General features: G+C 37.0%; 3 protein-coding genes across 13 annotated transcripts; 1 reads left to right on the top strand and 2 right to left on the bottom strand.

The window, feature by feature from the left end:
- The first annotated feature begins 15456 nt into the window (after positions 1-15456).
- On the top strand, positions 15457-210033 carry Usp34 (ubiquitin specific peptidase 34). 6 transcript variants are annotated; one of them, XM_074049804.1, is made up of 80 exons: positions 15457-15614; positions 43142-43229; positions 49191-49611; positions 54117-54167; positions 54325-54474; positions 63182-63249; positions 64149-64341; positions 66345-66406; positions 70846-70927; positions 71008-71100; positions 75515-75640; positions 75796-75925; positions 76767-76802; positions 77605-77735; positions 78001-78623; positions 81145-81359; positions 83803-83918; positions 84011-84138; positions 86623-86712; positions 88632-88727; positions 90905-90987; positions 94157-94311; positions 95459-95572; positions 98381-98480; positions 98615-98774; positions 102030-102156; positions 102274-102421; positions 111265-111365; positions 111557-111766; positions 116070-116195; positions 117216-117338; positions 117503-117586; positions 118253-118339; positions 122746-122946; positions 127437-127519; positions 130543-130583; positions 130724-130848; positions 132123-132275; positions 133882-133986; positions 136149-136204; positions 136298-136418; positions 140217-140400; positions 140819-140979; positions 145329-145394; positions 146714-146860; positions 146945-147001; positions 147091-147168; positions 147525-147619; positions 158718-158890; positions 161448-161601; positions 162709-162787; positions 164768-164821; positions 164936-165031; positions 167353-167417; positions 167505-167580; positions 167666-167713; positions 167829-167894; positions 170234-170314; positions 172431-172516; positions 172895-173063; positions 173160-173234; positions 175122-175273; positions 178623-178671; positions 178757-178861; positions 178940-178984; positions 179886-179990; positions 181257-181404; positions 185657-186291; positions 189007-189164; positions 191055-191133; positions 192627-192753; positions 193516-193623; positions 194899-195003; positions 195120-195244; positions 196210-196333; positions 204896-204975; positions 206683-206823; positions 206923-207066; positions 208428-208587; positions 208794-210033. In XM_074049804.1, exons 1-80 carry the CDS (start codon positions 15572-15574, stop codon positions 209399-209401), a joined length of 10653 nt encoding a protein of 3550 aa, XP_073905905.1. In that variant the 5' UTR covers positions 15457-15571; the 3' UTR covers positions 209402-210033. The 6 variants fall into 6 exon arrangements, with proteins under 6 accessions (XP_073905905.1, XP_073905904.1, XP_073905906.1 ...); XM_074049803.1 differs by having other exon boundaries at positions 140816-140979; XM_074049805.1 differs by lacking the exon at positions 193516-193623 and having other exon boundaries at positions 140816-140979.
- Ahsa2 (Putative activator of 90 kDa heat shock protein ATPase homolog 2) lies at positions 209952-220731 on the bottom strand. Of its 5 annotated transcripts, none has more exons than XM_074049811.1 (10): positions 220355-220518; positions 219278-219468; positions 217479-217653; positions 215854-215939; positions 214055-214169; positions 212980-213068; positions 212121-212231; positions 211513-211614; positions 210950-211001; positions 209952-210874 (listed from the first exon to the last, which is right to left on the bottom strand). In XM_074049811.1, the coding sequence occupies exons 2-10, from the start codon at positions 219305-219307 to the stop codon at positions 210681-210683; spliced, it is 954 nt and encodes a 317-aa protein (XP_073905912.1). In that variant the 5' UTR covers positions 219308-219468; positions 220355-220518; the 3' UTR covers positions 209952-210680. The 5 variants fall into 5 exon arrangements, with proteins under 5 accessions (XP_073905912.1, XP_073905913.1, XP_073905910.1 ...); XM_074049812.1 differs by lacking the exon at positions 220355-220518 and adding an exon at positions 219754-220348; XM_074049809.1 differs by lacking the exons at positions 217479-217653; positions 220355-220518 and adding an exon at positions 220545-220731.
- An 11096-nt stretch (positions 220732-231827) lies between these two features.
- Positions 231828-234452, bottom strand: C12H2orf74 (chromosome 12 C2orf74 homolog). 2 transcript variants are annotated; one of them, XM_020185103.2, is made up of 4 exons: positions 233807-234452; positions 233473-233574; positions 232924-233098; positions 231828-232139 (listed from the first exon to the last, which is right to left on the bottom strand). In XM_020185103.2, exons 1-4 carry the CDS (start codon positions 233932-233934, stop codon positions 231966-231968), a joined length of 579 nt encoding a protein of 192 aa, XP_020040692.2. In that variant the 5' UTR covers positions 233935-234452; the 3' UTR covers positions 231828-231965. The 2 variants fall into 2 exon arrangements, with proteins under 2 accessions (XP_020040692.2, XP_073907106.1); XM_074051005.1 differs by lacking the exon at positions 233807-234452 and having other exon boundaries at positions 233473-233795.
- Between the last annotated feature and the right edge of the window lie 11482 nt (positions 234453-245934).

The raw sequence follows: 245934 nt of genomic DNA, 5'->3' as shown, positions 1-245934 counted from the left end.
GTTGGGGGTCTCTATTGCCTGGGCTGACCTTGAACCTCAACCCCACCAAGTAGCAAGGACTTATAGGCATGAGCCACTTGTGCCCAGCTACAGATACATTTTTGGAACTACCTAGTTAGTTTTAGCTTTTACCTTCTTAGATTACTAAAGTTGGCAAAAGTACATACCACCACTCACTGGCAAGCATGACTTCCGAGGCCACTTAACCAATTTTGATCTAAAAATTATGTTCATCCTGAAGGCCTTAGGGAATGCGTTCTTGCAAAGTTAATTGTGTTGGGTATTTTCAATAAGGTCTCGTGAGCTTTTTGCTTATGAGGCCCAGGCAGAAATAAGTGAACATTTTAAGGTGTTTTTATAGCCCCATATAAAAAGCATCAGGCATGGTACATACATGGAATCCCAGCAATTGGGAGGCTGAGGCAGGAGGATTGGTAGATCAATGCCAGACTGGGCTACATAGTGAGACCTTGTCCCCCCCAACCCCCAACAAAAAAAATAAAGGTTTTTTTCTTTTTTTGTGCTTATGTTAATGAGGTACATACTTGGTCCAAAACTTGTGAATGGAGTTTATATCACTGGAGACCCACCCCAATATCAAATATGGCTTGGCTACATGTTTTGATTACTATATGTGCATTCTGGAGAGCAAATGGGAAGAAAGCCCCATTTTAAGACTAAAGTTGCAGAAACTGACAATTCCAAGTAAATCTGAAATACCACCTAACAAGTTGAGAAATAGTCTTGAAGATGGATGTACTGTGCTGTATGTAAAATGGGACTTCTGTTAATGAGGACGAAAGTGAATTGAACTAGCAGTCTCAATCACGTGAAAATAAAGGCAAAAAAGCAGCTGGTTCCAGGGAAGGAGTAAAATAGGTCTTCCCTAAGATTACCAAGATGAATAAAAAACTATTGAGACATTCTAGTTTAACAATTGAAAATTAAAATGGGAGAAATCATAAAGGAGAAGTTACTGTAAGGGGAGGCTCTTAGAGTTGGGCATGTACACATAGAGATTTGTCTCCCTTACAAGGAAAGTCATCTGGAAAGATACCTAAAACTCCACTTGTTTTCCTGATCCAACTGCTCTCACCTGTGTTGGGATACATGCGCATATCATCTTTTCTCCAAACTGCTGGCCAAAGTAGGTAGGCCCACCCACTCCTGCACCCTGCTCCCAATGGGAATATTCAGTCCACTCTCAGTCTTTCATTTGTCCTCTCAAGTCTCTCCTCTTAGCCTATTAGAACAAAACCAGTTTTATGGAAGCTGGGTCACTACTTTTTATATTCCAGTATGGTATACATAAAAGATCATTTGAACATTAATTCTCAGCCCCTACCCAAAATATATTCCTACAAATTACACGTTTGTCTCGGTATATTAATGAGGTCAGATTTACTCGAGATGAGGTCCAACTCACTCATATGTCCAACCAGTTAAGGGCAAACTTTTAAAGCAAATTTGTTAAACCTTGCCCCATTGTATTATTTATCCAGTTCATAGGTGTGATATATTAGGTCCATAGTAAATCCTTTTGTTCTAAGTCCACCTTAAGTCTGGGTCTTCATCTTCTTCAGGGACATTGTAATAGATAGAACTAATATTCTGAGCTTTGAAATTTGCCTACTTGTCCTTTAGGTTGTCTTAAATATTATAGATAACATCTTGTGTTTTGTTTTAAAGACTCAGAGCCTTATTTTGGCACACCTCTGCAATCCCACCACTTGGGAGGCTGAGGTGGAGTATGGTGAGTTTGAGGTCAGCCTAGGTTATATAGCAAGACCTTACCTCAAAAGAAAAGACTCAGCAAAAATATTTAGCCAGATTGTGAACTATTTGCTTGGGCTGGCCTTGCACCTTGATCCTCCAGATCTCAGCTTCCCAAGTAGCTACGATTACAGGGGTGAGCCACTGGTGCCTGGCTGGTAACTTTTTTTTTTTTTTTGCAGTACTGGGGCTTTAACTCAGCCAGCCCTATTTTTGTGGAGGGCTTTTCGAGATAGGGTCTCATGGAACTATTTGCCTGGGCTGACTTCAAACCTCAATCCTCCTGAGTAGCTAGGACTACAGGCGCGAGTCACTGGTGCCCAGCTTCATTCTTAAAAGATCTAATGCCATTACTTTCAAACAATTCTTTCTCTGACATCAAAACACAAGTAGATAACTATTAATTCCTGTTAGGAGTTTACACATCTTTGTCATACTCCATTTGACTGCATTATGGCCACCTAAACACAGTTGAAAGAATAGAGACCAGAGCTGGGCACCAGTGGCTCACAGCTGTAATCCTAGCTACTCTGGAGGCAGAGATCAGGATGATCATGGTTCAAAGCCAGCCTGGCAAATAGTTTGTGAGACCCTATCTTGAAAACCATCATTACAAAAAAGGGCTGGTAGAATGGCTCAGGGTGTAGGTCCTGCCTAAGTTCAAACCTCAGTACAGCAAAAAAAAAAAAAAAAAAAAAAAAAGGAATTGACTAGAGATCAGAAGGTCTAGATTTACATTACTCTATCATTCCTTAATTCCATGACCATGGCAACTAAAAACCTGATCTGCCCTGATTCATCCATTTATAAAACATGGATGATGATATCTATGGAGGTTTCTAGAGGATTAATGTCACAACTGGCTATAAGTCATCTTCATGTTCCCAACAATGACCAATTTACACAGTAGGGTTGCTGATGAGGTGTATCAGTTACTCCTTGCTCTGATCACTTCACTTCTGTGCTCTGTAGACACATTATGCCATTCTAGGCTTCAGGCATTTACTCTGGCTGTTTTCTCTGTCTTGTTTCCCGTTTTTTGCTACCTCAGGAGAATGACTCCTTGGTTCAATAAGTCTGTTCCTAAGAGGGTACCCTGCTTTCCCCAGTTCCTTAATCTGTGAATTTTGGGTTAAATGCTCTTTTACAAGCCATCACAACTTCTGCACCCCCTTCCATAGTACTTGGAGCTTTATTATTTGTCTCCAGTGGAAGATAGGACCCTAGAATTATACTCATTGCTACAACGATTCTTTTTTTTTGGTCATACTGGGGTTTGAACTCAGGACCTCATGCTTGCTAGGCAAGCACTTTACCACTTGAGCCACTCCACCAGTCCTACAACTACAACAAAAAGGAAAAAAAAAAGAGCTAAATTTTAAAAAGTTATAAAAAATTTAGAAGAGAGCCAGAAGCCAGTGATTTACGCTTGTAATCCTAGCTACTACAGAGGCTGAGATTGGGAGGATCGCTGTTCGAGGCCAGCCCAGGTAAACAGTTCAAGAGCAAAATGGATTGGAAGTGTGGCTCAAGCCGTAGAGCACCTGCTTTGCAAGTGTGAAGCCCTGAGATCAAACCCCGGTCCCACCCCACCCCACAATTCATATTATGGGACTGGGGTTTGAACTCCAGGATTCACATTTGCTAGGAAGGCACTCTACAGCTTGAGTTCTTGTTTTTTCGATCTGGTTAATCTAGAAATAGGGTCCAGGATGGCATGACCTGCTGTCTTCCTATTTTATGCTACTCATCACTGGGATTAGAGGCCTGTGTGTCCCATCATGACCAGTTTTTTTTTCCATTAATATAGGGGTCTTGGAAACTTTTTTAGCCCAGGCTCGACTGGAACCACTATCCTCCCAATCTCAGCCTCCTATTGTAGCTAGGATTATGGGTGTGAGCCACTGATGCCTGGTGAGCCGGGAACTCTTGATTTCCTTCCTCTGCCTCCCAAATGCTGGAATTACAGGCGAGTATTACTAATATAGAAGTGATCTATGCAATAAAAAGAAAGATGGAAGGGGTGAATCTAACTAAGATGTATTGTAATTACTTTTGTAAATGTCACGATGTATCCCCAGTACAACTATAGTATGCTAATAAATAATAAAGCAGAGTCAGGTGCTGGTGACTCACTTTTGTACTCTGGAGGAGATCAGGAGAACAGTGGTTTGAGGCCAGCTGGAGTTAAAAAAAAAAAAAAAGAGCTAGTCTAGTCCCTATCTTAAAAATACCCACTACACAAAAAAAGGGCTGGTAGAGTGGCTCAAGTGGTAGAGTGCCTGTCTAGCAAGCATGAGGCCCTGAGTTCAAACCTCCATACCACAATGAATAAATAAAATAAAAATAAAAAATTAAGCACATAATGGGAGTGGTGGTGTACATTTGTAATTCCAGCACTTGGGAGGCTAAAGCAGGAGGATGGCTTCAGCTCTAGGTTGGAAATGCACAAAATCAAATTGAGATTTGGGTGGGAGAAGTGAAGCAGCAGCCATTACTCTCTGAAGGCAAACCTTGGTTAGAAGTGGTGAGAGACAGCAAGTTCCAACTTCTTGTTTTCCACAAATGGATCTCTAGTTCTCACCTGCTGGCCCTGTTGTAACCCCAGGTGTACCACCAGATGCGATGACTTTCCTTACTTTTCCCACAATTATGATCTTGTTCCTATTAACAAATCTATTATTTCATAATATTCAGTGTTTCTGGTCCCTTGAACCCTGATAGAACTATGTACCTTGTGTACTTTATGTATTAACAATAACTTATTGTTTTAAAATGATAATAGCAAGGCATGTTCATTGTAGAAAATGCGCTAAATGAAGATAAGCAAGAAGGAAAACCAGTAATGTAATCCTTCTAGCATAAGTTAACTGTTGGAGGCTGGAGTATTGCTCAACTGGTAGAGCACCTGCCTAGTGACTACAAGGCCTTGAATTTAAACCCCATTAACACATACAAAAAAATAAAAGAAAAGAAAAAAATCCAGGTGCCTACAACTCAGGAGGCAGAGATCAAGAGGATCTCGGTTTGAAGCCAGCCCAGGCAAGTATTTTGGGAGACACTGTCTGGAAAACCCAATAAAAAAAAAGGGCTGGCAGAGTGACTCAAGGTATAGGTCTGGAGTTCAAAAAAAAAAAAGAAGTCCAACTGGTAATCCACAGTTAATATTTCCCTAGTGTTTGTCTATAAAGCGAAACCATATAGTATATGCTCTTTGATTTCTTTTTAAAAGACATATACCGCTGGGCGCCTATGGCTCACACCTGTAATCGTAGCTACTCAGGAGGCAGAGATCAGGAGGATTGCAATTTGAGGCCAGCCTGGGTAAATAGTTCACAAGACCCTATCTTGAAAAAACCCATCACAAAAAAGGCTGGTGGAGTGGCTCAAGGTAAAGGCCCTGAGTTCAAGCTCCAGTATCACAAAAATAAAAAAGATATACCATTACTTATGTTTCCAGATGATTAAATATGCGGCATTACCTATTATAGTGATGACACATTTCTTTGTGTGGCCACATGGATAGTTTACTCACTACTAAACATTTATGTTCATTTTATTTATTTTTTGTTTTGCCGTAGTGAAGTTTGAACTCAGGGCCTCACACTTGCTAGACAGGTACTCTACCACTTAAGCCACTCTGCCAGCCTTGTTTTGCATTGGGTATTTTTGAGATAGGGTCTTGCTTTTTTTTGCCCAGGCTGGCCTTGAACCGTGATCCTCCTGTTCTCTGCCTCTCGAATAGCTAGGATTACAAGTGTGAGTCACTAGTGCCCAGCCTCACTATTAGACATTCAGATTTTTTTGCCATTAAAATAAAACTCTGGTGAGCCTTCTTTTTTGGGGGTAGGGGAAAACTTGAGGTTTATTTCTTTTTTGAGACAGGGTCTCACTATGTAGCCCAGGCTGATGTTGAACTTGTTATCTTCCTGTTTTGACCTCCCAAGAATAGGGATTACAGGCCTGTACCTCCCCTCTGCCCCGTCCAGTGCTGTCTTCTGATCTCATAAGGTGCTCTAAGGTGCTCTGGTTACTTTCTACTCCTTTTCAGAAACTGGCCCTATTTGCAAAGAAGACAAGAGAATTCAGAGTCTGACTTTATAAAATTTTTTTTTTTTTGGTGGGTCTGGTGTTTGAACTCAGGACTTCATTATTGCAAAGCAGGCACTCTAGCCACCCCTCCCTCTGATGAACATCCTAACCCACTAAGTCTTTATATAAAATTGCTAAACATGGAGCTTTCAGATCAAAATATACATAAAAACTAAAGCTCTTAATGCATTTGCAAGGTTTCTCTCCAGAAAAGTTGAACCAATTTTATATTCTCACCAATAGTGTGTTCAGGTTTGTGACTTCTCTCCCCCTTGGCCCAAACTAGGAATTATGAACAATTTCCTTTAACCTGGTATGGTTGTATATGTCTCTAGTCCCAGCTACTTGAGAGGCTAAAGTGGAAATACAGTTTGAGCCCAGGAGTTCAAAACCCACCTGGGCAACATACCAAGACCACGTAAGTATTTTACATGTATATATACATATATACACATCCATATATATATATATATATATATTTTTTTTTTTTTTTTTTGGTGGTGTTGGGGACTGAACCCAGGGCCTAGAATTCTCTTATCCTTGAGCTACATCCCCAGTGCAAGTTTTCTATTTTAATAGTTTCTACGTAAGCAGTCTTCAGTCTGCTGTTGTAAGGATTCAGTAGTCATAATTCCTCTCCCATGACCTCCATGGTACTAAATGTAAAGAATACTTACAATCTAATTTTAGTTGACTTTTCAGCAACATTCAACAGCTGTCATCTGCATCATTTTGAGTTTTTTCCATGGCATAAATGGCATCAAAATCCTCCCATACTCTTTAAGCTATTTGGGGTCTCTTTTATCCAAATATGAAGAGTAGCTAGGTGGCAGGAGGTGAGGATAAAGGAGAACGATGGAGGGGGTGAATTCAAGTATGAGATATATATATATATATACTTTGTAAATACATACTTTTGTAAATGCCACAATGTACCACCAGCACAACAAAAAGAGTTGCCAGGCGATGGTGGCTCACGCCTGTAATCCTAGCTGCTCAGGAGGTAGAGATCAGGAGGACTGTGGTTCGAAGCCAGCCCAGGCTAATAGTTCATGAGACCCTGTCTCTAAAACACCCTTCACACATTAAAAAAAGGGCTGGTGGAGTGGCTCAAGGTGAAAGTCCTGAGTTCAAGACCCAGAACCACCAAAAAAAAAAAAAAATGGCTAGGGATGTAACTTGGTGATAGTGCTCTTGTCTAGCACTGCCAGGCCCTGGGTCCATTCCTCACCATCTTGGAGAGTTGGGAGTGGAAGTACCTCAACTTTGTTTCTTTTCTCTTCATTCTATTCCTTCTCCTTATATAATCTTACAGGTTTGTTTATAACATTTGGCATATCCTGTAACTAAACCCAACACGCTGTTTTCTTCCTTTTCCTTTCTCTACCATAAAGACTAGAAAATGAAGTGCTAGATTTCCAATGTTTTTTTGAGACTAAGGGTGGCCATGTGACAGTGGGCAATGAAATCTAGTTAGCTGCAGGGGTTTCTAGAAAGCCTTTGCTTTCCTGACAGTTGAGGGGCTGGCTAATTATTGCTTCATGCCTAGAACTTGTAAGTAATGCTAAAGGTATAGCAGTTTTCTCCACCCGCACCCCCACCCATGAGACAAAGAGTCAGTACACTAAAGAATGTTTTCATACTTACGTTTTCCCTGAGCTTTAAACTTAACTATTTACTGACTCTTTAGTAATCTCAAAGTCACCACAAACTGAACGCTTCCAAATATGGTACTTGTCATTTTGACCCAATCCCTTTGGTCCTCCTTCCATCTTAGTCAATGGTACTACTTTTGGGCTACACTTACCCAGTGTGCAAATCCCAAATCTGGATACAGCCCCATGTCTTCCTCTCTCCCCATGTTCATCAACCAAGTCTTACTCTTGTTACCTCTAAGATAACCATAATCCTGTCTTTCTCCATTTCTTTCCCATTACCCTATTGCAAGCTGTGCAGTACCAGGCATGGCTCTGGCTTTATTTCTATTCCTAGAAATAGCCAACTATCATCTGTCTTAGGGGGTTTTGCAAATGCTATTCCATTTTACTTTGTGACTTGTACTGTTTTCTATTGCTATTGTAATAAATGACACAAATTTAGTGGCTTAAAACAGTCCACTTATTTTATAGTTCCATTAGTCAGTTGTTCAACATGGCTAAAATCAAAGTGTTGCATTATTGTGTTTCTTTCTGGAAGCTGAAGGGAAGAATGTCTCCTTGTATTTTCCAGCTACTGAAGCCACTCACATTTCTTGGCTTCTTGCTGCCTCCCTCCATCTTCAAAACCAGTAACAGAACCAGTCTTTCTAAACATTCTCGTGTGGTGGTCCTGTTCCCTGTGAACACAGCTGAGAAAGGTTATCAGCTTTTTGGGCCACAGGAAATTAATACAGCCCACCTGAATAACCCAGGATTTTCTCCCATCAAGAGGTCTTTAATTACATCTGTAGTGTCCTTTTTGCCATATGAGCTATCATATTCACAGATTCTGAGGATTAGGGCATGGATATTTGGTGGGAGGAGAGGGTATTCAGCTTTCCACTACTCTTGACTACACTGGGCCACAAAACTTTCAATAGTGGCTTTAGAGTTTTGTTAAGATAGCCAAAAGTTATATATAGAATTAAGCAGACACGAGCCGGGGGTTTGTCAAGTGGTATAGCTCTTGTCTATTAAGCACAAAGCCCTGAATTCAAACCCCAGTACTCTTCCCCCCGAACCAAAAAAAAAAATATATATATATATACATTAGCTGCTCAACAATGCCACCAGGGATCCAGGACTTTTCTTTCCATTCTGCCATCTTCTATGCTTTGGTTTCTGCTCCTTGTCTGTAAGCTTGTTCCAGGATGGCTGCTGCTATTCTAGATATCAACTCTACACTCAAGGCATATAGAAGAGGGGCAGGGGATGAACCAGGCAAGGTCAGTGGTCTGTCCATATTCCCTAGTTATCACTTCAGTGCAGTGTCTTGACTTCTAGTAGCTGAATTCCTATACTAAAGGGTTTTCTCTGGTTGCCTGAGCAAAGAGAAGCCTGTCTTGCTGCTTCCAACTTCCCCCTCTAGCAACACTCACTGACTAAAGAGAATTAATAAAAACACCAAGCTTCTTTGTCCCCTGGATGAGATTTTTTTTTTTTTTTTTTTTTTTGTGGTGCTGGAGCTTAAATTCAGGGCCTACACCTTGAGCCACTCCACCAGCTCCCTTCCCCCGCTTTTTTTTGTGATGGATTTTTTTGAGATAGGGTTTCTGGAACTATTTGCCTGGGCTGGCTTCGTTCGAACCGCAATCATCCTGATCTCTGCCTCCTGAATAGCTAGTATTACAGGCATGAGCCACTGGTGCCCTACGGATGAGATGATTTTGAGGCACAACTTTTATTTTACAACAGGGTTTAGCTATGTAGCTCAAGCTGGCCTCAAACTTGATATCCTCCTGCACCCAGTTTGAGGCACAAGTTTCATACAGGTATATAATTTCCCAGCGGGAATAGGTTCCAGTTACATGCAAGGGTAAAGGGCTTGATAATGAACACTTTCTTGGATACTTCCCTCTCCCATTTCCTGTCTCGCTTCTCTATTATCCTACCAGTCCTTCTTTGGATGAAATCAAGATAATCTGCTGGAGGTGTGGCTCAAGTGGTATAGTGCCTGCCTAGCAAGTGGGAGGTTCTGAGTTCAAACCCCAGTAATGCCAATAAAAAAAGTATACTTTCAGACAAACCACCTTAAAAAAAAAAAGAATCTATTTCTAGGTGACCACCAGTGGCTCATGCTGTAACCCTAGCTACCCAGGAGGCAGAGATCAGAGGATTGCCATTCAAAGCTAGCCTAGGCAACAAAAGTAAGACACTGTATCAATAAAAAAAAAAAAAAAAAAAAGTCAACACACACACACATGGCTGGCAAGGTGGCTCTATTGGTGGAGTAGTAAGGTCCTGAGTTCAAACTGCAGTACCACACACACAATCTATTTCTACTTGTGTCCTTGTTTTAGGCTCTATTGGGGAGAGGAGTTCAAGCCATGGCAGGCCATATTCACGTCTCCTCCTTTTTCTTGTCTTTAAAGCAGACATTTTATTGGTGGTATAGAGGCTATCTTGCAAGTAGAAGGTGACAAATCAATTTGCTAAGGAGGGTAGAGGGGAAAAAAACAAGGTCCTTGACTTCACATCTACCTTTGAGCTACTATACTAGCCTTGAATAGTCTACCATTTTTACATGAGAAAAACAAACTCCCTACTTATTTAGAAATAGGGACCGAACCTAGGGCCTTGCACGCCTGCTAAGCATGTGCTCTACCACTGAGCTACATGTGAAGCCTGTTGAAGCTATTTTTTTTTGTGGCGTGGTGGGGGCTTGTCTCACAGTACTAGGGATGAATCCAGGTCATTGCACATGCTAGGTAACCATTATACCACTGAGCTACATTCTGTCTAGTGATTTTAACCATTCTGTTCTTTCTTTCTTCCCTGCCCGCCCCCCCCCCCACCCCCAGCCCAAGGCCTTGGGAAGGCAAGTACTTTAACACATCCCCCCAGGCTTCAGTTTTTTGTTGACAAAGGACTTTACTATATGTACCTCAGGCTGGTCTCAAACTCTCAACTCTCCTACCTCCAGTCTCCTTAATACTGAGATTACAGGCATTCCCCACCATGCCTGGTAACTCTTAAGCCATTCTTTCTGTATTTATTTTTGCAGTACTAGGGTTTGAACTCAGGGCCTACACCTTGAGTCACTCTACCAGCCCTTTTCTGTGTTGGGGTTTTTTGAGACAGGGTCTTGCAAACTATTTGCTCGGGCTAGTTCTCAACTGCGACCCTCCTAATATCTGCCTCCTGAGTAGCTAGGATTATAGGCGTGAGCCACCTGTACCCAGTGTAAGCCATTCTTAATTGGAAACTTTTTACTTGTAGTTTATCATGTTCCTGATAAAAATATAGACTATAACTCTGATAGAATTATTAGAAGGAAGGTGAGCTATTTTTTTTTTTTTTTTGGTGGTACTGGGGCTTGAATTCAGGGCCTCATGCTTGTTAAGCAGGTGCTCTACTACTTGAGCACTCCACCAACTCTGGGAGTTATGCTTTGAAATGATGTTTACATTGAAATCTTGAGGATGAAGCTATTTCAAAATTAGAGAGGGCTGCAGAATACAGCTCAGTTGTAGAGTCTGTATTTAGCACGGGAGAGGCCTTGGGTTCAATATCCAGCACCACAAACACATACAACAAATTAGAGCAAGTTCTAGCAAGAGTCATCATACACCAAAAATAAAGGAAACGTTTTTATGTTAAAAAACAGGCAAGTGGAGGGCACTGCTGGCTCATGCTTGTAATCCTTGATAACCAGAAGGATCCCGAGATCCAATCTTGAAAAAGTCCTTCACAAAAAAAAATGCTGTTGGAGGGACTCAAGGTGTAGGTCCTGAGTTCAAACCCCAGTACTGCAAAAAAGAAAAAAAAATTGTAGAAAGATAAGCTGGGAAGGCCCAAGGTAAGAAAAAAGTTTATTCAATATGCAGCAGGAAATTATTGAAGGGTGTTAAGCACGGAAGTGATATAAGCCAATTTATGTTTGAAAATAATTATTCTAGCAATTTAAGAACAAAACAGCATACCTACCTAGTAATCATGGCCTTATGTTACACAAAATAGCATCTAGAGTGTGGTATGAGAGAGAAAATTTTGCAGTAACTCTGGCTTCCAATATTAACACCAGGTGTTAACCCAAAATTCCAGAGATAGGCTGGCAGAGTGGCTCAAGTTGTAGAGCACCGTCTAGCAAGTGTGAGGCCCTGAGTTCAAACCCCAGTACCACCAAAAAAAAAAAAAAAATTCTATGTCTAATAATAGCAACCAGTTGGGCTGGAGGTGTGGCTCAAGTGGTTAAAGCACCTACTTAGCAAGCGGGAAGAACTGAGCCCAGTTCCACCAAAAACAAAACAAAACAAAACGAAAAACTAATACACTAAAAAGGCAAATAAATTCCATGAAAATACTAATTTTCAAAAGTAGTTGAAGCAGGCTTTGTTTTCAGATAAATATTTTAGTGCAAATATACTGTAAACTGGAAAACTAGTAATTTCACATAATAGACTACATAATTTTATAAAGCTTAACTCTACCACTAGATGGTGACCTGTAGACAAAATATTAAAGTCATCCTTATTCTTCAAGTTGTCAAAGGCACTATATGATTACTGACTACTGGTTTGAAAATCTGGATTTAAAAGGACTCACGAGTTATTTACCAAAGGTTCTGCTTCATTGTTTTTTTAGAATGCACACTTTTCAAGAAAATAAAACCTGAGTGGTTGAAAACAAATCAACTCAGTGCTTGGTATATGCCACAACATCCTGCTCCCTACTGTCTGTAAATCCCAAAGTATTTATTATCTATTCTTATAAAGTTTGTTAAGCACAGATGTAGATAATTGAAGAAGAATGATCATTTATGACAATAATTGTAGATTCTCAAAGCATTTTTTTTCCTTTTTTTTTTTTTTTTTTAAGAGTGCTAGGGCTCAAACCCAGACCCTTTTGCATGCTAGGTAAGTGCTCTAACACTCAGCTACAGCCTACTCACAAAGCATTTTACTTTAATTTTTTTGGTGGAACTGAGGTTTGAAGTCAGGACTTTGTACCTTGCAAAGCTGGCGCTCTACCACTTGAGCTACACCTCCAGTTCATTTTGCTGTGCTCATCTGGGAAATTGGGTCTCAAGAACTATTTGCCCAGCCTGGCCTCGAACCACGATTCTCCTGATCTCAGCTTCCCAAGTAGCTAGGATTATAGGTTTGAGCCACTGGTACCAGGCTCACAAAAGCATTTTAAACCAAGTATCATACCAAGTTTTTTTGCTTGTTTGTTTTTGGAGACTATATTGTATAGGCTGTTGTGGAACACATTTTGTAGCCTAGACTGGCCTCAAACTTGAGATCCTCCTGATTCAGTCTCCCAAGTGCTGGGATTACAGATGTGCACCACTATGCCCAATCTCCATGTAAATTTTTTCCAATTTTTTTGGACATTACTGGGATTTGAACTTAGGGCCTTGATCACACCTCCAACCCTCCATGTCAGTTTTTTAAAAATAACCACCACCCACACCAAGGAATTAGGAAACAAGCAACTTTTTTTAAAAAATCAGTGTCTTCAACACAATCTAGTATTCCAACATCTACAGTTGTCTACTATCTACCCTAGTCTAAGTACAGCTGACAGAGCCAGGTGTGCTCTGTCACACCCTACCCCCCAAAAAAGAAAAGCATAGTTGACAGATACTTACAAATAATTATTAAAAGAGTATCTGTAGCAGTTAGGAATGTGTTTGGGTATAAGTAATAGAAATCTAATAACAACTTAAGGATAAAATAATTTGTTTACTCTTTGGTGGGACTAAGATTCAAACTCAGAGCTCGCCAAACAGGCACTCTACCCCTTGAATCACACCTCCAGTCCATTTTGGTTTGGTTATTTTTGGAGTTTTGCAAACTAATTGCCTGGGCTGGCCTCGAACTGCAATCCTCCTGATCTCAGCCTCCCAAGTAGCTGGGATTAAAGGCATGTGCCCGACATTTCCTTCTTCTTTTTGTGGTACTGGGGTTTGAATTCAGGGCCTCATGGTTGCTAGGCAGGCATTCTACCACTTCAGCCATTCTGCTAGCCCATTTTCTTTTTGAGACAGGGTCTTGCTATGTAGCCCAGGCTGGCCCTGAAATCTTAATACTTTTGCCTCAGTTTCCCCTGTGCTGGGATCACAGCACCATTGCGCAAGATTTTTTTTTTTCTTAAACCCCAATTGTGGCTTCATTGTTAAGGAAAAAACCCCTACAAAATGGATGTTGTATTTCTTTGTGTACTGAGACGGTTCAGGTAGAAAGAAAGGTTAAAAAGCCTGTTACCTGAATTCTTTTTTTTAATTAGAGAAAAGCAACAAAAGACCCTTCCTACGTATTTCTGCTTACATTTGGTGTGCAAGAACTCAACTGTATGGCCAACCCTAGAGAATCCAGATTTACCAAGATTGTTGATTGTTGAACAAATCACAAATATCCCTTTGGGGCATTCCTTCTTGAGATAGGGTCTCACTGATGCCACCTGTAAAAATGTGGGCTCTGCTGGCATGAAAGAAAGGAGTGATGTTAGCTGGGTAACAGCGGCTAGACTCCAAAGAAACCTGTTTCATGGGAAAACACATGGAAAACGGGAAGATGATAGCCAAACAGCTGTACAGCTCCTAAGGATCACCTGCTCACATGAAATAACGTAACACTGGTTGGGGGAAAGTTCAGAGCACCAACTCCAACCAAGAGAAAAGCAAAGGAAAGCATAGATCAAGGCGGTCTGGATATGGAGGGAAGCGTGTGACCTAACCTCGATAAAACCTACAAAAGCAAGCATTGCTGCAGGACCTTCTTCCATAGCATAAGTGCTCTGGTTACAGTTTTGAGACTATTCCGCGGACGATCTCTTCTACCGAGCAGCCATGTCCCTACGTCACAGGTGGGACACAGGACTGGGTGCAGGTGCTCACTAGTTGCTAGACAATGCCGAACTTCACCTCGTCTTCGTTGCTCGCTGACTTCATCGCTCTCTGCCGAGCAGAGCCACACACTACTTCCGGTGAAGAGTTGTAGGCATAAAATGGGGAGGCCATGGGAACGCTGCACCCCGCCATTTCCAGTCCCGTCAAGGTGTCCTACGGCTCGAGGCCGGCGAGCCTCGAGGGGTAGCTCTAGGCGGATGCAGGTGAAAGCCGGAGCGTTCCAGTGTCCTGGCCTGCCGCGTCGCCCCGGTGAACCCGCACCCAGTTAACACCCCCTCCCCCCACCGTGGGCCGAGAGATAAAATGGGAAGGCCGCCGCGGCTGTTGGTGGGGGGTAGGAACAGAACGACGCGACTGACCCGGGTTCGCTGGGCGGTCTGAGCCCGCGGGGTGGGGCGGGGTGGGCCGCGGTGGGCGACGCCGCATAACCGCGACCTGCTCGGTGCCTCCGCCATCTTCTACTCACCCGGACTCCCCCCGCGGCCGCGCTGGCTTCGCGTCTCCCTTCCGGCCGCTGACAGAGATCCGGGCTGGGCGGGGGCGAGCGCACAGAGGGGGTGGACCGAGGGCGGGGAGGCCGGGCGGAAGAGGAAAGGGAGGGCGGCGAGTCGGCCGCGGCGGGGTGTGGAGCGTGCGGCGTGTGTGCGGAGGGAGAGGAGGGAGGGCGCGAGCAGAAGAGAGAAGGCGGGGGGAAGGCGGAGGAATGAGAGCGCGAGGCGTCTCTCGTCGGCTCCTTCGCCTGGGCGGAAAGAGCCGAGCGCAGCCCGAGCGCTCTATTAAAATGGCGGCGGCGTCGGCGGTGGCCGCGGCGTCTGGTCGGTGGTGAAGTGACTCTGCTGCTTCTCTCCCCACCCGCCCCCTCCCTCTCCCCTCCCCCCGTCCTTCCCCCCCCTTCCCCGCCGCCGGCGTCTCCGCGCCCCTCCGGCCTGCGCACCTCCCCTCGCCCCCCTCCTCTCCCCCGCCCGCTCCGGGGACCGCCGGCCCCCTCCCCCATTCTCCTGCTCCCCGCCCCGTCCCCGCCGCCGCCGCCCGCCCTCGTCGCCTCCCCGCCCCGCCGGCCGGCCGGCCCCCTCCTCCGCCTCTCTCCCCTCCCCCCCGCCGGTCGGGATCAGTCAGTGCGATCCTAAGCGGGGGAGGGGGGGGCGGCGGCCGAACGATGTGCGAGAACTGCGCAGACCTGGTGGAGGTGTTAAATGAAAGTAAGTGGCCGGGGTGGCGGCCTGTCGGGGTGCAAGGTTTGGGGACCCCCGTGCCGCTCTCCGGCCTCTTCCGGCAGCCGCGGCCTGCGGGAGGCAATGGCCGGGCCGGGCGGCGGCGTGCGGGCCTAAGCGCCCCGGGAAGGTGCGCGGCGGTGCGGCTGTCCCAGCGCCTCGGGCCCAGGCCGGCCCAGTTACCTGGGTGCCCGAGAGGCGGCCGCCGCGGAGTTCGGGTCGGCTGGGCCGGGCCTGGGCGCTCGCGGAAAGTTTCCTCATCACAGGTGTCAATTAACGAAGGCACTAATGAACCCTTCGCCCCCTTGGTTCTGCCGGGAAGGGGAGGGGAGGTGCGTTAGAGGATGAGGCTTGGCCCCGTGGCCCGAGCCTCCGGCCGCCCTCTTTGATTGCCAGCGTGCTGCCGAGGCCTCCCTTACCTGCTCGCGTTCATTAAAGTCTCTGGGAGGGGGGTGGAGGTTTTCCCTCCCTTGGGGGTGTGTGGGTGTATTAAACCCATCTGCCAGCCCTTAAATAGCTGAAAATGATCTGTGATAGTGATGATTGAAACCTTCAGACCTTTATTTCAGAAAGTAAATTAGATAATGATATTTCTTTCTAGAGTAGCGTTCGTCGTTTTCATGGTGAATTCTGTTAAGGAAAGCCCTGTACGTACCATAGATACCATCCCGGGATAGGCATGGCCTGTCTGCTGGATAAAAGGCCTTATTCCTTGTACTTTTTGTTACCAAAGAATGTATGTTGATCTTTTCTGGCCATATTCTCCTTGTTTTATTCCTGGCTCTTAGAAGATGGTATTTTTGCTGAAGAAAACAAGTTATATTGCATGTCAACGACTTGTGGGCCCAAAGGCCTAGGGTGGAAGACATGAATTAGATGAGAAGATAATTCACAAAAACTTGATGACAGAATGCTCATTTATGAAGTTTATGTGCGTTTTGAACTTGTATTCTGTGTTATTTCGACAGACTTCCAAACAACCTGTTTTCTAATATGTGAACAACTGATTCATAAAATGTGCTCTCTTGTTTGACTTTTGCTTTATTATGTGTTTGAGTTTCACTTTAATAACCGAAGGTGATAAGAAAAGTGGAACTTTCAGTGTATTTTTGACAGGTGTAAGAAGGCAATTGCTCATATTCAGGCTGTGCTTTCCAACATGTGTCATCTTAGAATGTTAAGGTTTTTATTATTTTGCGCTACTGGGGATCGAACTCAGGGCCTCATGCATGCTTAGGCAAACACTCAACCACTGAAGTACATCCCAGCCCGTTTTTTTTTTTTTTGTTTTTTGTTTTGGTGAGACTGGGGTTTGAATTAGGGCTTCACACTTACAGAGAGTGATTTCTACCGCTTGAACCACACCTCCAGTCCATTTTACTGTGGTTATTTTGGAGATGGGCGCGGGGGGGTGGGGGGGAAGAAGAGTCTCATGAACTGTTTGCTTGGGCTGTTCTCGCACAGCCATCTTCCTGATCGCAGTCTCCCAACTAGTTAGGATTACAGACATGAGCCACCGTCGCCCCGTTTATTTGTATTTTGAGATAATTTTATTTTTGGTGCAGGTGGTTTAATGATACGGTAAACATAGTCCTTATACTTAACGTCAGTAAAATATTTTTTATCTCATATACAAATCGTGTGATTATGACTTTCAGTTGGGAAAAGGAATAGTTTTGCTGTCTATAATTAGGCAAATTAATTTTTTGGTGATTTAAAAATTATTTTAAACTTAGCTGGGAAGATTGTAACCATGGTGTCTAAAGAAAATGTATTCTTTTGCAAAGAGATGACATCCATATCGTAAAACTACTTTTCAAGATTATCTGGGAAATTCCTGGAACTTTGGTATAAGACAGTGGTGTCTTAAAGTACTTAGATAGCTGTTTAATGTTTCCTCTAAAGCTCAGTTTAAAATTTGCCTCCTATACACTAATGTCATAGTTACACTTCCTTTTTTCCCTTTAAAAAATTACTTCTTAAAAAAAAAAAAAACTAATTTTTTTTTTTCTTGGCGGTACTGGGAGTTGCACTTGGTAGTCAGGTGCTCTACCACTTGCACCTCTCTGCTAGCCCCATACTTAAGTAATTTTGTGTGGAGTTTATACCAGGTTATTACTAGTTACTTTTATTTTTTCTTCTTTTTTTTTTTTTTTTTTTTTGGTGGGGCTGGGATTTGAGCTCAGGACCTCACACTTGCTAGGCAGGCACTCTCTACCACTTGAGCCACTCTGCCAGCCCTGATTTGTTTGTTTGTTGTTTTTTTTTGTTTATTTTTTTGTTCGTTTATTCACATGAGCATATCCCTGGTGTGTGTGTGTGTGTGTGTGTGTGTGTGTGTGTGTGTGTGTGTGTGTGTGTGTGTGTGTGTGTGTGTGTGTGTGTGTGTGTTGGGTTTTTTCAAGATAGGTTCTCTTGATCTGTGTGCCTGGACTGGCTTTGAACCGCCATCCTCCCCATCTCTGCCTCTCCAGTAGCTAGAATTACAGGTGTGAGCCACCAGTGCCTGGCTGCTCTGGTTATTTTGGAGTTGAGGTCTTGCCAGAATCCTCCAGATTGCTGCCTCCCAAGTAGCTAGGATTACAGGTGTGAGCCATTGGTGCTTGGCTGCTTTTTTTTTTCCTCCCCCTTTTTTCTTCATGCTGTTCCTGTATCCCAAACATTCAGATTGTTAAATTCTCTGAGAGCAGAGTATTACGATATTTCACCTTAGCAATATTTATCTGTGACTATGTTGGATGGAGTATGCTAATACACATGATGATTGAGATTTGATAAAATTTGTTGAATCAAGCAACTTTTAGATTACGTATGTTTCTTGTAACCTTGCTAAATGATTTTCTATTGTCTGTCCTTTTTCTCTCCTGTAAGTTGTGCAAAGATGAGTGTCAGTTCAATTTTCACTAGAAATTAAGAATTAAAGCCCCAAAATAATGTGTTCACAATTCATCTCGGAATGTAACTTCCTATAACCAAGAGAAGAAATAAAATTGCATGCATAAATATCTTTTGTTTAGTTTTTTTTTTTTTGGTACTGGGGTTTGAACTCATGGCTTCATACTTGTTAGGCAAACACTGTACCGCTTGAGCCATGCCTCTCTAGCCTTTTTTTGTGTCCAGCTGTAGTTTTGCTTTTTTTTTGAGGTAGGGTCTTAGTATGTAGTCCAGGCTGGTCTTTCTTTACTTGTGATCCTCTTGTCTTAGCCTTTAAAGTGCTGGGATTGTGGATATGGGCTACTGTGCCTGGCCTGAATTCTGTGTATTTTTGGGTGATACATTTCAAGTTGATGTTGAAATAGATACTAGAATTATTTTAAAAACAAAACTTGTTTCTTGCTGGGCACTGGTGGCTCACACCTATAATCCTAGATACTCAGGAGGCAGAGATCAGGATAGTTTGTAAGACACTATCTCAAAAAAACCCTTCTCAGAAAAGGGCTGGTGGAGTGGCTCCAGGTGTAGGCCTTGAATTCAAGCCCCAATACCACAAAACAAAAAACCTATTTCTTGTCATATCTGAAAACACTGATCAAACTTAAGGAAGTCTGCTGGGATAGAAAAACTTTGTGTTTTTTAATGTGTTGAAAATATACTGTATATAATACTTTATTTTGGATAGGCACAAGAGTTTTAGTAAGAGTAAGGATTTTGGTTACTTTAAAAAGTCTGGCAGAGGGCAGCAGGCCGGCTCAAGTGGTAGAGTACATGCCAAGCAAGAGCAAAGCTCTGAGTGCAAACCCTAGTACCACTACCACCAAAAAAAAAAAAAAAAGGAAAAAAGTCTGGGAGAGAATGGGGCATGGTGATGCATGGCTTTATCTCAGCTACTTGGGAGGCGGAGGTGGGAAGATCCCAAATTTGAAGCTTGCCTGGGTTGCATGACAGCCTGGAACCATAGTGAGACCCCCTTTTCAAAAAAAAAAGCAAAACCTGACAATATAATTTAGGTGACAAAATAAAAATTGGTAATACTAGTTTGTAAATAGCTTCATTTTGTCAAAAGTTCTTGAATAGAGTGTTAATATTACTAGTTACACCTTTAATCTGGCTGAAAATAAGTTCTAAACTCTCACCATGGGAACATAGGTATATAGACACATTATTTTGTGTGCAGGTGAAGGGCCCAATGAATTCTGTCTGAAACCAGGGTAAGGCTCTAAAATAAGGACTAATCCATTTTTGGTAGGGTCTTGACAAATATCCTAAAAGTGTAAACTGTTAAAATATGTGGCTTTAGTTTGGAATGCCACTTTTAACAATACCAATATATTTGAATTTTCATTTTCCTTATTTTAATGCTTTGTTTTTAATTAGGAAGAAATTTAAAACCTTGGATGTAATGAAAGAAATTTTGCTACTATCCTTTTTTTTTCTTTTTTTGGTGGCACTGGGGTTCACACTTGCTAGGCAGGCATTCTTACCCCTTGAGCCACTCCACCAGCCCCTTAAGCTTCTGTTTTTATGCTCATTTCATCGAGTCCATATTGACCACTTTTTTTTTTTTGGCAGTGCTGGGGATCAAACCCAAGGACTGCTAGGCAGTGCTTTACCCCTGTGCTGTATCTCCAGCCTCTGTTAGCTGCTTTTATACTTACTTTTGTGACAGTTTACTAAGCCCAAAGCATTTTTTGGATGTTGATGAGAAGTTGGAGGCCTTAAGGATAATGTTTGAATCAATACCAGGGGCTTTGTCATTGGTAAGTTGAGGTTATTAATTGTCTTAGTAAGATAAACTTCTGAAAGCAGAGTGAAAGTGGCTTTAATCTACATCAGGCTTTTAAACCATGTATGTATACTGAGGATGTAACTTTGATGGTGTACTCGCCTAGCATGCCAAGGCCTTGGGTTCAATCCCTTGTGCTAAAGAGACAAGCCATTTATGTGTTGTAGCTTTTATTCTGTTTGTGTAGGAAATTATAGTTTACCAAATTGTCCAAAATGAACAATTCATATGAGATGGGCAGGAGCAAGTCCGTATTTGCAGAGTTATTCTGTTGTCTTATAATTGAAACAGAATGCTTTATTTAGCAGTTTGTGTTGGGTACTTTTATGGGCACGTTATAGTTAAATAAGTTATCTTATTTAATTCTTTGAGATAGGTACAGCGCCCATTCCAGATAAGAAAACCAAGGCTGAGATGGAGGCATGGCTCAAGTGATAAGAGTGCCTACCTAGCAAGTGCAAAGCCCTGAGTTCAAACTCAGTAATGCCCCCCCCCCAAAAAAAAAACCTGCCACAAGGCTTAAAGAGTTTACATAACTTGCTGAGGGTCACATGGCTAACTTTTGTGGAGCTAAGATTTGAACAGGACTTAATCCCAGATCATGCTAAAACTGCATAAATTTTACGATGATCTAGTCTGATGGAAGACATTATGAGTATACTGTTCACTTTACAAAGTAAAACACTTACCATAATTCAGGCTTAAGCCTTGTGCTCATGCCTATAATCCTAGTTACTTAGGAGGCTGAGATCGGGAGGATTGCAGTTAGAGGCAAGCCTGGGCAAAAAATTCTTGAGAACCCCATCTTCAAAATTAGCCAGAGAAGCCAGGCACTGGTGGCTCACTGCTGTAATCCTAAATACTCAAAAGGCAGAGATCAGGAGGATTACAGTTTGAAGCTAGTTCACAAATAGTTCACAAGACCCTATATCCAGAGGCACCTGCACATCCATGTTTATTGCGGCACTATTCACAATAGCCAAGTTATGGAAACAGCCAAGATGCCCCACCACTGACGAATGGATTAAGAAAATGTGGTATCTATACACAATGGAATTTTATGCAGCCATGAAGAAGAACGAAATGTTATCATTTGCTGGTAAATGGATGGAATTGGAGAACATCATTCTGAGTGAGGTTAGCCTGGCTCAAAAGACCAAAAATCGTATGTTCTCCCTCATATGTGGACATTAGATCAAGGGCAAACACAACAAGGGGATTGGACTATGAGCACATGATAAAAGCGAGAGCACACAAGGGAGGGGTGAGGATAGGTAAGACACCTAAAAAACTAGCTAGCATTTGTTGCCCTTAATGCAGAGAAACTAAAGCAGATACCTTAAAGCAACTGAGGCCAATAGGAAAAGGGGACCAGGAACTAGAGAAAAGGTTAGATTAAAAAGAATTAACCTAGAAGGTAACACCCATGCACAGGAAATCAATGTGAGTCAATGCCCTGTATAGCTATCCTTATCTCAACCAGCAAAACCCCTTGTTCCTTCCTATTATTGCTTATACTCTCTCTACAACAAAATTAGAGATAAGGGCAAAACAGTTTCTGCTGGGTATTGAGGGGGGGAGCGGGAGGGGGTGGAGTGGGTGGTAAGGGAGGGGGTGGGGGCAGGGGGGAGAAATAAACCAAGCCTTGTATGCACATATGAATAATAAAAGAAAAATGAAAAAAAAAAAAAAAAAGAAAAACCCCATCACAAAAAGGGACTGGTGGAGCTACTCAAGATACAGGCCCTGAGTTCAAAACCCAATACCACAAAAAAAAATAAAAAGCAAAATGGACTGGAGGTGTGGCTCAAGCAGTAGAGTGCCTGCTTTGGAAGTGTGAACCCTTGAGTACAAACCCAAGTTCCACCAAAAGAAAAGAAAATGCAGGCATAATTCCATAGTAATTGTAGTAACAATTTATAATTTATTTGTGATGCTAGGGATTGAACATTCTAGGCAAGTGCTCTACCACTGAGCTACATGCCAGCCCCATGGTAGGGATTTAAAGGCAGTGCTAAACACATCTGATTGAGAAACATTTCTTAATATTGTTTGTCTGCAGTGAACCTTTTAATAAACTGGGATTTTTTTTTTAGATGCTGTAAAAATAGATTTTTTTTCCCCACTAGTGGTGCTGGGGATCAAATCTAAAGTACACATTCTATCACTGAGTTAGATCTCCAGCCCATTATATAGGTATCAAATCGTATAGGCAGCCGGATGCTGGAGGCTCACGCCTGTAATCCTAGCTACTCAGGAGGCAGAGATCAGGAGGATCACGGTTCGAAGCCAGCCTGGGCAAATAGGTCCTTGAGACCTTAGCTTGAAAAACCCTTCACAAAAATAGGGCTGGTGGAGTGGCTCAAGGTGAAGGCCCTGAGTTCAAGCCTCAGTACCACAAAACAAAGCAACAACAAAGAAAACCATGTAAGTATTAAATCATTATATAGGTATTAAACAGCATTTTTGGGGTCTGCATATATATATTTTTTTGGCAATACTGGAGTTTGAACTCAGGGCCTTATGCTTGCAAGGCAGGTGCTCTTACTGCTCGAGCCACTCTGCCAGCCCTTTTTTGCGTTGGGTATTTTCAAGATACGGACTCTCAAACTACTTTCAGGGATTTGGCTTCCCGAAGTACAATCATCCTGATCTTTGCCTCCTATGTAGTAGCTAGGATTATAGGCATGAGCTACTGGTGCCTGGCTTGGGTGTACATTTAATCTAATATTTGATTGATTTTTTTTTTTTGGCAGTACTGGGGTTTGAATTCAGGCTTAGAGCTTGCTAGGCAGGTGCTCTAATACTTGAGCCATACCCTGAGGTCTTGGGCTTGTGTTTAGTAGTGATATAGAAATTGAAGTTTCAGGATGAAGTATGCTAAAGCTGCAGATGTATCATATTTATATAATTTATATCATGTATATATATATTTTTGCAGTGCCAGGGTTTGAACTCAGGGCCTGTACCTTGAGCCATTCCACTGTCCTTATTGTGATGGGTTTTTTTTTTCAAGATAGGGTCTGGTGAACTATTTGCTTGGGCTGGCTTCAAATTTCGATCCTCCTGATCTCTGCCTCCTGAGTAGCTAGGATTACAGACAGCCACTGGTGCCCAGCTATATATATTGTTTTTAAATCATCTTATAAGTCTGTGTGTATATTGTTTAAAAAAAAAAAGTCTACCCTGGTCAACTATGTTCTAAATTAGTTCTTTACATATAGATGGTGAAATTTCAGTCTACAGGATATGATTTGATGAAGTCATTTTTATTTAGGATTTTATAGACCAGAAGATTACTTGGACTTTTTGCCTTTTCATGTGATTAACTCCAGTTAATTTGTATCTTTTTGTCAAATTCCATAGAAATGAAAAGTACTGTTCAGTGTACATAACTCAGTTAATTGAGAATTGATGTAGTATAAACCTGGCCTTCTCTGTTTCTTTCCTTACTGTGGTGGAAAACATTATTTCCCCTCTTTCCTGACCATAGCTTCTAGAGAATCTGTCTTCCTTATATTTCTGCCCCTCCCCTGTCAAAGACTCTACTTATAACTTTTGTTGATTGGATTAGAATAGACTCCTGGCTTGATGGATTGATGGGGCTACTATTGATCAATCGGATTTTTCTTACTGGATTTTTTTGGGTGGGTGGAGAGGTGTATTGGGGTTTAAACTCAGGGCCTCACATTTGCTAGGCAGGTGCTCTACCCCTTGAGCCACTCCACCAGCCCTGTTGTATGTTTTTCAAGATAGTGTCTCTAGGTTATTTGCTCTGGCTGTCTTTGAATCACGATCCTCCTGATCAGCTAGAATCACAGGTCTGAGCCACTGAAGCCACTGGCGCCGGCATATATTAGGTATTTTTGAGATAGGGTCTTTTAAACTATTTGCCTGAGTTAACCTCGAACTGGGATCCTCCTAATCTCTGCCTCCTGAGTAGCTAGGATTAGAGGCGTGAGCCACCTGTGCCTTGCTCCAATATTACAGGTTAATGAGCTGTTTTGTTGGAGATTTGCCGTAATTTTTAGCTGCAAGTGCTTCATTACAATCTTGGTTAGGTTCTTGGAATATGTTGGGCAGGTGTCATCAGTAACGTTTAGTGGTAAGATCATTGATTTTCCTATCAAGGCGATGAAGACATTTAGTCTTTTTTCAAAAGCAAATAGCGTTTTTGTTTCTTATCCTAGAAATGATACCTACTTTTCTGTTTTTTTTGTTTGTTTGTTTGTTTTTTAGAAAAAAATGAATAGTGTAGAAAGTAATAAAGATAAGAATTAGGAGAATCTGAAACTCTACTTACTGAAGAAAATCATGGACTGGAGATTTGGCTAAAGTGGTAGAGCACTGCTTTGCAAGCCCAAGGCCCTGAGTTGAAACCCCAGTCGTACTCCCCAAAAAAAGAAAGAAAATCACGTTTTGGCAAACATCTCTTGAGCCATTCGTCTGTTTTTTCTCATATGTGCTTTTTTAAATGTAAATAAACTAATAACTTTACATGTTATTCTGTACTATTTTTATTTTTGCAGTGCTGGAGTTAAAGTCAGAGCCCCCACTGTACCACTGAGCTATACTTCTGGTTCCTTATGCTTGCTATGCAGGTGCTCTACCACATGAGCCAGTCTGCCAGCCCTGTTTTGTGGTTTGTTTTTTTTTTCCCCCAAGATAGGATTTCTCAAAGTATTTCCCCTGGCTGGCTTTGAGCCACGATCCTCCTGATCTTTGCCTCCTGAGTGGACATACTTTTTTTTTTTTTTTTGGTAGGACTAGAATTTGAACTGGGAGAGACTGAGGCAGGAAGATCATGAACTCAAGGCCAGCTTGGTCTACTTTTGGGGAGAGGCTAACCTGGGTTATGTAGTGAAAACCTGTCTCAAAAAGCAAACACCCAGAAAAGAAAAAAGAACAGACATAGCCATTTTTCCATGTTAACATGTACTTATACGTTATAGTTTTATACATTATAAATTACAGTTTTTCTTGGTCTCAGTGTAATTTTCCTGTTCTTTTTTTTGTCATAACTTAAAATAGTCTTTTGGGGGGGTCAGTCCTTTTTAGGACTGATAATAGGGCTTTTGAAATTATGTTTCAAAATAAGATAAAGGGACAGTGAACCCCCCCCACCATACGCACACACACTACTTGTTAAGCTGATATAATAGAATGTGGTCAACAGAGTGTTGTTTTTGTTCAGTAGTGTTTTGTTTCCATCTTCTCTTTTAAGGGGAGTCTCTAAAATGGCAGGATAAATCATATACTAAGTGTTACTCTGATCTCCAGTTTGGTGAAGAAATATGGGTTGAGAATCCCTAATCTTTCAAAAGCAAGTTTTGAGCCAACATGATGTCTGGAAACCTTCAAATTTTGGATTGTTTAGAGTTTTTGGATAAGGGATGCACAACCAGTAAAGTCTATGTCAGTGCTAAAAAATCTGAAATCAGACTCCGAAATCTGAAACAGTTTTGATCCCAGATATTTCAGATAAGGAATACTGGCCTGAAATGAGAGATTGTTAGTGGTGTTCAAATTCAATTCTGGGCCGATTGCAACCATTAAGGATGTAGAGTTTATGGTTATGTGATAGTGAGGCTTTAATTGATAGGTTTCCAGAACAGCACAAATTGGCAAGCATTGTCTAAGTTTATTTTCCCCCTTCATTTTAGGAAGTATAAGAGAAAATTGCCACTATAAATAATTACTTAGTCAGGAATGGTTAGTAAAGGATCATTACAGTATTAATGAGTGACTTAAGTTAAGCCAATCTCATTGTTTTAATCTGGAGCCTAATGTGATAAAATAAGGAATCTCTATTATAAATGAGACTTTGATCATATCTAGGCACTTGACCATTCTCGTGCTATTGTGAAAAAGATGAAGAAATTTGGGTGCTGGTGGCTCATGCTTATAAACTTAGCTACTTGGGAAGCTGAGATTGGAAGGATCATGATTCGAGGCCAACATGAACAAATATTTTGAGAGAGACCCCCATCTCCAAAATAGACAAAATGGACTGGAGGTATGGTTTTTAAGTAGTAGAGTATCTGCTTCCCCCTCCAAAAAAAAGATGAAAATTTTTTTCACTTTTTTTTTTTTTTGGTGGTACTGGATTTTGAACTCATGGCCTTATGCTTGCCAGGCAGATTGAGCCACACCCCAGCCCTAGGATGAAGAAAATATTTTTTATTAACCTACAGGGATGTGATTGGTAGCAACCACAGGTTATTGTCCTTATTTTTTTCTCTTCAAGACTTTTAGAAATGATCGTAGTTGGGGGGGAGGGTGCAGGGAGAGGGGAGGTGGCCCAAACAATGTTTATACATATGAGTAAATATAAAAATAATAAATGTTTTCATTTAAAAAAAAAATCACAGTTGATAAACTGTATGTTAGAATGAAATTGTCCTTATTTCAAGGGATTGAAGGGTAGACTTGGATACTTGTTCATTGTTACATATTTAAAAGCAAAATAAAATTGATTATCTGGTTTATAATTATAAGATTACTTTTGGGGAGAGAAAAAAATAGTTGCATTGTAAAGACGTTTGTAAACTACTACCAATATTATATGTATACTCAAAGTTAACACAACCTGTATTGGTTGTTGACCCTCATGGTCATTGCAAGAGAGTGTTTTACAGCATTGTGTTAGTCTGAGAAAGATCAAAGTTCAAAATTGGAAGTTTGGTTTCTCCCGAATGTATATTACTTTGGCATCATGACAGTAAAAAATTATCTCAGGGACCATCCATGTAATTCTGTAGATATTTGAACACTGTAATTTCACATTTTCATTGAATCTCATAGGAGTAATAAGATACAGAATGATTTGGCCAAGGTAATAGTAGCAGGGCTAGGACTAGAATTTAATTGTTTCTTTCTATTCAGCATGAAAAATTATTTCATTAATCAGCTTTTTTTTAAAAAAGACTTGCCTGACTATGGAAGTTGGGAAACTCATAAAGTGTTCAGGAGCTAAGCAGAGATTGATTCTGGCTACAATGAATAAGGCCTAGATTTCAATGAAAATAGAAGATTGAGCTGGGCCTGCCTGGTTGGAGTGATTACTGGGAAAATAGAAGATTGAACTGGGCCTGCCTGGTTGGAGTGATTACTGGGAAAATAGAAGATTGAACTGGGCCTGCCTGGTTGGAGTGATTACTGGGAAAATAGAAGATTGAACTGGGCCTGCCTGGTTGGAGTGATTACTGGGACTGAGGAGAGTGAAATGGTTCACCCTGACTTGTGAGGCTCTGCATGAGCCCTCATCCCTTTGCTTGCTTTGCATTCTGTCATTGATGATACTTGCTGCTACTGACCCTTTATGCCTGTCTGTATACCTTCTTAGGCCTTTTAAGTCGTGACTTAATTTTTTCCCCCCCAAAGAGGCCTTTCCTGAATGTCCAACTTAAAGTTGTGTTCTTTTCCTTAATAGTTCAGAATTGTATATTTATTCCTGTGTAAATATACAATTGTAAATACACAGTTTCTTTCTTTTCTTTTTTGAAACTCTTCTAAAACACTCTTTGCCTGCCTTGGCCTCTTAAATGCTGGGATTACAGTTGTGAGCCACCATCCCCAGTGCGTGATTGGCTTTTTCATGTCTTTTTATTCCATGAGATTATCAGTTCTGAGATTATCAGTTCTGTGTTTGCAACTGCTGTTACAAAGTTCACAGTGCCTCCACATACTAGGACCAATATATTTTTTTTATGGTGTTGGGGGTTTGAACTCGGGGCCTTGAACTCACTAGGCAGGTGTTCTGCCACTTGAGCCAGCCCTTCTTTGTGTTGGGTATTTTCTAGATAGGATCTTGCAAACTATTTACCTGGGGTGGCCTTGAACCAAGATCCTGATCTCTGTCTCCCTAGGATTATAGGTGTGAGCACCTTTTTATTTATTTTTTTTCTTTTTAAAAGTTATAAGCATTCCCAAGTGTGTTGCTGTCCTTAAGTGTGTAGTTTCCTTTTTTTTTTTTTTTTTTTCAGTGCTAGGGCTTGAACTCAGGGCCACACTCCACCAGTCTTTTTTTTGTGATGGGTTTTTTTGAGATAGGGTCTTGCAAGCTGTTTGCGTTGGCTGTCTTTGAACTGCGATCCTCCTGATCTTTGCCTCCTAAGTAGCTAGGATTACAGGCGTGAGTCACCGGTGCTCGGCTCTGTAGTTTACTTCTAATTCATGTATTCATAATTATTAATAACATTATCAGGACTTCACCTTCCTACCTCCCCTTTTTAAGGACTTCATTTCTCTATGGTTGTTATGCTGTACTTTCTTAGTTTTGACTTCAGTATGCTACATTCCCATTGTAGCAGAAATTGATACTGTACTTTGTATCACACTGTTTGAATATCATATACTGATATAATGCAGGGGAAAAAAAGAATCTTTTCTGGAACCTGCTATACAAGAACAATAAAGCTGCCTTCCCTACAGCCTCCCTAGAAAATAGTACTTCATATATCTTTGGCCCATATATCATTGGCTCTATTCCTAGCATAGAGTTCAATAAGGGTGGACAGTTAGTGAGAACCCATTCTGGCATGGGTGATTCCCTGAGAGAAATTTGGTGTATAGTTACCATGAAAGGTTAAGTTGCTTTTGTACAGGAAGCACACAAATTCCTAGTACATTGTGCTGTACTGAAAACCATTTCTTAATAATTTACTGAACTGATTGTCTCTCACTTTAAGTCTCTTTTTTTTTTTTTTTTGTGGCACTGGGGTTTGAACTCAGGGCCTCATGCTTGCTAGGCGGGTGGGTGTCTTACCACTTGATTAACTCTTTATATTTATAATGTTTATTTTTTAAGTATATAATAACTATATTGAATGAATATGTGTAAAGCATTCTGTTGGACACTGTGATAGCTGTAGAAAATATATTTAGGTGTTTATCTTCCCTTAAGGAAGGTTAAGAGTCCAGTACAGATGAGGAAGTAGGATGGTAGTTGAGTGATTTTTAGAATCTTATCTGAGTTTACATTCTGCTTCTGTAACTTATAAGAGCTTACACTTTGGTTAAGGCCCCTAACTTTTCAGTGCCTTATCCCTTAGTAAGAAATGGAGATAATACCATGCACATTTTGGAGGGATTTTGTGAGGAATAAGTAAGATAATGCCCATCAACACAACACTGTGCCAGCATAAGAAGTATACAAAAACAACAGTATGAAAAGAAAAGTGGTAAAACCCCTGAAAAGAAATAATAAATAGCCTATCCCATTGGGAGAAATTTAGTTTTTGAAAGATTGAAGAAGGCTTCATGGGATTGATGGGATTTAAGTTTATCTTTAGCTACTTTAAAGAAAAATTGGAATGGGAGAAATGTTTACTTCAGTAAAAATGAAAAAATAGTTTGTCTTTCTTGAAGCTTTACAAAGAATGCTCTCTGGTTTGTATTTTTTTTTTCTTTTGAGATCTGGATTATAGGTGTGCACCACCACACCAGGCTCCTTCCGTTTTCTATATGACCTTGCTCTTCTTTTTTTTCCTCTAGCATCTTAAGTTCTTAAACTTCTGAAATTTGCTTCTGCTTCCTACTGTATTATAAGGGCTGGGGATGTAGTTCAGTATTTGAGTGTTTGCCTAGCATTCACAGGGCCCTGAGTTTGATTCCTAGTACCCTCCCCCCAAAAAAAAACCCAACAAAAAGCAAACACCAAACTTTGGTCACAGGTCACCAGTGGTCTCCTGTTTTGTTTATTAAAGCAAATACGGAAGTTTTCTTTATAACTTCAATGGATCAGTGTTTCCTTTATGAACTCAAGGCCTCATGGTTGCTAGGCAGGCACTCTACCACTGGAGCCCTGCTGCCAGCCCCTCCATTTCTGTTTTATTTAAAAATGGTTTCTGCTTCTTAATTTAATCATTGCAGAAATGTTTATAAATATTTATATGGATGAACAAAACAAATATTAGTAATTCCATGTTAAAATTTTTGTATATGTAATATGCCAAACGTAATATACATTTCATGCTGATGTGCCAATATACACATTTGGTATTGCAGTTCACCTCTTTTTTGTGAATATATATGTGAAAATTTGAGTTCATACTTATTTCCTATTTATTTTTTTCATGAGCATTTTCTTCATACCTGAGAACAGAATTTAATGGCAGTCTATTTTTAATCTTTTGAGTATAATACCTATTTCAGTGGTACTTTTTCTGTAAGAAAAAGTTAAGAAAGTATTCTTGAGTATGGAAAATCTGGGTCATGTTCTGGTTCAAGAGGTATAAACTTCTTAGCCGGGCGCTGGTGGCTCACGTCTGTAAATCCTAGCTACTCAGGAGGATCTCAATTCAAAGCTACCCCGAGCAAATAGTTTGCAAGACTCTTATCTTGAAAAATCTTTCACAAAAATAGGTCTGGTGGAGTGGCTCAAGGTGAAGGCCCTGAATTCAAGCACTAGTACTGCCAAAAAAAAAAAAAATTCAACTTCTTTAAGGCTTCTGATTGCCAATTGTCCTCAAGAAGTGTTGTATTATATCCCAGCAGTATATAATACATTAGAATGTCTTTTTTTTTTTTAAAGGATTAAATACTCTAATTTTCACAATCTATATTAGGGAAAAAAGGATGTAGTTCCTAACTTCCACTGTTTATTTCCTGAAAGGAGTATTGCATTATTTGTATTGACATATTTGGTTCTTGAATTTCAGTAGTGAATAGTCTTGTTACTTTGAAAAGCTTTCTCATCTGGAGATAAGGCATTCAATTAATTATTATTATTATTTTTTTTTGTGAGACTGGGGTTTGAATTCAGGGCTTTGTGCTTGCAAAACCTTGTAAGCCACACCTCCAGTCCATTTTGCTCTGATTATTTTGGAGATGGAGTCTCATGAACTATTTGCCTGGACTGACCTCAAACTGCCATGCTTCCCATCTCAGCCTCCCAAGTAGCTAGAATTACAGGTGTGAGCCACCAGTGTCTGGCAAGTTTTCAATTCTTTAGAGCATTTGTCTAGGACTATACTTAGTAGGTCAACTGGTAACTTAGTTAACTGTCAGACTGTTTTCCAAAGTGCTAAACCATTTTATATATCTGTTAGCAGTGTATGAGGGTTCCAATTTCTGTACATCCTTTTTTTTTTAATTGAGATAGGATCGTACTATTTTAGCCCATGTATCCTCCTGCCTCAGATTCCCTAGTGTTGGGAGTACAGGCTTATGCTACCATGCTTGGCACCTAACTTTATTCTTGTATCTGTTTTAGTGGGTTATATGTTACAGAGTTTCATTATGTAGCCCAGTCTGGCTGGAACTCTAGATCCTCTCATTTCAGCCCCCTGAGTGCTGAGATTACAGGAGTGTGTCAGTATACCTGACTGTAACCGTGTTTTTTGTTTTTGTTTTTTGAGGTAGCATTTTACAGTGTGTATAGCTTAGGCTTGCCTGAAATGAGATCATCTTGTCTTTTTTTTTTTTTTTTTGGTGGTGTGAGGTTTGAACTCGGCCTCGCACTTGCTAAGCAGGCGCTCTACCGCTTGAGCCACTCAACCAGCCCTTCTTTCTGTTTGGTATTTTCGAGATAGGGTCTCAGGAACTATTTGCCCAAGGCTGGCTTTAAACCACAATTTCTCCTGATCTCTGCTTCCTGAGTAGCTAAGGTTACATGGGTAAGCCACTGGCTCAAGGCTTGATAGTGTCCTTTGAAGCACCAAAGTTTTTATTTTTTTGCAGTGTTGGTGATTGAACCCAGGGCCTCTGGCACATGCTAGGCAAATACTTTACCACCAAGCTACATCTCCAGCTCAGGCTTCTAATTTGATGTTCAGTTTATTTATATGTTTTGTCATTTGAGCTTTTGGTGTCATATGAGAAGCTATTGTAAAATCCACAGTCATGCAGACGTCCCCCTATGTTTTCTTCTAAGTTTTTTTTTTTTTTTTTTTTTTTTTTTTGGTGCGACTGGGGTTTGAGCTCAGGGTTTTATGCTTGCAAAGCAGGCAGTCTATTACTTGAACCACACTGCCAGTCCTTTTTTACAGGAGTGGATTACAGGTGTGAGCCACCAGCACCCAGCAGTGATCTTTTGGATTAGGCTATTCAGTGTTCTCAGCACCATTTGTAACAAAGACTGTTCTTCGTTGAATGGTTTTGGTACCCTTTTGAAAAGCGAAAAGATATATATCTATATGACTATAGATAGGTGGGTTTATTACTGGAGTCTGAATTCTGTTCCCTTTATCTATATGTCTGTTCTTAATGACAATAGTACATTGTCTTGATTGCTGTAGCTTTGTAGTAAGAATAAAAATTGGAAAATGTAAGTCCTCTTTGTTTTTTTCCAGGATTGTTCTGGCTACTCTGGATTGTTGGGTCTCCATATGAGTTTTAGAATTAGCTTGTCAACTTGTACTAAGATGCCAGTTGGGATTCTGGTAGGGATTGTAGTAAATTTGTATATCAAATTGAGGTGTATTATCATCTTACTATTTATCTAGTGTTAAGATCCATGAACAGAAGCTGTCTTTCTATTTAGGTTGTTTTTAATTCTTTGACCAATATTTGGTAGTTTACAGAGTATAAATTTTATACTGTTTATTATTGAGTAGCAAAATTCTTAGGAATTATAATTGTCTTTAAATTCCACTTCTGGATTATTCATGCCTAGTGTGTAGAAACACAATTGATTTTGTATATTCTGTGTATTCAACAAGACTGTATACATCAGCCTTGTTGAACGCACATATTATTAGCACTATGCTTTTTTAGTGAAATCCTTTGGGTTTTTCTATGTTTTTCTTGTCCTCTGAATAGAAACAGATTTACTTTCTTTCTGATTGAAATACCTTTTTATATACCCCTTTTATTTATTTATTTTCTTTTTTAAAGTATTTTATTTTTGTAGTACTACGGTTTGAACTTAGATCCTCAAGCTTGCTAGGCAGGCATTTGAGCTATTCCCTTATTTTAATCTTTAAAGTAAATGATAGTTTTTTTCAAAGCCATAACTATCTACCTACTCCTCCCTCCCTCCTTCTCTCTCTCCCTTTCTTTCTGTAGGGTATTGGTTTGTGACCCAGGCTGGCCTCACTTGTGATCCTCCTGCCTAGTGTGTCATTTTACTCTTTCTGTGGTTCTCAAAGTATATGATCCATGGGCTTTTGGAGTTAAAGAGAGCTTTGTCAAGTAGTCTGCAAGGTACATTATTTGCCTCTTTCATTGTGTTGAATTGACTCATAATACAAAGTCATGATGGATAACATTGCTGGCCACCTTGCATGAAACCAGTGGCAATAAGGAGTTATTGTATTCTTCCCTGCCAAATTAAAAAAAAAGTCATGGTGGCCTTGAAGAGTCAGTGAAAACTACTAATTTTATTAATTTGTGTACATGTCTTTTTAATACTCTGTGTGATGAAATTAGACATACATATAAAGCATTTTCCCGGATATTGTTGTACATCCATTGCCTGGAGAAATGCCCATATAACTTGAGTTGTGAACATAACTAGAAGTTTTTTTATGTGGAACATCGTTTCTGTTTGAAAGGGTGGTTATCCAGATTTGGATATTTGAGACACACACAAGCTTTTTTTTTCTCTTGTCGGGGAGGTAGACATATTGTTAAATGAAAAAGGAAACATGTCCTATATACTGACAAGTTACCAATGATAAAATTAAGCTTTTAAGCAAAAATGAGAATTTTGGAAACTTATACCTGGCACTGTGAATTTAGCAGTTGCCTAGTGCTTAGATTTTTCTGATGATGTTGGTAGGGTTACTGATAGTATTATTTTTCTATATTGTGTAATGAGATGTGTCAACACTGGAAAGATGTGTGTAATGTAATGAACCAATATGTTCCAAATCACCCATGCATGTTATGAAAGCATGGAGATAGACTGGGTGCATGGCTCAAGTGGTAGAGCGCTATTACAGCAAGTGCAAGGCCCTGAGTTCGAACCCCAGTACTGTTAAGATAAAAATTGGAGGCAAAAGTTCTGTTTAAAAGGTAAGGTAGATCGATGGATTTAATGTAATGGAATACCAATATGATTTCAGTTTTCACACTGCAACTGGCCTTTAAGAAATTAGCACTCACTGAGTTTCGGTGTACTATCAAAGGAAGGTATCTAGAATTACCTGTCAAGGTTATTAAAATACTCCTATTTCCAACTTCAGACTTTTTTTTTTTGGCAGCACTGGTCTTTGAATCTCAGGACCTCATGCCTGCTAGGCAGGCGCTCTTACCACTTGAGACACTCTGCCAGCCCTTTTTTGTGATTTGCTTTTTTTTCTTTTTTGAGGTAGTAGTGAACTATTTGCTGGGGATTGGCTTTGAAACGTGATCCTCCTGATCTCTGCATCCTGAGTAGCTAGGATTACATGTGTGATCCATCAGTGCCCAGCTCCAACTTCAGATTTTCAGATTTTATTTTTGGACAGTACTGGGTTTGAACTTGCTAGGCAGGTGCTCTAGGGCTTGGGCCACCCTGCCAGCCTGAACTTCAGATTTTTTGAGATGAAGTTTCTTCATATTTTCAGTCATGCAATATATGGCAACAGACTGAATGTGGAAGTTAGAAGACTTCATCTTTTGAAAAGCCAGATCCTTGATTTGTAAAAACATAAAATACTTCCACTTGTCTCAGTTGATTTTTATGGAAAACATTTATGTAATGGAATTGGTATTCATTAATTTAGTTTATGTGTATATGTTTGTATTTATTTTAGCATTACGGGCTTTGAACTCATGGCCTCATACTTGCTAGACAGGCTCTCTACCATTTGAGCCATTCCTCCAGTCCTGTTTTTTTTTTTTAACCCCACAGCTATGGCTGTTGAGAGCCTTTGGCCAGGTCACAGCTCCCTTCCCTGCTCCTCCCACTGCAGAAACGCGTGCGTGCGTGCGTGCGTGCGTGCGTGTGTGTGTGTGTGTGTGTGTTGCTGTGAATTGAAGATAGGAGCTCACACATACTAACCTCAGCTTCTTTTAATAGTTTTAACGTTCTTTTCCAATTGCTTATTCAACAGTTACCTGGTACGTTATGTCTCTCTTTCTGAATTCTTTGAACCTTTGCACATGATAATCCTCTGGGTAGGATTCCATCCCATTGAGGCTTCTCTGTCTTTACCCTGCCTTTCTGTTCCTTTACTCCTACCCTCTTCTTCCCTCTTTACTCTTTTTATTTTTTATTTTTTGCGGTACTAAGGATTGAACCCAGGGCCTTGTGCATACTAGGTGAGCTAGCTGAGCCCCTACTCAGCCCAAAAAACTTTTTTTTTTTTGGCTATGCTTTTGAACTCAGGGCTTTGTACTTGTGTTCTCTTTCTTTTAACGCCTATCTTTCAACTTCTTTTAGGAAACTTTCCTTAACCCTTCCCATGCTCTTGCTTTAAAGATTTAAAAAAAAAAAAAAGTTAGAATGAACAGATAATAATGAGCAGTAAAAAAAAAGCCCTCAGATATAAATAAGATAGAAAGATAAAGAGATTGGAAGAAATCTGGAAGCATTTTGTACTTAGATTATTCCACAAGTAGCTAAGTGTCCAAACTATTTTAATAGAAGGCTGAAATGGAAATGATAAACAGTGTACTGCTTTATTTCTTTCTAATTTTTCAAATTATTTATTTATTTTGGTGGGACTGAGGTTTGAATTCAGGACTTTGAGTTTGCAAAGCAGTCACTGTACTGCATGAGCCATACTTCCTGTCCATTTTGCTCTAGTTGTTTTGGCAGTAGGGGTCTCCAGATGTGCCAAGACTGGCCTTGATCCTCCTGATCTCAGCCTCCTATCATGGTCCCTCCTTCTTGCTGATAATCCAAAAGCGTGTTTTTAGTGGTTGCTTTATTTCATCCCCTTACTATATCTTTTTCTGTCCAGGTTTTGAGGTTTTGTTGTGAGGATCTTATTATCTTAGCTTCCTGAGCTTAAATGTGATCTAGGTCCCAAAAGTCTGGTCTTGGGAATATGTATTGTTATCTTGTGACTTTGTTTGGCATATACTTTTGCTTTGTGCCTTTTCTGTCTATTTTTAGCTGAGAGAATATTTTTAACCCATCTTGGGCTTGTCAGTGGTATTAGAAAGGAATCTTTAACTTCCTCCTTGTCCTGCCAGCATTTTTGGAGCTGAGAATAGGAAGAGTATACTAATACATCTCAATATTGAGTTTACCTCTGATCAAGTATAAGGTGTGATATAGTCTGATCAAATACAGGGTGTGTGTTTTTTTTTAAGCATAAATTAATTTCAAATGTAATTGATAAAGACATTGTTATAATGGAACATCTTGTTGGTTTATATAGAATCTCCTCCACCCATTATTGTTTTACAGTGTCGCAAATAAACTCTCTTGGGATTAAAGAGAAGATCTTAATAGTAAATAATGAAATAGTAAGCTGGGTGTGTTGGCCATGCCCAACTTGTTGGGAGAATGATGTGGGAGGATCATTGGAGCTTAGGAGTTCAGCATATAGTGATTGGTTTAGTGACTTAGAACCTATGTTTTCCTCTATGTAAAGCTATTTGGAAAAGGTGAAGGGCATGAATAATGAATTAATGAGACTGGTATATTCAGTTTTAAACATTTTGGCAAATCTTTTTGAAAGAAAATTTTTTTGAGCTGGGATGGTGTTTGAACTCAGGGCTCACATGTGCACACAATCTTTTAATTAAAACTGTGCTCTCATGGGGTGCTGTGGCTCATGCCTGTAGTCCTAGCTACTCAGAAGGCAGAAATCAGGAGTATCGAGTTTTGAAGCCAGCCCGGGCCAATGGTTGCAAGACCCTATCTCAAGAAAACCCAGCACAAAAAGGGCTGATGGAGTGGCAAAAGAGGTAAGAGCACCTCCTAGCAAGCATGAGGCCCTGAGTTCAAAACCAGGTATCACCAACAACACCTTCCCCCCCCCCAAAAAAAAAAAAAAAACCCAAAACAAAGTATGTTCTTCTAGGCACTGGAAGTTCATGCCTGTCATGCTAGCTAGTTGGGAGGCTGAGATTAGGAGGATTGCTGTTTGAGGCCACTTCAGCAAATAGTTTTCTAGATCCTATCTCCATAATAACCAGAGCAAAATGTATTGGAAATACGTCCCTGCTTTGCACGCAGGAAACCATGAGTTCAAACCCCAGTTCTGTTATGGGAGAAAAAAACCCCTTTGTTCTCAAACGTCTTCATATGAAAAGAGGAAGCATGGACCTTGTGGTTTAAAGCTGAAGTGTGTTGATTGATACTGGTATGGTGGAAGGGCCAGTAGAGATTTAACTGTTACTATTACTATTACTATTTTTTTTTTAGTGGTATTGTGGTTTGAACCCAGGACTTCATGCTTGTTAAAGGCAAGCACTCTACCACATGAGCCACACCTCTAGCTCTTTTTTTTTTTTCAATTAGGTTAAGTTTTGTCAGTGCTCTGAGTATTTTCATAGGTTTTGATTATTCTGTTTCTAACCTCGTTTTACTCTTAGCCCCTGTTTTTTTTTTTCCCCCAGGACTGGGGTTTGAATACTCTTAGATTCTTTATTCTTCAGTGTAAGTTTTTATATAACATGAGCCTTGTCCAGTATGCTTATATATTATGGTAGGAAATGCCTGTACAAAGCCATTTACATTGTTTTCAGTATGTTGTGCCTGGCTTTCAACTGCATGATTTTCTAAAGACCACATCTTTGTGGTTGAACATCTCCGGAGAAGAAAGTCTCTTTGTGTGTCTGTGAGTGTGTACAGGGAATTGGAAAGGATTCTAGCCAGATTCTGGTAGCTCACACCTGTAATTCTAGCTATTCAGGAGGCAGAGATCAAGAGGATCGTAGTTTGAGGCCAGCCTGGGCAAATAGTTCTCGAGACCCTACCTTGATAAAACTGGTCACAAAAAAGGGCTGGTGGAATGACTCAAGGTATAAACCCTGAGTTTAAACACCAGTCTGCAAAAAAGAAAAAAAAAGAAAGGGTGTCTAACTGCTTCTCAGTAAGACTTTAATATTTTTTAGACCCATCTATACTTACTTTCAGAAATACAGTGTTTCCATTTCCTGAGCTTCTCTGAGGTTTCATGCACAAAGTTAACTTGCTTCTGTTTCTTACCATAACCTTGGTTTTTCAGCTTGGTGTATATAATTTACTAAGTCAGATATAAATTTCTCCCCAGGTGCGCTTATTTTTACTATTACAGATCAGTGTTTTATTTCTGCAAGGATTTGGAAGGGAGTATTCAAAAGGGAATGTTGACTCAGGCATATCTAATTGGAAAAAATTAATTACTAAGTAGGTCAGCCTATAGAAAAACTCTGAAAGTAAACTACACATGTACCTGCTGGATTTAATGAATGTTAACATTTTATATTGGCCTTTTGAAGGCTTTGTTTTTGTCATGCCAGGGATTAAACCCAGGGCCTCAATTTGCCAACAAATTGAGCTACATCCTTGGTCTCTGGCTTTTTAAAAGAAAGAAAAGTTAGCTGAAGTACATCCCTGTCTTCTAAATCAATCCTTTTTCTATAGAGGTAACCACTATTGATGGTTTGCATCCTTACAGTGTATGTATTTGTACTGTGATTTGTATGAGAGTCCATAACAACAGTGCTTTTTTTGTGTGTATGCATGTGTTAAAAGTTAATATTGCCTTTATTCTTGGGCAACTTGTCTTTTTCATTGATCATTTTGAATTTGCACACCAAGATACTCTTGTACTGATGACAAGGTCAGTTAATAAACCTATCATAAGTTGAAAACATGGTAACTTGAAAGCAAAGCATTTAAACTAGACATGATGTAATTCCAGCACTTGGGAGGATTGCAAATTCGAGGCCAGCCTGAGCTACATAAGGAGTTCCTGTCTCAAAAAAACATTTTTTTAAAAAGCATTCAATACATGTAACCCTAGCAAACATCATAGTACACTTTTTCCTCCCCTCCCCTTCCTTTGAACTATGATCCTCCCATCTGCCTCCCAAGTAGTGGTGATATAGACATGCACGACTATCACTATATCCAAGCCCTGTGTCTTTTATTTTTTTTCCCTCTGTGTTGGTGTTTGAACTTGGAGCTTCACACACTTGCTAGGCAGGCGCTCTGCCACTTGAGCCACTCTTGTTAGCACTTTTTTGTGTTAGGTATTTTCGAGATAGGGTCTTTCGAACTATTTACATGAGCTGGCTGGCCTTGAACCATGATCTTCCTGATCTCTGCCTCCTGAATAACTAGGATTACAGAGGTGAGCCAATGGCACCTGGCTATAAAAGTTACAATCTGAGCCTTTTTTTTTTTTGTGGAACTGGGATTTTACTCAAGGTTCTCAAAACAGGCGCTTTACCAATTGAGCCACGCCTTCTTCATTGTCTGTCTTGATATAATGCTTTTGACTTGATAAATATATGATATCCCCCTATAAAAGATCTGTTGGCTTCTATTGACTTGTTCCTGTGGAAGATTAGCTCTTTTACCTTTGCCATACCCTTCTAGTTTTTTTTTTCCGAATCAGTATTGTGTATTTATGTATTAGGATGATGTAAATACTGTCTACTGTTGAGCCAGGTAGTATACTTGATTGTATTCCTTGGTGTGCATGGTTTTTTAATTACTGCAATTAGTATTTGCAAAGTCTGTGTGTACTTAGTTCTTGCCTGTATCTATTAGAATTCTTGTGAGTTGGAGACATTTAAAACTCTTTGCTATAAAAGAATAAAACTACTTTCATTTAAATCAAATGTAAATTGTAAATTCAGATTCTACTTGGTAACTGTCCTCTTCCTTCTGACCTGATAGTGTTTTTGTGGTCTGTAAACAGTGACCATCCTAGAATTTCTCTTTACATTATCTAGAGGTTTCTCTTGAACCATGAACTTCTTTACCTAGAGTTTTTGCAGTGCTGGGAATCAAACTTAGGGCCTCATGTGTGCTAGGCAAGCATGCACTAGTAAAGCAGGTGCTCTACTGCTAGAGCCATCCCCCCAGACCTTTTTGCTGGTTATTTTGGAGATAGGTTCTTGCCTTTTGTCTGGGCTGGACCGAAATCCTCCTATTTATGCTTCCTTTAGTAGGTGGAACAGGAAGCATAAATGACAGGTGTGTACCTCCATGCTCAACTTCTCCCCATTGAGATGGGGGTCTCAAAATTTTTGACTAGGCTGACTTGGAACCACCATCCTACTAAGTAGCTAGGATTACAGACATGAGCCACTGGTACTGGGCTAAATCCATGACTTCTTAGCCTTTCAGTATTTGCATAAAATATCACCTTTCAGGGTCTTGCTGACTCCCTATTATGAGGTAGTTTATATTGTATTATTTGCTACACAATGTGTCACTTGGTTTCTACAAAATGGGAGAAAAATCTTTGCTAGCTATTCATCTGATACTACAGATAGAACTCAAAAAATTAAACACCATGGCGGGGGGGTTGGTACCAGTGGGAGGGATAAGGAGGTGGGGAAAGGCTGTGGGAGGGAGAATATAGTGCAAATATGGTACACATGTATGTAAATGGAAAAATGATACTTGTTGAAACTATTCCAGGATTTGGGGGAAGGGAGGATAAAGGAGAATGAAGGAGGGAATGAATTCAAGTATGATATATTTGATATATTCTAAAACTTTTTTAAATGCCTCAATGTAGCCTCACCCAGCACAACAATAAAAAAGGCATAAATTTTCCCAGAAGCCTCCATAAAAAAATTAAACACCAAAAGAATAAATAACTCAATAAATGGGCACATGAGCAGATATTTCTCAAAGAAGTATGAATGGCTGATAAATACATGAAGAAATGTTTGATATTCTTAGCCACATTGAGATTCCATTTTACTCCACTCAGAATGGCTCTCCTCAAGGAAAAAAAAAACAAAAAAACAAAACAGTGTTGGTAAGGATGCCAGTAAAATGAACCAGTGCAGCCAGGTGGAATTCCGTATAGCAGATCCTCCAAAAACTAAAACTAGAACTACCATATGATCCTGGCCTATCATTCCTGTGCATATATTCAAAGGAATGCAAGTCAGCATGCATTAGAAATACTTGTTTATTGTGGCACTATTTACAGTAGTCAAGCTATAGGATTAGCTTGGGTGCCTACCATTCTAGTGAATGGATTTTATGAAAAGGTATATATTACAGAATAGAGGAGTATTTGATCATAATGAAGAATGAAATTGGGCTGGGGGAGGGAGCATGGCTCAAGTGGTAGAGTGCTTGCTAGGTTCTGAGTTCAAACTCAGTACTGCCAAAAAAAGTAAAATTTGTGTCATTTTCAGGAAAATTAATGTAATCTGGAGATCATCATGTTGAGCAAAGTGCACCAGAATCAGAAAGACAAATATTGCATGTTCTCTCCCATGTGTAATCTAGATCTGTATGTACACGCACACATATACACATACACAATATGAATGTAAAAGAGGGCCTCTTTAGGGGGTTAACCAGTGGGGTGGAGAAAGAAAGTAGATGGGTGAATATGATCAAAGTACATTATGTGCATATATGAAAATAGCATAATGAAACCACTAAAATTGTAAAATAAAAAGGGGGATAGAGGAATGAAAAAGTAATAGAAGGGATGATATCAAAGTACATTATATGCATATATGGAAATATCAATGAAATTCCTGTAATATATGCCAATTCAAAAAGGTAAGAAATGTTTGAGGTCTCAGTCTTAACATTTTATACTAGAAGTCTTATTTGGGTATATATGAAGACAGCATAATGAAACCCACCAAATGCTGTTTGAAAAAGGAGAGAGACTGCTTGAAAAATGGGGGAAGGGCATTAAGAAATATAGTAGATGGGGTAACCTTGCTCAAAGTACACTGTATTCATCTATGGAGTTACCTTGGTGAAACACCCTTCTACTATAATGTATGCTACTAAAAATAGTTTGCCCTCCCCCTTAAAAAAACTAAGATTTATTTGGACCATTAACCCAACTGCAGTTTTTTATTTTGTTTTTGTTTTGCAATATGGTAATTGAACCCAGGGCCTTGTGCATGCTAAGCAATTGCTCCACCACTGAGCTCCATCTCCAGCAGACTGCATTTTTAGAAATAGAGTTTCTTAATTTAACTTCGTAATCTTTTCATAGTGGTACACATTGTATTTGAAATGCCTGTATGCAGAATCCGATCAGGAAAGAAGGGGGAATTTAATAAAGGGAAGTAATTACACAGATGTTGGATTTCTAAGAGCAAAGAGAGAACCCTGAGGAAACCCAGAGACTGCAGCAAGCAGCTGATTTTTCCTCAGATTGGAAAAACAGGACAAAGGTTGTCAGAAACTAGTAACTTGAGAAAGACCCTGTAAAGAGATCTAGAACATAAGGAAAGGATGCTGCTTTCGCTGCCACTGGTACCTCTGTAGATAGGGGTGCCACAAGTCTGCTTGTTAGAATACCAGGAGAATGCTGGTAGCTGGAATTGGGTCTGCTGTTGGGTGAGGCTTTCAGATACAGCAAACTAACAAGTCCTTTTCTTTCTACCTGCACTTAGTGTTCTAGTGCCCCATAGGCACCAGAGGAAGATCTTAATAGGAAGCCAGATGGAAATGATAAAAGTAGCTCACTCTGGGTCTCAGCCCCCCATCACAAGGCATAGAACAGAAGGGTGGATTTGGAGTTGAGAGATAAAACTAAAATAATTGGCAAATGTTTCCCCTCCCCCTAGTTGCATCTGCTAAAAATCTGTTCTTAAGTTCAAATTAATAATTAAATAAACTTAAGATTTTTTTTTTTTTTGGTGAAAGCAAAACAACTAACTGAAATGTTTGCATTTGTAAATCAGCTTCATTTTTGAAGTATTGGCTTTAATATTGGTTTAGCATTATTCATAATTAAAATTTTTTTTTAAATTTCAGTATCAGATATAGAAGGTGGTGATGGACTGCAACTTAGAAAGGAACATACTCTCAAAATATTTGCTTATATCAATTCCTGGACACAGAGGTATGCATTTTTAAGTATTTTGAAGATTTGTGAGTTATATTTTGATTACCATTGTTTGTCACCAAATTTTCTATAGGACCTTGTATTGGGTTAAATGACAGTTTATCAATATTTGTTAAATCATCTAACCTTTATCTCCACACTAATAATATTTTCACTTGTGTGCTTATTTAATTTAAATTGAGTCTAAAATTTTTTTGGGTAAAAATATTTAAACTAAAGCATGTGTGCTATGATCAATTTACATAAGGAAGTGGTGACAAGTGAGTGAGTATCTTGAGGCACATAGTCTTAACAGGCTAACTGATCAGAAAGTGTCTAGCAGAATAGTTATCTTGTTTCTATTTTCTTTTTTTTTTTAATAGTACTGAGGCTTGAATTCAGGGCATCACACTTGAGCCACACCTCAAGCCCTGGAATAATTTCAAGTATCAGTTGCTCTGTAGTAGTATCCTTTTTAAAAGTTTTTTCTTTGCTCCATCAATAAAATTAGTAGATATATTTGTTTAAGAAAAGTTTATAGGTTTTGATTATTTAAAACTGGTATGCCATCAATATTGACATCTTCTGAATATCAACTAAATGAATTTCTTTTGATTAAGCTTAGCAGTGTTCTCAGTGCTTTCATTCTGAGAGGAATAGTTGAATGGATATTTCATAATACTAATGTTAGTGACTTAACATTAATAACCTAAGGAGTTTGCTGAGGAATGTTCCCTCTGAGTCATAATTTTGAATTTATTTATTATGATAGCTAGGTATCAACATATTATAGTAGGGAAAACTTACACTTCTAATTTAAGAATCTGTCACTGTGCCACCAAATAAAATGAAATCCAGAGAAATAAAAAATAATTTTTCTAAAATCTTAGTAGTTATTGGTGAAGCTGGGGAGTCAATTGTATTTTCCTATTCCACTTTATCCTAGATGCATATTATTAATCCTTATATTAGCAGTTTTAACTTACAGTCTATGGATAGGAATGAAATTATAAAGGAAAGATTTATGTGTGCAGTTATAGGCCCTAGTTCATAGTTTTTATCAGAATACCAAAGAGTTCACCTCCAAACTAATGAGAACCGTTGCTTTATCTCATGCTGCCGAAGACTTTAGTGGTTGGTAATGATGACAAATTAGTGAACTTCTGTAAGCGCTCACTTCGTCATTTTTGAAACTTGAATAATAATACAACTACTACTTTCTTAGGATATGAGGAAACAGAGTACTTTGAGCACTTTACTTGATAAAACAGCTTTTTTTCTTTTTTGCTCTGGGGTCAAACCCAGAGACTCCAAACACTCTACCATTTGGCTGTGACAAAAACAAACACTTATTTTAATTAAAATTATTAAAATTTGCCTTAAAATGAAATAAAAATTGAAGGGTATGTAAACTAAAGCCTGAAAGGCCAAACTGGAAAATAGAGTTTGAAGCATTTCCGATTCTGTTCATATGCAAAGAGTGAACAAGTGTGAATAGTTTCTAGCTGGTAGTAATAAAAATAGAGTGTTATACTCTTTAATTGCTTATGCTGATAGAATGGAGAATGGAGGAAAATAAAGTAACTCAGGGCTTTGTAGCAACAATCTTTACCTACTCACCTCATCCTACCCCACAGCCTACATGTTATTTTCTTGTACTTCAGAAAATACATTAGCTAGATTAGGTTTGTGCTTCTTGTAGGACATAAACAGCTATTAAACTGTTAATGTTTAATAGATTAACTATTAAATAGTTTATGTTTAATAGATTAACTGTATCTACAAAAGAGATTCTTAACTTGATGCCCATAAATTTGCCTGGTATGCTAATGAACCTATGACACTTAATACAAAACACTTAATACGTTTTCTGGGAGAAAAGTGTTCATAGCTGTCATAGATTATCAATAGAATGGGGCTGGTGTTCAGAGTGTTTAACATATATGAAGCCCTGTATTGGATTCCCAGCAACACACACCCACAGTTGATGAATGAATTGGTGGTCAAGATTTCCCATTCTAATGTATTGGCTGGAATATAATGATAAAGGAGGGCATTAACATAAGAAATAGTGTATTGCCAAGTTCCAGTGGCTCACTCCTGTAATCCTAGCTACTTGGGAGGCTGAGCTCAAGAGGATCATGGTTTGAGGTCATCCTGGGCAAATTGTTTCTTTTCATTTAATAAATGATTCATTCATTGTAAAAAAGAAAGTCTTTGAGAAAATACAGAGAATCAAAGTTTAAAAAAAAAAATTGAAATGTGACCTCTCTCTAGAATAACAACTAATGACTTTTTGTCTCCTTGGTGTGAGATTGTGAATAATGCAGTTTAAATTTTACAAAAATGTGCTGCATATGTATTTTGTAATCTGATTTTTCATCTACTGTTAACTGTGATCAGTCTTCCCACGTCTTCCAGTATTACCTGTGTCATCAGTTTTAATTGCTGTATAACATGGATGTCAGTCTTTTGTCTGTAAGATTAGGAAAGTTAGTAATGTATATTGGTTTAGCAGTTATTGTATTTGATATCTCAGGTGGGAAAGCTAATTTAGAGAATGGGCAGTAAAAAGAATAAATTGAAGGGGAATATAAATTAGGTTCTAAAAGGAATAGTGTATATAACAAAAGTATTGGTATCATAGGGTAAACTTCATGGTAGAAGTATTGCTAGTTTAAAAAAATTTTTTAAATTTGTTTTAAGCTTATTTACAAAATACCCTTATGTTTATACCTTATAAATTGCACATTTCTTAACAGGCCTTCAAATCTCTGGTGTCTCCTGTCTACATATGTACTTTTTAACTTTATTTTGGAATTGCTCTTTTACAAGAACTCTGGATGCCAGCTATGGTGAAATTTTGTTGGGTCTTTTGTGCTGGGATTGAACCGGGGGCATTGCATATGCTAGGAAAGTGTTCTATCACTGAGACACCCTCTGCCCCCCATATTTGTGTTTTCAGGCTAAAAATGGTACATTTTAATGTTTATCATTTATGTTTAAAGTTTAGGCCTATTGCTTTTTTATTAATTATTATTATTTTTTTTTTTTGCAGCACTGGGGTTTGAACCCAGGGCCTCACACTTTCTAGGTGGACGCACTTATCGCTTGAGCAACTCTGCCAGTCCTTTTTTGTGATGGGTTTTTTTGTGATAGAGTCTCAAGAACTATTTGGCTAGGGCTGGCTTTGAATTATAATGCTTCTGATCTCTGCCTGCCAAGTAGTTAGGATTATAGGCATGAGCCACCAGTGCCCAGTTTTTATTATTATTATTTTAATAATTTATTTTAAGAACAGTTTTAGAAGCTATTGCTTTTGAATAGGTTAATTCATGTGTTCCATTTTGAGGCTTCACTTTTTTTTTGGCATCAAGAAAATTGTTTGACTGAAACAATTAAGCTCATACATAAAGTAATTTTTGCTCTGGGTGCCAGAGGCTGACTTATAATCCTAGGACCTCACTCTTGTTAGGCAGGTGCTCTACCACTTGAGCCATGCCCTAGGCTTTTTTGCCACCCCAACAGATCTTTTTTTGTTTGAGTGTTTTCGAGGTAGGGTCTTTCCAACTATTTTTGTGGACTGGCCTCAAACCGAGATTCTTTTGATTCTACCTCTTGAGTAGCTAGGAACATGAGCCACCAGTGCTGGACTCTTCACAAAATTTTTATCTTTGAAGATTAGGTTCCCAGTCAGTTACCTAACAGGTTAATGCCCATTTTTCTTTTCTGTCTTTTTTTTTTTTTTTTTGGTTTGGTAGAACTGGGAATTGAACTCAAGGCCTCACACTTGCCTGGCAGATGCTTTACCACCACATAATAAGTCACAGGTGCTGCATTGGTGGTATGTGGTGAACATAGCTGCCTTCCACTTGAGTCACTTGCAAGCACATGCTCTGCTGCTTGAGCCACACATCTAATAAATTTTGCTATGGTTGTTTTGGAGATGGAGTTTCATGAACTATTTGCCTGGGCAATCCTCCCGATCTCAGCCTCCCAAGTAGCTGGGATTACAGGCATGAGCCACTAGTGTCCAGTTCTAATGACCAATTTTTTGGCGGGGGGTTGGGTGAGTCTGGGGTTTGAACTTAAGGTTTTGTGCTTGCAAAGCAGGCACTCTACCCCTTGAGACACACCTCATGCCCCAACAGCTAATTCTTAAAGTAAATTTTGTTTTCCTGTTCCAAGTCTCAACCCAAGATCCTATTCTGGGAACTCAAGATTCCCATTTTTCTACAGAAAAATGCTTAAGTTTATGACCTTTTGTATTAAAGCTAATTTTCCCTAAACATTAAAGAAGCTGCTCATCAGAAAAACTTTAGAAGCAATGTATTTACTTTTCTTCCTGTAGAAATTACAATATTACAGAATTGTAATGCTTGAGAAGGTCTTTGAAGTAAAAACCTTTTAATTTTGCTACTGAGACAATAGGTGTGATGTGTCTTTCTGTATAAATTATTATTTTTTTTAATTAAAAAAAACTCTTCAAGATAAGTTCTCACCCCATATTACCCCAGGTTGATCTCAAGCTTATAATCTTCCAGCCTCAGTCTCCCAAGGGCTAGGGTTACAAACGTGTGCCCCTATGCGCAGCCAAAATTTGTATATTAACAGCAATAAACATTTATTATCCTCAAAGTTTCAGTGGGACAGGAGTTTAGGAGTAGCATAGCTAGTCGGTTTTGGCTTGGGTTTCTCATAAAGTTAAGTGAAGATGTGAAGCTTTGCATGGACTTGGGGATCCAATTTGGCTTGCTATGTGATTGTCAAGTTAATTATTGGTTAATGGGAAGACTTAGTTATTTCTCCTGTGGACTGCTCTGCAGGCAGCTTGAGTGTTGTTACAGCATGATGACATTGTCTTTTGTGACTTAGTCTTAAATGTCACATGTCATTTCCATCACATTCTATTTATTTGAAGTGAGTCCTAGCTACATTCAAGGGGAAGAAAATTAGGGTTCACCTTTTAAATGGAAGATTATCAAAGAATTTGTGGCCACACTTCAAGTTTGCCACACTTGTAGAAATCAAACTACTTTTATATGGTTATACAGGAAATTTATTATCTATTTGTACTACAGTGTAGATAATTTAGTGTATTTTGATAATATTACTAGCTGCACATAGTAGATAATAATTGATTAACTGTCATCTATCATTGGATACTAATACTAGAACCATGTACTTTTGTGTGTATTATTTATTTCATTCACCAGACTCTTAATTATTCAGTATGGTTGGCTTTGAGCTATTAACTGAACATGTCTAAGAGAACAAGTTTTATTTATTAATACTGACTGTTTTGTTGACATTTATACATGACCATGTGCATTTGGTGTTTCTGAACATGTTTGATCTGCCAAATAGGGTGAGAATACCTATTCCAGGTTGTGTTTCAAGCAAATTATTAATTAAAAATATAGCTATTTTATTAGTTGATAGTAAAATCCTTTATATTAAATAGCTAGATAATTCTGCTAATAAGATATTTTGTTGTAACCAGTTTTCTAAAAGTTACAACCATATGTTGAGAACTTAGTAATGGAAAACCAAAGAAATAGGCTGTAATTCTTAGGCTTAAACAGTATGTATGTTTTGAGATAAATACATACTCAATACCAAGGATGATAGCTGTAAACCTAACATGATGACTACTTTTACTAACTTAAATTCCATTTGTTGGTGGATACTTCTTTATAAATTATTACATTGCTACCCCAGCAGAGAGAAAATAAAAACTGGCGTTCAGAAAAAAAAATATTTTAGGGCTGAGGATATAGCTCAGTGGTAGAGTGCTTGTCTAGTATGATGAAGGCCCTGGGTTGAATCCCCAACACTGCAAACAAAACAAATGACCCACAAAAACCACCAAAAAAAGAATTTTAATATTTGCTTACTTGTTTTTTATACTACTTATTTAAAAATATAACTGTTGTGTCTAGGAAGCACTTATTTATTGAATTTTATTTTCTCTTATAGGCAATGTCTATGCTGCTTCAAGGAATATAAGCATTTGGAGATTTTTAACCAAGTAGTGTGTGCACTTATTAACTTAGTGATTGCCCAAGTTCAAGTGCTCCGGGACCAGCTTTGTAAACATTGTACTACTATTAACATAGATTCCACGTGGCAAGACGAGAGTAATCAAGCGGAAGAACCACTGAATATAGATAGAGAGGGTAATGAAGGAAGTACAGAAAGACAAAAATCAATAGAAAAAAAACCAAACTCTACAAGAATTTGTAATCTGACTGAGGAGGAATCTTCAAAGAGTTCTGATCCCTTTAGTTTATGGAGTACAGATGAGAAAGAAAAACTCTTACTATGTGTAGCAAAAATTTTTCAAATTCAGTTTCCCTTATATACTGCTTACAAGCATAATACTCATCCTACTATAGAGGTATGTAAAAATAGCTATTGTGAGTTAATCGTATTAGCAAGCCATAGTTAGCTTAGCAGTCTCTTTGTCACTTACGAATGAATACAGAAAGTTATTTTTGAAGGAAAAATTCATGAAAGTCACTTGTGTTGCCAAAATTATTTCAGTTTTCTTTAGAATATTTTTGTAGCAATTTGTGTTAAAATTTTGCTTAACATTTTTGTAAATTGAACTCATAGAAATTAAATTGTTTCTGTCTTAAAGATTTTGCTGTGGTAGAGCTATGCTCTGCTTATTGTGACTCTTCCAAACAAAAAAAAAATACTTGAGGAAATGAAGCACATAAAATTTTTAATTCATTCTTAGAAACATAGATAACAGATTGGAATTCTCCATTCAGAAAAGTGCTTAATTAACTATAATGGTGGTTTTAAAATAACAGTATTTTTTTGTAAGTTAAGCTTCTTACCTCTATTAGCATTTTTTAGGAACTTAGTAGCTCACCTTAGACTTACTAAGATAATGAGATTTCTTTCTTAAAAGAAGGAATCGAGACAGTTAAGTGTTAATGTATTAGTGGCTTAATTTGTAGTTACTTGTTATTTCTCTGGTTGGGAAGTTCCTTTGCTAGCTTTGTATGGCCTCATTCATGCTGGTCCATTCATTTTGACAGTTGTTTGGATGGGTTGAAAAATCACCTGTTTGTCTGGCATATGGGGCTGACTGCTGTCTGGAGCTTCTTGTATTTTCTCCCATGGCTTCTTATTCTCTACTATAATAGGCTTTCTTACGTGGTAGTTTTAGCAGTGCTCAAGTAAGGCAAAAGTAGAAAAGCTGTAAGGCTTCTTAAAGTGTAGCCTCTGAAATGGCACTGAATGTATTTTGCTGCATTCTGGTGTTTGAAGCAATTCACAAGGGCAGTCTACAAGTAAAGAGGAAGTTAAATAGGCTCCATCTCTAGATGGTAAAGTTTCATTTTATACCTTGGACATTATGTTTCTAGTATATACTGGGATGAGAAAAATTGTGACCACTAGAGAATCTACCATATGCTTTCTTTTTAAGTCTCTGCTTTTTTTTAAAAAATCACCTTTGTACTTCTCTGATCTTTGCTTTCTTAATCTAGAAAATAGTTCTTTTATTGGAATATTCCAATAATTTATTGCTTTTTTTTGTCTTTTAAGAAAAATTTTAGTACTTCCAGTGTATTCTAAAGTCACTGAAGATAAATAAAATAAAACATTCTTTCTCTTACAACTCCCAATGTGAAAAAACCAACCTCTGAAACTATTTGTAGGAAAAAAAATAGTTTTGCGCATGGGATGAAGCAATATAAATTCAAAAGTTATAAATGGGGGTTAGCTCTGTCACTTACCTCTTTAAGAAAATTATAAGAATATCCTGTCAAAACTAACAGTATATCTCTCTTGAATAGATTCCAAGTAGACCACAGGACTGTATATTGTATTGGTTTTTGTTTTGTTTTGGTGGTACTGGCATTTGAACTCAGGGCCTCATGCTTGCGAGGCAAGTGCCTTTACTGCTTGAGCCACTCCACCAGCTGTATACTGTCTAGGAATGTCCTCAGAAGGCTTTGTCATTGAACAGGTCCTATAATTTCTTTTTTCGGGTTGTATTGGGGTTTGAACTCAGGATCTTGCGCTTGTTAGGCAGATGTTCTACCACTTGAGCCTCCTGAATAGATAGAACTATAGGTGTGTGCCATCATGCCTTGCTAAAAGTTTATAATATATTAAAAGATTTAGTGATTGGAGCAGGTTTCTGTTCTGCAGGATGGGGTTTACTAAAGCTGTCAAGAATTTAAGGCTTCCTTTTAAATGATACCAAGAGAAATTTAGAAGAAAACAGAACTGACTACTGTTTGATAGTACTTGGTGACCTAGAATAAAAATAAGTAAAAACACCCAAATATGGGGTGGTAGTTCATTTAACTAGCAAAGATGTCATTTGTCAGATTACTTTTGCTCATATAGAAGGGGATATGAGTTTGTGCACGGCATGTACACAAACTGTCAACATATGGGATGAAAATTGTCCTAGCAAATTTATGCTGCAGCGTGTTATACTGGTCTTCTGTGGGCCTGCAGGCTTCTCAGTAGGTTTGGCATGGACAGAATCTATGAAGCCAACCAGAGATGAAAAAAAATTGGGAAGCACTGATGGTCAACTTGGTGCCTTCACCTGCTATTTAAATGTGGGCCATGCCCACATTACAACTGACAGTAAAAAATTTGGAGGGAAAAAGGGCAGAAGGGAGTTGTGAATGCAGACTTATCTATTCCTTATAGTACCAAACAGTTCCTTGTTTTTGATTCTGAAAGCAAAGAGTTCGTTGTAAAAGTACATTGGAAGATGATGAAGATTCTTGTAAGAAACGATTCTTTCAGTATAAAGAACAATGCTACTCAGACACCATGAAGCAGGTATATGGAAAGCTCATGCTTCTGTAGGAATCATGTCTATGAGAAGAAGCTCGAGAGAGGTTGAAAAGAAGAGGTAGAATCTTCCCAAAATAGCCCTCGATCAGAAGAAAGATTGGGTAGCTCAAAAGAAGGCAAGCTTCCTCAGAACTCAGGAATGGGCTTCCTAGGCAGATGCTCTATCACTTGAGCCAATCTGCTAGCCCTTTTTTTGTGATAGGTGTTTTGGAGATAATGGCTCGATAACTATTTCCCTGGGCTGGCTGTGAATCTTGATCCTCCTGATCTCTGCTTCCTGAGTAGCTAGGATCACAGACATGACCTACCGGTGCCTGGCTCTTTGCTTTTTTTTGATAAGGGTCTTGCTGTGTAGCCCAGGCTGTCCTCATACTCACTCTGCTCCTGTCTCACCTCCTGAGTGCAGGGATTATAGGCATGTAACACCACACCCATCTTTTTTCACCCTTTTCAAAAATTAAAAATGTTTTAAAAAATTCACCTCTTTAAAGCTGAGTGGGTTATTGCATGCCTGTAATTCCAGCTTTCGGGAGGCTGAAACAATAGGATTGCAAGTTCAAGACCAACCTGGGCTACATAGCAAGACCCTTTCTCAAAAAAAAAAAAAAATTACCCCCTTGAAGTTTACAAGTTTGTGGTTTTTAGTATACTTGTAAAGTTATACAACCATCACTACTAATTTGAGCACCATTGACTTTTTAAGCAGAAATTTTATTAATATAGTGACCTTTAACTCCAAAATGGCTAGAAATTCTTACACAGTTCTCTTCCTGAGAGCACTAGAAATCTCTGAAACTTACTATTCCGGTATAGTTCACGTAGTACATGATTCTGTATTTAGTAATACCATAGGAATTCTTAAATTCTGGACTTTTTTTTAATTTCTTGGTGCTGAGAATTGAACCCTGTCTCAAAAAAAAAAATCAGATCCTGATCATAAAATCTATGATATAATTTTTTAAACAGCTTTTAAAAGTGTAATCTGTTTAGCTTAAAGTATTCAGTTATTTGCTTAAAGTGTGCAGTTTATTTTTAGTGAATTTTTAGAGTTGTGCAACCATCAACACATCCCAGTTAGAGTATTTTTGTTTTTAAGGGCTGCATAAGACTGGATAGTTAGGCCACTGTTTATTTAGCTACCTGTTTGATGGATATCAGTTGTTTTTAACGTTAGGGTGTTATAAATACTAGGTGAGCATCATTAAACATAAATTTTCACAGCACTTCTTTGGTGGTTCCTCAGGATAAATACCCAGAAAATAAATTGCTGTTTCAAAGGCAATGTGCATTTTAAATATTAATAAATACTGTGTATTGTCCCTTCCAAAAACCTACCTACTTACACTTTCACCAACAGTGTATGAGTGTGGTTTCAGGCAGTTTAAATGTATATATGGAAAACATGTTGTGGAACTCTTAAGTATACTTCTAGAAAATTCTAGCATACCTTATTAAGTTATATTTTTGTAAGAATTATCCTGATATTTTGGGAAGTTTTACTTATTTCTTTGTGGTGGTAGGGCTCAAAATCAGGGCCTTGCATATGACTGGCAAGTGCTCTACCACTGAGCTACATCTTACCTAGCCTAATACTGTCTTGTTTTTAAAGGAAAGCTTAAATTGTTTTTATTTAAAAGTGAAGTATAAGCTGGATCAGGTGGTGAATGCCTGTAATCCCAGCACTTTGGAGAAGGCAAGAAGATCATGAGCTCTAGGGCAGAGGTGCTTAAGAAAGTCAACTGTGGTGGGGGTTGTATCTTAGTGGTAGAGCAATTACCTGATATACACAACTGCAAAACAAAAATCACAACAAATGCAAGACAGAAACCAAGAAAATGAGGAAAAATAATGTAGAGTATATAGTATAGAAAGATTTCATTCAAGTAAGACTGCTTAAAATATTCCTTAGAGCTGACTCACTAGCTTCACATAGAAATATCACTGTTGATAAGGAATTGCACAGTGTTTGCAATTAGTGTTCTTTTTTTAAAAATCAGTCGTTAGAATATTGTTTTATAGATTGTCAGTAGTTGTGATCTAATTTTATTTACTCTTTTCTTAAATTAGGATATATCAACTCAAGAAAGTAACATATTAGGGGCATTCTGTGATATGAATGTAAGTGTCTTTTTTCATTCTAAGGTTTACAGAAAATTTTTTGTTTTTATAACTTTTTTAGTTTATTTTTATGTCTCTTCAGTATCTTTCTAGTATGCTAACAATATAAATTGTTGCTGATAAGTGTTAATATGACATATTTTCTTTATTTTCACAGGATGTAGAAGTACCATTGCATTTGCTTCGTTATGTCTGTTTGTTCTGTGGGAAAAATGGTCTTTCTCTCATGAAGGATTGCTTTGAATATGGATCTCCTGAAACTTTGCCATTTCTTATAGCACATGCGTTTATTACAGTTGTGTCTAATGTAAGTATTGTTTGGAATTGGTCTTGATCTTGGAAGTGATGTCTAGAATTTCAGTAACATGAAGGTTTTGAATAATTTGCATGTACGATAACATTTTTTGTCTGCATCATATTTTGAAGAAATTGAATACAGAAACCTTTTGAAATATTTTAACAATAAAATTTGAATTTGAGTGAAATCTTTTTTGGTGGTACTGGACTTTGAATTCAGGGCCTTGCCAATTCATGCTAGCCAAGTACTCTACCACTTAAGAAACCATACCTCCAAGCCTAGTGAATAGGTAATGATAGCCACAACCTCCTTTATATAAGTTAGGATATAGGTATTGTCAGTTCTGTGAAGCACAGTAAAAATGGAACCAAAGTTAAAATAATTTTATTACCTGCATATTCAGCCTTATATAACGTACTCTAGTCATTTAAAACATGGATATAAGATCTGGGGATACAGCTCAGTGGTAGAGTGGGTTCAATCCCCGGTACCACAAGAAAACAACATCAGATTTCTTTTACATTCTACAGTATATCTAGAAGTATCCTTTATGTTAGGCTCAGAGGGTGGAGCCCCTTCCCAGCAAGTGCAAGACCCTGAGTTCAAACCCCAATAGCACACAAAAAAAGGAAGGGTATATTGCTGGGCATATGGTGGTCCTGTCTGTAATTCAGGCACTTGGTAGGCAGATGCAGGAGGATTGAGAATTGGGAGACCAACCTGGGCTATGTAGCAAGACTTTGTCTCAAAATAAATAAATAAAATAAAATTGACATAGGAATAGTTAAATGTAACTAACTGTACCAAAGCCTGAATTCTTGTGTAATTACTTAAGTAACTTATTTATATAAAATAAAAATAGTGGATGAAAAGGATTCAATCAAGTAATTTGTTGTATTTTTTTCCAAAGTGTTTTTTTTTTTTTTTTTTTTTTTTTAGTAACTGAGAGGGCACTGGTATTACTAAAATTTATTGACTCTCTGGCCTTACACGTTTGAAGTGAATGATTTATATCAAGGTGGTTTGTAGTTTAAAAATTCCTTCAGAGGTATTACTGTAGGGCTTGGAATTACAGTTACATTTTAGTTGCTATAAGCTTGAACTTATAGAATCTGTAAAATTGGAATTATGGTATCTATGTTAGAGAATTGAAGAGGCTTAAAAGTAAAATTTAAAGTTTATATTGTAGCTCTTGATAAGCGCTTAGTGATTGATAGCTGTTACTCATTTTAGCTATAATTAACTGATTTGTTCAGTAGGAAATTCTATTCACTGTGGCTTCCAATGGAAGAAAAAATAAAATAACTTTTTTTTTTTTTAGAAGAACTGAGGTTTGAATTCAGGGCTTTGTGCTTGGAAGGCAGGTGCTCTACTACTTGAGCCACATCTCTAGCCCTTTTTACTGCGTTTTATTTGGAATAAGTTCTTGCTTTTTGCTTAGGGTAGCCAGGACCACGATCCTCTTATTTGTGCTTCTGGAAATAGCTTGGATGACAGGCATGCACCATCACACCCAGCTTTTTTTTGTTGAGATGAGGATTCGCAAACTTTTTTTTGTCTGCGCTGACCTGGAACCCCACAATTCCTAATCTCAGCCGTCTTTGTAGTTCGGAATAACAGGTGCTACCACCTCACCCAGCTATTGGTTGAGACGGGATCTCCTAAACTATTTGCCCAGGGTGGCCTCTTGATCTCAGCTGCCTAAAGTAGCTAGGATTATAGGCATGAGCACACAGCTAAACCTGAACTTTAAGTAAAGTAGTATGATAATTTATACTGATAATTTTAGAGAAGGCATATGTGTATATATATACACATATATAAACTTTGAAATTAAAAATTTATAAATTTTATAAATTTATGCAAATTATATGACTATATAATTACTATATATAACATATACATAAATTTAAATAATTTATACAATTTTAATTCCTTAAAAAATAAGGAATATTTAGTGAACCTGAATTAAATTATCTTTCTAGAATTTATGTTACTAATTCTTGGATAAAATTCTATTATGCATGGCTTATTAAAAACTTTATTTCTCTAACTTTAAAAGTCATCTTTTCCTAAAGAACTCAGGACTTCATGGTAGCAAAGCAGGCTCTCTATGCCTCCAGTTCATTTTGCTCTGGTGATTTTGGAGATGGGGTCTAAAGAACTATTTGCTCAGGCTGACCTTGAATCTCGATCCTCCTGATCTCAGCCTCCCAAGTAGTTAGTATTATAGATGTGAGCTACTGGTGCCCGGCTGAACACTCCATTTTTATTAAAAGGCCCAGAAGTAATTAATTTATGGCTTTGAAATTTCAATATTTTCTACATACATGATGTTCATCTAGAGCACAGCAACTTTCTCTATAGAGGAATCTTTGTAAAGAACTTGATTTTTTTTTTTAATAGATATGATCTTGCTATGTAGTATAACCTTGAACTGGTGATTGTACTGCTTTGTCTTATAAGTGCTCGAATTACAGGCATGTACCAGCCCATGCCTGGTGAACCTTTTAAATTTTTATATACACTTCTTTCTTGAAAATTAGACAGTAGTTGAGCTATGCTGTCTCATCTTCAACAGAACCAAAGTCCCTGTTTGGTAATCTCTGAATTTACATGGCCTTTCCTACATGAATGAAAACACCTACATTTAACAGGGGAGAGAAAAAAAAAAAGTTGGAGTTTAGAACAACTTTTTCCTTGTAAACAACTCATGAGTTACAAACTTACATTTTGGATAAGACTAACCTTATTGAATAATTTTTTTCCCCCCACAATTTCTTACAGTAAATCACATATTCAAGAGAGAATGTATCATTTCCTGGGAATCAGATCATCCTATTTGTTTTCTAAGGTGGTATATAGTTTCTGAGGAAAGGTAACTTTATCAGGGAGCAAATTTTATCTCTTAGCACCTGAACTTACAATTCTAAGATTGTTATCATAGGAAAATTCACTCTATCATGTCATAGCAACAAAGAAAGAACAGAAAGCTCTATAATGCAGAAAACTCTCCAGTAGAACAGTGGACATTTTTTTCCTAATGATGAGACTTTTAACCTGTAGTTAGGATAGTTGCTAGAATTCCATTAGCACTAAGAAGGGAAAAAAGCTTATATGAGAAGTCAGAAAAGGGACATGATATAGTAGGATTAATAGCATATGACATTTGGTTCGTGTAATGTTTGCATCTTAAGTAATATTAAAGAATTCTGATTTACCTGGGTGGGATGGCACATGCCAGCAATCCCAGCAGTTGGGAGGTTGAGGCAAGAGGATCATCAGTTTCAGGCCAACTGGGTGACATAATGAGACTATCAAAAAACCAAACCAAAATATGAAAAAAACAGGCTGATTTTATAGATAACATTTCTGGGTTTGAATGGTAGCTCTGTTGCATACTATATAATTTTGGTTTTGTTTCTTTAAGTCTCTTCTCAGTTACAAGAAAGGTAATATTAAGAGCATGTTTCCTTCTAATACTGCTACTTTTTCTTTGTCATGTTTCACTTAAATTTTTATTCATTTGTGTCTTTGTTTATCCCCAAAGAAAACCTATAAATGCACCTATTTTCATTTAAATTCTCTCTAATAAAAGAAAGAAAAAATAAATAAATTCTCTCTAATATATCATTGTGTGTTTGTGGTACTGGAATTTGAACTCAGGGCTTCACACTTGTGAGGCACTCTACCATTCCCATCTTCCCTAATATAACTTATATAATACTATCTTTTAACAATTTTTTTTCTTTGTGGTAGTAAGGCCCTTTGAATTTAGGGCCTTATACTTCCTAAGCAAGTGTGGTACCACTTGAGCCAGGCCTCCAGCCCTTTTAACTTTTTTTTTTCCTGGTACTGGGGTTTGAACTCCAGGCCTCATGCTTCCTAGGCAGGTGCTCTGCCACTTGAGCCATCCCACCAGCCCTGTTTTGTGTTGGGTATTTTCAAGATAGGATCTCAAGAACTATTTGCCTGAGGTTGGCTTTGAACTGCCTAATCCTTCTGATCTCTGCTTTCGGAGTAGCTAGGATTAAAGGAATGAGCCATCTATACCCAGCTTTTGTCTTTTTTCTTACTGATGTCCAGAAATTCCTTGTATATTTTGGCTATAAGTCTTGTCTGATACATGTATTGTTAATATGTTTTAGTCTGTGGTTTTTCACTTTCTTTGTTCTTTTTTTTTTTTTTTTTTTTTTTTTTTCATTTTTCTTTTATTAGTCATATGTGCATACAAGGCTTGGTTCATTTCTCCCCCCTGCCCCCACCCCCTCCCTTACCACCCACTCCACCCCCTCCCGCTCCCCCCCTCAATACCCAGCAGAAACTATTTTGCCCTTATCTCTAATTTTGTTGTAGAGAGAGTATAAGCAATAATAGGAAGGAACAAGGGGTTTTGCTGGTTGAGATAAGGATAGGTATACAGGGCATTGACTCACATTGATTTCCTGTGCGTGGGTGTTACCTTCTAGGTTAATTCTTTTTGATCTAACCTTTTCTCTAGTTCCTGGTCCCCTTCTCCTATTGGCCTCAGTTGCTTTAAGGTACCTGCTTTAGTTTCTCTGCATTAAGGGCAAAGAATGCTAGCTAGTTTTTTAGGTGTCTTACCTATCCTCACCCCTCCCTTGTGTGCTCTCGCTTTTATCATGTGCTCATAGTCCAATCCCCTTGTTGTGTTTGCCCTTGATCTAATGTCCACATATGAGGGAGAACATACGATTTTTGGTCTTTTGAGCCAGGCTAACCTCACTCAGAATGATGTTCTCCAATTCCATCCATTTACCAGCGAATGATAACATTTCGTTCTTCTTCATGGCTGCATAAAATTCCATTGTGTATAGATACCACATTTTCTTAATCCATTCGTCAGTGCTGGGGCATCTTGGCTGTTTCCATAACTTGGCTATTGTGAATAGTGCCGCAATAAACATGGATGTGCAGGTGCCTCTGGAGTAACAGTCTTTTGGGTATATCCCCAAGAGTGGTATTGCTGGATCAAATGGTAGATCGATGTCCAGCTTTTTAAGTAGCCTCCAAATTTTTTTCCAGAGTGGTTGTACTAGTCTACATTCCCACCAACAGTGTAAGAGGGTTCCTTTTTCCCCGCATCCTCGCCAACACCTGTTGTTGGTGGTGTTGCTGATGATGGCTATTCTAACAGGGGTGAGGTGGAATCTTAGTGTGGTTTTAATTTGCATTTCCTTTATTGCTAGAGATGGTGAACATTTTTTCATGTGTTTTCTGGCCATTTGAATTTCTTCTTTTGAGAAAGTTCTGTTTAGTTCACATGCCCATTTCTTTATTGGTTCATTAGTTTTGGGAGAATTTAGTTTTTTAAGTTCCCTGTATATTCTGGTTATCAGTCCTTTGTCTGATGTATAATTGGCAAATATTTTCTCCCACTCTGTGGGTGTTCTCTTCAGTTTAGAGAGCATTTCTTTTGATGAACAGAAGCTTTTTAGTTTTATGAGGTCCCATTTATCTATGCTATCTCTTAGTTGCTGTGCTGCTGGGGTTTCATTGAGAAAGTTCTTACCTATACCTACTAACTCCAGAGTATTTCCTACTCTTTCTTGTATCAGCTTAAGTGTTTGGGGTCTGATATTAAGATCCTTGATCCATTTTGAGTTAATCTTGGTATAGGGTGATATACATGGATCTAGTTTCAGTTTTTTGCAGACTGCTAACCAGTTTTCCCAGCAGTTTTTGTTGAAGAGGCTGCTATTTCTCCATCGTATATTTTTAGCTCCTTTGTCAAAGATAAGTTGCTCATAGTTGTGTGGCTTCATATCTGGATCCTCTATTCTGTTCCACTGGTCTTCATGTCTGTTTTTGTGCCAGTACCATGCTGTTTTTATTGTTATTGCTTTGTAATATAGTTTGAAGTCAGGTATTGTGATACCTCCTGCATTGTTCTTTTGACTGAGTATTGCCTTGGCTATTCGTGGCCTCTTGTGTTTCCATATAAATTTCACAGTAGATTTTTCAATCTCTTTAATGAATGTCATTGGAATTTTGATGGGAATTGCATTAAACATGTAGATTACTTTGGGGAGTATCGACATTTTTACTATGTTGATTCTACCAATCCATGAGCATGGGAGATCTCTCCACTTTCTATAGTCTTCCTCAATCTCTTTCTTCAGAAGTGTATAGTTTTCCTTGTAGAGGTCTTTCGCATCTTTTGTTAGGTTTACACCTAGGTATTTGATTTTTTTTGAGGCTATTGTAAATGGAATTGTTTTCATACATTCTTTTTCCGTTTGCTCATTGTTAGTGTATAGAAATGCTAATGATTTTTCTATGTTGATTTTATATCCTGCTACCTTGCTATAGCTATTGATGATGTCTAGACGCTTCTGAGTAGAGTTTTTTGGGTCTTTAAGGTATAGGATCATGTCGTCTGCAAATAGGGATATTTTGACAGTTTCTTTACCTATTTGTATTCCTTTTATTCCTTCTTCTTGCCTAATTGCTCTGGCTAGGAATTCCAGTACTATGTTGAATAGGAGTGGAGATAGTGGGCATCCTTGTCTGGTTCCTGATTTTAGAGGGAACGGTTTTAATTTTTCTCCGTTAAGTATAATGCTGGCTGTAGGTTTGTCATATATAGCTTTTATAATGTTGAGGAACTTTCCTTCTATTCCTAGTTTTCTTAGAGCTTTTATCATGAAATGATGTTGGATCTTATCAAAGGCTTTTTCTGCATCTATTGAGATGATTAAGTGGTTTTTGTCTTTGCTTCTGTTAATGTGGTTTATTACGTTTATTGATTTTCATATGTTGAACCACCCCTGCATCCCTGGGATGAAGCCTACCTGGTCGTGGTGAATAATCTTTTTGATGTGTTGCTGAATTCGATTTGCCATTATTTTGTTGAGGATTTTTGCATCAATGTTCATTAAGGAGATTGGCCTATAGTTCTCCTTTTTGGAGGTGTCTTTGCCTGGTTTTGGGATAAGTGTAATACTGGCTTCATAAAATGTGTTTGGCAGTTTTCCTTCCCTTTCTATTTCATGGAACAGTTTAAGGAGGGTTGGTACACTTTCTTTGTTCTTGAATAAATACTATTTGTCACTAACCTTGGGTAATTTGTCACTGGTTTTCTTTTTTTTAAAGCAGATTTAATTTGGTATCTATTGACAGTAATGGAAAAAACTGAGTTCCAATATTTTAAGTGTAATATTTCCAATTTGCCCAGAGGTGGCTGGGCATTTTAGACAAGAAGGTTTTTTTTGGTTGGTTGGTTTGCTTATTTATTTTTTTATTTATTGGTGGTAGCAGGGTTTTGAACTTGGGGCCAGGCATTTCCTGAGCAGGTGCTCTGCAACTTGAGCCATGCCCCCAGCCCTTTCTGTTTTTAGGTATTTTATAAATACAGTCTGGTGCTTATGCTTTGACTAGCCTGCACCGTAGTCCTCCTATTTATGTTTCCCTAGATTTTTTTTATTGGTTGCAATGGGGAGTGTATGTTTCAAATATTCATCAAGTTGGTCTTGAATCAAAATCTGATTTCTCTCCACTTCCCAAGTATCTAGGATACAGGTGTGAGTCATCTTTCCTGGCTGCTTTATCTTTTTGCACTGCTGGTGAGGGCTTTGTGTGTGCCAAACAAGTAGTACACCCCTGAGCTGCGTCCATAGTTCTGTCATTGTTTTTCTTAATAGTTAAGGTGCTCATTTCTGGTAATTCTTTGCACTAAGGTCATGAAGTTACTTTCCTATATTCTACAAGTTTTATTATTTTACCTTTCATGTTTTCTTCTGTAGTTCAACTTTAATTTTCTGTGAGTGTGTGGTATGGGACTGGGGTTTGAACATAGGACTTCGAGCTTACAAAGCAGGCACTCTACTTCTTGGGCCACACCTCTAATCCGTTTTGCTGTAGTAATTTTGGAGATGGGGTCTCATGAACTATTTCTCCAGATTGACCTTGAACCTCAATCCTCACATTCTTAGCCTCCCAAGTAGCAAGGATTACAGGCGTGAGCCAGCCACCAGCACCCGGCTAAATTTTAAGTGTAATGTTGGGGAGAGCTCTAGATTAATTTTCTTGCTGGCACCAGTGACTCATGCCTGTAACCTCAGCTACTTGGGAGGGTGGGATTGGGAGGGTTGAAGTTCTAGGTGAGCTTGGGCAAATAGTTCATGAGACCTTATCTCCAAAATAAACAGAGCAAAACAGACTGGAGGTGTAACTCAAGTAGTAAAGTGCCTTCTTTGCAAGCATGAAGCTCTGAGTTCAAACCACAATCCCATCCCTGTTGAAAAAAAAAAAAAAAAGCAATTTTGGATTTTTTTTTTTTAAACAGGTAAACTCAAAAGGTTTTTGATGGTCACATCAAATGACTGAATGAATTTTTCTGAGAAACAATAAATGCTTACGAACATTATCTGAAACAACTCTCAGCAACTTCTTACCTACAAATGAATAGTACCAAGGGGAGGGGAATGTGGTTAGCCTTAGACCATCAAAGTAAAGGTTTAGGGACTGGTGGAATGAATGGCTCAAATGGTAGAGTGCTGTCTGGCAAACATGAGGCTCAAATTTCAAACCCCAGTACCACCAAAACCAGCCAAACAAACAAACAAAAACATCCTTCCTTCAAAGTAAAGATTTAATATTGCTGTTTCACAGGCTCCATTTTTAATTAGTTTGGTGAAAAACAGGTGCTTCGTATTTTTTTGCACATTAACATCATTTTTATGTTTCTTTATAGATTAGAATATGGCTACATATTCCTGCTGTAATGCAGCATATTATACCTTTTAGGACCTATGTTATCAGGTAAGTTTATAAAATTTCTTTTTCTGATCATTTATTTAATGCATTTAAATAATTCATAACAGGTTAATATTGAAAGTCCCTTGTAGTCCTCTAGAGAAAATTCTAGTTAACATTTGAGTGTACATTATTTCTTATGTAAGTGTTTATATTTAATGTTTACATTTTAGAATTTATTCAGCCTTTTTTTTTAATGTGAGTATATAAAAAGAATTAACGATTAATACTGGTTTTCCTACTCAAGTGAAGTTTTGTATTGTAGCAACTGGGACTATAACACAAAAAAACTGATTTAAACCCTGTCTATTTAGAAAATAAACGTATAAAATAGTCCATCAGAAAGTGCTATGTATCACAGAATAAATACGAGAAAAGGTGGATTAAGTGTTTGGGAGGTTGTGTTAAAATTTGTGTGTGTGTTATTTTAAATATGGGGATGGGGATGGTTTCCTTGAGGTCACATTTGAGGGTTTTTTGTTATTGTTTGTTTCTTTTTGGCAATACTAGAATTGAACTCTATTCTAGAATAGAAGGTGGAGGAAAGGTTTTGCTGATTAGACTTCATTTGTGTGAATAAAAATCAAAAGTTTTTTATAATTTTTTTCTCTATTCATTTGCAAAATTGTGAGTGCTTGCTATTTTCTGATACTGTTTGAGGTGCTGGAGAAGGTATCAGAATACCCCAGATACTCTGATAAGGCAAGTAAGGTAGTATAATAGACAATATGAAGCTTTTCTAAAAGGTGACATCTAAAAGGACATAGTTTAAATTGGGAATATGTCTCAGAATGCTGTGTTCTACTACTGTATAAACCTGAAGGTATGGAGCAAAGGAATGTTGGTAGATTTAGTAGTGTTTCTTTTAAGAGTTTTTGTGCATTTTCTATTTTTGAATCATTTAGGTATTTATGCAAGCTCTCTGATCAGGAGTTACGACAAAGTGCAGCTCGTAACATGGCTGACTTAATGTGGAGCACAGTGAAAGAACCGTTGGATACAACATTATGCTTTGATAAAGAGAGTCTTGATCTTGCATTTAAGTACTTTATGTCACCTACTTTGACTATGAGGTTGGCTGGATTGAGTCAGATAACAGTAAGCTTTATTTCTGATCATTTTTTAGTTTGCTTTCTAGGCTATTATATTAACACCCACTCTTCATGAAGCACTTTATGCTTGGCATTCTGCTAAGTGTTTCATATGGATTACTTTGTATTGTCTTCACAAATAATTTCTGTCTTTCTTATTTTAAATACGAGTAAAGTCAGGCTTAGATTATAAGGATTTCTACCTTAGTTCTGTTTGATTTCTGACTCTTAACTCTTTCACCATTTTATGTGAGTGTTTTTCTTTTGTTTTCTTTTTTTGAGCTGGGGTCTCCCTGTGCAGCTCAGCTGACCTTTATTTCTGGGACTCAAGCTGCCCTTCTGCCTTAGCCTCCCAAGGAGCTGGCATGCACCACCATACCTAGCCACCATTTTTATTTATTTATTTTTGAGACAGGGTCTTGCCCAGACTGACCTTAAACTTGAAATCCTTCTCAGCCTCTCCATTGTTGGTATTATAGATGCCACTATACCCAGCATGTATCCAGATTATAGCTTTAATTATTATCATTGTTACTATTATTTTGAGATGCGATTTTGCTATGTAGCTAGGGCTAGCCTTGAATTTGAAATTCTCCTAATTTCACCTTTCTGGAGCTGGGATGATAAGCATGTCCCACTATGCCTGGCAACTATTCAGTGTTTAACATTTAGAGAGCAATGTTTTTAGAAAAATAATTGGGAGGGATTATAAATAGTTAATTTGCCAGGCAGAAGCCAAAGGTCATTGAGCCATAGGTCAAATCTGACCAACCACAATATGTTATTTATTTTGCACAGTATTAAATACTGTTTTCAGTGAGAGAAAATAAAAAAATCTATATTCTTAGCTGCTCTTAAGAGAAGTGGGGATGGAAGATGATCTTGATTTTTTTTTTTTTGGTGGTACTGGGATTTGAACACAGAGCCTCATGCTTGCTAGCCAGGCACTTTACCACTTGAGCCACTCTGCTAGCCCTTTTTTGTGTTGGGTATTATTTAGATAGAATCTCACTTTTTTTGTTTGTTTGTTTTTGTTTTGTGTCTGAGCTGGCCTAGAGACATGATCCTCCTGATCTCTGCCTCCCAAGTAGCTAGGAGTACAGTGAGCCACCAGTGCCTGGCAAGATCTTAAATCTTTTATGACAATAACTTGCTAAAGATAAGTTGCTAGCTGAACCCTTAAGAATATATATACTTTTCATGGTTTGCTATAGTCCTCATTATCTTTATTCTATTATACTTTCTGTCTTCTTTTTGTAGTGTAGTTACATTGAAAAATTAAAGTAGCCAAATTTTACTTAGGGATTAAGCTTTCTAATGTAGAAAATACTTCTTGACATTTTCCAAGATAAAACTTTAAAAAAAATTGTATTGATTTTATTTAACCCAATATTTCAAAAATATTATTTTAATATATGATCAATATAAAATTAAGTACACATATTTTTGTTACTGCGCCTTAAAACATCTCTCTCTATGTTAAGCTTCCCAGCATGTCTCAATTCAGAACAGCCACATTTTCAGGTACTCTGGCCCTATGTGCCACAGATTTTTTTTTTTTTTTTTTTTGATGGTACTGAGACTTGGATGCAAGGCTTTTTGCTTATCATTCAGTTGCTCTACTGCTTGAGCCATGCCTCTAGCCCACAAGATGATAAATCTTAAATGGTTTTTATCCAGGATGCTTTTCCTGAAATTTTGTATCTGTAACGACGTAATACTTCTCTGCCTAAATCAGATTTTTGGTTTTATTTTTTTCCTCCTCTGCTTATTTTCTTTAGTGTGTTTAGTATAAGGCATAAGTATTACTTATGGAATGAATTTTAATATTTTATTGTGAGAAAGGAAATAGTCATACTAATTGGGAAGTATGATTATTTGTCTTAACATTTCATCAACTCTCTGCATATATGTATGTGTCTACATATCAGTTCACTATGTTTCTTGCTACTTGCAAATATATACAGGAAAAATTTTGGAAAAAAACTGATTTATTTTCTCTAATCTTAGAATCAACTTCATACCTTCAATGATGTGTGCAATAATGAATCATTAGTATCAGACACAGAAACGTAAGTAGTAGCATTAATTTATACATACAACATTTTAATGTGCAACTACTTATATGGTAAATGTAATTGTGACTTTATTAAATTTGAAGTGTATACTAGAAATTCTTGCCTTATGCCTTTGATTTGTATAGAAAAATATGTTGAAATATTTCTGTTATACTATATACCAACATACGGTATTTGTCACAAAATGCTAAAGGCTACTATTACACAGGAGAATTTTGTGGTGAATATATAGTAATAATTTTCAGAAAGCACACTGTCTTAGTACATGCTTCTACAACAAACTACCATAAATTGGTTGGCTTATAAGCAGTGGAAATTTATTTCCTGTGTTCTGGAGTTTCGAAGTTCATGATAGGTTGACAACGTGATCAGGTTCTAGTGAGGGCTTTTTGATTGCAAACTGGTGTTTTTGTTGTTGTTGCTTACTGTGCCCCATGGCTGAAAGAGAATGAGAAAGCTCTGCTCAGTTTGTACTTTTTCTCCCTCAAATAGAGGCACCAATCCCATTCATGAGGGCTGCACTTTTAAGACCTAATTGTTTCAGTCTACTGCCTTGTACCTTTTCTCCTACCCCCAACCCTGAAAAAAAAGTCTTGAAATTTCCCTTCTGTAATTCCAAGCAAACATAGCTAGGTCTTTATGGTGTGGAAGTAGCAGACAGGGGAATAAGAAGGCATTCCATTCAAAAAGGTATAATGAATAGTCACCCTGAAGGTACAGTTAACAGGATAGAAAGGAGAGTAAATGTTTTGAAGACATTAAGCTAATGACAGTTCAGGTTGGGAAGGAATGATGTGTACAGCATAAGAAAATTGGAGTATAGAGAAAAGTATGTGATAAATATTGTCAGGCACAGTGAATTGGGTCTTTTAAAGCAGTTTTAGCTGGGCGCTGGCAGCTTAGGCCTGTAATCCTAGCTACTTGGGAGGCTGAGATCAGGAAGATCGAGGTTTGAAGCCAACCTGGGTGAATACTTCACGATAACCCCATCTCCAAAATAAGCACATCAAATTGTGCTGGAGATGTATCTCAAGTGGTAGAACGCCTGCATTGCAGAAGTGAAGCTATGAGTTCAAACCTCAGTTCCACCAACCCCTCAAAAAAAAGTTTTAGTAAGGTGTACGTATTGTATACATACATACATTTCACCTATTTAAAATGTACAATTTAGTGAATTTTGTTAAAAATTTTCATAACTTCAGAGAGATCCTGGTTGCCCGTTTGTAGTCAGTCCTATTCCCATTTCATCTTATTAATCTACTCTCTGTCTCTGTAGCCTACGTTTGAATGTTTTATATGAACGGAATCATTTGACAATAAATGATAAATATATATAATAAATTTGATAAAAAGACCACTGTCTTTTTATCTGCCTTTTTTTGGGGAAATCATCCTAGTGATTGAACTCAAGGCTTTGTGCTTGCTGAGTATGTGCTCTACAGCTGAACCACAACTACACCTCTTACTGGCATCTTGCACTTAATATGCTACCTTTTTTGTTGTTGTTCATTTATGTTGTAGTGTATATTACTGCTTCATTCCTTTTTATTGCCAAATACTATTACATTGTATAGTTACAGCACCTTTTGTTTATCTACTTAGCAGTTGATGGATATTTAGATTCTTTCCACTGTTTGATTCATATAAATAATGCTGCTATACATATTTGTGCATAGATTGCTTTTTTTTTTAATTTGTTTTATTCATATGTTCATACAATGCTTGGGTCATTTCTCCCCCCTGCCCCCACCACCTACCTTACCACCCACCCCGCCCCCTTCCTCTCCCCCCCAACCCCTCGTTACCCTGCAGAAACTATTTTGCCCTTATTTCTAATTTTGTTGTAGAGAGAGTATAAGCAATAATAGGAAGGAACAAGGGTTTTTGCTAGTTGAGATAAGGATAGCTATACAGGGAGTTGACTCACATTAATTTCCTGTGCATGTGTGTTACCTTCTAGGTTAATTCTTCTTGATCTAAACTTTTCTCTAGTTCCTGGTCCCCTTCTCCTGTTGGCCTCAGTTGCTTTTAAGGTATCTGCTTTAGTTTCTCTGTGTTGAGGGCAAAAAATGCTAGCCAATTTTTTAGGTGTCTTACCTATCCTCATAGCTCCCTTGTGTGCTCTTGCTTTTATCATGTGCATAGGTTGTCTTGTGGACATATGTTTTCATTTTTGATGGTAGATACTGGGGAATAGGATTCCTGGCTTGTTCACTCAATTTATGTTTTAACTTTTTTGGAAACTGCCAAATTATTTTCCAGTGTGCCTGTATCATTTTCTGTTTCCACTAGTTCCCATTTCTCTCCATTCTCGCCAGCACTTGTTACTATATTTTTTATTGTAGCAAAAATAAAATGGTATTTCGTTGTTTTTAACTTGGATTTCTCTACCTAATTACTAATGATGTTAAACATCTTTTTAGAGTGTATTGTGTGTTGCTGGGCATTGGACTCAGAGCCTCATGCTTGCTAAATAGATCCCTACCACACGGTTACTTTTAGCTACTTCTCCTTGATATTTCACACATGTATGCATCATACTTTAATCAGATTAACCCCCTCTATTGTTTACTCTTTCTCTGTTGCCCTGCTCCCTTATTCAACAGGGTAAACAGTACATTTCATTGTACTATCTTCATTCACAAATGCAGTGTATTTCCTTTTTTTTTTTTTTGCGGTACCAGGGCTTGAACTCAGGGTATACATACACCTTGAGCTACTCCACCAGCCCTTTTTGTGATTGTTCTTTTTGAGATAGGGTCTTGTGAACTATTTGCTTGGGCTGGGTTAGAACCACAATCCTCCTGATCTCTGCTTCCTGAGTAGCTACAGTTATAGGCATGAGCCACTGGAGCCATGCTAAAGTCTGACTTTGGGGGCAGCATGTATTTGGGTCTTAAAAAAAAAAAAATCTAGTCCCACATTCTTTTTGTGGAGTTTTTAATCCATTCACTACTAATGTTATTCATATAGCTGGTTTTACATCTATCATTTTGCTATTGATTTTCGTTGTATATCATGTCTCTATATTTCTCTTTTACTACCTTATTTTGCAGTATGTATGTTCATTCTAGTATTGTAATTCCTTTTTTTGTGGATTTGAACTAGGATTTGAACTCAGGGCTTCATATTTGTAAAGGAGGTTCTTTTCCACTTGAGTCACACCTCTAGTCCATTTGGCTTTGGTTATTTTATAGATAGGGGGTCTAGTGAACAATTTGTCTGGGCTAGCCTCAAGCTGCAATCCTGCTGATCTTAGCTTCCCAGGTAGCTAAGATTATAAGAGTGAGCCACTGGAACCCAGGTGTAATTCCATTTTTTATATTTAAAACTTATTTTCTTACTGGTTTCTTTGTGGGTTACAGTACATATTTAACTTCATCATATTAGTACTAATTTAATTCTAATAAAATATAAAATCTTGCTCGATACAGTTCTATTACTCTGTTCCTGATAACAATTCAACTACTGACCTCATTTACCTAGTTGTAATTCTTTTATTGCTTTTAAGATTTTTCTCTGTAGCTTTCAACAATTTACATATGATGTAGTCTCTTTGTGATTTCTTTGGATCATCTTATTTGGAATTTGTTGGGCTTTGTGGATACGTAGGTGAATATGTTTCATCAAATTTGATGGATTTTAGACATTATTTCTTCAAATAATTTAACTGGCTCACACCTGTTTTCCTCTTTCTGGGACTCTTATCTGTATGTTTCCAGAGGCCTGAGTGGTGGTTATTGATAATATTGTTGTGTTTTTATAGTTTACTTGGCTGTTATAAAACTCCCCACATCTCCTTTTAATGTCTTCCAGGAATCTGAAAGGAGTTTATTTTTTAGAAATTCACTTTATTTGGTGAAATTTTCATATATTGTGTAGAGAGTTGGTTCTTAAGGATTACAACTTCAACAGGGCTACCAAGAAATAGTTAAAATATATCAATAGTTTTATTTTAATATTCTACCCACTTCCTTATAATATGCCTATTACTTCCCTTTTCATTCGTCATTAGAATCTTAATTAGTATCAGGCAAGAAACTTAAAATTTAGTTTGGGGATAATTCTTCCTGGCTTCATCCTTTTGGTAATCTACTTTCCTATTTTACTGATTGCATTATAGAGACCATAGTGAGAAATCTTTTCCTGAATGCTTCAGTGCCTACTATGGAAATTTTAAAGTGGGAATGCAAAATTTAGGAGTTGATATTCTCACCTTGGTACCTTTTGTTAGTTTTTTATCCTATCTTTTCAGTTATTTGTTACTTATTTATAAATTCAGGAAATATTAGCTTTTGTTATAGTTTAGTTTTGCTCTACAATACTGTGACTAATTGTGTGAAGAATAAACGCAGGTTTTTAACTGAGTCTGCCTTTTGGACATGGGATAGGATACTAAAATTTTCTTTTAATGTTTTATCATTTGACTTTAGGTCCATTGCAAAAGAACTTGCAGATTGGCTTATTAGCAACAATGTAGTAGAGCATATATTTGGACCAAATTTACATATTGAGGTTTGTAAACAATTACATCGTTTATGTATTCTATAGAGAGTATTTTTAAGAGATAACTATATTAAGTGTTCCTTTTCCAGATTATCAAACAATGCCAAGTGATTTTGAATTTCTTGGCAGCAGAAGGACGACTGAGTACTCAGCATATTGACTGCATTTGGGCTGCAGCGCAGGTAATATTAAGAGGTTCTGTTTATCAAGTGCTTTCTTAAGTTTTCTAAGTGCTTTACTTCCCTATGATGTAAATTAATATAGAAAAGCTGGGAATGGAACCTGAGGTATGGCTTGAGACCATGTGGTACTGATAGAACTGAGGGAAATCACAGTTAATCAGAACTTCTTCAGGAAATTATTTTGGTTTAAGAGAGACATTTTCCTTTCGTTCTCATTTATAAAGTCTAACCTTATATTCTAAATGTCATATGTTTCTTTTTTGTTGTACTATTTTTTCTTTATCTTTTGAATAGCCATATATATCCATCCATATGATTCAAAATCCAAAAAGTAAATATAAAAGGACATATTAAACATTGCCCCATCCACTTCTGATCTCTGAAGCATGTGGTTTTTAATCATCTCAACTGCATCAGATTTCTCTATAAATAGCTGACTGAATACATTTTTCTTCCCTTTTATCTTTCACAAATGTAGCATACCAGAGAGACTTGGCTTATTTCTTTCTTTCTTTTTTTTTTTTTTGAGATAGGGTCTCACCTTGTGACCTAGGCTGGCCTCAAACTAACAATTCTGCTCAGCTCCTGAGTGCTTAGACTATCAACATGTACCACCATGCCAGGCTTGGCTTTGTTTGACTTAATAATTTATTCTGGAGATTTCACATCAGTATATAAAGTGCTTATTTGTGTGTGTATATGTGTATATTTATTTATTTATTTTGGTGCCAGGATTGGACCGAGGGCTTTGTGCATGCTAAGCATATGTTTTACCACTGAACTACTTCCCCAGCCCGTTAGTTTTTTTTAAAGCCTGAATGGCGTTTCATTATTTGTATGTATAATTTACTTGACTAATCCCCATATCATGTGCATGATTTTTCCCAGTTCTTTAACTCTGAAGAATGCTGTAATAAGTAACTTCAAATACAGTCATTTCCTCCTACAGCAAATTTATGGAGGATGAATTCTTACTTAAGTAGAATGGCTTGTTTAAAGTATATGTATTCTTTAACTGTGCTACTTTTCTCTTAGCCTCCTTAATGTGTCTTCCTTAAACTTTTTGCTTTTTGTTAATTTGGTGGGTGAAAAGAGATCTCTGATGTTTTAAATTTGTGTTTCTTTTACTTTGAGGTTCCATATCTTAGGTTAAAGAGCTATTCTTGGTTTCTTCTCTGGGAATATCTGTTCACATTTTTTTGCCATTTGTCAGTTGCTTTGCTTGTTTTTCTTATTTCTAGCTTTTTTAATTTCAATACAATTGGTATTTTGTTACTAAGATTTATATTGTTTCGTGTTGTCTTAAATGGTGTTTGTTATTGAATTTCAAATTTGATTTCAAATTTGTTGAATTTTTTTATGGCCTATGAATTTTTCATGGTTTGAAATACTTTCTCTACTCTAAACATTATAAAAGAATTCCCCTTTAGAGTCTTTCTATACATTTCCCGTTGAAATTTTATATTTTAATGTTTTATGCAGCTCAAATTTATCTTGGCTTGAGGTATCATATATGTATCCAGATTTTTAGCCAGTTTTTAAATTAATTGTCCGTTTCTTTTGTTCAGTAACTCATCCTGTCTTCACTGACTTGAAGTATCAATTTAGTCATGATCAGTTTTCTGAACTTTCTAGACTAACCTGTTTGTCTAGTTATGATCTCTACTAGGGATTGGTAAACTTAAGACCTATGAGCCGGCTATCTGGTAGCATAAATAGTTTCATTGCAACACTTTCCCATTCTTTTACATATTGTCTATAGCTAGTTCCCCACTACAGAGGGAAAATTCAATGAGTGAACGGAGACCACATGGCCTGACTGGCCTTTGAAGAGACTATTTGCTGAAACCTGTTTCTTTCTTTCTTTCTCCCATCTTTGTAGTTTTGAGAAAATATCCTGTAGGGCTAGTTCTTCCTCATTTATTTTTAGAATGTTTTTGTATTATTTTCCATATGAATTTTAGCTAAGGATCTGCTTCTGGCTAAGTTCAGCCTACTGAAGTTTTCAGAACTTTCCAAAATAGTACCACCAGCTTTAATACATGAGCCTGTTGGGGATGTTTCATATTCATCCATAATACCCTCAGTTAATACTGCTTTTTTAATGCCTGCCAAATAATGAGTGCAACTCTTTAAATCCTATGGTAATAACTTAAGATAGTTTTCTTGAAACAATTGCAGCTAGCCTCAGTACCTGAACTTCACCAGTTGGAACACAGAATTTAAGGTATTAGAGGATATGGTTCTGATTTCTCACTCTGGCTCTAGAAAGGGGCACTGGAAACCTGTGTGTTTATATAGCTATCTACCATAGGGCTGGGATTGGGGTTGAGTTGGGAATGGCTACAGCTGTGGCACCAAAGGCAGAAATTGGCTAATATTTACACAGTTTACCAATCAGATTTTCCTTTGCCAGATGTAAGAGTTCAGCTTAAGACTATAGTTCCTGAATAGATTCTTCATACAATTTCTCCTATTACATTAGTTGTCTAGAGGCAGATATGGATTCTTGGCACTTTTTTTTTTCCTGTCATCTTCTCTAATGTCCTTTCCTCTCTTTTGATAACTAGTTGAGAATATTTTGTGAACCAGCTTCATATTGCTATCATTATGAGGAAAAAGTGTCAGTGTGATCTTAATAAAAATTTTTCCTTTGCTCTTTTGTTTGTTTACTATATTGCCAAGAATGGCCTTGAACTCTGGATCTGCCTGGCTCAGCCTCCTGATTGCTGGGATTATAAGTGTGTACTACCATGCCTGGTTTCTGTAGTTTAATTAATTTTCTTAATGTGTGCATCTAAAAGGGCCTAATATATTTCTTGCTTCAGTTAAAAGATTTCATGATCTTTTTCTCAAGGATCTTTTTAATTAAAGATAGGCAAGATATTTGATATGAAAAGTCTTATGGAAATCCCATTAATGATTAAATTGGCAAAAAAAATCAAGTTTATTATATTCTCTATCACATTTTAACTAGAAAAACTATCTAGAGTAACTCTGCCATAGTCATTTGTTGGCAAAAAGCAAGTATGAACTGTTACTGTAGTTTAATTATGTTAAAATTAACATTCTTAGATAAGACATAAGAAAGAAGTAAACATGATTATTCACTTACCTTTAAAATGAAAGAATATTTGTAGTTTCAAAGTACTGCCATTGTTTTTCTAATGGATTACTAGTAATCCATTAGAAAATACTACAGAACAAAGTAAATAGTTCTTAAGTAGTATAGTTTATAGGAAGTTTCACCAACATAGAATTCCTCTAATATTATTTTATTACTTTTATTTACTGTGATACAGCAGCAGAAGATAATTCATAAGGTTTTTATTTATGAAATATAAAAATCAAAATCAATGCCTTAGATTGAAAAAATAGTCATTTTCATATAGACTTCTTATGTATTAAAAATAATAGGAAATCTTAACCTTTTACATTTAAGAGCCCTCAAATTGATAATTCCTGGTCTATTATTTGGTTCTTTCACTTAATTTAGCAATTAGCAGCTTAAGGTATGAAAGACATTTGCTTTTCATATGTAATATTTAGCCACATCTTCATAAATAATACATTTTCCCTCATGTATTTGCATATTTCTGCTTTTTGTAACAGAATCTTTTTGTTTCTTGGTTTGTTACAACAGACTTTTCTGATAAGAGAAATCTTTTAAACATTTACTGTAAGATGGTAATATACCTGAAATAATATTTTACCTTTTTTTGGGAGGGGGCAGTAGTGGGATTTGAACTCAGGTCCTCATGCTCGCTAGGCAGGTATTCCACCACTTCAGCAGCCCTGTTTTGTGTTGGGTTTTTTTCAAGATAGGGTCTTAAGAACTATTTGCTCAGGCTGGCTTTGAACCACTGTCCTCCTGATCACTGCCTCCCAAGAAGCTAGGATTACAGGTGTGAGCCACTGGTGCTGGACCTGTTTTTTGTGGGTTTTTTTTTCTTAATTGTAATTTGTTTTATTTGTAATTTTATAGTTTACCTTCATTTTAGTCTTTAACTTTTTTTTTTTTTTCCCCTCTCCTCGTGGTGCTATGGATCAAACCCAGGGCCTTTCACATACTATGCTATTCTGGAGCTCTGCCACTGAACTATACACCCAGCCCTTACTTTTTTTTAAAATTAATAATAAGTATGTAAATTTCATTGGAATCCTCATTATACTTGAATTTTTATTTATTGTGGGATTCCCTTTTATGACTAAGAAATTAAGGTTGTAGTTTAAGATAAATGAGTTTAAGTCAGATTTCATTTTCACTATGTTTTTATGCCTTTTATGATATTTAGTAGTTAGTATTTTACTAACATATATTGGTAATTGGCAAATGTCTTGGCTTTGCAAACTGTGTAACTTCTTTCATACCAAGTTATTTACTTCAACTATTGCCTCTACTTTTATTTTGTAGTTGAAACATTGTAGTCGGTATATTCATGACTTGTTTCCTTCGCTCATCAAGAATTTGGATCCAGTACCACTTAGACATCTCCTTAATCTGGTCTCAGCTCTTGAGCCAAGTGTTCATACTGAACAGGTAATTTTTTCTTTCATAAAATAACAATTTATGTTGTTATTAAGATAATTTCACTTGTAGCTTATTTAGTGTTGGCATTTCCGTAGTCAAAAAAAACCCTTTAAACTTGTTCCAATGTTGCCTGAGTGCCTCCAACTTTATTTTCTGTTTTTTAGACATTGTACTTGGCATCCATGTTAATTAAGGCATTGTGGAATAATGCACTGGCAGCTAAGGCTCAACTATCTAAACAGAGTTCTTTTGCATCTTTATTAAACACTAATATTCCCATTGGAAATAAAAAAGGTTAGTAAAGTGTCTTGTATTTTGAAAGTAGTTGTTCAAAAGTTGAGTTTATGACTCAAATTTTAATTATTTTCTGCTAATACAGGTTGGGAATCCCTAATCTGAAAGTTCTAAATTCAAAATGTTGTAAAATCTACAATTTTTTGAAGAAAGACATGATGACAGAAAATGGAAAATTTATTAGTAAAATCAAAGGTGGACCTCAAAATAATGTATAAAATTACTCTTAGGCTATGTGTATAATAAGCTTGATGAGGAAAGTGACATATAAAGCATATATGAATCATAAATGAATCCTGTGTTCTTTCTTGGGTCCTATCCCCAAGATTTGTATTTGCAAGTATTCCAAAATCTGGAAAGATCCAAAATGTGAGACACTTTGGGTCTGAAGCATTTTAGATTAGAGATATTTAGCCTATACTGACGATTCAGTCTTAATTTTTAGATAAGTTTGGGATCGGAGGTAGACTGTACATGAAAGGGTTAATTAAGCATGATTAGTTACTTTAAAAAATAAACAAAAGCCTTCTTTAAAACAATTTTGAGGATAGAACATAATAATAGAGTTGTGTTTTTGTGTTTTCTCCTTGAAAGTTTTTGTTATTGTTTTAGTATGTCAGGTATCTTTCAAGGTCTTTCTAAAACTAAACTTAAATCCAGTTTTTGTCTCCTCACATTACATGCTACTATTTTAGGTTTTTCTGAGTACACCCACAACAACTTGCAGGTTTCTCCATCTACATCTTGTTGATTATGTTATTTATATAAGCATCTGATACACTATCCCAAACAAGGTCAGTGACTTAGAATATTTTCCTCCTGTTTTTTCCTTTTCCTTCAGAGGAAGAAGAGCTCAGAAGAGCAGCTCCATCACCTTGTAAGTTGAGTCTTAGATATGCATGACAGTGTTATATCGTTTGGGTGATATTTGAGTTGATTGGTTTTATATAGTAATATATTTGTATTAGAGTCATACATTTCATTTTAAAAAGAAGACATCAGTCTTAGTTATCCATCTTACCCTTTTTTTTTCTTTTTCTTTTTTTGGTGGTGATGGGGATTGAACCCAGGACCTCAAGCATGCTAGGCAAGGGAAGGTACTTATCATTCCACTGAGCTGTAGCTCTATCCCACGTTTTACCAGTTTTGTTTAAAATTATTAGTATCTTGGCTTTTAATTGAAATCATGTGTATTCTCTTTAGAAAAAAATGAAATGGAGTTGGGTGTAGTGGCACACACCTGTTATCCCTGCTACTTCTGAGGCAGAGATGGTTGTGGTTTGAAGCCAACTGGGGCAGAAGTTAATGAGACCCTGTTTTAAAAAGAAGTTGGGTGTGTCAGTACCACCAGGAAACAAAACCATAAAAACCAGTAGAAAAGATGCTGGGTGTGGTGTTACACACCTGAAATCCCAGCTGCTGTAGAGATCTCTGTACAGACTGGCCTGGGCAAAAGCTTGAGCCACTATCTGAAAAACAAACAGTGGTAGAAACTAACAAGTGCAAGGCCAAGTTCAATTCCTAGTATCACCCAAAAAGAAAAATAGTTGACAAGTGTTGGCAAATTTAAAGATTGTATTTTGACTACTTAACATAGAACTTTGCTAAATAGCTCAAGGAATTAAAAGATAATCTCAATTAGACAAATGTTAATAAAATTAAAAGTGTATTTTGTATAGGGTCACCTGCAGCGAGTCCTCAAAGCAGTGATAACAGTGATACACATCAAAGTGGAGGCAGTGATATTGAAATGGATGAGCAACTTATTAATAGAACCAAACATGTACAGCAGCGACTTTCAGACACGGAGGTAGGTAAATAGTTTTTCCCTTTTTAAAGGGTTTTAAAAGTTTTCTGTCACATTTATCATTTGGACTGGGAATACAAATATAATCCCTGTTGGTTTTTCTAAGTAGTATTTTTGACATCTTTTGAGATTTTGATTCCATTTTGTATTGTTCAAAGAAATAGGGCAGTGCTATAGCAACCTTTAAAAAAAAAAACACAGTGTGTCCATATGAGTTACTTTTTTCTTACTAGTTTGAATTTTTGAATGTATTTGTTTATAAATACAGGAATCCATGCAGGGAAGTTCTGATGAAACTGCCAACAGTGGTGAAGATGGAAGCAGTGGTCCTGGTAGCAGTAGTGGGCATAGTGATGGGTCAAGCAATGAAGTCAACTCTAGCCATGCGAGCCAGTCAGCTGGGAGTCCTGGAAGTGAGGTGCAGTCAGAAGACATTGCAGATATTGAAGCCCTTAAAGAAGAAGATGAAGATGATGATCGTGGTCATAATCCTCCCAAAAGCAGTTGTAGTACAGATCTTCGAAATAGAAAGCTAGAAAGTCAAGCTGGCATTTGCTTGGGGGAATCCCAGGGCCCATCTGAAAGAAATGGGACAAGCAGTGGAACAGGGAAGGACCTGGTTTTTAATACTGAGTCATTGCCATCAGTAGATAATCGAATACGAATGCTGGATGCTTGTGCTCATTCTGAAGACCCAGAACATGGTATTTCAGGGGAAATGAATGCTGCTCACATAGCACAAGGTCCTCAGGAATCTTGTATCACACGAACTGGGGATTTCCTTGGGGAGACTATTGGGAATGAATTATTCAATTGTCGGCAGTTTATTGGTCCTCAGCATCACCACCACCATCACCACCACCACCACCACCACCACCACCACCATGATGGGTAAGCCTACTTAAAAATAAATATTTTGTGTATATTGCCTTTGGGGGGAAGTATCATACCTACCACTTAAGTTGCAGTTTATTTTACATTAGTGCTGTGTAGTAGTAATATGATTTAAAGTATAAATTCAAGCCATAAATACGGTAATGTTAGATTTTATGTAAAAGAAGTATAATGAAGGTGTGAGAATGTGCCTCAGTAGTAGACTGCTTTCCCAGTGTGCCACAATACTCTAGGTTCAGTTCTCAACACTATAGGAAAAAAAATAAGGTGGTAAGATTCATTTTAATTATATATTTTATTTAAACCTGTAATATTTAAGTACCATTTCCATATAAGCCAGGTTAAAATTAAGGTATTTTGTCTTTTTTTTTTCCTTGCTGAGTTTTAAAGTTGTGTGTGTGTGTGTTTATGTTTGTAGAGCTGGAAATAAAACCCAGGGACTCACATGTGATAGGCACGTGCTCTATTACTGAGCTGTATCCCCGAGATCCCATTAATAGGGATGCAGAGTATCTCTATTTAGTCCGGCCACTTTTTATATTTGTAATGGCCACATGTATGCCTAGTAGGTATTATATTAGACAACATAGATTTAGATCTTCATCTTTTTGTAATAATTGCCTAAAAGCAGATGTAAAATTGTTTGTGGAAACTTCCACTAAACTTGAATGATGGAAAGGGAAATTTTATGCCACCATCTAATTTTAGGATATTAGTAAGGGTAAGCTGCAGGATAAAGTTTTTGTGATTATTTGTGAAATATACCCATAGTATTGATAATAAGTGATTCTGTCACTTGCTTGTGGTATCATACTTAGTTTTTCTTACCTTCAATTTTTTGTAACCTATAAAATGGTAATAGGATATCTCTCTTAGGAGTTTATTTTGAGCATTTCTTGGGCTAATGTAATTGTTATATAGTAAGTGGTAACTGCTACTGTTATTGTCATTACAGTAATATTATTTTGAGTTTGGTGAAACATGAATGTATAGTTTATTAGGATAAGTTTTCTAAGACTTGATAATTTGCCAGTCCTTTCAGAATTCAGTTTAGTTGCTTGCTTGAACTATAGGTCTACACATGTCACTTTATTTCCTTTTCAGTTTATTCTCATCAGTAACCCATCCAAACTAAGACAGTATTGTTCTGGATATTTCTTTTATTTGAATTACAGTGATGTGAACGCTGCCTTGGGCATTATAGAATGTTTAGCAGCACATCTATCTGTTATAAATGCCGGTAGCATCCCCTCATTTGTAACTACAAAAAATGTCTTTAGAGACATTGCCAAATGTCCTAAAGCCAAAATCACCTCTGATTAAGAAACTCATATTTTATGTCTGAGATTATAAATAGGCACATTCAAAATTGACACCAGCACTGCTCCTGATGAAGACAAAAGTTACTTCATTATAAAACTGAGGTTCTGTATATTTAGATGAGACCATTGCACATCTTTTAGTCTTGACACTTACCCCATAAGACATTTTTTAAAAAATCAATCCATTAAAATCTTACAGGTTTACCCCTACAAGATATAATGATAATTTTTGTTGAATCCTTTTCTATATTGTCTGTATGATACTATTTGTGAGTCTCTAAATCAACCCTGAACAAATTTTCTTTGTTACTTTTCATCCTTTTGTCCTCATATTCTTTTAGAATACCAACTACAGTATTCTGTAGAGGTGTGTGCTGCTTAATATGCCTTTGTTGAGCTAAAGGAAATGAATTGGGAGAATTCTCATTTTTAAATTTTTTTGGTGTTGCTGGGAATTGAACCTAGGGCTTTGTACATGCTAAGTTTGCCATGTATCACTAATTCCACCTCCAGTCGCTCCAAATTAGTATTAACTCTACCTAGATTATAGTCTTAAATTGTAATATATTCCTTTAATTATCTCAATTTGATTCTATAGTTGTATGAATAAATGTAAATAATTGTTTATGGTTTCATATTGTAGCTTTAACTTCATAAAATTTATAACAGTATTTTTGAGCTTTCCCAAAGTGGTTCTCTTTTAAATTGTTCTAGTGATGTGTATTAATCTGTATATATTGTAAAATATATGTGTATATTGTTTAATTTTCAAGAAGTTTAACACTGGGGTCTTTGTAGCTGTTTTGAGGGGGGCAGTACTGGGGATTGAACTAAGCGCCTTGAGTTTGCCAGGGAAGTTCTGTACCACTTGAGCAATGCCCTCAGTTAGTTTGCTGTTTTAGATAGGATTTTGTGCTTTTGTCCAAGGTGGCAAAAGCCTCCCAAAGAGGTGATTCTGCCTGCCAAATAGCTGGAACCACAGGCATATGCCAAAATACCTGGCCCTCTTTGTAGCTTTTTAAAAGTTTTCCATATTTCATTTTGTTAACCATATTTTGGATCCTCAGCACCCTTCCACAAATAAAATAATGAGTCTTTATTTCTGATTATATTATAATATTTGCCAAATATTTTAAGGGAGATTTTTTTTCATGATCCACAAAATTACTAAGTTTGTGCTTTTCTCTGTATTATAGGCATATGGTTGATGATATGCTAAGTGCAGATGATGTAAGTTGCAGTAGCTCTCAGGTCAGTGCAAAATCAGAAAAAAATATGGCTGATTTTGATGGTGAAGAATCTGGATGTGAAGAAGAACTAGTTCAAATTAATTCACATGCAGAACTAACATCTCATCTCCAACAACATCTTCCCAATTTAGCATCTATTTACCATGAACATCTTAGTCAAGGTAAGATTCTGTAGTAAGTAAAAATACTGCTTTTTTTAAAAGCAGGAATAATTTATCACATTGTTAAAAATAATCAACAGTTAACATTAAATGTTTTTTGCCTCACACTTACTAGGTCAACATTCTACCCCTGAGATACTCACAGCCCAATAAGTACATTCTTAATGTTTAGTTATCTGGGAAATGCAAGTTGAAACCACAATGAGGTACTACTACACACCTATCAGAATGGGTAAAACATTAAGAATGTGCAACAGCTCGAACTCTCATACATTGTTCTCGAGGACTATAAAATACAGATACTTTGGAGAACTTTGCAGTGCCAGGAACCAATTTCTTAGAAAGTTAAATGTACACCTATCATTTCACCCAGCAATTCCTGATACAGATTTTATTCAAGAGAAATGTGTACATATTTGCAAAATGATTTGTACGTGAGTGTTTATACCTGATTTATTCATAAGAGCCTGTTTGGAATTAATTGATTTATTGAATTAAGAGGAAAGAGTACCACAGATGAATGTCAGAAAACAAACATTCTGAGTAAGAGAAACTAGAAACAGAAGAGTATGCTGTATATTATATATGTATAGTTTTAAAGCAGAAATAATCTGTCCTGACAGAAATGTACTCAGTGCCTGCTTAGTTTAGTTACAAATACATTGTTTGGGGAGAGAGGTAGGGATTGATTGTGAAAGGAACTTTGTGGGTGGTAGAAATGTACTCTACCATATTATGTACATTATATTTTAATAAATTAATGTTAAAAGGTAAATACTAAAGCATTTCAACCCACAAAAAATTAAACATAAAAAAAAGACAGTCCAAGGACAAGAGAAGTACTAAATTATGTGTCTAATAAAGGGCTCATATCCAGAATATAAAAGAACTTTTATAACTCAATAGTAAGACAGCCTAATTACAAAATGGTAAAGATTGATCTCACCAAAGAATGCATAGGAAACAGCTGTGTGCCGGTGGCTTAAACCTGTAATCCTAGCTACTTGGGATGCTAAGATTGGCAGGATTGCAGTTCAAGGCCTGCCCAGGCAAATAATTCTAGAAACCCCATCTTCAAAATAAAGACAGCTAAATGGACTAGAGGTGTGGTTCAAGTGGCAGAGTGCCTGCTTTGCAAGGGTGAAGCCCTGTGCTCAAACCCCAGTCCCCTCCCCCACATAAGAAGGTATAGGAATGGCTAATAAGTACATAAAAATATACTCAGAGATTCTGCTAAGTACTTGTTCAAATGGCTAAAATTAAAAAGTTGTTGAGTAGTTACAAGATTAGGCACTGGGATTGTCATAAGCTGCCTATGGGAAAATGGTGCAATCATTTGGCAATTTCTTAGTGTTATACATATGCCATGACACAGCAATTCTACTCTTAGGTATTTACCCAAGACAAAGTAAAGCTTATGCCTATCCAAAGACTTACTGCACAGATGTTTATGGCAGCATAATTCATAATAGCCCCAAACCAGGAACTATCCAAATATCCTTTAACTGGTAGACATAAAATAAAATGCAGTTCTTTTATCTAACAGTGTATGATTCTTTAATTAGAGGGAATACACTATTGCTAATATGTGTGAACGTGGATAAACCTCAAGTACATCCTAAATTATAGAAGCCAGACAGAAAAGACTACATATTGTATAATTTCTTTTACATGAAATTTTTACAGAAGGTTAGTTTATGATAATAGTAAAACAGAGTTAGAGAATGAGTTCAGGAGTTAACTAGGACATAGGTGACATTGCGGAGTGGTGAAATGCTCAAAAAACTTGGTTATGGACCTGGAGGCCTGGCTCAAGCAGTAGAACACCTGTTTTGAGAATGCAAAGCCCTGGGTTCAAACTCCAGTCCCACCCTCCTCCCCCCCCCAAAAAAAAAAAAAAACCTGGGTCATGGTCACCATTAATGCCATGCAGTCATTAAATTTCATAGTAAAGCTGTTTAAAAACAAAACTGTGCTTTGCTTCTGCTTAATATAACTAATGATTATTTAGCGGTATGTAATGTAATTGTTTAATTGAATATTTTGAGCAAATTATCCAACAAAAATTGTTTGCTTTTTTTTTTCCCCCCTATAGGGGTTATAAGAAACTGTATAGGAGAATATCTAGAGAAATGTACATTGGTTTGGGAATTATTTTAAAGAAGTTTTCTTCTTTATGCTTAATTTGTGTTTCAAGTGTTTACAGTTCTTTTGATATGTGAAAAATATTAATCATATTTATTATAAAGGAAATAAAACTTATTTCATTCTAACCTTAATTGTCAACAGTTTCTTTGTTTCCATTCATAAATGAAGTAATTGTGCTAATGTTGAATTTTCATGGTCTAAAATTTTCTTTGGATTTGTTAATTTTATGAGTGCTGTAATTCCCAGTTTCATTCATCTGCATTCCACTATAGTATTTCACGTTTTGCCCCATCAGGACCTGCGGTTCATAAACATCAATTCAACAGTAATGCTGTGACAGACATTAACTTGGATAATGTTTGCAAGAAAGGAAACACTTTGTTGTGGGATATAGTGCAAGATGATGATGCAGTAAGTTATTTAATAAAGTCAAAAGTGCATAATTTTAGCAAAATGCAATCAAGATAAATTTAACTTTGTGCAAATACATTTTTTTAAAACAGGTTAATCTTTCTGAAGGATTAATAAATGAAGCAGAGAAACTTCTCTGTTCCTTAGTATGTTGGTTTACGGACAGACAGATTCGGATGAGATTCATCGAAGGTTGCCTTGAAAATTTAGGAAACAACAGGTAAAGAATTTTTAAAAATGTTTACAGCAGTCAGAAGTTCTTTTTGTGCCTTTTTATTGGATAGGTGTGCTGTTTTCATAGTATTTAGTGTGCCCACATCAATCTATTTTTAGTATTTGTGGTTTTTATATTGTTTAGAGACTATTCCCTCACAGTATCAACATTTTCTCCTTCAATGGTGGTTTTTTCCAGCACTTTTCAGCACCCTTAGTTAGATCCTCTCTTATAGTAAAAAAAAATGACTGATAATACTTATTCTTTTCTTGATTTTTGAGAACACAGTACTGATTACTTTTTTTTTAATTGCAGTTATATGTTATTGAACTATCTCATGTTATATAAAGGAAGGTAAATTAAAAAGTGATTTAAACTTATGCTAAACATAAACATTTTGGAAATAGCATTGTTTTTCCATATGGGTGGATCTTTTATGTCTTAACTTCTATAGGGTATAAAAGGTTACTAACTTACGAAATTGAGGATATAAACTATGTACAGCTCTCATGTCACTCCTTCACTCAATAAAGTGGTTATATATCTTCTATAGAATGGCACATGCTTGTAATCTCAGCACTCAGGAAGCTGAGGCAGGTGGATCCCAAGTTTGAGGCTACCCTGAGCTATCTATGGAGATCCTGTCTCGGAAAAAAAAAAAATTATGGAACGGGAGAAACTGTTCACATACTATATATCTAACGAGGGATTGATTAGTCCAGAAAATATAAGGAACTAAAAAAAATTGAATAGCAACAGAACAACCTAATTAAAAAGTAAATGATTGTAAATGAATAACAGATACATGAAAAATACTAAATCATCTGAGGAATGCATATCAAAGCCACAATAAGGTATCACCTCACTCCAGTATGAAAAGCTGCTATCAAAAAAGATTCAAGTTATTAAGTGCTGGCCAGCCTATGGATAAAAGGGAACCCTTAAACACTGTTAGTGGTGATGTAAATTAGTGCAGTCATTATAAAGAACAGTATGGAGTTTCTGCAAAAAGTTAAAAATAGAGCTACCCTACCATATGATCCAGTAATTCCACTACTGAGTATAAATCCAAAGAAAATGAATTTCTTATGTTGAAGAGGTATCTACTATACTTCCATGTTCATTGAATTACTTAAGTGACTAAGAGATGGTAACAACCTTAAGTGTTATTAATGGATGAAGAAAATGTGATACTTACAAAGGAATGCTACTCTACATAAAAGAATGAAATCCTATCTTGTTTGACTACATGGATGAATCTGGAGATCATCATGTTAAATGAAATAAGCCTGCATTATCTCATTCATATGGAATCTCATAGAAGTTGATCTCATAGAAATTAAGAGTTAGAACAGTGATTTCCAGAGGCTTTGGGGTTAAGAGGGGGGAAAGGAGGGATGGGGAAATGTAGATTAATGGGTATTAAGTTACAGTTAAATAAAGGCAAGATATTCTGGTGTGGTATTGCACAATAGCGTAATTATTGATAACAGTGATAGTAATGGTATATTTCAAAACCTAGAAGAAAGTATATTGAAAGCGTTAACCATAAGTAAATGTGTTTAAGGAGACAGATATGTCATGTCATGTTACACTATTAGTATGTACAGAGTCTTTTTTTTTTTGTTTTTGGTGCATCTGTAAAGACCACCAGTTCTATTAAAGAATATTAATAGACCTCTGTTCAATTAAGGCCACATGAAACTGTATTAGTATTTTTTTTTATAGGAACACTATACTGTTTTCTAGTAAAAAAGCTTTTGGTTACAAAAACTAGAATGGAGCAAAACAAACTCAGGAAGTTTAGCATAAAAGCATTTTTCTTGAGTCTTAAGTTAGTGTTACTGTTCTAGTTGTATTTTTTTGGTGGGTGGGTGGGACTGGGCTTTGAATTCGGCTTTGTGCTTGCAAAGCAGGCACCCTACCACTTGAGCCACAACTTCAGTCCATTTTACTTTGGTTATTTTGGAGATGGGGTCTCATGAACTATTTGTCTCAGCTAGCCTGGAGCCTCCCATTCTCAGCTTCCCAAGCAGCAGGCATGAGCCTCTGGTGGCTGACTTCTTGAGGTTTATTTCATGCTTGAAACGTGGTATATTTCCATTATTAGCATGGTTCATAAAACAGTGATTCTCAACTTGAATATAAACCATAGTATGTGATAATTGGGGTAAAATGGTAACAAAAACTAGGTAAAGAATATTTTCATGAAAAAAAAAAAAACCTTTTAATATTCTTTCCTTGCATTTATACCCAGATGTTTATCATGCAATTTATTTTTAAAAGTCTTCCAAAGACAGTAAACTTGTATTTTTTGTCTAGCACATGTAAAATGAATGCGTACTTTACAAAAATACAGATGTTTGTGCTAAATATATGTAGCTTAATAAATCCTTTTGCATTTAAAATTTAGATATCAGAATTTCTATAAAAAGCTAGAGTAACTGCTAGTAATAATTTTATTCAGTAAGAGCCTGTTTCTTCTTTCAGATCAGTAGTTATTTCACTTCGTCTTCTTCCCAAACTATTCGGTACTTTTCAGCAGTTTGGGAGCAGTTATGATACACATTGGATTACAATGTAAGTAAATAAAAGACAAAAGTATTAAAAACTTTTTTCTAAACTATAGTTATCAGTTAAACTTTTGAGTAACTTATTTGCTTTTACTCTGTGCTAAAAAATTTTTAATTTCATGGGATTTAAATGTTTTCTTACTGCTTTCCTTCCTTCCAGGCCTAGGCTGGCCTCAACAGGCATACGTCACCACGCTGTACTGATTTAAATGTTTTCTTAGATTTCTCCACCATTTATCCCTGTGAAAATTATGTCTCTATCAATAGAAACCAAATTTTGTCTCAAACTACAAAGTTTGAGAATAATATTGTTGCTATTTGTCTTTGGGTGTTTTTGTTTTATTGGTGGTATTAGGGTTTGAACTCAGAGCCTTGCACTTGCTAGGCAGGCACTCTACTACTTGAATTCATGTTCCCAGGCCAAGTAGCAATCAAAATTACTAATTTTAGGGAGAAGATTTTTCTTGATACTATCCACTTGATTTTTTCTTTTATAGAGAACTTAAAATTAGTGAATGTAAACAGAATTCTTTCAAGCATAATGTGAAACAGCTCTGAGCTCCTGTGGTTAGCTGTCATCAATAATAGAAATCACCCTTATTGTGAATGTATTATATATAGCAGCATTCAACATTTGGAACACATTATCTATCTTTTTATTTTCAGGACTGGGGTTTGAACTTAATAAGCAGCTAGGCAGGCAATCTACTCCTTTAGCCATACCTCCAGCCCCACGTTATCTCTTAAAAGTTGTGGACATTTGAAAATCAGAAATGTTTATCTTTGAATCTTCCAAATCATTAGGTAAACATCCAACAGGTTACTTAACTGAAGCCGAGTAACAAGTGGTTTGGAGGTGGTTTCAAACCTAAGTCTTACTGATTATTTTCTTCCTTTTAATACTCATACTTCATTGAGTGATTGATAAGACAGGAGTCATCTATATTGAAAATACAGCAGTAGTAAAGATATCATGTAAATTACTTTAGCACTTTAGGAATTTTAATAGTTATTTTTCTATACATTTTAGCAGATATATTACTGTTAAATGTTGTATGAAATATATTTTGTAAATTATGGAAGTTGCGTACCCTGGGTGCTCTCAATACACTTATCACTACTTCTCACTATTTTTATAGTCTAATGATACTAGATTATTCTGAAACTTAACTTCTGGACATTTTTTTGATTTTTACAAAAATTGTTGCCTCAACATGGTGGCCCACATCTGTATTCTCAGTACTTGGGAGACAGAGTCAGGAGGATCATGAGTTCAAGGCAAGCCTGAACTGCTTAGGGAGGAGACCTTGTCTCAAAAAAAAAAAAAAAAATTTTTTTTTTTTTTTAATAAAAAAGGTTGCTATTGAAGCAATTGGCAAGTAAAAACAATTTAGTAAATAAACTTGTATCATGTACCTTTTATATGCCTGGTGAGATAGTAAATTCTGTGACTTAACAAATAAGGCACATAGTTTATTCTTATAGAATGCTATTTTATTTTCAATATTAACTGATATTTATAATAACACTGTGCCAGGCATTTATCCCCTTCACTGGTATTGAATATTTGGAGATTTAAGAACAAGGACACTTCAAATCCATAAAATTAGGAAGCATTGGTTTTGGGAGGAGAGGGAGGATAAAGAAGAATGATGGAGGGAGTGTGTTCAACTATAATATATTTGATATATTGGAAGAACTTTTGTGAATGCCACAATGTACCCCCACCCAGCATAATAAAAAAAAAAAATAGACTCTCACCTTAAAAAAAAAAGCATTACTTTATACCTTTTCACTATTCATATGTAAATAAAGCTTGTAAATTTTTGATAACTCAAAATTTTATATTTGAAGATTTTATTTAAATAAATATTTTATTCTTTTACCCTGACCTTACTAAAATTAATATTTTAAAAATTTTACCAGGTGGGCAGAAAAAGAATTGAACATGATGAAGCTTTTCTTTGATAATCTAGTATACTACATTCAAGCTGTCAGAGAAGGAAGACAAAAACATGCACTGTGAGTACCCCTAATCTAGGTTAAATGAGATGGGATTGCCTTTCCTCTGAAAGATAAATTTCCAGTACTTTCTACTTCTTTCATATAGTACATAAATGTAACAGAAAATTTTGTTTGTATAAAATTGTAAGAGAAAGAAAGGTAAATAGACTTTTTTTTTAAGTTTAAAGATTTTTATGCCATTTCTCTTGCAACTCTTAGTAAAATTGGCTTACATAAATTTTAGGGGTTGATAACCTAAAATTTACTGAAAGTCATTGCTTTTAGGAATTATAAGAAAACATTTATAAGAAATCATCAGTATCCTTGTCTTAATGTGTTACAGCTTTTATTCTAAAATTTGTAAATATCTGCTTCCAAAAATATATTTAGGATGTATTTAATTAAAAATATTTCTCTCAACTACTAAAATTAGATACTAGTATTAAAATTTTTAGGACGTGTATGGGAGATTTTAAAACTGGGTGTATTACTGACTAATATTGCATAATATACTTAAAAATATTCTCTGGAGTCACTTAAATCAGTGGTTTTGGATAATGATTGGTAAAAGTCACCATTAGTAGTAGTATAATGGTGTTTGAAACTTAAGAACGTGAGGGCTCAAGTGAAAAGAGCACCTGCTTTACAAACATGAAGCCCTGAATTCAAACCCTAGTCCCATCAAAAAAAAAAAAAAGACCTCAAAAACAACACTCCAGAATTTCTAAGAACGTGTATGCCTGAATTCCTAGAAGATACTTGTGAAGATCAGGTTTCTACTGATGAAATGGTTGGTGTGGATTGATGTCTACGTCAACAAAACTGGTTCAGTGTTAGTCCAAGCACATCAGTGAATAAGAGAAGGAGTTGTAGTGTTCGGAGAGAAAAACTTCATGTAGAAAACATCTACCTATTGGACTTAGAGAAATAGTCCAAAAGTCATAAAGCTTTAATGCATAGATATTCATCTCCAAACATGAATTAATTCCTATTCTCCCCCAAAATTTTTTTCTACAGATTTTGCTGTGTCTTTCAGGGTACCACTGTTGTTCCCAATCATGTAATACTTGGAGACTTGGATTGCTTTTTTCATATTCTTTTATTTCTTTACATGGATAATGATGATAGTGATAACAAAAAGTCGTTTTTTTTTACTGTGAATATTGTGTGTATATTTTGTTTTTTGCTTAGACTGACCTGAACTGTGATCTTTTTTTTTTTTTTCTTGTGGTACTGAGGATCACACCCAGGGCCTTATGTGTGCCTGGGAAACATTCAATCACTGAGCTACTTCCCCAGCCCTCGTGATCCTCTTTTTTTGTAGTTCCCACTGTCATTGGAATGACAAACACCTGTTATGGTACCCAGCCACTGGTTGAGATGGGTTCTTGTGAACTTTTTGCCTGGCATGGTCTTGAACCACAATCCTCCCAATCCTGTCAGTTAGCTAGGATTATAGGCAGGAGCTACCAGCATCTGGCACACTTCAGTGACTTCTTTTTGCAGGTAGAACAATGCCAAACTCTTCTTTCTGGCATTTTCACTGGCCAAAATCTGGACATTATCTACCTTCTCAGACCCATCTTCTCCTCTTCTTCCCCTGTAGACTAGCATACTTGCCTCTTAAATGCTGTTCTTTGGAAATGCTCACAAATAATTCCCATGTGAGCTTACCTATTTGACAAGCTTTCATAGCAGCTCTTATGTTAATCATTGAAACTGTCCATTGTAAAGTAACATTCAGAATGCCAGTTTTGTATCAGCTATATTCTTTATGAACTAGATTTATGGAAATTATGCTAAAGTTTATTATTTAAGGGATATAGTATTATCACTATAGAGACAGTGGTATGAAATGTGAGTTTTAGATAGAGATGTGGTTTTTCAATTTGCTCACTTCTAATTTATGTACATATTACATCATTTTAAAATGACATTATTTCTTTTGTTTCACTGTTGAGTATTAGTATTTTTTTTTTTGGCAGTGGTACTGGGAATTGAATCCTGGGCCCTGCGCTTGGTAGGTAAGTGCTCTACTACTTGAGCTACATCCCCAGCCCTTTATGTGCTTAAGTAGTAGCTATAAATTGTTATAATGGATTTCTGCTGTTTTAGTATGTTATTTTTAGAATTGATAAATATCTAAAATTAAGAAATAATATCTTTCATTTAATTATTTTAATGATTTTTTATAGGTATAGCCATAGTGCCGAAGTTCAAGTTCGACTTCAGTTCTTGACTTGTGTATTTTCAACTCTGGGATCACCTGATCATTTCAGTAAGAATGTTTTTTATTAAGACTTTTAATCCATATGTTTTAAGATCTGTGTTGACCCTCTGAATAGTCTATTTACATTTACCCATGACTTCAGGTTTTTGCAGTAATTACTCTCAGCATACTTAAAAGTTAGATCAATATTCAGACACTTTAATTGAGATTCTTATTTATGTTTTAAATAAGATTTTCCTCAGTTTTATTTTCACAGTCTCTCTTTTTTCTTGGCATTACTAGGGTTTTGAATACAGTTCCTTGTGCTTGCTAGGCAAGCATTCTTCCACTTGAGCCATGCCTTCAGCCTTTTTGCTTTATTGTTCAGGTAGGGACTTGTTTTTGCCTATGGCCAACCTTGGTCTGTATCCTCCTATCTCTGCCTCTTGTATAGCTGGGATTACAAGCATGTACTGCCCTACCCAGCTTGTTTTTCAAGATATGACCTCATTAATAGTGTGTGTGTGTGTGTGTGTGTGTGTGTGTGTGTATTTATTGTTATTTTATTTTTATTTACTTAATTTTTTGGTTTGGGTTCACCTCTTAACTGTGAGCCTATCTCTTCCTCCTAGTAGCTGGAAGTACAGACATGTGCCACCATGCCCCAGCCTAATCTTTGTAAAGTAAAGATTGATCTGGAATATTGAACAGTGTGAACCAGATCATATTCTTCATGTTAGATGTTTTTACAAGAGAGGAAGAAGCTTGATTTCTGTTGACCAAATTTAATCTTCTCTTGCTGCACCGATGATACCATCGTTTACTTTCCACATCCTTCTTTTTCTGTGTGTCCATGTCATACAAGCCTCACCTATTAGGTGGACACTTTCTTTTGCTGTAGTTGATATAGTCAAATTGGCATTGTCTTTGCTGGCCTGTGAATGGTCACTGTCACTCTCTTCAAGTCCATATCTGCATTTGAGAATACACCCTGTATTTCTCTTACTGTTTTTTATTATTATTATTATTTTTTTTTGTGGTGCTGGGTTTTAAACTCACGGTCTACATGTTGAGCCACTCCACCAGCCTTTTTTGTGAAGGATTTTTTGAGATAGGGTCTTACAAAATGAGCTTTTGTCCAGGCTGGCTTAGAACCATGATCTTCCTGAGAAGTATTACAGGCGTGACCCACTGGCATGCAGCTCTCTTACATTTTTAAGTCTGTAATTTCTTCTTCACATTAAAACTATTAGCAACAAAGGCCACTAACATTGCAATTAAAACAGATTCTGAAAACAAGGCAAAGCACCTGCTTTGATAGAAAATTTGTTTCACTTTATTTAAGTCATTTATTGTACTGCCTTATGCCTTATAACACAAAAGAAATAGAGAGTATGAAAATGTAAGAACCTGTCTTATATAGTGAGATGCAAAATCAAAACAATATAACTTCAAATCACTGCTAAGCTGTATTTTTTTATTTTACATAGTTTTGATTCTCTTGCGTTCACAATTATTACTGTCCAGATAAAGAAAAACCAAAAACTACTTAACCCTCATGATAATCGTACTTCTCCTTTGGCATAGTAGCTGTTATCTATAATGTGTTTTCTCCAGTTCTATGTAATTTCTCTGAATATACTGACATAGACTTTCAATATACCAATAACTATAGTTTGTTACATTTTAGAATAACATAAGCTTCTGTTACTTATTGAATGTAAATTAGTAGTTCAGCCACTTGTGAATATATTTTGTTTTATTATATGGTTGACTGTGCTTAACCGGAATACTTTTTATTTTGAGGATTCAATTTTCTGGATTTATCTTGCTCTTTTTTTTAACCTAATGAATTTAAGTTATGTACTAAACACTGGTTTTAGTTTGTTTATGTTTACTGCTAAGGGCACAAGTTCTGAGAATAAGTAATCTGCCAAGTTCTTCTGAGAATAAGTAATCTGCACATAGGCTATTTCTTTGAGAGACTGATAGGATACTTTTTCTGAAATAAAACCTTTTTTGAGGTGAGGTCTCACTATGTAGTCTAGGCTGGCCTTGGACTTACCTTTCTGTCTCAGCCTCTTGAGGCCTAGGATAACAGGTGTGAGCTACCACATTTAGTGACATAAATCTTTTTAGACTAATATTGCTGCTTAGGTGAATTATTTTCTGAGGTGTTTCTCCATATTTTGGAATTTTACCTACTTTTTCAGTAAAGAGTTTGGGGTGATTCTACCACACCTACATGTCCCCTCAAAATCTAGATTACTGCCCTGAGTTTTGGAACCTTACTTGAGAAACCTTTTGGATTATCTGATTTATTATCCATTCAGACTTTTTCCCCCCAGATATTCAGACTTGTGATTGCTGGTAATATTTTGTGTTTCATTTTAATCTGTGTTTCTCTATTAGTACTTGGATCAAAGTACCAATCAGATTTTACCTCATTAGTATGACTTCTCAACTAATTGTGTCTTCTGATGTGTAGCTTTTGTTTATCATTTTAGGCAGTCATTTCCCTGCAGTTTTGCTTAGTCATCTTAAGGGTCCCTTTTTCATAGTCCATAGAAATACTGTTTATTGTTGATAATGTAATTAATAATATAATAAGTACTGTTATTATTTATCTTCTATGTTCAGAGAATGGCCTTTGAATATTGTATCTACTAACTCCTCAAGGGCTAGGGTGGTAAGTAGAGTGCCTGCCTACTTTCCTAGCAAGCACAAGACCCTGGTTCAAACCCCAGTACCACTAAAAAAGAAGACGAATTCCTCAAAATTTTAAGATTACCTTCCCCAATCATTTTTATTATAAAATAATGATATCTTTAGATTTTAGGGAAAATGATTTTTTTTAGACGAATTGACTCTTCTAGACTACTTTGAGTTTTGTGCTCATAGGTGATACATGTTATATTTACATTTTGAAAGCATAAGTTAATAAAATTTCTCATGAAATACTTTTTATAAAGTGCTGTCCGCTATATCCCTTATATTTTTGGCTCTTGGTGCTTCTAGTACTTTGAATTAGGTCTAAAATGTATGTACCCCAATTCAGAGTTTTCTAAGTAGTAGGAAGGCAGAAGGAATTGTTACTAAGATAGTAAATACTTTATACATATTCTATATCAATAAACTACTTGTGTTTATATATATATATATATGTATATATATATGTATATGAGGAGATATATAATTTCTGCATAGTTACAGAACTATAAAATTTATTTTTATCTAGGGTTAAGTTTAGAGCAAGTTGACATCTTGTGGCATTGTTTAGTAGAAGATTCTGAGTGCTATGATGATGCACTCCATTGGTTTTTAAATCAAGTTCGAAGTAAAGATCAGCATGCTATGGGAATGGAAACCTATAAACATCTTTTCCTGGAAAAGGTAATTTTATTTCCTGGCAGTTTTGTTGTTTTTATTATTTTTTTCTATTATTTCCTTTTAATATTTTGAAATGTGAACTCTAGAAATGTTCTTTTTTTTTTTTGTCTTTTGCAACATAGGTTTTTTTTTTTTTAAAGTAAATCAACTGTTTTTTAGTAGCCTTTATATAATTTTTTGCTACTTAGATTTTGCTTTTATGTCCTTTGTAGTGTTTTTAATTAAATGAACACTTATACTTAAAAATGTTCTATTCTTTAGAGAAGTACTTAAGTGAACAATAATTGCAATAACTTTTGAGGGAAATATTAATTATAAATTTGGAGTTTTGGGGGTATTTTTAAAAATCATTAATAACATTGTACAGTTTTCATAGGTGAGGTCCATATGCCAAGTGTGAAAGCTGAATTTTGTGACTTGTCCTTAGTTAAAATGGCTGTAGTTTCAACCAGTCTTCTGGGCACATATAAGCCAATTTCCAGATTTGTTAGCTCCCTGGGAAGGCATTAAGGAAGCATCGTTATGGTAGAAAAAATGTTTAAATTCTTGTTCTCCATCACCAGATACCATAGAAGGTTCAAGTGGTAATTTTCCTAACTGAACTATACCCATTTGAATGTTGAACATCAGTGATCAAAACACAGGACATTTTTAAAAAATGCTTGTTTTTTGAAATTATTAAGGTTCTTTTGCAAGCCCTCACATTATCTGTGTGGTAGTGTATATATGAATGAGTTTTTGAACATATAATCTAAATCTCTTAATAGATCCAAGGCCAAGCTACAAAGAGAACTTCAGTTATCTTAAATTTCAAGCCCTTTAACACAATCTGTATGCTTAGCTACAATACACTTAATCAGTATGTACAGGAGTAGGTTTGCAGTAGAAGACAAAATGTTTTTATTCTCTTCCTCTCATTTGGGTTTGCGTTCATACTGGTAATTGAAACACATCAGACAGAATAGATGCCTGAATAGAATTTTTGTTAAAATGGTATATTTAAAATTTCAAATTATCACTAGAAATCTGAGCTGATACTATTCCTTCTATAATGTGTTTAGTAAAATTAAATTAATTTTGTCTACTTACATCTGATAAAATTAAATGTTAACTTGCCACACTAAACTAGCATTAACATTTTTTTCTCAAGATGCCCCAGTTAAAACCTGAAACGATTAGCATGACTGGCTTGAACCTGTTTCAGCACTTGTGTAACTTGGCTCGATTGGCTACCAGTGCCTATGATGGTGGTTCCAACTCTGAGGTATGACTTATAGACTTATATGAGGTGAAGTTGTAGAATTTTCCTTTTCCTCAAATACATTTTACCAAATTATCTTTCTACCTATCTTTGACATTTTTTGTTTTTCAAAAGTTTTATAAAGCAAATTTGATGATTTTTTTTTCAAGTAGCAATGATAAATGAAAACTAGTACATGTTCTTTGATTTATCGATTAGAGGCCATCAGGTTATTCTTTCCATCCCCTAGAAGCTACTAGACAGTGTAATCAAGTATTTTATGTCAAGTGGATGGTTAATTTGTCTCAAATCTGTTTTTTTTTTTTTTTTTACAGTATAGGGATTTGAATTCAGGGCCTATACCTTAAGCCACTCCACCAACCCTTTTTTGTGAAGGGTTTTTTTGAGATAGGGTCTTGCAAACTATTTGCTCAGGCTGGCTTCGAACCTCAGTCCTCCTGATCTCTGTCTTCTGAGTAGCTAGGATTACAGGCATGAGCTACTGGCACCCAGCATCAAATCTGATCCTTACATCATTTTCTATAGCAAAGCTTTTTGTTTCTTTTTGGCTATTTAACTATGACTTCCTCATAGTGACCTGTTTTCTGGAATAGAGTCTACGTGTGTCATTCATTTCTAACTATGAGACACCATGATTCAATTCATTAACTGAACACTCTTACAAATTGCTAGCCTTATTTTCCTAGTATGTTGATTGCTAGTTATAGCTGAATACATTGTCTTTCACTCTCCTACTGCAGGTTGTTATTTGAAAGCCTTTCTTGTTGTACATGGTAGTCAATAGTAGCCTTAATTTTTATAGTACTCATATTTTTCATGGTTTTCCTTAAAAATTGGTGTTGTGTTAGGAGGAGAAAGTTAGAGAAAAATTGATGCTAATATGTATGGTTAAATTTAATTGAATGCTTTTGGGATATCTTTCTTCCTTTGTTTCTTGTTTGAATAGTGGTGTGGGAGTTGTTTGTTGTTTTGGTGGCACTATGGTTTGAACTTAGCGCTTCATCTTGCTAGGCAGGTGCTCTTACTTCTTGAGCCACTCTGTTAGCCCTGTTTGTTTCTGCTTTTTTTTGTTTTTTCTTTTTATTCATATGTGCATACAATGTTTGGGTCATTTCCCCACCCCCTCCCTTAACCCCCCCACCCCTCCCTCTCCCCTGCTACCCCCTCACTACCAGGCAGAAACTATTTTGCCCTTATCTCTAATTTTTTTGAAGAGATAGTATAAGCAATAATAGGAAGGACCAAGGGATTTTGCTAGTTGAGATAAGGATAGCTTTACAGGGAGTTGACTTACATTGCTTTCCTGTACATGTGTGTTACCTTCTAAATTAATTCTTCATCAACTAACCTTTTCTTTAGTTCCTGGTCGCCTTCTCCTATTGGCCTCTGTCACTTTAAAGTATCTGCATTAGTTTCTCTGCATTGAGGGCAACAAATGCTATCTAGTTTTTTTGGTGTCTTACCTATCCTAATACCTCCCTTGTGTGCTCTCGCTTTATCATGTGATCAAAGTCCAATCCCCTTGTTGTGTTTGCCCTTGATCTAATGTCTTCATATGAGAGAGAACATACGATTTTTGGTCTTTTGGGCCAGGCTAACCTCACTCAGAATGATGTTCTCCAATTCCATCCATTTACTTGTGAATGGTAAGATTTCATTCTTCTTCATGGCTGCATAAAATTCCATTGTGTATAGATACCACATTTTCTTAATCCATTCGTCAGTGGTGGGGCATCTTGGATGTTTCCATAACTTGGCTATTGTGAATAGTGCCGCAATAAACATGGGTGTGCAGGTGCCTCTGGAGTAACCTGTCTCACATTCTTTTGGGTATATCCCCAACAGTGGTATTGCTGGATCATATAGTAGATCAATGTCTAGCTTTTTAAGTAGCCTCCAAATTTTTTTCCAGAGTGGTTGTACGAGTTTGCATTCCCACCAACAGTGTAAAAGGGTTCCTTTTTCCCTGCATCCTACCAACACCTGTTGTTAGTGGTGTTGTTAATGATGGCTATTCTAACAGGGGTGAGGTAGAATCTTAGTGTGGTTTTAATTTGCATTTCCTTTATTGCTATGTTTCTGTTTTTAAAATTTTAGTCATAACTCTTTTTCTTTAGCATCATTTTGGTAATTTCAGACACCCAGGTAGATGTGATTTACCTCAGAGGTAAATCAAAGGTATTACTTAGTAATAAATGTACTGTTTTTTAAGTGGATGGTACTTCAGTGAAGCTGTTCAGTCACCTGTTGGAAGAATGTCTTTGTTTATCCTTGTCCATCTTTTGAGAGCTTTCACCCCAACTTTTGGTGTAATTTTTAGAGAAAACATTCTTTGTGTCATCTCATAGTTGACATCACAAATTTGAGAATTTAGTTTGTATGTCTTCTTAATTTTCTTATGAATACATGAAAATGGTAGCTTTATCAGTGCAACTTGGATGAAAGCATAGAAGCATGGTGCTAATTGTATTTTTGTTGTATTCCTTCATACTATGTTTTAGAGACTTGATTTTTTTTTCCCCTACATCATAATGTATGAGTTGTTAGTTGCTTTATAAATTGTATTTTTAAGAACCTTTACAATTGGTTTTAAAAATTCTTCATTAACTGAGGAAATTTCCAAGCCTTTTATCACTTATTATGTACTAAGTCTGAGTAACAGGAATTACCTTTTTAGTATTCTATAAAATATTAAAATTCTTTGTGTGATTTTCAGTCTTCTGTTGATACTTCAGTTTGATATTTCAGTCTTTTGTTGAGTTATATCATTTAATAAACAAAATTTAGAGATGTCGTATTTTTCTTTCTTAGCTGTGTGGTATGGACCAATTTTGGGGCATTGCTTTAAGAGCACAATCTGGAGATGTCAGTCGAGCAGCTATTCAGTATATTAACTCCTATTATATTAATGGTAAGTGATTTGAAGTATTGTTTAATGAGTAACTTTTTATGTGAAGACACTTTGTTAAAGCATAGTTTTTATTTTCCTTAGTACAACTAAATAAGAATGTAATTAATATACATGTATAAATGTCTGGGTTTCAGGTAAAACGGGTTTGGAGAAGGAACAAGAATTTATTAGTAAGTGCATGGAAAGTCTTATGATAGCTTCTAGCAGTCTTGAACAGGAATCACATTCAAGTCTCACAGTTATAGAAAGAGGACTGCTTATGCTGAAGACACATCTGGAAGCATTTAGAAGAAGGTAATTTTTAAAAAATATACTATTAGAATTTCTTTTTGTTGCTGACATGTCTAAATATATTCTTAAAATTAATGTTTTTGTTGGGTGTAGATAGAAAACATCATTTACCAATACTAAAGGGTTAGTCATAGAAGTAATTTTTATTCTGAATATGTATCATTTTGCCATGGAACAGACAATAAAGTTTCCTGATAAATATTGCAGTGCTTTATAAATCATTAGACCCTGAGCAGTTATCCATGAATAAGAATCTGGACAGCATTCCATTTTGAAGAAGGTATTAATTAGGATTGAAAAGGCAGGAACACCACTAAAACAAATTACACTAAAACTCACCATGAACATCAAATAACTTTCATAGTTGAATCAAGTTGAATCATTTGTTTCATTTGCTGTTTTTTTTTCTTCCTGGACTAGGAGACAGTATTTTAATTTTGAATTTCCATTTACCATGGAAACATGACCAAAAATTCTGTTAATGAATATCTGTATAATTAATTTAGACATACCCTGTGTAATACAGAAATAAAGCAAATTAACATTTATGAATATTTCAACTGAAATGAAAGGTGAGTAGATAGTTTTAATTAAGAAATTCTGTTTGTTTAAAAGTCATTAACTATGAGTAAATGTAAAAGTACTAAGAACTGTGTTGAAAAATTGTTAAAATTAATAACTTCTTTCAACTTCAGGTCTTAGTTTGATAATAAAATTCATATATAATTAATATTGATGTTTTATTTGCAATATCAGGAGATACTGAATAACAAAAATATCCTACACATTCCTTAAAAATAACATGGTTCCACTATTTGAAACATTTAGACATTGCAAAATTCTTTATTTTTATTATGATTGTAACTTACAGAAATTCTACTTAAATAATTCCTTGTCATTTTAAAGAATGTGTAAGAGAACTCTTGCTGTTTTCCACAAAAACATCAAAGTACATCATAATTTTCATCACTTTAGAAAAATAAGAAATAAGCAAATGTGGTGATGTCTTTTATTAATTTGTTTTACTCAGATTAATAAAGTCAATACATGTGTATTATAAAAATTCAGATATTGCACTAAGATACTACATAGACAATGGTAGTCTCCGGTAATTGCTCTCTTCCTATGAGATAGTTCCTATTAATGATATGATACCAATTCTTATGAAATTTTTTCTATGCAGCAAAAAACAAATTAGTAGGCCCTATGACTTCAAACCCTTAGACCTTGTACAATGTAATAGTCTTAATACTTCACGTTGAAATAAATATGTAACAGCATATTTTTTAATTTTAAAAATGGTAGTTTCCAAGGCTTGAATAATGCTTTTTATCAGTTGAATGGCTTGAAGCTCCAAAATCACTTTTCATATGTACAAAGTTTGCTCTCATTTGTAATTTAAATTTTTTTTTCCTTTTTTTATTATTGTGGTACTGGGGTTTGAAATCAGGGACTTGTGCAGGTGTTATACCACTTGTGCCCCACTCCCAGCCCTTTGTCATTCCTCCACTCCCTCCAGGGTCTTGCATTTTTGCCTGAGCTAGACTTGGACCAGGACCCTACCTATGTCTCCCTTCTCAGTAGCTTGGATTATAGACCCACTCCACTACACCCAGCTTGTTGGCTAAAATGGATTCTTTCTACCTTTACTCCTGGACTTCCCTGGAACTGCAGTCCTTCCATTTTCCACCCCCAGAGTAGCTGAGATTATAGACACTTGCCTTGGCATGAAAGTTTTATTGTAGTGTCCTTGATACATCTTTGTTTATGTTTTATACTAAAATTTAATGTTGCTATTGCAATTTATGTAAATTCATTTTTTGAGTAGTAAACTGGTAAATAAATAAAACTGAATCTTAAACTAAGCAGTAGTTTAAAAAATAAGTTTTTTATAAAAATTTATAAATTCTTATCCAGTATCACTATATGATATCAAGTGTTTAATATGCTTAATGTTACTAATTTAAACTTGCCTAACATTTATAGATTAGAAATATAAAATAATCTCTTAGCATATTTAGTTATATAAAGGGATTTCATTGTGATATTTCTGTACATGCATATAATGTACTTTGATCAAATTCAATTCTTCTGTTACTTTATACTCCTCCCTTTTAAGCTATGTATGAAAATACATATAAAGTATTTCCATTATGTTCATACCTTCCCCCCATCACTCTCACCCTCTCCTTTTGCCCACCTACTGTCATTCCCCCCAAACCCCAACAGTCCCTGTTTTACACTCATGTCATTCTTTTTTTAAGTCTAGATTCTGAAAGGATTTTCTTTATTTTAGAAGGAGATAAGATTATAATCTTAAACAGTGTTTATCAGCCCAAAGTGATTTTTTTTTCTAAGAGATAGTAGATAATATCTAGAGATGTTTTTTGTTATTGGGGTGTGGGGCTGACAGTTTACTGGTATCTGGTGGATAGAGACCAGGGATGCTGCTAAAAGTCCTGTGGTGTGCGAGATAGCCTCCCCACTGGTTCTCAAAATGTCAATACAGCTAAGGTCGAAAAACCCTTGTCTTGAAATATGCAACAGGAAACATTGTTTTAATTGCTCTTTTGCCTAGTCACAGAACTTAGACATTGGATCACTTGTAAGAAATAAGAGAAGTTCATTTTTTCCTCTTTCCGTCCTTCTATTCAAAATCGTGATTAGTTTTAGACATTGACTTAACTAAGTTTAGGTAACTGAGTCCTGCTTTCAATTAAGTACTTGGTGAATATCATGCTAGATGACTCTTAATTCATTTTATAATTTTAGCAGTCATGACATCAAGTCTCAAATTGTTAGGCCAATTCACAGAACTTGTAGAATATATTTCTGTCTCTGAAAAGTTTTTCTTATTATCTTTTCTTCTGAATGTAGATGTCATTACATCTTTTTTTTTTTTAATTTTTATTTTATTCATATGTGCATACAATGTTTGGGTCATTTCTCCCTCGTTACATCTTGATATTTCATTTACTGGATTAGTTTGCTTTTTAAAAAGTTCCTCTTCTGTTATTTTTTTCACTTCCTTTTTAAAAAAAAATCCGTTCTCATTGAGATTTTCTCTGCATTAATTTTTCTTGGAGACTTTGTTTTTTAGGAGCTCTTAGCTATATTTATGCATTTAAATTTGATTCCACTAATGAATCTTAACTTAAATTTGGTGCTGTAAATTGGTATGTTAGAAGTGGCTGTAGACATTTTTCTGTAACATTAAAATGGTATCCTTTGTGTGTGTTTTTTTTTGTCTTATTTTAGGTTTGCATATCATCTGAGACAGTGGCAAATTGAAGGCACTGGTATTAGTAGTCACTTGAAAGCACTGAGTGACAAACAGTCTTTGCCCTTAAGGGTTGTATGCCAGCCAGCTGGACTTCCTGACAAGGTAGGTATAGAGTTTTAATTTCAAAATTCGTAAGATTTCTAAGTTCAGAAATCTGCTTATTGCTTTTTAATTTTTTTAAATTTAATATTTTTATATTGGTTGCATCTCATATTTCAGATGACTATTGAAATGTATCCTAGTGACCAGGTAGCAGATCTTAGGGCTGAAGTAACTCATTGGTATGAAAATTTGCAGAAAGAACAAATAAATCAACAAGCTCAACTTCAGGAGTTTGGTCAAAGCAGCAGAAAAGGAGAGTTTCCTGGTAAGTCCAAAAGTTCAGATTTTTACTTTGTTCTAGGTTCTTCGTTTAGCAACTGTCCTAGTTCATTTTGTGATGATGTAACAGAATCCCCCAGGCAGGGTAATTAATAATCAACCGAAATTTATTTTTCACTGTTCTTGAGGCTGAAAAGTATAGTATCAAAGTGCCAGAATCTAGTCAGGGCTGCTCTCTGCTTCCAAGATAAGGTACCGTCAACATTGCTCCTTTGAATTGCAGAAGACAAGGATCAAAAGCAAACTTCTTCAGTTGGAGCCCTCATGATCTAAATAGCTCCACAAAAGGTTCCACCTCCCATTCTGTTTTGCACAGTGTATTAAGTTTCAAAATGAATTTTCGGAGGAGATAATAACATTTAGACCATAGCAGCAGTTAGTAAATCTTTCTTTGGTCTAACACTATCCACATTCCCCTCCTCTTGGTACTATTTTTTAGGTAAAAAGTTGTTAAGAATTGTTTTAGATATTGTAAGCATTCATTGTTCCTCAGAAAAATATTTAGTTGGTTGTAATGTTAAAAATCTTTTTAGAATTTATCTGATAAGTATTTCAGGATTTTTTTTGAGTGGGATAAGGATTTGAACTCAGGGCTTCATGCTTGCAAGGAAGACATTCTACTGCTTGAATTACACCTCCAGGCCATTTTGGTTATTTTGGAGATGGAGTCTGGAACCGCAATCTTCCTGATCACAGCCTTCCAAGTAGCAGGTGTGCACCACCAGCACCTGGCTGAGAATTACTGATAAATTTAAATTTCCATGATTTTCTGCCTTATTGATGTATATATTATTTTATTTGGTGGGGGATGGTACTGGGACTTGAACTCAGGTCCTCATGGTTGCTAGATTGGTGCTTTACCACTTGAGTCAAGATGCCAACTCTTTTTGCTATAGTTATTTTTGTGATAAAGTCCTGCTTTACATCCAGGCTGGCTTGGACCACAGTCATCCTATTTATGCTTCCCTGCACAGCTGGGATGACAGGTACTTGACTCTACATCCAGCCATTAGTTGACATGGGATATTGTGAACTTTTTGCCAGGCCAGACTCGAACCATGACCCTCCAGATCTCCACCTCTCAGATAGCTGGGATTATAGACATCAGCCACTGTTCCCTGCCCCAGATCTTGATAGTTTTGATTCTGGATGCTCAACTAGTAAAGTCTAGGAAGATACTCTAAAACCTGAAAAATTCTGAAATCACTTTTGGATATATGGAAGTACTCATCTTGTATATCTTTTATAAAGGATTCTTAGCCAGTTCATATTTAGATAAGAGATCATCAACCTGTATATATATTTAGCAAAAAGATCTTAAAAGTTTTAAATGCTGCTTCTTGGGATCCTCTTAACCTACTTGGACACATCTTTTAGTATGTATAAAAGTCTTCTCCTTTACCCCCATCTCTAAACAACTTATTTCCCTTTTCCTGAGATACATTGTTACCTATTTCACATATATTCTTTAAGAGATTCCAAGACCTAATGTGTGAATTTATGCATATTTAAGCTTAAATGGTGTCATTGCATGTATACTCTCCTCTTTGCTCGTAGTGCTTAACAGTATCTTAAAAAACATTTCATATTAGTATATACAGAAGTTACCTCATTCTTTTTGAGATCTGAGAGCTACATAGTCTTCACCTTGGTTTATTTTACCTCTTTTCTGTTAATTGGCCTTTAGGTTAGTTCCTTGTTTTTTTCTTTCTTTTTTTAAGGTGCTGAGGATTGAATCTGGTGCCTTGTGCATTCTTGTTAACTGCTCTATCAATGAGCTACAGTAGCGGCTCTTTTATAATTTAATTAATTTTTGGCCACACTGGGGTTTTAACCCGGGGCCTCATGCTTTGCTAGGCAGGCATACCCTTGAGCCACACCCTTGGATTTAGTTTTATTTTTTGGGACAGTATCTCATTAAAGTTTTCCAGGCTAGCCTTTGACTGTGATCCTTCATTTTTGCTGTTTCAAAATAATGCTACAGGGAATATCCGTGTGTATAACATTATTTTACATATACTGTATAAGTATGTAGGTACGGAATTTCTGACCAAAAGCCAGAAATTTAATTTTTTTGAAGTGTGTTATACCTTAAAAAAGAATGTGTGAAATGAATAATAGTAAAATGACACCTCATGTTCCTATAACCGAATGAACCTGAACGTTAGTAATAGATAATCATGTGTTCTTCCCTAAAATACCCTTTCTGTTGTCCCTAAACACTATCTTGAGTTTTGGGTCCATAGATTTTATAAAGCCTCATCTGAAGATACTAATGGGGAAGTTTTCAAGAATAGGTCTCAGCCCAGTTAAGACATATCTTAAGGCTATAATACTGGTGAAGTCCTGGAATATCCAACAGAAATAGGGTCATAGGTTTTCCTTCCTTACTACCCTCCCTCCCTACTTCCTTCCGTCCCTCCTTCCTTCCCTCAGTCCCTCCCTCCCTTCTTCCCTCCCTCCCTCCCTTTTCATGACCTACAGTAACTCTCAGAAAACTTTCTATAAGATGAAATAAATGTCGTTTGTTAATTCAAGCTGGTATATGGAGGCAAGGATTAGGAACTTTAAAATAACCTTTATTAAGACAGTTTGTGATACCTAGTAGCTTCTTGAAAGGTTAATGAGGTAAAGATATGATACCTTACTTCATTTACCTTTGAGCTGGGGCTTGGGGGAGTGTACCTATGGTCCCAGCTACTCAAGGCTGAGACAAGAGGATTGCTTGAGCTTAGGAGTTCAGAACTAGATTGGGTTCTTCCAATTTTTTTTTTTTTTTTCCAGTATTACTGGGGTTTGAACTCAGGGCCTCATGCTTGCTAGGCACTCCACTTGAGCCACTCCTCCAACCCCCACTTTTTTTCCCCCTTTGCTTTCGGAAACCTTGTCTTTCAAGGTTAAAAGAAACAAATCTCGTGTTCATACCTAAATGATAATTTAGCCCGGTATAGATTCTAGATTGAGAATAATTTCGTTTCAGAATTTTAGAGGTTTTGTTCCACTGTTGTTATTGAAACTCTGGAAGCCATTCTGATTTTTGATGTTTTTTACATAACATTTTTTTCTCTTACAATCCTTTATTAATCCTTTCTTTGTCCATACCATTCTGAAATATGTTGGGACTCTTTATCAGTCTGTTTTCAAACATTGTAGTACTTGAGCATTTAATGGTCCTGTTCAGTTTGGCAGCATGTATCTTTCAGTTTGGGAAAATGTTGAATTGGTGCATAGATTTCTTCTCTTCTATTTTATCATTTTTCTCTTTCCAGAACAATTCTGTTGTTTAGACATTTTATGTTTTGAACTGTTCCTAATTATCAGTTATGTCCTATGTTTCATTTCTGAGAATTCTTTGGGGAGGCTTTACAGGGGTTTCAATTCAGGGCTTTACACTTGCTAGTCAGGTGGGCTACCATTTTGAGCCATCCCCCTCCCTACCACCCTTTTTACTTTTTTTGGGTGGGGGATAGGGTCACGTGTTTATGCCAGGCCAGCTTTAACCACGATCCTTCTATTTATATATCCTGTGTAGCTGGGATGACAGGCGTGTGCCACCACACCCACTTTTTTATTGGGTGAGATGGAGTCTGGTAAACTCGCCTCCAACTGGCATCCTCCCAAATCTCCGCCTCCCAAGTAGCTAGGATTATAGTCATGATCATGTGAGCCACACCTCCACCCCCAAAAGCACTTTTTTTTTTTTTTTTTTGCAGTACTGAGGTACAACTGAAGGCCTCATTCTTAGGCCTTCTTATAGGTAGGTGCTCTACCATTTGAATTATAAATCCTGTCCTATCCTGATACTTCCATGGTTGAAATATCTTTTTGAGGTTCAGGTATTTTCTTCTAATTTAGTTTGTTTACTCTTAATTTAGTTTACATTTAATGTAATTACCTAATTGTGTTCTATTTCTTTTTCTTTTCCCCTTTTACAGTGTATTTACTACTTTTAGTACTTTTTATTCCTATATGTAGATTTAAAGTTGGTTTCATTTCTTTTTTTTATTTTTTCTTCTTTCTACTGAACTTCCTTTGAAACTTTGTGCTGCAAGTCTTTTGGTTATGAATTTCCTCAAGCTTTTGTTTGTAAGAAAACAGTTTTCATAAAAATGTTTATTTTCCCCTTTTTTTTTTTTTTGTCAGTACTTGGGTTTGAATTCAAGGCTTTGCACTTGCTAGGCAGGTGTTCTATCCTTGCTTGGTTATTTTGAACATAGTATTTCACTTTTTTTATTAGTGTATGTTAATTGCATATAGGAGTTTCACTGTGGCATTTCACAGATGCATATAGTATACTTTAACCCAATTAAGTCTCTCTCATTCTCTTGTTCAATTCCACCCACCTCTTTATTTTTCAACTGCTTTTACTGGATTTCCTTATGCCATCTTCATAGGTAGAAACAGTATATTGTGTATTTTGATATTACTTCCATCACTCTCTTACCCTTTTACTATATCTAGATACATAGATTGTGCTGCTTTAGTAATTTATTTAATAGGGTCTCCTGTTTATTGCCTAGACCAGCTTGGACCTTTATCCTCATATTTATACTTCCTGCATAACTAAGATGACAGACATATGCCCTGCTTTTATTGTTTGAGAAGGGGTCTTGCAACCTTTTTGCTTAGGCTAGATCAAACTGCAATCCTCCTGATCTCTACTTCCTGGGTAACCTGAGTAGCAAGTGACATTGCCTTAATTTTTGAGGGATATTTTCATTATACACAGGAGTATAGATCATAGTTTTTTTCTTCTAAGACTTTACAAATACTGTTCTCATCATCTGGCCTGCATAGTTTGTGACTCAGAGTCTGGGTTTCTCCATATTTTCTATAATGTGTATCCAGTATCTCTCCCAACCCCAGGTTGCTATTAAAGATTTTTCCTATAACATGGATTTTTTTCAGCAATTTTATACATGTGCCTTGTATGTTTAACTATGAGTTCATAATGGCAATTACAAATTTCTTAATATTTTCTTTTTCTTTTCCCCTCACCCTTTTAATATCTAAGCCTAGATATAAATGTGCCTAGACTAATAATGCCTCACAAATCACTGAGGCACTGTTTCTTCATTCCCTTTCTCCTCTCTCTTTTTTCTTCCTGGGAGGGTGCGAGGATTGTAACGTTGCCAGATGTTGCTTTTCTTCCTGTCAAAGCATATTTAGAATATGAGCCTGTCTCTGGTTTGCTATTTATCTTTTTGTAGTCACCACACTTTTATTTTGGTTTACATCTTAAAGTTTGTTGGTATGGTTTCTTCCTGCTTTTTCCTTGTCAGTTAATTTCTGTAAAAAATTTTTAAACTTACATTGTCATTAGAGTTTTAAACATTAAAAATTACAGGTGTACTGTTCCAGTTACTATAACCTAAGAATTTTTAAGATTTTTTGTTTTTTTTTTGCTTTGGAACATTCATTACACCAAGATTTTTTAACAGGCAAGAATTCTTTCTGGAACGTTAACGAAAGATACCTTCTCAAAAAGTAATAAGTGATAGTTGGCATTGGTGGCGCAGGCTTGTAATGTTTGCTACTTGAGAGGGTGAAATCAGTAGGATTACTGTTTGAGGCTAGCCTAAGCAAATAGTTCATGAGACAACACGTCCTAACCCCATTTCCATATAATCAGAGTAAAATGGACTGGAGGTGTGGCTTAAGCAGTAGAGCACCTGCTTTGGAAGCATTGCAGCTCTGAGTTCAAACCCCACTCCCACATTAAAATAATAATTTTTAAAAAGTACTGATAGTAAATGGTACAATTTATCGTGGAATCTACTTCACCTGTTAACATTAATATGTTATCATAGTCATCCGGGCTGGTGTAGCAGACTACCATAAACTGAGTAGTTTATCCACAACACACATTTATTTCTCAGTTCTGGAGGTTGCAAACATCAGGGCCATGGCATAACAGACTCAAGAGACAAAGTTTGTTTTAAAATTTTGTTTTATTTTATCAGTACATCATGATCACTTGTGTTTTAATAATACAAAGGTCAATGATATATATAATTAATTTTAGCAAGTTAGAATGGCCATTTAATAAAATTATCTGAAATATTAAAAGCTTAATATAGTTTCTATACATCCATACTCTTATTTTTATAAGCATTCAATTTTTTTCTAGTTTTACATTATACTAAATGATAACTTTTGGGAGAGAACTCAGTTTTCATTAGTGAATAGTATAATACCGATTAGCAAACTAGAGAAATCAAGTGCTCCATAGCAATTTAAAATGTTATAATACTAATTTTTGTGAATTACATGAGAATAAAATGTTTGAGATATATAAATGAACAGTAGAGTAAATGGACATTCCTAGCATTTCTGTATACTGAATATTTTAGAGATGTCAAATTAATTTATTTTTCAGTATTTTTTTTCTGGAGATACCAGTAGAATTTTTGTTTTGATGAATAAATTCAGCAATATCAAAAATTCTGCTAGGAAAAACTAAAAGGATATTAGGGAAGTAGATTTCTTGGCTACCTATTGAACATTTTAAACTATGGTAATAAGATTTTGGTGAAGGAATTGGTAAGTAAATAATAAATAATGGGTAACTCAGAAATAGTCATAATATATCGATACGTGACTTGGTCAATTTTGGAAGAAAAAGAAAAACTTAGTTTAGGGTATGTTTGTAATCAACAATAAAAATAGAATTGAATATATATCAGTCATTTTACAGGACCAAAACTTGTAGGCTTAGAAGTAATAGTAAAGGAATTAATCATAGATATAGCTGTGCAACATGTATACTTTAGGGAAATTACAAAAATGAACCTTCTTGGGGATACCAATTTTTTTGTTCGATTTAATTTTCTCATTTGTTTGAAAAGATAATTTTAAGATGTGTCATAATGGAAAGTAGTAGTCCTCCTCACTCATTAGTCTTTAAAAAAGGAAGTTATTTCACATTCAGGGAAGTTTTTTATATTAATAAATGTAATTTGTGTATATTATTAATATAAATAATATATGGTATTAAATAAGTGAAAATAAAGTGTTAATGAATATTAATAAATATTATTAAGTCAGTAAAATTCAAGCCTGGGAGTTTAACTGAATGGTAGAGTGCTTGCCTAACATATGCAGTGCCCTGGGTTTGATTCTCTAACATTGTAAAACAGGTAGGTAAGGAAGTAGACAGAGAGACAGATAAAAGTAACACTGCATAAAATTCAATGCACAGTTAAAATTTTGATTAAATTTCTCAGGAGACATTTCATGATTTTGCTTGTTTACTACTCTATTAAAGCAACTTCTGTTTGTTTGGTTTTTTTAAACAATTCATTTGAATGTCTACTATTTTCTAGTGCCTGGTGTTCATCTGTAAATATAAAAAAGACATCCCTGCCTTGTTGAAACTGGGACAGATTTTGTTACTTTGAGGAGAGACATACAAAGCATGTGATGTCATGTTCAAATGAGTGCTTTAAAGGTAGTTAAAGTATAGTAAAAGGGTAATAGTGAGATGACATTGTTTAGGTTGAATGATTAAAAGGAAGCTCTAATCTGATGAGAGAGTTGAAGGAAATGAGGGTATAAGCCCTGTGAACTCCTGGTAAGAACATTTTAGTTCTCAACATAGGAATATGCTTTCAAGAAAGGGCAAGGAGGACTGATGATTGAAACATTGTTTGTGAGGTAGGGAAGGTGGTAGAAATTAAAGTTAAAGCTATAGGCAACAAAAGGAGTTCATCTGTTCTACAAATAAATTGCCTCCAATGAGTTTATTGAATAAAGTAGTCTTCCGAGTAAATTACTTTTTTGAATAAACTAATGTATCTTAAAGGTTGTAGGGTTTTGTGGTTTTTCTTCCTCACATGAGATTTTTATTTTCCGCTCCATTGTGGTTTTTGCTTTGATTGGTTGGGTAGTAACAGGAGAGAGCTCAGTCATTAAAAATACTAAATGAAATAATTAAGGAATCTGATTCCTTTGTATGTTTTGCTGAGGGCAGTGCTATAGATTCCCAGAAAGTTCTTTTTTTAATCATATTTTTAAGAAAGTAGGAACTGATCTGACTGGTGCTAAAAGTGAACTTTCTTGTAACATGGTGTTTAATATATAACTTGTATAATTTGGGTGAGGAAAAGGAAAGCATTGTTTTTATTCTTCTTCTTCTTCTTCTTCTTCTTATTGCCTTACTGGGGTTTCGACTCAGGGGTTTGTACATGTGAGGCAGGCACTCTACTGCTTGAGCCATTCTTCTAGCCCTTTTTACTCTGAACCACATCCTCCTATTTTATGCTTTTTGTCATTGATGGGATGACAGGTGTGCACCACCACATCCAACTTTTTTCCTTTGAGATGGGAGTCTCACCTGGCCTGGAACCACTATCTTCCTGATTTCAGCCTCCCAAGTAGTTTGGGATGACAAGTGCATTCCACTCCATCCAGCTACTATTTCTTCCAGTAAGATATGTTTGAAATACCATTTTTATATTTATAAAATAAGCATAAGAAAGTCCAGAAGAAAATATGATTGCAGATTAATCATTTGACAAGACCAAGACTTCTAGACTTAGAAATAATGGTAAGGGATAGAATTATAGGTTAGCTACACAATAGTTGTATCTTAAGGACATTGACAAAATGAATCTTACTGCTGGAAATATATTTTTTATTGTGTTTAATTTTCTTATTTGTATAAAGAGAAAAGTTAGTTTTTAAGTGGTTGGTTTTTAGTACTGTCTCTATTTCTCTCAATTATATTTAAGGTTAACATGTAGTGGATTTAATTGCTCTACCTATGTATTGTTAGCAAATGAATTAACTCTTACAACAAATTTAATTCCCTTTTCTGCTGGTTTTCAGGAGGCCTCATGGGACCTGTCAGGATGATTTCATCTGGACATGAGTTAACAACAGATTATGATGAAAAAGCACTTCATGAACTTGGTTTTAAGGATATGCAGGTACATATATAAATTGTAATTTGAGTTTTAATTATCTGTCAATAATAGAATAGTCAAAGGTCTGTTTTACACTAAAATTCTTACACTTTTGTCATATTAAAATTTAGAGTTACACTTCATTTTTATTGATTTGTTAAACAAAAAACTTGATATATGTGATTTTTTTTTTTCTGTTTCTCCTCTTTTGGTAGATGGTATTTGTATCTTTGGGTGCACCTAGGAGAGAACGAAAAGGGGAAGGTGTTCAGCTGCCTGCATCTTGCCTGCCACCCCCTCAGAAGGACAACATTCCGATGCTTTTGCTTCTACAAGAACCTCATTTAACTACTCTTTTTGACTTACTAGAAATGCTTGCATCATTCAAACCACCCTCAGGAAAAGCAGCAGTGGATGATACTGAGGTGACTATCAGATTTCTTTTCCACAAATCTTATTTTATCTTTCCTTTGCAACAAAATAATGTTCTTAGTAATTGTTTTCTTCCTCCCTCTGCCCCTTCTCTTTCTCTTCCCTCTCCTCCTCTCCCCTCCCCTCCTTCCTCTTCTCCTTTCTCCTCTCCTTTCCTTTTGTCTTTCCCTTCCCCTTCCTTGGTGTTTGAACTCTGGGTCAAGCCACACCTCCAGTCCATTTTTTGGTCTGGTTACTTTGGAGATCAGGGTCTTCAAACTGTGTATCTAGACTGGCCTCAAACCTTGATCCTCCTGATACCAGCCTCCCAAGTAGTTAGGATTGCAGACGTGAGCCACCAGCACCCATCTTAGTAATTTCTAATAGAGCAGTAAAACCAAGGAACCCATTTGATTATTTATTAACTATTTAAGTGTATAATATGACCCAGGTATACTTTTTTAATAAAAGTATTATTTAGCTGGGCTCAGTAGCTCTGGCCTATAATTTTAGCTACTGGAGATCTAGAGATTGGGAAGATCACTGCTGAAGGCCTGCCTGGGCAAAAAGTTCACCAACAAAATTCTGAGCGTGGTGGCATGTACCTGTGATGCTAACTATGAGAGAAACGTAAATAGGAAGATCATGGTCCAGTCTGGACTAATTAAATGAAAAGGATGAAAAATGATCTGCATGTAGCAATCTGATGCTGCTTTGTTTTGTTTTGAGGCAGAGTCTTACTATGTAGCTCATGTTGGCCTTGAAATTGTGATCCTCCTGACTTTTTTGCCTCCTGGAGTGCTAGGATTATAGGCCTGTACTACCAGCACCTTGCAACAATCTCATTTTTAAGTTCCTTGATGTAAGAGGGAGTTAAGCAACCTTAAATTGTTGGAGAGCTAATGAGTATAATGTGGAGGGTGAGAGGTAAGTAGAATGAGAACAATGAGATTGGAAATGTAAGCATAGTGAAATGACATAATCCTTGTGGATAATGGTTTTCATTTTACTCAAAATTAAAATGGACAGTATTAAAGAGTCTTAAACAGAGGGAAATGCATAAGCTCTGATTTTTCCTTTAGGTGAAATATGTTTGCTTAACAAAAGTGACAGAGGTTGTAAGGAACTTGCTGCTGTAATGCAGAAAGGAGTTGTCATTGCCCTGAATAGGATGGTAGCAGTAGAAATCAAGTGGTTAGCAAGATAGAATCAAAATCACTTGGTGGTAGATTTAGAGGAGGCTTAGAAAATGAAGAGGATTCAAGAAGAAAGACAGGGATGCCATTGAGTTTCTGTCTTGAACAGATAGGTAGATTCCATTTGAGACGAAGAATGGATTCTTGAGAGCCTGAGGGATATTAATTGAAGATGGCAAGTAAGCAGTTGGATCTATTAAGTTTGGATCTCAGAGCTTTGTCTGAAGAAGTAAGTTTGTGAGTTATCATTATAAAGATTTTTGTTTGGTTGTTAGTTTTGTTTTGAAGTGGGGTTTCACTCTAGCCCAGGCTGGCCTCAAATTCATGACCCTCCTGCCTTGGCCTCCCCAGTTCTGAGATTGTAGGCATCCCTCACCACACTTGTCTAGAAATTATTTTCAGTCTGCTAACTTTGGAAGTACCTTTAAATATGACATCCTAAGATTTTTGTTCATTCATGAACAAAATCACAGTTTTGAGATCAACTGGAAGATGAAGTGGTTGTGCACTCATGGTTTGTCCTGTTATGTTCTACTTCCTTTTGTCTTTAAAAATATTCACTGATGTCTTCCCATGCTATATTGTGTTTGATCATGGATATAGTTGTACCTGCTATTGAGTCCCTTTCCCAAAATCTTATTTCTCTTGGGGCACATTCTTAAGAAATCTCTCTTTCGTTTAGGTAGAATAATCAATAATTGTTGCCCATGAAACATTATTTTCTTACCTTTTTAAAATTTATGCCACAGATATTTACTGACCTTTTATTTCATGTCAGCACTGTACTGGCGATTTAAAAGAGAATAAGAATTCCTCAGTTCTTCAGGATGAGAGTGCTAGTGTTCTGTGAAATATGTACATAAGGAACAAAAAATTTGTACGTTTTGCAAAAGGATTGTGTTAAATTGTGTCTAGATACTACGGGTAAGAGTGAAGAAAGGCATTATCGATTTGCAGAAAAGTAAATGACGTGTGAGTATAGAAAGCATAACTCAAATGTAAGGATGGAAAGGGAGGCATAATCTATATCACAAAGAGACCTTAGTGATACTTACTCTTCATGAAATGGATTGCTGTTATGGCAAGAGTATGAGATCTTTTTCTGGGCTTTTGAGAAGCAAAACATAGTTACTGTGGAAGATATATTAGAAAAAACAAAGACCAAAGATAAGACCAGTGCGTTTGAGTGAGAATTAAACCAGAGGGGAAACATTTCGTTAATTTAACACATATTTTATTGATTCTTGTTTGCAAAAGGTATATTATGGTTGGTGTGGGGATTCCTTGTTGAGCAAGACTAGTGCAACCCTGCTTAGGGTACCAAAATAGTACCCTCATAGGGCCTTTTCTGTGTGTATCCATATTGCAGGGCTTTTTAGTCATAACAGAACCTAGTTAGTCAAATTTAATTGATTTTTCCCCCATTCGAAATCTTTTCTTGCATGCAGTTAAGTCTTAATCCTTTCTTTTTAAAGTTTTTACTATTTTTAAATAAATGGGTGTTAACAAAGGAGTGGATTGTGTTTACTAAAGTGCCATTTCACTTTAGCTCAGAAGTAATACTAAGGTATTGCTAAAGTTTCTTCATCAGGGCTTTGAAAGGCCAAGTTTACCTTAAAACTCCAGTTTTAAAATTCCTTTGCCTTCCAGCTACAGTCACCTTCCTTATCCATGGGTTCTATGCTCACAAATTAAACCAACCAAGAAGTGAAAATACTTGAAAAACAATTAGATCTGAACCAAACACATACAGACCTTTTTGTCACAGAATCCCTGAATAATATATTGTAACAACTATTTACTTGCATTACATAGAAAGCTAGAGATGATTTAATGAATATGGGAAGATATGCATGGATTTTATGCTACAACATTTTTTGTTTTGTTTTTTCGAGACAAGAATCTTGCTATGTAGCCTGGTTGGCCTTGAATTCACAATCTTCTTGTCTCAATCTCCTAAATGCTGGGATTATAGGTGTGTGCCACCATGGCCAGCTTTGCTACATCTTATTTCTTTTTTTTTTTTTTTTTTTTTTTTTTTTGGTGATAACAGGGACTTGAACTCAGGGCCTATACCTTGAGCCCTATCCCAGCCCTTTTTTGTGATGGGTTTTTTCAAGATAGGGTCTCAAGAATTATTTGCCCAGGCTGGCTTCAAACCACGATCCTCCTGAATAGCTAGGATTACAGGAGTGAGCCACCGGCACCTGGCTGCTACATCTTTTTTTCTATTAAAGGATTTGAGCATCCACAAATCTTGGTAGATGTATGGGTCCTAGAGCCAATACCCAAAGATGACTGTGTATTAGTTTTATAAAACCACTAGACCATGTTCATTAAAGATTTTCATAATGGTCCTTTAGCATCTCATTAGATATATTCCACAGAACCATTATTTTGGCACCAATAATAATAGAATAAAGAGATTATTCATATTCTGTGGAAAATTCTAAAACTAAATTTTTATCTTTTGCTGTTCATTACCTCTTGTAGTGGCACTTAATTAGTGGACAAAAGGGCTTGTTTTTTTCTTAAATGCTTTCTGAAGCTTCATTTACCTTCTGGTTCTTAGCAGCTTATTCAGGTACTATTTAACTTTTTTTTTTTTTTTTTTTTTGAGGTGGGATAAGTACTAGGGTTGAACTCAAGGCCTCATGGTTCTAGGCAAGTGCTCTACCATTTGAGCCACAGCACTAGCCCAACAAATTGTTTGCTTTCCCTTAATCTCTACTTAAAAATGGGAGGTTAAGAATTTAATTCACTGTCTTCCTTGTCCCTAGGATAGTGAGCTACAAGAAGAAATAGATGATCATCTTGAAATTCCCTTGAATCGCCTTATGAAACAATTGGTTTTGCTTCTAGTTGAAATGTTTCCTGAGGAAAGTGTTCAGCCTTAGAGGAAGGTTGTTGCAGAAAAATGTTCATAAGAAGTTAAAAAACTGCTTTTACATAGCTATTCATTTTCTTCAATATGTTCCATTTAACATGTAACATGTTTGATTTCAGGTTTTTTTAAAGTGAGGCTAGAAAATTAGGAGATTTGATAATGCAAAACAGTTGAACTTAAGTTAGAATTGTTTTCTGATCTGTTTTGACTAAATAGTTGTTCTTGTTTGTATAGAGCTTAAGATGTGAAGAACTTCATCTTCATGCAGAAAATCTGTCTAGACGTGTCTGGGAGCTGTTGATGCTTCTTCCTACATGTCCTAACATGTTGATGGCATTCCAGAGTATCTCAGATGAACAGGTGAGCCCTCTCATGGAGGATGTTATTAGTTTACATTCCTACTGGAAGTATATGAGATTATCTGTCATTGACTCCTACCTTCAGTGAATGTGAATGTAATTTTTGCCCATTTCATAGGTAAAAAGTCTGAGTTCATTTGAATGTCCATTCGTTCATGTAGGGAAGTTGAGTGACAATCCAAAGGAGTTATCTTTGTGCTCTTTTTTTCTTATTGTATGTTTTGAATATTTGTTTTTGACAATAAAAAGTAATATTTAGATATAATATACCTTCATGACATGAACTACATCACTGCTTGCTTTGGATGCTTATTACAAATGAACTAACAGAATTAAGGGAAAATTAGGCATTTACTAATATGTATATAACAATTGTCCCCTATTGGTATCACCTCACACAATATAAGAGAGATCTGTTTACAATTAAAGACTATATTTTAAAGCTTTATAATAAGAGTTTCTCTATGGAGATCTCCAATAGAACTGTTAAAAAATAATTAGAAACAATGTTATGCTATTAACTTTGATTTGGAACACTATTTGTGTGATTTCAGAAGGTACTATATCAGGTGACTGGGAAACAAAAAAAAATGGGCTCTAGGAAAGGAAAAATGGACTGGAGGTATGGCTCAAGTGATAGAGTGCCTGCTTTGCAAGCACAAAACCTCTAGTTCAAACTCCAGTGCCACAAAAAAAATGTTAATAATAACAACAATAATAATGGTGCTAGTGGAGTGGCTCAGTTGGTAAAGTGCCTGCCTAAGAATGCTTCTAAATTATTTTTCGCATGGTACTATTTGTATATTTTATCGGTTTTGTTTTAATAAAATTTAATGAATAAGTGGTGCATTAAGTATGTTATTAATATCAGTTATACCCTTGGTCTTCATATATTCAGATGTGTTTTACAGTATATGTAATACTTGTGTTTGGATATAGTGTTTTGTTTCTGCAGTTTTTCTCTTTTGGGTTCCCTTAGTAAGTTGGCTTGAGAAACCTGTTTTTGTTTTTTTAACTTAAGAGTAATGATGGACTTAATTGGAAGGAACTTCTCAAAATTAAGAGTGCTCATAAGCTGTTATATGCTCTGGAAATTATTGAAGCACTGGGAAAACCTAACAGAAGAATAAGGAGAGAGTCAACGGTAATTACAGCTGCATTATTATCATTTGTGTTCTCTTCTGGAGCAGAGTTCCAGAATATATTATATTTTCATTCTAGAATAATTTTTTCCTTGTGGCATCCCCCCTTATTCTTATTTCTTTCTTTTTTCTGTTCCTTTTTTTTTTTTTATTGCTTTTCCGACAGGGAAGTTATAGTGACCTTTATCCAGATTCTGATGATTCAAGTGAGGATCAAGTGGAAAATAGTAAAAATTCCTGGAGTTGCAAGGTTTGATCATACTTATTTTGTAATGTATTGGTAAAAATAATTTAACTACATTTTCCCAAAATTGGGTACTATAAACCTTCATCATTTTTAAACTAGTTTACTATTAAAATAAAACAGTTAAATTTGGGCTGGCAGAGTGACTCAAGCAGTAGAACTCCTGCCTTGAAAGCATGAGGCCCTGAGTTCAACCAAAACCAAACCAAAACAAAAATGACTCTTTAAAGAAAAGAGAAAAAAAAAAAACTTACGTTTTACTCTAAGTCACAGTATATAAACAGATTATTTAATGTCTTTGTGCTCTTAACATTGACCTACCCATCCCACCCCACTCCTTCCCCATACACATTGAAATACTGTGTTAGGACATCCCAGTGTCCACGATTCTTATTTTTTATTTTTTATTTATTCTTCACAATACTTAAGGCCTTGTGCTTGGAAGTCAGGTACTTTACCACCTGAGCTACAAATGTCTGGAATTTTGTAAATGACTAATAGAACATAAAGACATGTTTAGACTTTATATACCATATATTGGTGATTTAAAGAAAGTAATTTTCTAAATGAAATGTAACATTTTACAACTATTCACTTACTGGGTCGATAAGCAGATTATCATTACATATGCAACAGCTTTTGTCTTACCATTTCTCTCACAATTGCTTACAGTTTGTTGCTGCTGGTGGGCTTCAACAGTTACTAGAAATTTTTAATTCTGCAATTCTAGAGCCTAAAGAACAGGAATCATGGACTGTGGTAAGTTAAAATTTACTGTTTCAACCAATTACAGTATTATTTCATCATCAATTTGAAGGACTTCTGTTTCCATCAGCAAAGTATAACTTTGGCTACATTCATCATTATAATAAGGGAGAGTAAATCTACTGCTTCGAATAAATGTAAAGCAGACAAACTTTATTAAACACTTACCTTCTTTTTTTATGATAGTCTCTTGGGTGGTAAATCATATCTCACTGTGCTTTTAAAATTTACATTTATCGAATATTAATGATCTTGAGCATCTTTTCCTACACCTATGACCATTCTTGTGTGTGAGTGTGTGTGTGTGTGTGTGTGTGTGTGTAGTATAGTATGTGTAAAAATATGTCACCTTCTTGGGTGAAACATCTTTTCAGTTACCAGTGAATCCAGGGAGGAGATCAGCTGATGGACTTTTTTGCATTGTTTCCATATTTGGGCTACTTTTAGTAATGTTGCTAAGAATAATCTTGTCTTGGGTATGTACATAGAAATCAGTTATTGGGCCCAATGATAACTCTGTGTTTAATTTTTTTTCTTTTTATGTTAAATTTTTAAAGAAACTTCCAAATAGTTACACAGATGTGTGAGGGTCCTAGTTTGTCCACATCTTTGCGAAGGCTTATTATTGTATGTCTTTTAGATTTCTGCCATCCTAGTGCTTGTGAAGTGATACCGTATATATACCTTAATGAGTAATTAAACAACTTTTCATGTGCTTATTAGCCATTTTCGATCTTCTTTCCATACATGTCTATTAAAACCCATTGCTTGTTTTTAATTGGGTTGTATTTTGTTGTAAGAGCACATTATATATTTTAGATACCAATTCCTTAGTAGCTATGTGTTTTAGAAATATTTTATTTCTTTAGCAGATGTGTGATTTACAAATATATTAACTTTTTCCTTTGTTGCTCTGTAATATATAAAATTTTTTCTTTTTTCTTTTAGTTTTTGATTTATGAGACAGGGTCTCACTATGTACTCAGGCTGGTCTCAAACTTTTGATCCTCCTGTCTTAGCCTCCTGAGTGCTGACATTACAAATGTGTACTACCATACCCAGGCAGAAGTTTCTAATTTTGATAAAGTCAAATGTCTCTTCCTTTGGTGTTTATGGTGTCATATAAAAAAATAATTTCCAAATCCAAGGTTATGAAGATTGATGATTATGTTTTCTTCTAAGAGTTTTCTAATTCTAGCTCTCACATTTAGTTTTTGATCCATTTTAAGTGAATTTTTGTATGTGTTGTAAGGTTGCCATATACTTTTTATGCTGTAAACTATACACATTTCAAGAGATAGTTGTTGTTTTGGAAAACGTCTATACTTGTTTAATCTTCCAGCTATAAAATATTTTCATTACCTCAGAAGTCCTATCCTGCTGTTTTGCAATCAGTTTCTTCCCCTGTTCCAACAAACCACCCTTATGCAACTATTAATCTGTTTCTGTTATTATAGATTAGGTTTTCATTTTATAGAATTTCATATAATTGTAACAGTGCCATACGTATGCTTTTGTATCTGTCTTTATGTTAATGTGTTTTGATATTGGTGAATGTGTATTGGTAGTTGTTAGTTTTTATTTCTGAATAATATATTTATTATATATCTATACCACAATTTGCTTATGTACTCATGTACTAATGGACATTTGAATTTTCAATTTTGGATTATTAAGATTAAAGCTGCACAAGACGTTCATGTATAGGTCTTTTTGTATGTGTTTCTGTTTCTCTTGGGAAGATAACAGATAATGAAATTGCTAAGTATTATAGTGTAAAACTCAAATTTATCAGAAGCTGTCTACTCTTTTCCAAAGCATGGAACATACCAGAGTATCATTTCCTGTATATCTTCACCAGTTAGTATGGTCAAGAGTTTAAAATTTGATTCATTCTGGAGTTGGGAATATAGCTCAGTTATGGAGCACTTGCCTATCACGCATGACGCCCTGAGTTCCATTTCCAGGATTGCAAAACAAAAACAAAAAACCGAGACGGGGTGGGGAGAGAGAGTTTGTATTATTACCTCATGGTGGTTGTGCTTTGTTCGTTTCCTGATGATTAGTGATGCTTTATATATTTTCCTGTGCTCATTGACCATGTGTTTATATTCTTTAGTGAATTATCCACACATTTGTTCTTTTTGTGTGTTTGTATACCATTGTAAGATATCTTCCCCCACCCCCTTTTACCAGTTTGGACACATCTTTTTTTCAACTACCGTCTGTGTCATTATATTGACATATCATTTAAGAAAAGTTTTTAATTTTATTGAAATTTCTATCAGATCTGCAAAACCTTTAATCTAAGGTTCCAGAGGTTTTTTTTCTCCTGTGTTCTCTTCTATACCTTTATGGAACTCACCCTCACACTTGCTAGGCTGGTGCCCTATCACTTAAGCTATATCCCTAGCCCTTTTTGGTTTAAGTTATTTTTCAGGTAGTGTCTCACATTTTTGTCTAGGCTGGCTTGGACTGTGATTCTCCTATTTACTCTTCCCATGTAGCTGAGATCACATGCATGCACCACCACACCAGGCTTATTGATTGCAACAGGGTCTCACTTAACTTTGTGTCCATGACTTCAAACCTCCCTGTCTCCACAGTAGGTGGTTTTAGAGGCATGTATCACTGTTCCCGCCTTATAATGCATTTTTATTTAACTTCTGTATATGTTAAATTGAGGTTTAGTTTTATCATTTTTTTATATAGCTATTCAGTTTTTTGGTTTTTTGGCAGTACTGGGCTTTGAACCCAGGCCTTTGCACTTGCTATGCAGGCACTCTGCAGCTTGAGCCATGCCACCAGCCCAAGTATTTAATTTTTGGTGATACTGGGTTTTTACTTCTATGCCTCATGCTTGCTAAATAGGTGCTTTACTGCTTGAGCAAAGCCCCCAGCCCTTTTTGCCTTATTTTTTAGATAAGGTTTGGTTTTTTTGCCCAGGGATAACCTGGACCATGATCCTCCTACTTATGCCTCCCATATAGCTAGGAAAACAGGCATCTACCACCACACCCAGCTTTTTGTTGTTGTTGAGATGGAGTCTCACTAACTTTTTGCCCAGGCTGGTCTTGAACTGGCATCCTCTTGATCTCTGCCTCCCAAGTAGCTGGGATTATAGGTGTGACTCACTGTACAATGCAAATCTTTTGTTTATTTAGGCAGTACTAGGGTTTGAACACAGGGCCTCATGCTTGCTAAGCAGGCACTCTACCACTTGAGCCACTCTACCAGCCCAGCCATTCAGTTTTTCTAATACCATTTATTGAAAAGACATTTCTTCCTTCTCTGAATTGTCTTGTTGCCTTTATTATTTATTTATTTTTGCAGTACTGGGGTTTGAACTCAGGGCTTCCCGCTTGCTAGTCAGGTGCTCTACCACTCGAGCCACTCTGCCAGCCCTATCTTGTTAACTTTCTTGAAATTCAGTGATACAGTATTGCTTTTACTAAGAGAGGAATGCTGTTTACTGGAAGATGGAAAGAGGTCCACCACTTAGCATTGGAATCAGGAGGCCAATAATTATTGTAGTGAGTGAAAGGTAGAAGTCTCATCTCATACATAAGTGATAATGGTAATTAATTTATTTAAAGAAAGAATTTTGAACTTGAAATCAGTTGTAGATTTTGTCTTCATACCAAGTACTTAATATTTTACTGAAGTATTTCTCTTATTTTAAATGTATGTATGGTAAACCAGTGCAGCATTCTCAGCTGAATTATTTTCTTCAGCTGTTGAAAACTGATTTGGTCCCAAAATATTGAGTATGTGCCACCAGTGTGAGGAAACAGTTTTTAATACTTTGTCTCTCAGTCCATTTGATTGATGACTAAATTCTATCCCTTTTGTATTTTAAATAATTTTTAAAGTTTTATTTATTTATTTATTTTTGGTGGGATTGGCATTTGAACTAAGCGCTTTGCACTTGCAAAGCAGGTACTCTACTGCTTGAGCCATGCCTTCAGTCCATTTTGCTCTGGTTATTTTAGAGATTGGGTCTCTCAAACTGTTTCCCTGAGCTGGCCTCAAACCTCGATCCTTCTGATGTCAGCCTCCCAAGTAACTAGAATTATAGGCATTAGCCACTAAAACTTGGCTTGAATAAATTTTTTAAATTATAGTGCATTTTGTGCAGTACATTTTTCCAGAAATCCTTCATTGAACACATACATTTTTATGGTAACTATGAAATAAATTCATTATAGATACCCTCTTAGTGTCTACATTTTTTAATAATATTGGACTATTACTAACCATAACATTTGAGTAACATTTTTACAGCACATTAAGACTAGCTATAATTAGTTTTCTTTTCTTATGCTTTAATTTCCAAATTATATAGTGACCATATTGTATTAATGAAAATAGAGAAATGACTTTTTTTTTCTCATTCACAGTGGCAGCTAGACTGTCTTGCTTGCTTGCTGAAATTAATCTGCCAGTTTGCAGTAGACCCATCTGATTTGGATTTAGCTTATCATGATGTCTTTGCCTGGTCTGGTATAGCAGAAAGCCATAGGAAAAGAACCTGGCCTGGCAAATCAAGGAAAGCTGCTGGTGATCACGCCAAGGGTCTTCATATACCACGATTAACAGAGGTAAAGTATAGAAATTTAGCATTAAATTGTAGTAAGGAATTCCACTTATGTTTGGAGAGAACATTATTCTTATTTTCACAAAGTGAAGGAATACTGTTAATACATAACAAATGTTATCCTAGATTACTGTGATATGACCTAGCACCTATAGTTTTAAAGTGGTAACATGTTTTGATGTGGTTATAATGAGGAATCAGTAGTCCTTTTCATTTCTTCATCCAAGATGAAGGCATAATGTACCATTTTAATATTATCTAATTTTATAATTACATTTATAACCATTTACTTGAACCAGTTACTTGAACTTAGTAGTTTACATACTAAGTGGAATAGAAACCATACTAGTTACTTCAATACAGGAAATTTGAAATAGGAAATTTATTTTATTTTTCTTTATTTTAGGGTGTTAGAAGTCAGTACTGGGGTTTGAGCTCAGGACCTCAGGCTTACTAGGCAGGTACTCTACCACTTGAGCCATGCCCAAACCCAGGAAATTGATTTTGTGAGTGTGTGTTAGAGTGCTAAGGAAGTTTAAAAAAAAAAAAAAAGAAGGGTGGATGTGAGGTAACCTGGATGAGGAACCATTCACCACACCTATAGCTTGAGAAATATAGGAAAGTGTTACAGTTATTAAGGAACCAGAAGCTTATAGAAGAGATCCTATTGAACTTGGTTTTAGTCTTTTGAGAAAGTGGTTCTGCATTTTGGCTGCTGGATTTTTAGAGAACACATAATAAAAGCTGGTAATAGGAGTCCCTGAAGGATGAAACCAGCTGCCTCTTCTGGGTAAAATACTTAGGGAACAATGATGACAAGAAAAGCAAGGAAGTTGGGTGCTAGTGGCTTACACTTTTAATCCTAACTACTTCGGAGACTGAGATCAGGAGGCTCGTGGTTCAAAGCCAGCCTGAGCAAATAGTTTAAAAGATACAGCCCCTCTTCTTCCCCCCCCCCCCCCGCCCCCAAATCTCCAAAATAATGAGAGCAAAATGGACTGGAGGTGTGGCTTCATGGTAGAATGCCTGCTTTTGCAAGTGTGAAGCCCTTAGTTAAAACCAAAAAAAAAAGAAAGGCAAGCCGACTGTGTAGTGTCTCAGATAAGGAGAACCAAGAATTTGGTGTGTGATATATTAGTCCTAATAGACAAAGGGTGAATTTAGGGATGAAAGAAAGTAGTATGATAACTAGCACATCTAGCAGTAAAAATATAATTCATTTTTATTGCGGATTTTGTTGTTTTTGTAATCCAGTATTTGCCTGTCCCACATCTCTGTCAGTAAACTAGGAGAGAGATGAAAATGGTTTTTATTATATTCTCTTTGTCATTCTGTAATTTTTTTTTTTTTTGCTGTGCTGGGACTTAAACCTAGGGCCTCGAATATGCTAGGCAAGTACTCTATCACTTGTGCCAAGCCCCCAGCCCTCATTATATAACTTTTTGAGAAGACCACCTTCCCTAATACCTGCCCAAGAACATGGGAACAATGAATTGTTAATATATAGGGGAATATGGTGATAAACATAAGATTTGGAAACTACTGATATAAATGAAAACCTGAAAAATATTTCTCTTGCAATTTTAGGAGTAAAATGGAAAAACTGATTTCTACCAGTATTCATTTATATTTGATAAACACAATGGGACATAATGTGTAATCTAAATACATTCCACAGTGTTGTATACTGTGAACTACTATGCTAGTAATGTTGTGATGTTTCCATTATGTTTTTTTTTTTCCAGAGTAAACCTTCCAGGTTATGATGTGAATGTTCAAATTGATTGTGATTTTTTTCCCTCTTAATCCACTAAATAATTTCAGTATTGGTATTTTTGAGATTTGAGTAATGTATGTAAATGTGAAATATACACCTTTATGGAGCTTATAAAGTGATTTATTGTTAAAATATATGCAACTGCATACTTATTATAAACAACTGAAAATATACAAATGAACTTCCACTTAGTCATAGTTAACTACTACCGTTAATACCCTTGTTACCTTTTCAGAGCTTTCTGTAAGCACATACCAATATTAGATATTTTATAGTTTAGAAAATAGTTACACTGTATATTCTTGGCATTAATCTATTAGCCAAAATAATTAAAGCTTAGTATGTATATCAGAGCTCTATAGGTGTAAAAACTTCTGTTGCATCAATTCTGGAGCCTAAGTTCTCCATTTTTTTCAACCTGATTGAATTGTCTTCATAATAAATTGAATAATTAAGCTTGTAACTGGATCACTTGCCCCTTTCTCTTTTTATCTCTACTATTAGCATTCTCTTAGATCTGCAGTTGGTCTCAACATGTTCAAGCCTCAGCGTATTGTTTCTTGTAGACTTCACATTTTCCCAGAAAATCCACTTGGTCTGTATCATAGTCACTCTACTTCCTGTCACAATGCTGCTGGGCATACAAAGAATCCTTGACCTTCTTGTCTGTGTCACTTTTTATGGCTAATGCTTGCCACACCTCTTACAGTCTGGCAGGTTTTAGGAATGTTTAACTTGTTTGTTTGACCATTGTAGCTTGGACACCATTACATACATTTTATAACACTTAAAATTATCCCACAAGTCTCTGAGGCCCAAGTGATTATCCTATCCTTATTCTCTTATGTTCTTCTGATTAGATAATTTCTGTTAATAGTCTATCTTCAAATAATAATCTGTCTTCAAGTTCACTGATCCTTTTGTGGTCTCCAGTTTCCTTTTAAAGCCTCTTTGAGGAAGTTTTCATTTTCGATTGTTCAATTGTAGAATTTTCATTTTATTCTTTCATTAGCATCACATTAGTTTTTCTACCTGTTTGTTATGACATTGTTTTCTTACATTCTGAAACAGATTTAATGCATCCATTCAGACTCTTGTATTGTTCAACATTTGAACCTTTCAGGTTTAGTAGCTATTGACTGCTGTTGTCTTGACTATGAGTCATGCTTTCCTATTTCTTTCTGAATCTAATAATTATTATGTACTGCATTTTCAGACTGACATGTTGTAGAGACTTACATTGTTTTGTTCTATAGAGTATTCTTTTTATTTTGGGGGGAAGTCCACTTAAACATCCAATTATCTCCCTTGCAGTGGGTAAATTAAACTCTCTGCTCAGTTATCATCCTCATTGTTTTTACTTTCCCAAATGTGATGTTCATATGCACATTTAGGGGCTTCCTCATTTCCTAGATCTTCCCTCTTCTCTTTCTATTAGCTCAGGAAGCATTAACCTCCATCTTTTGACCTTTCTGTTACTATTGCTTTCTAGTTACTATAACTTTCTACTTGAGTACTATCCATCCATTTCCCTGCAGTTGTAAAGCTTAATAAATATGGTTATACCCAGAGAAGTTCCATTCTTTCAAAATCCAACTTCTTGGCAATAGTTTTCTTTCTCGCTCTTCAGGCCTTCTGAAATCCTCCCCCTCCCCCCTTTTGTTTGTCCAGTTTTTAAATATTATCTGGCTTGATAATCCTATTCCTGGCATTTTAAAGTAAGTGCTCTGTGGCTCCTTTCTGGCCTTCTGTGGGAGTACATCTTCTGTGAGAGATGAATAAATTGAGCATATTTTGTAGTCTTAATATGTGTGATTCAGTGATTTTTCTACCTCCTCCAGCATCTACTGGCTGCACTTATTTTTCAGCCATGGCATACTTTCTACCTCCATCTTCACAAGGCTTTTTCAGCTTTCCTAAGTCTTCTAATTTTGATATGTTAAGGATAGTAAGGAAGGGTAAAAGAAGGTAAGGAAGAATAGTAATTCATTAATAGATTTACTCTCATGGCTTATTCCATTTGGTCTTGTTACTAGCCATTTTGGAAGTTGCTTTCAAATCCCATCCTAGACATCACCTTTTCTGGAAGCTTTCTAGTTCTGCCAGGAACAGTTTGGTTGGTACGTTCTTCTGTTTTGCTCATTTAGCACATTGTATATGCTTGTGCTGCACTGCTTTTTTGCAGAGCTATCTGCTCCACTAGAAGAAACCCAAAAAAGAAACACTACCTTTTAATGCATTTTCTTATTTCAAAAGTTAAAAAAAAGTTTAATTTTTCACTTAACTCATGTGAACCATTGACATATATAACACATAGTATTCTTTTCACCCAATTCAGTGACATTAGTGAATCTGTGGATCAAATATAAAGACTACTTTTGCCTTTATTTCTTAATTTTCAGTTTTGCCATTTTAAAGTTGCTGCTGTTAAATGTGGTTTCAGAATTCTGATTTTTTAATATTTGATGTTTTAAAAGTATTTTCAAATAATTCTAAGGACATTCTTTATGTCGTCATGAATTTGGAATCAAGTTAAAAATATACTTTATAACTTGATATAGTGGTACACACTTGTAATCCCAGTATCCACAAGGCTGAGGCAGGAGGATTGTGAGGTCCACAGCAAAATCCTATTTGAAAAAAAAAGGAAATAAAATAAAATAAAAATGTGTTTTGCTGCATTCAAAGATTTTTTTCCTTATGTTTTTGTTTTAAAGGTGTTTCTTGTTCTTGTCCAAGGAACCAGTTTGATTCAGCGGCTTATGTCTGTTGCTTATACATATGATAATCTGGCTCCTAGGTATGAATTTTTCATGTTATACATGTGTATACAGTTGCACTAGCAATATGATGGTTTACAATTTCATTTTGAAAACATTTAAAATTAAACAAGAATATTTGGATTTGATAACTGTCATACCTTTTACTTAGATTTATATATCTATATATATATCTATATATATATATAGATATATATATATATTACCAACATTTAGCCAAGATTTATCATGTTTTCACTAAACATGCTTTCTGAATCTCAGTGTGAGTTGCAAGCATCATGATTATTTACCTGGAAAATACTTTTGATGTATAGCTCTAAAATCAAAGACATTTTCTTAAAAACTAGAATAAAACTTTTCAAAGTAATAAAATTTAACAATATATTATCTAGTAAAGAAAATACCCAAATTAATCTCTTTAGTATTGGGGAAGGGAACTGGTGTTTTTATTCATTATAAGTTTTTTTCCTAGTCCAGGATCATGTGTTGCCTTTTTTTTTTTTTTCAAGCAAGGATACTTTTCTCAGCCTTTCACTCATAATATTGACAGTTCGAATAGTACTGGCCAGTTGTTTTTTTTGGTGGTGGTGGTGGTGGTGTGCTGGGGATCAAACCCAGGGCCTTGCACATGCTCGGCAAGTGCTGTACCACTGAGGTAAATCCCCAGCCCCAAGCCAGTTTTTTTATAGCAAATTTTTCTGTTGCTACTCATGATTACATTTGTATGATATGTTTCTAGCAAGAACATTTCATAAATAATATGTTTCTTGCAGTATATCCTGATGATGTCATTTTGTCCCACTATTAATAATGTTAGTTTTGATTGTCTGGTTTCCCACTCCTGGTTTCTTGCTGATTTGTATCTGGCTTAAATATTAATATAATGCTTGCAAAATGCTGATTTTCTAACTTAACTGTTTCTTTCATATTTATTAGTTGACATTCTATTATAAGGAAAAGTTTCCTCCATTTTATTTATGTAGTTAACTATAGATTTGGATTCATGGATTTTTTTTTTTTCCATTCAGTATCTTTTAGTTCATTTCTTTCATTATTCTCTTTGCTTAAACTGTATCAGGGTTGGCTACTAGAAACCTCTTGTTGATGTGACCTCTTCACATAGCCCTATGATTTGAGGATGAAATGGGGTTTCTTTTTCTAAATGTCACTACAGTATCTTCTAGGCTATTTTATTCCCTGCCCTAGTCCTGAATTAACCATTTTTATAAACAAGATTCTAGTTTCTATTGGTGGGAAACCTTGAAAATGTTGGGATTTGGTATGTTCATTGTTTTGATGTGTTATTGCTTCTAGCTCTCAGTAGACAGAGCTATTTCTTTGGATTATTTTGGGCATTTTTTAAAATATAGAAAATGTTAATAATAAAGATTCAAGTAAAGTGGTTGCTGATTAATACATGGAAACCTGACTGCTTTATATAGTCACATAAATTATGTTTAACTGAAAAATTAATTGCCAAGTATTCCAGTAGTTGTTTTGTTGGACTGAACTTGGTAGTTGTACCCAAATGACTTACTAAGCTAAGAGTTTAACCAGTTCCGTTCTAGTAGAGCCCATTACATTCTTTGCAATATTAGTTCATCTCCCTCAATCCTTGGTGCTTTCTCAAGTCCGCTTCTGTGCTATGATGTTTTCATAGGTTCTCAACCTAATGTGGCTACATTTATTAAAAACATATTAAAAATGTGTTAATGCTTAGGTGAGCATTAAAATTAAAAGAGAGAGGAATAGGTTGCTTTTGGTAAAGTTAAATATTTTTTACCTGTATGTTAAAAGGTAAACGTGAAACATGGTCATATACTTGAATTATATGTATCAGCTTCTTTTTGTTGTTTAAAGTGAATAAAATGAGTCAGTCTTAGATTTTGATTTTTTTTTTTCCTTTGAAACATGATCTCACTATATATAGCCCAGGCTGGCCTCAAATTTGAAATCCTGCTGCCTTATCAGTCTGCCTTGGTGCTAGAATTATAGGCTTGGACAGCTGTGCCCAGCTGGTTTTTTGAAATTTTGAAGGGTATTTTGTTAATTGTTAGAAAATAAGTATTCTGTAGATCAGTATTTTTTTGTAAACAGAATTTGTAGGGCAAATAATCCCTATTTATTGGTTTTGTTAAAAATGAAAAATAACTTTTTTTCGGGGGACACACTTGGGTTTAATCTCAGGGCCTTGTGCTTGATAGGCAGGTGTTCTACCAGTTGAGCCAGTCCTCCACCCTTTTTTTTGCCCTGGTTATTTTGGATGTATGATCTTGCTCTTTGCTCAAGCTGGCCTAGACTGTGGGAATGCCATGCTCATGCTACCACACAGAGCTCTTTTCTCACTGAGATGGAGTCTCCCTAACTTTTATTTTGGCCTGGGCTAGCTGAGGACCACTATCTTCCAAGTCTTAGCCTCCCAGGTAGCTTGGGGTGACAGGCACATGCCACTGTACCCTCCCTTCCCCCCAGCTGTTGATTGAGATGAAGTCTCAGTAACTTCTAACCTTGAACCCTGACCCTCCCAATCTCAGATTCCCAAGTAGCAAGGATTACAGGCATGAGCCTTTTTGAGGGTTCACTTAACTTCAATGTTCATTCAAGCTTTATTTACTGAAATAAGCCATTTTTGTTTCACTTTGAAATATACCTTTTTTATATGTGTATTGTGATACAGAGGATCTAATGTGAGACCTTACACATGGTAGGTAAGAGTCTACCTCTGATTTATACCCTTAGACTTTTTTATTGATTGTAGTTATCTTGCTCTGCAATAGATCTTAAAATTTGTCCTTCCTGTCTGTCTGAAACTTGCTACCCTTTGACCAACAACTCTTTATCTTCTGCCTGCCCCCTTCCTCCTGCCTCTGGAACCATCATTTTACTCTTCATTTTTTTGAGTTTTATTTACCAGTGGTTTTTAAAATAAGTAATGCCATAAAACAAGTAAATACATGATTTTCTTTAAATTTAATCTGTTTAGGGCAAGTTATAAACTTTATATGATATTAATTAGTGGTGGTGGTATGTTTTTATTTTACAGAGTTTTGAAAGCTCAGTCTGATCACAGGTCTAGACATGAAGGTAAGGGTTCCACAAAGTTCATTTTCATAATGGTAGTAATAATAGATATAGTGATATATCTTTAGTAGTATTGCATGTTCTCTTTAGCATAAGCCTATATAGTCATACTTTTTCTTTTTTCTTTTCTTTATTTTTTTTAGTTTCACATTACTCAATGTGGCTCTTGGTAAGCTGGGCTCATTGCTGTTCTTTAGTGAAATCTAGCCTTGCTGATAGTGATCATTTACAAGATTGGTTGAAGAAATTGACTCTTCTTATTCCTGAGGTAAGATAAAGATTGAAGATTAGTGCTTTTACTCTTCCACATATATTTTCATATTATTAGCATTGTTAATTTAAAAACAGTGAATGGGAACAATTGTGCATAATTCCCTAAATATATCAAAATATTTAATTCTTTTAGGTCTAGAGTTTGGTACTATCTACAACTATAGCACTCACATTTGTCTTTTCTGAAATGTTTGCTTAAAGAGTGACTATTTTGCTTTGTAATTTTTTTTTTTTTAATTTCTTTTCCCAGGGATTTAGGGGATGTAGCCCAGTGGTAGAATGCTTGCCTAGTATGATGTAGGCCTGGGTTCAATTCTCAGCACCTTTTTTTTTTTTTCTAAGAGGTGGGAAAAGTTTCAGCATTTACTTTGGTAATTTATAGTTTAGAAAAAAAAATTTTTTTTCTTTTTCCATTTAATTAGAAACAGAGGCAAAAGAGATGAAAAATCAATAAATCAAATATATTTTGCTTTCTGTGTTGGCACTGGGGCAATATAGTTTTCAATTCCTAAGTGAAACTGTAGAAATACAGCTCTTTATTAATACACTTATCCTTAAAGTAGCATTTTTTTTTAGTCAGCCTTGTCTACTTGTGTTGGCTTTAGGTTGAATATGCCGTATGTATTCTTCTGGCTTTGTTCTAGGTCTCATCTTGATTGTGACCTTTGCACAGTTCTCTTAGAATCTGTAAAATGATCTGATTTAAGGACTTTCTAAATTGCTTCTATTTCTGAAAATATTTTATCTTGTTATGTCATAAATAACTCAGTTCTGAATATCCTTTCTTTAATCCCGTTTTGTATTTGTTTATTGTTTTTGTGTTTTGCTTATTTTTGTTTTCTGTTTTTATGGCCGTACTCACATTTCTATTAAAAAACTATTACTGGATACTTTATATGATCATAGGTTATTTACATGCATGTGTATATGTTATCAGAGCATTGTGTTTAAGATATATTGCTAGAGCTGGGAATGTAGCTCAGTGGAAAAGCATTTACCCAGCAAAAAAAAGGCCCTGGGTTCAATAACCAGCACTGCAAAATTAATAAGTAAATAAATAAATTTCTAAAGAAGTCTTGTAAAGTTACTTCTGCTAACATATTGTCATTTTGTGGTCGTCGTCTTCTTTTTTTTAAGTAGTGGTGGGGATGTAACCCAAGGCCTCTCCCATGCTAGACAAGTGCTCTGCCTTGAGTTACATCCCCAGCTCAACATTAGCTTTTTTAATAATAACTCATACTGACTCTGGAATTTATCTTTTTAATTTAGACTGCAGTTCGTCATGAATCTTGCAATGGACTCTATAAATTATCCCTGTCAGGCTTAGATGGGGGAGACTCAATCCATCGCTCTTTTCTACTTTTGGCTGCCTCAACATTGTTGAAATTTCTTCCTGATGCTCAAGCACTCAAACCTATCAGGGTAAGATTTACCGTGTTGAGGAGGAGATTTCTGTTTCTGTAATTTCCTTTGCCCTTTATCTCATTGTACTATATCCTATGGTTTTTCCATGTAGTTTTTACTTTGAGGATAATAGTCATATAGTTCTTAAAAGTGACAACATTGTGATACATTGTGTCCATGTTACAACTGGTAAGAGAATCTGTGTTTTTAACTTTAGCTGTGTGGACTCTGTTATGAGTATTCTGTTTTGGAAAAAGTGTTCCTTTTGAGTTTCTGGGCCTTCTTTCTGATTGATAGAAATACTATAAATGTAGCTCCCTGCATTAAGTAACACAATTAGGGTTGTTTTTTAATTTTTCTTTTCTTCCCCATTATATATACCAGACTTGTAAAGGTTTCTTTCTACCACATGATAAATCCAGAGCTCTTTTTTTTTTTTTTTTTCATTTTTCTTTTATTATTCATATGTGCATACAAGGCTTGGTTTATTTCTCCCCCCTGCCCCCACCCCCTCCCTTACCACCCACTCCACCCCCTCCCGCTCCCCCCCTCAATACCCAGCAGAAACTATTTTGCCCTTATCTCTAATTTTGTTGTAGAGAGAGTATAAGCAATAATAGGAAGGAACAAGGGTTTTTGCTGGTTGAGATAAGGATAGCTATACAGGGCATTGACTCACATTGATTTCCTGTGCATGGGTGTTACCTTCTAGGTTAATTCTTTTTAATCTAATCTTTTCTCTAGTTCCTGGTCCCCTTTTCCTATTGGCCTCAGTTGCTTTAAGGTATCTGCTTTAGTTTCTCTGCATTAAGGGCAACAAATGCTAGCTAGTTTTTTAGGTGTCTTACCTATCCTCACCCCTCCCTTGTGTGCTCTCGCTTTTATCATGTGCTCATAGTCCAATCCCCTTGTTGTGTTTGCCCTTGATCTAATGTCCACATATGAGGGAGAACATACGATTTTTGGTCTTTTGAGCCAGGCTAACCTCACTCAGAATGATGTTCTCCAATTCCATCCATTTACCAGCGAATGATAACATTTCGTTCTTCTTCATGGCTGCATAGAATTCCATTGTGTATAGATACCACATTTTCTTAATCCATTCGTCAGTGCTGGGGCATCTTGGCTGTTTCCATAACTTGGCTATTGTGAATAGTGCCACAATAAACATGGATGTGCAGGTGCCTCTGGAGTAACAGTCTTTTGGGTATATCCCCAAGAGTGGTATTGCTGGATCAAATGGTAGATTGATGTCCAGCTTTTTAAGTAGCCTCCAAATTTTTTTCCAGAGTGGTTGTACTAGTCTACATTCCCACCAACAGTGTAAGAGGGTTCCTTTTTCCCCGCATCCTCGCCAACACCTGTTGTTCCAGAGCTCATTAATTAAAAATTTTTAACTAATCTCAAAAATAGGATATGTTGTAGGATTTGCTAAAAATTCTGGTGTTATTTATTTATGTACCTCTTCTGATTATTTTGATTTTACAGAAAGTAGGAATGTACTCAGTTTTGTTAGATTTTAAATTATTTTATTTGTGTAGAGATTTAATTTCATAAAGCCTATCGTTTCTTAAATGTGTTACTATTTTAAAGTATTTTCACAAAATATAATTTTTATTAATAGATGGATGATTATGAAGAAGAACCAGTGTTAAAACCTGGATGTAAAGAGTATTTTTGGTTGTTATGCAAATTAGTTGACAACATACATATAAAGGATGCTAGTCAGGTATGTTTAAAATTACACATTAACTTGTTAATAGATAAATTGGGCATGTAAATATTTGTGATTTACTAGTCCTTATTGTTAAAGACTTTTTATTAATGTTTTAACTAGTTGGTACTGTCATAATTTTTCTGTTACATTTGTACCTTTTTCTTATGCTCTAATTCCCTTCTTTTTTTTTCTTTGACATTGTCAAAGTACCTATAAGCAGTTTTCTTTTGAGTAAGATACGATTATAAGATCTTATATGGAAAGTAAAATTCAGATTTGAAATTTAAACATATATAATTCTTTATACTAGCATGTGGATTTGGAGTCCTGAATATATGAAATAAAATTGTAATAGAAATTACTTTAAACTAAAGAAACACTCAGTCTTTACTGATCCACTAATTTTCTTATACTAGACTAAAATGACATTTCCATTCAAACAAAAATATTTAAAATAAATTTCATAGACAAACTTACCATGTAGACTTTTCATTTTTCTTCTTTATATTAATTTAGTTAAGCTAAATATTAACTCAGAAGAGACTTGAATAGAATCCACTGAAATATTTTCTTAATTTTTTCATGCCTATGAATGAAGTACCATATATACATTTGACATTTAAAATCGTATGGCATTTACACTGTCTAATTTTAAGTTTATATCTGAATTTTTAAAATATTCTACTTTTCATTTGAAAAATATAAAAATTAATATTGAATAAATTCTAATTTGATTATTATTCATTAAAATATTGTAACCATCTGGGTGCTGGTGGCTCACACTGTAATCCTAGCTACTTGGAAGTCAAAGATCAGGAGGATTGTTATTTGAGGTCAACCAGGGCAAAAAATTCACAATCCCTCCATCCCAACCAATAGCTGGCTGCTATGGCAGCCATCTACTACATTGGGCAGGGCAGGAGATGGGGGTGGAGTGGGGAGAATTGTAATTCTAGGCTGGGCAGAAAGTTCACAAGACAACATCTAAATAGAAAAGGCTGGGTGTTGTCGTGTGGGTCTCATCCCAGCTACAGTAGGAAGCATAAATAGGAGGATCAAGGTCCATGCCTGGCCTGGGCATAAAATAAGACCCTGTCTCAAATAACCAAAGCAGAAAGGGCTGGATATGTTGGATATGTCACCCATATCCAACAGATACTAGGTACTAGAGCACCTGCCTAGTACACATGAAGCTCTGAGTGTAAACCCTAGTACTGCCAAAACAATTTTTGATATACTGGGGCTTAAACTCAGGGCTTCAGACTTTATAGGCAGGTACTCTACTGCTTAAGCCCCACCCTCCAGCCCTATAGATTTTTTTTTTTCCTTAAACCTCAGTTTGCTTACTTATGCTAAAACACAAATCCAATCATTTTTTTTAATGGCTTATTTTTATTTTTTTATATTACCATTTTTACATTTACTCACATGTATGTATATTGTTTGGGCCCTTTCCCTCCCTCAATCATTCCTTCTTAGAATTTTTTTTGTGTGTTTTTTTTGGGGGGGGTTGGGGGGCTGGGCAGGAGGGAGAGTGCTCTTGAATGAATCAAGTTCTATTTTGTGAAGGCTGTTTTGTGTTTCTCAGTTACAAAAATTAAAACTTTTGAAATTACCTCTACAGTGTAGTTTATTTCAAAGCTTAGTTTAAAAGAGGGTGGGGGAGCAAGAGAATCATGAGTTTGAGGCCAGCCAAATTTGTTTATCAAATTCTAGGCAAGCCTGTGCTTTGTGTTTCTCAGAATCCAAAACCAAAGCTAGTAATGAAAACAAACCAAGCATGTGCTTAGTATCTATGAGTCCCTGGGTTCAGTCCCCAGCACCATCAAAAATAAATAAATAGTTTCACATACTCTTGTATGTAAATTATATCCCACTAAGTGTGTTAAAGAATAAAACAGCAAACCCTAGTATTTTCTCAATAGATTAATTACTGTGACTATCATAAATTATTACTCAGTTGATTTTTTTTCACAGAACTGTTAGTGTGCATTTAAAACTAATTTTATTAATTCATATTATGTATAAAAGTAGGCTTATTGAGAGATTATGATTTAATTAGTAAGTTTGGGAAACCCAAACTCTTGTTAGCTATAAGGAAATGATTTAGTAATCTGTATAATACTACATTTACAAATCTGTATTTGAATTTTGTATTTTCTTTTTATATTAAGACAACACTCCTCGACTTAGATGCTTTGGCAAGACATTTGGCTGACTGTATTCGAAGGTAAAATTTGATGTGAAATTGACAATTACATTATTGAGGAAAGATAAAAGATACAACTATCTTGTTTTGCTTGTGTTCTTGTTTTTTTTGTAGTAGAGAAATTCTTGATCACCAAGATGGTAATGTAGAAGATGATGGGCTTACAGGACTTCTAAGGCTTGCAACAAGTGTTATTAAGCATAAACCGCCCTTTAAATTTTCGAGGGAAGGACAGGTATGTACTAAAACTCAAACTGTCTATATGAAATATGATTGAAAGTTTTTGTATCTGCATTGTATGTGGATATGTTAAGTTTTTCACACATCCAAATTTAAAGTTTGCTTAAACTTAATTGTTGGCAGGAGCAGGGAATGTTGAATAAACTTGGATTTACTTTTAGAATGTAAAAACAAGTTTTAATTCCTATTATTATAATAATGAAAGGATGACTTCTTTAGTGGTATATTTTCTATAGGATTCAATATTTTGAAGTAATAAATTATGAATTAATATCCTAATTTACATAATGAAAGTAATAAACAGTCATGATGGGGGGGTGAGTTCAAGTATGATACATATTGTAAGAACTTCTGTAAATGCCACAGTGTACCCACAGTACAACAATAAGGAAAAAAAATAGACTTATAATAGTTTCATATTTAAAGGCTCTATGAAACCTATGCTAACAAATGTCTAACTACTCTTAAAAGTTGTTCACCTTTCCATTGGCACTTCTGCTATTTCCTGTATTGAGGGAGTTAGTTATGACTTAGAGAGTTGTTACCTTCAGGTTACTGAGTGTGTTAAAAACAGTAACCAAAAGAATACCATGATGAGTCCCTGAGCATTTTCTGTGCCCTAAAGGATTCTCGAGATAAACTTTAGGTGACAATCTTAATCGGTTTTAAATCTCTTCTGTTTCTTGTAATCCACAAAGCCCTTCCACTTTTGTTTTGTGGCTACTGATTTTTTTCCACTCATTTTTTAAAATAACATGTAGTACTTACAAGTATTTATAAAATACACTGTGATTGTCACACTTTATTACCAACATATAGTTGATTCTTTTTTTGTAGATATATTGAGATTACTAAATGTATTTTAAATGTTTTGGGTCATGTATACCTTTGCTAATGATCAACTCAGTGTAATTAGCATGTCTGTTCTCTTAATCTCTTACCTGTTTTTATGGTAAATACATTCAAATTCCTCTCTTCTATTTTGAGATATATAATGCATATTGTTAATTATATTTACCCTGCTGTACCTTAGAATTTATTCCTCCTGCAAAATAGTAACATTGTACCTGTGTTAATTCATATCTCTTCCTACTCTCAACTTCTGTGAGATCAACTTTTTTATATTCCAGTATGAGTGAGATTGTGCAATGTTTGTCTTTCTGTATTTGATTTCATGATTCTGTATGCTGACTATTGTGAATATGTTGCAGTAAAAACAGGATTTCAGGTGTCTTTTCAACATGTTGATTTCATTTCCTTTGGGTATATACTCAGCAATGGGATTGCTGAATTGTGTAATAGTTCTATTTTTGGGTCTTGTTTTGGGGCGTTTTTTTTGTAAGTTTTTTTGTTTTGATTTTTTTTTGTTTGATGTTTGGTGTGGTTTCGTTTTGATGGTACTAGGGTTTAGATTTATGGCTTTAGGCTTGCTAGACAGTCGCTCTACAACTCGAACAACACCTCCAATACTTTTTTCCTCTAAATTTGAGATCAGGTCTTGCTTTTGCTCAGGTCCCCCTGGACCACCCTCCTTCTATTTTATGCTTCCCACCATACCTGTGATGACATGTACACACTATCTCATCCAGCTATTGGCTGAGATGGTATCTTACGAACTTTTTCCCATGGCCTGGCCTTTAACCATGATCCTCCCATTCTCACCTTCAAGCAGCTGGGGTTACAGGCCTGATCCACTGGTGCCCAGTTTTTTAGTTTTTTGAGAAACCTCCATACATACTGTTTTCCATAGTAACTCTTCTAAGGTACATTCCCACTAACAGTTACCAAACCTCTTTTGGTGCTGTTTCTTCTAGGCCCTATTTTATTCTCCCCCATTACGCTCACTGGCAATAATTAATGTGTGTACTTGCTGGTAGAAATCTTATCAATATATAGCTTTTATCCCCAAATATAAAAATTAATTGATTTTTCTGATTACATTAAAAAGGGAAAATCAGGAAAGGATGAAAAATATTTAGCTAGTACAGAAAAAAAAGATCCCATGTAGTGTGATTTTTCTGTGATGTTTTTCTAGAACTATCTGTTGATGTATTAAATACACAGGTATAAAATTTATATTAAGTAAATATAATCAGCCCTCCCTACCTGTAAGTACTAAGGATCAAAATATTAAGGAAAATAAGTTGCCTTAGTACTTAACATACACAGATTTTTTTTCTGTCTTTTTTCTTTAAACAATACAATATAACAGCTATTTGCATGGCATTTGCTTTCTTAAGTTAAAAAAAAAAGAATACTTTAAAATATTTTCAAATTAAATATAAAAGGGGAATTTAAATGTTTGGTATAGTTATTATAAGAAAAACTATAGCATCTTTGCACATCTGCTCATTATTCATTATTTACTTGTAAATTCTTACTTTCTTTTTGGTGGGACTGGGGTTTGAACTCAAGACTTCACACTTGCCAAGCAGGTACTTTACCTTCTAAGCCATACCTACAGTCCTTTAGTTGTACTTTGCCAACTACAAATATTTAGTTCATTTAGTTTATGCATCCCACTCCCCAGCCAACAGTACTGGGGATGACTAAGGGCTTTGAGTTTGCTAGTCAGCCCCTCTAGTGTCTTGAGCCATGCCACCACTCCTGGTTTGTAGATCTAAACTGATTGGCAAAGATAGTTTATTGTTAAGTTAGTTATTAGCCACTTCAGATGTTCTGTTTGAACGTTTGATTTTTATTTTCCAAAGTAAGTAAATGTTTTACTTTGTGTCTCCATGATAATTCCTTCAGTTTTTAATTCCAAGATAGATAAAATCTTATCAGTGGGTCAACTTCTGAAATAAGCCCATTTTTCTTTGCAAAGTCAGAAACTAAGAGTTATATGTTCTTTGACTGTAGTGACTTGGAAAGAGAAAAGGTCATTAATAGTAAGATATTTTTAATTGTCTTTTTTTCTTTGCTTGTTTTTTGTTTCTGTGCCCTTAGTCCCCTAAACCACCCCCTTGTTATTCACTAGAATAATCAAGACTCAGCATATAGTCATACTTAGGGCTATATGAGTTACATAATGAATATAATATTCATTGCGGTGAAATAGTACAAAGTAAAATAGCAAAGAAAAAATACCAGTTAGGAAAAAGAGCAAGTAAAGAGATAACCCAGTAGCCACTTTCATAGGCAGACTGAATTTAGGAAAATTACATCTAAAATGAGGGTCTAGAAATCAATTCTCTTAAAACAATTTAAATCTCAGAGTAAATCTTGTTCCTTCAGTTTGAACTTCATTGTTAGAGAGGTTTTAAGTAAAAACTTGGTATCTTGAATCCTGACTCTGGCACATACCAACTTTATGCTACTGGCAAGGTTCTTAATCTTTCTTGCTTTTTGTTTCTTGCTTTCAGTGGTGCCTGGCACTTTAATAATTGTCCTGTATGAATGAGTTGCTACTGTTGATCTTTTTGCTGTTAATTAAATGCAAAGGCACCTGTAGGACATTTTGACAGACAAGATAGGGAAGAACAAAAACTTTTGGCCATTTAGTAAAGTAGAAAATAATGACATTGTACGTGAATAATCTGTAAGCATGAGCTATCAGGTATAAAGAGTGAAGGGAAGAGTAGATTAGCCACCCATTCCATTTTCTCTTTAAGAGAAATGAACACTGATAAGACTTTCCAGTAATGGTGTGTGATGCTGCTACAAGTTTTTGAATCATCTTTCAGAAGATTATATTTAATCCTAGAATCCAGTTTATTCTGTGTATGGTTTGTTGTGTTTGGAATATAATTAATATCCAAATTAAATAACATGTCTGACTTCTTTTTTCCAGGAGTTTTTAAGAGATATCTTCAATCTCCTGTTTTTGTTGCCCAGTCTCAAAGATAGGCAGCAGCCAAAGTGCAAATCACATTCTTCGAGAGCTGCTGCTTATGATTTGTTAGTAGAGATGGTGAAGGGATCTGTTGAGAACTACAGACTAATACACAACTGGGTTATGGCACAACACATGCAGTGTAAGTATTCTTCTTTTCCTTTCCTTTTTATAAACAGGAATCCAGAAAGGAAATTTTGGAGGGCATTGTTTAAAGAATTCACTCTTAATACACTTTAACACTATAAACCGTTGTTAGTGGGATATTAAAGTTAAAAAGTAAACATTGGTTTTTAGTTTTTAAAAATGTGAAAACCATTTTTATAGATATCCTGAGTGCTTTGTGTTTTTTTTTAATAAAATAATTTAAAACCAAGTAAAATCAAGTTTTAACAGTTGCTTGAATTTTTAGACGATATTCTTACCTAATTTCAAAAGTTACCATATGTAATGTTCTGTAGGTATTACCTAGGTAGCTAGTGGAGGTAGTTAACTAAAGCATAATATGTTATGCTTAATAGTTTGTTGGGGGCATCTTTCCCTCCCTCTTTCTTCAGCAGCCCATGCACCTTACAAGTGGGACTACTGGCCTCATGAGGATGTTCGTGCAGAATGTAGATTTGTTGGCCTGACTAACCTTGGAGCTACTTGTTACTTGGCTTCCACTATTCAGCAACTTTATATGATTCCTGAGGCAAGACAGGCTGTCTTCACTGCTAAGGTAGAGATTCCTCTCTTTAAAAATTAAAAGTGAAACCAAATGTTAAAATTTTTGCTTATAAATCTTAATCTAAAATACTGTTTGAGAAAGGGATATATGCATAAAGAATGAGAAAATTTCATTATATAAATAGCTAGTGTGCATATTTTGTTTTTACACCGAGACTATACATAATGTTGTATGACTTTTTCTCATTTGTGTATTTAGTGATGCTGGGGATTGAACCCCAGGACTTGTGCATGCTAAGCAAGCCCTATACCACTTGAGCTATGCCTCTAGTCCTAATTAATTTCTCAAATGAAAATATGGTAGTGGGTTACACACTTAGTAATACAGTGAACATTATATTTTTAATAAAAATAAGTATAAATTTGAGTTATATAGAAAATAAGTAAAACCTGACACTAAGTAGGGCAATATTATCAGAATCACTGAGTTTTTTTCTTTTACACTTATCCCAAATTAAATGAGTTTGTGGGTCTAGTTTGAGCAAATTCTGCTTCAGGTTGTTTTTGTTTAGTTGTTCCTTCTAGTTTCCTTCCATTCTTTCTCCCATCTTCCCTCCTTCCCCCTATGGATCATTTTTTACTTCGATGTCTGCTCTGCTTTTATAATTTCTTGTCAAATACTGTTTTGTTTTGTTTTTTTCATCATGTCATCTTTATGTCTCACTTTCTCCTAATAAAGTCTAGAGTCCTTTAATATGTCTAACTTACTCGTGAAGGTCTCCAGTTTACAGAACACCCAAGTGGGTTTAGGTTTTTGGTTTTAGTTATATTAATATTTCTACGTTTATCATCTCTGTGAATTAGTTACAACTAAAAGGAGTTCAAATAATGGGCTAATTTAGCAAATAGAAAAGTTTGTAACTAAAAATGATGGACCCAGCTGGGTGCTGGTGGCTCATGCCTATAATCTTAGCTACTCAGGAGGGCAGAGATCAGGAGGATTGTGGTTCACAGCCACCCCCGGCAAATAGTCTGCGAGACTATCTCAGAAATACCCATCATATGGTATCTATACACAATGGAATTTTATGCAGCCATGAAGAAGAACAAAATGTTATCATTTGCTGGTAAAAGGATGGAATTGGAGAACATCATTCTGAGTGAGGTTAGCCTGGCCCAAAAGACCAAAAATTGTATGTTCTCCCTCATATGTGAACATTAGATCAAGGGCAAACACAACAATGGGACTGGACTTTGAGCACATGATAAAAGCGAGAGCACACAAGGGAGGGGTGAGGATAGGTAAGACACCTAAAAAAATTAGCATTTGTTGCCCTTAACCCAGAGAAACTAAAGCAGATACCTTAAAAGCAACTGAGGCCAATAGAAAAAGGGGACCAGGAACTAGAGAAAAGGGTAGATCAAAAAGAATTAACCTAGAAGGTAACACATATGCACAGGAAATTAATGTGAGTCAACTCCCTGTATAGCTATCCTTATCTCAACCAGCAAAAACCCTTGTTCCTTCCTATTATTGCTTATACTCTCTCTACAACAAAATTAGAAATAAGGGCAAAATAGTTTCTGCTGGGTATTGAGGGGGTGGGGGGGAGAGGGAGGGGGCGGAGTGGGTGGTAAGGGAGGGGGTGGGGGCAGGGGGGAGAAATGACCCAAGCCTTGTATGCACATATGAATAATAAAATAAAATAAAATAAAGAAATACCCATCATAAAAAAGGGCTGGCAGAGTGGCAAAAAAAAAAAAAAAAACCCAAACAGATGGACCCATGTTCATAGGGTTTTTTTTTGTTTTGTTTTATTAGTGCTGGGGCTTGAACTGAGAGCCTCACACTTAACTAGGTAAAGGTGCTCTACTGTTTGAACTATGCCTCCAGTCCTCCATCTGAATAACTTCATAAAACCAGTAGTTAACAAAGAAGATAATATTTGATGCTTTTCATTTTAGCTGGTAAAATGGCCATAGTTCTTGGTGCCTCTTGTTTATCTTAATGATTAATTTTAGCTATTAGCATTCCTAGGAGACTGGATTTGTGAATCAAGTGGTAGAGTGCCTGCTTTGCACACGTGAGTTCAAATCCCAGTTACACAAAAAACCCCAAAACAAACAGAAGCATTCCTAGCAATTAGTAGCAACAGAAAGAACACTTACATATGCTCATTTTGAGTATTTTCTTAAGTGGTATTTTTGGTTAAAGACTGTATATCAACTTACGTCAATATAGAAAAAAATTTTAATTTGTACTTCATTTGTAAAGTGTAGGGCATACATATATTTACTTATATTACTATGCTGGGGATCAAATCCAGGACCTTGTGTATGCTGGGCTAGTATATTTCTAAGCTATACCCCCAGCCCTACATAGAAAGTTCGTATTCAATACAAGTCGACAGTATAACTTCAGAAAGTTGATGCTTTAGATGAGAACTTCAGGTAATTTTATTACCCTTTTTGATGTTCATAGATTAAATAAAGCTACATGTATTTTAGTTTTTATAAAATACACAAAACAAAATGCATAGTTTTAATTATTTTTAAGTATGTATTTGTGTGGCATTGATACATACACACTGTATATTATAACAGGTTCAGAGTGAACTGAACCTCTGCATGCATTAAACCCTTGACTTCCCATTACCTGTTCTCACAGCCCCTTATAGTCACCATTCTACTTTCCTCCTTTGAATTCAACTCCAGGGATCTCATAAAAACAGAGCAATAAAATATTAGTTCTTTTATGACCAGCTGTGAGTGGCTTATTTCATTTATCATAATGCCTTTCATATTTACTTGTATCATAGCATGTGTTAGAATTTCCTTTCTTCTTATGGCTGAGTAATAGCACATATATGTGATATATTTTGTTTGTTCATCTTTTGAAAGACACATGGGTTTCTCCCACCTTTTGGCTCTTCTGAATAATCCTTTTATGAACATCTGTATATAAATCTCTTTGAGTCTCTGCTTTCACTTTTTTTGGGCATATACCCATAAGTGGTGTGGTTGGATCACACAGTAACTTTCTGTTTAATTTTTTGAGGAATCACCATACTTTTTCCATGATGGCTGCACCATTTTATGTTTCCACTTAACTGTGTATAAGGTTTCCAATTTTTTTATATCCTTGCTAACACTCATCATTTTCTGGTTTTAATTTGCAATAATACCTATCCTAATGGGCATAAACATTTCTTTAAGTACTAAATACATAATAATTGTAGGATATTTTAAAATTGCACATTGAATAAAATTTCCTTGTTTTTGACACTAAATGTATCAATTAGGCATTTTTTCTTTAGATAACTAGTGCTTTATTCTGTAGTAATAGAAATATGAGTCTAGGACTTTGTTTCTGAATGCTTTGTTTTTGTTTTCTTTGTTAGCACTATGCATATATTGGACCTGTTATGCTGTCATCTTCTGTTACTATTCTCATCATCTCATAAAATATTAAGCCTCTCATGTAATAGTATAGGAATATAATCTGTGTCTGGTTATTTTTGCCAATCTATTGATTTCCTCTATTCAGTTACAGTTGTGCTATCATTTAATTTTGTGGTATATGCTGTATAGATCTTAGTTATTTGTTACCTCAATTATTTATAAGTTCCTAAACAGAAGAGCCATGTTCCTGCATTCCCCACAAGACTGACACAAATAACTGGTGTATACTCCCAGCCTCTGGGTGGCTTAATATTCCATGATACTCTCACAACTTTATTTATGACAAGTGGTAATTTGTAATGGTGGTGATGCTTTACATAGGTTGAGTTTAGTATGTGAATTAGAATAGAGTATATCTGGTAAGAGTCTGGCATGTTATATGGATCTCTCCTGTAAGGCTGCTGTTTAGAGCTAAGTTTCTAGTGTGTGTAGCCAGTTATCCTAATCTTGGTTATTAGTATTTTGCAATTTAGACAGTTTTCAAAGATCTTGGCTGGTATTCCTTTTTATTGTTAAGTATATTCTACTCTACAGAAAGTAAAAATGTGATTATATGATGGTGAAGTATCATTTAATGTCTCTGTATTTTTTAATGTATGAGTCTACTTATAGAAGGCAATTTATTGCACACTTGAAATATTTTTCATTCTTGTCAGTCATTGTACCAAATGAGTGTTGATCTAAAAAGCAGTTTTTCAAAGATTTCCCTATTCAGTTTCTTAACATAATGGTGATCACTGTATTTATTGAAATGAAGAAACTACTAATTTTTAGTACTATAATTTCTGAAGAAAAATAAAATAATTAAAGTGTTATCCCTACATTCAGCTAAGAGGATGAAAACAGATGTAGTGTTATGCACATTGAAAGATTTTGTTTGCTAGCCTGTCTAGTTTACTACTAGTATGTTTTGATGGAAAATTTTCTCTTGATTTCCAGTATTCAGAAGATATGAAGCACAAAACCACTCTTTTGGAGCTTCAGAAAATGTTTACATATTTAATGGTATGTTTGAGAATCATGGGGAGAAAATAATTACATTTATCTTTTGAAAGGTCTAAAAATGTCACATGGAATTTGTACTGGCTTCATCAAGTCTTGCATACTCTAAGTTTTTTAAATTGAATTTTTTTAGTTACCTATCTTTGTCATAATGGCTTTTTTTTTTAACAGTCACATCTCAGTTATCCTGTTAATTTGTCCTTTGAAAAGTTCCTTGCATCTGATCCTTTTCCTGTCACAGGGTCACCTCTTTAATGCCGCAAGGTTTCTAACTTACTTCTTTTTAATTCTCATCTTAATTCTCATCCCCAAAATGGTAAAAGTGATCAATTTTAAGAAGATCCAAGCCTTACAGTGGTAATCTAAACTTCAGTCGTTCTTCATTATGAATAGGATGGTATTTAAGGTCATCTGCATGACACATATCCTCTGTAATTTTATCTCTACCTTCGGTCTCCTCTCCTTTCTCTCTGCATATCCAGGTTCACACCTAGTAACTCTAAGCCCTTTGGAGCTGTAAAGTTACTTATGCCACTCTGTGCATGTCACTCTTCCTTCAGCACTCTTCTTCATTTTTGCCTTACTGTCATCCTTGGTTTACACCCCTTCTACCAGACTCAAGTCTCCATGCCTCTCTGTTGTTTCTACCTCTTGTAATGAAGTTACTTGTTCTACCTGTTGTTATCTTGAGGACAGAGATTGTGTCACATGTGTTTCTGTATTTTTCATTTTCTAATACTTAGTAAGGGTTGAATAAATTTTTTAAACAAAAGTAAGATATACCAGTGTTCCCTTGATTCTGATTTTAATCTCATTTTTATATAAAACTATTTACAGATAGTTCAGTCTGTAGGAAAACATGTTTCGCCTCCAAAAGTTTATTTTCTTCACAATACAAATCTGAGTCTTTTGAGGCCCAAATTCCTTCCTAGAAATTCCTTTACCTAAAAATAGTAATTGCATATGGTTAATTTAAGCATCTTCTGGCATCAAGTACGTTAAAATGAAAATGCCATGAAAACCTAACAAAAAGAAATAAAGAGAACATTTTCAAAACTTCCTTTGGCTGGATGTGGTGGCTCAGGTCTATAATCCCAACATTGAAGGCTGAGGCAGGGGGATTGTGAGTTTGAGGACAGCCTGGGTTCCATATGGAGACCCTATCTCAAAAGCAACAGCAATAATAACCCTTCCTCTCTTCCCCAAAAAACCCCACAACCTTTCTTTTAGATTTACTATCGTTTTGTTTAGTCCTTTGAAGACCTTGTTATGGCTGTTTTCTTATTTTTATTTAATATCATTTTCCATCTTTTTCTTTATAGGAGAGTGAATGTAAAGCATATAATCCTAGACCTTTCTGTAAAACATATACAATGGATAAACAGCCTCTTAATACTGGGGAGCAGAAAGATATGACAGAGTTTTTTACTGATCTGATTACTAAAATTGAAGAAATGTCTCCAGAACTGGTTAGTGCCAGCATACTGAAAAGTTTCTTTGACTTTGGACAGATTTTCCTGCATTTTAATTGCTGACTTTTGTTTGTTTTAAAGAAAAATACCGTGAAAAGTTTGTTTGGAGGTGTAATTACAAACAATGTCGTGTCCTTGGTAAGTATTATACGTGTTTTTGCTTTTCGGAGATCTTAATATATTCTAGCTTATAATAAATTTCTAATTTTTGCCTATTGATTGATCAGGATTGTGAACACGTTAGTCAAACTGCTGAAGAGTTTTATACTGTGAGGTGCCAGGTGGCTGATATGAAGAACATTTATGTGAGTAATGGCCATAATTTTTAGGATTTTTCTTTGCTTTTAACTGTTTTATATAGCAGATTTGTATGTTACATTAAAAAAGAAATGAACTGTTTCATGTATTTTCTTCTTCCTCTGCCATTTAAGTAAGAATTAAAGGTAGACCACAAAACTGGTATTTGCCCAATCAAAATGTAAAGATTGACCCTTTGCAAAATTTTGTAAGATTCATATGAGGGGAAGAAATAATTTTTTACTAAAATTAAGAATTCACTTTTTCATAAACAAATTGGTTTTCCTCTGTGCAATGTGGCCAATCTGTAATTATTGGTTTTTTTGTAAATAATACGAACTTTACAATGTGGTTTTATACACAGGAATCTCTTGATGAGGTTACTATTAAAGACACCTTAGAAGGTGACAACATGTACACTTGTTCTCATTGTGGAAAGAAAGTACGAGCCGAAAAAAGGTACGTTATTTGAAATGTAATTTTATTCATGACAAATCATGTAAAGAAACAAATTTTAAAAAAGAAGTGAAAGCAGACAGATTAGCTGAGATTAAACTTCATTTACACTGTATATATGTAAACAATGCAGTGTAATTAATGTGTATATAAACAGTGTAATATAATGTAGAATTAGTTGTTTAGAGCTCACTCTCTTGCAGCAACTTTTCATGTATTATTCAGAGTGTTATAATTTGACATAAAAATTGGACTAGAAGCAAAGTTGGAATCTAAACTTGGGATAAGTCATATTTTCCAAAGCAGATACATTAACAATAAGAACAATGATTATTTTTATCACCCTGTATTGATTCACAGATGTCTAGTTTTAATGACTAGTTTCCAGGTAATAAACAATATGTAACTTTTACACAGTACTTTTTGTTTAGCAAGCACATCTCTCAGAACTTTGCATGATTTTATTCAGCTAACCACAATATTTCTTTGTAGTAGGTAATATCATCCCCATGTATACTGGTGAATGCATAGAAAGGCACAGAAATAATAGATACTTTACAAATGTTGATCTCTTAAGATAAGAAGTACTGATGAGCAGATTTCAGGGAAATAATCCAGATTAATTTGAGTTCTCTTGAAGGCATCTCAGTGGAAATGTTCTCCAGGTAGTTGGTTATTGTGATTAGAACTTGGAAAGAGATCTGTGTTGGCATTAGAATCGGGTGTTATCTTTTGAGTTTAAAGACTGTTCTGTGAGTTTTTTATACGACATTCAAACTGGTTCGTCTTTCCCTTGCACTGTGTATTGATTTTATTTTGAATGTTTATTGTTCCTCAGTTTAAATGTTTTTAGAGAATTTCTTGAAAACCAGTGGTTTAGCTGTCTTCAAATAAAAAATTGCTTTACTTCCATTACTAATTCATACCACTCATTGTATAGCCTTTTTTCGTTTCTACATACTATTTTTTCACAATTCATAATTTTCTTCGATATCTTTCTTTAATATCTGAAACATTTGTTTTCAAAGAATCTTTTTTTTTTTTTTAATTCATATGTGCATACAAGGCTTGGGTCATTTCTCCCCCCTGCCCCCACCCCCTCCCTTACCACCCATTCCGCCCCCTCCTTCCCCCATCACACCCTCAATTCCCGGCAGAAACTATTTTGCCCTTATTTCTAATTTTGTTGTAGAGAGAGTATAAGCAATAATAGGAAGGAACAAGGGTTTTTGCTGGTTGAGATAAGGATAGCTATACAGGGAGTTGACTCACATTAATTTCCTGTGTGTGTGTATTACCTTCTAGGTTAATTCTTCTTGATCTAACCTTTTCTCTAGCTCCTGGTCCCCTTTTCCAATTGGCCTCAGTTGCTTTTAAGGTATCTGCTTTAGTTTCTCTGCATTAAAGGCAACAAATGCTAGCTAATTTTTTAGGTGTCTTACCTATCCTCACCCCTCCCTCGTGTGCTCTCACTTTTATCATATGCTCAAGTCCAATCCCCTTGTTGTGTTTGCCCTTGATCTAATGTCCACATATGAGGGAGAACATACGATTCTTGGTCTTTTGGGCCAGGCTAACCTCACTCAGAATGATGTTCTCCAATTCCATCCATTTACCAGCGAATGATAACATTTTGTTCTTCTTCATGGCTGCATAAAATTCCATTGTGTATAGATACCACATTTTCTTAATCCATTCGTCAGTGGCGGGGCATCTTGGCTGTTTCCATAACTTGGCTATTGTGAATAGTGCCGCAATAAACATGGGTGTGCAGGTGCCTCTGGAGTAACCTGTGTCACAGTCTTTTGGGTATATCCCCAAAAGTGGTATTGCTGGATCAAATGGTAGATCGATGTCTGGCTTTTTAAGTAGCCTCCAAATTTTTTACCAGAGTGCTTGTACTAGTTTACATTCCCACCAACAGTGTAAGAGGGTTCCTTTTTCTTTCCCCTGCATCCTTGCCAACACCTGTTGGTGGTGGTGTTGCTAATGATGGCTCTTATAATGGGTGAGGTGGAATCTTAGTGTGGTTTTAATTTGCATTTCCTTTATTGCTAGGGATGGTGAACATTTTTTCATGTGTTTTTTGGCCATTTGAATTTCTTTTTTGAGAAAGTTCTGTTTAGTTCACTTGCCCGTTTCTTTATTGGTTCATTAGTTTTGGGAGAATTTAGTTTTTTAAGTTCCCTATTATTCTGGTTATCAGTCCTTTGTCTGATGTATAGCTGGCAAATATTTTCTCCCACTCTGTGGGTGTTCTCTTCAGTTTAGAGACCATTTCTTTTGATGAACAGAAGCTTTTTAGCTTTATGAGGTCCCATTTATCAATGCTATCTCTTAGTTGCTGTGCTGCTGGGGTTTCATTGAGAAAGTTCTTACCTGTACCTACTAACTCCAGAGTATTTCATACTCTTTCCTGTATCAACTTTAGAGTTTGTGGTCTGATATTAAGATCCTTGATCCATTTTGAGTTAATATTGGTATAGGGTGATATACATGGATCTAGTTTCAGTTTTTTGCGGACTGCTACCCAGTTTTCCCAGCAATTTTTGTTGAAGAGGCTGCTGTTTCTCCATCGTATATTTTTAGCTCCTTTGTCAAAGACAAGTTGGTTATAGTTGTTTGGCTTCATATCTGGGTCCTCAATTCTGTTCCACTGGTCTTCATGTCTGTTTTTGTGCCAGTACCATGCTGTTTTTATTGTTACTGCTTTGTAATATACTTTGAAGTCAGGTATTGTGATACCTCCTGCATTGTTCTTTTGACTGAGTATTGCCTTGGCTATTCGTGGCCTCTTGTATTTCCATATAAATTTCACGGCATATTTTTCGATCTCTTTAATGAATGTCACTGGAACTTTGATGGGAATTGCATTAAACATGTAGATTACTTTTGGGAGTATAGACATTTTTACTATGTTGATTCTACCAATCCATGAGCATGGGAGATCTCTCCACTTTCTATAGTCTTCCTCAATCTCTTTCTTCAGAAGTGTATAGTTTTCCTTGTAGAGGTCTTTCACATTTTTGTTCGGTTTACACCTAGGTATTTGATTTTTTTTGAGGCTATTGTAAATGGAATTGTTTTCATACATTCTTTTTCAGTTTGCTCATTGTTAGTGTATAGAAATGCTAATGATTTTTCTATGTTGATTTTATATCCTGCTGCCTTGCTATAGCTATTGATGATGTCTAGAAGCTTCTGAGTAGAGTTTTTTGGGTCTTTAAGGTATAGGATCATGTCACCTGCAAATAGGGATATTTTGACAGTTTCTTTACCTATTTGTATTCCTTTTATTCCTTCTTCTTGCCTAATTGCTCTGGCTAGGAATTTCAGTACTATGTTGAATAGGAATGGAGATAGTGGGCATCCTGTCTGGTTCCTGATTTTAGAGGGAATGGTTTCAGTTTTTCTCCGTTAAGTATAATGCTGGCTGTAGGTTTGTCATATATAGCTTTTATAATGTTGAGGTACTTTCCTTCTATTCCTAGTTTTCTTAGAGCTTTTATTATGAAATGGTGTTGGATCTTTTTTTTTTTTTTAATGTTAATGGTTTCATTTTATTGGTTATTGAATAGGAAGTGCATATAAACCATTTAAAATTCTAGTAGTATAAAAGAGCACAGTTATCACAAAGCTACTTAATATTCTTATTTGAGTACTTTAAACATTTTCTAGGTTATCTTCCTAGAGTTTTTTTTTTTTTTCATTTTTCTTTTATTATTCATATGTGAATACAAGGATTGGTTCATTTCTCCCCACTACCCCCACCTCCTCCCTTACCACCCACTCCGCCCCTTCCCTCTCCCCCCACCCATACCCAGCAGAAACTATTTTGCCCTTATTTCTAATTTTGTTGTAGAGAGAAAGAATATCAGCAATAATAGGAAGGAACAAGGGTTTTTGCTGGTTGAGATAAGGATAGCTATACAGGGCATTGACTCACATTGATTTCCTGTGCATGGGTGTTACCTTCTAGGTTAATTCTTTTTGATCTAACCTTTTCTCTAGTACCTGTTCCCCTTTTCCTATTGGCCTCAGTTGCTTTAAGGTATCTGCTTTAGTTTCTCTGCGTTAAGGGCAACAAATGCTAGTTTTTTATGTGTCTTACCTATCCTCATCCCTCCCTTGTGTGGTCTCGCTTTTATCATGTGCTCATAGTCCAATCCCCTTGTTGTGTTTGCCCTTGATCTAATGTCCACATATGAGGGAGAACATACGATTTTTGGTTTTTTGAGCCAGGCTAACCTCACTCAGAATGATGCTCTCCAATTCCATCCATTTACCAGCGAATGATAACATTTCGTTCTTCTTCATGGCTGCATAAAATTCCATTGTGTATAGATACCACATTTTCTTAATCCATTCGTCAGTGGTGGGGCATCTTGGCTGTTTCCATAACTTGGCTATTGTGAATAGTGCCACAATAAACATGGGTGTGCAGGTGCCTCTGGAGTAACCTGTGTCACAGTCTTTTGGGTATATCCCCAAGAGTGGTATTGCTGGATCATATGGTAGATCTATATTTAGATTTTTAAGAAGCCTCCAAATTTTTTTCCATAGTGGTTGTACTAGCTTCTGAGTAGAGTTTTTTGGGTCTTTAAGGTATAGGATCATGTCATCTGCAAATAAGGACATTTTGACAGTTTCTTTACCTATTTGAATTCCTTTTATTCCTTCTTCTTGTCTAATTGCTCTGGCTGGAATTCCAGTACTATGTTGAATAGGAGTGGAGATAGTGGGCATCCTTGTCTGGTTCCTGATTTTAGAGGGAATGGTTTCAGTTTTTCTCCGTTAAGTATAATGCTGGCTGTAGGTTTGTCATATATGGCTTTTATAATGTTGAGGTACTTTCCTTCTATTCCTAGTTCTCTTAGAGCTTTTATCATGAAATGGTGTTGGATCTTATCAAAGGCTTTTTCTGCATCTATTGAGGTGATCAAGTGGTTTTTGTCTTTGCTTCTGTTAATGTGGTTTATTACGTTTATTGATTTTCGTATGTTGAAGCACCCCAGCATTCCTGGGATGAAGCCTACTTGGTCATGGTGAATAATCTTTTTGATGTGTTGTTGAATTCGGTTTGCCATTATTTTGTTGAGGATTTTTGCGTCAATGTTCATTAAGGAGATTGGCCTATAGTTCTCCTTTTTGGAGGTGTCTTTGCCTGGTTTTGGGATAAGTGTAATACTGGCTTCATAAAATGTGTTTGCAGTTTTCCTTCCCTTTCTATTTGGTGGAACAGTTTAAGGAGGGTTGGTGTCAGTTCTTCTTTAAAGGTCTGATAGAATTCAGCAGAGAATCCATCAGGTCCTGGACTTTTCTTTTTGGGGAGACTCTTGATTGCTGCTTCAGTTTCATTTTGTGTTATAGATCTATTCAGGTGATTAATTTCCTCTTAGTTCAGTTTTGGATGGTCATATGTATCTAGAAATCTGTCCATTTCTTTTAGATTTTCAAATTTATTTCAATATAGGTTCTCAAAGTAGTCTCTGATGATCTCCTGGACTTCCATGGTGTTTGTTGTTATCTCCCCTTTTGCATTCCTGATTCTACTAATTTCGGTTTTTTCTCTCCTCATTTTAGTCAGGTTTGCCAGGGGTCTGTTGATCTTGTTTATTTTTTCAAAGAACCAACTTTTTGTTTCATTAATTCTTTGTATGGTTTTTTTGGTTTCTTTTTCGTTGATTTCAGCTCTTATTTTTATTATTTCTCTCCTTCTATTTGTTTTGGGATTTGCTTGTTCTTGTTTTTCTAGGAGTTTGAGATGTATCATTAGGTCATTGATTTGGGATCTTTCAGTCTTTTTAATATATGCACCCATGGCTTAAACTTTCCTCTCAGAAGTGCCTTAGCTGTGTCCCATAGATTCCTGTAGGTTGTGTTTTCATTTTCATTGACTTCCAGGAACTTTTTAATTTCCTCTTTTATTTCATCGATGATCCATTCTTCATTAAGTAATGAGTTATTTAGTTTCCAGCTGTTTGCATGTTTTTTGTCTTTCCTTTTGTTGTTGAGTTCTACTTTTACTGCATTGTGATCAGATAGTATGCACGGTATAATTTCTATTTTCTATTTGCTGAGAGTTGCTTTGTGCCCTAGCATATGATCTATTTTGGAGAAGGTTCCATGGGCTGCTGAGAAGAATATATATTGTGTAGAAGTTGGATGAAATGTTCTGTAGGCATCAACTAGGTCCATTTGATCTATTGTATATTTTAGATCTTGGATTTCTTTATTGATTTTTTGTTTGGATGACCTATCTATTGATGACCATCATTGTCTTTGGTGTTGTTACTGTCACTGTACTGTGTGCAATTAAGTATTTTCTAGCTTGTAATAATAACAATTGTAATATTTAGAATGGAAGAGTGAACTGAGATGGAAAGCAAGAAGTTAAAGAAAAGGGAAAAACAAATACACAGACAAGAAAGAGAAAACAGAACAAGGTATCAGACAAGAAAGTTTCAAAGGTATAAACAGGGAGTGTTAGTGTACTAATCGACAGTAAGCTGAACAGACATTAGAGAGAGAATTGAAAATCAAAAATAAAAAAAAAGATAAGAATAAAAATAAAAAATAAGTAAATGAAAGAAATATCTATATATAAAAATGAATTAAAATAAAATGAAAAGTAGAAAATTAAAAAAAAATATCAAAAAACCTCCAAGTTCAAATGCAGTGAAGTTTCAGTCTTAATAATTTGGGTGTCTGTCTCAGTCTCCAGTCCTGGAGATGCTGCATCAGGTGTTGTTCTGTAGTTGTCTCATCAAAGGAGACGCATAAAGTAGAACAAAACTACACACACACACACACACACACACACACACACACACACACACACAGTAGTTGTCTAATCATAGGGGACGCATAAAGTAAAACAAAACTACACACACACACCCCACCAAGTGTCCCAAGTTCAAATGCAATACAGTTTCAGTAAGTTTTTCAGAATGCAGGTGTAATTCGGTTGTTCTCTCATCAAAGGTAGGGAGAAAAAGAAAAAAAAGAGTCTGGATACAGTTCTGAAAATGGTATCTGCGGCTATGGCTTGCCTGCCCGCTGCTGTCAGCCTGCTGTTGCTAGCGGCGTTATTTATGCAGATCTCTGGGGTGAGCTTAGCACTCACCTGGCCCCACAGGCTTTGTTTACTCAGAGTTCTCCTGTGTGGGAGCCTGTGCTACAAGCTTTCCCCTTTCCAAGCACACTGGGAAAGGTGACACTGCACCCTTGTTGTCAGGCCTGCATGTTTATTTACAGTTCATGTGGGAGGTGCGTCTTCCCCCCTCTCCTGTGGAGTTTTCCTCCCACCACCACTTTCACAAGCTTTCCCGCTCCTGGTTGCTGGGCATATACCCCTGTTCCCACCAGAGGCTCTTCGGCCAGATTGGCTTGTTTATTTACAGTCCCGGGAAGGATTCCTTTCCCCCAGTCTTCGGTGCTCAGGGCACCCCATCCTCTTTCCCGCGTGTCTTTATTGTTCTTATTGCTTATTAGTCAGTTTCTCTTTTTACCCTGGTGGAGGTCGGTCTGTCCAGGGGGCTATGCTGCTCTTGTCCAGGCTTGTCTGTGGGAGTACCATGGTACCACAAAGCTCACCTGGTCCACATCTTCCCAAGCCGTCTGGGCGAGGGTGACTGGCGGCCCTGGGGCCCTCCTGGTTTCTCTGTTTAACGTGAAGTGGAGATTTTCTGTGCCAGCTGGAGGTGTAGAGGGGTCAAAGTTATGCCTCTTCTCACTGATTATGCCTGCAAAGTGTGTCTCCAGCGTCTCTCCAAGATTTCACTATAGGAGGCTCACTTTCTGTTTCCTCCCTCTAGCCACCATCTTGGAATCTCCTCCAAGAATCTTCTTTAAGAAAGAAAGTTATATTGATACAAAATCAATAGATGGGTTGATACAAAGGCTTTTCAGTATACTTAAAGACACCCATACTTTTTTCCTTCTTTTTTTGCACTGCTGGGGTTTGAACTCCATGCCTCATGTTTGCTAGACAAGTGCTCTACCACTTGAGCCACTCTGCCTGCCTTTTTTTGTGTTGGGTATTTTCGAGATAGTGTCTCACGAACTATTTGCCTTGGCTGGCTTTGAATCTCGATCTTCCTGATCTCTCCTCCCAAGTACCTAAGATTATAGGTATGAGCCACTGGTGCCTAGCAGCTCCTTTTCCTTTTCAACATAGTCTTGTATTGCACAGGTTGGCCTTGATCTTGTGATCCTTTGGACTCACCCTTCCCAAGTGCTGGGATTATAGGCATTTATCACCTCACCTGGCTCTGAGAGAGCTTCCTGAGGGCCCTAAGTACACTGGTTTGGGGTAGAGTGGTTAGGTAAAGGTTTCAGTTCTACAGGTGCATTGAATAATAAGCAGAAATTAAATTTAAAGGCCATCTTACCCAGTTAATTATTAGGACGAAAGTCAGAGAAACAGGAATGACCTTGTATATCTGCAAGAATTTCAGGGTTAGCCCAGCCATTAGCTGCATAATTGATAAAAAAAAGATGATCAGAATATCTTTTTGAGAAAGAATATAACTGTTGGAAAGGACTGAGACTGAAACAAACCAAAAAGCATGGGGGGGAAAAATGACAAAGGAAAAGCAAGGCAAGAAAGAAAATTAGGATAGGATGATAATCCAGAAAGTGAGAAGGGAATCTCAAGAGGATTCTCAGTTGACATAGTTCACAGATGTAAAAGAAAGACAGCTGAATAAATGCTGGATTTTGAAGAAGAGTCAGTAGTATGTATTTTAAGGTTGTAGGAAGAGAGGGCTTGTCAGGGTACATGGTATCAACATCCATAATTTTAGAGGCTTGGTAATAAAAAACACCAAGAAAGATGGAAGCTAGAAGGAACTTTGGAGTTAAAGGATTTTTCTAGATAAAGAAAGCTGAGTTCATGTGTTTGAAGAGGGAATGAAGAGCCACCATATAATAAGATATTAAGAGATTTTTTTCCAAGTCAGTATGCATTTGAAAGGAATACTTTTTTTTCCCCTCTATCTCAATAAATCATACTGGTTACAAGAGAGAAAAGCTATAGATGCACGTTATCAAGTGAAAGCACAGCTGTACAGGTAGTTATAATGAAGAAGACAAATTCCTCTGTTGAATATTGGGTTATGTTAAAAGAGGTTTCTGAATTTTTGAACTTCTGATGGAGATGTAATAATTGTTGTTGCTGTTGTTCTTACGGTTTTTGTTTAGTTTAAGATGGTCTCACTCTAGCCCAGGCTGATGTAAGCTCAGACTCCCAAGTACTGGGATTACACTGTTGCACCACTACACCCAGCTGCAGTTCACTTTGTGCACAAACTTTATTTATTTAATTCATTTGAATAAAGTATATAAATTTTTTCTGAACCAAAAACTAGGGTTTTGTACATAGTGGAGTCCGTCAAGAATTAGCTACTATAGAAGGATATCATGAGTCACGAACAGATAATTGAAAGGACGAGTCTAGTTCTTGGAATAATTTCTTTCTAGTTAGAATAAATAAGTTTGTGGAATGGATCAGTCATTCTTGATAACACTCCTTGAAACATTCTCTTTTATTGTTTGGCTAATAAGATGTTGCTATTTTTCTAGAATATCTGTCTCATCCCTTCCAGACAAAGTAATTATTTATCCTTTGTGCTCTTACTATACTTTAATATGTCTGCAAGAACATTATAAGTGTTTAGCAGAAATAGGTCAATTGAAGAAGTGAACATTGTGTTTATTACACTGAACAGGGACATACTCTGTTCTGTCTTCAAATCTTTGCTTTTTTCAGTATTTTCACTCTTAATGATTTTTTCCCTAAATAATTTATTAGTACTGTAACCAATTTCTACTGACATGCTATTAATTCCCAAATTATCTTTCTTAGTTCAGAGTTGCTTTGCTATGCTCTACCAACTATTGTAACTCGTATGCCTTTAGACTAAATTGGTGTATAATGTAAACTCCAGTCTGTCCAAATCTGTTTGTCTCTTTCATCCTCTGACACAACACATGGTTTTATAGTTTTATTGCCCAACGAAAGTCCTTCAGGTACTCTTCAGAGCCCCCAGAATAAAGTTTGTATTTTAACATTACGTACATTTGACTCTTTATACTTCTTTAATCTCATTATGTGTCAGTCTTCCAAATAATCCAAAATTTTCAATTATTAAGCTTATTCACTCTGTTCATAAAATCTTCCCTCTTATGCCTTGTCTCCCTCAATTCCTATTCTTTCCTTTAATCTCCATTTTAAAAATCAGGAACTAAGTGCAAAGAGCTAAGTAACTTTCTTAGGGTCATTCATCTAGTAAGTGATACATCCAGACTAAGCATTACAAGTTCACAAAAATAAATCTGGTTTTGTTTGGTTTTTGGCAGAACTCAGGATTCAACTCACTTGCTAGGCAAGCACTTGTACTACTTGAGCCACAGCCTCAGTCTTTTTACTTTTAGTTTGTCTTTCAGATAGGGTCTTGTGCTAATTTAAGCCACCATAACTCTATCTGTGGCCCACAATAAATCTTTTGATTTCTGTTATTTAAGGAGGAACAAAGACCTCCTTGGCTTTTCATGCATCCATAGCACCCTTTACATGTCTTCATCATGATTCACTACAGTCTACTATAACTTTTCATTATCACTATATACATAGGATAACCCTTTCAAAATGGAGAAAGTCATTTTAAGTAGAGTTACATACAGTTGGGTTTGAGATGTTTTGTTATTTTTGAAACAATCTCAACTATGTACCTCACACTTGCCTGGATTATATTATGTTGCCCCGGATCGCCTTGAACTCACAGTCCTTCTTCCTCAGGTTCTAGAGTGCTAGAATTACAGGTGTATACCACCATGCCCAGCCACATATGGTTTTGTTGTTGTTGTTTTGCTGTACTGAGGTTTGAACTCAAGGCTTCCCACTCGCTAAGCAGGCACTCCACCATTTGAGCCATACTTCCAGCTCCATAAAATTTTAATCAGAGTGTGACTTAGAATCCTGCTACTTACTACTCTAAAGTTGATCATTGAAATAGGTATAGCCTAACTGTAAATGAAATAAAGTATTTTCAAAATACAGTATTAACAAGTTTTGTTTTGTTTTGTTTTTACCTCTCAGGGCATGTTTTAAGAAATTGCCTCGCATTCTCAGTTTCAATACTATGAGGTATACATTTAATATGGTCACGATGATGAAAGAGAAAGTGAATACACACTTTTCCTTCCCTTTACGTTTGGATATGACCCCCTATACAGAAGATTTTCTCATGGGAAAGAGTGACAGGAAAGAAGGTAATTTTCCATCTCCTTCTCTTATCTGTGTTTATTGTAAGTCATCGTTAATAAGGAAGCCATAAAGTTGTCATCATCTACACAGTTAACAATTGAATCTTAGAAAGGATTTTAAAGACAATGTGGCACACTCATTCAATTAGCAAGGAATTATTTAGTATATACTAGGAACATGTTCTAGGCATTCTTCTATACGTTGGAGACACAATGATAAACAAGATGACCATGTTTGTTGTCCTTGTGGAGCTTACACATAGATGGGTAAGTCTTATATCGAACATGAAGTGACAAGTGTGATGATGCTGCCATATAGGACGGTAAATATATCATGGTCAAGTCTTTTATGAGATGACATTTAAGCAGAAATATTGAGTAAGAGGTTGAGAAGAAGGGATGAGTTCTTGGGTGCAAGGGTTATGAAGTGTTGGTTAATGAGATAATGAAGCAGGCAATGGCTAGAACTTATATTTGTTTTAGGCCATGTTATTAATTTTGATCTTTATTCAGTGTGTAACCATAAGATTTTTAAGCAGAGAGCTAACATAAATAAGTGGGCATTTGGAAAAAGTTCTTCTCAAGTGGATTAAAAAAATGATGAAAGGTATGTGGGAAGGCCATTCTTATAAACCACCATGAAGATAATGGCTTACACAAGAAATAGTACCAACAGAGGTAGGAAGAAGGATATAAAGTTAATAAGACTTTGTGACTGAATGAATAAATGAATCCTCTAAAATTGAATAGCTATCCACTATGTAAGTTATGCTATTCCTTTAGTAGTGAGAATACAATAATATCAAAAACCCAAGGTCTCTGATACCCTGAAAATTACATTTTATTTGGTCTGGTACTAGAGGGAGCAAGAGTAGTCAAAAAAGGCTGGTTGCTAGCTTGAGTAGCTGGGCGAAGAAATAGTAGAGTCAGTATTTCAAGAAGGTCTCAAGAAAGGAGAGTGTGGTCATCAGTATTAAATACTGAAGTTCTACAACGGTAGGCTTAATAATAACAATTAGAAGGTCATTGATTATCTTTACCAGAGCAATTTCATTTTTGTGTGGCAGGGGGAAGGCGGATTAAAGATGGCTTTTGGTCCATAAGTAGCTAACCACCAAATTGTTACTTCCCTAAAACTAATGGTTTTCAGTCTTGCAAATGTGTCCCTCAAGGACCGTAGGGTTTAGAAAACGAAATTGGTGAGAGAAGAAAGTAGAAAGGATCTAGCTCTTGCTTCTTCCATTTTTCTTTAATAAGTTCCTTTTTATAGAAGGAATGTCCTGGCAATGTTTAAATTTTATTGATTTCAAGAAGCCATTATATTATGCTAACTTTAGGAAGAATCTCATTTTAATGTTTAATTCCAGTACCTAGTATTTAAATAAGTATCTAATAAGTGTTTTACCCTCACTAAATGGGAAATGAGGAGCTATAAAATATAATGACAAAAATTTGGAGGGTATTCTTTCAAGAGGACATACTGTTTCTTCAAAGAGAGAAGGATGCAGCGCAGCTGTGAAGGAGTGTGGAGTTAAGGGAGGGAATTTTAGTTAGCATTTGCACATCCTTACAACTTGGAGGAAATGGCTCTATAGAGATAAGTTTGAACATGCAGATAAAAAGTGGACATTATTTATATACTTTCTACTTTTTAGACCCCTTACCAAACCATTTGGAAAATTACAGTAGGACTTTCCAACAGCTGTGCTTCATTGTATTTTTCATGATGGTTTCATGCACAGAGGGAGAAGAAATTTATTCCTAAAATAATACAATTTGTTAGGTCACAAGTGATACATTCAGATCCTAGCACTGCCTGCATAACACATCCATACTCCTCAGCCCCTGCTTCAATACTGTCAGCCATTTTCTTCTCTTTACCTAATTGTAACTTCACTTAACAGTTTAGACTGTGCAGTCAAGCAAATCTGCTCTGTCTTGTTCCTTATTCTACTGTTTCCTTTCTGTGTGGTAGTAAAAATACAGATCATAAACTATACATCTTCTTCAAACTCAGTCAATCAATCTTTAATTTCTTCCTTAGTGTCTTTTGTTACCTTTTGATTTTGAATCTTTGGAGGTAGGAATTGGGTCTTTTGTTTATTTTGTTTCTATGTGCAAAATTCTACTGATACGTATTACCTAATGGGCATTTGGAACCATGCTACCAGTACAATGCTCCATTTTCCTTAACAGGCTAAAAGACAAAAATACACTAATTCCTTCTTAGATATTTCATTTGCCTGCTCATAGCAAAGATTAAATTGAAGCATTTGATAACTGTCTATTTCAAAAGGCCAGTGAGGTTATATGGATATTTCATATTTATATTTCAGTTTAGGGTTGTCCTTGGTAATGCACTAGCACTTGGTTGTTTTCCCAGTTATTTGTATATTATGTTCCTTAAAGTAATAGACTAGACTAGCAAATAATTGTGTTGTACCTATTTAACATGTAAAGTATTTATGACTGTTTTTGCACATAAAGTATAAGAAGTTATCCTAAGATGTACTATTAGTTAGTTTTCAGAATTATTGCCATTTATTTTATATAATCATTTCAGGCTTTAAGGAAGTCAATGATCATTCAAAAGAGACAGAAAGCTATGAGTATGACTTGATTGGAGTGACCGTCCACACAGGAACAGCAGATGGTGGACACTATTATAGTTTCATCAGAGACATAGTCAATCCTCATGCTTATAAAAACAACAAATGGTGAGTTTTAAATATTTTCTTTGGGTTTTTTAAAAAAAAATTTATCTAAGTATAAATTTATGGTGGCTTTCAAATATATTTTCAATTTTCTGAAAACAGTAAAATTAGGAGAAGAGAATTTTTAATTGAAGGTGACTTTCAAAAACAATATAAACCCATTCTTAAACTTACAGATTTCTGAACTTTTGAGAACTTAATGAATGCTTTCCTCGGAAAAATGAACCCACAGACTGTAGTACAGTTTTAGAAATTCATAGACAAAATTGCACCCCCAAATCTTGCTCATTCATTTCTTCATCCAGGAACTGTTTGCTGAATGCCTTCTATCAGGTGGTCACAAAGTCCTTTATATATGCCATTTAGAAGTTACATGCGTATATGCTTCATTGTATTCACCTTGCCTTTTTCCTCCTACACGCATTTTATTTCTTTTATCATCTTTTAAGTTAGCCAGTAATTGGAAATTATTAGCTCAGCCCTAGGAACTATTTTTGGTCTTTAGTTGCCCTTAGGAAGGGTCTCAAGTATAGGGACTCTATGTGTGTGAACAAAACGCAGTATTATTTCTGCATTTAGCAGAATACTTTGACTCAACTATTATTTCTCATTCCTTCAGCCATTATGTTCATGATGTCTTTTACTTTTCTTGTCCATCTGGATAAATTTCTATAAGTATAATTTGAATCTTTTCATAAATTTTAAATGGCATCTATATCTTTGAAGGTTCTAATGTCTCTTAATCTTTTCTATCTAATAGCTTTACATATTAAATTTAAGCAAAACTTGTTCCTTATTTTTGTTAATGTTATGGTGTAAATGGGGTCTTTTTTTTCTTTCTTTCTTTTGCCATACCAGGCAATGTCAATGTACACCATCACCAACCCAGATCTGTTAGATTTTAAGGTGGTTATGACTGTCACAAAATTATATTACCAATTTCTAACAGATTAGAGTTGTAAAGGCAAGAAGTTATAATTTACCTCATGAAATAATTTAACCAATATTTGTAACATATCAGTACATAATTAAATATTTTGAAAATAGTAGATACAGAGGTGTTTAGTACATACATACTTGATAAGTACTATATGATATGCTCTATTTTAGGTATCTTTTTAATGATGCTGAGGTAAAACCTTTTGATTCTGCTCAACTTGCCTCTGAATGTTTTGGTGGTGAGATGACGGTAAGTTTCATTCAGAAGTTGTATATGGTTTGTGACTTTCCAAGTATCATAAAATCCTGTTGCAGATTACAATTGCTATTAAAAATCTAAATTGTATTTATTTAATTTATATGCTTTGGAAGTTTAATGTATATAGTAGACAGTAGGAAATATTTAAAAATGACTAATTCTGCCTTCAGCCAAGTTCTGATAAAGAAAGTAAGACAAAAAAAAGTTAATTTATAAATTGAATTATAGTACCATGAGAATGATGATTGAACATATTGTTTACTCAATGAATTCTATAGGATTAGAGCAAAGAAGAGATTACCTTTTACTGATATAACCTGAAAAATCTTGCACAAGGAAGTTGGCCTGAGCTGGATTTTGAAGAATTATTTCTTTAGTGTTTTTTGTAAAATAGCAGCCATCTGGTTAAGGTAGAAAAAGAACATAATTTAAATAATTTATAACAGGACATTGAAAAAGACATTTTATTTTTCATAGGCAGTTTATCTTAGTACAGTAACAATTTCTTGAAAACTTTTTAAAAAAACACTATTGGTATGGGGATGTAGCTCATTGGTAGCATACTTCCCTAGTGGTTGGGTTTGATCCCCAGCACTGCAAAATAAAGAACACACAAATTAACAACAACAAAAAATCCTCTTGAGTCTGACATACCAAGTATTAGTAATTTCCATTTCATAGACGAACCCAGATAAAATAGTTTTTTAATTTAAAAACTATATTATGAATAAATGTAACTCTACATGTTATTCCTAGGACAGTCCTTTAAATTTTCATTTGTTTTTTTAAAGAAGAAAAAAATGAACAAGTCAGTTGCAAGACTCTTGCTCTCTCTCATTTGTTTTGTGGTACTGGGGGATTGAACCTGGCAGCTCATGCAGTCTGGGCAAGGGCTCTATTGCTTGAACTACATCCACAGCCCACAGGGCTCTTCTCTTAAATCTTCTCTTAAACTTAGTTTTTCAAATTGCAGGTCTTATTCTTTTCCAGAGTTTTGGTAAAATATCTTGAAACATGTTTTGAGTCTTTGTTTTCAAAAACTCGTTTCTTAGGATTATCATTACCTTGCCCATAATGCTGTTCGTCTGCTTTCCTTTTTAAAGTTTTTTGTCTTTGAAAGCCAGGACATACCTAGAGTTCTCAAAACTACCAGTAAAATCTTTGTTTCTGTCAGTTAGGATGTAGCTCTTAAGTTCTCAGAATCCCCACCACTGAACCCTTTATATTATGCCTTTACTTAAAAGAAACAACCTCCCTGTCTCATGGTGTGTACTCTCATATTGAAATCTCACCTTTCATTTCCCGTGTCTTCCCTGTGTCTTTTCTTGTTCCCTCTTTATTCTCCTTTGCCTTTTCACTTTTTTCACCATCATTTCTTTTTTGATGTGTGTGTTTGACTGATGGCTTTTTTCTCCAGTACTACTTTTCTTGTCACCCATCAGTTATATTACTTAACCTGAGTAGTGACAAATCTTACTCTTCTGCAAAAAGTTACTTCTAGCTCTAATGCTCAAATTTTTGTTTTTGAATGATTGGTGGAGGTATGTTGGATAGTATTGTGAGATCTCAAAATAAATTACAGCTTTTTGTTTATTTTAGTAATCTGCTTTTCTTATCTCTAATATTTCTGGAAATATAAAGTCAGTGTTTATTTCCACTTACCACATTTACAGAAGTGAGGCCCATATCAGCTACTTCCTTACCTCACCGTCTTTGTTTTCTTTTGTTACAATAACATTTTCTGTCTCAATTTTATAGTACTCAACATCTAAAATAAAATACCAACTATGATACCAGGATACACTAACAAAATTTGTGAAATACATATGATTTTTATGAATGATATGATGTTATTTGAAAACTATTTACAAAGTTACTTTGAGGTATTAAATATCTGTTTATGAAATAATTTTGCATATAAATAAAACAGTAAATCCATTTATAAAGAAGGAAATTTTTATTTTTAAACAGACGAAGACCTATGATTCTGTTACAGATAAGTTTATGGATTTCTCCTTTGAAAAGGTAATGATTTCTTTCATATATAAAAACTTTACATTAATTTCTTCCATATTGTCTAATTTTAGAATTATAGCTTTCAAAAGAAAAATATACTTTTTTTTTTCTTGCCTCCTAAAGACACATAGTGCATATATGCTGTTTTACAAACGCATGGAACCAGAAGAAGAAAATGGCAAAGAATACAAATTTGATGTTTCATCAGAGTTACTGGAGGTATAAGTTAATTTGACTTTAGCAATAGTTTAAAATATGTTATGTTTATGCAAAGAATACTATAAGAGCTGGTTATATAGCTCTTGGGATCTTTAATCCCAAGTAGATTTTAAGATCATCAAGTCTATGATTTGTGTTTATGCATCATCATGATTAATGCTGACATAAAATGGTTGATTGAGATTAAAAGGAGTGGGAAATAATTACTAGTGAAGAGAATTAAAAAGTTGAAAGTATTGATGAAATCAGGGTTAGCTCATAAGTAATTCATGTGGCTCATAAATGTTTTGTTTCTTAGATTGAATGATAGACTTGGAAATATTCCTTCTGTAATGCTTGATTATATACAAGTATATACAAGTGCATTTGAAATAACTTTGAGATGTATTTTCATTAAAGAGTAATTAAGTGGCTAGGCACAGTAGTTTACACGTGTAATCCCACCTACTTAGGAGGCAAAGAACGGAAAGATTATGGTTGGAGTCCATCCTGGGCAACAAGTTAACCCCCATCTCATCCAACAAGTTCGGTATCTTCGTGTGCACCTCTGATACCAGCTATGAGAGAGGCATAGTTCAAAGGATTGCAGTCTAAGGCCAGTTCCAGGGAAAAACTTGAGAACATATCTGATTGCGGATGTACCTCAAAATGTGAGGCCCTGAGTTCAAACCACAGTACCTTCATATAGATGGATGGATGGATGGATGGATGGATAGATAGATTGAGTGATCTATTTAAGTGCCAGGTGTATAGTACACACCTGTAGTCCCACCATATGGATAACTGAGGCAAGAGCAGGAGGTCTACAAGTTCAAGGATTGCTTGAGAGCTGGGAACATGGCTCAAGTGGTAGGATGCCTACTAGCTTTGAGGCCCTAAGTTCAAATTTCAGTAACTGGGAGAAAAAAAAAAAATTAAGATTGCTTGAGCCCACTTGTTGAAGGCCAGTCTGGGCAAATTAGCTGTCTTAAAAAAAAAAAAATCAAATTCCCTAAGGACAGAGCTTGTTAACATGTTTTAGGAGTTATAAAATAACATGTGGCTGTGATGTTTAAAAGTAAGTTGAAAGAAGAGTGACCCAAGATGAGGTTGGTCAATTTAGGTAGAAAATAACTAGGGAAGGCCTGAAAATGGAGTGCAGTGGCCTTATTTTTAGATGTATATGCAGTTGGTTCTTACTGAGTTGTCTCAATAAAATACAAAAAGGATAAGCAAAAAGGTGAAGATGGTTCTGGAGCAGAGCTAAAAGCACTGTCTATGGTGGAATCCAAGAGTCTTACTAGGCCTTAGGTCCAGAAGCAGACAATGGTAACCGTAAGTGAGGCTTTCATGGGGTAAAGGAGATAAAAATTATAATACTGGATCTGGATAAAACTGAACTCAAGTGAGAAATTTATGATAGTGCTCTCTTGAGATGAGCAAAATAAAGTCACTCTCCTCAAGACTGTAGCTTTGTAGAAAGCTGGCATTAGGAAATACTTAAGCCTCTGAAGCAGGCCATTCAGTGACTAAGCCTGTGCTTTCCCAGATAGTGCCCTGGAGAAGTACCCCTATAAGACCTGGTTCAAGGCCACTCTAGTGGACTAGGAAGGCAGGGTAGAAGTAGTTGAAAAGAAAATCTTTAGTGGAGAATTTACAATGGTGTTGGGCGCTTCAGTTGAGAATGTATCTACCACCTTAAACTCCAAAGTATATAGAAGAGTAATGTTAAAAAGACTAACGTCAATAATGAGAACCGTACATCAGTGGTAAAGTGTGTGCTTAGCATGTGCAGGGCCATGGCACCAAATAATAACTCTATAGAACTGTCTGACAAAGGCCATTGGAATGTTTTGGGAAAGAAAGGAACACAGAAATAGCAGCATGATGCTACTGGCCTAATGTCAGAAATAATCATTTTTCATGATTTGTAGGGTGTACAAAGAAAACACCTCATTTAGATCTGCCAGTTAAATATTTTTTATTTTGTCAACATTTAAAACATAAACCCTTCTGTTATTACCTGATTTAATAAAGATGTAACAAGACTTATGTTTTCTTCATTTATACATTTGCTCTTCAGACAGACAAAATTTTAGGATTTTTAAAACCCCACAATCACTTGAGGTAGCCAGATAAATAATAATAAAAATAGAATAGCTTTAGTAACTATTTTATGTTCCTTATGTTTGGGGAAAAAACACCATTAATTTTCAGTGAATACATTTTTGTTGTTTTCATTCATAGTTTTTTAGAGCATATCTTTTGTCTTATAAAAATTTTGGTAAAATACAGTGAAGTAAACTCCTTTCTGACATCTAATGTTAACACTTTTTCTTCAGTGGATCTGGCATGATAATATGCAGTTTCTTCAAGACAAAAATATTTTTGAACACACATATTTTGGGTAAGTTAGGTAAATTTAGTAGATTTTTTTATTAATCTTTTAAAAAGTCTTCTGTAAGAATTATAAGTTATTCATTTTAAATTCTAGGTTTATGTGGCAGTTGTGTAGTTGTATTCCAAGTACATTGCCAGATCCTAAAGCAGTGTCCCTAATGACGGCAAAGGTAATATCAACTTAGATTAACTTTTTGAAATTTATTACTTTAAAATAATTGAATCTTTTTTGTTTAATTATATCTTTTCTTACAGTTAAGTACTTCCTTTGTCCTAGAGACATTTATTCATTCAAAAGAGAAGGTATGTATTTTGTACATTTTTATCATGTATGTTATTTATCAGTTCTTTGGTTTTTATTTTTAACTCAAAAGGTCCCTGGGCTATCTTGATTGACTTTTTTTCTATTCCTTTTTAGCCTACAATGCTTCAGTGGATTGAACTACTGACCAAGCAGTTTAATAATAGTCAAGCAGCTTGTGAGGTGAGATGAATAATTTAGCAGTGCATAGCTTAAGATTCTCTGTTTTAACATTTTTTTTCTTAACTTAGATAGTACAATAAAATTATTTTTATCTTTTAGAAATAATAGGTGGCCAAACATAAGTTGATTCTGATATCATTTGATGGCTGAATAAGTTACAGTTTATATATCAAATCTGTTACACAGATTACATAAAGTTATTTTTAAATCCTTGGGATTTCCCACTTCATGTTATACTAGAATAAAATACAGAAATTTAAAATTACTCTTCCAGGTGTTTTTTAAAAATTTGTTTTGATAGTGCTAGGGATTGATCCAGGGTCTCACATATTCTGGTCCAAGATATTTCTCAACTGTATTTTTTTTTGGTTTGGTTTGATTTTTTTTCCCCTTGAGCTTTATTGAGGGATAACTGACAAAAAATTTTATATGTATGTGTGTGTTTATTTATTTATATATGTACATATGTTACGTAAATATATATTTGAGGTATAGAATGATAATTATATACATTGTGAGATATTTACCACAAATTAATTAACAAGTCCATTAACATTTAGATATCACTGGTGTATATGTGTGAGTGAAGACGTAAGTCACAACTTAGTAGTTTGAAGAAAACAATACAGTATTAGTAACTATAAGTATGTGTAAAATTCCCAGAATTTATTCATCTTACAACTAAAACTCTGCATCCTTTGGACACCATCTCCCCATTTTCCCTCACCCTCTATAACTACTTTTGAATGATGTTAGAAAATACTATCTACACACACCCCTGCCCCAAAAAAAAAACCTCATATGCCAGTAAGTCTGTTCATGTCCAGTTTTATTCCCCCCCGTTATAAGAAAGAGATGCACCCTTAAAGGTAATCCGGGTATTGACAACCATATTTCCATCTTAATATAATAATTTTTATAATAGATTTAGCAACTGAAGAAGTATAAACCTTCCTAGAATTGCAAGTATTAGGATTTTCTAGAGGTGGGAGATAGCAGCGTAGTATGCAAAAATCGAAATTAATTTGAGATTTCTTTCTTATTTAGAAGGTAATTTAAGCCAGGTGCCAGGGGCTCATGCCTGTAATCCGAGCTACTCAGGAGGCAGAGATCAGGAAGATTGTGGTTTGAAGCCAGCCTGGGGAAATAGTTTATGAGACCCTATTACAAAAATACCAAAAGCAAAAAACAGGATTGGTAAATAAGAGTGCCTGCCTAGCAATTGTGAGGCCTGGAGTGCAAATGCTAGTACCCCACCACCACCACCCAAAAATGTCATTTAATTTTACCTTACAATATAGCTTGTAAGACCCTATCTTGAGAAAATCCATCACAAAACAAAGAGCTGGTAGAGTGTCTCAAGGTGTTGGCCCTGAGTTCAAACCCCAGTACTGCCAAAAAAAAAAAGTGTAAGTGTTTAAAACTTTACAGTGAAACATTGGAAACAAATAAGTAGAAAGTCTTAAGGAACTCTCCTATACCTACTACCCAACTTCAACAAACACTAATACTCTTTCTTGCTCTATCTACTCTTATCCCTCTGTGCCTATTTTTTAGCTGGAGTGTTTTAAAACAAATCTAGAAATCATATTTTGCATTCGTAAATACTCCATATATATCTCTTAACAGATGAGAAAAAAATCTCTGCAATCACAATTTCATCTATTCCCAGTAAAGTTAGAAATGACTCCTTAATGTCATCTGATATCTAGTCTGTGGTTTGTTTTCTCTGTTACAAAAAATGCCTTTTTTCACTTTATTTGAATTATTGTTCAAAGTGTGCATTTTGTATTTATCTCTTAAATATTTCACCTATTATATTTTTCCCCCCCTCCATGGCATTTTGTGTCATTTGTTCTGCAGGTTTTTCTGTATGCTGGCTTTGACTGGTTGCATCTTCCTGGTGTTATTTAACCTTACCTCTATATATCTTACTTATCATGGCTATTTGATAAATCCAAAGCCATAATTAGATTATAATTTGTTTTCAAGCAATAGAAAATTGAGCCATACTTAGATCATATTGTTACTAGAAATAAAAGATTCTACAGAGTGACATTTATGAGGAGTAAGAAGAATGGCTGTCTATTATAAGTACCTCAGGTTTCCATCATGTAGTTTTTCTAATAAATCAGTGGCATATGGGGAGTTGTATAATGACATGAATCTTATGATTTTAAAATTTAAGACTTTGTAATGATTAGAGAAGCAATCTTGATAAGAACTTCTAACTTCTTTAAGTACTTGAAACATCAAATAGACGTAAAATCCTTGTGTGATTTTTAGGTCATTAAACAAGAATTAGTTGAATGTTAAAATCATGCTCTATTTTCTTACAGTGGTTTTTAGACCGCATGGCTGATGATGACTGGTGGCCAATGCAGATACTAATTAAGTGTCCTAATCAAATTGTGAGACAGGTAAGGAAAGATGTATGTAAAAAAGAAGTGGCTTTTAATTAAATTATTCTCAATTTGCCTGTAAATATATCTTAACCCAGCACTGGAAATAGTTTGAAAAGATCTGCTTCCTGTCATAAAGTCATTTTGCTATTGTTTTCATCAGCCTCTTTTAACATCAACTCTCACTCTAATCGAGGGATTAAAATTAAAAAGCATTTCCTAGATTTAACAAGATGAAGCTATAACTGTTGGTTCTTTTTCAAATCATTAATCTAACCATGGTAGAGTACTATGGTGGTCTAGAAAGTTAAATGAATATGGTGTAATTCATTTTTGTGACAAGGTCTATATTATCATTGGGTTGGTTTGTTTCCCTTAAATCACTGGAAAAAAAGTTACACAAAGAATATTTAAATACTGCTTTATGGTCAAAATGATATAAAACCAAAACTTACTATGCCACTTTCCACTTAACTGAAACAGAATTCTTACATTGTTCAAATTCACTCAAACTTTTCAAAGCATAAAATTTATTAGTGTTTTTTTTTTTTAGAATAACCATAAACACTATCTAATTTTAGAACATTCATCATCCCAAAAAAGCAACCATAGTTCTATTAGCAGTCACTCCCTTTTTTATCTGCTTCCTTCTCCCCAAACCCATAAAAATTACTGATCTACTTTATGTCTCTATGGATTTGCCTATTTTGACAATTTTATATAAATGAAATCAGATAGTATATACTCTTTGACTTGCTGCTTTAACTTACCAATCTTTTTAGAATTTTTCCATGTTATATCATATAGCCATACTTCATTTCCTGTTTTTTTCTTTGCCAAGTAAATTCTATTAAATGAATATGGCACATTTTGTTTTTGTGTTCATTAACTGATGAATACTTGGACATTTCTACTTTTTGGCTATTTTGAATACCAGTACATGAACATTTGTGTAAAAGTTTTTGTTTGGATATATATTTTCATTTCCTTTGGTATATACTTAAAAGTAGATTTGGTGGGTAATGTAGTCACTCTTGCATTTAACTTTTTTACTTCTACTGAACTGTTGTTTTTAGTGGCTACACTGTGCATTCTTCCTATGATCTATGAGGGTTCCAGTTTCATTGCATCTTCAACACTTTCTATTACTGTCTTTTTTATTTTTGCCATCTATGGGTATGAAGTGATATATCTTTGTGGTTTTGGTTTGCATTTCCTTAACAACTAGTGATGTTCGAAATCTTTTCATGTGTTAATTTGCCACTTTTATATTGTCCTTAGAGAATCCCTGGCCATTTTTAATCCATGTTTCTTTTGGATAAACTTTTTTTATTCTGGCCATACTTGAGTTTGAACTTGGGACTTCACACTTGCTAAGCAGGTGCTGTACCACTCAGCCATGTTCCTAGCCCTTTTTTGCTCTAGTTATTTTTCAAATGGAGTCTTAATGTTTTTGTCGGTGCCAGCCTCAGACCCTGACCTATGACCTCCAGCAGAACTGGAAACCCAAGTGCTGCATTACCATACCCAAATTATTTGTTGAGAGATGGGGTTCTCACTAACTTTTTGTTTGGATTGGCCTCGAACTATAATCCTGCTCTCTGCCTCACAAGTAGTTGAGATTATAGGCATGAACCACCACATACAGCTTGGATAAATTCAAGTCATATTTTCTTCTTTGAACTGTTGACAGTGATTAGTAGCTGTCTTGTCCAACTCTAGTTTTCTGAAGTGGGTGCTATATTTTCTTTATCTTTATATCTCCACCTCTTAAAAAGAACTTTATGAAGCTTTGATTTTGGTAATCTCTATTTCTGAAACCAAGTTGGCTGGCCTTATACTCCCAATCATAAAACTTAAATTTTATCTTATTTGATTTATTGATTGATTTTTGGTGCTAAGGATCAAAGCCAGTGCCCTGTGTATGCTAAGCATGCACTCTATTACTGAGCTGTGTCCCCAGCCCCTGAGTGTTGTTGAATGCTGTTTCCTTGTTGTGATTCCCTTGCCTTTGCCTCTGAACTGCTAGGATTAGAGGGATTCCCCATCAAGTCGAACAAATAGGTTTAATTTTTATTAACTTTGTTACCTGAGGTGAGTTGGCTGCTAAGTCTTTACATTTTTTCCTTTATAGATGTTTCAGCGTTTGTGTATCCATGTGATTCAGAGACTGAGACCTGTGCATGCTCATCTCTATCTGCAACCAGGAATGGAAGATGGGTAAGAAGTACTTGCTGAACATTCAAAGCTTTATGCCAGTCTACCTACAAATATACGCAGAAAGATATTTAGGGTGTTCTATTTAAAAATCATCTGTAATAATACATGTCAAGAACGAAGGACTGTTTTTGTTTCATTCTTTAATTAAGTTCATCTGCAAAATGCTCTGCAAATAACTTGAAGGCTTAGTCTTTTTGTTTGGACTGATCTGGATAGTCACAATAAATAGAGGGGTATAACTCTATTGTTGCAGTTAGTATGCATTCTTACAAAAATAAAGGAGAAAAGTAAATCCAAGGTTTTAAAAATATTTTCCTTCCAGACAATGTCTGCCCCAGGCTTAATATTCTGTGAGACAAATTTAAATTTTTTTTTTAGGTCTGATGATATGGATGCCTCAGTAGAAGATATCGGTGGCCGTTCTTGTGTCACTCGATTTGTGAGAACTCTGCTATTAATTATGGAACATGGTGTAAAACCTCACAGCAAACATCTTACAGAGTATTTTGCCTTCCTTTATGAATTTGCCAAAATGGGTGAAGAAGAGGTGAGCATCAGTCTTGCTTATTTCTTGAATTATGTACCAATTTTTAGTATTTGAAATTTAATTGTTTTTAATTTAAATTTTTAAATCAATTTTTAGAGCCAGTTTTTGCTTTCCTTGCAAGCCATATCTACAATGGTACATTTTTACATGGGAACCAAAGGACCTGAAAATGTAAGTGTAATTCTATCTTATTCCAGGCATGTGGGGGTCATTTCCCAGTAATTGTCAACATGCAAAGTCTTGTGACACTAGAACCCTTTAAAATTCCTGCTTCTTTTTTTTTTTTTTTTTTTTTTGCATATTTGTTTTGAAGTCAAGGCCAGCCTGTAGCTAGGCAGGTGATCTATCACTTGAGGCATACTTCCAGCCCTTTTTACTTCCTCTTCAAGTAGGGTTTTGAATTTCTGCCCCAGGCTGGCCTCAGACCATGGTCTTTCTACCTATAGCCTTCTATGAAACTGGGATCACAGGCATGTGCCACCAGGCATATTTGTTGAAATGGGGTCTCCCTATAACTTTCTACCCAGGCTAGCCTGGAACCATGATCCTCCCTTCTATCCTTATTAGGTAATGTTAAGGGTCACAGATTAGTTGATGTTGTTAATGATATTTTGAGTAATAAGTTTCACTGATAAGGCCCTGGAACAAAGCAAAGAAACTTAGTCTAAGTACTCACAACTTACTTTGGGATCTTAGAAGCAATTTTGCATATTTTTGGTGGTCATATTTTTTAAGCTCATTGCTACTAAGTTTGTCAGAGTTTTTGAAAAATTGAAGTAGCCATCTATTAATATTAAAGTATAAATTTTTGTATTGTCAGTGACAATCATATTGGATTTCACAATCTATTTATACTCTCTGATTTAATCCTTTTCTTAACCCCAAGAGTATTATTTTTTGTCATCATTCTACAGATGAGGTATTTGAGGCTAAAGAAGTTGGTTTAGATCACAAGTGCTTTGTGCTTTGATCTCTGGCCAGACTTTTAAGCTAAAACTCTCTTGACCATTACACTGTCATGCTGCTGTTTTCTTTTGAAGATGGGATTTCAAGAACTATTTGGTTGGCCTCCAACCTTGATCCTCCCAATCTCAGCCTCCTAAGTAGTTGGGATTACACACGTGTGCCACCGGTGCCTGCCTTAGGTTTCTTAAGTGTGTAGACTTATAACTTAATTCCAATCTGTATGACTTCCTGTTTTGACTGCTTTATTTCTTGCTTTTTTATTTATTATTTTTTTTATTTATTTAATTATTTTGAGATGGGCTCCTCTCTCTCTAGTCTAGGCTGGCCTCAAAGTCACAGTCTTTCTGCCTTAGCCTCCCAAGTGCTGGGATTACAGGTGTGCATCACTGTCCATGCCCAACTGTCTTGTTCTTTAGATCATAAAATACTCTTAGTCTCTTACATTTCAGAGCCCAAATGAATATCTCTTTGAAAGGACTACATTTTAGATTTTCTGGAAACTGCAAGGGTTTCTTCTTTTTTTTTCCTTTTCATTCTTTTTTTTTGCATTTTTATTGAATAGGAAATACTGTTTTAGCATACTCACAATTTTTTATCCTGAATAATAATTATCCCAAGGACTTGTTTACAAGAAAAAAGAAATTATTAAAAGATTTATCCTTCATTTAAGAACCATTGTTCTTTACAGTTCTGCTAGATAACTCTCAAATGTCCTGAATGTAGGTTAGACTGTAAGTTAAGATTATACCTTTGAGTTGTGGTTTTCATTATACATACTCCTGCCACTTTCTACCTGGATAGTTATAAAAAAACAAGTCATTTGTTCTCAGAATGAAGTTAAAAGTAATGCACTAGCTGGGTGCCAGTGTCTCACAACTACTTAGGAAGCTGAGATTGGAAGGATCACAGTTTGAGGCCAACAGTTCATGAGACCCCCATTTCCAAAGTAACCAGAGCAAAATAGACTGGAGGTGTGTGTGGCTCAACAGGTGGAGCTCCTGCTTTGCAAGCTCAAAGCCCTGAATTCAAACACCAATTCCACTCCCCAAAGAAAAGTAATACCACACTAAAATTGAATTTTGTTCCACTTAGCCTCAAGTCGAAGTTTTGTCAGAGGAAGAAGGAGAAGAAGAGGAAGAAGAAGAAGATATCCTCTCTCTGGCAGAAGAAAAATACAGGCCAGCTGCCCTTGAAAAGATGATAGCTTTAGTTGCTCTTTTGGTTGAACAGTCTCGCTCAGAAAGGTGAAATGTTTCAACATTCAAAATGCTTAAAGTGTGTTTGGTTTTACTCTTTTTACATAATTGTTTTATCATAATTCAGTTTTATGAGATAAATCTTATTTTAAATAATACTGCTGTTCATCAGTTCTTGTGGCTCAAGAATTTCAGTCCTTTCTACAAACTCTTGTCTCTGAGTCATGTTAGAAATGATCACTGAAGAAATCTACAGTAAAGTATCTAGCATAATTACATGTACATTCATTCTTTAACCTGACAAATATACTTCTAGGGATCTACCCCAAAATAAAGGTGTATGTACAGACCTATTTATTGAAACAGTGTTTTTAATAGCAAAAGACTAAAAACAACCAATGTCCATAGTCATTAAAAATCAAAGTATCTACTCAGTATAGTCTTCTATAGTTTAAAAAAAGAAAAGGTGGATGTTTGTACTACCACAGAGATATCTTTATGAGACATATGCAGCCTCCACTCCTCTTTGTCAAAAACTAAAACAGCATATAGTATACTAGCTTTTAAGAAAAGGAAAGCTACCCAGGTGCTGGTAGCTCACGTCTATAATCCCGGTTACCCAGGAGGCAGAGATCAGGAGGATCGAGGTTTAAAGCCACCTTGGCAAATAGTTTATGAGACCCTATCTTGAAAATACCCATCACAATAAAAAGTGGGGCTGGTGGAGTGGCTCAGGTGGAGAGTGCCTACCTAACAAGCATGAGGCCCTGAGTTTGAACCCCATATCACCAAAAAAAAATTTAAAAAAGAAAAGCTAAGAAAGAATATGTGTGTATATAGCTGATTCTCATACGTGCATTTCCTATTTGTGAATTCATCCACTTGGCTAAAATTTTATTTGTGATGCCAAAATCAGTACTTGCAGAGCTTTCACAGTCATTCACAGACACATGCTATGTAGAGTGGTGAAACATTTGAGTTGCCTGTGTTTGTAGAGTGGTGAAAATTTTGAGTTGCATGACAAATACTTTGCCAACTGAGGTCAAACAAGGCAACAGTCTGCTGTCTTCAATTTTCATGTTGTAAACAAATGTACTTTTCATGATGTATGCCACATTTTTCAAATATTTATGCTTTCTGTTGGTGATTTCATTGTTTAAAATGGCCCCCAAGCATAGTGTTGAAGTGCTGTCTGGTGTTCCTAAGGTAAAGGAAGGCTGTTATATGCGTTAGGTGAAAATAAATGTTAGATAAGTTTCATTCAGATCTGAGTTGTAATGCTACTGGCCAAAACTTCAATGTTAATGCATCTACAGCATATTAAATAAGGTGTCTTTAAACAGAAACACCTGTAAAGCGTGGTAATGTATTGACTGACAAAAATGTGACAACAGACTTATAAACATCTAAGTCTCCATTTGCCCTATGAGCAATGATTTGTTTTCTTGCTAACTCAGTATTTATGCACTTCATAGGACATAACTACCCAAAATACCAAGAACTAACTATAAATCCAAAAGTCTTTTTAAAAATGGTTTCTAATGGCGGGAGCAGATGAAGGGGGAAAGAAGTAGCAGAAGCTTCACAAAACAAAATTGTTTTGTTTTATAATTTTAACTTTGGAATCATGTAAATGTTTTGTAAAATTATACATAAATATATAAAAGCAATCCCTAAAAATCAAAATTATAATGAAATAAGTAAACTTTATATTAAGGAGGTAATACAACCACTGGAGAGGAAATAAAGTATCTTTAGAACACATTAACTGTAAATTTCTAGTGGGATATACATGAAAGACAAAAGGAATTGCAAAATTGGTCCTATACTGTTTCAGTAGCTATATTGTTACTAATAGAATTAGAATTACTATTCTGAAACTGTAATGGGCCCAGGTTTTTAAGCAAGAAATGAATGAGAGTCTCGGAACGTTTTTTCCATTTTGGAAAGCATGGAGGCTATCTGAGACTATTGAAGTCATGTTAAAAGGACTCAACAACTTATTTAAGAAATTTCTACTGGCTGTAGATTGGACAACTTGCACACCAAAAATAAGAATACTGTGGAATGTGAAACAAACATGAAGATTTTGAAATCAGTAAGTTTAAAATGATACCTAAAGAGAAAATTTGAAAAATATGTTGGCAACCTTTGGCGTGCACTGGAAACCAAATCCTTATTTTACAAACTGGCAAAGGAAATGGTGTGAATGATTAATTTATACTACCTGGAAGAAGTAAAAGCTCATGACAACCAAATGGTGGATGAGGGAAAGTTCATCATCATAGAGATACTTGAGCTAATAAATGAGCAAAGATTACTGGAATTAGACTATAACTATTTTGTGAGTCCAAATGAAATAGTCAGTCTAGGCAGTGATCATCATTGGTGGAAAATGTTACAAAAAGACTAACTCCTCATTGTACGCCTCCTGATGAATATCTGCACTACCACCTACAAAAAATCCTTCATTAGAAAGCCAGCCTAGATCTGATCAATTCTCTAGATCCAACTAGTAGTTTACAGACAGTACAAAAACAGAGGAACATGTTAAAACATCACCATCAGGATACAATTAGCAAAACAAATCTGGAAAACTCTACAGGACAAACAGCCTGCTTTCTTCAAGAGAGAAATTGCAAAATAAAAACAAGTCAGAAGGGAAACCAATAGATTAAAACTTAAAGAGACATGTCAACTAATTGCAACAAAAAGACTTTATTTGGATCCAGATTGAAACAAATCATAAAAAATGTTTAGAAACTTGAGGAAATTTGTACACTGAATATTGTAAGAAAGTAAAATATTGTTGATTTACTTTAGGGACAAATAATGGTACTGTGGTTGTTTGGAAATTTACCTAAGATATGTACTTATATTTATGAATTAAATGATAAAACACCTGGAGTTTGCCTCAGAATAATGCATATTGGGTGGCTGGTGGTAAAAGTGAAACAAGACTATGATTTCGGTAAATGTGAAGTTTAATGTTGGGGTATTTGCACTATTTTTTTTATGTATTTGAATTTATATAAGGAAATATATAGTAAAACTGAAAAGATGAAACTAATATTTCTTAGAACTCCATTTGTTTTTAAAAAGTCTCACATTAGAAAAACATCTAAGTTTTTAATACACTAAAAATATTGAGTTAATAAAATGGAAGTAAATTAGATTTGCCTTCCATTTACTAATCCTGGAATCTTGGAAAATTGCGTCTGAAATGCTTAGCTTAAAAAGCAAAATCTAGTTATATTAAACCCAACTCTCAAATTTTTATGATGGCAGCCTGTAATATAATTATAATAGGACTGACAGTTTTCATGCATGTCATGATGTAAAAGCTATAAAGCAGTACACATGGAAAAGATTTATTTCCACTAATATTTTCTTTTAGGCATTTGACATTATCACAGACTGACATGGCAGCATTAACAGGAGGAAAGGTAATGCCTTCTCTACTATTAAACAATTTGATCATCACAAAAATAATGTAACAATTCTTAAATGAACAACTTTTGCTTTTAACAGGGATTTCCCTTCTTATTTCAACATATTCGAGATGGCATCAATATAAGACAAACTTGTAATCTGATTTTCAGTCTGTGTCGGTACAATAATCGACTTGCAGAACATGTAAGTTCCAAAAAAGACAGTCTTAAAGTATTTTGGTAATTTTAAGAATAATACTCTGAAATCATTTTTCTGTTTTAGATTGTGTCTATGCTTTTCACATCAATAGCAAAGTTGACTCCTGAGGTATGTAAACATTTGCTGGTTCGTGCTTTTAAAACTATGTCAACACTGAGTGCTTTCACACAAGCCTTTTGGATTCTTCAAGTTTCTCCCATAACATGGTAACCTGTTATTTAAGCATGTAATTTAAATAAACTGAATTACCTATTCAAATAGGTAATATCATTTTCCCGATCAGGAGTAAATTAAATATATCATAGTGACATTTAACATGCTAAGCTTTGAATTTAATTTAACCTAAAGCATGTATCATATAATTGCATACAAGGAAGAAAGTAGCTTAGACAGTAAGCTACTGTCTTTATAAGTATTTATTAAATAGAAATACTTAGCTCCTTTAGCAATACATATGAGTCATTATTGTAAATTATACTCTTTAAGGATCAAAGGTTGCTAAAGGAAACGTCTAATGTAAAATATTCAATAGGACATGCTTGTTTAGTTAACAGAATTTACTTTAAAAGTTCAGGAGATAACGATGAAATGACAAAAAATTTTAGTTAGAAGAAATAAATCCAAGAGATCTCTTGTTCAACGTAGGGTTTATAATTAATGTACTGTGTACTTAAAAATTTCCAAGAGTAGATTTTAAATGCAGATGTTAATTAGCTGCACATTGTTTGCTTATTTCAGAATACCATTATGACACCATAAGCATATATAATTGCTTGTTTATAAATTTAAAAATAAATATTTAAAATTACTTTCCTGGAAAAAATCTGTTAGATGTGGCTCCCCTGCAATTGAATTGGTTTTTCTTAGCTGATCATATGCATGAGGATCGAGTGAACTCTGCTACCCTAATACAAAGATCTAAATGTGATGTTTAGAAGAATGTGTCTCTTTTTTGATGAAAGACACGGGTTCAACTTGATCTAAGTATAGACATGTATGTGTCTTACAGGCGGCCAATCCTTTCTTTAAGTTGTTGACTATGCTAATGGAGTTTGCTGGTGGACCTCCAGGAATGCCTCCATTTGCATCTTACATTCTGCAGAGGATATGGGAGGTAAGTCTAGCACATGTTTTCAGAATCTATCTTCCCAAGGGTTTTACTTTCTTAGACCATCAATACCATCTTAAGTACTAGTTTCTTCTTACATATGTATCCCAAAATAGTTTCAGTAAGTCACAGGTTCAGAAACATAGAGGAGCTTTAGTGAGAAGGTTGAAGAGAAAGGAAGTTCTGAGCTGGTCTCCCAGATGTCATTTTTTTTCTTGTAGTGTCAACAGCTTCAGCCAGTATGAAGTTCTCATTCTTCTGCCCTCAAGAAAGATGCCATAAAGCAACTAGAAACCCTAGAATATAAACCAAGTACTTTAAGCAGTTGACAGAAATGGTAGAGGAAGCATCAGCCACTTCTTGTCTTCCAGAATTACTGATGTGGTCATAAAATTTCTCCTTAGTGAATATTGGAAAAGCTGTAGACCAGGGAGCAGTGAACCTTTTCTCTAAAGGCCAGATAGCAGATATTTTAGGTTTTGTAGGCCATACAGTCTCCTTTGAAACTACTCTGCTTCTGTATTAAGCTAAAAGGAGCCATAGACAATTAAAAACAAATGAGTGGATATGACTGTGTTCCAGTAAAACAACACAGCAAGCAGCCACAGAACTTGGCCTGTAAGCCAAAGTCTGCCTATACTGCTCTAGAGTCCTAAGATTCCCTTTTCCCATGGGAGGCAGGGGCATTCTCCACAGCAGTGCAGTGAGCAGCTTTACATTCTCGTATAATAGTAAGAGGTTGGATATAGAATAAGAAAAGTGAAGAGAAATATTTTAGAACTGGAAGCATGATTCAGATGGTGGAGTGCAAAGCCCTGAGTTCAATCCTTAATACTATAAAAAAATTAAATAAATAGAGAAAACTAAAAGTACTTTTTTTTTCAGTGTTGAGGATTAGACCCAGGGCCTTAACCTGTGCTAGATAAGTGCTCTACCACTGAACTACACCCCTAGTCAAACATAATTTTAAGTAAATTTATAAACTTAACAAGACCTAAATAAAAGTCACTAAGATCTCATATTTGTCCGATGTCAATGGTCTTTGGTTATTTTAAATTTTGTGAACTAATGACAAATTTTCCTGAGTAGTTCGTGTTAATAAAAGTAGCTCTAAAGATGAGGGGAGAGAGGGTTGGGTAAAACTTCTTTAAAACTTTAGTGTTTTAAAGACTACTTTAGCTTTGAGTGTTTAATAGCAAATGCCAAAAAAAAAAAAAAAGTAATTGCTCATTCATTTGACTTTATATTCTGTTCTTGTCATTTTATTTGTAGGTGATTGAATACAATCCTTCTCAGTGTCTGGATTGGTTGGCAGTACAGACACCCCGAAATAAACTGGCACACAGCTGGGTCCTACAGAATATGGAAAACTGGGTCGAGCGATTTCTTTTGGCTCACAATTATCCTAGAGTCAGGACTTGTAAGTCAGATGTTCAGAATTTAGCAAACCATTTTTTGTTGTTTCAAGTTTGAGGTGGTTTTGTTTTTTAAGGAACCCACAATATACCCATTGTATAATGCAAAGCTCTTGGAAATGTTCTTAAAAGCCGAAGTTTTATTAGCACTTGGAAAGTTCTGACACTGTTTTGCAAACATCTACAGTATATATATATATATATTTTGTTGTTGTTGTTGTTGTTTTAACTAGGAAACCCAGCCATGTGTCAGTGGCTCACACTTGTAATCTCAGCTATTTGAGAAAGTCACAGTTCAAGGCCAACCATTGATGGTTTGGGGGATGGGCAGGAAAGAACACCACATCTCAACCAACTGGTTGCTGCGCTGTAGCACATGCCTGTCATCCCAGTGATGGTGGGAAGCTTAAACAGGAGGATCTTGGTCCAGGTCAGCCTGGACGAAAGACAAGACTGTATCTCCAAAATAACCAGAGCAAGAAGGGCTGAAGGCCTGCCTGCCAAGCACAGTACCCTGAGTTTAAAACCCAGTAGTGCCAATAGAAAATAAAAGAAGACCTTGATTTTGTTGGGTGACATAATCTCTATAACATTAGTTTTCTTACTTGAATTGCTTGATAGTGACAAGACATGATCAACATTAGTGAAGAAAGTAAAAGATGAGAAGATCTTAAAAGTAACTCTTGAGAAGACTAAGTAGTAATTAAGAATGAAAATATAGACTGGAATTATGAGAATTGGGTAACAAACATTTATTATACATAGCCAGTTGAAGAAAGATGGGCAAGTATAAAAAATAGATACTACACAGAACAGGAAATTAGTTGTAAATAAGCATAGAATATAATGTGTTCACTTTAGAGTTCGGAGAAATGAAAATCATCAAAGTAGTTAAATTTTGAAATGTCTTTAATAATTAAAAACCCATTTCCTGGGCTGGTGAAGAGGCTCAAGTGGTAGAGCATCTGCTTAGAAAGTGTGAGACCCTGAATTCAAACACCAGTACCATTAAAAAAAAGATTCCTAACTGTCTGCTGATAAGCACATCTAGTACGCTGTTGTTGCATTCTGAATACCATTCTCCAATGAACAGATTCTCAGTTTCTTAGAGAAATGACTGATTTTAGGGGCTTGGGCAGGTAACATACAAGATGAGCTGGAGTATCCACATAGTGCCAAAAGGAAAGAAGTGTATTTAAAAGACAAAAGGATGGGTATATCAAAGTAACATAGAGCTGACCTGAGTTTCCAGTAACTAAAACTGGAGCAATTTGAGTAAAAAGTAATTTAACACTATTATAACACAAAAGATAAAATAAGCACCCATATGCTCATACTGACAGAAATATGTGATTGAATAATTCAATAAATGGAAAAGAAACAAACCCATGTAGGAGAGTTCCAAATAATTTATGTACACCCCCCCCCAGGAGGTTAAATGTATAATTCCTTACTCTTTGAGTATGAACTTAGTAACTTACTTCCAAAGAGCAGAGTACACGGAATATAGGAAGTAACTAGAATTGATAAAACTTGACAGAAACTTAATTCAGCCAGGTGATTAGATTAATATCACTAAGTCAGGTTGATGGTATGTATCCTTGACATGATTTACTACAAAGGGTGCTTGTCTCTGATCTTCCAGAAACTCATATTTTGAGTGAAACCTTGATATACAAACAAACTCAATTTGAGGGACATTCTGTGAAGCAACTGACCAGTACTACACAAAACTATCATTCACAAATAGCTTAATGAGATTTGTGAATTGAATACAGTGTACCCTAGATAGGTTCCTGGAAACAAATAAAAGGACATTAGGGTAAAACTAGTGAAATCGAAAATGTTGAGTTAACAGTAATGTGCCAGTGTTCCTTCATCACAACAAATATAGCATAGCAATAATAGATGTGTATAATAGAGAAGCAATGTAAGAGCTGTATGGGAATAGTTCATTTTACCTATTCTAAAATAAAATAAAAGGTTTATTTGGGAGAAGTACCTTTCACTGGAGGGTACACAAGGTTTGGCATTGATACTTTGCTCATGGGCTTATTTGTTCATGCCTATTTAGTTAACCCTACAATAATGGGATGTTTGTAATAGCTAACATGTTTTCTGGTTCTCATTTGTGTCCTTATCCCTGAGCACAAAACAGTGAAAACCTATGCTGAACTAATAAAAGGGGAGGAGGGATTAGCCAACTGTTAGACACTAATGTTCATGACAGTTGTGAGGAAATAGCATTGTTATAGTGACATTGTAATGTTATCCTTACAAAAGGTAGTAAGTCATCCAGAATAGGTATGTCCAGTGACATTACTTATAACTGAAAAATTAAAAACTCAGTCAGTAGCCAAGTACAGTAGTATACGCCATAGTGCAACCTACTTCGTGGCTAAGGTGGGATGATCAGTTAAACTTGGGAGTTCAAAGCCAGCCTGGTAACGTACTAAAACTCTCTTTAAAACCAAAAGACTGCTCAGTTAGGAAAGAAATTGTTGGGCACCATCTTTTAAATTGTAGAAGTGAAGACTGTGTGGTAGTATGAAAAATGCTTCTAATATGTGGAACTTGAAAAAAAGAACCCAAATATTTGAATAGAATGAGTATATCTTAGAATAGCAGTTAAAGTAATAACACATAGAAAAGCTACTGAGAAATATTTCTAGATATTACAAAATAGCTTTAAGGAAATTTCTGAATGTTTTGAGAAAGTATATAACTTAAACTGAATGCCTTTTTTAAATCACAACTTTGCTCATTTGCAGTTTTATACAAAAAATGTTCAGCATGACACTATATGCAAATTGTTTCATTTGAAGCACATACCAAATTGAGGCTTAAAAAAAAAGTAAACTAGCCTGAGTAGTTTAATTTAAACCTAGTTTTTTAAAAAGTACTGTAGAAACTGGAGTATTATACACAAAGTTTAATTTGAAATAAAATTTTTAAATAGGCTGTTAATTTTAGAAACCCTGATAGTGCAATGGAAATTTCCAAATTATAGATAGGATGGTGGAAAGCAGAAAGAGCATTATATATAAGGTTCTGTAGTAAATGTTAGTTAGGACGGTTAGTTCTTGAGCCTGAGTTTAAATCTATCTGTGTAATCTGAGGTAGTTTTATCATTGTAAGGCTGAGTGAAAGTGGGGATAATAAAAGCAGTGCTTATAAAGTAATGTTATCAAAATGCTACATATTTAGTAAATGTTGGCAGTTTTTGTTATTATAACTCTTTTCCCATTATTATTGTCTTCATCATCACTTCTTAAGGTCTTATCTAATCTCCACCTCTTTATCTGTGTGACCTTGATTTTGCTTCTCCAAAATCCAAATTTTTCAAGTTTAACATCACCTATCTACAGGACAATTGTGATGGGTTAAATTATATATAGAGAGGGAGAGAGAGAGAGAGAGAGAACCTAGCTCAATGTCTTCCTCATACAGGTGAACTCAAGTAATAAATCATTAACCCCTTAGAATTATAATATAGGCTTAATGACAGTTTTCAGGTATGTTAAAGGAGAGATTCTTTGGGTTTTAAAGATTGTCTCACTGGGCATGATGATTCTTGTCTGTAATCCCAGAACTTGGGATGCAGAGGTAGAAGGATCACAAGATCTAGGCCAGCCTGGACTACATAGTTGAGAAACTCTGTTGCAAAAAGAAACCAGGAAAAAGATGTTCCAAAGTTAATGTTCTATAAATAGCATATATAGTCTTAAATATTACAAGACTTTTATAGACATTTTATTCTGTGATTTAAGTAATTTTTAAACGTTATCTATAAATTATTACAAAATAATTTGCTATTATTTTTTAAGTAACAAGAAAACTTAAGACCATAAAGGCTGACCGAGTCAGGTACCTTTTGAAAGGTCTTGCTCCAAGTGCTATGTTCTCCTTATTAAATCATACTCTTTCCTGAGAAAAAAAGAAATTGCAAAGTAAGTGGGAAAATTCTACATTGTGGGAGAGCTAAACAAAAGAGGTTTGAAAACTAGTTATGCTGATGACCATTGTTGTTGCCACTTAAAATATAGTAGTGGCAGAATAGAAGGTGTCTGCTTCTGTCATCCCTTGAAAATCTTTCTGCAGAGCCAAGGGTAAAGCAGAAGGACTAAAGAGATGTCATGTCCCTTAATTTTTATTCATTTTTGTTATTAAAGGGCAGAGTGGATTTGTGTTTAATGACTGCTCTTCAGTCTATTTATATCTTATAAGGATCTGACAATTTTGTTTTACATTTTATAGCTGCAGCTTATCTTCTGGTGTCCCTTATACCAAGCAATTCATTCCGTCAGATGTTCCGGTCAACAAGGTCTTTGCACATCCCAACCCGTGACCTTCCACTCAGTCCAGACACAACAGTAGTCCTGCATCAGGTCTACAACGTGCTCCTTGGTTTGCTCTCAAGAGCCAAACTTTATGTTGATGCTGCTGTTCATGGCACTACAAAGCTAGTGCCCTATTTTAGCTTTATGACTTACTGTTTAATTTCCAAAACTGAGAAGCTGATGTTTTCCACATATTTCATGGATTTGTGGAACCTTTTCCAGCCTAAACTTTCTGAGCCAGCAATAGCTACAAATCACAATAAACAGGCTTTGCTTTCATTTTGGTACAATGTGTGTGCTGACTGTCCAGAGAATATCCGCCTTATTGTTCAAAACCCAGTGGTAACCAAGAACATTGCCTTCAATTACATCCTTGCTGACCATGATGATCAGGATGTGGTGCTTTTTAACCGTGGGATGCTGCCTGCTTACTACGGCATTCTGAGGCTCTGCTGTGAGCAATCTCCTGCATTCACACGACAACTGGCTTCTCACCAGAACATCCAGTGGGCCTTTAAGAATCTTACACCACATGCAAGCCAATACCCTGGAGTGAGTAAATTTGATACTCTTACATCTGTAGTTTAACTTGAAATGTTCTCTTTTTTTTGCCTTTTTTTCTTTTGTGGTTCTTGGGATTGAACCCAGGACCTTTCATATGCAAGCAAGTGGTCTACCACTGAACTACATCCCCAACTCAACCATTCTTTCTTAAGGACTTAACATATGTTGCTTTCCTGAATACCCATATATAATGCTACTATAGATCCTTGCTATCTGTGAACATATGGTTCCAAGAAACCTTCTGTGGAGGAAAAATCACAGCTGCTCAGGATGCTTAGAGTTCAGTATTACTCCACGGACACTTGATTCATTTTTCCAATAATGCCACCAACTTCTGCAAAAGATAAATGCCACCTTTCAACCCATCTAAAATTTCCACTTTACCACTTCAATTAAGCACATTAACTTTTCCTTACTTTTTGAGCACCATTTGCTTATTGGGAAACAGTCAGCAAATCATACAATGATTTAAATACAGACTTAGAGCTTCTGCACATCCACTGAGCTGCACAATGTACACAGGAAATTCAAAGTTTTGTTTTTGAAATTTCTTTGAATTTTTAAAAAATTTAAAAAAAATTTTTTTTGACTATGCTTGGTCAAAACCATGTGTAATAAATCTGGGAATAAGCTAGGTTTACTGTATATTGTACAGTAAATATGTAAGACAACTCTAGGGAAGTACTATTTAAAAATTACACAATTCATTATCAAGATTTACATACTGTGCTAAGCTATGAGCTACACAGCATTTCAATCTAGTAGTATTTGTAGTATTATTTCTCAAACTTACATCCAAGTGAATGAAATGGTTAAGAGAGCAACTGCTTAAAATAATGTATAGTTTATATCTGATTCCTTTTTCTTTGCAGAATGTTATTGGTTCCATATTAAATTTTAACCTCTGTATGAGACTATTACTCCTGGATATTACTCTTCACCGTTGTTTCTTACTTTCTGTTGCAAACTGTACTTTATAAACTGTTCTTTGTAGATGGTATAGTGAGTTGGTTAGAATCTCCCACCGAGAAAGAACCTGATTTCCTGCTGAGGAAATTAAAATGCCTACCGTGCGAGAAAAAAAATGAATGTATTTAGTACCAAGAAATTCAAAGCCAAGGCTTATAAGAGTATTGAAAAAGCTGAGCGCTGGTGTCTCATGCCTGTAATCCTGGCTACTCAGGAGGCTGAGATCAGGAGGATCATGGTTCACAATCAGCCTAGGCAAATAGTTAGGAGACCCTATCTTGAAAAACCCTTTACAAAAATAGGGCTGTTGGAGTGACTTAAGCTGAGTTCAAAACCCAGTATAACAAGAACAGAAGAATATTGAAAGAAAAGAATGAGAGAGTCTGTCTGACTTTGAAGGAGTCAAGACAGAATTTATTAAATTTCAGTGGATTTGCCATCATTACAGTTCACGTAAATTTTTTTTCTTTAATTGCTATATATGAGATTTAGAGTTAAATACACCTTTGACAAGTGCTAGGTGAGTTAGAATGTCAGTCTCCCCATGCTGTTTTTGCCCTTCATATCAGTAAAAAGTAACATACCCTTTGTTGTAGAGTTTACCTATTGGAGTTATTCATGAAGACAGTAGTTTGGTTTGGTTTGGTTTGGTTTGTTAGTACTGGGGTTTGAACTCAGGGCCTCTCATTTGCTAGGCAGGTGCTCTACCACTTGAGCCACTCCACCAGCCCTAATGAAGACAATGTTTTAATTAAGTAAGCCGTTGCTATGAAAAGTATAAAGGTGGCTGATTTCAGTTCTTTGACACGTATGTTACAAGCATATCCCTCATCTAGTATGCACATAAGTAAATTAGTTTATCAAATCATAGCTAGTGATTGTACTGACATATTAATTCTCACTTCTTATCCATCAGGAACTTAAATACATACAATCAGTCTAGAAAGATTATTCTAAATGTTGCCAGACAGGGTTATCTCACCAACAGAAGTAATTCAAATATAATTTAGGTGTTTAAAATCCTTGAAATAAAGTAATGATTTCTCATTCATTAAAGAAAAGGGGCTGGCCTGGTATGTATGGCATGTCTGTAATCTCAAGTACTCCTGAGGCAGAGATGAAGAGGTAAGGGTATCATGGTTCAAGACAGCCTGGGCAAAGTTAGGAGGAGACCCTGCTGGTGGTCCATGCCTGTAATCCTAGCTACTTGGGAGGCTGAGATCAGGAAGATTACAGTTCAAAGCCAGTCTGGGCAAATAATTCTTGAGATCCCATCTCCAAAATGGACTGGAGGTATAGGTAAACAGTATGGCACCTTGCTTTGCAAGTGCAAAGCTCTGAGTTCAAGCCTCATCTCACCAAAAAAATTTTTAAAATGCATCGCTGAATGCATTGCCTAGCAAGTGCGAGGCCCTGAGTTCAGTCCCCCGTACTCTTCAAACAGAAAAGGGTGGGTGGGGTTGGTATAACCTCTTGATGCAACCTTTGAAGTTATAAAACTAGTAATTTACACATTATTAAGATTATTTGTGGTTTTTAATTTGAGCACTGATTGTAAGATTTGTAGGTTTCTTTTAGTATGTAATGTTTAGTTTTTTAAAAAGAATTCAGTAGTCATTTTATTATAACTGTTCCTGAATGGTAATATAACTTATTTTTGTGATTTGAGGGGTTTAGCTAATGAGCATAGCATTCAAAATAAAAGGTCATCATATTGTTTATTTCCCTTTTTAGGCAGTGGAAGAATTATTTAACCTGATGCAGCTGTTTATAGCTCAGAGGGCAGACATGAGAGAAGAAGAATTAGAAGATATTAAACAGTTTAAGAAAACAACTATAAGTTGTTACTTACGTTGCTTAGATGGTCGTTCCTGCTGGACTACTTTAATAAGGTAAAAAGACATGTTGCAGTGTTCTTTTTTTGTTTTTGCTTTTTTTTGAGTAGAAGTTAGGGGGAGACTGCTTTTGACAGTAAAAGAAATAATTTACATTGTTTATAACCAAAAGTTTATTGATTCTTTAAGGCTATTGGTGAAGCATCTGTACACTTAGTCACTTTGGAAGAATTTGAGATACTTTTTCTTTTGATTTGTTTTATATTTGTATATGTTTTATCCGAGTCTTAGAGTTGGAAGGAACTCTAAGACTCTAAGAATGTATAGTCTTCTACTTAAAGTTTGTGACAATTCATCTAACTTATGCTTAAGTAGTTCAGTTCTAAATAGGCCTCGAGAAACAGCTTTTTCCATCTTTGAAATAATCTGATCGATCACTGATACTGTTTTTCTTTCTGTTTATTTTCATTCTGTTTATCCCAGACCTATCTATTAATAGGAATTGGCTCAAATAATGAGGCAGTCTATATTAATTGTTCAGAGATACAGAAGTAATTGAATGGCTACAAAGGAATTGGTACAGATTACACTTAATTCCCTTTACCTGTAGAAAGAAAGCTAAAGCTAATATGTTAAAATTCTTCCAACAAAAAAAAAAAAGGCAAAAAGGCAGGTGAGTGGCTCGAGTGGTAGAGAGCCTAGTAAGTGTGAAGCTCTGAGTTCAAACCTCAGTACTACACCCCCCCGCCAAAAAAAAAAAAAGAAAAAGAAAAACACTCACATATCATATATTACATCTAAGTCCCTTAAAGATGAGTTCTTTTATTAGGCATGCATTTTTTTTTCATGAAGACTTCTCTGTAGTATCTTAAACTAATCAACCCAAGATTGTGTTATTTCATATTTTTTTCTTCAGAAATTTTTTGAGTTTGAATCTTAATCCACAGAATGAAATTAACAATGTCTTTGAAAGATACTTTAAAGAAATTCTTTTTGAATTTTGGCATTAATTTTCAATACATTGTTTTCTCAAAGTTTACTACTTAAAGCTTATTTCCATAAAATGTTTTTGGACTCTTCTTAATATTTTTTGAAAAAGAAAAAGAAGCATCCCATGAAAGTAGAAGGATTTCCATTGGTACCTGATGAAATAAGGTCTGTTAACAGGAATAGTACAAATACTAATGAGTACTTTTATTTTCCAGAATTTAATAATTTAGAAGATAAACCCATTAATTTTTGTTTTTTGGCATTACTGGCATTTGAACTCCGGGCCTCACACTTTCTAGGCAGGTGCTCTCCCACCTGAGCCACTCTGCCAGCCCTTTTTTATATTGGGTATTTTCAAGATAGGATCTCAAAAACTATTTGCCAGGGCTGGCTTTGAACTGGCAGTGATCCTCCTGGTCACTGCCTCCCAAATAGCTAGAATTACAGGCATGAGCCACCAGCACCCTACTAAAAATCAATTATTAATTATACTGAAACTTTAAAAGTATTCTCATCATACCTTTCTTATGCCATTGCAAATAATTAAGAGTTGATTTTGTATTAATAGATACAATGTTCCTCTTAGTCACTTAGAAGATTTCTTAATATTACTTCCTTTTACAGGTTGAGTATCCCTTATCTGAAGTGTTTAGGAGCAGGAGGGTTTCATATGTCAGAGCTGTTTTTAGAATTTTTGCATAGACTTTACCAGTTGGACATCCATAATCTAGAAATCTGTGACGCTCAAAAGTCTTGGGATTTCAGAGCATTTTAGATGTCGAATTTTCTGATTTGAGGTGCTCATCCTGCTCTGCCTTACTAAGAAACAAATGTAGCACTCTCTTTTCTATAGGGAGGAATGTAGAGAGTTTAACAATTTTATTTCTGTTTCTTGTTTTCATCACCTAAGTATTTTGTTCTGATTCAGAGTTCTCAAACTGGACTTTATTTTTCTAGTGCCTTCAGAATACTATTAGAATCTGATGAAGACAGACTTCTTGTTATATTTAATCGAGGGCTGATCCTGATGACTGAGGTAAATGTTTTATTGCAGTTTTCTGTGGATTTATTTTATCTTAATGTTCTCATCAAGACTTCTGTTTTATGACTATGTAGACTTTATGGTAGACTGTTTTATAGGTAACAAGATTTAAATGATACAGATTAGTAAATTCTAATTTATACTCCAAGAATAATTAGGTCACGATTTTTAGGGTGCTGTTTCTATTGCTGTAGTAATTCCTTACCTTTCCCCCCATCTTGTGTTTAGAATCACCATTTTAAATACAACTTTATTCATTTCATTTGTAAAAACATGAAATTCACATGATTTAATCAGTAGCGCACATTATTCTCACAAGCCCACTGGTTTACCAGAATGCTAAGATTAGCATCATTAGAGGAAGCCAGTGTTTTAACAGATGATTAAAGTCCGTTATCATTTTCCAAAATAATTCTTCAATGTTCACAAGTGTGAGGTGGTTATAAAACACTAGAGGTGCATTGTCCCTTCTAATCTCATAATGGAGATAAGATAAACTAGTACCTGTCAAGAGTGCCACAAGAATTAAGAAATAGGATAGGTTTTCCCATTAATGGGATTACAGAGTAGGAACAGAGTATTTTGAAACTGCACTTAGAAGATTTTGCACTTGGAAAGGTAGGTAAGAGAGCATTCAGATAAATGACTTCATGAGCACAGAGTCAAGGCTATTCTTGAGCAGTAGCGAGTATTTCTGTGTAGCTAAAAGAAAAGGTATGTGAAAGAAATTGTGAGAGTTTCATTCTTTCATTCAACAGATGTTTGCATGTCTATGCCAGGCATGTGCTAGGCACTGTGATACAGAAGTTAGCAAGGGATAATTCTTCCTGCCCTCACAGTTCACAGGTTAAATACTGTGTGGATAAATACATTGTTCATATTATGTACTGTCACAGATTGTAGTCTCAGAATTAGGAACAGTGTATGGACTATGGTAAACTGACTCAATGCTTCATTAAAAATGAAATAGGAAAAAGCTAAGGGTATAATTAAGCTAATATAGTTGAAGAGGTTACACAACTTGAACAGGCCAATACACCTCAAGAAATTGAATCCCTACCATTTGGAGCTTTTTTACCTGTTTCAAGCCTGCTATTTTGAGTATAGTTAACACCTTATCTCTCTATTCAGGCCTTGGAAAGTAAAAGCAGTTACCTATTTTCCCTTGTTTGTAATTTCTAAGACTTGCCATGTTAAAAACCAGTCTTTTTTTTTTCTTCTTCTTCTTTTAAGTGATTAAACATTGTTTCTTCAGACTAAAATGTTTACACAAAATATCAGAGCTCTGAAGGTGAGAGTTGGTGTATTTTTAAAGCGCTGAGTGGGAGAGTCTGACTTAGATTAGAAAGCAAGCAACATTTGCCTTGCACACGTGCATGCACGTAGTCTGAGTCTGAAAACATCTATCAGAGGATGAGCACTACCATTTTGTGGCTCAATAAAGTAAAAATGAAATTAAGTTTTCAATTTTTTTAAATCACTTGTAGTCTTTCAACACATTGCACATGATGTATCATGAAGCTACAGCTTGCCATGTGACTGGAGACTTAGTAGAACTTCTGTCAATATTCCTTTCGGTTTTGAAGTCTACACGCCCATATCTTCAGAGAAAAGGTTTGGTCATTCCTACTTCTTATTTTTGCTAGTGCTACTATTAAAGAGAGATAAGATTCTTAAATCACAGGCCCCGGAGAAATTGTCTTTACTTCTAGTTTATGCATAGAAGAAAATCATCAGGAAAATTCGTCTTGTCCTCCTGATATAAAACTGGAAAACTCTTCGGTATTTTCTTTCTGCCTGCCTGAAAAATAGGCAAGCATGCTGTAAGTGTCAAAATTTAGGAGATTGGGAAACAATTCCAAGCACACTAACAAGTTAGCTATTTTGTGAAGATTTATCAGCTAGAAACCTCCATGACTCAGCTAATCTTTAGTTTCAAGAAAAGTAACTATAAACGTAGGGACATAACTGTTATGTCCCCATGAGATAATGTGAACAACTGAACTTCATATATATTTCTAGAAAGTGGGACATATGACTGCCTAGCTCAGTGGTGCACCATCTATAGTCCCAGCTGATTTGGTAGGGGGTGGGGGGGCTGCTGAGGTGGAGAGGGTCACTGGAGTCCAGGAATTCAAAACCAACCTGGGCAACATAGCATGACCCTGTCTCCAAAAAAATACAATAAAACCAAGGTGGAACATACTTATCACTGAAGAAATCTGGCTCTCATGAAAATAATCACTTGACTTTCACCAATGATATTTTTGTGTAATTAAATCTCTAGGTGTTAGTAATCTATAGTTATAACATAGAGAAAATGTGAGGAATTGAGATCCCTCAAAAGCATATTTATGTATGCTTTTGTATTTGCAGATGTGAAACAGGCATTAATCCAGTGGCAGGAGCGAATTGAATTTGCCCATAAACTGTTAACTCTTCTTAATTCCTATAGCCCTCCAGAACTAAGAAATGCCTGTATAGGTAAGTCACTTGAAAAATACACCTATGCAAAAAAATTCAGCAGAAAATATTTTTGTGACATTTGGTGATGGGGGGCAGTTTCTTTTGTTTGGTTGGTAAGGTATGATGTTATGCTTGAAGGGTTTGGAAGACATTTAAACTTCTGTGTAATTCACACTGGCTAGCAGATCCTAAGTAAATGAAGTTCTGTTTCTTCACATGCTAGTAATTACCCATGTGATCATGGACTGGTCACTCAATATGTCTGGGCTCTTCGACCTTAAGTTATCTGAAGGTTTCTTGTAGCCCTAAAATCTTCTAATTCTACATAAGTAAGGCAGTAGAATCATATAGTTGTACAAGGTAGAGCAAACATTGTAATAGATTGGAATAGTTACTTCATTGAGTTCTTTTGCTTAATAATACTTTTCAGTAACTGTTCCTGAGCTCTGAATAATATATATATGTATACATATGTGTATATATATATATATATATATATATATATTTTATACATATATGATGATTTGTGACTATTAAAAGACACCCCTTCATTTTAAATTTAGAGTGAAGTTTTTGCTATCTTAGAAACCTTTTCAATGGTTTAAAGTCTGTTTATTTACAATTTCTCAAAATTACAAAACTAACTGGCTGTTGTATGTGAAAAGTCATGATGTTATATAATTAATGCCTACATGTTTTATACTTCCCCATTAGAAGGGGAGGGGCACATAGCAGTTATATCTGAGCACCAGAAACTTTGTGAATAGCCCATCATCCCCAGCTTTATTCCTGTGGGATTAGAGGGTGAAAATAAGACCAGCCAGTATTATAAAACCTTGATAGGAATTTACAGATTTTAAATTTTCCCTCAGATCCAAAGAACTTTGAGCCTTAAGTTCTTTCTAAGCTGCCATAGTTGATTTTATGAAGCATGTAATAAGTGAGCATTAAATATTTCCCTCACTGTACTTCTTCAGGAAGCTTCTCTTGTTGAAATGAAACACTGAGCCAGGCATGGTGGCCCACTCCTATAATACTAGCTCTCAGAAGACAAGAGGCAGAAAGATCTCAAGTTTGATGCAAGGCTGGGTACATTGTAAGACCCTGTATCAATAAAGAAAGAAAAGAAATCAAATATAGTAAATAGTGCTTTAAGATCTTGTTTCTAAATGATGAGCTGAAAAGGTTTCCATTGGTTGCCATATTGCAACCTCATCAGGATTTGTGAATTTGAAAATAGCAGATAGGTAAAACACCAATGTTTTAATACCCAGATTGTGTTTTAATTTTCAGATGTCCTCAAGGAACTTGTGCTTTTGAGTCCCCATGATTTTCTTCATACTCTGGTTCCATTTCTACAACACAACCATTGTACTTACCATCACAGTAATATACCAAGTACGTATTGATCTAGCACAGTGCTTGAATATGGTTGGCATTTAATCATTCTGCACACTGAAGCTTGGAGATTTATTTTTTCCTTTTATTCTTATTGTATACTTTTAATGTCTTAGTGTCTCTTGGACCTTATTTCCCTTGTCGAGAAAATATCAAGCTAATAGGAGGGAAAAGCAATATTCGGCCTCCGCGCCCTGAACTCAATATGTGCCTCTTGCCCACAATGGTGGAAACCAGTAAGGTATGTTGGGATGCCAGGAAAATCATGTTTCTGTAGTACAAAGTAATTTGAAATTTCCCCCTGGCAGTTACGAGTACATTAGACCTAAATACCGTTTTGTGGATCCTAAGATTAGGCTCATTTGGACTTTTTCCTGTTAGTGCTCTGAAATGTTGATTAAATATTTGCAAAGAACAAGTAGTAAGCTTTTTTCCCCTTAAAAAATAGCTTAATAGTAAGCCTTAGTATTTGTCACTAGGCTAAACTATAACTGGGTCATGCATCTAAATCTGAAAGGTAAAGTTAGGTACTTAACGATTTTTAAATTTGGCCACATAATCAAGACCTCTCTTACTGCCCTTAAATTGTATTCTTCTTGACCTAGGCTTAATACCACTGATTGATTGATTTATCATCATTTTTAGTCTGTCCTCTAATGTTTATTCTAAAATAATGACAATTCTAAATTATAGAGACAAGGTACATTGACACAGGATAATTTATCTTAGTTTTAATATTTTTTTAAAACAATTTTTTCCCTTTATCTTTCTTTACCTACCTTCATTCACACTTGTTCACCGTCTTTGGATCTTAAGTATAAGATAAAATGTTAAAAATAATTAAATACTTAGTTACCCTTACAGAAAAAACTTTACATCTTTTTCAAAAATCAAATTTAATTCATTCTTCTTGATGATATGTCTGTAGAGCTAAAGTGTCACATGTTAAAATCCTACAGTAATTTTACTCTATTAAAGTATATAGAAATAATGGGTAATTTTAATGGATAGCATTTGCACACTGAAAATAAACTTATGACAATTTAAGATCTTAATATTACTAGAAATTTGGAATTTAAACTAGGTTCTTATAGAATTTAAAGATTTCATCATCTTTTTAGTTAAACTTAGTAAACTTGCACAAAATATGCTCTTTAATTTATTATACAATTTAAGTGCAACCATTTTATCATCTTTAACCTTCAGGGCAAAGATGACGTTTATGATCGTATGCTGCTAGACTACTTCTTTTCTTATCATCAGTTCATCCATCTATTATGCCGAGTTGCAATCAACTGTGAAAAATTTACTGAAACATTAGTTAAGCTGAGTAAGTATAAAAGATGAGCAGTAAATTCCACTGAATTATTTTAAGCCCCTAGCCATTCAGGAAGGGGAAAAAAAAATACAAGAAAATCCTTTTTTTACTTTTCTTTTCTTTCTTTTTTTTTTTTTTAAGTGAATGTTAAAAATATTCTTGGGAATATTTTAATTTTTATTAAGAAAACACCAACTTACTGGTTTCCATTGAATAGTTCTGCCCAGAATTTCAGCTGGCCTATAAAGGAGTGTGGAGTAGGGCTGAGCACTTTTGTAGAGAGAAGCCCAAGCCCGCCAATCTACGCAGAATTTCAAAACCAAACCAAAAACAAACAAAAAATTGCTCTGCTAGGGAGACAGACTTAGAGATGGACTTCCCCAGCTCTAATCTTGAGGATCAGATGATATCTATAGTGCCAGCTGTGCTTTGGAGCTGGCAGTGCCAGTAGCAAGCTGAGTGGGCTTACCAGCGTGAAGCAGAGGTGCATATATGAGTAATTAGGAGGTAAGTCTCATAAAATAGGTGAGTGAGAAGATATTTGAAAGGGGAAGTGGGAGAAAGAGAAAACCAAAACCACCAGTGAATTATGTAGGGGGAGAAAAATCTCAAAGTAATTAATGGCAGACAGGATTGTCTCTCTAAGGATGTGCCTGAGAGATGTTAAGAGAACTGCTCCCTGTGGGTGACTTTCCTCTACCCGATAAGTCTTTAGAAGACACACAACCCTCTAACAAATGTCCCTTATCTCATTATCTCCAAGTTCTGAGGCTCTGTGTGTCCTACGTTGTTACTTCATCAGGGATGACCCAGCAGCCTCTCCATTTTCTGAATTTTGTTTTAGAGGACAGGAAATAAAATATTCATGGAGCTACCATGTAGGTCAAGAAAAAGGATATTTCCATATTCTGGGAGTCCCTCTGTGCTCCATCTCAATCACGGTTCCCTTCTTCCTATGGAAAAGATTTTGATCCATTCAAGGTAGGGCAAAAGTTGTGGTATTATCATAGAGTTCATTATCCAAGAAGAAGAAAGTGGTAACAGCTGTCAGGGATAATTTCTCTTCAGAAAAACCATCTTATTGGTAAGTGATTAAAGAATATTCAAATTTGAAAGGTCATTCCTTCTACCTGTTATCATTAGCTGACTATACATACATAATAAATGGCTGAAATGCTAAGATTGGGGGGGTAAGGATATCCTCATATTTGCTGTTTCAGGATCATGCATCTCAGTTGTGGCACTTGGTAAAAGGCTAAAACCTAGCAGTAGCAATGATCAGGTACAAGAAAATATCCAGGAATTCTGGTATTAAAGCCTTGCTTCCAGATAAGAAGGGGAACTTACAAAGATGCTGACCCTTGGAAAACTTTTCTGATAATTATGTTATATAATTTATGCCAAATGTTACGTGAGGAGCTGTTCTTCTTACTGAACAACTTTGATCAAGTAATGAATGTTCTGCCTTTTTGTGAACTATCTTTCTCATCAACACAAAGGTTAATTAAAAATGGAGAGGAAGAAGGAAAGAAAGGACACACGCCTGGCCATCACATGTGCTGGGTCCACTTTTATGACATTTTATTTCATGTTCACATTACTCTTACAATCATGAAGTACTACTGAGTCTGCCTTGCAGTATATAGCTCTCTGTCTCGGCACTATTTTCATGGAACTTTTTATGAGGATGGCATTGTGCAACTACACTACTCCCACAATATGATAGCCACTGACCACACGTGAGTGCTGAGAACTTGGAATGGGACTGAGGAACTATAGCCAGATATGACCGGTAGCACAACTACAAATTGAGCAGGAAATGAAATTTTCCTTAGTTATATGTTAGTTAATACAGGAAACTGGATATTGTTTTAGATGTGAAGTTAAGCAAAGACCTAAAAGTGATGCTATCCTTTTGTCCTTCCGTACATGGAAAGGTTGTATCTCAGAGTTTAGCTAAAATGACTTTTTTTCAAGGAGAGGTACCTCAAAAAGGTCTTGAGAAAACAAAGCCCACATGTTTTGGGACTGTGCAGTGGTTATCAGAAAGTTGATGGGGGTTTTATATGTATAATTCTTTCAGAAGTAGATTATATACTGACTCATTTGAACCTTGACATCATATAGTCCAAAGGCCAGAGTGTTAAAGTAATGTGACCATATGTAAGATGCCTCAACACTTACATCAGATTGTAAGTGCTTTCTGCTTTCTCCCCCCAGGGTTTGGGTTTGTTTGTTTTTGTTTTTTCTCCTTTTATTTTATCATTTTTACATTTACTTACATGTGTATACATTGTGCCATCTCCCCCTTCTCACCCCCCCATTCCCCCACCCCCAGGCTTTGAACTAAGGGCCTTACGCTTGCTAGGCAGGCACTCTGCCACTTGAACCATGACCCCCAGCTCTTTTCACCTTAGTCTTTTTTCAGGTAAAGTCTGACATTTTTATGCCTGTGCTGTGATCCTCCTATTTATGCTTCCCTTGTAGCTCGGATGACAGGTGCATGCCACCATGCCTAGCTTTCTATTGGTTGAAATAGGGTCTCATGAACTTTTTGCCCAGGATGGTCTCCAACCACAGTCTCCTGAAACTTTTGTCTCTCGAGTGGCTAGGATTATGGGCATGAACCACTGCACCCAGTTGATTTCCACTTTTGAGGAAACGTCTTATTAGGAGATAATAGGGAATTATTTGATAATTACAGATTAAAATTTCAGAGGGTAGTAGAACTGCAGGTCCTACATAGTAAAAGAGAAGGTTGAAGTACTTTAAGGAAGGACAATCAGGAATGGAGTTACAGTAGACAGACAAAGAAGTGGAGAGTAGCTGGATGCTGGTAGCTCACGCCTGTAATATTAGCTACTCAGGAAGCAAAGATTAGGAGGACTGCAGTTCCAAGCCAGCCCGGGCAAATAGTTTGAGAGACCCTATCTCAAAAAAATACATCACAGAAAAGGACTGGATAGTGGCTCAAGGTGAAGGCCCTGAGTTCAAACCCCAGTACCACACGCACACAAAGAAAAAAGTGGGGAGAGAATTCAGGGAGAGCAAGCAAAGGTGCCAACTGCTGTCAGAAAGCACATAAAACCACAATACTTTGACATTTAAAAACAGCAGAAGTTAGCCAGAAAATTTCTGAAAAAGAACAGTAAGAGGGACTAAGCACTGCTGATTGCTAAAATACTTGCTAAAAGATACTGATTTTTTTTTTTAGAGTTTAATGAATACTTAACAGTTCACAACTTAAACCCATATCAAAAAGATACACATCAGGATATCACTCACATGGGCCAGGCATGGTGGCACACGACTGTAATCCCAGGTACTTGGAAGGTGAAAACAGTAGGGTTTCGAAAAGTTAGCGAGACCCTATCTCAAAAACAAGCATGGCATGATGGTGCATATCTATAATCCTAGCTACTCAGGAGATAGGAGATAGGAGGATCACAATCTGAGACCTTCCTGGACAAAAAGCATAAGACCCTATCTGAAAAACTAAAGCAAAAATATCTGGAGACTCTACTCAAGAGGTAGAGTACCTGTTTAACAAGAAGGAGGCCCTGACTTTAAACTCCAGTACCACCAAAAACAAAATATCACTCCTAGATCTGTCCTGCACCATTTGTATTCATTTTTGTTTGTTTTACTTCCTTTTTGTAAATATAAATATATTTTCTCCAATTTTTTTTTTTACACAAAAATAGAAGTACAATAAGGATAACATCAAATTAGTAGAGACCAGGTAGGTAAAAACAAGATTATTGGTTAGCTTTTGGAAGTTGGGGAGAGAAGCAAATCTTTAATACATACTTTACTCCTTGGACCAAAATCAACTCTAGAAGGAGTAAAGGTTTTTTTTGTTTTGTTTTGTTTTTTATTGTGCTGGGGATACATTGACATTTACAAAAGTTCCTAGAATAAATCATAGTTGAATTCATCTCTCCATCATTCTCTTTATCTACCCCCCTCAGGATTAAATATTTAATTGGAGAAAATCTGTGGAATATTAAAACACATATTCATATGGATAACACCTTGAAATCAAAAGGCCATATCAAGCAAGACACAAAACCCAGAAATAATAAGAAAATGAAATTACTGATTACATAAAAATTGAACCTGTGAAATGGTGGAAAATGGCATAAATTGAATTAAAACACAAATTAACCAATTGGAAATTATTTGCATACTCATCAGATAAATGGGTGACATTGCCAATATAAAGGTTTTAGGATTTGATAAGAAAAAGAACCTTAACCAAAATTGGCAAAGGACATGAACAGGTGTTTCATACACACACACAAAATGTTTGGTGACTGCAAGAAGCTGACTGGACTGATCAGTATCAAAGCAAACAGTAGTGATTTACCCATCTTTTTTTTATAAAGTTTGGGTGATACCCATACTTAAACAGTTTTGGGAAAGAAGAGCTGATGAAGTGCTAGTCAATTTTGGGAGACAGTGTGGTATTACAATTAAAATTTAAAATATTCCTGCATTTGATTCATTCAGCAATACCAGATCTAGGAATTTACCCTACTCATAAACGTGTACAACATATAGAGGATATTTATTTTCACTTTGTTGTAAAAATTGGAAATCCCAAAGGTCCAACAAGTTTAGTAAACCGTATTTTAACTGGGGTACATTGTATACAAATATAGAAATGTCACCATGAAAACCCTATGCCCCTATACAACTAATACATACTAATAAAAACATTTAAAAGTATTTTCATCTTTTTATATAGCTTATTTTTGTTGCTAAGAATTGAACTCGGGGCTAGGCATTTGCTAGGCTGGTGCCCTACCACTTATGTAGATTTTAAAGCACACAAAACAAGAACATTCCTTGGATTCATGGGGGAAAATGGAAAATAGGCTGAGAGTATAGCTTAGTGGGCCCCAGAAAGAACCACAAAAAAGAGAAAAGCGCTCTAATTATATAGGATGAAATTATAGGGTGCTTTTATTTTCTGAGTTTTATATCTGTAAGTTTAAATTATTTCTTAGATGTCACAATAACTCATGCCTATAATCCTAGCTACTCAGGAGGCAGAGATCAGGAGTATCAAGGATCAAGGCCAGCCCAGGCAAATAGTTTGCAAGACCCTATCTCAAAAATACCCAACACAAAATAGGCCTGGCTGAGTGGCTCAGGTAGCAGAGCGCCTGCCTAGCCAAGTGTGAGACCCCTGAGTTCAAATCCAAGTACCACCACCACCAAAAAAAGTTAGCAAGACTATCTCCAAAAAAAGAGCTGAATTTGTTGGTGCATGCCATAATCTCAGCAGTGTGGGAAGTAGAGGAAAAAGGATCTAGGTCGTAGGGCAGTCCTGTGCACAAGCATGAGAGCCTGTCTGAAAAATAAACTAAAGCAAAAAAAAAGTAATACAGTTCAGATGGAGGTGAAGCGTGTAAGCTTCCCTGGTACCTCTGGTGATTACATTTCTCTGTGCTTTGCACCCAGTGTGAGACCCTCAGAAGGTATGAGAGGAGGAGTGTGTGGAGTTGAGAGGACATGGGCCCTAACTTGGGTCACAAAGCCAAGAGGCTTCTCATCCCAGTGCATTGTGAGGATGCTAGAAAAAAACCAAAACCCTGCTGCTCTGAAGTGGGTAGGGGAGCCTTCCTTCCAGAGGAGGTACAGTGTAAGGGGAAATTAGGAAAGACTGTGAAAGTGGTGTATTTTTAGCTCCATGGATGGCACATTGTTTTCCACAGTGCACTGTATGAGGTAGTCTGGGAAAAATAATTTTTGTATTAGTAAATATGTATGATTCTTACTGTGCTACAAATTAACACATCAAATTGATGATTTCCTAGATGTTTATATTGCCTAAAGTAAGGTTGTTATGACAATAGCTTCTCTTAAGTAAATCTAAACAAAAATATTAACTAAATAATAGTACAGGGGATGGGCAGATGTGAAGATCTTGAAAATGATGCATAAATGATGAAGTTTGAATAAAGATTAATTAGTGGAAATACAGGCTTTATTAATTTATTTTCTAGTACTGGGATTTGAACTCAGGGTCACTCCACTAGTCCCTTTTTTTATTGTGAAGGGATTTTTCACAAATAGGGTCTCATGAACTGTTTGCCCAGACTGGCTTCGAACTGAGATCCTCCTGATCTCTGCCTCCTGAGTAGCTAGGATTACAGGCATGAAACACTGGTGCCCACCTTGTCATAGGCATTGGAGTCAAGTAAATCTTAACTATTATTGCAGTGACTTCGGAATAAACCTGCACAGATTACATCTCTCTGAGCCTAGTAACCTTCATTCAAGAAAATGAGACAAATGAGTATAAAAGAATACCTTCAAAAGTTGATGAGAAAAATCAAATGGGATTATGACCCCTAACACAATAGATGCCAGTAAATATTTATTCCTTCTTTACTTATAGAAAAGAGATACTGTATCACAATAAGTGATGTTCTGGTCCATGGTTTTTTGCTTGTTACAGCTTTTTGGTAGCTATAGAAAATAGGACAGGATTTGTTTTATTTTGAGGAGTGATTAGGGAGAAAAGAAAGACCAGAGAAGTTTGAATGATAGGAAGACTTTCCCTTAAAGGGTTTATGTCAGAGTCGCCTCTAGTTCAAGGACTGGCAGACTGTTTCTGCAAAGAGCTGGCCACTAGTAATATTTCAGACTTTCCAGGTCACATACCGTCTCTTGTCACATTTTTTGGCTTTTTTTTTTCAATCATTAAATAATGTGGAAGCTATTCTTAGCTCAGTGGGTCATATAAAAACAGGCCGTGGGTCAGACTTCATAGTTTGCCACGTGCTCCTCTCATTTTATGGATCATGAAATGGGAGCACAGAAACTCCCTGCAGAAACAGGTGTGATGGCACATTGTATGTATATATTGTCTGGTAAATGTTTGCAGTCCTAACCAGATTTGGTCAGGATAAAGGAGAGATGATAATTTTCCATGAGAAAAATAAATAGGCTTACCCCCAAAAGGGATCTTCAGTATCTGATTTGCCATTTTAAGACTTTGTCAAATACTTGGCAAACTACAACCCACCTTCTGCCTGTTCTTGTATAACCAGTGATACCTACTAGCTAAGAGTAGGATTTGTATTTTTAAATTTTTTAATGAGTAATATAATGTTGTGTAACATGAAAATTCTGTAAGATTCAGATCTCACTGTTAATGAAGTTTTACTTTAAGATATTCACACCCATTCATTTAGTACTGTTGGGTCTGGAGACCTCAGACAGATGAGTGAGTATGCATCATCTCATCTGTCTGCATCCTAAAGGAGAGATACAGATCTGATAGATCTGCCACAGGGCTGATAAAGAAAATGCTCTCAAGGTTGTTCCCCCTCCCCACCCCCATAAGGGGCAAACCAACCAGCTCATCTAAGAGAGCCCACGAATCCACGGCCAATGAGAAAATCCCAGAGTTAAAACGTCCATAAAAGCCCCAGCCTTCACCTGAGCAGCGAGCTACCAGCTTCAGGCTCCGCTGCGCTTCTCTAGCTGTAGCCTTTCCTTTCTCTTATAAATCCCACTTCTTATACCGGCTTTGGCTCCTCATTCAGCTGCCTCACAAGCCAGTTCTCTGGTCTGTGAAGGCAAGGACCCTCGACACTGGCATATAACAGTACTGTCTATGCTGCTTCCCCATTGTCTAGGTAGAGTTGAATAATTGCAGCAGACATCATACGATGTACTTACTACTTGGCCCTCTATAGAAATGTTTGCCAACTTCTGGTCTAGCCTACCCTTTTTGATGATCTGGAGGACAGCTTGTTATATTTCTCCTCCATGATTATGTTTTCCCTGGGGGTGGAGAGATGTGGAGGATATGAAATTTATTTAGAGCGGTGGCATTGCTATTTATATAGCAATAAACAAGAGAGAGAGGAGGGGGTGAGAGGAACATAGTAGAAACATTTGATGACTGGAACTGTCAAAAAGAGGAGAGGTTAAATTATAGAGGTTCTAGGGTTAGGGATGTAGCTCAGTAGTAAATGCCTTGCATGTGCAATACCCTGAGTTTGATCACCAGCACTGCCAAAAAAACGAAGTTCAAATCTGGTCTACCCAAAAGATTATGGGGACATGACAAACTGGTAGACTCAGAGCAGTGTTTTACTTCCTGTTTTTGGAGAAACAAGGTAAAAAAGATGGAGTATTTCAGAATCTAATTCTCCACATCTTCTATTTGATGTCTCCTTTCCAACCACCACCCCCCCCCCAAAAAAATACAGCTCTTCTGTGAAGTATTTCTAATGTGCAGAGTGCATCTTCATCCAAGAAAGCTTTGGAGCCACTCCCTGTAAATTAATTTTCCCACATCAAGTCTAATGCTCAAAAAGGAAGAGTTGGTTTAAATTGCCTCAGATCCTTCTGAGGCTCAAGGATTGTAAGTCAGTTCACAGTACTGCATTCTAAATTATTTCACCGGTTACAACAGTGAAATGAATTCTTCTCTATAAGTACGTTACACATTTCTAAAAATGTAAACAATATGCAGTTAAAATCAGAAATAGCTATAATATTGTACCTAGTTTAATATTATAACCTATTTGATTTCTTTTCAAATATTAGGTGTCCTAGTTGCCTATGAAGGCTTGCCACTTCATCTTGCACTGTTCCCCAAACTTTGGACTGAGCTATGCCAGACTCAGGTAAAGCAAATAAGTTTTAAATGATTTGGTCTTTCATTATGTTTGATGAAAAGAATTTTAGGAATACTGGGTTGAAAACTGACCAACTGGGAAATACTATTTAACATTGGACATCTAGTTTCCCTTTGAGTTTTGGGGGTTTGTTGTTTCACTTAAGATTTGTATCACACAGACTATTTCAATTATATAAGGTGTTTATGGCTGAGTATCTCATCCATAGGTCACTTGTGGGAAAAGGCTTAAAACAGGGAGATACTCCCAGCTCTCCCTCCCCATCCGTGTCTTCCTCTCCACTATTCCAGAATCTCTAACAGAAACTGTCATCTGTCCTTTAACTCTTTCCAATCTGTAGTTTTTCAAGGCTCTTAAGCTCTTGTTTTATCAATCTCGTTGAGAACAGGAAAGACTATGTTTCCTACTCAAGTTTTTAAGAGCCAGCTCCTTAAAGTTGATGCATATAATGCTTGTTAAATTTTAGAGGGAGAATTGGGGAGAGGAGAAAAGCAGATAGATTCTAAGCAGCTTAATCCTTGGATCTGGCCTAAAGGCTCTCTACTCCCTTTAAAGCTTAAAATAATAATAATAAAACCCTATTGGTTTCCTGTTGGTTCTCCTACCTTAGAAGAGATGAGTTTGTTATTGTTCCTTGGACACAAACCTTTACACACAATATAGTTTCTGAAGTACTTTTGAGAGTAGTGCAGTTCTCCAACAGAGAACTGTCATATTGTGCTGTCATGGCTGTTTTTCTATCTCCTTTTCCCCAAACTAAGGCCTTACATGGAGTAATCTCTGTTCCCTGAAGAAGTGTTTACTACAGTAGGAATCTTTGAAAAGCATTGATTTTTCTCAGCCCACCTTACTTAGCACATCATAGGCATTCAAAATGACTTGAGTGGCTGACCTTTGAACTGAGTGGTCCATTCAGTAGATTGGAGATCTCTGCTTTTCCCTTGATGCTGCTGCTGTTCTTTACTCTGGAGACCTGCATCCTGGTCCTGGTCTATTCTTAAGTTCTTATGTGACCTTCCGCAGCTTATTTACAAGAATTGTTTACTGTAATCTATCTAAAATTTATCCTATTTTTAAAAACTTACTTGCCATAAAATAATCTCTGATTAAAGCACACATGTAACTAGCCTGTTTAAGAGCCATGATCACTTGAAAATAGGAAATCCAAAGTTTACTAAAGTTTCCTTATTTGGGGACCCACTAAATCTGTGTAACAGGAAAACAGGTTGCTGATTACTTTTGCAATAGAGAGGGCAGTCATTTGCCACATTATAATTACTAATAAGTTCATACAATAAAGCTTAGAGAATACATTTTCTTAACATTTATCTCAATACTTGGTTTGGTTACTTAACTGGTTCTTGAAAACATTGTCATCCTGTTACCCTATTCTGTTAGCCTTATTTTCCTAATCCTTGTTGCCTCTCAGTGCTGGATAATAAAGCTACATTTCTTCTAGGTATATTTGTTCAGTTTTACTATGAAGGATTTTCCCCCAGCACTTATCTATATAGTCCAAATTAGTGATATTTTGAAGTATGTGGAGGATAGTTGCTGTAAATAAAAGTTGAGTAGGCTGAGAAGTGACTTTCCAAATAGGATTTAAAGTGAGTTCAAGATATTCCAACCTATGACATGTATAAGTCCCCAGTTACTTCTGTGCTCAACTGTCAGTGCTTCTTCTCCTCACTTTAGACTGCTATGTCAAAAAACTGCATCAAGCTTTTGTGTGAAGATCCTGTTTTCGCAGAATATATTAAATGTATCCTAATGGATGAAAGAACTTTTCTAAACAACAATATTGTGTACACATTCATGACGCATTTCCTTCTAAAGGTATGTGTAGTTCAGAAACTCAAGTGTGTCATTTCTGATTTGTTAATGCATGTTTTCATTATGTTGGTCTTTTGGCAATGTTTTGAAAATCTTTTTCAGGTTCAAAGTCAAGTGTTTTCTGAAGCAAACTGTGCCAATTTGATCAGCACCCTTATTACAAACTTAATAAACCAGTATCAGAACCTACAGTCTGATTTCACCAACCGAGTTGAAATTTCTAAAGCAAGTGCTTCTTTAAATGGGGTAAGATCTGTGCAAAGGAGTAGGCATGTACATCACAACTTTCCTAAAATCAGCTGTGTATTTAGCCTTCATGTAATTTTTCTATCATGACTTTAATCTACCACGCAAATTCTGGAAGTCACATATGAAAAAAAAAAAACATTTTCAAAAAGGTGTTTAGTATATGCCTTTTATGTATTTAGCACATACTATCAATTACCTTGGAAGACCTCAGGTAATGGTATTGAGGGTTAAGGGCAATAAGACCACTAAAAATAACTCCATTTCTGTTTATATGTTTGGAAACGTTACTTGAGATGTTTCTTTTACTGCCATTGGTTCCTAAATAACCAGAACAATTGATGATATATTGATTAGAAAGGCCGTTAAAACTACGGAATTAGGCCAGGAGTGGTGGCTCACACTTACAATCCCAGATACTTGAGAGGCAGAGACAGGAGGACTACAATTTGAGGCCATACTGGGAGAAAAGTTTGTGAGTTGTATCTCAGAAATAAACCAGGGGAGTCCAGCACAGTGAATTATGCCTGTAATCTCAACTGCTCCAAAGGCAGAAATCAGGAGGATCATGATTTGTGGCCAGCTCAGGCAAAAAAGTTACCAAGACCCCTTCCCAGTCAGTCACTCATGGTGGCATGCACCTGTAATTCCAGCTGTATAGGAGGCCATAAGAAGAGACCAGCACCAGGCAAAAACTCAAAACCCTAGCTGAAAAATAAAAAGGGCTGGAGGCATAGCTGAAGTGGTAGAGTACCTGTTTAGCAAGTATGAGACCCTGAGTTGAAACCCAAGTACCACAAAAAAAAAGAACAAAACAAAGGTGTGGTGGTGCATGCCTGTGATCCCAGGTATTTGAGAGGTGGAGGTAGGAAGATCAGGCAAAGCCCGCCTGAGCAAAAGCACAAGACCTTATCTGAAAACAAAGTAAAGCAAAAAGGGCTGTGAGTGTAAAAGGGCCCTGATCAAACTCCAGTACCACACCTGTACTAGCTGCTTGGGAGGCTGAGATCAGGAGGATCACATTCCAGGCCAGCCTGGACAAGTTTGCCAGACCCTATCTCAACAGAAAAAGCTGCATGTGGTGGCGTGTGCCTATCATTCCAGCTATGGCAGAAAGCCTAACAATAGGAGGATCAGAGTCCAGGCTGGCCTGGGTAAAAAGTGAGATCTTGTCACAAAAAGGTCTGGGATGTGGCTCAAGTGGTAGAGTGCCTGCATAGCAGGCACTGCGTTCAAGCGTCAGTGCCACTGGAGAATCCAGGCGGGATTCCTGGGAAATTAAACGTCTTCATTTAATTGCAAATGATTGTGTCAAAATGTTGGCTTTAGATTTTGAGATGTTCCTATCTGGGCTTTTACAGGACCTGAGGGCACTTGCTTTGCTCCTGTCAGTACACACTCCCAAACAATTAAACCCAGCTCTAATCCCAACTCTGCAAGAGCTTTTAAGCAAATGTAGGACCTGTCTGCAACAAAGAAACTCACTCCAAGAGCAAGAAGCCAAAGAAAGAAAAACTAAAGGTTAGCTTTATGAACTTAAATCATTACCTCGGGTCGGGGATGGGAAGAATACACTCAGTATAACTTTCGTGTAGTAGCTGTGTGTTCATCTGAACCTCCTAAATATAAATGCTAAAAGAAAATTGGTTTTCCAACAACTCACCCCCCAGTGTGATCTTAAAGACCCCTTTTAGAGACATTTCCATTTAAGATGTTTGTCTTTATAGATGATGAAGGGGCGACTCCTGTTAAAAGGCGGCGTGTTAGCAGCGACGAAGAGCATGCTGTAGATAGCTGCATCAGTGACATGAAAACAGAAACCCGGGAGGTCCTGACCCCAACTAGCACTTCAGACAATGAGACAAGAGACTCCTCAATTATTGATCCAGGAACCGAGCAAGATCTTCCTTCCCCTGAGAATAGTTCTGTTAAAGAATACCGAATGGAAGTTCCACCTTCATTTTCAGAAGACATGTCAAATATCAGGCCACAGCATGCAGAAGAACAGTCCAACAATGGCAGATTTGAAGATTGTAAAGAATTTAAAGACCTCCACTGTTCCAAGGATTCTACCCTAGCTGAAGAAGAATCTGAGTTCCCTTCTACTTCTATCTCTGCAGTTCTGTCTGACTTAGCTGACTTGAGAAGCTGTGATGGTCAAGCTTTGCCTTCCCAGGACCCTGAAGCTGCTTTGTCACTCAGTTGTGGCCATTCCAGAGGACTCTTTAGTCACATGCAGCAACATGACATTTTAGATACGCTGTGTAGGACCATTGAATCTACAATCCATGTGGTCACACGGATATCTGGCAAAGGAAACCAGGCTGCTTCTTGACATTAGATGTAGCATGTCTACTTTTAAGTCCCATTTCCCCTGATGCTGTTTGTATAAGTTTTGCTTATTTGTTTTTGTGCTTCAGTTTGTCCAGTGCTCTCTGCTTGAATGGCAAGATAGATTCATAGGCTTAATTCTTGGTCAGGCAGAATTCCAGATGAAAAAAAAACTTGCATCTTCAGTATACTTTCTAAAGGGCAATCAGATAATGGATATGTTTTATGTAATTAAGAGTTCACTGTAGTGGCTTTCATTTAAAATGGCTGTCTGGGAGAAACAGGGTTCCCTTGCCCTGTATGATGTAATTTAAACTTACAGCATTTTTACTGTGTATAATATGGTGTCCTCTGTGCCAGTTTTGTACCTTATAATAGAGGCAGATTGCCTCCGATCGCTGTGGTTCTTATTATCAAAATTAAGTTTACTTGTATACGGAACAACCACAAGAAATTTGATTCTGTAAAGAATCCTCTTTAGCTGTGGCCTGGCAGTATATAAATGGTGCTTTATTTAACAGAATACCTGTGGAGGAAATAAAGCACACTTGATGTAAAAAATAATTGTTTTATTTTTATTGACATGACTGATTGCTATTCTGTGCACTTAATTAAACTGATTGTGATGACTTTTCATTTGTTTACATATGTTGCTTCAGTCTTCTCAGATTAATGAGGTAACTGAGTAGGGGAAGAAGCATTTATCCATTTAATTTCAGTAGATGTCTTAGTGGGAGTCCAAAAAAGTAACTTACCCATAGATGTCTCAATCCTCTTCACCCCAAAGAGTGTAACTGCTGCAGGGCCAACTGAGGAGGGCAAGAGGAGGATGCCAGTACAGCCATCTAGCCCTTGGTGCAACATGCCTCTGTTAAGCCTACACATCTAAGAGCTACATATTAAAAACCCTCAAGTAGAATAAAGGAATAGTGCAACATGCCATTTATTTTTTTGACGTCTTGAACTTAAACTACAGCTGAAAGTAAGTGTTCTAATACAAGTTTTTAGCTTGGGAAGCTTCAACTATATGCACACATAGACTTGATCTGACCTACTTCCAAAGGAACATCTATGGCAGGTGAGGTTAATAACCTCATTTCAGGTGACTTACTACTTTCAACTCAATGCAGAGTCTAATTATAGTAAGGAGTCAAACAATACTCTTGAATTCTCTGTACATGGATTTCATCCAATACAAAATAAATTAAGGGTTTTGTTTTAAAGGAAAAAGTAAATGTGATGCTTTCTCAGCTTACAAAAAGTAATGCCCTTATAAAGTCTAACTAACTGAAACTTTTTAGGGTGTTTAGCTGCAGTAAACCTTTTATTTCTTCAAAATGCTGCTTTTGCCAACAGTACTTCATGTTCTCTTCTTTACAGACAGGAACTCCTTTGCAGTCCAGTTGTAATTCTGTTTGCCCTAGAGTAGGCACAAAGTTCAGTGCAACTGTTGCATAGTGTTCTGGAAAAAAAATAGCTGTATCACTGCATTAGAAAAAGGAAAATTTACTGATACAATGGACCTTTATACACAAAGGGCATGTAAACATACCTTCTGGCCAGTTCCTACATCTCCATTTCATGATGATCTTTCTATTTGTTAACTGGGAAAAAAAAAAAGGGAAATTCCACTGAAATTAAAACTTCCCACAAAACCACACAGTTAAAACTAATCCTTTCAATTAAAATGCCTATGTACTAAAAGAATCAATGAATAACAGACCTTTCAGCACAATTTCACAGCAGCACCACTGACAATCTGTTGTCTTTACTGCCAAGACATCTTATCACACTATTGATACCAATGACAGAAATACAGCAACTAACATTTTTAACACAGACCCCAATCATTTGAGTAGCAGAACTGGAGGAGCTTTCAATATATAAAACCTAACATTTCTAGAACAGGGTGGGGAGATTAACCCGTTTCATTATTTACTATGATTATACACAGTACATATAACATTTTAAAATTTATTCAATAGCCAACTTATAAAGTTTTTGAGTCTATGAACTCAGAAAAAAACCCAAAGCAAGTCAAAAACAGCATGGACAAACAGCAGTATTAACCAAAGGAAGTACAAAGTCCCAGCTGACTAACCTGTGAGTACTTACCAATTCTATATATTCCCCAGTGATGTTCCCATCAAACATTTGGAATTTCCCTCCCTTTTCGGCTTCTAATACAGCAGGAGATTTGGAAAATTTTTGCACCAACTAACCAAGGAAAACAAAGTACATGTTATTCCAATACACATTATTGCCATGTGTATATGTGTGTGTGTGTGTGTGTATCAAACCCAGGGTCTTGCTCATGCCAGACAAGTGCTCCACCAGAGCTACATCCCCCAGTCCTCCCGCTATTAACCTTTTAATCTAAATGTAAACTATGTGATACAACATTGTGGTTTGGTTTGGGATTTGTTTTTGTTTTAATCCTGGACATAAAGCTTTGGCTTACAGAAGATAAAACAAAAAAGCCTTCTCTTTTTAGAGGGAGGAAAACTCAGTCAACTAATACATCCCCTAGTTGCTGATAGAATCTCCAAAAGTACCCATCTTTGTACCCTCAAATAACTCGGAAGTCATTCTTGCTTGTTACCACTACCATCCAAGAATCGTTAAATCAAACACATGACCACAAGAGAAACCAAAACCAGCTCTTTGTGACACATTTTCTCCCAATGTCAACATTTAGGATACCAGTTTAGGGAGTTACTTACATCTTTCACAGTAAAGATGCCGTATAGCTGGTCTGCTGTTGTGTCAAACAGTTCGGTCATGTGCAGAGCCACAGTGGGAATCCTGACACCCAATGCCACTGGAGATGAGGCCTGAACTCAAGAAGTTCCGGAGGATAGTGAGCATTACCAAAAGACAACAGGTCAGTCTTTGCAATAAAACACAGAAGTGTCCCAAATTCCACACTATTTCTTCGAGACACTCATGAAAGCAGCATTAAAAAGCCTTTTTATTTCTTAGCTTCATCGGTGCTTATCTTTACTTTGCAACACAGTCCATTCCCAGGCTACAGCTGGACACCTCTAATCCTAGTTGGACATGGAAATATGACCCAGTGTTACAATGAAATGAAGATCACTGCTAAAGGGGGTCAATTACACAGAAATACACCCATGTTACTCAATTCTGAGAACAGGATCTAAAATCTGCTGTCTTCAAAGACAGGAGAGAAAGTTTTTCCACTGTAGCTGGTTTTGTAATCTTTTGTAACCTTGCCTACCAAACACTGTCTTTAGAACAGTCTTGAATTAAGTTCAGTATTTATTCCACAAAAAGACCCGTTTCCCTTCCATCAAGAATGGCAGTCGGGCTGGGGATGCAGCTCAGTGCTAGGACACATACCTAGCATGCACAGGTTTGCTCCCCAACACCACAAAAAAAAGTTCTCATTTCCATCACAAAATGGCAAGTGTTAAAGGTTCGCAGGAGGCAGAAGTGCAGATTAAGCTCTTCCACACTATCCTTCACAGTTTGACATCAAGAAGTTGTATGGAGCTTTGACTCATAACTCATTAAGCCCTTCCCTTCCTCCTTCCTACACTTAGCCACCAAAGGTCATACCTGCAAGGTATTCTCTCTCAGCTTCCTTTTAACAGTCAGCTCCTGGGTTGCCACAGCTTTCGTTGGTAATATCATTCCAGTGGTAAATTCTATAAAGAAATGTGGAAAATGATTTTAATAAAAATTATTTCCTTTTGAGAATAAAGTTAGAAAATCCAAAACAGCATATAAGAAAAGAAAATAAGAATTTCTATAGCGTTTAGAGGATTTCAAGATCATCCCATGTTTTTTCACATCAAACTACACTTGGCAACATGAATTCCATATTATCAAAGGCTTCCTGCTGTTTTTTCATATGCCTTGCTTTTATCATGTTCTGTAAAAAGTACAAAGTTTTCAAAAGTTCTTTTCCAAAAAGCTAACTATTATATGATTAATAGCTTTGTGGCCCTCATCTGTCAAAACCCGGCACGTCTTTACTGCCTCACTACCACTGTCACACCTGTGAGCCAGCCAAATGGGCAGCCCGTGGAAACAGTGGGAACCCCAAACCCAACTACACCAATACTTGGATACTCAGGCAGCAGGGGCCAAGGATGAGGTGTAGAGAAAGGGCCCTGCTGGCAATTCTGCCTGGCTAGGAAACTTCTCCAATTTTGGGAAAAGACAGTAACCTCACTCCCATCTCAACTACATCTGTAATATCTGCAGTCACTTTCATTCATACATTCATTCAGTCAACAAAAATTTATTAAGCACCTACTACGTGGCAGGCATTGTGCTAGATGCTGAAGATACAGCAGTGAATAGACAGACACCTTCCATGCCCTCATGGAGCTAATATTCTAGCAGGGAAGACAGACATTAGAGTAAGTACACAAACAACTGATTAAATGACTTTCATCCAGAAAACTACTAGTAACAATTCTGTGGACAAAATGTTTCACACTGTGCACAATACTGATGATCACTAATTAGTTACCCATAACTAGCTCTCAACATCCAGACTACAATTTATTCTACAGTATAAAGACACGTTTTAGGAGCCTGACCTGGGAATCCAGGCCACAGTGTAGAGCATAATTTGGGTAACTAGAAAAAAGACCCTCTCGTTCACAAGGGATGCCTTCTTTACCAGTCTTAAGTGCCTTCAGGTACTCTCCAAGGGCCTCCCTGACCTTGGCGATGCCTGCAGTTTTCATAAGATCCTTCAGTATATCCCCATCTCCTTTCTTTTTACTCACGTTCACCTACAAATCAGAAAAATAAAAACCTAAGAAAAATCTAGCCTAATATATTCTTACAACCCTGAGCTCTATAGGTGAAAGAACTGTGAAGGTGGCAAGGGGGGAGAATTAAGAAATAACAGTTGTAGAGGATGTAAATGATACAATTTTTAATCAAGAGTACATTGATAGGGTTGGTGACCAAATCCTGAATGGACTTAATAGGATGTGTAATTTGCATTTGAAATTGTGTGCATGTATATATATATGAATTAAATTGCTGATGTGGTCTATGGCTTTTATCTGGGTGTATAAAGGGTCCAGTATGGCAGCCACTAGTCACATGTGGCTACCAAGCGTCTGCAATGTGGCCAGTCTGAACTGAGATGTGCTTTAAATATTGAACAATATACATAAAACTCCAAAGACTTGGTACAAAAAAATTAATAGTTTTTATATTACTGTTGAAGTCATGTTTTAATATACTGGGTTAAATAAAATATTAAAATTATCTCACCTGTTTTTTAATATGGCTACTAGAAAAATTTGCATATGTGGCTTATTGATATTTATACTGCATAGCACTATCTAGAACCTCAAAGCCACTGTAATTAGGAAAGTCAAGTACCTATGGTCTATACTCTTTTGGGAGGAAGGAGACAGAGAGTAGAGGAAAGGAGAAGAGAGAGGGGAAGGGAAGGAGCAGAGCACTCTGTGGTAGTCTCAGAGCAAACAGACGTGCTGGTTTGAAACCACTCTGGGTCCCAATGATTCAGCTGAGCTGAGGGTGATCCTAGGCCTTGTTCAAACCTAAAGTTTGTTCCATAATACTACTGAGGGAAAACTCTGAAAGACCAGTTTAGCAAATGGTTGAAAAGCTTCCCAGCTGATGGTCTGAATTTAGCAAAGTGAAATCACAGTCCCTGAGCACAACAACCACAAGTCTGAAGAGCTGAGACAACCTCATCTTTATGGTGGCTGATAACCTTCAGCAAAGGCAAGTTGTAAGACATGCCACTCACTATGATTTGGTTCTTGTATCTTGAAGCCTTTATGTTAAACATGTTAAAAAATCCAAGAAGACTGTGCCAAGCCATCTTGATCTGGAAAACACAGCTGCATAGTGGTCCCCCTCACAGAGCTAAGCTTCCCGCATGAAGAGGCAAGCCAGGCATGGGAGTTACACAGGTTCCACCTTCCAGAAGGACTAGTGGACCCAGTCAAAAGCAACATGGACTAACTAGTTAGTCTACAGAAAACCATGAGCCATACTTAAGGGAGGCACAGCTAAAGGCTCAAAAATGTCACCATGAAGGGAACACTGAAGGTACAGGAGAGGAGAAACAAAACCACATTCAGCAAGCCATGCAAGCAGCCTGAGCACTTCACAGAACGTATCTTCTCACATTTAACCTGGTGACACCTCTAAAAAATAAGTTAACGTCATTTCACAGATGAGGCTATGGAGAGTGTGGTCATCTACCCAGACCCCACACCTGGTCCCTCAGGAGTCAGGGCTTCCTCCTCTTTTACCACCACTCTGGCTCCACACACCATGATGTACCCGAAGTAAGTAATCCTTCTTGGCAAACAACCCTCCACAACTCACAACCACCACACCATAATCAAACAGCCTACTACGTAAGTTCTCTAAAGCCTATTGACTATAGCAGAAGCTTGATTAGAAAAAAGCAATTCCACCAAATACCTCAGTGTCATCTACTTCATTTTCTTCAGAAAGGTTAGGTATCTCAATCAATCCCTTGTGTTTCGCACCAGATTCTTTAATTGTACCTAAAATGAGTAAAATAGGTTCAATTAAAAAATAACAACAGGTTGTATGCAAAACTGCCCTAACTGAACAGACCACACAGGGTTCCACCTTCCTCATAGGGTTGTAGCCACTTGGAGGGGAACAGCCAACACAGGTGGGGTGAGTCTGGCCAACATGGCACACAGAATTCAGGGCCCTAAAGGGGAGGAGTTTGTTCTGTAACCTAAGTTTCTCTTTTTGTCCCACAGTGCTCTTTGCCAGGTCAAAGCAGGATGAGGGGCTAACATAAGGATAGAAGTCACAAAGGGATGGGAGGACAGAAAGACCAATGCATTCTGATCATGGAAAACATAGGGAAGGGAGGCTGGGGGTCAGGGATATCTATATGGGCTTCATACAGTTGGATTTCTCCCAGGACTAGAGTGCTGCACTCTGGAACAGCACCAGGTCAGGTCAAGTTCTTCCAGCCAACCTTCTGGCTGTGCTTGGGGCTTTTGTTGTTTTAATTTTAATTGCACATCACTTCTTTATTATACTTATCTCAAAAAAACTATCTAATACATTTATGCTCACAGCTAGTACTGGGCTTGTGGCAGGACCAAGCAACTGGAACAAGATTCAGAAATCAGACACACAGCTGATGCAGTGGCTCAAGCAGTAGAGCACCTGTCTAGCACACGCAAGGCCCAGTGTTCAAACCCCAGTAACTGCCAAAAAGAAAAATCAGACACAAATAAAGACACTCTTGGGTATGACAGTGACATTTCATTGCCACAAAAAAGTAGCAAAGGGTTCTAAGACATATAGCAAGCTATACTTCTGTCCCTTAGAATGTTAAGGAGCTTATCCTGGATGGCCATCAAAAATGGCTTCTCTTCTGAGGGCCAAACCAATTTCAACTGAGTTGTTTTTTTGTTGTTATGGTGGTGTTTTGAGGGGGCTTTTTTGTAAAAGTAAATACAACACATAAACTTAGTTCAGGATTAATCCCAAACTTCAGAGCCAGCTCTTCTAGAGTCTGGGAGGAAATTTTTTTGTTTTTGTTTTTTTTTTAAATCAAATTCTACTCATTTTCCGCTGCAGGGACTAGAGTCCACAGATAGGACCTGAGCTGACTTCCAGAACACAGGCGCTCTTTCTCCTCCAATGAGGAGCCTTGGCATGGTTCCTTCCTCCCCCTCCCAAGCAGGTCCTCAGTCAGCAAGAAAAACCCCAGATAACACAGCTCAGCTCTCGGGTGTAAGAAAAGCCCTCCCTTGGCTTGGACCGAGGGCTTGTGCCCCAGAAGTGCTAACTCTGACTAGATTCTCTCAACACAGCGGGTGCAGGATACAAAACGCTAAAGTGAAAATAGGACCACATCTGCAGCTACGACCTGAGATGCCTACAGATGTGGTCAGTGTGACATGGGCAGGGACAGGAGAGGGGGACATGGGATGGCAGGGTGGTTCCTTGGAACATTCCCTGCCTGCTCGCCTTCACTTCTCAGCCTTGCCCTGGGTAGCCACAGCTTCCATGGCTTTATGCAGGCTCCGGTCTTTTCATTCCCCAGGAAATACCTGGGCTTGACAAACTTCCAGTTTTGTCCAATTCACAGACAAGTGGAATACCAATTGGCAGGTCCAACTCCATGACGACCACTTCAGAGAGACTCTCCAGATGTCTGACAAGGTCACAAAGGCTGCTGCCATGGCAGCACTCAGTGACCATTTCCCCTCCAGAACCTGGTTGTTGCTTTGGGCCACAGGAGACAAAAAGACAGTCATCAAGATTCATAGGGATCTTGGGGAGGGGGTAAAAGCCAGCCCCTACTATTATTCAGACCATAGTAGCCACTAAGGGAACCCAGGACAAACTCCCAGAGGGAGAGTCCTGTTCGTAGGCAAAAGCGTGTTTTTGTTAGTTTTTTTTTTTTTTTGAGACAAGATCTATGTAGCCAAGACTGGTCTTAAACTCATGATCCTCCTAACTCAACCTGCAAAGTGCTGGAATTACAAGCATACAAGCCTGTGACACAATGCCTAGCTTTGTGGGACTGATCTTTTGTTGTTTGTTTGAGGTTTGAACTCAGGGCTTCATGCTTGCTAGGCAGGTGCTCTACCACTTGAGTCATGTCTCCAGACCTGTGAGACTGTTTCTGACAGTACTGGGGTTTGAACTCAGGGCCTCACACTTGCTAGGCAGGCATTCTACCAGTTGAGCCAATCTACCAGAGTGAGACTATTTTTGATTCTTGCTAAATACTTCCATGGGCTCTAACCTGGCTCCTGATAGCAAGGCAGCAATGAGGGCAGAGGCCAAGGCCAGTTTACTGGGCTGATCTTTAAGACAAACTCACCAGAAAGGAGCTGACTCCAGGGCTGAGACCCAAACTTTAACACAGCAATCCTCCACAACTGTGTGAAGGACTCTCCCTCTTTTCTCCTCTTCCTTTCTCCATGTCTCCACACCCTTGGTTATTTAACAAGTGTATATTGGGCATATACTGTCTGCCTAGCCAGGAGCTAGGTACCTCAGGAGAATTAGCAAAACACCCCAAACTACAAACAATTGATGCCTACAATCTGATGGAAAGACAAAATGTGATACAGTCATACAGTGGAATACTAATCAGACGTACAAATAAATAAAATACTGATACATGCTACAACATGGGTGAACTTTGAAAAATGAAGCAAAAGAAAACAGACACCAAATATCATATATTGTAGGATTCCATTTCTATAAACCATCCAGAGGCAATCTATAAAGACAAAAACATTAACAGCTGCCAGGGGTTTGGAAAGAGGAAAATGGTAGTGGCTGTTTTTAAAACGAGGGTTTTAAAATGTTCTAAAATTGACTGCAGTGACAGCTGCAAAACTGAACACACTGAAAAATTATTGAATCATTAAATGGGTGAATTATAAGGTATATGAACTATATCTCAATAATGCTATCACTTTCCAAAAAAAAACCTCTGCTCTGATGAAAGAGAGGAAGAATTGTAAAGAAAGTCTTTAGGCAACTATATACAGTATGCAGAGTATTAGGGCTCTGGGGAAAAATGAAGCAGCAAGGGAGCTAGCACAAGGGAGGGGGATGTAGGGAGATGACTTCACACAGGATAAAACCCCAAGGCAGCAGGCAGCTGCAGGACAGCACTCCAGGTAAGCAGCTCCAGGAGGCCCTAGTTCTCAGATGCTGCTAGAAAAAGGGTCCAGCTGGAAGCACTGAGCTCCAAGCAGCCTTTGTGCTGGGAGAAAGCAACTCAAGTTTCTGGGACCCCTCAACCGTAAGTGTGTCTGAGTGTCAGGAACTGAATGGACTGACTGCCCAAAGACTGCCCCAGCCCTGCTGAGACCCTGAGAACCGTTACCTTTCCAGGCCAGCTTGATGTTCCATTCATAGAAGAAAATCAGCTTTCCTTTGCGGCTGCTACAAGAAGCCTCGCCCTCCACTTGCTTCAGCTCGCTTATCTCACAGTGGCCAGCCTCATTCTCCACCACAATGCCCAGCAGGAGCTCCCGGAGCTTCCCCTTGGACCAGCTAGTAGCATCCCGTTCTGTCCTGCCAGGGAACACAAGGGCACAGTGAATGGGAGCCCTGGCTGGTATCCACCTGCCCAGCCAGGGTGACTTCCAGACCCCACCCAGATCAGCCCTGCTCCTCTCAAGCGGCCTCAAGAGACACACAATCTTCGACTTGCAAGCGTGCTTCTCCAATGATCTTTCTATTAAATACTTTCTAATTCTTTTTGCTCAGTCCCTTAAGACACTATTATCCGCCATGTAAAGTCATATTTTGTCTTTAAAACACTAGCTTATTTTGGGAAGGAGGGTCCAGCAACCTCACCCCTTGGAAATCGCTGGAGCAAAGGTGGAGCTGTATGGAAAGGACAATACCAATTATCAAGCGTTTCCACATAGGCATTATCTCAGGCAATTCCCCCAAGTAATAGGCCCATTTGGGGGGACAAGAACAGGCTACGTAGTTTCCAGTCCATGCAGCCGAGCCTAGGACAGTAGCGCTCACTATTTCAGTCGCGCCAGCCATCCACTCACAGGCTACAGGCTTGGCTCTGCCCTGGGAGCTGCCTCGGCACCCCCTTGATGGCCTTGAGGTGGCCCGGCCTTAGGGGTCACAGAGCATGCCTTCCTGAGGCTGAGAGAGAGAGAGGGGGAAAGGCATCCCGGGTTCCAGACACGGCCTAGCAAGGATGGGTAAGAAGGTCCAAGTCCGAGAAAGCAGACCCCGCTGCGTGCAGGCGCACACGCCAGCTCCAGTGACACGCAGAGCGCCGGGGAGCGAAGGGGCGGCCCTGCGGTCCCGGCTGTCAGGGGGGAGGAGGGTGTGTCACAAGTCGCGCCTGGGACCCGGCCCAACTTTCAGCGAGGAGCCCGGAGCCCGAAAAGCCAGGGCACTTAAGGGCCATTTCCCGCCTCGGTGGGCTCACCCGGCCCGAGAGCCGAGCGGCAGCCGTCCTCGGGCGGCTGGGGGCAGGGCAGGGAGTCCACCCCGGTGCGACCCCAGCGCGCCCGGCAAGCTGGCCGCCGCGAGGCCGTGGGAGACCGTCCGAGTCCGGGGTTCGCAGGAGCAGAGCGCGGAGCCGCCCGCCCGCCCGCGCGCGCGCCCGCCCGCCGCACCAGTGCCAGTTGTTCACGTTGGTCCCGTCCTCCCGCTCCTCCACGATCCAGCGCGGGTCCCCCTGGCCCCACTTGGCCATGGCTGCGCGGCCTCGGCGGAGAACAGGGACGGCCCGCTGCGGCTCCGCACGCACGTTTCCAGCCTCCGCGCCCCGGAGCCGCGCGCTCGCAGCGCCCAGAAAGTGCCAGAAATCCCCGCCCCCGGGGCCTCCCCGCCCCCGGCTCCGCCCCGCCTCGCCGTCCGCTCCGCGCCTGAGAGCTGAGCGCTGGGGGCCGCGGCCCGGGGCCAGGGGATGGGGGGCCTTGGCCGGGTGCGGGGGGCCGCGGCGCCGCTCGGGATTTGTCATTACGGTCCTTCTTAGGTCCAGAAGCCCGCGGAGAGAGAGGGGCGGCGAGCCGAACTAGCGCGTCAGGCAGGGGGCGGACATCGGGCGGCCGGGCCTCCAGGAGCCCTGCGCTCAGGACCCGGGCCAGCGCCGCACCCCGCCCGGCGCGTTCCCTGCGCGACGAACCCCGCCGTGCGCGCCCCCGCCACGCCCGAGCAGGTTTTGTCCGAAGGCGCGCGTGGCCGTTGCCTCTGTTCTCTCCTGGACGCCGGGTAGCTCGCCATTCCCCACACCGTGCACAGTGGCCGGAGCAGCCATGCGCCCGGTGGCTTCAGGAATCGTTAGGTTTCATCCGCAGAGAGATGACCAAGGTTGCAGCGAATGCAGCCCCATGCGCGTTACCACAAGTGGGTATTAGTAATCCTTTTCACGGTCTTCCCTTGTGGCAAAGACTTGGCACCAGCCACTATGGAAATATTACTGACGTGTATGGGGGGAGTTAGGTAGCAGAGAAAATAAGACGTAGAAGGTTGGGAGCACCCGGCTGTTCTGGCCCACTGTGCTGACCTGTCCTGTGCTCATCGTGAGATAAGTCAGTGGGCGGAGAGCGTGTCTCCTTTTCGTTTTGGTGGGAACGGGGTTTGAACTGAGGGCTGCGCACCTCCACACCTCCAGTTCGTTTTTGGACTTGTTATGTTGGAGATGGGGAGTGGTCTCATGAACCTGGCCTTGGACCGTGATCCTGTCAATCTCAGCCTCCTAAGAAGCTAAGATTACAGGCGTGAGCCACCGGCGCCCCATCGGTTCCTCCTTTTGCTTATTGGGGCTATTGCATTCCAAATCATCGTGCTACAACAGTTATGTAAAAATCTGCTGAACCAGTGATCAGACCCCCCCCCCAAAAAAAATGACATCGTGATTTCACCTTTCCCTCCTTATTTCACCAAAGGCACGGGCAATTGACAGGTGGTGTGAGAGAAGAATCGGAATGGCAATTCGTGGGCACCATTTTTTTGTGGATAATCACTTTTTTTTTTTTGGCAGTACTGGGGTTTGAACTCAGGGCCTCATACTCAGGCAGTCTCCCCACCAGCCCTTTTTTATGTTGGGTATTTTTGAGATTGGATCTCCTGAAGTGTTTGCCTGGGGTTGGCCTCTAACAATTATCCTCCTGATCTCTGCCTCTTGAGTAGCTAGGAAGAATGAGTGTCCAGGCCGCAGCTCATTTTTTATCCAACACAGAAAATTACCAAGCCAGGGGTGATTGGTGCATGTCTGTAATCCCAGCACTCCAGAGGCTAAGGCATAAGGATCACAACTTTGAGGCTAGCCTTCCCACACAAATCTGTCTCAAAAATAAAAAGGGCTGAGGATGTGACTCTGAAGTAGAGGGCTTACCTAGTATGCTTGAGGCCCTGAGTTTGATCCCCAGTGCCACAAAGAAAAAACAAAAAAGAAAAATTACTGATAGGACATTACATAGTAAGATTTAGATATAGTCAGTTGAACCTGTCAGAAAATAAAACTTACTGGAAAATGTAAGAAGGCAGAAAGTATAATCACTAAAATGTTATGGACAAAAACATGTATACTTACACAAAAAGAACTGATCCCAATGGAAATAAAATCATTAAAATGTACAAGGTAAAGGAATCTTTTTTCATTTTCTTTCTTCCTTTTTTTGAGACAGAGTCTTTCTTTAGCCCAGGCTAACTTGGAACTTGTTGATGATCTTCCTGCTTCACCCTCCTGAGTGCTGGGATTATAGCTGTGTACAACTACACCTGGCTTTAGAAAAGGTATCTTATGTAGATAATCAAGAATTAAATTAAGGTCAGGAGCCAGTGGCTCACCCCTATAATCAAAGCTACTTTGAAGGCAGAGATCAGGAGGATCAAGTTTCGAAGCCAGCCTGGGCAAAAAAAAGTGAGACCCTGTATCAAAAATACCCAACATGAAAAAGGGCTATTGAAGTGGCTCAAGTGGTAGACCATCTGTTCAGCAAGTGTGAGGCCCTGAGTTCAAACTCCAGTACCAAAAACATAAAAAATAAAATTGCTAATGTTATTGGAAAGAAAATTTTTCCCTTAAAAAAAATTAAATCGGGACTGGAGCGTGACGCAAGTGGTAGAGCGCTTAGCAAGTACAAGGCTCTGAGTTCAAACTCCAGTACTGCCAAAAAAGAAAAAAAGATAAATTGGCTTGAAAGAAATTAATAAAAGTAATTTCAGAGGCTGTGGGTGTAGGTCAGCGGCACAGTGCTTGCCTGGAATATTCAAGGCTCTAAATTCATCCCTTACACCACAAGGGTGAAAAAGGGGTAATTTGTGCTGGGTGTAGTGGTACACATCTGTAACCTCAGCTACAGGCTTTGACTGGTTTGGTTTGTGAGCTGGATAGGGGGTGAGTGAGGAGGTAACACTGACAGGTTTTGGGGGGAAAAGATGCAAAATGTTCTAGGGATGCCTTTTTGTAAGCCCAAATCGCTTTCACTTCTAACACAGCCAGGTTTTAAAGAAGCTGGAAAGCGCGTATCAAGGACTGACTCTAGCACAGATGCTCAGGAGAGAAGCAGACACATCACAATAGACCTCTGGTTCTGCTTGTGAGGAAGTTTCTAATTTCCTTTTGCAATTCCTTTGCCTATGTGTCAGTTTAATTCCATCATCCATAGTTACTGAGTTACTAATATGCACACCTGTGGCTATAGCACTGCCTCCTGGCCTCCTGACAGCGATCTTATCTTTATCCCTATGCTGCAGCTGTACCCAGCACACAGTGGCACCCAGGAAATCTGTGTTCAAATGACTGGATGAATAAAGGAATAAGTGTTTCTCACACTTGTCAATTCCAGCCTTTAATAGACTGTAAAATCTAGGCTATATCAACCATCATTTTTATATTAATGACATAGAGCTTAAGTGATCAGAGTAATTACATGTGGTTAAAGTAAATATTGTTTCTTAAATCACTGGGGTATGGGGTATGGTGGTATGTCATAGTTTGATTAGGTTTTTAAAAAAAAAAGTTTGAAGACAGGTATCATGCATGTGCCTATAGTAATGCCAGGTACTTGGGAAGCAGAAGCAAGAAAATCACTTGAGCCCATGAGTTTGAGACATAGACAATGTGGTGAGATCTACCTAAAAAAAAAAAAAAAAAAACCTTTGGAAGCCCCTGCTTGTAGCAAACACAAAGTAAAAGTACAATCATTTACAAGTAACAGTCACCAATTTTGCCAATCATAGGTCTCTTGCCAAGCACACAACAGATCTCAATAAACACTGGTGGAATACCTCAGTTCATAAGAGTAGAAGAGAGGGCTGGTGGAGTGGCTCAAGCGGTAGTGCACCTGCCTAGCAAGCATGAGGCCCTAAGTTCAAACCCCAGAACAGCAAAAAAAAGAGAAGAAGAGCCAGAGCCAGTGCAGTGGCTAGAGCCTATAATCCTAGCTACTTGGGAGGCAGAGATCAGGAGGATTGTAGTATGAGGGCAGCTCAGGCAAAAAAATAAAAAAGTTTGCCCAATGGCAAGGCACAATGGTGTGTACCTGTTATCCCAGCTATTCTAGGAAGCATAAATAGGAGGATCACAGTCCAGGCTAGCCATAAAGTAAGACCCTATCTCAAAAATAACTTATAGGGCCAGGTGCCTGTGGTTTACACCTGTAACCCTACTCCAGAGGCAGAGATCAGGAGGGTCATCGTTCAAAGCCAACCAGGGCAAATAGTTCTCGAAACCCTATATCAAAAACACCCAACACAAAAAGGGGTTGGCAGAGTGACTCGGGTGTGAAGTTCTGAGTTCAATATTGCCAAAAAGAAAGAAAGAAAGAAAGACAAAAAGAGAAAAAGAGTAGACATTCAATACAGGGATTTGAAAGGAGAATAGGGCCCTGACAGTGGATAGAACTTCAACAGGTGGATAGGAGAGGTTATTCCAGACAAAGAACACATCAGCAAAGATGTGCAAATTAGAGCCAGGCGTGGTGGCTCACACTTGTCATCCTATCTACTCCAGAGGTGGAAGTAGGAGAATAGAGAATCTGAGGTCAGCTGGGACAAAATACGTGAGATCCTATCTCAAAAACAAGTTGTCAACCCTAGAGACCAAAGGTCCTTTGTCTTCTCATTTCTCTACAAATTTACTGTTCTTTGTTGAAGTTGCTATATAAGCTGAGATTCAAAGCCATCCTTTTTTTTTTTTGTTCGCAGTACTGGGATTTGAACTCAGGGCCTTACACTTGCTAGGTAGGCACTCTACCATTTGAGCCATTCTACCAGCCCCTTTTGTGCTGTTTTTTTTCCCCCTTTTTAAATGTTTTTAATGCTTTTCAAGTGGGGAGTGCTTGTTGCTATGGTCAGAGGCTGCGCTGATAGCCGAGTGTACCCCATGCTTCTCCCCCCCAACTCCTCACTCCTCCAGGAATAAAAAGGGACCGTGTCCCAACTTGATGCCCCATGTGGTAGAATGTCATCTCCACTCTGGCCCTGCCTACTCCCCAAAATCTCCCCCAAGCCCAGGAGAAGGGGTTGTCCGGGTCTCCTAGGAGCTGATGATATGCCTGGACAAGGTTTTGTGCTTGGTGCCCAGCACCAGGTGAGTGATAACCACCTCTACAGCCTGCAGCTTCCCATTTTTGGGAGGGATGGAGCACATCTTATAGGTGACCTCCTCACCTTCCACTGGAACATACTGCCCTTCCATGTCAGAGCTGAGCAAGAAAATGTACTGGCCACGGTTGGCTGGGGTGATGAAGCCATGGCCCTTGGACCTGCAGAAACACTTGCAGATTCCTTTGTAGACCGAGCCCTAGGAAACCCACACTGTCCTGGTGACACGCTCTGCTCTGCCAAGTGCTTCACTCCTCTTGGACTGTGAGAGTTGTGCTGGTTTTTTTTTTTTTTTTTTCAAGATAGCATCTTGCAAACTATTTGCCTGGGCTGGCTTTGAACCGTGGTCCTCCCTCATCTCTGCCTCCTGAGTAGTAGGATTATAGGCGTGAGCCACTGGCACCTGGCTCAAAGTCACCCCCTAGAAAGTCACTCATTCTCTGGCTCTTTCTCATTCATACATAAAATATACCTAATAAACTTGTTTTTCTCTTCTTAATGTCTTCGTTGCAGTCTATTCCAACTAAGAACCTCTAGGGGTTCCTTTCCCCCTACATAACAAAGTGGTAACAATAAAATAATATGAAACAAGATATGCTTTTATTTCCCTCTTACGTGGCAAGTGAGGAAACACACAAGCTTGGGGACCTAGACTTGCATTCACACATTCACATGTAGCTTTCCATCGGGGTCCCACATGGCCTTTTCAGTTCTAGCCAGCCTGTCCACATTCCAGCCACCAAAACAAGAGAAAGGGCAAGAGAAGAGGCTGCTCCCATCCTGTGAGACACCCCTAACACTTCTGCTCAGATCCTGCTGGCCAGAACACAGCACATAGCAACACCTATGGTAAGCAAGGATGGTCAGCCATGTGCACTGCTAATGTCTGGGAATTCTGTTACCAATAACAAGGGAAGAATGGAACTTGTATGGAACGCATCCATACAAGTAAAGCTCTCAGAACATCCTCAGGCATGTAGGAAGCACACAGGAATGCTGTTGTCTTATTCTCCCCTCCACCGACCTCCAAAGACTCTTGAATTCATGTTTCAAGCCTAGACTTCTCAGTCAAATCACATTTTGCAGGAATGGGTCAGCCTTAATATCATTGCCAGATTCAGTCAGTGAATAAGACAACCCTGGAGGTGGTGTTAGCACAAATTCAGTATCCCAGTACAGCAGGTGGGGTCCTCCCTCAATTAGGCATCCCGGCAGGAGATATGAAGCACATTTTCTTCCATCATTTCCATCCCACTTTTTTTTTTTTGGCAGTACTGGGGTTTGAACTCAGGACCTCATGCTTGCTAGGTAAACACTCTACCACTTTAGCTACACCCTCAGCCCCTTGTGCTTTAGTTATTTTTCAAGTAGGATATCATGTCTCTCCCTATCAGCATAGGATGAAAATCCTCCCACTTCTTCCTCCAGCATAGCTGGGGTCATATGAATGGACCACTACACCAGCTTGTTTGTCCCAGTAACTTTTTATTGGGGCTGGCCTCGAACCAAAATTTTCAGTTTCCAAGTAGCTGGGATTATAGGCACAAGCCACTGTGCCCCGCCCTACTCCACACATACTTGTTTAGGAGAGACTCTCTGCCACCCTACCCAACCCTGCGCCCCAAAAGTGACTTAAGTTGAAAATGTATTTCTCCTTCACCATGATAGTCTGGGCTAGTGGGTCAGAATCAGTGTAGTGTGTTTGACTTCCGTATTCTCTCCCGCAAGAAGAAGAAATGACGAAAAGCAAGCATGTTCGTTCCTTTTAAGGCTGACTTAGAAGTTGTGAGCATCAACATGTGCTCAGCACTTAGTGACAGGCAGCCCCTAAAACACTGGCGAAGGGACTGTTTCACAAGAAGAGAAGTGGACTGGGTATCGGGAGAACCAGCTGCAATTTCTACTCACAGCCAGCTTCAGAAGCCTGCTCCTCCTCCTATGTCTGCCCTGTTTTCCCTCAGGAAGCCTTGCAGAGGGCATAACCATGTATACAGTGGTCCAAGGCCGGTGTCTCCAGGGCGGCAGTCTAGGCTTCCTATCACATGGTGGGGTGGTCTTGCTCACCCCTCAGCATTCTCAAGTTGTTCCCTGCTCTGCCTTACCTTGTCTTGCTGTCACTTTTTACTTATTGCATCATCTTCTTAACAGTCCTCTGCTCTGCTGCCTCTTTCCCCTTCAGCCCCCTCCCTCCCAGCAGCTTTCCTGATAGACTTGCTCCACTGTCCCCTGGCGTGGCTCCCTGGAGGTTGGTCCTACCTGCCTTCCCAGCCCCACAGCTATAGCTGTGCCTTTCAGTTTCAAGACCCTCTGCCTGCTGGGCCCTTTCCACTCCCACCTTACCACCAAGACTTTGTTCAAATATTTCTTCCTCTGCAAATGTCCTTGGTGTCCCCTTAGCTCTCAGTCACACTTCCCTCTGTGACGGGTGGCAGGCAAGCTAACAGCTCTGCAATGGAGGGCATTTGCAATGGGCAGTGTCTTCTGAGGGCTTTTTGGGGGAGGACTGGAGTTTGATCTCAGGGCCTCATGCTTATTGGGGAGGCACACTTCCACTTGAGCCAAGCCTACAGCATATTTGACTTTTTTTTTCTTTTTTTGTGGAACTGGGGTTTGAAAGCTGGTGCTCTACTGCTTGAGCCGCACCTCTAGTCCATTTTGCTGGGGTTATTTTACAGATGGGGTTCTCATGGACTATTTGCCTAGGCTGGCCTTGAACTGTGATCCTCCCAATCTCAGCCTCCCAAGTAGAAAGGATTACAGGTGTGAGCCATCAGTGCCAGTTTACAAGTGCTCTTGACCACTATTGAAGTCAAGTACTCCCAGAGAGGATTTGTGCGTTTGCTTTTCCTGGTTCCCTGAAGCAGTCCCCACTTGAGACTCCTCTAGGATGGCCCTCGCTTTTCCCTGCCTCTTGGTGGTGATGCCCCTGTGAAGTCCCCTCTCCTTGAGTGTGGGCTGAACTAGTTGAGTCATTTCCAAAGTTTAGAATGCAGTAAATGAGGGGACTCCAGGGTGGGTCACCAAAAGACTGTTCGCCTTCTTGCTAGCACACTCAGTTACTCACTCACCCATTGTTGCTTTTCTCTCTGAGCCTCAGTCTGGAGGAAGCATGCAGGTGGACTCATTAGTAATGTTTTACGATTGTATTATACATTCCAGGCAGAGGGATTGCCGGGGAAGGTGCATTTACTTTTCATTTTGATAAACTACCTGGTTATCCTCTAGAAACATTTACCAAGTCAGCTTCCATCTCATGAGCAAGCCCTGCACTCACTTCTTTGTCCCCTTACCAGTATTGCCATCTTTCTAATATTCGACAGTTTGATAGATTAAAAAGCAAAATCAGAACAAGCTCTTCATATAGCCCAGGCTGGCTTCAAACTTTTGATCCTCCTGTCTCAGCCTCTTTCTTGGGTGCTGAGGTTTAAGGCATGAACCACCATGCCCAGCACTCATTGGACATTTGCCAACACTTCAAATTTAAGAGAGCTACACTCATCTAATCTTTTCACCCAAACTAGTCATTTCTCTGAGAGTTCCTGACATTCTCTCAAGTGTCCATAACTCAGGAGCCACCTTTGATCCTCCTCTTTCCATAGCTGACCGATAGAGAGAGAGAGAGAGAGAGAGAGAGAGAGAGACAGAGACAGAGAGTGTGTGTGTGTGTGTGTGTGTGTGTGTGTGTCTGTGTGTTTGCTGTATTTTGAAACAGAATCTCGCTTTGTAGCCCAAACTGGTTGTAAAAACCTCCTGCCTCAGCCTCCCAAGTGTTGGGATTATAGATGTGTGACACCACACACAGCTGTAACCAAGAATTCTTCATATTCTTATTATATCTCCTGACTCCAGATCCACATCTGAGTTGTCACTATGGTCATCTCCACTGACCTCCTGGTTGCTACTCTAACTAACCTAACCCTGGAGGAAGTCCTCATGGATTTGCAACTCAACTGTGTATCACAGTGTTCCTTAAAACTACTCAGAAGTGTAACTTTGGGCATCGACTCTTGGAGCTTTCATTTGCTTCTAAAATCAAAACAAGTTTACAAAGCAAATAAAAGCCACACAAAACCAATTCAAGTTACAATGAAGGTGATTCTGCTGACTATGCTGCTGCTTACACAAACACAAAGTAGATTCCTGGTTGCTGGGGACTGGGAAGGAAGAGCGCTGGGAGTCAGTGTTAAGGTACAGAGTTCCAGTTCTGCGAGGTGAAGAATTCTGTGGATGGATGGTTGTGTTGGTCATACAGCAAAGTGAATGTACTTACTATCACCAAACTGTATGGTTCAAAATGCTTAAGTGGTAAATAATGTGTATTTTAGCATAATAAAAGTAAAACATTTAATATTAACTAAAAGACTAAAAGTTTTTCTTTTGGTGGTACTGGGCTTTGAACTCAAGGCCTCTTGTTTGCTAGGTAGATGCTCTACCACTTGAGCCACACCCACAGCCATTTTTGCTTTGTTTATTTTGGGGAGAGTGTCTCACATTTTTACCCAGGCAAATCCAGGCAACAACCCACCTATTCATGCTTCCTACCTAGCTGGCCTCAAACCTCCATCCTCTTGATCTCTGCCTCCCAAGTAGCAGGATTACAGGCACAAGGCACCTTGCTTGTCTTAAAAGACCAACATTTTAATGTGCTTGTAGAAAACTCATGGACTCTGAATATTTTTGCAGACCCCCCTCCCCCACTGTCCCAAATGCTTTAATCCATTTTTGCCCCCATCCCTCTTTCTGGCCTGGGAGCCTAACAGTGACCTTTCGCTATATTTCACTGTTAAACTCTCCTTGACAGTAGCTTCAGCTATAGCTCCACACACAGCCTCACCTCCTTGCTTGACTTGTGCCTGCCTATCACTTTCATTATCCAATCCTTCCAATTGGTTGGACCACTTTTCCTCCTCCCAGTGGGATGGTCCCAGCCCACAGGGGCTTCCTTCCATCCCAATGTGTCCTTCTGACCCAGTTATCATTAGTCACACATTACCACATATCCTCCCAATTTTCAACAAACATTCATGGGTCACAGGCCATATACATGACAATGTGCAAAGCCCAAGTTAAGTGCTACATTTTATGTCTCTGTAATTGTTTGGATGATGTCATACTGGTCTGTGCTATTACATTCCACATATACTTTTATTCATTCACTCATTTAGAGATGAACTCTCACTATGTTGCCCAGGCTGGTCTCAAACTTGTGGACTAAAGTGATCCTCCTGCCTCAACCTCCCGAGTAGCTAAAATACGAGTACATGACACCATGCCTGCCTTGGACAGCAATTTTTTTTTTGGAATTGGGTTTTGAACTCAGAGTTTCATGTTTGCAAAGCAGGCACTCTACTGCTTGAGTCACATCTCCAATCCATTTTGGTCTGGCTATTTTTGAGGATGGGGTCTCTTGAACTATTTGCTTGACCTAGCCTTGAAGCTCAGTCCTCCTGATCTCAGCCTCTCAAGCAGCTAGGATTACAGGCATGAGTCATCAATTGAACAGTGAATTTTAAACGAGTGAAACTAAGGGCTGGCAGAGTGGCTCACGTGGTAGAGCACGTGCCTGGCAAACATGAGGCCCTGAGTTCAAATCCCAGTACTGCCCAAAAAAAAAAAAACCCAGCTAAACAAGTGAAATTGAGAATGGTATAATTTCGGGCTGGGCATGGTGGTTTGTGCCTGTAATCCTAGCAAGGTAGGAGTCAGTCCAGGCATAAAAGTTCACAAAACCCCATCTTAACCAATAAAAAACTGGGCATAGTAGGTGGACCAGAAGTAAAAATAGGAGGATCGCAGTCAAGGTCAGCCTGGGCATAAATGTGAGACCCTATTCAAAAAATAAAGCAAAGAAGGCTGGGGCATGACTCAAGTGGTAGAGTGCCTGCCTAGCAAGCTCAAGGCCCTGAGTTCAAACCCCAGTACCTCCAAAAAAATGGTATAATTTTAAGACTTGCCTAAAGTTAGTCTATTTTGTTGTTAGTAGTATTTTTTTTTTGTACCAATCTTAAAAAAAAAAAAGAGTTGTCAGTAGAGAAAAAGTTTCAGGACAAGTTCCATGGGGATTACACAATGGAAGGTCTGAGCCCTAGTTACTGGAAGTTTCTGTGCTGATAACTGTGACGTTAATTGCCATGACATCTGGGATCAGAGCACCCAGAGAATATGATTTCCCTAACAGACATGTGCACAAACAGAAGAACCTTTACTCATGTGTTAGGAGTGTTTGAGAGACAGAGTTTTAAAGATGCCAAATATAATCAAATTCACTGAACTCAGATTTGAGTTTTTAAAAATCTATATTTAAGCTCTGAGTGTTTTACTTACAGAATTTTGCACGTGGCCCACTTGTTTCTGCACAAAGGTAAAACACCGTCCATATCTGCTTAATTTCCCTCATTTTGCTGTTTCAACAAGACTTAGTCCCGCAGTCATTTCAATGTTAGTTAGTCAATGTTTGTTTCACTCTCAGCCTCTTTTGAGCTTCATTTTCTCTCTTTATGTTCTCGAGAACAGGTTTGAGGTACAGGGTATTCTTTCCCAAGATCCACAACAATTACCTCCTTAGAAAACGTCACTCCTTTTAAAGGTCTTTTTTGGCCATCAAAAGTTGAAGGATTTCCAGTGACAGGTATGGTTGATTTCTCCAAATTTTCACCCTTCAAGGGAGTAGGACAAAGAGCTTAAGTGATCAGTTTATGAACATAACGAGGCCTGCTTTTCACAAACACAGGCTCTATGTACATTGTGAATAAGAAGCAGGAAAAGAATTCCACAATGGTGTTGGGAAGCAGTGATAGTCCATCATGATGACATTACCTACAATGACACAAATACTCCTTGATGGTGTTTGCTAATATTCCTATAAAGTAGTCAAACCCAGAGGCCACCTGGACCATGACTCTGTTTTGGGCAGGGCATGGTTCTGTGGTGGGAAGGCATGTGCCTGTTGTCATTAGGAAGCCCTGGACATGGAACTTATATGTTTGGGTGCTGCTTTTGGAAGAGGCACTGGTCTAGTTCAATGATATGGAGACTTGGTCCTGAGCTCAGCCGCAGAGGGGAAGTGAACAACTTGTCTAATGTTTTCATCTGTAACATGAGAAGGTTGGGTCCCTAGATGACTACATGGTCTCTTACACCTCTAACATTCTAAGAGTCTAAGAAAAACAAAACAAATGGAGAATTGTTCAGAAAAGCAGGAATGTAAGAATGAAAAACAAGCGAGCTTCTAGATCTGGCAAATATACTAGTTTAAGAACATGAAATGATATGCTTAAAAGAATGGTTTAAATGATTAGATGCTGGACTCACTCCAGATACAAACCTAAGTTACCAGCAACCCCATCCCTTATGCTTTATTATACCCAGCTGGGAGCTTTTCCTTCTTATTCAGACAGAAATTCTAAACTGCCCCTTGAGGACAAAAAAACCCCACATTACCTCTTGATTGGTGTCATTAGCATCCTTAGGCTCTTGTGTCTCTTTTATTTTGTCCTCTTTTGCCTCCTCCTCTTCTCTGTTTTCTACTGGTGCATCTACCACTTCTTTACTCCGTCTCTGGACAAGAATGCTAGGCCCTGCTGGCGCTTTCAAGTCGATGACTTGCATTACAATCCTAGAAAAAAATCAAACAACATGCCAGATGTGGTGGCATACACAAGTCCCCACCCCTCACCCCATCTCAACAAACAAGCCAGGGATGTTGGCACTTGCCTATAATCCCAGCTACTTAGGAGATGGAGATAGGATTGTGGTCTGAAGCCACCAGTGAAAAGTTAGTGCAAACCCTATCTGAAAAACAAACTAAAAGCAATTGGACTGGGGAACATGGCTCAAGTGGGGCAGAACGTTGCTTAGAAAGTGTGAAACCCTGAGCTCAAATCATCAGTAAAAAAATAAATAAATAAAATAAAAATAAACAGGATTTTAAAAATTCATGCACCTTAGTCAACATTTTTACCTACAAAAATGTCTTAGGTATAGACTTACTTTTCTTGCTCTCCTGGATTGTTTGTCACAATAGAATTTAAACAATCTTCAATATCGTTACCATCTGTTTTTCCTGTCTTTTCATCTTTCTTGCCTTGGAAACTAAAAATGATCAAGGAAGAAAAATCAGAAAAAGCAAGAATGGTTCTGACTATAAGGTATAGTGTGGGAATCTCTCTTTTAAACAGGAAATTATCATTTCTAAAACCCTGAAATGGAAAAGTAGGTAGCTGCTGCATTACTTGTTCTATTTTAAATTATTCCATATATTATCTAGATACATTTCCAAGTGTAACCTGAAATCTGATCCCAATTTATCAACATGGATTTATACCATTTATATAAAAAAACCATCAATAAAAGGAAGATGCAAATGAAGCAAATTAGAAGGATGATGAAGATAGTGATTGCTGTGGTTTCAAAGCTCATAGGGCCAGATTTAGAAAACTGGTCCATTCTCATAAACACAGATTATCCAATCATTTTTCTTCCATCTCAGTTTGAATGTAGTTCTCTTGTTCTTTTAAGTTTTCTAGAAACAGAAGAATAAAAGGATATTTTCATTGATGTTCTTTTGATCCATTGAGCTTCATAAAAGATGCCCTACTTGTTTTGGTGGTAGTGACTCACACTGGCTAATTTCTCTCCATAAATGTGGTGGGGGCTGAGGTGGCCAGAGGGGAGACTGAGCTGGGACACGTTGATCACTCAGCTCACCTCCCCTCACCCCAAAAACGATCAGAATCCAGAGGAGAGAGGAATTGGAGCAGCTGGAGCCAAACCCAGGTCCCCATTCTTCTCTTTTCAATGACATCACAGAACCATGGAACCACTGAACTGGAGGCAGGAAAACCACTACATTCCTCTGAGCTGTAGACCACCCTCTCATCTGAGAGGTGTGGGTGGAAGCCATAAAAAAGCACTGTCTTGATCATTCTTTAGCCAAGGATTTTCTTCCTACTTTCAAGGCCTCATTTTCCTCTCCTCATCTAAGCCTGACTCTGCTTCTTTAACAGACCTGAACAATTAGTCCACTCACTTATAAAATCCTCCTTTCACAACTCTCAGGTTGGTAATTAACTTACTCTAACAGCTTTTCCCCAGCATGAACAGCCCATATTCTCTGAATCCTACCTCACTAGGCCTACTTCCTGGACACAAGGAAACTAGCAGCAACAAAGGCCATGACGTGAGGAAGCAGGAGTAGAACAAGATGATCAGTGTGAAGGTGAACTTTGACCCTGCCCTAACTTCAGGTAAGAGTGATGCCCATGGCAAGGACGGAGAGGGTGGAGTTTGGATTCTGAGAAGAAAGAAGGAATACGACAGTTACAGAAGAATATTCACATTTACAGAGGTCAGGGTGAGCCTGGCATCTTAGTCCATGTTGCGCTGCTATCACAGAGTATCACAGATTGGACAATTTTTGTAATGAATAGAGACCTATTTCCTACAGTTTGGAAGATTGGGAGGCCCAAGATCAAGGTGTAGCAGCGTAGGGCCCAGCCTACCTGCTTCCAGTTAGTGCCCTGAATGCTGGCTTTCCACTGGGGAGGAATGCTATGTGCTCCACGGCAGAAGGGAGACAGACAGTAACATCCTCACAAGCCCCTTTACAACTGCATTAATCCATTCCTGAGGCCCTGCCAGACAGCTCTCCAAAAGACCTACCTCCATCAGAGATTATGTTCCCAACATGAATTTTGGAGGGAATACATTCAAATGATACCAAGGGGTCTTTGCACTGCAGAGACACTGGCTCCCAAAGGGTGGGGACTGCAGCTCCTTTATCATTGGATGCTCCAAGTCATTCTGCAAATGTTGACTGAATGTGTGTGTGTGTGCAGAATTTGTTGAAGGGTTCATGTGAACATTGGAGCCACATCCAATGGATGACTCGTCCAGATAAAGTTCCCAGGTGAAGGTTCAGAGTCTGTCTCACACTTCTTACTCTACATAGCAGCCAGAACAACTTCAAGAACCCGAGAGCTGCGGATGAGGCTCAGTGGCACAGCACTTGCCCAACATCCGCAGGGCCCTGGGTTTGATCCCCAGCAGTACCAAAAAAATAATAAAAATAAAAATAAAATAACATCAGAACTGGGCATGTATCTAATAACTCAAACAATATAGTGAAGATTAACACTTTTGTGCCCTCTACTGTGTGGATATTATACCTCAGTAAAAAGGGAGCAAGGCTGAGCAAGGGGGCTCATGCCTATAATTCCAGCTACTTGAGAGGCAGAGGTTAGCAAGATTGTGGTTTTAGGATAGCCTGGGCAAAAAGTTAGTGAGACCCGATTTCAAACATTTCTGGGTGTGGTGGCTCTCCTGTCATCCTAGCTATGTAGGAAACATAAATAGGATTGCAGTCCAGGCTTTCCAGGGTGAAAATGAAAGACCCTATTAGAAAAATAACTAAAGCAAAAAGGGTTAGTAAAGTGACTCAAGTGGTAGAGTGCCTGCCTACCAAGCACAAGGCCCTGAGTTCAAACCCCAGTACCACCACAAAAAAACAAAAAAAAGAAGGAAAAGAGGCCCCCATGCCATGCTGGTTTGAGAGAAGTACACAGAGTAGTGCTAGCCTAGGGCACACTGCTGCGAGTTGGTCCTGTCTCTAAACCATCTACCACATACTTGGAGGAGGGAGACTTGCTGAAAAGATGTGGCAGCAGAGCACATGAAGGGTGACATGTGTTCTGCTGCCACTGAAGGGCTGTGTCAGAAGGGCTTTCACTGAATGTGGCTTGGGGAATTGATAGCTTAAATTTATGTGTATAGTTAACAAAATTCTGGAAAATGGAAGGTTATCCAACTTTGGTTGGATAAATCACATTTTTTTCCCTGTAGTACTGAGGTTTGAACTCAGGGCCTCATGCTTGCTAGGCAGGGGTATACTACTGGAGCCACTCTGCCAGTCCTATTTTGTGTTGGGTATTTTCAAGATAGGGTCTCGAGAACTGTTTCTGGCATTTGGCAGGCACTCTACCACTTGAACCACTCCACCAGCCCTTCTAAATCACATTTTATGTGCAGTGTACTGTAAACTCTGTGAAGTTATGGGAGCAGGTCTCCAGGGTCTAAGAAAGTACACCTGGAACACAGATGTTAAAATAAATTATTTAGGGCAGCACATTACCACCAATTCAGCAGAAAAATACAAGGATTATAAGAGAATACCATGAACAATTATATGCTACACAACTGGATAACCTAAATGAAATGGAAAATATCTAAGAAACACAAAACCTATCATGACTAAGTCATAAAGAAACAAAATCTGAATAGACCTATAACAAGCCTGTATCAATAATAATAATAATAATAATAATAATAAAAATCCTAAATGACCTGGCTTCCCTTGTGAATTCTACCAAATTTTTAAAGAAGAACTAACACTAATCTTTCTCAAACTATTCTAAAAAATTAAAGAGGGAACATTTTCTTATCATTCTATTTGACTGGCATTACCCTGATATCACAGTTAGAAAAAGGCACTATAAGAAAACTAATATCCCTTGCAAATATTGATTCAAAAGTCCTCAACAAAGCTGAGTGCCAGTGACTCACACCTGTAGTCCTAGCTACTTAGGAGACTGAGATCAGGAGGATCAAGGTTCAAGGCCAGCCTGGGCAACTAGTTCACAAGACCCCCCATCTCCAAAATAACTAGAGCAAAAAAGGGCTGGAGGCGTGGCTCAAGAGGTAGAGCACCTGCTTCAAACCCCAGTCCCACCAAAAGAAAAAAGAAATCCCACAACTCAGTAATAAAACAAATTTTAAAATGGTGAAGGTTTCAATAGACAGTTTTCCAAAGATACTCAGCCACTTGGGAGGCTGAGGCAGTTCTCAAGTTCAAGCTCAACCTTGGGTTACACAGTCAGACCCTGTTCCAAAAAACCAAACAAACAAACAAAAAATAATACACAGAGCAACTTAAAGTATTTCTACTCACATAAACACTTGTGTCTTAACATGGGTAAAGTAAGGCAGGGTAGAATCCAGGCATTGGTCAGCAGATAGAGGCTTCTCATTGGAGCGAGGGGGCTTTTCCACCTGGCCTCTACCACATGGGAGCCAGACATCAACACTGTCGAGGACGAGCAGTTCTTCCCTGACCCACCTCCTGTCTTGGAGCTTCTCTGCTATGGTGGCCAGGGGGCCTGCACTCCTGGTGACAGGGCTGTGGCTACCGATACTCCAGATGGGTCCAGAGCACATGTAAAGTCCCACCACCATACAATCTGGTGAGACTCTTTTAGGAAAATACAATCTCTGAATTACAAGATGAGGGGAGGACATTCAGAGTCCTCAACTGCAGCTGCCTGAATTTGGAAACCAGGGAGAGCACAGGACCCAGGCCTGGCTGATCAGAATAGTCCAGATTCAGGGGTTGACATGTGTCAATTAATTAATTAGTCTCGGTGGCAAGACACATACAGGAACTACCAGCACCAAAGAAAGCAAGACTGGAGAGTGGCAAATTACACGTGGCTCTGCTTGATCTAGACATGCCTGAAGTCTTAACTCAGTGTAAACTGAAAGCTGGACTTTCAGTTGCAAGCCAGTGCCTTTCCTTTTTGGCTTAAGCTAATTTGAGTGTGGTTTATGTCTCCTGCAATTCAAGTTTCCTAACAAGCTCAGTGTTATAACCCATATCATACAACCTACTTTCTTTTTCATTTGAAAAGTTGCTGACATTTCTAAAAATTGGGACTTTTCACTCCCTTTGCTAAAAAAAAAATTCTGGTGCCCTGACCCAGGATTCTAACAGCTACAGGTGGCTGAAACAGTCCCTCCACCTGGGGTCTGTGTTCCCCTGTAGGCCACAGTGCCACTGAGCTTGAGACTCTAAGTAATGGTTTTGCACAGAGGCTGACTTCTGTGCAGATGGAGGGTGTTGTTTCTAACCCCAAGGGCCCAACACTTCAAGTTCTCCAGAGATAAGAAACCATCTCCTGTCACCCCAATTGGGTAGACAATGTCCTGGAAGAGAGAATTCAATCCACCTCGGCCTCTTTTTTCTGAGCTGTCCACCTGGTCTTGACCTTACTTGACACAGACATTGGGTTCCAAATACGAGTCATCACTCAAGGAACCAGTGTTCCTTTGATAAATAGCAGCTTCCACTATTTATCAAATAGTGGGGACAGGGAACGCACAAGTTGAGCTTGGAGCAAAAAAGCAGGCTGGAGGTTTGACTCAAGTAGTAGAATGCCTGCCTAGCAAGTGCATAGCCCTGAGTTCTGAGTTCTTATACAGTACTGCCAAAAAAGAAGAAAAGAAGAAGAAGAAGAAGAAGAAGAAGAAGAAGAAGAAGAAGAAGAAGAAGAAGAAGAAGAAGAAGAAGAAGAAGAAGAAGAAGAAGAAAGAAGAAGAAGGAGGAGGAGGAGGAGGAGGAGGAGGAGGAGGAGGAGGAGGAGGAGGAGGAGGAGGAGGAGGAAGAAGAAGAAGAAGAAGAAGAAGAAGAAGAAGAAGAAGAAGAAGAAGAAGAAGAAGAAGAAGAAGAAGAAGAAGAAGAAGAAGAAGAAGAAGAAGAAGAAGAAGAAGAAGAAGAAGAAGAAGAAGAATGGGGATATGTCAAGATGATATGGGATCCAGATTGAAGGGTTCCCATTAGTTAAATCTGAGATAATGTGAGCATCAAAATAATGATATTTATAAATAACTCTTTGAAGTAGAATCTATGATACAAACAAATTAATAAATGAATAAAATATGGAGAGCATTTTCTTGCAGTAGGAATTAGAAAAAAAGCTCTGTTTAGTAATTCTCATAGTAATGAATCAAGAAAGAATCATTGCTAGTACTAGTAGATAAAAGTGGGATAATGAACTAGATATTTCTGTAGTCTCAAAGTGTCTCCCTACAACATACTAATTTCAAAGAAAAAAAGTGACAGTGTAGTGGAGAAAATAAGAAGATATGATCATGATCAACTGATCAAACTTAATATCACCAGTAATGTACACATTACTGTGACATTGTGTCCACTCAACAGTATATGAGGACTTACTGGATAAACCCAAATGAAGGACATGCTACAATGTATATTTTGTAATCTTCAAAAATGTCAAGGATGCTGGGTGTGTGGTGCCTGCTTGTAACCCCAGCACTTGGGATGCTAAGGCAGAAGGATTGAGAATTGCAGGACTTCCTGGGCTAAATAGTGAGTTTGAGGTCAGTCTGCACTACATAGCAATTTGCCATCTCAAAAACAAGATTGTCAAAGGCATGAAACTCAAATGACTTCAAAACTGTCCCAGATTAAAACAGACTGGAGAGCCCGGTTCTGGTGGTTCACGCCTGTAATCCCAGCTACTCAGGAGGCAGGTAGCACAAGGATCATGGTTCAAAGCCAGCCCAGGCAAATAGTTCATGAGATCCTATCTCAAAAAACAAAACAAACAAACAAAAATCACAAAAAAGTCTGGCAGAGGGGCTCCAGTGGTAGAGCACCTGTCAGGTAGGTATAAGGTATGATCCTTTACCTGCAAATATAACTGGGACAATACACAAAGTTTAAGTGACCTCTAAGTATATATGGGAGTTCTTTGCACTATTCTTTCAACTTTTCTATAACTTGAGAATTATTCTGAATTAAAATGTAGGGTTTTTTGGTGGGACTGATTGGGATTTGAACTCAGAGCTTTGTGCTTGCAGAGCAGGTGCTCTACCACTTGAGCCACTCCTCTAGTCCATTTTGCTCTTGTTATTTTGGAGATGGGGTGTCCATGAACTATTTGCCCAGGCTGGCCTTGGACCATCATCCACCCTATTTCAGCCTAGCTAGGATTACAGGCATGAGCAATTGATGCCTGGCTGAAATGTATGTTTTTTTAAAAGACAAAACTGATTGGTTTCAGAAATCACTTTTCAAAAATGTTTTTTCTAACCTGTCCAAAATTCATTAGGCCCAAACCCTCTTGAATCTATATATATATATATAGCTGCAAGTAACAGAAAACCCAATTGAACTGTCTCACACATCTTCTCACACATGTCCCGAAGGTTAATTCGTCAATTTGAGTTTCCTTAACTTGTTCCCCTCAGTGTAGCAGCTTCATCTTCCCCTCTTGACTCCACTCAGGAAGTCAATATGGTTTCTGCAGCTCCAAGCATTGAGTTCTGGCATCACTCTGTCCATGACTTGAAGGGGAAGGAGAGTACATCCTTCAGTCATGCCTATTTGAAAACGACCAGGGAAAATCTAGCACCATACACTGATTTTTCTTACATCCCATTGTTCACAATCCTGTGCCAATTCTTTAATAAGTCACTGGCAAGGGAAGTCAAATTGCCAAAACTAGTTTGCACTAATCAAAAATCATCTTCTGGGGTTAGGAAAGGGCCAACTTCCCTTAAAAGCATCAGTACCTGAACAAAATGGGAGAACTGCTAACAAAGAGGGAAGGGAATGGTGCTAGGTAAGCCACTAACACTGTCTGTCACACAATGCCTCAACAATTTCTTCAAATATCTCTATTCAAGTATAGAGAGGAAAGCTAAATGAATACAATATATATAATTATATATATACAATACATATATCTATGTATATATAAATATATATAATTGGGTTTCAAAATCCAGCTATAACCAACTCAAACCCCCCAACTCCCAGTCTTCTTCAGACAAGTTACTCATTCTGTCTGACCATTAGTCCTCTTCTCAATCTTAGCATTCACTGAGACGTATTCACATCACTATCTTACCTGCAGGAGATCTAGGGAAGATCAAGGGCTAGTTTGAAGAAAGTGGGAAAGAAAGGTGATGACATGAACAAAGAGATTATGAGGACAACTGCCCATTCCCACATGCTGTGCCTTGCTTCTAAATGTTGAAGAACAGAAAACGATGTTTACATTATAATGGTTGGGTAAATACTCTTCACCAAAAGAGCCAAAGACTTTTTGTAGCATTGTACTTTCTTCCTGGTTCCAATGCATAATTGGAAGAAGATTCCTGTTATGGCTCTCTGTTGCATCTACTGCTTTATGAATAACCATGAAGTATATGAACTTTAAGTACAAAGTCCAATCCTTTTGCTTTCATTGGCATGTCCACAAGTAACTTGCTGAGAAATGTGTGTGGGAGGTAATTTTCTGAGTCACAGAGTGACTAAAAAAAGACCTCTTCACTCTGCTGTCATTTTGTTTTGTTTGGTTGGTTTTTAGTTTTTTGAGACAGGGTTTCCCCATGTAGCTCAAGATACTCCTGCCTCCATCTCCTGAGTGCTGTGATTACAGATGTGAACCACTAAGCACAGGATGCTCTCACTCCTCATAGTTTAATTAGAGAAATTCTGTATTCAAGCCATTTCCTATAGTTGTCTTTGCATTACTCTACTGTCCTGTACTTCTCATTGCTGCTCTTGAGAATTAATGTCATTTCAATTCCCTACACTTTGAATGAGGCCTGATTTTTTTTCTCTGTGGCAGTTTTTAAAATCTTCTCTTTGCTTTAGGTGGCTTTTGTTTTTGTTTTGCATGACTTACTTTTACTTTGTATGTATTAAAAAACATACGTAAGTTTTAAAAAATAACATATGTAAGTAAATAGTAAATTATTAAACCCATTTTCTATTTACAAACACTACAGTTCTGAAAGTGGAGTATCATTGAATATGTAATACATAATATAGCACCTGTCCATATATACATAGAACACAGGAAAGGGGAAATTCATACACACAGCACATAGGGAGGGGAGGGTAGGGAAGGGAAAAGCAGACATTCCTGTGGTTGTCTCTGAATCTTTTATACACATTGTCAAAAACCTCCAATGAACATCTACTCAACTGTCCTTTATTTCATATATAATTAAATATTTTTTAGAGAATTTTGGAAATATGAGAATGCATTAAAGCAAGTTTCTGCTAGGCTCTCTCTGCCTTACTCTTGATCATTTGTGCAATATACCTTGAGAAAACTTTTATAGCCCATTTCCAGCTAAGACAGTGGAAAACACTTCTTACTCTTTTTTAGCCAGTTTATTTTTTTTCTTAGTAAGCCATTTAAGTATAAAGTCCAAAAATAACTCAGGAACTAAATCTTGTTTTTATATTGTCTACTATGAAACATCACTCATTTTAAAAGATCTACTAAGGGCTGGCAGAGTGGCTTAAGTGGTAGAGTACCTGCCTAGCAAGTGTGAAGCCCTGGGTTCAAACCCCAATGCTGCCAAAAAAAAAAAAAACCAAAAAAACACAACAAAAAAAGACCTGCCAAAAGGACACTTTCCAGCCAAAAACAACTAAACTGAATATTTTATTTTATTTTATCATTTTTACATTTACTCACATGTGTTTACATTGTTTATGCCAAGGTACAGGCCTGTAATTCAAACCTCAGTCTGCAAATAAATAAATAAATGAACAGCTGAGTGTCAAGGGACAGAAAATATTTTTCCTAATATGAAAAACGGTCTATAAATATATAGGAAATACTATATTAAGTAGTAAAATATGAAAACCTTTTCTATTATTTTTTATTTTACCATTTTTACATTTACTCTCATGTGTATACATGGTTTGGCCCCTCTACACTTCCTGGCAGAACCTGTTCCACCCTCTTGTTCTCTGATTTTGTTGAAGAGAAAACATAAGAGGTAATAAGAAAGACATAGAGTTTTTGCTAGTTTGAGATAAAGATAGCTATACAGAGAGATTCCTAGCATTGCTTCCATGCACTTGTGTATTACATCCCACATTGGTTCATCTCTACCTGACCTCTTCACTACTTCCCGGTCCCCTTCCCATAGTGGCCTCTGTCAGTTTAAGATTACTATATTCACTCCTCTACAGGGAGCACATCAGCCCCATTCAAGTTTTAGGTTTCCTTCCCTTTCCCTATTCCTCCTGTGCACGTTCTCCCCTTAGTGTGTGACCCATGTCCAATAATATTGCTAAGTTTGGTTTAGGTCTATAATCCACATGTGAGGGAGAACATGCTATTTTTGGCCTTCTGAGCCTGGCTAACTTGGCTTAAGATGATGTTCTACAGTTCCACTTACTTGCGAATGACAAAATTTCATTCTTCTTCGTGGCTGAATAAAATTCCATTGTGAATAAATGCCACATTTTCATAATCCATTCAGTGGTAGTGGGGCATCTTAGCTGTTTCCACAGGTTGGCTATTGTGGATAGTGCTGTAATAAACATGGGTGTGCAGGTGCTTTTGTAATAACTTGAGTCGCATTCCTTCAGGTATATTCCTAGGAGTAGGATTTCTGGATCATATGGCAGATCTATGTTTAGTTTTATCAGAAGCCTCCATACCAGCAGTGTGTGGGGTTCCTTTTCCCCTGCATCTTTGCCAACATTTGTTGTTGTTGGTGTTCTTGATGATAGCTATTCTAACAGAAGTGAGGTGGAATCTTAGTGTGTAAACCAAAATTTTTGCTGCATTAGAATGGCTCAAGAGGTAAAGTGTCTGCCTAGGAAGTGTGAGTCCAAACCCCAGTAGCATAAACAAAACAAATAAACCAAAAACCATCTCTAGTAATAAAGGAAATGCAAATTAAAACCACACTAAGATTCCACCTCACCCCTGTTAGAAGAGCCATCATCAGCAACACCACCAACAACAGGTGTTGGCGAGGATGCGGGGAAAAAGGAACCCTCTTACACTGTTGGTGGGAATGTAAACTAGTACAACCACTCTGGAAAAAAATTTGGAGGCTACTTAAAAAGCTAAATATTGATCTACCATTTGATCCAGCAATACCACTCTTGGGGATATACCCAAAAGACTGTGACACAGGTGACTCCAGAGGTACCTGCTCACCCATGTTTATTGCAGCACTATTCACAATAGCCAAGTTATGGAAACAGCCAAGATGCCCCGCCACTGACGAATGGATTAAGAAAATGTGGTATCTATACACAATGGAATTTTATGCAGCCATGAAGAAGAACGAAATGTTATCATTCGCTGGTAAATGGATGGAATTGGAGAACATCATTCTGAGTGAGGTTAGCCTGGCCCAAAAGACCAAAAGTCATATGTTCTCCCTCATATGTGGACATTAGATCAAGGGCAAACACAACAAGGGGAATGGACTTTGAGCACATGATAAAAGCGAGAGCACACAAGGGAGGGGTGAGGATAGGTAAGACACCTAAAAAATTAGCTAGCATTTGTTGCCCTTAACGCAGAGAAACTAAAGCAGATACCTTAAAAGCAACTGAGGCCAATAGGAAAAGGGGACCAGGAACTAGAGAAAAGGTTAGATCAAAAAGAATTAACCTAGAAGGTAACACACACGCACAGGAAATTAATGTGAGTCAACTCCCTGTATAGCTATCCTTATCTCAACCAGCAAAAACCCTTGTTCCTTCCTATTATTGCTTATACTCTCTCTACAACAAAATTAGAGATAAGGACAAAATAGTTTCTGCTGGGTATTGAGGGGGTGGGGGGAAGGAGGGGGTGGAGTGGGTGGTAAGGGAAGGGGTGGGGGCAGGGGGGAGAAATGACCCAAGCCTTGTATGCACATATGAATAAAAAAAAAAAAAACCAAAACAAAACAGAAATGCCACAGTCTGAAAGAAGATATTTATAATGCATATAACCAATAAAGGATTAGTATCCAGAGCATAAAGAAATCCTACAAAATCAATTTTTAAAAAGCTCAATAGGAAAATAGGTGCTATGGTTTGAAGGCTTCTGTCCCTTCCAAAATTCATGTTGAAACTTAATCCTCTCCAAAATTCAGTTGTTAGGGTGATGGCAGTAAGAGGTGAAAGCTTTAAGAGGTGAGTAGGCCCTGAGTGCTATTCCCTGACAAATGGATTAAGATTCTTTTGTAAGAGTCTTCACGCAGAAAAAATCAAGTTATATAGACAAAAATCAGGTTATATAAACAAAAATCAAGTTATATAAACAAAAATAATGAGACTATTTCATACTCACAAATTAAAGTCTGACAGGACCTATAATGATCATTTGCAAACATTCAGATTCTAAAGGTAGGATGGGAACTTTTGGAAGTCAGATGTGGTCACATGGCTTGTTTTGTCCAATTAAATATGAAGAACTAGAGTTGAGCCTTTTAATTGCTTTTCCCTGCTCCATTAAAGCAAGTGTCAGATTGGAGCCTCCGTAAGCCCAGGTCCCTGAGTACCTGTGATGAACAGACTTTCCTGTGCAATAAATTAACCTTTGAATGAAACCACTGAGATGGGATTGTTTGTTATGGCAGCATAATTAGGCTGCACTGGCTGATAGAACCCCAACTGTTGGTTGAGGAAGCAGAACAATGAGGACTCTCATATACTATTGGTAGGATCCCACTCTAGCACAACTCTAGAGAAAAGTTTGGCAGTGCTTACTCAAGTTAATAATGTGCAGGCCCTTCAGTCTACATATGCACAACAAGAAGCACCAGAAGTTTTTATGGCAGTGTTAAGAAAAAAATACCAAACAAACCCTGAGCTACCTGAATCAAAATATATAAATC

Source organism: Castor canadensis, chromosome 12 (assembly GCF_047511655.1).
Source record: "Castor canadensis chromosome 12, mCasCan1.hap1v2, whole genome shotgun sequence".
In the NCBI taxonomy this organism is placed as follows: Eukaryota; Metazoa; Chordata; class Mammalia; order Rodentia; family Castoridae; genus Castor; species Castor canadensis.
Note: the sequence above shows the minus strand (reverse complement) of the source record. Positions and strands in the feature narration are given on the sequence as shown.

What these genes read in the sequence shown, in the direction of transcription:
- Usp34 (XM_074049803.1), top strand. Translation starts at nt 15,572, where the DNA reads ATGTGCGAGAACTGCGCAGACCTGGTGGAGGTGTTAAATGAAA. An exon ending in TTGGCTGACTGTATTCGAAG is followed by an intron (nt 136,205 to 136,297) that starts GTAAAATTTGAT and finishes TTTTTTTTGTAG; the next exon opens with TAGAGAAATTCTTGATCACC. An exon ending in CTGATATGAAGAACATTTAT is followed by an intron (nt 147,169 to 147,524) that starts GTGAGTAATGGC and finishes TTTTATACACAG; the next exon opens with GAATCTCTTGATGAGGTTAC.
- Ahsa2 (XM_074049809.1), bottom strand. Translation starts at nt 220,624, where the DNA reads ATGGCCAAGTGGGGCCAGGGGGACCCGCGCTGGATCGTGGAGGAGCGG. An exon ending in CATCAAGCTGGCCTGGAAAG is followed by an intron (nt 215,940 to 219,277) that starts GTAACGGTTCTC and finishes TACTCATTTTAG; the next exon opens with GTACAATTAAAGAATCTGGT. An exon ending in ATGTAGGAACTGGCCAGAAG is followed by an intron (nt 210,875 to 210,949) that starts GTATGTTTACAT and finishes GCAGTGATACAG; the next exon opens with CTATTTTTTTTCCAGAACAC.
- C12H2orf74 (XM_074051005.1), bottom strand. Translation starts at nt 233,711, where the DNA reads ATGCAGCAGCTACCTACTTTTCCATTTCAGGGTTTTAGAAATGATAAT. An exon ending in AATCCAGGAGAGCAAGAAAA is followed by an intron (nt 233,099 to 233,472) that starts GTAAGTCTATAC and finishes ATTTTTTTCTAG; the next exon opens with GATTGTAATGCAAGTCATCG. An exon ending in CTAATGACACCAATCAAGAG is followed by an intron (nt 232,140 to 232,923) that starts GTAATGTGGGGT and finishes ACTCCCTTGAAG; the next exon opens with GGTGAAAATTTGGAGAAATC.